We start from the raw sequence: 276,799 nt of genomic DNA, 5'->3' as shown, positions 1-276,799 counted from the left end.
GAGGAGGAGGGCAGGGATGGCTGCAGGCTGGTGGTCCTGCTCCCTGCCCAGGCTGACTTGGCTGTGGCACCTTTTGGGCAGTCACTCCCCATCCCAAAAAATGGGGGCTCAGCAGGGCAGAGCCAGCTCTGGGTAGGGCAGGGCCAGCTCCCAGCACCACTCCCAGGCACTGGGGATGTGTCACTGGGGGTTCAGTCCCCAGCTCTGCTCACAGGCAGTTTTTAATGCCTGCAGAGCTCAGGTAAGCAGGGAGCACCTGCTGCTGTGCCCCCTCAGGAGGAGCTGGCAAAGGGCACTGCACGGATCCCCTTTGGCCTGCGAAGAGCTATCAGGCTGTTTTATGGAGCAGCTGGGGGGATGAGGCTGCTCTGTGCTCCCTGCCTTCCCCCCCTTGCTGCAGCGGGACCCTGGCAGGGCTGGCAGCCCTGGCACAGCCAGCGGGAGCTGGCAGTGCTGCCTGCAGGTACCAGGGCAGTGCCCTGCCCTGCCCACGGGCTGCTGCTGCACTTTCCTCTTGATTTGGGGCCCATCCTGGCTGCAAGACATGCCTTGGTCAGCGAGCCCTGCTCTGTGCCATCCCAGCTGCTGGGGCTGAGCAAACAGGTTTGTGGTATGTGGCAATGTGGGCCCTGGAGGCTGGGGGAGCTGCCAGCTCCCTCAAACTCTTGGGAAAGGCTGGCTGCTGGCCAAACCCCTGCTTGCCTTGGCCGAGCTTTAACCTCTTGTGCATCACAGCACTCAGGAGCTGGGCTTCCCCCGAGCTGGGTCACGGCGGGGCAGCCTGGCTGCCCACCCAGCTGTGACCCCTGTGCCCGGCTGCTGGAGCCTCCCTGGCCCAGAGCTGGGATGCTGCCCCTCCTGTGGCCTGCAGGGCTGTCTGCTTGGGCAGCAGGAGCTGGGGCTCTCCTGGGAAATGCAGCTTTGCTGCTCTGGTGGCCCCGTGCTCACCCAAGCCCCCACAGGTGATGGAGGGCTCTGGTCCCACCCTCCCCACTCCTCCTGGGCTGGGCTCCTGTCCCACCGTGCTGCGCGGGGGATCCCTGTGGGGCTGGTGGAGGGGAGAGCTGTCTGCTCTCACATCCCTGCGGAGGAGGATTTGCCACCCGGGACTGGTGTTTCAACAGCTTTTCTGGCACAGCGGGGCCCAAGGGATGTGGAGCTGTGGGCAGCATCTGGGCAGGCCCAGTGTGGGCTGGGGATCTGCAGGACTTGCTCCCAGGGGAACAGCAGAGGCTGGGCTGTGTTCAGGAGAGCCCCTGCCCCGGTGAGGGTGTGCTCCGGGGTATCATCTTCCAACAGCACACCTCTCTGCCTTCTTCCAGCCCATTTCCCACAGCCCTTGCTGTTTTTCCTTTATTATGGGGCCCCTCGTGCAGCAGGCAGGACACTTGGTGGGGCATTGCAGGGGCTCTGCACTGTGGAGGAGCTGTCAGAGCCTCAGGCCGCTGGGCTTGCTGGATGGAGTGGGAGATTGGGGCTCATGGCCACTGGTGCCACCATCCAGCTGCCGTGTGCATGCTGTCGTTGAAGGCAGCCAGTGCTGGGACAGCGCTGTCACGGCACCTGCTCCAGCCCCACCTTCCTCCAGCCCAAATCCCAGGATGGCAGCACAGCCCCGGGTGGGGGGGCAGGTGGGCTGGGCAGGAGCGCTGCACCTCCCGTCCCTCGCTGCGAGCGCTGCTTCGGGATGGGGCTTGGGTGGAAAACTGGGGCTGCATGAATTCGGGAGGGAAGGAGAGAGCTGCCCTAATCCTGCTCTGGATTCAGCTCGGCTTTTGTGCATGAGGCTGCTCAGCTGCAAGTGAGGAGGTACCCGGGTTGCCGGGGAGACAGAGCCGTGGGATGTGGCGGATGCTGCGGCCACGGGGAGATTGTGTCACCCTTGTGCTGCCACCAGGGCCAGGGCCAGTGCCAGTCCCTGACTGCGTTTGTGTCACCCTTGTGCTGCCACCAGTGGCAGTGCCTGAGGCTGCTGAGCCATGTGGGGCCCTGGTGCTCTGAGCACCCTCCTGGTGGCTCCTGGTGGCTGTGGCTGCCCTGCGTGGTACCCTGAGGTCAGGGGGCTGTGGGTGTTCCTGGCATGGAGCAGGGCCCAAGGCATCTCCAGGTGTGTCCCCCGTGCCAGCCCAAGCAGAGTGGTGCTGTCTGGGGGGGCAGGTGGCCTTGCCAGCACTCATCTCGTTCCCCTGCTGACCAAGAGGGGCAGCCCCAACTCTGGGAAGTCTTCTCTTCCAGAAGGGTCACAGATCACCTTCAGGTCCCCAAGAGGTGACCTGGGGCTGGTGAGCAGAAGCACAGAGTGCTGTGCCAGCCCAGGCTGGGGTGGACCTGGCTGAGCTGGAGCCACCTCTGGCTTTGTGATCCTGGTCCTGCCTGAAGCTTTCCCAGTTTAGCTGGGAGGGCAGGAGCTGTGCCAGCCTCTGCCTGGGACTGGTGCATGGCCCAGGACCTCCTGGACACAAGTTGCTGTGTTGGGATTGGCTGTGGGGCCAGACCAGCTGTGACAGTGGGATCCTTGCCCCCAGGGCAGGGCTCAGGGTGCCTGGGTTGGGACCCTCCTCTCAGAGCAGGAGGCTCTGGTGGTTCTCTCAGGCTCTGCCTCACTCGGGCTCTGCCCTTGGGTGTGGTGGGGAGGCTTTGCTCAGGTTTGCTTATTGTTTCCCCTTTATTTATTTATTATTATGTTTTTAAGCTTTTCCTGCAGCCCTTCCTTCTCTTGTCATTTGATTGCCCAAGTTCCCTGAATACTTGTCACCTGCCTGGGGGTAGAATTTGAGACACATCAAAGGTAGCTGAGCTTCTGCAGGCGCTGAGAACATCCTCTGGGAGCTGGGGAGAGATTAAACAGCAAGGGGAAAAAAACCAGCTGCTGTGCTCAGGTTTGGCCAGGAGGTAAAATGGAAGGGCTGGGGAAAAGCAAGGGAAAAGCAGCAATATTGGCTTTCCAGAAAATGTCTGCCCCGTGCCTGGCAGGGGCTGGCCTGGGGGTCCCTCCGTGTGCTGGGCCTTGGAGGAGCTGGGTGGGAGCAGAGGCTGGGGCAGCTCTGCTGCAGGAGCTGGGGGCTCCGAGCCCTGGGGGACCCCAGAGCCCTGGGATGGCTGTGTGCAGCTGGGGGACAGACTGGGCTGGCCCTGCTGCATGACTCAGCTGCCTGCTGCTGGCTGGAGTGGGGCAGGGAGCAGTGCCAGGGCTCCCACGGGGTGCCAGAGCTGGTGGCACACCTGGGGTCCCACGGGGGCCGAGGGCACACGAGGGTCCAGCCTGGGAGCAGAGCTGCTGCCTGCACAGGGCTGAGCCACACTCCAGCTGCAGCCCAGCAGGGGCAAAAAAGGAGTTTTCAGCTTTGCCCTTGGGAGTGATACAAAGCAAATTGGATAGATCCCAAGCAGTGGCAGCTTGTGGTGTCTGGCCTGGATCGAGGCAGTGCTTGCAGAGGTGTCAGCACCTTGGGCTCTGGCAGAAAACAGTGCCAGCTGCACCTCCCAGGCCTTAGCAGAGCAGCCCTTGGGCTCCTGGTGCTGCCCTGCCCTGTGACCAGCCCCCCGAGCCCCTGACCAGCCTGCAGGTGAACCTGCACTCAGGGAAGAATGGATTTTTGGGGATGCTTCCTTTGGTTTAAAACCCTTACAGCACAGGCATTTTGTTGCAGAAAATATCTCCTTAACATCTTTTCAAAAAAACCCAAAATAACCCACCTAAGATATTCTCCTCCACTTCCCTGAAAAACCTTAGGGATTGATGCTGCTGGTGGGTGAGCCAGTGTGGGAGGCTGTGCCCCAGCACATCCATATGCCAGCAGGGATGGGTGCCCTGGCTGGGGGTGAGCGGGGCTGGGGACTTCGGGGAGCAGCCAACTGCAGCTCTCTGGGGCTCCTTTAGTGCCCAGGGTGCAGTGCCAGGGTGCAGGGGGGCAGTGCCATGGTGGGAAGCTCATGGAAGCCTCCATGTGCTGGTGGGTGCACTGATTTCCTGCAGCACAGTGATCAGTCAGATTTTCAGGTGCCAAGTCGAAGGGAAAGCTTGGGTTTACTCTCTAGAAACACCAGTGCTGGGGATAGTTTAAGGAAGCCCCCAAAGGTCTATTTTCCAGCTGTGGTTTTCTGTGGTTAATACAACAGTTTTCTGCTCCTCTTTCCAGCCAGGTAATCTGTCTTCCCTTGGAAGGGAGATGAACAGCAGTATAAATTGCAGGCAGGGCCCAAAAATACATTTGCAAGAGCAATTCTCTTCCTTGAGCTCCTGCCTGTTTCACGTACAGATCTGCTGCTCTTCTCCTGTGAACTTGTAGCATTTTCTTCCATGCAAATGGATTTTGAGGTGTTTGCAGGGATGTCGGCCTCTGTTGGCTGGGGGTGTTCAGTCTGGAGAAGAGAAACCTCCAGAGAGAGCTCAGAGCCCCTTCCATTGCCTAAAGGGACTCCAGGAGAGCTGCAGAGGGACTGGGGACCAGGGCCTGGAGGGACAGGACACAGGGAATGGCTTCCCAGTGCCAGAGGCCAGGGATGGATGGGATACTGGAATTGTTCCCTGTGAGGGTGGGCAGGCCCTGGCACAGGGTGCCCAGAGCAGCTGGGGCTGCTTCACCCCTGGCAGTGTCCAAGGCCAGGCTGGACAGGGCTTGGAGCTACATGGGATGGTGGAAGGTGTCCCTGCCATGGCAGGGGGTGGCACTGGAGGGGCTTCAATGTCCCTTCCAACCCAAACCTTTCTGGGATCCCAGTCAGCTGGACTGGCTCTTGAGATGGACTCAGATAGGATGAAGGTGTTTCCATGTGTCCTTTCCCTTCTCCGCATGGCATTTATCAGCTTCTGGAGGCAGCAGCTGGGCCTGGGCTGGGAGGTGCCATCTGGAAGTGCTGCTCCCTTTCCTGGAGGCCTTTGGGGCAGAGCTGTGGGGCGCAGCTCAGGGTGCAGAGGAGCACGTCCCAAAGGAGCCATCCTGGTGCTGCAGCGGGGAGGGGGAGGCTGGCAGGCACCAGGGCTGGCTCCTGGCTGGTTCCTGGCCCCCTGTGCTGCCGGGCTCTGCAGCAGGGCCGGTGCTGCTGGCTCCTGTGGGATGCTGGTTGCTAAGCAACCGGCAGAGGTGGAGCTTCCTGGGTACCATTCCCAGCACAGCCCTGCCTGAGCCCTGTGCCTGCTCTGGCACCCCCACATACTCCCAGGCAGCTCGGTGGGAGCTCCTGTTGCCCACACCCCCCTGTCCTGGGGCACGAGAGCATCACCAAACCTTGATTTGGGGTTTCTCTGCCCAAGATCACCCAAACCTTTCCCTGGGGAAGGAGAATGTCTTGAAGCTCTCTTGACCCTTTTGCTTGGGATTCCCACCCCAGCACTGCCCTGCCTGGCTCTGGGAAGCAGAGGCAAAAGAGGGGAGCCCCAAGGCTTCTGCACCCTGAGACTCCCTGCAGCCCTGTGCCCAGGCTGGGGCTGGCTGTGGAATGCTGCAGGAGCAGCTTTCCCCTCTGGAACAGGTGTGCCCAGGGAGCCTGGGTGCCTAGGGTCCTCCTGAGGCTGTGGCTGTTTGTGACAGGCCGTCCAGGCTGGCACAGGAGGGCTGCGTGTCCCTCAGGGTGACCCTGCCCTGCCTGGGCACGTTGTGGCCTTGGCTTTGTGCCCTTCCCAAGGCCAGGTGCTGGTAAGGCACTGGGAGGGTGTTTGGCTCAGGTGACATCCTGCAGGTGGGAAGGAGCCCTCCCTGTGTGCCTGGAGGATGGGCGGATGTTCTGGGGTGGCTTTAGCCCTTCGGTGCCTCCCCAGGGCTGGTGCATCCTGTGCCGTGGCTGGTGGATGTTGTGTGCTGAGTGTGGAGCACCTCCTTTTCCCCAGCTTTCTCCTGTCCAGCCAGTGCTCCTTGCTGGACTTTGCTGAAGAGCTGTAAGCCCCAGCTGTGCCACCAGATCATGAATTTCCCCTCTCTCCACTCCTGGTGTGTTCCCCACTCTGCTGACTGCGCAAGCCATGCCTTTTGAAAGGTCGCTGTTTCCCTGGAAGAGGCACATCCCTGCCTTTGTGGGGCTGCCTGGAGTGATGGAAGGGACAGGCTGGGCAGCCTTTGGCTGTGCAGGAAGCCCCAGAGGACTGCCAGACCCCTGGAGCTGTGGGCAGGGATCAGGCAGTGAGGTGGGGTTGCTGTGGATCCTGCCACGAGGATCTGTCCCTGACGCACCCCCTGCTCCCAAGTGCCACACCAGTGGGATCTTGTGCTCTGGGCTGAGTTGTGGGGTCCCTGTGAGCCTGCAGGGGTGTGGCTGTGCTGGCAGGAAGGCTGTGTGACAGCTGTCCCCAGTCAGGGAGGGCATTGCTGAGCAGCAGGGATGGCTCTCAGGGAGCCGAGGCTCTGCCTGGGAGCAGAGGATGGTTTTTCATCACTGCTGACAGAGAAAAACTGCTTGTGCTTCTCAGTGGCTGTCCCAGGGAGGGAGTGAGGGAATTGGGCTGGAGCTGGGGAGCTCTGGAGTAGCAGCATCCCCTGTCACCTCCACGGGCCGTGGCACTGTGGAGGGGCTGGGCAGGTGCAGCCAAGGCCTTGGCGAGGCTGGGGGCATCAGTGGGGCTTGGCTTTTGGGGTGAGATGGGAGAGGCCCGTGGTGCCAGGGAGAGCAGGAGAGTCCCCGGAGCTCTGAGCAGGCAGGACTGCCCCGAGGGTGGTGCTGTGACACCAGGGCTCAGTGGTGGCACATGATGGCTGTGGTGGTGCTGCTGCTCCGCTGGGAGCAGGGGGAGAAACCCGGGGGGACTGGGGTCTGCGGGGTCTGCTGGCTCTTCCCTCTCCCTGCTCTGTGGTGTCTGGGCTGTGCTTCCATCTGGAGAGGCACTGGGTGCTCACAGGGGCTGACCCAGGGCTGTCCCCCCCAGCTGGGACATCTTCATTTGGGCGTTAATGAGGCTGTGGAAGGTGTTTCTTGGCTTCTGAGCAGACACAGCAGCTCATTCCTGGACTTGTTTGCTCAGCTGGGAGGTGTCACTCAAAAGGGTGGGAGTGAAATCTTGCTTAAAGTGGCCCCACAGTTCCCACATCAGGCAAAAGGACCACGTCCTGCCGTGTGAGGGGGAGCAGGAGGACGCTGCCTTTGCATCCTGGCGGGCTCCGAGGAGGAGGAGGCGCCTCAGCCCCATCCCCCAGGATGCAGCAGAGGCTGTGCTCCTCTCCCCTGGTTTTTCTTGGTGCCAGAGCAGGCTGGAGGGAGGTTTGGTCTCTTGGGATGGGCTGTGTCCCAGCTGCTCTCGGCTCTGGCAGCTGTCACGGTGAGCTGCCGTGGCTGCCTGACTCCAGCCTGGCTCGGGGCACAACTCCCTGTCAATTTGGTGGCTTCTTTCCCCCTGCTAAGTTTCTCATGATTCATTTTTGACGTGTGGCACAATGCTCTGGAGCCACAGGGATGCTGATCTCCATTTCCAGGGCGTCCTTTTGTGGAATCAGCTCAGGCTGCTGCATTAACCGTGGCTCAGGGGCTGGCCCCAGAGCAGGAGGGCACTGCCCGTCCCCTGCAGGCAGTGATGCCAGGCGAGGATGTGGAGGGGGCCCTTTGCTGCCTGTCAGCAGGGTCAGATGTCTCCGTGCTGCCTGGCTCGGGCATGATGAGCGAGCAGATGTCTGGGCTCCCGGCAACTGCTGACATCATGTAAATCCATAATTGCCCAAACACACACTCAACACGTGTCAGTTAAGGCTGGGCTGGCTGCAGGAGAGCAGGGAGGTGGGACAGCCCCCCACACCATGGGCTCCTTTTGGGTGGTGGATCCTGAAGCTTGTGGAGGTGTCACACAGGATCACTGCCCTCATGTGAGTGTGTTCCCACGAGATCATCCCACCCTTACTGCCTTTGCTCTCCCGTTTTTCCCCACTTGACCCAGTTCTTCACTTGGCAGCTCCAGCCTGGCTGTCACACTCTGTGTGATGACGAGCTGCTGTCTGCTCTGTCTGCTCCAGTAGTGCCTCAGGCGGGCCTTGGCTCCTTCTCCCTGGCTCAGCATCCCTGGGCAGCTGCAGGTCAGGTCAGTGGAGCTGAGCACAGCAGCCCGACAGCCCCAGCCTGCCAGGCTGCACTGGGGCAGGACAGCACCCCCCTGTCTGGACAAAGGTGTCTGAAATCACCAGCAACGCCCCACAGGGCCTGTCCCTAGGAAGGGACCAGCCCAGCCAGCCTGGAGGAGCCCTTCCTGCCCTCTCTGGTCAGGCAGGCTCTGGGCTGGACCCGTCATCGGTGCCAGAGGGACAGGAGTGGACGTGTCTGGGTGGTTTCCCTGGGAGCAGCCTCCCGTGGCCAGTCCATGGTGATTTCCTCCCCCAGCAGGTTCAAACCTCTTAGCTCTTCCCTTCCTGAACTGCAGAGCCATTCAGGCTGGAAAAGACCTCCAAGATCACCAACTCCAACCTGTGACTGATCACCATCTTATCAACTGAACTGTAGCATTGAGTGCCACATCCAGTCATTTCCTGACCACCTTTAGGGATGGTGACTCCACCACCTGCCTGCGCAGCCCTACCAATGCCTGGCAACCCTTTCAGGGAAGAAATTTTCCCAAATATCCAATCTGAAACTCTGCTGGTGCAACTTGAGGCCGTTTTCCTCTCATCCTGTCCCCCTCCCTGTTGGGAGCAGAGCCCAACCCCTACTCCCAGCTGCTCCCTCCTGTCAGGAGCTGTGCAGAACCAGAAGGTGCCCCCTGAGCCTCCTTTTCTCCAGCCTGAGCTCCTTTCCAGCTCCCTCAGCTGCTCCAGTCCCTTCCCCAGCTCTGTGCCCTTCTCTGGACACGCTCCAGCCTCTCAAGGTCTCCTGGACACAGCGCTGGAGATGAGGAGCTGGTGCTTCCTGGTGGGGTGGGACAGCTGTGGGGGGGACAGCTGAGGTCAGGTTGGCAGGACAAGGTGACAGAGCTCACCTGGGCTGGTGTGAAACCTGCTCACAGGCTGAGGTGAAGAGGGAATGCCCACTCCCTGCCTTTCAAGCTGCCCTTCGTGTTCCCAGTGCGATGTTTTTGAGCTCAGTCCCACCCTGCTGGGCAGGAGAACAGCGTGCTCTCCTGCTCTGACCTCCTTCCAAACGCTCCTGGCCAAGGCTCAGAGAGGGCTGGGACAGGGTGGCCCTGACCCTGCACATGCTGTGGGGACAGGGATGGGTGGGGGTGAGGCTCGTGGGGAGCAGAGGGACGGTGCCTGCAGGCTCCTGGTGGCTGCAGGGAGGTGGGTGAGGTGGGCAGTGCTGGCAGGGGAGGAGCACAGCCTCTCCCGGTGCCCCTCTGCTCCTGCAGGAGTTGAGGTGCCCATAGGGTGTGGTGTGAGGCCAGCAGGGAACTGCTTTAGTGTGAATGGAGAACACAGGAGAGATTGTGACTGTCTGGGAAAAGACTAAACTGGGCTAAAACACCCATCTGTGTGACTGCCCTGAGGAGCACTGAGGGAACAGCTGGACCTGTGGAGAGCACGATTGAGAGAAGTGTGTGGGGATGAGGGGTCAGAAGAAATTGTGCACCAGAGGCCAATTCTGGTGCTGTGATCACAAAGCTGTGCTGTCCCAGCTAACGGGGACCTGCAGGAGCCAGGCAGAGGAGGAGGGAGCCCCAGGGTCCCTGCAGCTCAGGCAGCAGGGTCTGTTCCCTTCAGGAGCAGCCAAGCCCTGCAGGCAGGAACAGGAGCTGGGTGGGTGGGTTGGGCACCAGCAGGTGCCCAGAGAGGAGCTGCTGGGGCTGCAGGGACCTCCCTGGGCAGCTCCACAGGCTCTGGAGACCTGCTGCTCTCCGAGAGCCTCGGGATCAGCCCTGGCAAGGACCGAGGCTGGAGCCTGATGGACCTGAGCAGGCGCTTCCCACTAGGGCTGGAGCCAGGTCCTGCTGCTTGGATGGTGGCTGTGGAGGGCTTCTGTGACCCCCCCAGCTTGGCTCCTTCTCCCTGGCTCAGCATCCCTGGGCAGCTGCAGGTCAGGTCAGTGGAGCTGAGCACAGCAGCCCGACAGCCCCAGCCTGCCAGGCTGCACTGGGGCAGGACAGCACCCCCCTGTCTGGACAAAGGTGTCTGAAATCACCAGCAACGCCCCACAGGGCCTGTCCCTAGGAAGGGACCGGCCCAGCCAGCCTGGAGGAGCCCTTCCTGCCCTCTCTGGTCAGGCAGGCTCTGGGCTGGACCCGTCATCGGTGCCAGAGGGACAGGAGTGGACGTGTCTGGGTGGTTTCCCTGGGAGCAGCCTCCCGTGGCCAGTCCATGGTGATTTCCTCCCCCAGCAGGTTCAAACCTCTTAGCTCTTCCCTTCCTGAACTGCAGAGCCATTCAGGCTGGAAAAGACCTCCAAGATCACCAACTCCAACCTGTGACTGATCACCATCTTATCAACTGAACTGTAGCATTGAGTGCCACATCCAGTCATTTCCTGACCACCTTTAGGGATGGTGACTCCACCACCTGCCTGCGCAGCCCTACCAATGCCTGGCAACCCTTTCAGTGAAGAAATTTTCCCAAATATCCAATCTGAAACTCTGCTGGTGCAACTTGAGGCCGTTTTCCTCTCATCCTGTCCCCCTCCCTGTTGGGAGCAGAGCCCAACCCCTACTCCCAGCTGCTCCCTCCTGTCAGGAGCTGTGCAGAACCAGAAGGTGCCCCCTGAGCCTCCTTTTCTCCAGCCTGAGCTCCTTTCCAGCTCCCTCAGCTGCTCCAGTCCCTTCCCCAGCTCTGTGCCCTTCTCTGGACACGCTCCAGCCTCTCAAGGTCTCCTGGACACAGCGCTGGAGATGAGGAGCTGGTGCTTCCTGGTGGGGTGGGACAGCTGTGGGGGGGACAGCTGAGGTCAGGTTGGCAGGACAAGGTGACAGAGCTCACCTGGGCTGGTGTGAAACCTGCTCACAGGCTGAGGTGAAGAGGGAATGCTCACTCCCTGCCTTTCAAGCTGCCCTTCGTGTTCCCAGTGTGATGTTTTTGAGCTCAGTCCCACCCTGCTGGGCAGGAGAACAGCGTGCTCTCCTGCTCTGACCTTCCAAACGCTCCTGGCCGAGGCTCAGAGAGGGCTGGGACAGGGTGGCCCTGACCCTGCACATGCTGTGGGGACAGGGATGGGTGGGGGTGAGGCTCGTGGGGAGCAGAGGGACGGTGCCTGCAGGCTCCTGGTGGCTGCAGGGAGGTGGGTGAGGTGGGCAGTGCTGGCAGGGGAGGAGCACAGCCTCTCCCGGTGCCCCTCTGCTCCTGCAGGAGTTGAGGTGCCCATAGGGTGTGGTGTGAGGCCAGCAGGGAACTGCTTTAGTGTGAATGGAGAACACAGGAGAGATTGTGACTGTCTGGGAAAAGACTAAACTGGGCTAAAACACCCATCTGTGTGACTGCCCTGAGGAGCACTGAGGGAACAGCTGGACCTGAGGAGGGAACGTGGAGAGGAGGATTGAGAGAAGTGTGTGGGGATGAGGGGTCAGAAGAAGTTTTGCACCAGAGGCCAATTCTGGTGCTGTGATCACAAAGCTGTGCTGTCCCAGCTAACGGGGACCTGCAGGAGCCAGGCAGAGGAGGAGGGAGCCCCAGGGTCCCTGCAGCTCAGGCAGCAGGGTCTGTTCCCTTCGGGAGCAGCCAAGCCCTGCAGGCAGGAACAGGAGCTGGGTGGGTGGGTTGGGCACCAGCAGGTGCCCAGAGAGGAGCTGCTGGGGCTGCAGGGACCTCCCTGGGCAGCTCCACAGGCTCTGGAGACCTGCTGCTCTCCGAGAGCCTCGGGATCAGCCCTGGCAAGGACCGAGGCTGGAGCCTGATGGACCTGAGCAGGCGCTTCCCACTAGGGCTGGAGCCAGGTCCTGCTGCTTGGATGGTGGCTGTGGAGGGCTTCTGTGACCCCCCCAGGGCTGTTGGCTTCTCCAGGACTGAGCTGTCCCTGCCACTGGGTCTCTGCAGGGCTGGGCCATGGCGGGCACAGAGGCCTGGGGACAGTGGGGAGCTGCAGAGCTTCTAAGAGTAGAAAGGCAGAAGGAGCTTTGCCCTGGCCGCTCAAGACAGGGACAGCAACAGCCCAGATCTGGAGGGAGGGAGGTTTGCTGAGATAGAGAACAACTCTCTAAGCTGAGGAGGATAAAGCCCTGATGGAGGTGGTGCTGCAGGAGAGGAGTAATGGAATCCCAGAGTGGTTTAGGTTGGAAGGGACTGTAAAACTCATCTTGTCCCCCTGCCATGGGCAGGGACACCTTCCACTATCCCAGGGTACTCCAAGACCTGTCCATCCTGGCCTTGGACACTTCCAGGGATCCAGGGACAGCCACAGGTGCTCTGGGCACCCTGTGCCAGGACCTGTCCACCTTCACAAGGAAGAATTTCTTCCTAACATCTGCCCTAAATCTCTCTTGGTTTAGTCTGGAATGGTTCCCTCTTGTCCTGTCATTCTCTCTCCATGTAAAAATTCTCCTTTCTCTATTCCAGTGCCCTTAGGCCCTGGAAGGGGCTCTGAGCTCTCCCTGGAGCCTTCTCCTCTCAGGGGAGCACCCCCAGCTCTCCCTGGCTGCAGAGCAGAGGGGCTCCAGCCCTGTGGCCCTGGGCTGGGAGCCTTGTCCCTCCGTGTCTCTCCTCTCCACCACAGACTGCTCGCGGGGTGGGAGGATGAGGTGCTGCCTGGGTTGGGGCAGCTCTTGGGGCACTGTGTGGCTGTGCAGTGGGGCTGGGGGCCCGGCAGGCTGCGGGCCGGCCCCGCTGCCCCCGGTGAGTCAGCGCTCGGTGATTCAGCGCCGAGGAGCATCGGGAGATGCTTTCCTGCTTCCCCTCATCTTATCAGCCGTTCCTGAGCCTGGCTGCCAGGTACAGCAGCTCTGAGCTGGGGAGATGTGCCCTGTCTGCCAAGGGGGCTCCAGCACATCTGGCACAGCTGTAGATCCCAGAATGGTTTGGGTTGGAGAGACCTTAAAGACCAACCTGTTCCACCCCCCTGCCGTGGCAGGGACACCTTCCACCATCCCAGGCTGCTCCAAGCCCATCCAGCCTGGCCTTGGGCACTGCCAGGGATCCAGGGGCAGCCACAGCTGCTCTGGGCACCCTGTGCCAGGGCCTGCCACCCTCACAGGGAGGAATTTCTTCCCAGTATCCCATCTAACCCTGACCTCTGGCAGTGGGAAGCCATTCCCTTTTGTCCTCTCACTCCAGACCATTGTCCCCAGTCCCTCTCCAGCTGTCCTGGAGCCCCTTCAGGCACTGGAAAGGGCTCCACACTCTGCCCAGAACCTTCTTTTTTCTAGGTTGAAATTCATTCAGCTATTCTGACCCAACCCAAACACATGCTCCAAAAACCTTATTTGGGCATCTTTCCATGTCCATTGTGGGCTCAGATGCCCTCACCTGGAGCCATAAGAACTGCCCACAGGTACAGTCCTGTCAGGGCCTTGGTCCACGCTCGGTGCTGCAGCTCAGAGTGGGGTCAGAGGCTGTTCTGCATCCTCAGTGTGTGGCCAGGCTGGTGCTTCCAGCCTCTGCTTTCCTTCTGAAGGACTTGTGCAGAGCAGGTGCCCTGTGCCAAGCTGAATCCTGGTAGTGGGGGGGTTTTGGTTGCATTTTGCAAGTTATTGAGGAGTTCTCAGTCTGGCTGTTTGTGGTGTCTGAGCACTTGGATGCCAAAGGATTCTTCTCAGCTTTGTGGGGACACAAATGCTGTTGCTGTACCTTCGTACAGAAGTGAGACTGGGGAAATGTTTTCTTAGCACAACAGAGCCAAAGCCAGGTAAGAAAGGTTGTTCCAGGCTGGACCTCCTGCCATCCATCTCTGCCAAGGCTGCTGTGAGCCAGCTCGAGGGGGATGTCTGGCCATGGTCCTCCCCTGGATGCTATTCCTGGCTCTTGTTCAATCTCCTTTGACACCCTTTTAGTCCTTTTGTGTATCTGTGAGATGCTTCAGAGGATGGAAATTTCCAAGTTCCAGTTTCCCTGCAGCAGCTGGAAGCCAGCTAAGCCACACGTGTGCTGCAGGACTCGGACAGTTTCAAACACTCAGGTTTAGGGGTGGGAACTCTGGGGACTTTGGTGCTTTGGGGTTTCTGCAGGGTGTGGTGGCTGAGTGGTGGTGATGCTGCATTAATGTGGATAAAACACCCATTATAAATACACCCTGACCTGCAAACAAACAGGGAAAGCAGCCTGGGCAGGGCTGGTCGCTGCTCAGAGACAACCAGGAACGTCTGAAGGGTGTTAAAGGGCGTTAAGCAGGAGGGAATGGGAGTAAAGCCGTGGGCTGTGGGCACTTCTCACCTGCAGCAGCACTGGGGCTGAGGGGTCCCAGCTCCTGGGGGATGGGGGGAGCTGGTGGGGGGCTGGGAGCATGTGGGGCTCATGGAGGTGGGCATGGGGCAGCTCTACTCCTGCTCCTCCAGGCTTGGTGGCATGGCCTGTCCCCTCCCTGTCTCCTCCATGGAGGGTGGGGAGGGCTGGGCACCTCTCCTCTGTGCTCTTGAGGTTTACCCTACACAAGGAGCTGCTCGGGGGCAGGGGGTTCTCCCCCAAAACAGGGATCTGCCAGGGTCCTGGGTCCAGCACAGCTGCTGGGGAGCTTTGCTTTTTTGGTTGCATTTTGCAAGTCATTGAGGAGGTCTCAGTCTGGTTGATTGTGGTGTCTGAGCACTCCCATACAGAAGGATTCTCCTCAGCTTTGTGGGGACACAAATGCTGTTGCTGTACCTCTGTACAGAAGTGAGCCTGGGGAAATGTTTTCTTAGCACAACAGAGCCAAAGCCAGGTAAGAAAGGTTGTTCCAGGCTGGACCTCCTGCCATCCATCTCTGCCAAGGCTGCTGTGAGCCAGCTCGAGGGGGATGTCTGGCCATGGTCCTCCCCTGGATGCTGGTCTTGTTTCAGCTCCTGGGAAGCTTTGCTTCAGCGAGACCACAGGGGTCGTGGGGATCCCAGGCACTGGAGCGCTGTGCAGGATAAACTGGGAAACACAAGGATGGGTATCAGTGAGCCTGGCTGCGTGGGAGGCCCTGGAGGCTCCCCAGAGCAGTGGGACACCCCTGTCCCACGGGACCTGGGGCATGGCACTGCATGTCCTGCCTCTGGGGCAGGGGGAGGTGACAGGAGTCTGATGTGGGCAGCACTGGGGGGCTGGCTTGGGCTGGGGAGTTCCCTGCAGTGCAGTTCCAGTCCTGGGGCAGGACTGAGGTACCTTCTCCTCTGCACCCACATCCCCTCTGTGTCCCAGGGTGTCCCCTGAAAGGAAGGTCAGAGCTGCTGAAGGAGCCCCTGTGCTGCTTCCCACCCTGCTGCAGCTCCAAGCTCACTTGCTCTCTCTTGTCCCCACTCTGATCCCTCTTGCATCCCTTCCCTTAAAAACATTTTTCTCTTATCTTTGATAATTGCCTGTGAAGCCTGAGCACCCCTGAGGCCTCTGAGCTGCCCTTGCCTTGGCAAAAGCTGAAAATCCTCTTTCTTCCCACGCCTGGGCTCCCACAGAGGGGCCACGTCCTTCCCTGCAGCGTCCTGGCTCCCTGTGCCATGGGCACCAGGGGATGTTTCCATGCACAGCAGAGGTTCCTCATCTGCCCTACGGATCTCCTTGGAGCCGTGGGTGCTGCCCAAGGACAGGCTGCTCCCTGGTATTCCTGTCCTGCTGGATCCCATGAGTGAGGTGTGGAATCCTGCCATGGACAGGGGGCCTGTGTTGCACACATTTGTGTTATTTAGTCTCATTTGGGGACACTGGGGTTTTTCAGGGTCCTGGTCCTGTTCCAGTCTGTCGGTGGTGGCAATGGGGCTCGTGGCTGAGCAGCTACAAGGTCCCCTCTCTGTGGCAAACCCGGCTGGGAGAGGGTCAGGTGGGGAGGAACCAGAGGAAAGCCTGTCCTGGTGGCTGTAGATGTTCAGAAAGTGTGAGTCAGGTGTCCCAGAAATGGGAATCTGGGCTAAACCCCACAAATATTCAAAGAGCAGCCCTTCCAGTGAGTGCTCTGAGGTAGATGCTGAGGACACAGCTGAGCCAACATTGACAGGGACAAGTGGTCCAAGTGGGGTGTTTTGGGAAAAGACTGGTGGGCGTGGGTCAGCTGTGCCATGCCAGAGCTCCTGGCCTCCCAAATCCTCCCTTCCCCTGCTCACCCTGGGAGGGCAGCGGGACACGTGTGGGGACAGTGGCTGGGTGTGACCGGGGTGCCTCTGGTGGCTGGAGGTTGCAGGGAATGAGGAGCCATCACTTGGATTTAAGCCCTCAAACTGATGGGATGTTTCCCTGTCAGGGGCCTGAGATGGCAGCTGGGTATAGGATGAAGCTGGTCCCAAATGCTCATCCACACCTGGGTGAGGGGCAGGAGGGTGCCTTGCTGTGATGGAGTCCCACATGCCTCAATTTCCTGTCAGGACTGTGAGCTCAGGGCGGGGACACAGGGAGGACAGTCCTTTCCCCCAGCACGAGGCAGTGCAGCAGCTCTTGGTCAGTCTGGTGCCCACAGGGAGAGCCCAAGGGCCAGCCCCGAGCAGGGCTGGGGCAGCCCAGGGCCCAGCCCATGTTCCCTCTGCTCCAGGCCCCCCTTCCCTGGCCCTGAGCTGTGCCAGCCCTTCCTCAGTGGGGCAGCCCCTTCCAGCAGTGCCCCCACACTTCCCTCCTTCCCTGTGGGCATGCCAGAGTGTCCAGGGAGGGATGTGCCCAGGGCTCATTCGGGTGAGGTTTTTCAATTGATTTTTCAGCCTTTCCAGCACAGCAGGGATTGGCTTGGCCATCCCTCCCCTCCCTCCACCCAGCTTTATTGCTACCAAATTAATGAGGAACATGTTGGTGCTTGAAGTCAGAGGCTCTATCAGCAGCTCTCTGCCTTCCCCCAGGTTCCCAAATGCCTCCAAAAGGATGGCTGGCACCTCTGCCAGGGTGAGGGTGCAGGGATGGGTCTGGTGCCTCTCCGCCCCCACAGCATCCTCTGCTGGGATCTAAGGGCTTCCTGGGCCACTGAACTGAAACCAAAGCCCAGCTCAGCCGTGACCTCTTCCAGGACTCGAGCTGTGTCCCACTGTGGTCTGAGGGAGCTGGCTCTGCTTCTGCCTGAGTCACCAAATGGTGCTCCAGGTGGCAGTGGGGGATGCAGGCAATGCCCTCCTGTGCCATGTGGGATCACAGGGATGTGAGGAAACGGTGCCATGGGGTCAGAGGAGCAAGGGAGGACTCCAGCAGCACTGCCTGTGCAGGAGCTCAGCTCAGTGATTGCCTGGGGGACACCTTTGGGGCAGGGGGAGCACCTGTGGGACCCCCAAACTGCTCCTCCCCCCAGGAGGCATCTTGGTATAGTTCCTTGGTGGGGGAGGAGGTGAAGGATCAGGCCCAGGCCCATCTCCATGGAATGACTCAGGAATTAGTTGGGTCCTTGCTGAGCCTGTTGTCACCATGGCAGTTTGGGGGCTCTTCTGGGGGTGGCACTGTGGCTGATGTCCTTCTGCTGGCCTCATCCCTGTGCTGAAACACAGATGAAGGTGTCTGGGCTCTTTGTCCTGCTCCAAGTGCTGCCTGAGTTTGCCTGTGCCAGCCCAAGGAGTTCACTTGCCTCTCCTTAGAGTGGAAATGTGGGAGCTTGTCCATGGGGTGCCAAGAGAATGGGGCCAGGCTCTGCTCAGCGGTGCCCAGGGACAGCCCCAGGGGCCTCAGGCACAAAGTGACAGACAGGAGGGGCCCTCTGAGCTCAGGAGACACTTGTGCACTGGGAGGGTGGCCGAGCACTGGTGCAGGTGCCTGGGGAGGTGGGGGAGTCTCCATCCCTGGAGAGAGTGAAAAGCCACCTGGACACATCCTGGGCAGCCGGCTCTGGGTGGCCCTGATGGAGCAGGGGCTGGGCAAGGTGACCTCCAGAGGTGCCTCCAGCCTCCCCCAGACCAAGATCCACTTCTCAAGCACTGTGCAGGCGCCTCTGGCCTGGGCAGTGTGCAGGGGTTCAGCAGGGCACAGTGGGTCCTCCCTGGGCACGGTGAAGGTGCTGATGCCACAAGGTCCAAGGGAACGCCTGTAAGCGTTCAGGTCTCCCCAGTCCTTGTGCACCCTGAGGGTCTCACCAGTCATGGAACCACTGAGGCTGGAAAGGAATTCTGTGTATCAAGTCCAGCCCTTAACCCTGCACTGTCAAGGCCACCACTCACACATGTCCCCAAATCTGTATGTCCTTTAAATTCCCAGGGATGGTGACTCCACCACTGCCCTGGGAAGCCTGTGCCAGTGCCAGACCACTCTTTCCAAAATCTTTGGAGCCCAGAGGAGATTCCACAGGGCCCTCTGCAGTTAGTGGGTAGTGGATGCAGTGCATCCCTTCCAGCCTGGCCAGAGCCTGAGCCCCTTTCTCTGGATCCATCATTGCTTCCTGCCAGGGATGGAGGGAAGGTCCTTCCTGTCCCTGTTTTCCCCAGGCTACCTGATGGAGCCCCCAGGGACTCTGTTCACTTGTGGGTGACACCAGCCCTGAGCTGGTCACCAGTGCTGAGCAGCCAGGAACTGGTCACCCCCAGCCCCAAAGCCCAGTGGCTGCACCCTCCTGGAGAGCTGGGAAGGGGGAGATTCGGGGCTGGCAGTGCCATCAGGGATGCTGAGGCTGCCTAGGCACGGTGGGTGCTCCCATGGGGGCTGCAGTGCCTGGGGGAGCTGCAGGCCCCACTGGCCCCTGGCCTGTCTGAACTGTGGGGATTGCACTTTGGAAGGTGTTGGAATAGAGTGCAGACCAGGCAAGGATTTTGAGGAGTACAAGTTTGTGGGAACTGTGGGATTCCTGGTTCTCTCTGGCTGCAGGCTTCTGTGTTTCAGAATGAGACTCCTGGGCTGTCCCAGTTCAGTGGCTCAGGAGTCCCTGTGAAGGTGCCCAACCTCGGGGAGGGCTGTGGGGGCTGGGACCCCTTCCCTGGGAACCCTGTCTGGTTCCCCCAAGGCTGATGTTCTTGACTGGGGGACCAGTCCATGAGCATCCCAACCCATGGATACCACTTGGGGAGCTGACACTGGTGAGCAGCTGGGCAGTCTGGGTTTCTCCTTCTGCATCCAGTGTGGTCATCCACACAGTGAGTGCCTGTACCCCGATGGGGCAGAGCCTGATGGGGTCTCCCTGCAAGTCCCCAGACTTGTGCTTTGTCCCCTTGTGTTCCTGATGGCTCGGCATGCCCAGGACTCCCATCAGTGTGTTCCAGAACTGGCAGGTCCTGCTGCTCCCAGCAGGCTGCCCACACCTGGTCAGGGGACCCCAGCCCCTGCCTGCCCCCCGGGACCCCGCCGTGTCCCTGCCTGTGCTCTGGGTGTCCCTGCTGCCAGCAGCAGCTGTCCCTGTGCCCGGCGGGGTCAGTACCGGGCTGCAGGAGCCCCTTGGTGCGTTGTGGGCTGCAGTCACCCTGCAGAGTGTTGCTCCCGTGTTTGCTCCGTGGGGCTGTCCCTGCCAGGGAACGGGCAGGGGACGCGTGTCCTGGGGACAGGGATGTGCCGGGTGTCACGCTCGGCCCTTCACCCTGGGCAGGGCCGGTGAAAGAGCCTCTGTTCAGCGCCGCTGCTGGGACAGCTCGGCCCGGGCTGGGGTTTGCTGCCGGGGTTTGCTGCCGTGCCCCGGCACCCATGGCAGGGCTGGGGAGAGCAGGGCAGTGCCAGGTTACCTTGGCATAGCGATGAGCAGCCGGGCTCTCCTTCCCTGCCGGGCGTGTGCAGGGAAGGATCCCGGCCCGGGATGAGTCAGTGTTTGCGGAGACGGGGGGCGAGGGGGCTGGCACCGGCATCCTGGGGGACGCGCCCGGCCCGCCCGGGAGGGCAGCCCCGCTCGCAGCTCCCGTCCCATCCCGTGCCGGCTGCGGCAGCAGCGCACATCCATCCATCCATCCTTCCTTCCATCCGTCACTGCGCGGGGCGTGGGAAGAGGCGGCTCTGCAGAAGGCGCTGCCTCGGACGCAGCGCCAGCCCGGCGGGATGAGCCGTTCCGGGCTGAGCCGAGCCGGGCTGAGCCGCGCCGGAGCCATGGGCAGCTGGCACCCAGGTAGGATCCCCCGCGGAAGGGCGCGATGTCGGCCCCGCTGCCGCTGCCGCCCCGGGTTTAGCAGCAGCGGTGCCTGGGGAGGGCTGGGGGGGATGCGGCTCCCGGAGCCCGGGCGCGATGGGGGCGCTTGCTCTTGATCTTAGAGGTCTTTTCCAAACTTGACGGTTCTAGGATTCTGTGATGGGGCACTTTTACAGCTCGGGACACTGCAGATCTCTGCCCATGCCAGTCCCCCGTGAGGAGATCAGGGTTCAGTCTCCCTGTGTTTCTGATCCCCCCCCTTCTCCATAAACAGCTCATATGATCCTCTGGCCCTGCTGCAGAGCAGCACAGGAGAACTCTCAGGCTGCACTGCAGAGTGGTTTGGGGATTTGCGTGTCCCGTGCCAGGGGGTGAGGTCCCAGGGGTGGCACTAGGACCTGGGAGTGGCACTGGGGCTCAGGGTGCTGTCCGGGGCTTTGGGGCTGCTTTCCTTGTTTGCTGTTTCTGTGGAGGATTCCCAGGACTCTCTGCCGGGCTCCTCTCAGGTTTGCAGGATGGCTGCAAGGCACTGCCTGTGCCCCTGTCCCCTGCCAGCTCAGCCCTGCCCGGTTGGGGTGCTGGGTGCCACAGCCCCGGTGAGCATCTCGGTTCTGCCTGGCCCCCTGCCCCGTGCCACGCAGGCACTGCCACCCCCGCAGGGTGCCCCCCATGTCCGTGTGCCTCTGTGGCAGCATCTGTCCCCAGTGCGATCCCACAATGTGACAGGGGTTCCGCTGCCACCATCAGCCCCACTTGGCAGGGGTGGGGGAGCAGGTCACTGGGTTGTCACCTAGCCCTGTGCTCCCCGCCTGAGCTGGAGCGGGTGCAGCCCCGTTTGGGCACTCAGCAGGGGGCTGCTGCCGGCCTGGAGAGATGCTCCGGAGGTGAAGCCTCGTGGATGGGCAGAGCCTCCGCAGGGAGCGAGGGGCGTAAGGGGGAGCCCGGGAGAAAAGGGGGATGCTCGGCCTTGGAGAGCAGCCCGGCAGCTGGCAGTGACTGGGCAGGGAGGGGGAGCAGGCTGCAGGCACGGGCAGGGAAGATCTGCGAGAGGAGCGCTGCAGCGGCTGGAGCTGGGATATGCTGGGAAAGTGCTGGGGCAAAGCAGCTGGGAAATCCACACTCCGGTTTGAAGGGGAAGGAGGAGGAAAACACCAAGGGGAGGAGGAAGAGCAGGCTGGGAGATGATGGGAGGAGATTCCAGGCATGACAAGCAGGTCTGCCTCTGATCCTGCTGAGGCTTCCTTTGCAGGCACCGTTCCCACGTGCCTGTTCCAGTAGCCTGGAGCTCCATCCGGCTCCAGCCCTCTCCCCTGAGGAGAGCATCCCCCAGCCCTGGGCTCCAGCTGCAGCAGCATCGAGCCAGCCCTTGCTGGAAGCTGGGCTTGTGCTGCAAACTCACCCTTGCTGAAAACCAGGCATGGGCAGCAGGGCCTGTGGGGGCCAGGAGGAGCCTTTTGGCTCTGCCCTGCACAGGGCAGGCTCTGCAGGGTTGTGCCCACTGCCTCTAACACCCTCAGCATGGGGTTTGCACCAGTGGGACGGGCATGAGGTTGGTGCCCAGAGGGGTGGGGTCCTGCTCCCGCTGTAGGAAGTGTTTAGAAAGAAATAACTTTATAACTCCATCGAGTTCACTGCAGTGTAAACGTCTTACAGGTTTGTGACAGCAGATATTTCAGTGGAATTGTCCCTTTGGCAGCACTCTGGGACGTGTGTCCTTTCTGAACCCATGGCCTCCACTCTGGGGTCTCTGCTGGGATAGCAGGAGCTGAGTTTTCTCAGGGGAGGTGCTGTGGGATGGGCAGGGCTCCATGGCTGCTGCTCCCTGTCTGTACTGTGCTGCCCCCTCCTATCAGGGACTGCTCCTGCCCATGGCACAAAGCTGCTCCCAGGGCAACATCTCCTTCTGCAGCTCTGGAGGGCCATGGGGAGACCATGGGGTAAAAGAGGGACAAGGGGCTAGGACAGGTTTCACTGTGAGTGTGCTCAGATCCCTGCAGAGCCTACAGGTGTCCCCAGGGTGCTGAGCACCCCCAGCCATGCACAGAGGATGCTGGTGCTCATGAGGGCCCTGGTGTCCTTCTCTCACAGCCCTGGGTGCAGGTAAATGCAGGTGACCAGGCTGCCACGGAGGGTGGCAGTGTCCCACTGCAAGTGCCACTGTCCCCAGGGGCTTGGTGCTGCCAGGCTGGGGCTGACCCTGGGCTGCAGTGGCACTGGCGTGAGTGGCAGTGCTGGAGGAGCCCTGGCCTTCCCACTCAGCCCCAGGGTGGGCCAGGAATGGCTCCTGAATGCAGCCCTTGTGGCTGTGCCCGGGAGCGTGGCAGTGCCAGCACGGTCCCTCCATCAGGGCTGTGCAGCTGCAGGGCTCAGCTGCAGCGGGGCCGTGCCCACAGCCACTGCCCCTGCCAGCCCTGGCTCCCACAAACAGCTCCTGGCCCCCAGCAATGGCCTGTGTAAGGAGCAGAGCCTCCCTAGCACGCCTGCAAGGCCAGAGAGTGAGGGATTCCCTGCCCTGGGAGCAGGGAGATAGTCCCTGGGGATTTGCCAGGCTCCCTTAGCAGAGCTCTGCCACCCTGGCACTGCTGTGCCATCCTCTCACTGGCTTCAGCTGGAGGGAGTCCCTAGGATCGGGTTCCTGGCGCACCATCAGAAGTTTGGAATTGGAGTTCAAGATGCAGAAGTGAGATGGGATGAATTCCCAGCTTACTTTGCTTAAAAAACCCTCATTTCCTCAGGGATCACTGCAGGGAAAAAGTAGTTTGGAAGAAAGCTTAGAAATGCCAAGTTAAAAACTCAGCATGTTTTTGGCCCAAAGTGATGTGTTGTCATTTTAGAGATTTCAGGTGGATTAAAAATTCTCACACTGAGATCCAAGCAGAAGTGCTTGGGGATGATCAGCACGTGATCCTGCTTGGGAGTGACCAGGGCTTGGAGAGAGCAACTGCTTGAATTTGCAGTGGAAAAAAGCAGCTCTGTTTCCTCTGTGTAAAAAACAAACCCAGTGGTGACCTCTGAAAGCTCCTGGTGGCCTTGGCCGGGCGGTGGGATTTGTCAGGAGGAGCTGATGCTGCTCAGGGCGGGTTGTCTGGCTTGCCATGGCCCGGAGAACACAGCCATGGCACAAGGGGGTGACATCCTGGGCCTCTGGCTGTGAGCTGAGGCCTCTTGGTGACCACCCAGCCAGCGCAGGCACGGGAGGGGAATGTTCCTGGGATCTCCTGCCTGCGGATCCGGCGGAAGGCGTAGGCTTGACTCCCTGTCTTCTCCGTCACCTCCTCTCCACTCCCTCCACCCCCAGAGCCAGTTTTAGTCATTTTCCTGGGAAGGTTTCGCATCTTCCCACGGCTGAGGACACCTGAAGGGCAGCAGTGGGACAGGAGCTGTGGTGTGGGATGGGTTTCTTTGTGAGTCTCGGAGACACTGAGCTGAGCCTGAGCAGTGCAGTGGATCACCAGGGATGGGGCACCCAGAGGGTCCTGGGCAGGCTGGAGGAGCTCACGTGAACCTCCTGGAGTTCAGCCAGGCCAAGTGCAAGGTCCTGCACCTGGGTCAGGGCAGCACCAGCACGGGCTGAGCTGGGTGGGTGGGGAGCAGCCCTGGGAGAAGGACTTGGGGGTGCTGGTGGTGACAAACTGGATGTGACCTGGCCATGGGCACTGGCAGCCAGAAACCAATCCTGCCCTGGGCTGGTCCCACTGCGTGGACAGAGGTGAGGGGGGATTCTGCCCCTCTGCCCACTCAGGTGAGACCCCACCTGCAGAGCTGCCCCCAGCCCTGGGCACCCAACATCAGAAGGATTTGGAGCTGCTGGAGGGAGTCCAGAAGAGGCCACAAAGATGCTCCAAGGGCTGGATGCTCCAAGGACTGGAGCCCCTCACCTCTGGGGCAGGCTGGAAGAGCTGGGGGTGCTCACCCAGAGAAGAGGAGGCTCCAGGGAGAGCTCAGAACCCCTTCCAGTGCCTAAAGGGGTTGCAAAAGAACCCCCTGGAGAGGGACTTGGGACATGGGATGGAGTGCCAGGATAAGGGGGAATGGCTTCCCACTGCCAGAGGGCAGGGATGGATGGGACACCAGGGAGAAGTTGTTCCCTGTGAGGGTGGGCAGGCCCTGGCACAGGGTGCCCTGAGAAGCTGTGGCTGCCCCTGGATCCCTGGAAGTGTCCAAGGCTAGGTTGGGCAGGGCTTGGAGCATCTTGGGATAGTGGAAGGTGTCCCTGCCCAGGGCAGGATTTGGAATTGGAACAGGATCTGCAGGCATTACTCAGGGCTGCTGGTGTGGCTGTTCTGTGAGCAGGGTGGTTGATGTGACCACAGGGTCACAGATGCTCCAACTGAGCCACCCTGTGCAGCCACAGCCCTCAGACTCGGGTGGGGATGATCTCAGCAGGTGCTCCACAGCTGAACATGGCCTGGTGGGGAGTTGGCAGGGCCTGAGCAGCCTGAGTGGAGAGTGGCTGATGGTCCAAAGGGTGTTCCATGACCTCTGGAGTGTGGACCCTCCCAGGACACCTTGCTAGCCCATGCTGTGTTGGCATTAAATGTTTCAAAACCATAAAGGTTCCAAAAACACGCTGCTGAGCATCCCGGCATGGAAAGTGCCTTCCCCCTCCCTGTTCCTGGCCCTGGGTTTGTTTTTTAGGCAGCTGGGGTTGGAGGCAGGAATCCACAGGGTCCCAGGCTGGCCGTGGGAACCCAGCGTGCTGCTGCTGCTGGGGTGGCCAGAGGGGAGCAAACCAGCCAGCCCGGATGCGAGCTGTGGAGCTGTCCGTGTTTGCCATTTCCTGTGTCAGTGCAGCCTTCCCCTGACTCACAGCCTGCCTTTTCCTCCCACTCCTAGAAAACACCGAGTGAAGGTTCCAGCCAGTGCAGGGGTGTGGGAGCAGGGGGTCAGAGCAGCTCCACTGCCTGCTCTGCATGACCAGGTGTGTCCCTGTCCATGGTGGGTCCCTGTCACCTCTGTTCCTCCCCACTGCTGGCTCTTGTCCTCCAGCTCAGAGTGTGAAATCCTGGTGTCCTATGCTGCTGCCACCAGCCCTTTGCAAAGCCAGCTCTTGGCACAGACAGGGAGCTGGGCTCTGGCAGTGGATCTGTGAGCGGACGGGGATGTGTTAGGGTCTGCCAGTGGATCTGTGAGTGGACAGGGATGTGTTGGACTCTGGCAGTGGATCTGTGCATGAACAGGGGGCTGGGATCTGGCAGTGGATCTGGGAGTAGACAGGGATCTGGCAGTGGATCTGGGAGTGGACAGGGATGTGTTGGGCTCTGGCAGTGGATCTGGCAGTGGATCTGGGAGTGGACAGGGATCTGGCAGTGGATCTGGGAGTGGACAGGGATCTGGCAGTGGATCTGGGAGTGGATCTGGGAGTGGACAGGGACCGGGCTCTGGCAGTGGATCCGTGTGAGGCAGAGACAGGCACATCGCAAGCTTGTCCCAGCCTTCCCCGAGCAGCCAGGGCATGGCAGCCGGCTGCCCGGGCAGCATCCCCCGGCCCCGGGTGACACCTGACAGGGATGTGTTGGGCTCTGGCAGTGGATCTGGCAGTGGATCTGGGAGTGGACAGGGATCTGGCAGTGGATCTGGGAGTGGATCTGGGAGTGGACAGGGAGCCGGGCTCTGGCAGTGGATCCGTGTGAGGCAGAGACAGGCACATCGCAAGCTTGTCCCAGCCTTCCCCGAGCAGCCAGGGCATGGCAGCCGGCTGCCCGGGCAGCATCCCCCGGCCCCGGGTGACACCTGCTGTCTCTCCCCCGGTGGCGGTGACAGCGCGGTGACCGGCGGTCATGACAACGGAGACAGGCCCCGGCTCTGAGGTGAGGAACGCGCAGGAGGACGCTCCGCAGCAGCAGCTGGAGGCGGCCGCCCAGGGCCCCACGGCCGCGCCCAGCCCCGCCGGCCGCGACACCGACCCCAATGAGAAGCTCGGGGCACAGCCCGACACCCGAAACATGGAGCCGGTGAGTGGGTGTTGGCCGGCGAGCGTGAGAGGGGACGGGCAGGAGCAGCACGGGAGCGGCCGTGCCCCGCTCGCTGCCGGCCGTGGTGCCGGGGCCGTGAGGCGGGCCCGCCCTCGGGCCCGAGGGGCAGCCCCGAGAGGAGCCCTCAGGCAGGGCTGGCCGGGCTCTGCCCGCACAGCTCCTGCAGGCAGGACGGGCCGGGACAGCCGTGTGGCTGCGGTGGGAATGGCCCTGCTGGCCCCGCGGGGAGGGCAGTACTGCCGGGTGCCCAGTGAGCTGCCCCGGCCCGGCTGGGAGCCCCGGCTGCAGCCGGTGTTGGCGGTGGGGCTGCTGCGGAGCCGAGCTGCTGCCCTGGTAGTTGGGCAGGGAGGTTTGGGTGCTGAACTGACCCCCGGTGTCCGTTTTCCAGGGAGCTGGGCTGTGCTGGCAGTGTGGGCTGGTGGAACTGGCCTTGGCTGGGCACTGTTCATCAGCAGCTGCCCTGCTCTGCTGTGCAGAGCCTTCCCCCTCTGCCCGTGTGTCCCGCGGCAGGGATGCCAGGTAACCCTCTGTGTGTCCCTGCTCCAGGGCACAGACGTGGAGGACAAGGACTACAGTGAGACCGACGGGCTCTCTGACAAAACAACTCCCAGCAAGACCCAGAAGTCCCCCCAGAAAACCTCCAAGAAAATGAAGAGTGCCCTGTGCAGGGTGACCCTGCTCGATGCGTCCGAGTATGAGTGTGAGGTGGAGGTGAGTCCCAGATTTGGGGTCTGTGCTGGAACCAAGGAGGGGACATTCCTGGGACCCTGCCCAGTCCAGAGAGTCCTGAAGGACAGGACTCTTTCTAGGACAGCTTTGTACTACATCTGTCCTAGGGAAAAGCACACAGAGAAATAGCCATTTAAGTGGAAATGAATGAAAAATCTGGAAAGAAAGACCCTTGCAGGGGATATGAGCCCAGTGAAACCAAATTTGGCAGCTACCCATAAGAGAAAACAGAGTCTAAGTCAGAAGCTTAGTGGCTGGGGATAGAGCTCTACCTGTCAGTTCAGGCACCTGGCAGTGGCTGCAGGATGGGACAGAGGGGACATCCACCTGGCAGTGGCTTCACCAGGGGTGCTCTCCACCACTCCACATGCTCCTGGCTCCTAGTGGCTCTTGTTATGCTGTGCTTGGAGATCCAGCCACCACTGCCACCAGGAGCCCATCCCTGCAGCCTTGAGACCTGGGTGTCTCCACAGTGGTGCTCCATCTCTGCAGCCCTGGGACACCCTTTGGCACTGCTTTAGGGACACACAGGTGATCCCGGGGCTGCAAGGCTGGGATGTGCTGAAACCCACACTGGGTGAGAGCATGTTTTGGTGGTCACCTGGAGGGTGTCCAGGAGCCCAGGGGACCCGCTGACCATCAGCCTGTCCATGTCTCTGACAGAAACACGCCCGAGGCCAGGTGCTCTTTGACATGGTGTGCGAGCACCTCAACCTCCTGGAGAAGGACTACTTCGGCCTCACCTTCTGCGATTCGGACAGCCAGAAGGTGAGCATGGGGGGTCCTTCTGCAGCCACCCCTCCGAGGTGGGAGCCCCCCTGACCTGCTGTCTCCTTGTTGCAGAACTGGCTGGACCCCTCCAAGGAAATCAAGAAGCAGATCCGCAGTAAGTGCCTGGGGAGGGTCCATCCTCCTCAACCCTGGGGTGTCCCATGGGGCTCCTGGATGGCTCGGTCTGGCTGTCTGGTGGCAGGTCACCTCCCCTCCTGCCCCAGAGGGGACCTTTGGCAGCTGGCCTGGGGACAGGGACACTGTTGCTCATTCAGCTGTTTGTTACCGACCTCTTCTCTTACTCATGAGAGGCTAGGGGACAAAGGACTCTCTCTGTGCCACTGGAGAGCTGTCTGAGACTTGGTACCGCTCTGGGCACCACCTGCTCCATGCAGGGGGGACAGGGATAGTGGGTAGCCTTGCTGGGACAGGTCCTGGGGTGCATTTGCCATGGTATTGCTTTGCTGGGATGGCAAAAGAGCTGTTGTCCAAGGTGTCACTCCCTGGGACACACGAGGCTTTTGCTGGGACACTGAGCTTGAGGCTCCTGCAGTTGTGATGCTTTGCTGTCCCCAGCTCTCTGGGGGGGATTACCCAAAAGTTGTGCTGTGTCCCTGGCAGCCTCTAGAGCCCCCTTGTCCCTGCCCTGTGCAAGGCTTGGAGGGAGCAGCAGGATCCTCAGTGGACACATGGATGCTCCTGTGCCCTGTGTGCAGCTCCATGGGTGCTGTCCTGAACTGCTCTCTCCCCTCCCCAGGCGGGCCCTGGAACTTTGCCTTCACTGTGAAGTTCTACCCTCCAGACCCTTCCCAGCTCACAGAGGACATCACCAGGTGAGGACAATGGGCCTCCTTCCCAGGCAGTCCCAGCCTGCTGCAGGGTGCACCAGACTGCTTCCTGGGGAACCCCAGCTCACTGCCCTGCCCCACTCTGACCGCCTGCCCCTCCTGCAGATACTACCTGTGCCTGCAGCTCCGTGCCGACATCATCACGGGCCGCCTGCCCTGCTCCTTTGTCACCCACGCCCTGCTGGGCTCCTACGCCGTCCAGGCCGAGCTGGGTGACCACGACACCGAGGAGCACGTGGGCAACTACGTGAGCGAGCTGCGCTTCGCCCCCAACCAGACGCGGGAGCTGGAGGAGCGCATCATGGAGCTGCACAAGACCTACCGGTGAGCCCCGGCTGGGGACAGCACGGACAGCTGCCCCACGCCCTGGGCCACCCAGCCACCTGTCCCCCTCTCTGTCTCCCTGCAGGGGAATGACCCCCGGGGAAGCAGAGATCCACTTCCTGGAGAACGCCAAGAAGCTGTCCATGTACGGGGTGGACCTGCACCACGCCAAGGTACGGGGCTGGCAGCTGCCAGAGCACTGCCCCTTCCTAACCTGCTCCTGCCCACCTTCCTCCCTCAGGGAAGTCTCCTGGCATGGCTTTGGGTGGCACCAGAGAAGCTCCAGAGATCAAACTCCACCAGCCTGGGGTTCACTGTTCCCTCTGCCAGCCAGGGCCCCGGAACACTCTGCAGGAGGGATGTGACACTGCTGGCCAAGATGGCTCTTGCTGAGCTGCTGACCTGTCCCCTCCTGTCCCCTTGCCTCTTCCAGGACTCAGAGGGCATCGACATCATGCTGGGCGTCTGTGCCAATGGCCTCCTCATCTACAGGGACCGACTGCGCATCAACCGCTTCGCCTGGCCCAAGATCCTCAAGATTTCCTACAAGAGGAGCAACTTCTACATCAAGATCCGCCCGGGGGAGGTGGGTGCCAGCTGCTGGTGCAGCCCCTGCCTACCTGTCCTGAGTGGCTGGGGCTGATGGTGAGGATTTCCTCACCTGGCTCTGGCCTCTGCTCCAAGGATCCCACATTTATGACCATGCTAGCCAAGACAGCATATTTCCTGTGGCATGGATTTTCTTTCATGTTCTCTCATGACTTCAACAGCTGAGGGACCCCAGGATCCCATCCCTGACAGACATCATGGCCCTGCTGGTATAGGGAGCTTGCCCAGAAAAGGGGGTTAAGGGCCATTTTTGTCACATCTTTACAAAGTTGTTTCATTCATTTTTAGACTTTATTTTCACTCATTTATGGTGGGAAAATGCATTTCTACCCACATTCCAGTAGGCTGGAGGGCAAGGACAGCACACCTGGGAGTGATGTCCTCAGACCAAAACAGCTGTAAAAGTTTTTTGTTTCTTGAGGGCATTTATCTTGCACTGAAAAGCCGTTTACAGCTGAGGAAAGTGGCCAGAGGTGTGGAGTGTATCCCATCTCACTGCTGGGCATGGACCATCCCAGCATGGATTTGAAAAAGATTTTTGAGGGTCTTTTGCATGATCACAGCTCCTGCCAGGGGAACCTGAGGACCTTGGCAAGGTCTTGGTGTGTCCCCCGGGGCAGGATGTGCCTGTAACAGCCTGTCTGTGTCTCCCCCAAGTATGAGCAGTTTGAGAGCACCATTGGCTTCAAGCTGCCCAACCACCGCTCAGCCAAGAGGCTCTGGAAGGTCTGCATAGAGCATCACACCTTCTTCAGGTGAGGCACCTCCTCTAGCCCTTCTCCAGGCCTCCTTTCCTGGAGGCAGATACATTCCTGCTTCAGCTGCAGTGGGTGCACGTGGGGAGCAGCGCCAGGGGCCCTGGCTGGGGCTCACTGACACCACCCCACCCCTGTGACCCCTAGGCTGGTGTCACCAGAGCCGCCCCCCAAGGGTTTCCTGGTGATGGGCTCCAAGTTTCGGTACAGCGGGCGCACGCAGGCGCAGACGCGCCAGGCCAGCGCCCTCATCGACCGCCCCGCGCCCTTCTTCGAGCGCTCCTCCAGCAAGCGCTACACCATGTCCCGCAGCCTGGACGGAGGTACAGGGGACAGGGGGACACTGCTCCTCTGGCAGGAGCAGGGGGAGCTGCCCGGCCTCACTGGGCTGGGTCACAGCAGCATCAGGTTTCCTTCTGGAGCCTCATCCCCGTGGCACAGGGGCTGTTCCCACACCAAGGGGTAGCTCAGACTCTGCATGAACAGGGGGACGTGGCAGGGCTGCGGTCAGGCAGCTCAGGGACATATTGCCCCCTCCCTTGTGTCCTGAGACCCCTGGACCACCTGCCCCATGTGTGAGCTGGCAGGGGGCAGGGGCAGGAGCAAGGTGGCAGGGCTGGGGTGATCAAGCTGTCAGAGCTGGCAGGGGCAGAGGGCTGGGGCAGGAGCAGGGTGGCAGGGCTGGGGTGATCAAGCTGTCAGAGCTGGCAGGGGCAGGGGCAGGAGCAATGTGGCAGGGCTGGGGTGATCAAGCTGTCAGAGCTGGCAGGGGCAGGGGGCTGGGGCAGGAGCAGGGTGGCAGGGCTGGGGTGATCAAGCTGTCAGAGCTGGCAGAGGCAGAGGGCTGGGGCAGGAGCAGAGAGGCAGGACTGCAGTGACCTGGCTGTCCCCCGTGGGCAGAGTTCTCGCGCCCAGCCTCTGTCAGCGAGAACCACGACGCCGGGCCTGAGGGTGAGAAGCAGGATGAGGACGGTGAGTTTGGCAGCAGGAGACGCTCTGAGATGGAGGATGAGGAGGTGACCACCCCGACGAAGATCAAGGAGCTGAAGGTACAGCCGAGGTGGGCAGAAGAGGGTGGGGGTGGAGGGGTAGGCAGGCAGGGCCCGGGCACAGGCAGCAGGGCTGGGCTGCAGCAGGAAGGGTCACCTCGGGGCTGGGTCCCTGCAGCCCTGTCGGTGTCAGCTGTGCCCCAGGCTGGTGGGACCCTTGGGATGTGGCTCTTGGCCCCACTGGTGGAACTGTCACAGGGGTTCAGATTTACTTGGATTCCCCAGAGCCCTCCAGGTGGTCTCAAGGCTCATCTCCAGGCAGGGTTGGACCTGGGAGCAGCTCAGTTCTGGGACAGGGATGGGGAAAGGCTGAGCACGTCAGTGCCCACCACTGCCTGGGCACATCCCACCCCCTCCTGCCCTAGTCCCTGGGCTGTCCCAGCCCATTTTAGCCCCATGCTGGGAGGGGAGGGGGGTCCCTACCAGCCTATCAACTTGACTGTGGTGTTTGTGACAAGTGCCCTCAACTGACCCTGCTGGTTACTTTTAACCCTCTCTTTGCTGCCAGCCGGAGCACGAAACAACCCCCAGGCACAAGCAGGAGGTATTCTCTCTCTGGAGTATCTTAGTCCTCATTGGTGCATCATATTGTCCATCCTTCCCAAAACAAGTCCGTCTGTCACCCTATTTACTGGAATACAAGATGCGCCGGGCTGGGGGTTGGGTGCTGGAGGAGCCCGAGGAACAGACAGCTGGGGATCAGCTGTGGCATCTTCTATCCCACTAAGTAAGGTGGTCCTGATCGTGCCTGTGAGCAAGAGCCCTCCCAAGGGCAGGAGAGCCCCTGGCCCATTGGGATGACTTGGCTTCTGCTCGTGTTCCTGACCCTGCCATGTCCTCACCGTGTGTCTCCTCTCCTGTGGAGCTGGTCCCATCCTCCTGCTGGCACCCGACCCACGCTCTGCTCCTGCCTGACCCAAACTGCCTCATCCCCCCCTGCCCAGCTCTCCTGCAGCCCCCGGAGAGCTGGGCTGGGGCTCCCCAAGCACTGTGGCTGCCATCCCACCCCACAGGGGCTATGAGGCTCTGAGCTGCCTGGGGGGGCCTGCACTGACACCAGCCCTGTGCTTGCCTACCCTGAGAGGGGCTGAGCAGAGAGGGAGGCTGAACCCTCCCCGCACAAATTGTGCCTGTGTGGCCCCATCAGGAACGATTCATCCTGGCCTCAAATCCAGGGCTGCTCCCTGGGGGATCCCCTCTGGGAGCAGAGATCCCAGCTGGAGCTGCCAATGGGAGTGAGCACGGCCAGGGGGTGGGGTTGGCCACGCCGGCTCCCTGTGCAGCCCCACCGGGGGTGGGCGCCGGCCCCGACCCCCGCCCTCCTCATCGCTTGCCCTCTGCATGTGCATGTGCTGCGCCCAGCCCAGAGGTGGGCACACCTGAGCCCCCCTCAGCTCGGACATGCGGGGCCAGGGCGGGACTTTTCCTGAGCTCTGCTGAGCCTTCTGCGGCTGGAAAATTTGGTGGGGTTTTTCCTGGGACTCGGGTTTCTGCTCTGTTGCCGAGGAGGTACTGGGGAGGTGTGTGGGGGCCTCCTTTTGAACCTCAGGAGAGCTTTGGGTTTGGGTTGGAGTCAGAAGCCAGGTTCCTCCTGGGAGCTGGTTTGTCCACCTCTGCGGCGGGATGAGGGGCACCCCGGTGCTGAGCCCTCACTGAGTCACGCTCTGACACTGACCCCTGTCCCCTGAGCAGTCTGAGCTGTCCTCTCTCCACAGCAGGTCAGACCCACCCCAGCCAGGGCTGGATGATGGTGACATCCCTGCCCAGCCCTGGACCTCCACCCCTTTGTCAGAGCTTGCTGGAAATGCCTTTCTGAGACAGCCTGGGCTCCCTTTGTGCCTGGCACCAGATAACAGCAGAGGCTGCTGTTGTTTCCAGCAGGGCCCCATTCCTTGCTGATCCCAAGGGAGAGCCAGCTCTCCCCTCCAGGATGCTTTAGTTTGTCCCCAGCCAGGAGGACACAGAGCCCTGGAGATGCCACCAGGCCATGCTGTGCCCTTCCCTGCTACCCACGTTCTGCTGCTGCCTGCAGTTAAGAGCTGCTCCCTCTCCTACAGTGAGACCTGCAGACCATGGTGCTCTATTACGCTGCTCATTTGGATCCTGAGACCCCAGATTGCAGCCCAGTGTGACACCAACTCTCCCGGTGGCCCAGCTCATCCCTTTGGACTGGGCTGCTGCTTTAACCATCGCTCTCTTCCTCTCTCCTTCCCAAGTTTTTAGACAAGCCAGAGGACGTTTTGCTGAAGCATCAGGCCAGCATCAACGAGCTGAAGCGGACCCTGAAGGAGCCCAACAGCAAACTGGTTCACAGGGACCGGGACAGGAGGCTGCCTTCCTCACCAGCCTCTTCCTCACCCAAGCATGAGGATGAAACACCAAAGGGAACCCCTGAAAAGGCCACTGAGGTTTGTTCTGCTACTTCTCTTCCAGAGAGGATCAGGATCTGTTGGGGAGGAGTCCTTCAGCTCCTGTGCTGCCCTGAAGGGGCTCAGTGGGAGTGATGTGCTGGGGACAGGGGTGTTGTTGGTTTTTGAACCATTTTCACTGCTGGTGGGGGGGGTCTCCCTGGCACTGGCAGAAGACTGAGCAGCCCTTGTCTGGAGGGGTTTTGGGGCTGCCTGAGAGATGGGCTGTGGCTCTGGTGGCCCATGGTGTGGGGTTTTGCTCACTCTTCTCAGGAGCAGCCTGTGGGGCAGGGCCAGTGCAGCTCCTGCCTGGGGATGTCCCCAGCAGAGAAGAACCAGGCTGCTATGCAGGGGTGCCCCGTGGTGCTCTCAGCAGTGGAACCTGGGTGGTGGGAGGAGGTGGAAGATGAGTGGTGCCACGCTGGCATCCCATAGCCACACACTTCCTTCTGGGCATTCTGCACACTGGCTGTGCACTGGGACCATGGGGCAACAGGAGAGCACTGGAAGTGGGGTGCCAGGACAGAGGCCCCGGTGCCGGAGGGGTGTGGATGTGGCACAGCTGGGCACTGTGGCCTGGGTCCCTTCTGGGCTCAGCAGCATGTGACAGGAGTGTCTCCCTGCCAGCCTGGATGCCCTGTCCCTGCCAGGGACCTTCCCTGCCTGCTGTCCCTTGGCAGGGCTCTGAGCCACTGCTGTGCCCACAGCAGGGGATGTGGCTCTAGGAGGGTGGGTGCCACACATGGGGCTGCTCTGCCCTCTCTGCCCTGTCATGGAGAGGGCACGGGCTCTGCGGGGAATTTGGGATGTGCCCATGTTCCCACTGGGCCCCAGCCGTGCCGGGAGATTGGGGCTGCAGCGGGGGCTGCGGCCCCTCACAGAGCACTCAGCTGGGAAGATGAAGAGGGGCTTTCCCCCACATTGCTTTTACCATGGACTAAATCAGGTGCAGAGATGTGACTGGAGCATCTAGAGCTGGCACAGCTGTGACTTCTGTCTGTCTGTCTATCCATCCTTCCATCCATTCATCCATCCACTCACCCACCTGCCCACCCTTTGTTCCTTCATTCCTTCTCAAATTCTCCCTTTCTCTCTCTCTCTCTCTCTTTCTTTGTCTCTGTCTCTCTGTCTCTGTCTCCCTCTCTCTCTCCCCGTGGGTGCTGGGGTTTCCGTGCTGGCACAGACGATGGAAGAGGACACCTTAGACGATTTTGCATCTGAGCATGGAGCTTCCCTAAGCATGGAGTCTTTCACACAGAAAAGCCTTGTCTCCTCTCCTGAGGTTGTCACCATCCCCTTTCTCCCCCACCTCTCACTCCCATCATGGAGGTCTCCAGCCTGCCGAGGGGTCTTGTGCCCTCTGAGCAGAGCTGCCCTTGGGTGGGTGCCTTTTCTGGTGATAGGCAGGACCAGGGCTGTTGGTGAAACCTCTCCCCTGGCTGTTCCTGCTGGACACTGAGATGTGTTCCTGGAGAGAGCTTCCACTGCTGCTGCGGGGCTGTGCTGGAGCCAGTACTGAGGGTCCCAAGGCAGGGGTGACCCGATGGCCTGGACACCTGGAGGGCTGCTCCAGCAGCCTCAGGCTGTCCTGGCTGCAGCTGGAGTTCACTAGGCCCAGGCACCCTGACAAAGGACATCCTTAGAGACATCCTTGGAGCCATGCCTGTGCACAGCCAGGTCACACTCCATCAGTGTGAGGGGTGTGAGCTCTCAGCACCCCCTGTGTGCAGGTTTAGCTCAAGGCAAGGGACAGCCAAAAGTGGTGCCTTCACTGAGCAGAAGCAGGCTGGGTTTGAGCCTTGGTTCTGGCATGGTTGGCCCCAGGGACATGCGGTGCTGGGACACTTGTCCTGCCTGAGCACCCCAGGGAGAGGCAGAGGGGTGGGGGACAGGCTGGGCACACTCTTGCTCCATGTGGATGTCCCTTAGTCCATGCAGAAGTCACTAGCATGGGCAGGAGCCTGAAGCTGGGCTGGCTGAAGCAATCCCCAGGAGGCAGAATGGGGGTCAGGGAGGGCTTGGGCACAGCCTGGGCTTCAGCAAGGATATGACACCTACAGAGCAGCAGCATCTCCTGGTCCATGTTGGCACCCTCCCCATTCCAATATTTGGGAGCTGGAGGACAGAAACTGCAGGTGTGAGGTGCACACACGTCTGCTGAGTCAGTCTTGCCCTCGGCGTGCCCGGCCTGAGCTGGGTTGCAGGTGCTAAGGTGGCCTCACCAGTGGTTTCTCTCCAGGCATGTGTGACTGAGACTCAGCCCTGACATGTCCCCACGTATCCCCACAGGCCAGAGCCTGTGGTCTTCCTGAGAGATTCATGGCCCTGAGAGGGTGATGGTGCAGGGACAGACATCTGCAGAGCCTGGAGCTCTCATCACTCCAGAAGGTGCCCTGGTGCCTGGGCTGCAGGCCCACTGGGGTTGGGTGGTCTGCCACTTCCAGCCCTCTGGCCCCACTCCTGCTGGAGGACAGGAACACTGGACTGGGCAGTGCCAGGAGCCACTCCAGCTCCCTGTTTTATCCCAGTATCTGATTCCCTCATTATCCTTGCCTGAGGCTGCGCTTTCCTCTCACACGACCTGGTTCTCAGAGCAGAAAAAGGCAGCAGGGGCACTGAAGGATGCCCAGGGGAGAAGCCCCCCATGTGCCCAGGACTCTCCAAGGCTGTGGCCCCCGTTGGCAGGAGAGGCTGTCTCTGCTCCCTGCTGTCCTCTTTCCTTTCTGTCTCCTGTGCCGCCTTGGCCACAGTGGGAATGGCCTTCTCAGTTGCTCCTGTCCCTAGAGTGGATGCATGGGGAGGGGGGGACGGAGGGCAGGAAGTGTAAAAGTCACTTACCCCTTGGAAGGTCAAGGCTGGTCTCTGGACAGAGCTTTCCCAGCATCATCCCTCACAAGCTCCCTGCTTCCTTGGGGGATGTGCCCCAGTATCCAGAGATTTGCTCCAAGCATCCCCCAGAGCCCTCAGGCTCTGGAGACACAAGGGCTGCCCTGAGCTGTGGCTGGAGGCAGCACTGAGCCCTCCAGAGCAGAGTTCACATCGCACCAAGGAGGAGCTGCATGTCCCTTGGGCTGGGCAGTGCTCATGTGCTCATCTCAAGAGTCTGAGGAGAAGAAAGAAGCTGGTTTGGAAATACATCTGAAACTTTAGGGCTTTCCTGATTGGTGAAGAGATCCTGTCATGGATGAACACGTTCCAGGGGTCAGACTTTTTGATCTACATTTATCTTGGGCCTTAACTCAGAAGAGGAGCCTGAAGAAAATCATCCCCTTTGCCCAGGAAAGATCTCCTCCAAAGGACTCTGGTTTGCAGCCAGGGAAGAGGGATGAGAGGGCTTTGCTGAGGAGATTTGAACATGTGCCCACAAGCTGCCCATCCTTGTCCTGGCTGAGAATGGTTTCAGCAGTGGGACAGCAGGACAGGAGCAGGAGAGAAGCTGCTGCACCCTCAGGAAAGTGAGCGGTGTCCTGGCTGAGTGTGGCTGCAGGAGGGCAGGAGGGAGCACAGAGGGACTGAGTGCCAGACACCAGCAGGGCTGCCCAGCAGCCCAGGGAGCCTCCCAGCCAGGGGGGAGGCAGTTGCCATGGGTCAGACCCACCTGGGAACGACCCTGGGCAGCTGCTCCTGGCAGGCACTGATGGGCTCTGCTCCCAGTTCCATGGACTGGGGAGGAACAGAAGCCGCACTGGAGGCAGGAGTGGAGGAAGGGAGCTGGAGAGCAGCTGGTGCAGGGTAAGGAGCTATGGGAGAGGCTCATGCTGGAGGGGGCTGGGGTCAGGTCTCCTGTAGACCCTGCTGCTCTGTGGTGCTGCCTGGCCAGGGCAGAGTCCTTGCCAAGGATCCCTCTGGCACCAGAGGATGAGAGTGCCCTTGCTGCCCATCCCTCTGGATGTCCTGGCACTGTGAGGAGCTGCTACTTTCCTGCCCTCAGGGATGGGGTGTTCTCTTGGGGACCCACAGGCTGTACCCCAGCACAGCTCCCAGGTGCTTCCCTGAAGGCTCCTGGGGGTTTCTGGGGCAGAAGGAATCTTGTCAGAGCCTGGGGCAGGGGCAGGGGGGGCTGCAGTGAGGGTAGGTTCAGGGCCTGCAGCACTGTGCCAAGGGAGCTCTGCTTCCTTTGACACCTGGCAGAGAAAGCAGCAGCTGGGAATGGCATTTTTCTGCTGGGGGCTTTACTGACTTCTCATTTCCTTGGGGGAGCTCTTCCACTAGTAACTGGTTTTCCTCCTTTCTTTCTTTCCTCTAATATTACCTTGCCTTCCCTCCCTCTGGCTCTGCTCCCCTCTGCCCCCTCTTTTCCCTTCTCCAGTATCAGTCGCTAGGTTTGCATTTTGGGTGCAACTGCTCCAAAGATTCCCCCGGCGCCCTGCCTGGGGCAAGGCTCATGTTTCCAACTGTTCCTGGTTGGAGAGGGCACGGAGAGGCAGCCCCCTCCGTGGGCCTGGAGTGCATCCTGGTGCCCTCGTGGGCCATCCTTGCCCCTGCTGCAGGCTATGCCCAGGCAGGCTGTGCCACAGGCAGTGCCAGCCCCGTGGGGAGCCCCAGCACTGCCCTCCTCATGTGCTGCCAGGGGTGGCTGAGCTGCCTCATGGTGCAGATGTTCTCCTGAAACTCTCTTCCCATGAGTTATTTCCTACCTGTTGTTCCAGAAGAGGCTGGATTTTAGCAGTGCTTTGTTCTTGGCCCTCATGAGGCCTTTAGCTGACGTGCAGGATGAGCACGTGGATGTACAAGGTGTCCCTGGCAGCAGTGACCTGGTGTCCCCTGCCAGCAGCACGGTGACATTCCTGCTGTGGCCGTGCTGCAGGATGCTCTGTGGCCTTTGGTTGGCTCTGCTGCTGAGCCTGTGGTCTTTTACACTTCACAGGGAGCCTTTCACAGGTGACAGTTGCTGAACACTTGTTTTCAGCATGGCTGGGTTCTGAGGAGATGTCCCTGGTGAGCTGGAAAGGAGGGATGGCCTTTTGGGGAATCTGAGCTGCAGCATCTGGTAGGAAAGGGACAGGGCCTTGCTGATAGCTTGCAGTGGTTTCTTTCCCTGCTCGTGCTCTTGGCAGTCTGACAAATTCTTAGGGCACAGGGATGACACTGAGAGTGAAGCTACCCAAAACCCAGGGCTTTGCTTTCAATGAAATCTCACCCCTGGGAGTTGCCAGAGCCAGCTGAAAACAAGGGGGCAGCCAGCTGTGTTCCCCTGCTTCCAGAGAGACCCCAGGGGCTGTTCTTGTGTCTTCTGGGAGCTCCACTCCCACTCTGTGCCACCAGCAGAGCCCCAGGTATTGCAGGTGTGTCAGGGAGCTCAGCAGAGCAGAGCAATGTCCCAGAGAGGACACTGGCTTGGTCCCCAGTGTGCCATCAGCCCCTTATTTCCAGCCCCTCTCTGCATCAATGAGTGGCTAGGCTCTTTGTACAGAGCCTCAGCTCTGGCCTTGATAAGAACAATACTAACAATAATAATAATAATAATGACGATGATGACGATGTAGCCAGCCCCATGCCAGGCAGACCAGCTGTGCCACTCGTGCCAGCAGCACTCGGGGCTGGGGTGTCTGATGCGTTTAACTCTTCTTGCTCCAATTGCAATACAGGGCTCGGAGCACTGGGTATTTATAGAGAGAGAAGCCCCTAGGCTGGAAGCTGTAGCTCTGAGGAAAACTCTGAGAGCCAAGACGGAAGAAGCACGTGCAGGGACCTCGGAGGGGAACACGAGTGGGAGCCTGACGAAAGTGGTGGTGACGGTAGGGAAAGCCAAGGACGTGGCAGGCCAGGAAGAGCCGGCAGCTGCAGCCTTGGAGACGAGGAAGAGAGCCAAAATGATTGCTAGTCCCGAGGATTTTGAGTCTGTGTGGGAGGATGAGCTCTATGAGAAGGAAAGCCGGGGTGAGTCCAGCCCGGGGGAGGCACATCCATCCACTGAGAGCAAGGAGGGTGAGCTCCAAGAGCCAGGCAAAGGCACAGCCACCAGGGAGCCAGGGCTGCCCAAGCCCTGTCAGCAGCCTGAAGAGAGGCAAAGGACCAAGATTTTGGAGCTGGAGCCTCCCCAGGGAGAAGGTGAGGTGCCCTCCAAGGACCATGCTTCTGCAGCCTTCAGGAAGCAGGAGGCCAGAGTGCCAGCCACTGCCCCAGAGGTCCTGAAAATTAAAGTGAAGGCTGGCGATGACAGCACAGAGACTTCTGCAACCCAGAGGATCATCTACTTAGGAGATCCAGAGGAGGAGAAGGACAGTAAAACACATCTGGTCTTGGACACTGCTGGGTGGCTTGGCTTGGAGGAGAGACCAGAAGCCCCAGTAAACACATCCGGGGAGGGATCCGAGCACGTCACTCCTATGGCACAAGGGTTCCAAGCCCTGTCCTCAGCAAGTCACCAGCACAGGACAGTGTCTGAAAAACCCACTGGAGCACCAGAGACACCTGGGATGGGCTGTGATGAGACCAGCCTGGGGGGACATCCCGTCTCAGGGTGGAAAGAGCTGTCCCTGCAGCCAGAGAAAGCACCTGGTGCTGGGGTGCCTGGAGAAGCACCCATGGGAAGTGAAGCCCTGCTATGTTCCCAGGAGGTGGGACCAGAGGAGATGGAGCTGCAGAGCTCCGTGGGAGGCTTGAAGCCGTGTGACCTGGCAGGAGATGGCCCCAGGGCTGAGCAGCACAGAGGGAGCCCAGCACAGTCCCCAGACATCTGCCCAGCACTGGAGGGGCTCTCAGGAAGGGTTGGAGCAGACAGTGACAGGGAGGAAAGTGCCAGAGTGGTTCTTCAGATGGAAGAGATAGAGCCCAGGTCACCTCCATCATCAGCTGGGTCTTGGCAGGGCCACACTGACACTGTGGGGCTGGAGGGGGACAAACCCAGTGTTCCTGTCCCTCCACCCCTTCCCCAGAAACCCAGCCTAGTCCCTGCGGAGCCATCTCTGGGTACAGAGCCTCAGGGCACAGACCTGTTCCTGGACACCAGCCCTGCCAGAGAGGTGGCCATGCCCAAGCGTGTGAGCCCCTCCTTGGAGGTGGCACTACCCATGGGCACTGATCCTGAAGCTGAAGAGCAATGCCAAAATGCGGGATTTGCCTCATGGAAACCCCATGAGGTGAAAAGTCCTGATACAGGAGAACCACCCCAAAACACAGACACTGCAGCAGAGTCAATCCAGGTTAGAGACCTGTCTACCAGGGAGGTTGCCCAGGACATGGACACAGCGCAGAGCAATGTGCCTGCCACTGAAGAGCCACTGCAGGAAGAGAAGCCCATGATCAAAGAGCTCTTCCAGGGGTCAGGGTCAGGGAAGCCAGCCAGAGATGAAGGCTCTGCAATGGAAGAACTGTCCCATGACAAAAGCTTTGGCATGGCTGAGCTGCCCAACAAGGGAGAAGAAGCAGAACACCAGACTGAGACAATCCTGAGGGACTTGCCTCTCCACACTGCAGATCCCAAAGCACAAGAGCCACACCGGGACTCGGAGTTCAGTGTTGGACAAGATCTGCAGGGTGGGAGCTGGACAGTCACAGAAAGCACCAGGGACAGTGACCTGGCCCCGGGGCAGCCACCACAGGATCACTGTCCCCCTAGAGGAGCTGCTGATGTCCCACATTTCCAGTCCCCTGCAGCAGGACTGTGTCAAGGAAGTGAGGCATCACAGCTCCCTGCCCTGGTGAATGGAGACAGGACAGGGCAATCAAGTGGTGGGACACATCCAGCAGAGCCTGGGCTGTCGGTGTGCATGGCTGGGCTGGCAGGAGCTGTGGCCCAGGAGCACAGGGATGCTACTGTGGCCCCAGGAAGCCAGGAGGACAGCAAGAGCTACAGGGAAACTTCCGTGGCCTCCAAGATCAAGATGTTTGAGCAAGGCAAAGCGGAGCGAAGGGAGGCCCAGGAGGGACAGGAGCATGTGCCCGAAGCTGAGACATTGGTGACAACTATGGGGAAGGCAAATCTGGCACAGGATCTGCCTTTGAGCACCGGCCTCGCCTCACCCCCTGCAGTGGGACCTGTGTCCAGTGTGGGCTCCTTGGCCCTCGGGCAAGGGGCTGGCTCAGGAGACACCTCCCAGCCCCACTCCCTGCAGGAAGGAGTGTCTGCTGAGCCCGAGCACGAAGACGACAGTGCCGAGCTGGCCTCGCCCGACTCCGGCTGTGAGCTCACCCTGGCCGAGGCCGTGGTAACTGCTCCGAACCATCCGGACGGGACATTCGTGCGCATGTTCTGTGGCTCTGCCCGTGTCCAGTGGCTCCTCACACATCCATTGACTGGCAGCAGGCGCTTTGCATCCCTGTCCTCTCTGTCTGTGTGTGTGGTCAGGCTTCACTGGCTGCATGCGCAGCCGCTGCCCAGTCAGTTCATCAGCTTTTGTTTTGCACCCCCCCAACATTTTGGCTCCCTGGAGAATGCCGCTCGCTGAAGCCAGGAGGGGCACTCGAGCTCTGTGGCCGGGAGCAGGAGAGGGCACTGGGGGGTGGCTGGAGGAGCTGGGACTGTCACGGACACACAGCCCCAGCAGCGGCGTGCCCACGCTTCCAGCTTCACCCCTGCATTTCCTACGTTGGTTGATTATCCCTTCTTGCTTAGCTGCCACCCTGCCCTGCCTTCAGCAAGCTGGTGGCCGGGTGATGGAGTAGCTTCCCTGGCTCTCGTGAGCGCTAGAGCAGCTCCTGCAGAGTTCATTTCCTTCCGACTAACCCTTTTCTCTAATCCAGAGCAAATCTCAGCAACCAAGTGGGGAAGAAAAGGATTTATGTGACCCATCTGTAAAATCCAGCCTGAAAGAAGAGAATGTAAAGGCTGCTGTTCCAGTGGTCTCGCAGGTCTCAGTGCTGTTTTGCTAAGTGCTTCTCCCGGCAGTGTGAGCGCTCACCCCGCGGCCAGGACTGTGCTGCCCCTCCGCTCCCCTTGCAGGGCTCTCTGTATGTATTGGTCAGACACACTCCCCCACACGTGTCTGCAGGCGTGTTCCCCCGGTGCTGCTGGACACCCTGTGTTCGCCCATACCTCTCAACCTCCCACAGTGCCGAGGGAGGAGTGTGCCTGCACGGCCGGCCATGGGGGATGGCCCTGGCTGTAACGCTTGGAGCAGAGGCCAGGAGGTGGGGCTTCCTCTGGCATCGGTGAGCTTAGAGCTGTTCTAAGGGACAACTGGGTGTAGATTTCCCATGGCTTCATGGCAAGTGTGGCAATGGGACACGTCCCCTCCGATGGCAGAGTTGAGAGGTATGTCTGTGTCTGGAGAAGAGTGGATGGAGGGAGGTCATCCCTTGGCTCTGGCTGTGCTGTCAATTACACTGACCAGGTCACCCTGAGACTCACCTGAGGCCTCTGGAGGGGCAGGTGGTGTCAGTGGGGCAGACTCACCCCGGGGCAGCTATTGGGCTGGACCTCCCCCCAGGGTGATGCTTCACAGGATGCTCAGTGGAATTGGCTCACTCCTCCTCAGTGGAATTGGCACCCTCCTTTGCTTCCCCCTCACTGTGCCTGGCTGATGGGCCCTTTCCTTTCAAACTCTTCTCTCTTTCTTTCCCTTGTTTGTTTTTTTTTGAGTCACTGACATCTGATAGCCCTTCTTCTGAGCTCTTTCTGAATGTCTCCTGTCAGACCCATTGTTTTGCATCCATCTGCTTCCACCAGTGCACTGAAGTGCCTCCAAGCTGGCCAAGCTTTTTTTTTGTCTGACCGAGCCTTTTTGAGATGATTTATTGCCAACAAACTTCTGGCACAATCCAATGGAGTCGCCTTCTCTCCCCCAGTAAAGCCACTGCTGTCAGAAAGGTTTCGGTCTCCATGCTTGAGTTGTGTTTGACTCTACTCTGTGATGTTTGCTGCAGCCTTCCTCCTTCTCCTCCTCCTCCTCCTCCTCCTTCTCCTCCTCCTCCTCCTGCTGCCGTGTCCCTGCCGGCGCTGCCCCGTGGTGCTCACGGCCCCGTCTCTCCACGATTGTGTCTCCTTCAGAGAGTGGGCGTGAGGGAGGGCCCTGAGGAGAGGGTGAAACCGCCCCGGCACAGGGCCCCCGAGAGCGACACCGGTGATGAGGAGCCCGACCAGGAGAAGGACTCGGTCTTCCTGAAGGACAACCACCTGGCCATCGAGCGCAAGTGCTCCAGCATCACCGTCAGCTCAACCTCCAGCCTGGAAGCGGAGGTGGACTTCACCGTCATCGGGGACTTCCATGGCACAGCCTTTGAGGACATCTCCCGGAGCCTGCCCGAGCTGGACAAGGACAAGAGCGAAACAGAAGATGAAGGCCTGGTTTCCTTCCAGCACACTGACAAAGTGGTTCCCGGACTGGAAGAGGATGTCAAAGGCAGGGATAAGGTCTCCCAGCCCAGCCCAGATGTCTCCCAGCCAGAGGTACACAGGGACACCATTCACCGGGACCAGCCCCGTGCCATCGTGCTTCCGTGTCCCTTGTGCCCAGCACTGCCTGGCGCGTGTGCACTCCCAGCTGGCTTTGGGGAGCATGCTGGCTGCCAACCCCCGTTCCTGCCTGGTGCACGCTGTGTCTGTCTTGCATGGCTCTGTCGCGGGCTTCGTGCATCTGCTAACCAGGAGAAGTCACTGTCACCTCTGTCCCTGCGTGTGGCTGCCCCACCCCAGCCCACAGCAGCATGTGTGCCACAGGGAGGGCACGTGGCACTAACCATCGGAGCTGTCCTCGTGTCCTGCATGAATTCAGTGACCAGTCTGTGTAGTGCAGAGCCATGTGCTGCCCACTAACCTCTCTGGTCATGCTGGGACTGGGAGGGATTGGCCTCGTGGAGCCGCCCTAGAGCTCATGGAGGGTCACTCTGTGCTGGGAGGGGTCATGGCTAACAAAATTGCATGTGCATGTGTATGGGGCTGAGTGCACTCATGGGGACAGAACAGCAGAACCAGCCCCAGCTCCATGTGGCCTTGTCTCTGTGCTGGGCCAAGGGCCATCTCCAGCCCACCCACCCAGGGCAGCCTCTAGCCCTACAGGTAAGTCCCCAGTGCTGGCCAGAGCTGCTGGGGTTAGTCCAGACATAAAGCCAGGAAAGTGCTGCAGAATTAGAGGGAGCCAGTCTCTAGGCAAGCCTGGAAACATTGGTGTGGAGCTGTGGCCGTGGGGGTCCACTCCAGGGCCAGTGTGGGCAGGGGGCACCCCAAAGGTGCTCAGGAATACTGAGCACTGGTAAAGCCTACCCAGTGCAGGAGCCCTTGGCAGCTGCAGTTTCCTACAGCAGGGCAGTGCTGGCAGCCTGTGTCCCATTCCCCCCAGAGGTGGGGAGGCTCTGACACCCCAGGTGTACCCAGAGCCACCAGGAGCTGGTACAGATCACAAAATGGCTGAGCACAGTCATGAAACTGGTTTGGTGAGTCTCACTTGACTTTTGAAGAACAATTTGTCCTTCTCCATGGTGTCTATAAATCTATCAAAAAAATGCCAGGGGCAGAGCAGCTGGCCTGATTTGGGGTGTGTGGGTCACAGGGCACTGTGGGTGGTGCCTGTCTGCCCAGGGCAGCAGGCCAGCCCTGCTGTTTGCCCAGGCAGAACTCAATGTGACACTCACAGAACAGTGTGTGTGTGGCACCTGCGAAGGAGCGGGGCAGGGATGCTTTGCCAGGGGCTGCTGCACAAGGAGCACAGAATTAGAGTGGCTGGGCTGGAAGGGACCTTAAAGGTCATCTCCTTCCAGCAGCGTGCTGTGGACAGAGCACTCAGGGCTGTTGGCATCGTGCCCCAGGGCCTGGCTCTGCTAACTCTCTGTTCCTCCTGCAGCCTTCAGCCCCAAAAGCAGACGCTGTGACTGTGAAGAAGCCTGAAGCAGAAGGCTCCGCTCCCCATCAGGTCAGCACCACAGACACGGCTCAGGTGACATGGTGGCTCCCCAGAGAGGCTGAGCCCTGAGGCTTCCCAAAGCCTCAGCCCACCAAAGCCTGTCCCTGGCAGCAGTGCTGGGAGGGCAGGGCCTTTGTGGGGTGGTTGGGGGCCTCTGCTCCCCCTTGGCTTGCTGAAGTCCCCAAAAACCACAGACTAAAGCCCAACCAGAGATATTGTCTGAGTGTCCCTGGCCCCACCTGCCATGCCTGTAGTGAACATCCATAGTGGGTGACAGCAGCCAGCTGTCTGCAGCGTCACGGCCCTCCCTGGCTCCCTCTGGCAGCAGGATATGGCTGCATTGTCCCTGCAAGTGTCACCCGCTCCCTGGGTACCTCCAGGCTCACCTGGTTTCCTTTGCCTTGGCAGGTGGATGGAGGCACCCCAGGCAGCAGGGACACCACCACCACCACTGCCCAGGCTGGCACCACAGAGACAGCACTGGTCACCTCAGTAAGCAGGGCTGGCCCTCGGGGGGGGGGGGGCACTGTCCCCTGCAGTCCCTCTGCTCCTGGGGGAGTGATGGGCCAGCTGTGCTGGGGGGACCCTGCCCCACTGGGGGTGTCTTTGCAGGGTGACACCTGCCATGTTTGCCCCATGCCAACATGAGCAAACGTGCCTGTCTGCACTTCTTTCAGGATCACGGCACCAAGGCTGGCAAAGGAGCTGCTCCCACCACAGACCTTCGCTCCCTGTCACCGGTGAGGGGGGACCTGGTGCCACCAGCAAGGCCAAGTTGGGGAAGGCAACCCTGTGGGGCTGGGAGTGGGTGGGATTGGTCTCACTGGGCCCCCTGCTGTGTTCCCAGCACTGGCACCTGGCTGATGTGTTGGTACTGGGAAGGGAAGAAGGATGCTCAGAAGGTTGGGGACAAGAAGTCAGGAAACCCCAACCTGTGGGCTTTTTCCTATGCCAGATCCATAGGAGAACAATTCCCAAAAATACCCCAGTCCCTGGTGTATTGGGCTGAGATGCATTTAGCCCTGGGTGTTCTGTGGGGTCACCCAAGGCCAACCACAAAGTCTCCGACTCCCAGTGGAGGTGGTGGCCACCTACCATCCTGCCCAGCACAGCCCTTCCTCTGGCAAGGGATTTCTTGCTCCACCCCTTCATTTTGATGGAGTCCAGCCTGGCCAAACACGAGGTGCTGCCTCAGGCTCATCCCTTTGTGCTGCAGGGAGAGCAGAGCTGGCACTGGGGCTGGGGTACCAGTGCATCCTTCCCAGCCTTCCTTCCCAGCCCTCCCAGCCCTTGGCATGCACAGAGGCATGGACACAGACACAGTGGAGGTGGTGGCCACCTACCATCCTGCCCAGCACAGCCCTTCCTCTGGCAAGGGATTTCTTACTCCACACCTTCATTTTGATGGAGTCCAGCCTGGCCAAACACGAGGTGCTGCCTCAGGCTCATCCCTTTGTGCTGCAGGGAGAGCAGAGCTGGCACTGGGGCTGGGGTACCAGTGCATCCTTCCCAGCCTTCCTTCCCAGCCCTCCCAGCCCTTGGCATGCACAGAGGGATGGACAGAAACAGAGGCAGCCTGAGAACTCTGTGCTAGAGTGGCCCTGAGGGTGGGCAGGGAAGAGCCAAAAGCAGCCATGAGACCCTCTGCCCACTGCAGAGACCCTCTCCAGCTGCTGTGGGCCTGGATACCTGTGGAAACCTCTCCCTTTCCCCCCCAAGGCCTTGGTGCAGTTGGAAGCACAACTCATTGCCTTTTTCCCTTGCTGTGCTCTCCCCTGCCATGCTTGGCTGAGTGGGCACATCCCAGTGGGAGGTCCTGGCTGGCTGGGAGCCGGGCTGGGGCTCCCCAGGGTGTCCCTGATGTGCTGCTCGTGTCCCGCAGATCTCGGGCGGCTCCGCTGGCAAGGAGGTGCTCACCAGCATATTCAGCGCCACCGCGGAAACGCTCTCCACCTCCACCACCACCCACGTTACCAAGGTGAGAGCAGCTCCAGGGCTTCCTGAAGGCCACTGGAATTAGGGGATGGGTGGGTTTATACTGTGCTAGGTACAGCAGAAAGGGCCCTTCTCCTTCCAACAAGCCAAGCGCTGTGTGCTGTCCCATGGGAATGGCAATCCCGCATGGTGCTCTGTGCCCTGGGTGCTGCCTGTGCCATCCAGCCAGGTGTGGCCACAGCAGGCAGGCACAGCCCGGGGTGTGCATTCAGCCGGGGCAGGCCAGGGAGGGCAAGTGAAGGAGACGAGGCTGCAGCAGAGGGTGTCACCCATGGCCATTGCACCCCCAGATTAAATACATGCTTTTCTTCCAGGGAGTGAGGGACAGGATGAGAGGAAATGGCCTCAAGTTGCACCAGGGGAGATTGAGATTGGATATTAGGGAAAATTTCCTCACAGAAAGGGTGTCCAGGCACTGGCACAGGCTGCCCAGGGCAGTGGTGGAGTCCCATCCCTGGAGGGGTTTCAAAGATGCATAACTGTGGCACCTGAGGACATGGTCAGTGGTGGCCTTGGCAGTGCTGAGGGAACACTTGGCCTTGGTGATCTCAGAGAGCTTTGCCAGCCTCAGTGATTCTGTGATTCTATAAAGACAGCAGCAGCTCTGTGAGGGAGCTGAGCAGCAGGAGGGTGCTTGGCACCTGCCCCAGCCCTTCTCGCTCCCCGCTGGGGCTGCTGTGTGCCTCACTTCTCCCTGAGTCAAGGGCAGTGGGAGCTCTGCTGGATTACAGGGCAGTTCCTGAGGGGATGCTGGTGCTGTTCCTGCTCCCCTGCCTGGAGCTGGCTGCTGGGACAGCACTGAGAGCTCTCCTTTTCCTCACACAGACTGTGAAAGGAGGGTTCTCCGAGACCCGGATAGAGAAGCGCATCATCATCACAGGAGATGAAGATGTGGACCAGGACCAGGTAGGAGCAGGATGCTCTGCCTTTGCCCGCTTCTGGCTGTCCCTGGATGCAGCACTGCATGTTTCTACATCTGGCTGAACCTGCTTACTGCTTTTGGCCAAAAACTGACCGTCGAGGCCCCAGACCTGTCCAGCAGGGCGGGTTCCCACGGGTGCAGTGACCCTCAGGCCATCTCCCATCATGAAACCATGGCAAAGGTCACAACCCAGTGCAGAACAGAGTGATGGCATGAATTTTTTACAGTCATAAACACATTTCTAGGTGCCCTTTCTCTGTTGAAATACTCCAAAGTGACCCAGGCCACCTCTCTCTTCCAGCACAATCTCACTACAGATTGAGCCTCTCCAGGTGACGGTGCCTCAGTGTCAGAGGACAAAAAGTGACACACTTTTGGGATGAAATAACAAAGACTGACACAAGTCTTTAGGTCCACAGGGTCACTTTCCTGTGGCCTCACCCTTTGGGAATTTGTTACTTAAGAAAAAAATAAAGAGATAAAGTAATTAAAAGGCTCTGAAATAATTTTTAGAATTATAATAATGAATTTGATAATTCCTGTAGATTTTTCTAGTGTTTTCCTCTGCCCAGGTTTCAGTAGCACATCTGCACAGAAAAACAGCAGAGAAAGGCAGCTCATGAGGGCTCCGAGTCATGGATGAATTCCCAATCATGCTGGATTCCCATGCTGGGCTTCAGCCTCTTCTGCCAGGTTGCTGTGGGTTCAGCTGTGAACCCCTATCCTCCTGGAATCCCACTCTGCTCCCTGGAGTGCTACTCAGCTGCTTTCTGGCTGCAGTCAGGGTGCCTGATTGCAAGAGAGGGAGGATAAATGCTCTCTCTCACCCTTCTGCTTTCCAGGCACTGGCTTTAGCAATCAAAGAGGCAAAACTCCAGCATCCTGACATGCTGGTAACCAAAGCTGTGGTGTACAGAGAAACAGAGCCCTCTCCAGAGGAAAGGGACAAGAAACCTCAGGTAGGTGGAGAAGCTGCCAGGTGTGATTTACACTGCTGGTAATGGTGTGACACGTCGCGGTCTCTGGTCCCCACCAGCCACAGATGCTGGCATGGTGGCTCTGGGCACGGCCACCTGGTTGTGGTCAGGAAGCCACTACCATGCCACTGAAAGCAATGCTGTAGATGTCACCGTGCTGTCCTGCTCAGCACAGGGCTCAGAGGCATTTGGTGTAAAAAGGAAAGGACCTGGAAAGACCTCCTTGTCCCCCTGGGGTGGGAAGGGAATGAGGGACCTCAGGTTTGTGAGTAGGCTGAGGCACTTGGCTACAGGTTATGCAAAGCCAAAGTATCAGAACAATGTTGGCAGAAATGATAATTTCTTTATAAAAACTGTACAGGCTTTCAGTCCCACTCAGATCCCCAGGTTGAATTTGTATACACACACAGGTGTAGGCAGCAGCACACAAGGTTTGCACCTCCCTGCAGACACCCCAAAGCTGTCACAGTCCCAGACACTTCTCTGGTGCTTGGGGAGTCCTGCCCCACCCTAAATCCCCTCTTTGACCCCATTCCCCCTGTCCACCAGGAGATGCAGCTCCTCTGGGTTGGCACAGCCACCAGACCCCTGTGTGGGAGCAGTGGGAACAGAGGAGGAGAGGAGAGGGAACAGTTTAGGGGCTCTGACAGCAGCCAGGCTGTAGGTGCTTTTGGAGAGGCTCCTCGGAACTGGGATTTTCCATTTCTTTATCATGTGAAGGTTCTGATTGGCAGTTTTAGGCCTGGAAAAGCAACCAGCAATGCAGCTGGGAAGGTCATGAGAGGCTGGTGGAGCTGCCTCACCCTGTCCCACAGTACAAACAAGTCCAGACACTCCTGCATCCATAGGATCCACCCAATTTTAGTTGAATGGCTTAAAGTGAGGGAGTGGCAACTTCCCTCATGTCCTTCATGCACCAACACCAGCCCAGAGCCTGAATTCCTGCTGATTACCAGAGCTCCTGCTAATTACATGCAAACTGTGGCCCCAAGTGTTTACAGAGGTTCTATCCAGTGGATGAGTAGCCTCCACGGATTGGCACTCCATGACTTGGTCCTTTCCATCTGCCTTGTACAGGAATCTTGACCAACATGTTCCTGGAAGCCAACATCTGTATTCCAACCTGGAGAACAGGGGAGAAGGAGCCTTCATGCTGGATTTGTCAGCAAGACATAGACATCCTGGCTGCAATGTTCATGGCAAGAGACAAAAATTTTTAAAAAAGGAATAGCAAATATATTATATATATATATACATACCTACACACATATATATATATATATATATAAAAACAGGAAACAAAATGCATCCTTGCACTGCTGCTACATGCTGGAAATGAATAGCAAACAACACCACCAACAAACAAAGCCAACCCTCCGCAGATAAATTGAAGAATTTCCTGGATTAGTGATCAAATCAGATTAAAAAAGCGATAATAATAACAATAATCTTGGTAACAATACAATAAGCCACCATCTTGCATGTTACATGAAAGGACACACAATCATGAGTTCATTTGTTGCACACTGAATGGAAAAGAAAATTGCTTTGCAACAAAGCAAGTAAGCAAACTGAAGTAAAAAAAAAAAACACAAGCAGAAGCAAAACCATTCCCCACCTCTGGAAAGAAGAGAGAAAAACATTCAAGTTATGACCTTAGAGTTATTTTCCAATTCGCAAGTGTCATTTCACCCTTCTCCTCATTCCGTGCTGGTTTTTTTGCATTTTTGGGGGTTCTGTTAACTCCTCCCACTTCCCTTCCTTATCTTCTCTGTGCACTTGTCCAACCTCTTGTTCTCTGAAGGTATTTAGGAATGGGTTTCATTTCAAACAAAGCAAATGATATGTACATGGTTTCTCATCTCTATTGAGCAGCCTGTAGGGTTTCATATGGATGTGCATTTCAGTTCTGTATATTATTCTATATAACAGAGGGGGAGGGAGGGAACAATGCTGAAATAATTCAACAGTGCTGGTACGGACGATGCCGACATTTTAAAATGGTTGACTCTTGGATTGACTGTGGTTGGTGTACTTGGAGACTCTTAGATCACACTGGGACTCTGAGTCCCGCAGGAAGGAATGGGAAAGGTTTTGGCCACTGCTGGCTGGGGGGGATGGGGAGAGGGTGAGGGACAGGAATGTCCTGCTGGTGATCTGTGTGGTGGTGAGGTTTGGAGGGGCATGGAAGGCTCCAGCTCCAACAGCCATAGGCAGGATGGGCTCCCAGGATGGGCTCCCAGCCCCCCAGAGCCACGGGGTCAGCTGGGAGCGAGGTGGGAGCCACAGGGCTCGGGGCTCCCCTGCAGGAGCCCTGCTGGTGGGTGGGGTGGGTTTGCTTTGTTTCTGGATCCCAGTAAAGGAGGTACTTGAGTTTTGTAGTAGGGTCAAAGGCAGAGGGGCTGTTTGTGCCCTGCCTCCCCCACTACCAGGGCTGTGATGGCAAAGAGCTGGCAGAGCCATGGCAGTGCTCCCCTATCTGCCTAAGGATGGGCAGTGCAGGGAGCATGCTGTGTCCATCCCTGCAGAGTGTCCCCAGCGTCCCAGGCTGGATGGGAGAGCCCAGGAGGTGTCAGTGGAGCTGCTCCCAGCTCAGCCTTCAGCCACAGGCTCCTCCAGGGCTGCCTTTGGAAGGGGATCGTGGGCCAAGCCCAGGGCCCCATACACTGTGAACCAGGCAGTTCAGGTAGGCTCCCAACCAAAACCAGAAAGGAAAGGAAAGGAAAAAAAATGGGTTTCCTTCTTGGAATTGTCTCTAGCTCCTGCAGAAACAGAAGGGCCCATGATTCTGCACCATTTTGCCTTTAGTCTCCCACCCCTGACACAGGCTGTGCCCAGGACCAGGTGTGTTCTGCCAGGCCCTGCCAGGGCTCGCAGGATGCCCGAGCAGGAGCACCAGAGCCATGGGGATGCCGTGGGCAGACCCAGAGCCTGCTCCCACCTGCGCTGTCCCAGCAGGGAGCTGCTCCCTGGCACTGCTCACCAGTGAGTGTTCTCCTGGCAGAGAGGTGTGGAAGGGAAGGGGCTGCTGCCAGTGCCAGTGCCCATCCCCAGCTGCCAGCCACGCGCCTCCAGAGAGCACAGCCCCAGCCTGACAGCACTTAGGGCAGTTGCAAAGAGGCTCTTTTCTCTCGTTTGTTTTCCCAATGCACCCCAGCCAGCCGTGCCCAGCAGTGGCACTGCCAGGGGTGGTGGTTCACCAGTACCTGGCACAGTTCAGGCTGGGGGAGCCCACCTGGCTGGGGCACCTCCACAGCCCACCCGAGGCTGCTGTGACCCTGCAGAGTTGCTTTTGGGGTTGTGCCCAGCCTGGGAAGCGAAGGTTCCCATGGGATTGAGCAGCCTTACAGAGTGAGGCTCCCTGTGTGCTTGGGCTGCTGTGAGTTCTGTTTGCAGTGAGCAGCCCCTGCCTCCCGCAGTGTGTTCATGGGTGGCACTGTCAAAACCTTTTCTTAAAAAAAAGGAAAAAAAAGGAAAGAAAAAAAGCTCACTGCTTGTTCTCCTGGCGAGGTGTGGCTTACTGCTGCTCAGCCCCAGCCTGCCCATCACCACGCTCTGTTTCAGATAGCTGGCCACTGCTTGTTTGCTTCCAGGGGCCTTTTCTGTGGAAAGGGGTGGGAGACATGAGTGCCTGTTTTTACCCAATCCTATAAATTCATTCTGAACCTGGCCTGCAATTGCATGAGTAATAATAACAGTAACAATAATAATAATAATAATAATATTTATTTTTATTTGAGAAGCACCTTACCGACCAACTGCAACGCTCTGTTGTTCCTCCACTAACTCTCCTTTTCTCTTCCCTTGTTCTCCTTCTCCTCCTTTGGTCATACTCCTTTTCAGTGCTCGGTGGTGTATGCGTGTGTGCTCACTGTTCTTGTATTCAATAAAAGTGAAATAAATGTGTTTGATGCTAAATCAGCCTGAGGCTCAGTGAACTCTTTCCTACTGAGATGATGGAGAACTGAAGGGGGAGCTTTGCAACGGGAGCACTGCACATGGAAATACTGGGCTTTGTGTAAAGAGAAGAATTTTCTGTGGAAATCACAGAATCCCAGAATGGTTTGGGCTGGAAGGGAACATAAAGCTCATCCTGTTCCATCCCCTGCTACAGACAGGGACACCTTTGACTAGACCAGGCTGCTCCAAGCCCCCTCCAACCTGGCCTTTGACACTTAGAGGGATCAAGGGGCAGCCCCAGCTGCTCTGGGCACCCTGTGCCAGGGCCTCACCTCCCTCACAGGAAGAATTCCCTCCCAATATCCCACCCATCCCTGCCCTCTGGCAGTGGGAAGCCATTCCCTGTGTCCCTGTGTCCTGGCATTCCAGGCCTTTGTCCCTAGTCACTCTCCAGCTCTCCTGGAGCCCCTCTGTGCACTGGAAAGGGCTCTGAGCTCTCCCTGGAGCCTTCAATTCTCCAGCTGAGCACCCCCAGCTCTCCCAGCCTGGCTCCAGAGCAGAGGGTCTCCAGCCCTGGGAGCGTCCCCACGGGCACCTCTGGACTCTTTCCAACATCTCCGCAGCCTCCAGAGCTGCAGAGCCAGAGCCGGGCGCAGTTCTGCAGGTGGGCTCTCAGCGGGCCGGTGAAGGTGTTGGGGGGTCGGGAGCTGGGGCCCGTGCGGCGGGGGGCAGCGAAGGGGCTTCGAGAATGCTCGGGGAGGGGCTGGAACTGCCCGTCTCGGGGGACCCCGGGCCTGTCCGTTGTCCTGGAAGGCAGCATGTGGTGCTGGGGCGGTGTCTGTCCTCCCGAGGGTCCGTGTGTCACAGTGAGGGTCCCCGCGGGTCTCTGCCGGGGGGTCTCTCGGTCCATCAGCCCCAGGCACGGCTCTTGTCCGTCTGTCCCGCTGCGGGGCTGGGAGCACGGGGGCCCAGGGGAATGGCAGGCAGCTGGAGGGTCTGGGGATCGGCTTTGGGGACAACGGGTCAGCGGGGAGCCACGGAGAGGCGAAGGGGAGCAGCGCCGGGCCGGGGGCTGGGGCTGGGCGATGGGGCAGGGACCGAGCTGGGACCGAGCCGGGTGCGATCGGGGCGCATTTCCCGTCTCCACCGGGCACCGCTGCAGCGCCGGGCCCGGGGACCCGGCCCCGGGAGCTCCCCGGCCTCGGGCGGGCCGGGCCGGGCAGGGCGGAGGCTCCTCCCGCCGCCGTGCCCGGAACCGCCGTGCCGGATATCCGGGCAGGGCCGCTCGGTGCCCCCGGCCATGGCGGCCCTGCGGTCGGACCCCGAGCTGGCCCGGCAGCTCTTCTTCGAGGGCGCGGCCGTGGTGGTGCTGGACGTGCCCGAGGGCACCGAGTTCGGCATCGACTACAGCGCGTGGGCCGTGGGGCCGCGGTTCCGCGGCGTGAAGATGGTGCCGCCGGGGCTGCACTTCGTGCACTGCAGCGCGGCCGGCGCCGGCGGGCGGGACGCGGGGCCGCGCTCCGGCCGCTTCCTCAGCCTGCGGCGCCGCGAGGTGCGGGTGCTGCGCTGGGACCCCGCGGGCGAGGCCGTGCGGCCCGAGCCGCCCGAGCAGGGCGAGGCGCTGCGGGACAGCCTGCGGGAGCTGGACCCCTTCCTGGGGCCCTACCCCTACGAGACGCTGAAGAAGTGGGTGTCGCTGAGCAGCTTCATCAGCGAGGCGGCGGCCGAGGAGCTGCAGCCCGAGAGCGGCCAGATCTGCGCCTTCGCCGAGGTGCTGCCCGAGGCGGCGGGGCGGCACACGCGGGACCGCGCCGGGCAGCGCCGGCCGCCGCCGGGCGCCGAGTGCCGCAGCTACGCCGAGGGCCTGGCCCGGCTGCCCCGCATGCGGCCGCGGGCCGGCACCCAGATCCGCTTCTCCGAGCTGCCCCGGCAGGCCTTCCCCGACGGGGCCACCCCCGAGGAGATCACCCGGCACAGCATGGACCTGAGCTACGCCCTGCAGCGGGTGATGGAGCAGCGCTACCCCGGCCGGCCGCTGGGCCTGCTCGGTGAGCACCGCCCGGGGAACGCCATCTCTGTGCTCCGGGCTGGGAATGCCATCTCTGTGCTCCGCGGTGCAGCCTGTGCCTGTTCCCTGGCATACTGAGTGGTCTCTTCAGTGCCAGAAAGAAGTTTGTGGAGTTTTTAGCAGCCCTAGGGATGTTCCCATGGTCTGGAGCAGGCTGAGGGCAGAGCTGCAGCTCCGCCCGAGGGAACAGCTGGAGCTGCCAGGGGAAGTTTAAGTTGGATATTAGGAAAAGGTTCTTCCCCAAACGGGCTGGCACTGCCCAGGCTCCCCAGGGAATGGGCACAGCCCCGAGGCTGCCAGAGCTCCAGGAGCGTTGGGACAGCGCTGCCAGGGGTGCCCAGGGTGGGGCTGTTGGGGGGTCTGGGCAGGGCTGGGGCTGGACTGGATGATCCCTGTGGGTCCCTTCCCACTCAGGATGTTGTGTGATTCTGTTCTATGACTCTGGTGTGGGAACATGGTGCTGCAGCCCAGATTGCCCCAATGAAGCCAAAAGCAGCCATCAGAGGTGGCCCTGGTGTCTGGCACCTTACCTGTTCAGGGATCCTCTTGAGGACATACCTTACAGAGTCCTGGGAGCATCAGGTGGGGATGGGCACCCCCAGACAGCAGCTCCTGTTGGGCTGGGCAGGGGCTGTGGGCCTGGTCCTGCTGCAGGGACCAGCCCCTCCTGGCACAGCTCTGTGTGCTCCACGTGCTGCTGGTGACAGTGGCAGTGCCACCCCTGCTGTGGGGACACCACATCTCCCAGAGCTCAGCTGCTCCCCACCCTGTTTTGCAACCTGTGTACAAATAAATGCTGGGTTTATGGAGGTTCTGGAGCAGGGGTTTGTTTTGTTGCAGGATGGAGGGAGAAGCCCTCCCAGCTGGAACCCAGGTTTGGAATAAACCTTTTTTGTCTCTTCAGTTTTTTGTATGTTAGCGTTACACAATTTATTCTTTTTCAAAATTACCAAAGACAACCATAGGATGTAGAGAGAAAAAATTACCTTAGGGAATGGTGGCAAAGCAGGTGATACCAAGCATCCAGTGTGATGAACCCTGGCTCTTAATTCAGCAAGGCAAACACACTGGTTGAGGCACTGCTGACCTCTCCCAGAATTCCAGGACAGTAGTGTTTGCAGTCCCATGTGATGCTGGACACTCAGCACAGGCAGGGTGAACACTCACAGAACAACAGCAGGGTCTGCCTTGATGTTTGGGGCTGTTGTTTGGTGTTGTTTGGTGTCTGGAGTCCCTCTCCAGTGCTGATAATCACAGTTACAGGTGACCTGCCCTGTCCTGCTTTGCTTTGCTCTGGCTGAAGAGCAGCACAGGGTCAGTGTTTGAGGTATGAATGCACTTTGCAAAAGCCAAACCAGAATTTAGAAATCAATTGCAGAGCTTTGTGGAGGACACATTCCCAGGATATCTGTTTAGTCTTACGTGTTTTGTTTTGTTTCCCTTCTCTGAACCCACACAGCTGAGTTGCAGTTTGCCTTCATCTGCTTCCTGATTGGGAACGTGTACGATGCCTTTGAGCACTGGAAGAGGCTCCTGAACATGCTGTGCCGCTCGGAGGAGGCCATAGGGAAGTACCAAGACCTTTACATCAACCTCATTTCTGTGCTCTACCACCAGCTCAACGAGATCCCAGCAGATTTTTTTGTGGACATTGTTTCCCAGGACAACTTTTTAACCAGCACCTTACAGGTGTGTTTGGGGCTGTTCCCTGGGAAATGGAGTGGGAGGGAGGGCATCCATCACATCTGGGGAGAAGCTGCCAAAGGAGGTAAGCTGTGTGGGAGATGGGAGCCCATCTGAGCACACAGGGCTTTGCTTTGACTTTTTACCTCTGTTATTCAATGTTCAATATTCAGCTTCAGCTCAACAGCTACAAGAGAGGCTGGGCAAGTGCAGCGTGGTGTCTGTTTGTTTAATTTTTCCAAAGTGCCGTTCATTCTTCAAAAGAAAAAACAACACACAAAACTTTGGCATGAAGGACTGATGATGCTGGTTTTTGGAACGGTTTGTTCAGTGTGCAGGGAAGCTGCAGCAAAGCTTTATTGAGCTAAGGGCAGTGATGGTGTTTAAGAAGCTTTTCCATTGTTTAGCACAGCTGAGGATGTCCTGTAGTTGGGTTCTTCTCCAGAGGGAATTTATGGTTATTCCAAAATGCAAAAGATGCTGCCTCTGCTGAGACAGCTGGGGCAGGTCTGTGCCTCAGCCCCAGTGAAAGCAGTAACCCACTGATGGTGACCATGCTGGCAGTGCAGCAGACTGGCTTAGTTTACAAAAAAAAGCCCAAATCACACACACTGATAAAGCTGAGCCATGGGAGCCAGCCCAGCAGGAAGCTCTGCTGCAGGTGCAGTTCCATTCCTCCCCTTGCTGACCCCAGGTTCTTGCTGTACTTCTGGGAAGGTGAAGGTATTTGGGTTTAATTGCTGGGTGAAATGTTTTGGAAAGCATTGCTTCAACCAAGTGGCTTTCAGATTTTTCAGTTGTGATTCTTACAAGTCTTAGGAGGGTTTAATTTACATTTTATTTCTGTTGCTGGATTTTTTTCCATCCCACTACAGGACTGGACAGCCCAGGTGTGTTTGCAGCACACTCAGAGCAGTGCTGTCAGTTCACAGCAGTACCCAGAATATGGCAACCAGCCATTCTCTCCTCCTGAGGGGACTTTGGGAATCCCTTATTGCTGCTTCTGGCTGCCTGAGTCTTGTCCACCCCTGGGCTCCCTCAGTCTCTGTTTCACTCCCTCAGCAGGAGCTGTGCTGGTGTCAGGATCACCCCGAAGCCCTGGCAGGAGTCACCACATTCCCAGGGACAAAGGAAAGCCTTGCAAACTGAGCCCCTCCTCACTGAGTTCTCCACTGCTCTGCTCCCGTGGGGTTTCCCTGAAGTGGAGCCAGGGAAGCTCTGGGCTTTGCCTTGCCCTCACTTCACACACAGACTTCAGAATTCTCTGCCTCAGCTGGCCCTGGGGAGGGCACTGTCCCTGCAGCTCCTGCTCAGCTCTGGAAGCAGCAGCTTTATTTTTGGAGTTTGATCCAAGGCAAGAAGAGCACAGCACAGCCACCAGTGACTCTGTCCCCTACCAGTGCTTAAAGAAAAAAAACAGCTTAGTGAAATAATTAATTTAATGTGCAGTTCATTGAGAAGAAGTTGGATGTATAATCTTCTAATCATTTTTCCCTACCAGCAGCATTGCTGTGTAAGAGTTCTGTTAGAAAGAGGCAGTTTTCCAGTAGAATGAGCAAGAAGAAGGCAAATATTCACCCACAAAGCAGAGAACTTTGCTGCTCATTGTCAGTGTTTTATCCAGCTTTCAGTAAATAAGAGGCTGTGTTTTCCCCAGAGGAGATTTCTTTTTATGGCAATTACTTCTGGATCACAAGTTCAGGAGGAGCAGAACCAGGCTGGGCTGGGCTCAGGCTCAGTGCCCTGTTCATCACACAGGTGATTTCCCCCTGAGGTCCAGCAGAGGCTGTGAATTTGTGACACATTAATAGGTTTGTGTTTGGGAGTGGAAGGCAGAGGTTCCTCCACACTTCAGCACCCTCTGCACAAGGGAGTGGTTGTGCTGGGGTAACCAAGATTTTTCCAGAGAGCTCCCATTCCTTTCTGACATTTAAGGTATTTTCATTAAGTTTCCTATGTATCCTGAAGTTTTGGTAATACCATATTACAAAAATACTTTGGAAGATCTCTACCCATGGAAATGAGGAGTGCAATTAATTGCTGGCCTTTTGGACAGTCGCTGGAAATTTGCCTACTTGTATTTGAATTTTTTAAATGCCTTCTATCGAGACGTTTTCCTTAGCTCACCCTGTGGCATATTTCAGAATTCCACAGTACAAATTCAGTTAGAAACACACTCCTGCTTCAGACAGAGTTCTCACCTGAGCACAGATGTGTGTGATGCTGACTCAGTGGTGTGAAGGCAGGATGGGCTTGGGCTGTGAGAAGGGTGGGCTTTGATTGGGTCCCCCCAAAGTTGCAATAGTCCCGGGGTGTAGATCCCAGCCTGGCTCCCTGGTGTCCCTGTAGGGAGGAGGTGCCCAGCTGGTGCCATGGCTGGGCTCTCCTTGACCTCTGCTCTTTGTTTCAGGTGCTGTTCTCCTGCACGTGCAGCTCTGCTGTGGATGAGGCTCTGAGAAACAAGGCTGAGAAGTTCAAGGCTCACCTGACAAAGAAATTCAGATGGGACTTTGAGGCAGAGCCTGATGACTGTGCCCCTGTGGTGGTTGAGCTGCCTGAGGGTGTGCAGGTGGACTGAGCCAAAGGCCCCCTTAGGAGCAAACAGCTTCTAAAATGACCCTTTCCTTCTCTTCTCCAACCCTACCAGCTTCTTAAAGGCTGTGTCTGGAGCTGATCTTTCTGCTGGAGAAGCAGATGTGGGAAACCCAGGAGGATGCTGAGCTTTGTGAGGAGCCCAGAGGTGGTGGAGGAGTTTGAGTGTTGCCATGTGGCAGCTTTGGACACGCTGGGGTTTTCCCAGCCCTTCTGCAGTATCTCCTCCTAGAACACAGGCCACAAACAAAGTCACAGAATCATTAAAGTTCCTAAAGACCTTTTGATATCATGGAGTTCAGCCCTAAACCTGACACTGCCACAATCCTCCTGCACTCAGCTGTCCTCTGCATCCCTGCTCCCCTCTCCTGCTGGGCTGGAGCAATGCTCTGCTTGGGGAGCACCTGTGCTTCAGGGGTGTGTCTTGGTTTGAAAAGACAGGTGTCTGCTGAGGAAGGCAGGAGCCTCCCCTGAAATGGAAAAAGTAAATGCTCTTCCTCTGAATTGTCATAATTTTAAAACTAAGAGGCTCTCAGACAAAGATATGGGAATAGGAATAAGAGTTCTTTAACAGGAAAACTAAAAATACAAATGCAATAGTACAAAGAAAACAAACCACTGCCAGAGTCAGAACTGACCCCCTGTGGGTCAGGGTGGTGGCACAGTCCCATCCCATGGGGGCTCAGCCCTCCTGCAGTGCCAGCTGTGCTTCTGCTGGAGCAGGGATCCTGCACAAGGCTGCAGTTTTCCTCTGCAGCTCCAGGGCTGCTGGAGCAGGGCCTGCTCTCCCTCTGGCAATGCAGGGCAGGAGAAAGCTGCTCCTCTGGGAATGCAGTGGGCAAAGGCTGCTGTGCTGTTCCAGGCTCAGATTGGATCCAGGTAGGAATGCTTGGCTCCTGCCCTGGGCACAGCATCTCCCCATGGGATGCTGGAATTTGATCAGCCCTGCAGGGACACTCCCTGGCCATGGACAGCAGAGATCTGCTGGAGGGAGGATTGGCTGTGGGAGAGATGGAGAAAACTGCCCCATGAACAGCAGAGAACTGCCCAGCTCTGACAGATGGGGACAGAATGCACAGCCAGCTGCACCCGAGACAGGGTGTAAGGCCATGGGGTGGTTCTGGCAGCCCAAATCCAGGCTGGAAGCTGAAGTCCAGCTCCTCCTGGGCTCGTGTTGCAGTGCTGTGACCATGACAGTTGTGCTGCTGTGTCAGTGCTCTTGGTGCTCACTGTGATTTGTTTTCTGGGGAGGTGGCTCAAAGCCACAGCAAACTTTCCTCCAATTTCATACACCCAGCACCTCAGTATCTCATTCCTGTTCTTCCCATTTTGTTAAATCCTTTTCTGTTTTCTGCTGACGTGATTTTGCCTGGTGTAAAAGGAAATATTTACTGGATTGTAGTAACCAAGGTGTTAAAGAACAGCCAGCAGGAGATAAAGGATCAAATTTCCACATGAACTGGATCTGCTGTTGTGTTCCAACTGGAAATCCTATGGTTTTGCTCAAAAACAGTGACTGAAAATTATCACTTTGTAAAATGGCCAAGTTCCCGTGATGAACTGCACTTTTAGTAGCTGAGAAAAGAGAATATAATTGTGCTTGCATTGTGGTGGGTTTTTTCTTTTTGTAAGGTCATAGTAGAGACAGCCGATAGTAGAATTCCAGAATGGTTTGGGCTGGAATGGACCTTACAGACCATCCTGTGTCACTGCTGCCATGTGCAGGGACACCTTCCACTAGCCCAGGTTGTTCCAAGTCCTGTCCAGGCTGGCCTTGACATTCCCAGGGATCCAGGGGCAGCCACAGCTGCTCTGGGCACCCTGTGCCAGGGCCTCTGCACCCTCACAGGGAACAATTCCTTCCCAATATCCCATCCATCCCTGCCCTCTGGCAGTGGGAAGCCATTCCCCTTGTTCCTATCACTATCTAACTTTATAAATGTCCTTGTCCCTCTTTATGAGCTCCCTGGTATGTCCTTTTATCTCTTATTATTTATTATCTCTCTAGACCACAGCCCAGGTGGGGAGGAGCCAGGCCATGGGGCCACTGTCCCTTCCTTCCTTCCTTCCTTCCTTCCTTCCTTCCTTCCTTCCTTCCTTCCTTCCTCACTGATAGGGAAGGGCACATAGGGAGCAGCTTGTTGGATTTTTACACAGTGGGGATATAAATTTTGGGGGGAAAGGAGATGGAACCAGCAGGAAGGAGGGTGTGTGTAAGTGGCAACACGGCATGGAGGAAAGTTTTCTTGTCCTCCTGAGGGCAATGACAGTGACCTCCTGCAGCTGAGGTGAATTCTGTTATTGAGAAGCCAAGGAGAGCCCTCCCTCCCTCCCTCCCTCCCTCCCTCCCTTGAAACAGAAACAGCACAGCCTCAGCTAAATGCAGGTGGAGGTGCTGAGGATCCAACATGATCCCACTGCACACTGATAGGGAAGGGCACATAGGGAGCAGCTTGTTGGATTTTTACACAGTGGGGATATAAATTTTGGGGGGAAAGGAGATGGAACCAGCAGGAAGGAGGGTGTGTGTAAGTGGCAACACAGCATGGAGGAAAGTTTTCTTGTCCTCCTGAGGGCAATGACAGTGACCTCCTGCAGCTGAGGTGAATTCTGTTATTGAGAAGCCAAGGAGAGCCTTTGGTAAATACACAAGGCAAGGAAGGGAAGTGGGGATGTGTTTGCAGCTCTGGGTCCGTGCTGGGTTGGGCTCAGGAGCATTGTGCAGGGCACTGAGGCGTGAGCTCCATTCTCCTCCTGCTCCTGGCGAGAGCTGCCCGGCTGCCAGGCTGTGCCAGGGGGGCAGACTGGCACCATTCCTGCCTCTGGGCTGTGCTTCCCTGCAGGCTGGGCTGCAGCAAAGCCCTGCCTGGCCAGGTGAGGCTGATCCAGTGGCATTCAGCAGTGGTGTGAGGTGGGTAGCCCATGGCTGCACTGACCTGCAGTCACTGTGCAAAGCCAGAGCAGGGGTACCCAACCCCAGACTGCTCTTCATTCCATCTCCAGACTGCTCTTCATTCCATCTCCCTGCTCCACAGGCTCCCTGGTGCTGGACAAACCAGTTTTCAGGCTCAGGGACATTTCCTGGTGTGGGGCCTCTGGCTTGTCCTGCACCATGGATTGCTGCTTGTCTCATCCACCTGCAAATCCAAGCATGAGGAATGTGCTGCCCTCCTGTCACAGCGTGGCACAACTCCCTTTTATTGGTGTGGTAGATGAGTAATGAGATGGGTGACTCTCACAATTCAAAGGCAAATATCCTGTACATATGTTAGGAGAAGTTTTATAGATTTAGAGTTGTGTTGTACCCCCTTGTGTTGTTATCAGGGCTGGCCTGGGTTTGGGACATTTGGGAGGGTCAGCCCGTTATTATGGCAGCACCTGAGCTCCAATCAAGGTGTCAGGGAATGAACTCCACCACTGGGCAGGGAAGGAGTCGATGGAGAGAGGGGCTAGAGGGTTAAAAGGGGAAACCTCCATGGTGTGGGTGAGCACATGGTGGGGAAAATCCTCTGCTCCAGTGCTGTAATATTTTCTCTATTCAGTCTTCTGTTGTATTTTTGATAAGGTTTTAATAAACCTTTTAAATATTTTGAAAGTGAGTATAATTTCTCACACTGGGGAGAAATTAAAAAAAAATTAAAGACATATAAAGTTTTGCTTAATCTCATCTGAGGTGTTGCTTGGGCCACTCCCTCCTGTTGATCTAGAATGTGTTTTAGAGTGTGGTGTGTCCTTTCAACAACTGCCTGACTTGTGGAGGAACAGGGAATTCCAAAATGGTGGCAAACACCCCAATCCATCAAAAACGTGGCCAATTTTTGAGTTGTGTATGTCCCTGTTACTCTCACTGCCCCCTGCCAGGGCACCAGGCCGGGCACTTGTGTCTCTTGGGGTGGATTGTGGCCCTGGCTGCCCCCTGGCACTGCGGGTCTCCCTGGTGAGGTTCTGCAGCTCAGGCTGGGCTGGTGCAGCTCCGTGGAGCAGTGCCTGCAGCCCTCGAGCAGCACTGCTTTGTGGGGTGTCACACGTGAGCCACAGAGGTTCTTGCTCTCTGAAAGCAAACTGAAGGGGAAAGGGAGCAGGTGGGAAGGTGCAGAAAGCTTGGCAGTGCTGTGGTTTGGAATCTGAAGTCAGCTCTGGGTTAGTTTTTTTTTAACCAGCAGCTCTTCCTTGGGGCTTTCTCTTGTCCTGCTTAAGGGTAAGTTGAATTTCTGTTCTTTGCTCAGTGTTTTGCTGTGGCAATCCTGCCTGTCTCTGTCCATTGTGCAACATTTCCAGTCTTTTTCTGGATTTATTAGGTTTTTCTAATTAGAAAAATTAGGGGTTTTACCTTTATTAGATTTTTCTAATTCTATTAGGTTTTTCTATTAGGTGTTTGTTATTATTGTACCTTTATTTTTCTCCAGAAATAACACAATAGAAATCCATTTGTGCCTCCGACAGCTCCCAGGAGGGAGAGGTTTTCCAGGGTCTCTCAGACACACACCACCTTTGTTTGGAGCACTGTTTATATCTGCTGTGCTTTGGCAGCTGGACAGGGCCTGCCCCAGCTGCTGCAGATGGACTGGCTGGCACCAACCTCCTGGAATATGGAAAAAGATGGAGTGGAGCTCCTTGATTCCTCTCTCTGAGAAGGAAATCATTTACTCCTGGTACTGCTGCTAATTGTCAAACAGTCTCAGTGGCTCGTTGGGCAGCCCTGCTCCTGCAGAAGGGAGGTGCTGGCTCTGGCCATTCCTTCCTGCCCTGCTCAGCCCTTCCACAGCCTCTCCTGCTCCCCTGCAGGAGCCTCCTGTCCTGCTCTGCCCTGGCACCGGGAGCTGCCCCTGGAGAGGAGCGTGGCACAAACTGGGCAGGGATGGGATGGGGATGGGGATGGAGATGGGGATGGAGATGGGGATGGAGATGGGGATGGAGATGGGGATGGAGATGGGGATGGAGATGGGGATGGAGATGGGGATGGAGATGGGGATGGAGATGGGGATGGAGATGGGGATGGAGATGGGGATGGAGATGGGGATGGAGATGGGGATGGAGATGGGGATGGAGATGGGGATGGAGATGGGGATGGAGATGGGGATGGAGATGGGGATGGAGATGGGGATGGAGATGGGGATGGAGATGGGGATGGAGATGGGGATGGAGATGGGGATGGAGATGGGGATGGAGATGGGGATGGAGATGGGGATGGAGATGGGGATGGAGATGGGGATGGAGATGGGGATGGAGATGGGGATGGAGATGGGGATGGAGATGGGGATGGAGATGGGGATGGAGATGGGGATGGAGATGGGGATGGAGATGGGGATGGAGATGGGGATGGAGATGGGGATGGAGATGGGGATGGAGATGGGGATGGAGATGGGGATGGAGATGGGGATGGAGATGGGGATGGAGATGGGGATGGAGATGGGGATGGAGATGGGGATGGAGATGGGGATGGAGATGGGGATGGAGATGGGGCAGGGATGGGATGGGGATGGGGATGCCCCGCGGAGCCTGCCTGTGCTGGAGCCCGGGAGGCTTCACTGCGGGGGCCTCATTAGGACAGCGCTAATGAGCTGCAAGGCAGCCTCCATGCAAATGAATCCCATGTGGGTTAATCAATGGAAGGAAAAATCCATGGGGCCGCTGCTCTGGGTGCCCTGCCCGTGGAGTGCCCTGCATGCTGCAGGCTGGCACCTTGCCCTGGTGCCCTTGGCCACTGCAGCTGGAGGGAGCCGTGGGCTGGGGGCCAAGGCCTGAGCCACAGCCCTGCCGGCCCTGGTGGGCAGGAAGGGACGGGCAGGGATCGAGGCTCCCTTCCCTGGCTCCTGCCGGGGCAGTGCCCAGTGCTGGGACACCTCCAGCCTCCTGAGCCCTGAAGCCACAGCCTGGCGTGTTCCCCCTCGCTGGGGGAGCTGCAGCGCTCCCAGGGGCCAGGCCAGGCTGCCCTGGCAGGAGGAAGGTGCCAGCAGGTGCCAATGCCCCTCCAGTGCCCCTCTGCAATGTGCTCACGTGCCTGGACAGATTATGTCTCCTTCCAGCACAGCCATTAAATAATTCAGGAATTCAGCTGGTGTTCGTAAAGGAGGGTTAGTGAAGAGTGGGAAGATGAGGGAGGGAGCCTGGAGCCCCTCAAACCCCCTGGGCTGGAGGTTGGGGTGAGGGTTGGGGGGCACTGTTTGCCCCTGGCATGTGTGGGGCTCCCCAGAACGGGTGTAGTTCTACCCTATGCTAAAGGATTTTTAACATTTTTTAGTATCCCCCCCCAACAAGGGCAGGTTTAGCTACATTTGTTGATTTTTAATAGCAAAAGCTGCTTCTCCCCCAGCTCTGAAGGCTGTGCCTGCCCACCTTTGGGGGAGGGCAGCTTAAAGAGGATTACTGTGATTTTTATACATTACAGTAAATACAAAAGCAGGTTTCAAGCTTCTAAATAAATAAATAAAATAAAAGGAAGTTGTCATTGTTTTTATTTAAAAAGTCCCTGATTTCTCCCTCAGCTGAGGAGCAGCTGGAAGTGCAAGGAAGAGCCTGGAGCACCCAGGAAAGCTTAACCTGGGTGTAGCTGTGGGCACACAGGAGGCTGAAGAGCTTTGGAAAAGAGGTATGTCATGGATAATATTGAAGAAGCTGGGTTTGGAAGAGACATCCCTTCCCAGCAGACGTGAATTTGTGGAGGTTTCAGATGATGCACAAAAGAAGAGCTGTTTCTTTTGACTGGACAGAATTGGGGATTCTTTTTGCACTTGAGCAAGCAAAAAGGCAACCATGTCTGTTGGGAAAGGGTCTCTGGGGGACAGGAATTTCTTTGGGAATCTGACCTATTTTATCCTGTCAAGATTTTTTTCACCTTTTTATTTTTAATGAAAATACGTTTGTTCAAACAAAGGCATGAAGTGACAGGACAAGGGGGAATGACTTTGCACTGCCAGAGGGCAGGGTTAGATGGGCTATTGGGAGGGAATTGTTCCCTGGCAGGGTGGGCAGGCCCTGGCACAGGGTGCCCAGAGCAGCTGTGGCTGCCCCTGGATCCCTGGCAGTGCCCAAGGCCAGGCTGGACAGGGCTGGGAGCAGCCTGGGACAGGGGAAGGTGTCCCTGCCATGGCAGGGGGTGGGCTGATCTTCAACATCCCTTCCAACCCAAACCATTCTGGGATTCTAAACAGGGGGAATTCCCAGAGATTGTTTTTCAGGGTCAGTGTTGGGTGCCCCAGGCCAGCCAGGACAGGAATTCCAGTGGGATTCTGCCCTTATTGTGCCATTTGCTCATCCCCTCCCTGGCCTGGCTGGAAGCTGGTAAATTGAATGTCCCAGGATCAGTGCTCTCAGTGGTGGGGGTTCCTCTTGCTTCCCCAAAAATCCCTTTCCATGTGTGCTGGGAGGGAGGGGCTGCCTGTGTTGCCTTTTTGGGGAGGGTCCCCACGAGCAGTGGCCTCAGGGGCTTCAGATCCAACTTTGCAGGTAAAATTTGGCTGGCAGGAGCAAATGCAGGCTGCAGAGAGGGAAAGCTGCAGTGTCAGAGCAGGAGAGGGGCCTCTGGGTGGCTCCATCCTCACAGGTTTGGCAGTGGATGTTGGGATTTCTGCATCCAGGAACGTCTCTGTGTTCCTGCTCTGTCCCTGTGTTCAGCAGGGAATCCTGGTGCTGCCTAACACAGCTGGCAGGAGACAGCCCCACTGCAGTGTGGGGCAGCTCTCTGGCCACAGAGAAAAACAGAAAACATTCCCAGAACGATGCCTGGGCAAGGCTGTGAGAAGATAAAAAAAAAGAGAAACAATATCTTCACTTGCTGCACCTATTAGTGTGAACATGTGGAATGTGTTATGGAGATTTGTTTACCAAAGGAGGGTTTCTTAATTAGCCAGTGGTGATGGGGTTTGGATTGGAGGACAAATTAGGTCTACCTGTACCAAACTAAGGTATAAAAGTATGGGTTTCTTAATAAAGATTATTATTATTGATCAGCCTTCTGTAATACATGGAGTCTACTGCAATCATTACCCAGCCAGGGGCCTGTTTGCTGTTACATTGCAGCCATTCCAAGGAATTGTTATCCCAGGGTTATCCTGGGCTGTCCTGGGCACCCCAGCTGGGAGCTGGTGCTTCCCCCATGTCCCCATTCCTGCTGGTGTGGAAGGAATCCCCCAGGACTGCCTGGTCTGTGGGGCACCAGGGTGTTGGATCACACCCAAGATCACACTCAGGACAGCGTCGTGGCTGAAGATCAAAATGCTGAATTGGAAATTTCAACATCAAAAATACAAAGAATCTCACCCCTTTCATGAGACTAAAAATAGAATAAAAGTTTCTAGAATGCCTCTCAGTTGCCCTGTCTCTGGGTGAGAAAAGAGTTAAATCCAACACCAGGGCAGGCTTTGCACCAGAGCCCTGCCAGAACCTGATTTTGGGTCAGCTGCTCCCCCCAGGCAGAGCCCGCCTGATCCCAGTGACAGAAAGTGAATTATCCTTTAATAAGGTTTGATGGAGGATTTTATGGGGCCACATTAATATGTATTCACTGAGTGCTGAAATCCTTCCCTGGGTAGGTTCTTAGGCCCTTCAGAGTGGTGTGAGCTGCTCACACGCATCCCGTGGGATGGGATCCCTGCTCTGTCCCTGCGGTCTGTGCCTCCCGGCGGGGCAATGCCACACGGAGTGCCTGACCACCTCTGTGACCAGGGCTTTGAGACATCCAGGGCATCCAGAGAGATGTCCTGGGTTCTGACAAGAGCCACAAATGTCCCTGGGGTGAATTCCTGGCACCTGGGCAGGAGGGGGTGGAGACAGGATGAGCTGGCAAACCTTGGGAGAGGAGCCGGGCAGAACTGCAGGGCGGCCCCTTGGGCTCCATTTTTCCTTTTGTGTGAAGCACAGCCTCCTGTCTGGGGGTATTTTTGTTTTGTTTGTCAGACAGCCACTTCAGGATTTAAAAAGCATCACTTGAGAGTCTGCTGAGCTCCACAGACTTCTGAGAGACCTTGCGAGTGCAGGCAGTGCAGCAGGGAGCAGTTAAACACGTCACCCAGCTGTGCTGCGTGGTCACCTGGGGCCTCTAATGGCTTTATTTCATTAGCACCAGCTCGCTGGGGAGGGCTCTGCATGCTCAGCACTGCTGAAACTCCTCACTGCCCAAGTGTGTTCATTTAATGGACTGAATTTCTTAACAAGACTGATAACCAGTGTACCTAATGTTCCTTCTGGGGCTCTCACTCGTTTCATTCCTCAGCAGAATCGGGTAGGTCAAGAGCTCTCCTGCATTAGCAAAAGATGTTCCACCTTCCTTATTATCCACTGTTCCCTGCAAAGATTCTTTTAAACTCCCAAGGGAAAAGCTACCTTTGATTTACATTTTTTTTTCTTCCTCTCCCTTTCCTTCTTCAGTGGAAAACATTTATTGCTGCTTCAAAAGATGAGATAACTCCTCTGATTGTGGCTGGGGTCCTCACCCAGCTCTAGTGAGGCTCAACTCATCAGCCTCCCCACACCTGAGGACTGGGAGGGCATGGAAGGAGATGGAAGGTTTTGTCATGCGCCAGCAGTAAACAATTTCTTTTTCCCCATGGTCACCACCCAGTTGTCACCAAAACCGCGGAAAAAACAAAATCTCTCCAACATTTTCAGTGTAAGAGAATCAAGGCATTACTTCATTCTGGCCAGGATGTTCAACAGAAATCATTGCATCCACACATTGCCCAGGTGTGCAGAGGAAATAATTTCATCACATATAAACTTTACTAGAATTTTTACATACTTACACAGTCAAAACCCATGGAAATTCATTGGTTCAATGTTCATTGGTCCTACATTGCTCAGTTCTCAGAATTCAGTTTCCTATTGCTTATAAATCCCTTCACTTTCAATGTTAATTAAGTTCTCATTTTTATCTCTCTTTTCCCAGACCAGGTATCTCCGACTAAGCCAGGGGTGATGGTTGGTGTTGATGGTCCTTAATGGCTGTTCATGGTCACTATCTTTTGTGTACCTTCTGTGCTACTCCCACACTTTTGAGATGTTCAGCTCATCAGACTTCACCTGCTGGACCAATCCCTTGAGGAAAAAATTCAATTACTTCCCCTGTGCCAAGGGCAAACAAAACAGACTAAAGCTATAAAATAAAACAATTTAAACTTGGTATATTTTCTCATGCAGGGAAAACATTTTTGGTGGCTTTGCCTGTGCACCCAGGAGGGTCCCTCAGAGCTGCAGCCTGAGGTGCTCAGTGTCAGGAAAGTTAATCCAAAACCACCAGAGGTTTATATCCAAAAGGAGGCAGAGGAGTCCTTTTTACTTTATTCAAATAAAGGGAGAGGCCATGAGGCATTCACTGGGATCTCTCAAATTTTTGGAGGACACAGCCTCCTTTTTATTCTAATTTCCCAGCCACGCTTCCCCTCTCTCTTTCCCTATTAGCTGAGGTACTTGGGAGGTACAGACTTCCCAGAGCACCTGATACCAAAGATTTCCCTCTAATGTATAACCCTCCTTTTTAATTTTTAATTCTTTTGGAATTTAGGGGTTTTCCCCCATTGTTTCTTCCATCTTTCAATATCCAGTTTAATTTATCAGCAAGCCTTCAGTTTGTTCGTCAAGGCAAATATCTTTTTCCATTCATCAATCAGTGGAATCCCTACCATTGTTTCTTTTATCAGTGCTAGTTTTATCTACCAGCAGACACAGCTTGATTGTAAAGACACATCTGCTATTCCTGTCCTCAGGAAGGGCAGCTCCCGTGTGTGCATCACTCAGCTGAGGACCCTGGGCAGCCAGCAGGGTTTGAGTTCAGCTTCTGCCCCTGGTTCTGCCCAGTGCCCTCGGAACCTCCCCTCTCCCTCGTGTCCCTGTGGGTGTTAGATACATATTATAATATTGGCTTTTTGCAAATATTAAAATGGATTTTACATGTGTAGTGTTGAAGTAACTTTATAACAAAGATACAGGCTTTATTTCTGTTGTTAACTAAGCTCAGTGAAATAGCTGCTATAAGTGTGCTTGTGTTAAAATGCTGGGATGGGATAACACCCAATGCACACAGGATGAGCACACCTGGACAGATCTGCCAGATATCAGCACTCACCCTCTGAAGGCAGTGTGGGCCGGGGACCAAAACTGAAGGTGATGATAAAAAAGGATTAAAACCACAGCCAAGGAATCTGCACGCTCTAAAAAGGCAGCTCCAAGGAGCAGCCATGCTAAACAGTTCTTGGAACATGTAAACTAGTTTGGGGGAAAGTCTACTATACATAAGGGTCTCTGAACATGCAGCATGCTGATGTAATTAAAGGTATTTAAGGGGGCTCCCTGAAGGTGACAGGGTGCTCTTGGCTAAATGCCTAGATGCACCCAGCCATGATAACCTTTGCTCTGTGGACCTTGTCTCCTGTTGTCCTTTATTAAACTTTTTACATTTTCACAGGAGAATGAACGTGTTTTTCACGTGGGTGAGGCGGGGCTCGAGTGGTTTCTGCTCTGCAGGGAGGAAGGGGAGGTGATGGAGAGAGGAATCCCCGGGAAAGGCTGCAGGGATTGCTGTCCAAAGGCGCAAAGCAGGTGCCAGTGCTGCACGGATGTGCCCAGGGGTCCTGGATCAGCCTGCTCCAGGCCAGGAGCTGGGCTGCCCTCAGCAGTGAGCAGGGCTGGCTGCATCCAGCCCGGCTGCCAGGACAGGACCTGCTCAGCCTCCTGTGCTGATGGTGACAAAGCCTTGTGGCCACCAAGGGAGCCAGCAGCGGCTCTGCTTGTCCTGCCCAGGAACGGGATGTCCGGGCAGCGCTGCCCAACCGCCGCTGTGTGCCCATCCCCTGGGGCTGCCGGCTCTCAAAGCTGTCCCTCCTCCTCCCACGGCCCTGGTTCCTCTCTCTGCTGCTCATCCTGGCCTGTCCTGCTCTGCGATAGATGGGAGGTGCAGTGCTGGAGAGCTCTGCCTGCCCTCGTGTCATAGATGAGTAATGAGATGGTTGATGTTGCTGTCCTATTGAAAAGGTTTCATACCTTCTTGGAGATTTCTCAGGGGCAGCTCCTCACAGCACTGACTCCTTCTCCTCTGCACAGCCAACAAACTCCATCTCCCCTCTCAACCAGCCAACCTGCTCTTTTATAATACCCCTCTTAACTGGATCCAGCTGTGGCCTATTAAGGGCAGGCTTGTTCTTAATGCTTGATAATTGGCACAGCTGTAACTCCTTAGGGGTGAGATTACTTTCACCACTATCTCTAGTCTCCTACCTTCTATCTATCCACAGGTTGACTCTCACAATTAAAAGATAAATATCCTGTATATATGTTAGGAGAAGTTTTATAGATCTATAGTTGTGTTTTACCCCCTTGTGTTGTTATCAGGGCTGGCCTGGGTTTGGGACATTTGGGAGGGTTGGCTCATTATTATGGCAGCACCTGAGCTCCAATCAAGATTTAAGGAAGTGATTTCCACCACTGGGCAGGGAAGGAGTTGATGGACAGAACTTTGGGAGGGGGCTAAAGGGTTAAAAGGGGAAACCTCCATGGTGTGGGTGAGCACATGGTGGGGAAAATCCTCTGCTCCAGTGCTGTAATATCTTCTCCATTCAGTCTTCTGTTGTGATTTTTGATATGGTTTTAATAAACCTTTTAAGTTCTTGTAAGTGAGTAGCATTTTTCTCCCACCAGCCTGGCTGCCTCCCAAAGGGAACAGGAATGGGAGTGGAGGCTGTCCAAGGCTGCCCCAGTCCCTGGTGGTGTCGTGGCTGCAGAGACCTGGCCCAGGACAGGTGCCAGGAGCCTGTCCTGTGAGACGAGACACAGATGTGTGATCAGCAAGGTGCCACAGCCCCCCTGGAAGAGCCTTTTGCCCCAGAGAACTGTGGAGCCAAGGCAGGGATGGGGGCACACATCAGATCTGGCTCAATGCAGGTGTCAATGTGTGGAGTGCTGAGCACCGGGGGCACCACGGGCTGGCCTGAGCAGGGCTGGAGGTGTTTTGCTCCCCCCAGCCCTGTGTGGCACCAGCAGCCCGAGAAAACACCCAGTGGCATCTCCAGGAGAGCAGAGCCCCTGCAGGTCTGGGGAGCAAAGCAATCTCTGAAGACCTTCCCAGATGCGGATGGTGGCACCAAGACATGGGGGAGGAGTGGGTTTGAGGAGGTTTGAGGAGTGCAAATGCTTGGATTTAGCAAGAAGACAGGAAGAAGGCAGTTTTGGGGGGTGTGTGAAGGGGTGAGGTGGGATGGGGATCCGTGTGGGCAGTGGGATTTGGGAGAGGTGGGACGGGGGGTGTCTGGCAAGAGGAAGGACACCAAAACCTGACAGGGCTGAATGAGGGGGTCTCTGCCTCCCACCCCACAGCTCCTCCTCCCTGGCGTGTGCTGGGACAGGGCTCAGCACCGGGGCTGAGAGCAGCCAGGGAAAGGTCTCTGCAGCAGGGCCAGGACCCAGGGGAGGCCCCAGTTCCACACTGGGGATGAGAAATGTGCTGGTGAGGAGATGATGTGGACAGGCACAGCAGGGTGAGGGGGGCTGGGAGCCCGTGCTGTGGGTGCTGCCCCAGGGCTGGGCAGAGCAGCAGGGACATCCCTCTGCCAGCTGGAGGTGACACGTGTGTAAGGAGTGACCCTGCCCAGGGGACACCTCCATGCTGCCCTGGACTGCCTCTGTGCTGTGGAGGAGTTGGGTGCAAAAGCAGGAGCAGCCCAGCAGTGCCACAGGCTGGGCTGGGTCTGGGGGCACCTCCTGGCAGGAAATGGGGGCACTGCTGCTCCCCTGTGCCCTCTTGGCGGGCAGCAGAGACCTCAGGCAGTGCAGGTGCCATGTGCTGGGAAGACTTCAGCCCTTCTTGTGTCCTTGCAAGCAAGGAGAGCTCATGGACAGGACAACGGGAGGAGCTTTTCCTTGAGGTGACCTTTCCTGGAGTGCTTCTGCTTTCCTTCCATCCTGCCTGGACAACATCTGGTGGATTTTCTGTCTCTCCCAGCAGTGCCTGACACTGCTCCTAGAGGAGCCCTGAGCTCTGGTGATGCTGATTGAAGGCAGCTCTCATATTTGAATGTGAGCTGTGCTGGGTGCTGTCCTCAGCCCTGTCCCCTCCCCAAAGGACAGCCTGGCTCGTGCCCAGCCCCGTGGTGGATTTCTCCCAGTTCTCCAGAGGAAAGAACTCTATGCTCTTTCCAAAAGATTGGGCCCTGAATCTCACCACACTTTGTGGGATATTGCCCATGGGGATGCCCAGGATTTTGTTGGATTTATCTCAGGCTTTTTATCATCTTCCTATTAACCCTGCTAGTGGGAGCAGGCTTGCTGTATCTGACAGAGAATGCCTCTACTGTTTTAGGGGAGCTGCAATGGGAGGTGCTCCCAGCCCTTCTCTCCTGCCCTTGCAGCTGAAATCAGCAGCAGCCGCTTTCATGTTTGGACTTTTGCTGATTTGGATGAGTTCCTCCTCTGTCACCCAAAGACTCGTCACCTTAACAAAATTAGCCACTCTGTGCAATTTTCTTCAAGAACTGGGAGCACGATCACATCAGCATGGATAAACCAACTCCTTTGCCAGCAACAAGCATCAGATTCCTGGGGTACAGGATCATCACCTGGAGGCTCCGGATGAACCATGGACTGATCTAAGAGCTGTAAGAAAGAAAATTAAAGGAATGAAAAAGGAATTAAACTATTAAAGGAATGAAGATTAAAGGAATGCTTCCCCATTTGCAGCCCTTCAGCACCTTGCCTCGTTTCCCTGAGCCCCGGTGCCAGGCAGGGCAGGACCCAGCGCTGGCTGAGCTGGGGGTGGTGTGGCCACCCCAGCAGGGCTGGCACAGGGCAGTGCCCCCTTTAGGGGCCATCAGCAGCCCCAGGGCTCTGTTTGGAGCAGGGATTTGCAGCTGTCCCTGGGAAGTGTCGTGCAGTGTCCCCAGCACTAAAAGCTGTTTGTTTGGCAGTGAGTTACACCTGCATTTCTCTGGGGACATGGGGTGACACCATCTCAGCTTGCACAGAGTGCCACAGAGCCAGGAGGAGCCCTGAGGCTCCTTCCAGCATCCTGCCAGCTTCTCCTGCCTCTCTCCTGCCAGCGCCCCAGCCAGGCTGTGTCTGACTGCTGGGCACCTCTGGCACCCTCTGGGTGCCACACTCCGGCTGTCCCGCTCAGGACTGGGGTGGCAGTGGGGCTGCAGGTGTCCTGTGGCCCAGGAGTGAAGCTGCTGGTCAGTTCCTGACTCCTCGGTGTCACATGGGGCCCGGGAGGAGCTTGTGGCCCTGGCTGTGCTGTGCTGCCAGCCTGGCACACTGGAGGGTGCGTGTCCCCTGCCCACGTGTGGCAGCCCCAGGTGCGGGGGAGTCGGCGAGTCAGGAATTGCTGCGTTCCAAAAGGAGAAATAAATAAAGAGCCTTTGCAAGGAGTGTAATCTCCTGGGGAAGAAATTGCAGCTCTGCTCCACCCACACCATGCATGAGTGGCCGTGGAGCACTGACTCATTCCTCCTTCTGGGGACCGTGGGCAGGGCTGGGGGGCTCTCTGCCCTGTGTCCCCAGGCTGCTGGGACAGCAGGGGACCTGTGGGGCCTGCAGGGCACCTCGGGATCTCAGCTCTGGGGGACTGTGGCCCTCCAGGAGCCCCCATGACCACACTTGGCCAGCTGTCCTGGACAGTGCCCTCGGTGCTGTCAGTCTGTCTGTCTGTGTCCCCTCAGGGACCCCTGTGTGTGCCAGTGTCCCTGCTGCTGCTCTGCAGTGACTGTGGGGCTGTGGGGGCACAGGGGGGTTTTGGGGATGGAGGGGGTGTGCCTGTGTCCCAGGTACCACAGGCACTGCTGAGACTGGGAAACCAGAGAGGAGTGGAGGAGAGGTGGGACCTGGCACAGCTTTCATCGAGCTCCTGGGAGCACCTGATGGCCTCGGAGCCTCCCTCCAGCAGCTCCAGGTTTGCTGGAAGCAGCTCCTCACAGCGTGGTGTAAAGACCTGAGCTATGGGAGGGAAAACCTCAAAGAGCATCGGGCAAACATCTGTGGCTGGCTGGGGAGAGGGGAACACCTGCCTTGTTCTCCTGCTGGGTGGGTCTGTGGCTTTGGAGATGGCCCTGGTGAGTCCTTGTCACCCTTGTCACCCTGCTCTGAGCTGTGGGAACAGGAGGACTGGCTGGAAGGTGCCTTGTCTCCTGCGACCGAGCAGGTTCTTCTCTGTCCACACAAGGCTCCTCTCTTCCCTCCTTGGATATTCAGGCTGGGAACTGTTCCTTGGCTAAAGGGCTTGTGCTCCAAGTGTGCAGTGCCCTGGGGATTTGGGGTGAGTGGTGGAGCCAGGCTGAGGCTCCTGCTGTGCCTGTCCCTGCTCAGAAGTGGCACCATGCAGCTCCCCAGCCGTGCAGTCCTTTCTGTCTCTGCCTCCATCTCATCCCAGGTCAGGGGCAGGAGAGGAGCGAGCTCCAGAGCCCTGAGGTGGCACCGGGACTTGGCAGGGTTGGCAGCCTGGCTCCAGGGGCTGGGGGTACTGGGATATTGCCAGGGTGCTTTGCTGCCTGGGTAATGTGTCCTGGTTCTGGCAGCCTCAAGTTACACCAGAGGAGGGTTAGATTGGATAACAGGGAAAATTTCTTTGTGGAAAAGATGGTCAGGCATCGGAACAGGCTGCCCAGGGCAGTGGTGGAGTCACCATCCCTGGCAGCAATGAAGAAAGGTGTGGATGTGGGACCTGGGGACGTGGCCTAGTGGTGGCACTGGCAGTGCTGGTGGAACAGTTGGATTCCATTACCTTGGAGGACTCTTCCAGCCTGAACAATTCAGGGGCTGTAAGCAGCCCACAATTCAGCACTGTGGGCCTGGGTGTCTCCTGGAGGAAGCTCCATGTCCAGGTTTGGCACCATCCATGGACTGCAGCCCTGAGCTCACCCCAAAGGAGCTGATCCCATGGGCATGGAGCCGGGTCTGACCCCAGAGCTGTGTCACCAAGGACACAGTGCCTTCCTTTTGGTTGGAAAAGCCTTTAAGGCACCTCCCAGGTGATGGCAGGAAGGGGAAGGGGCAGAATTCCCTTTGCTGCTCCTGCTGCTGGGCAGCAGAGCTCTGGCCCTGAGCAGGGGCCATGGAGCAGGGCAGCAGTGCCCAGAGCCCTGCCCAGGGAAATGCCCGAGTGTGGCTGGGCAGGGGGAGCCCCGGGGAGCCCCAGGCCATCCAGCCCTTCCCCCGTGTGCAGAGCAGGGCGCTGGGAGCACGGGGAGGTGGCAGGCAGGAACACAGGAATGCTGCTTTGCTGATGGCAGCAGGAGCTCGCAGCTCGCTCCCTGCCTCCGGCGGGGCCAGCAGGAGACCGGGAGCTGGGTAAGGACAGCAGGATGTGGGCTGGGCTCCTACCAGCTGTGACAGACAGCAGCACTCAAGGAGCAGAGCACCTCGTGAGAAAAAATAGAGAGGGAGATGGGAAGGAGATGGGGAAGACTGGATCTGGCTGTGGTGGGACTGGGTCAGGGCTGGGGACTGATGCACCCGGGGTGAGGAGCAGCGGGCAGGAGGCTCCTCCCTTCACCTGCCCCACCTTGGCCCACCTGGGGTTCTGCATCAGCTCTGGGCCCTGGCACAGGCTGCCCCCAGCAGCCAGGGCTGCCCCTGGATCCCTGGCAGTGCCCAGGGCAGGCTGACAGGGCTTGGAGCAGCCTGGCACAGAGCAAGGTGTCCCTGCCATGGCACGGGTGGACAGTGCTGCTTGTCCCTCCTGTCAGACTCTGCTGGGCACTGGCAGGGGGGCTTGGCTCCCCAGGCCGGGCTGTTTCCATGTTTGCTTTGAGTTTTCTGGTTTCAGGAGAATAAAGCCCTTAGGTGTGCAGCCCTGGCTCTGCCAGCAGGTTACTGGTGCCCCTGGTGCCCCTGGTGCCACGGTGCCCGGGGATGTTGGCTGGCAGGAGCAGCAGGGCTGGGGGATGCCAGACACAAATGCACAGGGTGGAAAATTGACCCAGCCAGACAGTGAGTACCAGGACTGCCCCTGGTGCTGCTGCAGGCTCCTTTCCTCCCCTCCTTTCCTTTCCTTGTTTCCTTCCAGGCACCACTCGGCATTTTTTAATTTATTTTGTTTTAATTTAAAGTGCATAGTATCACATAATAGAAAACTACAAGTTTTAAAATATAGTAATATATAAAAAACAAAATAGAGGTTTTAAGACAAAACTCAATCCTTCTTCTTTACCTTCTTCTTCACCTTCTTCATAAGTTTAAGATGTATTATAAAATTAAATTTAAAAATCCACATTGCAGAACACAAATAATTAGTTATTAAGTTAAAAATAAAAATGAGTTCATAATAAATAAAAATTATGTTAAAAATAAAATTAATTTAAATACCATTTCTTAATTAAACAATTGACCCTTAAATAACCTTAAAAAATTATGTCTACATTTTTACCTTATTAGAATAAAATACTATGAAACTCAAAGCTTATAAAACTATAATATAGTATAATATAGTATATTAATATAATATAATATAATATAATATAATATAATATAATATAATAATATACATCTAAATCCAAACAAAAAAATACCATCTCACAATTTAATGGCAACCTTAAGAAAAAAAAGTTTTCAAAACCTATTAGTGGTCCCAGTCCATGTGAGGGACAAGGGCAACTCTGGAGAGCCCCTGGCTGCTCCCCAGGGCTGCAGGAGCTCAGCACAGCCTCCAGACTCCTTGCTCTGCCTCTCCTCCCAACACTGGGGGTGATTTTCACAGAACTGGCTTTGGGACTGTATTTTCTCTTTTCTCTGCTGGTTCCAGCTGCTCCTGGTGCCCCTTTCCCTCCGTGGTGTGGGCACCCCTGTAGTTCCTGCCCAGTCCCTGTGCAGGGTGGCTCCCTGGCACAGCAGCACTGTGGGGCTGGGTGTCTCCTGGAGGAAGCTCCATGCCCAGGTTTGGCACCATCCATGGACTGCAGCCCTGAGCTCACCCCAAAGGAGCTGATCCCATGGGCATGGAGCCGGGTCTGACCCCAGAGCTGTGTCACCAAGGGCACAGTGCCCTCCTTTTGGTTGGAAAAATCCTCGAGTTCAGCTGTTCCCCCAGCACTGCCAAGGGCACCACTGACCCCTGTCCCCAGGTGCCACAGCCACACCCCCAGAGATGGTGACACCACCGTGCCCTGGGCAGCTGTGCCAGTGCCTGAGCACCCTTTCTGGGAAGAAATTTTCCCTAATTTCCAGCCTAGATTTCCCCTGGTGCAACCTGAGGCTCTCTTGTACTGTCACTCATTACTAGGAGAACCCCGAGCCCCATCTCTCTGAAACCTCCCTTTTTAACTTCAAATCGTGCCCACTACTGGAGGCAAAAACATCTGAGAACTTCTCTGAGAGCATCTCCAGGGAGCCTGGAACTCTGAGCAGCCACAGCCCCAGGGGCTGAACTCCTGCTGCACCTGGGAGCAGCACCCAGGAGTGTGGGAAATGAAATGAATGGGCAGAAGACACTCCCATTCTCCTGGTGCCTGCAGGGTCCCTGGCAAGCATCAGGGGCACAATGGTTAATCTCCAACCATTAACAGGTAATTGAAGAAGAACTCTCAACAATGAAGCTAACTTAACAGCACTGGTCTAATCTGTTTTAACTCTGCAACCTTAAAAAAATAGATAACTTTTTATTCATAACACCCTTGGCACCCCTGCTCTGACCTTCCCCGTCCTTTCCTCTACAGACAACTCAGCCTTTTTTCCTAGGAATTCTTGAGTTGTTTTAACCAGAGCAAACCTTCCAATTTTAGGGCTGGGAGGCAGGGCCTGCTTTCCTCTCTAATGGCTGCACTTGAGCAATCCTTCCTCCCAGAAAGTGGGAGACTGAATGGAGGCCATCAGCCCCCAGTGCAGCCTTCCTTTCTTCTGCTAATGCTTCCCGGGGAGGAGGGAGCTCCGGCTCCCCCAGCCAAGCCTGCACTTGGCATCAAAGCCCTGAAGCAGCAAAATGCTGAAGAATATCTCTGAGGTGCTCTCCAGAGCCGGGAGTGAGAGCTGACAGCTGCAGCACAAGATGGCTGGAGGAGCTCTCCTCCCCTGCAGATGGGACAGCCGGGTGCCTCTGCCTGGACAGGCAGGGACAGGGACAATGCCTCCTTCCCCTGGGCCAGTGCTGCTCACAGGGACAGGAGGTGCCCTGGAGGGCCCTTGGGACCGGCCTGGGGAGGTGTCTGTGTGTCACCATCAGTTTGTGCTGTCCTGACAAAGCTGACCACGCACTCGGGCTTCCCCATTGGTGTCCTGAAGTTCTGAACCAGGCTGGGGGACACGTCTGGAGTGTGATGGTGCAACTGGGGTCCCTTGCAGAGAACTGTTACCTTTCCTTGAGGGAATAAGGCTGGTCACGTGCAGGATGTCTGTGGGATGTGCTGGGGCCCGCTTCGCGTTCCTGCCGGGGTTTGGAGCTGCCTGGGGCCTGAGAGCCAGAGCAAGGCTGGCCAGGGGCTGTGGCTGCTGTGCCGGGGGCTGCAGCAACCCCTGGTGGGAGCGACTCAGGGACCCCCCAAACCCCGCCCGGGCACCTCCCTGTGCCTGGCTCTGCTGCAGGGCAGGAGGGGCAGCAGGGCTGGGGCAGCAGGGCTGGGGCAGCCCTTGCCAGGCCCTGCCGCGCCAGGGAGGGCCCGGGGCTGCGCAGGCATGGCCTGTGCCTCACGCTGCACTGCATCGCTCATCCTCTCCTCCCTGCTGCTGCCCTCGTTTGGCTGCTTTTTGTAGATGAAAAGTGGCCTTTAAAATATAGGACAAGGTCACCGTCTCCTCCCCAGGCGGGTGGCGCAGCCCCTGCCAGAGCCTGGAGCCGGCAGCGCTGCAGCCGCTGCCCGGGGACGCGGGCTGGGCACGGACACAGCCCCGGACTCAGCTCGGCTTGGGCTGCAGGGGACCCAGGAGACATCCCAATTCACCCCTGCCATGGCAGGGACACCTGCCACCTGACCAGGCTGCTCCAAGCCCCCATGTCCAGCCTGGCCCTGGACACTGCCAGGGATCCAGGGGCAGCCACAGCTGCTCTGGGCATCCTGTGCCAGGGCCTGCCCACCCTCACAGGGAACAATTCCTTCCCAATATCTTACCTAAACCTACTCTCTTTCCATCTGAAGCCATTGCCCTTGTAAAATATCTGTCTCTCTTTTTAATAAGCCCCTTTAGCCCTGGGAGGGGCTCTAAGAGGTGTGGGCTCCCCCCAGGATGTCCCCAGAGCCATGGCACTGAGGCAGGTGGCTCTGCAGCCACCCCTGGCCCAGCCTGAGCTGCTGCAGAGGAGAGTTTGATTTCAAATCAGCAGGAAATGCTCCTCCTGCTCTTCCTGGTGCTGCCAGGGTGCTGCCAGGTTTTCCTTCCATGGTGTGAGCTGGTGAAGGGACTGACACACCAGGAGCCCAGGGAGGGTTGGTGGAGCCAATGCAGTGCCAGAGGGGCACTCGAGGGTGCTGTCACCTGCATCAGGGTGGCCTGAGTCCATTTTATTGCGCTTTCCTGCTCCTTGCCTTGCCACAGACGCTGTGGTCTGATCACCTAAACCCTCCCTGGTCCGGGAGCCAGCCAAGGCCAAGTGTGCAAATGAACTTCCTGGGGAAGCTTCAAAGTCCTGTGCCCTCCTTCCAAGCATCCAGATATGGAATAGAAAAGGTTTATTATTTCAAGGGGACCCAGGGGTCTAAGGCAAAGCCTCCCAGCAGCAAATGCTGAGCAGCAGCAGCCCTTCTGATGAGAAATGTCCTCCTGACCATCCCTGATGGCTTTCCAGGTGGATGCCAGCACTCCCATAGTGCTTTTTGCTAATGGAGAAAGATAATCCTGATGTCCTGGCCAGCACTGTGTCTGTGCAGTGCCCAGGGCTGTCCAAGCTGCTGATGACTGTTCTGTTCCCTTGGTTGCTGTGTCCTGCCAGGATCTGCTCTCTGGCTGCAGCCCCTGGTGCTCCAGGAGAGGACAAAGTGCCACCCCAGGCCCGGGGTGTTCTCAGGGGTGCCCCAGCGAGCAGGGGGGCTGAGCCAGAGGTGAGGGGGCAGGAGGCCAAGGGCAGCCCTTGCCAGGGGCTGTCAGGTTCCTCCTACCTGCAGCCCTTCCATGCCAACCTCCTGGCAGAGCACTGCTGTCGCTGGAGAGGAGGCAGGTGCTCAACCCAAAATAACCAGATGGTGCTGGGCCTCTGAATGTAGGACAGGGGCACCTGTGGCTCCCACTGCTCTTGGGCAGTGTCTGAAGGGCTCAGAGATCTGAACAGAAGTGCAGGAGCTGGCCTGGTGCTGCAGAGAGGATCCAGGGAGACACAGGGACCCACAGCCACACTGGGGACACTGCTGCTGCCCCAGGGCTGAGCTCAGCCAGGCACCACGGAGCTGTTCCTGCACAGAACACAGCAGGGATGGCTTTGCTCTCTGGGCTGGGATGATTTCCACTCTGATTTCTGAGCACTGGAGCTGCATCCGTGCCCTCACATCCCAGAGCCCTGGGAGAAAGGGGAGGTGGGCAGAGCTGGCCTGGTGCTGCAGAGAGGATCCAGGGGGACACAGGGACCCACAGCCACACTGGGGACACTGCTGCTGCCCCAGGGCTGAGCTCAGCCAGGCACCACGGAGCTGTTCCTGCACAGAACACAGCAGGGATGGCTTTGCTCTCTGGGCTGGGATGATTTCCACTCTGATTTCTGAGCACTGGAGCTGTTGGGAGAAAGGGGAGGTGGGCTCCACAGTCTGTGACTGCTGATGGCACTGCAGAGCTGTGGGCAGGTCCCTCCTGCACGTGCCAGGTGTGCTGTGGCACCCATGTGGGTGTCCCTGTCACGGACCTGCACCATCCAGGGGAGCCAGGTGAGGCCCTGGCTGATCATTGCTCAGCAAGGACCCCCTGCCTCTGGCTCTGGCTGGCACTGGGAGATGCTCCCAGTCCATCTGGGAGATGCTGGCACAGTCCTGGGTGACTGTCCATGTCTGAGAGGTGTCTACCTGATTCTTTGCCTTGTGCCATTCTCAGGATGCCTTTGGTCCTGCAGCCCAGAGGCATTTGCCATGGACACCCTTGAAAGCCAAGAGCTCTGAATTCCAGTCCTGTAACTCCAGTGGGATATTCTGTTTGCAGCCTTCCTCCTTTCCTCTCAGGAGATAAACCCATGGGAAAACGTGTGCCTAAATAACTGTGGGTCTGTTCTGTGCCCTGGCACTGCAGAGAGGTAAAGCAGTGCTCTGGTTTGTCCTCCAGCTCAGGCTGGGATTCCAGCTGGGGAAGGGAAATGATTGCCTTGCCCTTCCCCACCCTCCTGTCACCTGGCTTGATCCATCTCAACTTGGAAGTAACCAGGCTGGTGCCATATCTGAGCCCTGGGTGGGATTTGTCATCCCAGTACCTTCCAGTCTCCTGAACAGACCAAGACCCCCTTTGGCTCCCAGACCTTACTGGGGGCTCTCAGATCTCAACCATGAGGTGCCCAGGGAGGTTCTTCTCCTTAGATCCCACCAGACTGGGAGTCTGCCATGCCTCAGTGAAAACCCCAGCCTAGCCTGGCTGATGGTGGGACAGGGTCCAAACCCACTCTGGGTGTGCTGGGAGCAGCCCTGGGGTGCCCGTGGGGCATGTGCCCCTGGATGGGCTGGAGCCTGAGCCACGGCTGGTGGGAGGGGGCTCCTGAGGCTCTGAGTGGCTCCAGGCTGGCTGGGGAGGTTTGCAGCTCCAGGCTGGCTGGGGAGGTTTGCAGCTCCAGGGTGGGCAGGTTTGCAGCTCCAGGCTGGCTGGGGAGGTTTGCAGCTCCAGGGTGGGCAGGTTTGCAGCTCCAGGGTGGGCAGGTTTGCAGCTCCAGGCTGGCTGGGGAGGTTTGCAGCTCCAGGGTGAGCAGGTTTGCAGCTCCAGGATGGCTGGGGAGGTTTGCAGCTCTGGGATGGGCAGGTTTGCAGCTCCAGGCTGGCTGGGGAGGTTTGCAGCTCCAGGGTGGGCAGGTTTGCAGCTGAGCCTGGAGCCAGCTCGGGGCAGGGTCCCTGTGCTGGGGCTCTGCTCGGGCAGTGCCAGGTGCTGACACCTGCACTGGGTGCAGCAGTTTGGGCTCCCAGGGGAGCACTGGCATACCTGGGCAGGACCACACTGGGCTGTGCCCTGTCCAGTTCTGTTGGCTTTCCCCACCAGGCTCCTCCTGGGAGCTAGGCATGCATTTGTCTGGCTCTCTAACCCAGAGCAGTTTGGTTCGGAGCAAAACCCGACTGTGCAAAACCCAGAGCACAGCTTTTCACCATGCTGACTCATTTGCACAAAATACCCACGACTGCCCGGGGTTTCCTCTGCTGTCTCAGGAGCACGGCTGCCACGTGGCTCACCAGGGCTTATTCCTCATGCTGACAGATCAAGTGAAAGAGGCAGTGGGGACAAGAGCTGCCTCCACCAGGGAGTCTGCCAAGGAACTCTGCTGTGAAGTTCAGGCACCATCAGCCTTTATTAAACAGCATTAAAGTCGTCCCTGCAGACTGACAACATGAAAATTTCATGTGGCTTTTAAGTAAGGCTGGGTGGAGCTCTTTAAACATCGACATCTAGGGAACAACGAGGAAGAAATCTGTGCCAGGCTGGAGTCTGGGGAAGAAGCACACTGGAATCCAGCAGGAGGAGCTCAGGTAGGAGGTGACCTGCAGTGCACCGCCCATGGCCCAACCAAAACCACCTCGTTTCTTCAGCATCTGTCTGATTTGGGAGCAGGGATTGGAGGCAGCAGCTGCTTGCTGCAGATCCCTTCACCTTGGAGTGAGTTCAGAAGAGCCAAAGAAATGCTCCCAGGGCTGGAGCCTCTGTGCTCTGGGACAGGCTGGGAGAGCTGGGGGTGCTCACCTGGAGAAGAGAAGGTTCCAGGGAGAGCTCAGAGCCCCTTGCAGGGCCTAAAGGGGCTCCAGGAGAGCTGGAGAGGGACTGGGGACAAGGGATGGAGGAACAGGACACAGGGAATGGCTTCCACTGCCAGAGGGCAGGGATGGATGGGATACTGGAATAGTTCCCTGTGAGGGTGGGCAGGCCCTGGCACAGGGTGCCCAGAGCAGACGTGGCTGCCCCTGGATCCCTGGCAGTGCCCAAGGCCAGGCTGGACAGGGCTTGGAGCAGCCTGGGACAGTGGAAGGTGTCCCTGCCATGGCAGGGGGTGGCACTGGATGAGGTTTATTTTCCCCTCCAGCCCAAACCATGCCAGGATTTGATGATTCCGTGATCTTGGAATCTCTGACTCAAGATGATAATTTTGTTCCTGTAGCTATGAGGTGGGGAATGAATGTAAAGGGTTTAAAGGACACTTCTTGTCCTGGTCCCAGTGCTGCTGACAGGAACACTTGTACAAACAGGAGCCAGTCCATTGCAGAGGGAATTCTGTCCCTGTGGGCAGGTGAAGGCCCTGGGCCCTCTCCATCCTGTGTCACTGACTGTCAACTCCATGAAACTGGACAGGCCAAACCTCCGAGCAGAACAGAGCTCCTGTCACTCAGGCCAGCATGAGCTCTCTTCTGCCTTCTGTGAGAGCTCCAGAGCTGAAAAGGATTTGTCCAAACTCCTCCTCTGGTTTTGCAGCTCCCACTGGCATTGCCAGCCCTGAGTCTTTACTGGAGAAAGAGCCAAAACCTGCCATCCCTCAGAAGTGTCAACCCCAGATAAAATACCTGAGATTGGGGCAGGAGGGGCTCACAGCCAGGCTCACAGGCAGTTCTGCAGGGCTGAGAGGAAGCCGGTGTCAACCCCAGATAAAATACCTGAGATTGGGGCAGGAGGGGCTCACAGCCAGGCTCACGGGCAGGGCTGCAGGGCTGAGAGGAAGCTATGGGGGTGCTGGGTGGGCTCAGCTCCAGCCTGGGAGGAGAGCAGAGCAGCACAGTGAGAACCTGTGACAGCAGCTCTCTGACCACAGAGAGAAATACAACTTTCCCAGGCCTTTCTGGGAAAAGTCTGTGAGAAGATCAGAGAAAAGAGTGAGAAACAATTCTCATCTCCACTTGCTGCACCTGGAATTGTGAACATATGGAATGTGTTATGGAGATTTATTTACCAAAGGGTGGTTTCTTAATTAGCCAGTGGTGATGGGGTTTGGATTGGAGGACCAATTAGGTCCACCTGTATTGTAACAGTCCATAAAAGAACAATGGGTTTCTTAATAAAGATTATTATTGATCAACCTTCGATTTATTTACCAAAGGGTGGTTTCTTAATTAGCCAGTGGTGATGGGGTTTGGATTGGAGGACCAATTAGGTCCACCTGTATTGTAACAGTCCATAAAAGAACAATGGGTTTCTTAATAAAGATTATTTTTGATCAACCTTTTGTAATACCTGGAGTCTGTACTAATTATCTCCCTGCTGGGGCCCATTGCTGTGACAGGAGCCTGGCCCAGGCCATGCCCAGGATCCCCTTGGCTCTGGCAGCCTCAGCCAAGGCAGCTGCTCCACCCTGATCCCTGCTCATGCACTGCAAGGCCTCCTTGCTCTGGGAGGATGTGGGAGGATCATGCTGGCCCTGAGCCCCTCTGGAGGGACAGTTCCCCACAGCGTGTGTGGCCTCATCTCCTCCAGAGCTGGGACATGCTGGGCTCTCCCAGGGCTTGGCACAGGGAGGGAAGTGGGGGAGGAAAAGAGAAGCTGTCTGGCCACTGGTGGCCTGTGGCAAATGGCCCAAGTGTTCAGTGCCCTCAGACTGGACAGGTCCTGCAGAGCCCAGGGAGAAGGAGGGGACAGTGCCCACCCTGCCACACATCCCCACAGAGCTCCAGGGCTGTGGGAATATCCTGGAGTGACTCCAGGGGAGTTCCTAGGGTGGGAACCAACTCCAGTGGAAGTTCTGCCGAGTGCCAGAGTTGGGGGTTGAGCTGCCACCTGTCAATAATTAATGCAGCACTTCTTCTAATGAGTGCCCTAATTGCAGAAGCTCAGCCCCGTGTGTCACTGCAGGTGACCTAGGCTCCGCAGGTGGCACTGGTGACACTGCCCTGTCACACAGGGGGCACACAGAGGGTCCCCCCTGCAGCCCTAGGGGGGAGCAGGGCTGTGCTGAGACCCAGCCCTTTGGATGCCACAGGAAGGTCACTCCGTGGCAGTGGCACTGCTGATCAGCTGGTGCTGATCTCTGCAAGGACATTTGGCCTCTCCATCCCAGCAGCTGCCCCTCACCCACCCCTGGCCCCGAGTCCTGTTTGGGGCTCCCTGGGCCGCTCTGGGGTCCCCTCCTCCTGGGGCACTGGGCCAGGATCAGTGGGTGTGGCACAAATGGCCTCACATGGGGGACAGGGAGGGTTTTGGCATTTCAGAGACAGAAACAAGTTCCCCTTTAGGGCACAGGAAATAGGGGTGAGACCCTCTGAGCACAGTGGGATCACTAAAGAACCCAGAGGAACAGGGAAAAGCCCAGGAAGCAAAAGGAGAGTGTCTTGCAGATGTGCTTTCCTTTCACTCCCTCTGACCCCTATTTCCTTGCCTGTAGAAAGCTCCCCAGAAGGTAAAAATCACCATTATTTGGGTTTTTCAGCCCAAGCTCTAAAAAAATAGTTAAATAAATATTCCTGGTGCAGCAGTTGTTTCCAGCAAAGGCAGCACGTGGCTCCCGAGGTGCTGCCGTGGGGTGGGGATGTGTGGAGGGCAGGAAGCCATCCTGCACTGCCTTCAGCGTCCTTGCCCCACTGGCTGGGCTCGAATTCCAGCTTCTTCCAGGCCAAAGCTGGACATGGCTGTTAACAGCTCTTGGCCTGAGCAGGGCCTTGCTGTGCCCCCTCCAGCCCAGCCTGCAGTGCTGCCCCAGCAGACCTGCTCCTCTCTGGCTGGCACTGAGGTGAGCAGAGCTCTGGGGGTGGGGGAGCTCCCTGGGTACCCTGGAGGTGGCAGCTGATGGAGAGGGCAAGCAGGAAAGCTCCAGGGAGGGCACCCCAAGGAGAGGGTGAGGTCTGTGACCCCCCCAGCTCTCTGCACCCCTTGCTGTGGCCATCAGCTTCCTCCCTGCCTGTGCTGGGGTGGCACCTGACTGTCCCTGTGCCCTCCTGGGGGCTGCCCCTCACAGCCCCCTCCAGCTGCCATGCCAGGGCCCATCTCCTCCTGTACTTCCCTGGCTGGAATGCCCTCAATTCCAGGCATTTGGAAAACCTGGCCTTGGCCTGTTCCAGCTGCCACCTGCCTCCCCTTGTCCCCTGAGGTCACTTGTGCCCTGGCTCCAGCACTGGTGGCTCTTCCATGTCCTCGGCAGAGCTGGTTCAATAACTGCCCCTCAGAGGGACACCAGGAGGGAATCACGGTGCCTTGGGGATTCGGTTCCTCAGCCAAGGACTGGAGGGTGGCAGGGGAAGCCATCAGTCACCCCAGTGCTGCTGGAGCTCAATGTGGATGGACAGGGCTCCCAGTGCTGAGGTGGTGGGCACAGGGGGCTCCTCAGGGAGCTCCTGTACCCTGTCACCCCCCGTGGGACTGGCACCCCCAGCCCCAGGGGCAGCCCCGGTGCCCTGCAGAAGCACGGCTGGGCTGGGGGGTTGTTCAGAACCCACGGGTCCCCCTGCCTGCTCTGCCACAGCAGTCCCAGACACGGCGTTCCTCCCCCGGCCTCCGGATGCCAGTGCCCCCCTCGCCTGCCAGGGGCTACTCCTCATCCAGGAGTGGGGCTGCTGCCTGTCCTGCCTGCCCAGCACACTGCCAGGGACACGTGAGGTGAGGGAATAGGTCCCTTGGAGGTGACACTGATGCCAATACCACCAGTGAGAAGTGATGGAAACCCTGCCTGTGCCTGGGAGGGGGTGCCCAGCTCCCTGGCAGCCTCTCTGCCTCAGTTTCCCCAGTTGTGCCATCCCTGGCTTTGCTTCAGGGTCCCCCAATAATCTGAATTTTCCAAACCTGGGAGCAGATGTGATGCGAGCCCCCGTTCCTCTCCTCAGCCTCCTGCCAGCTCTCCAGTTCTGTGCTCCCATGGCAAACCCAAAAGCTTCCTCCTCCTCTTGACTCTTCTCCCAGGTGCCAGAGGAGCACAGTGGCCTGATGCAGGAGCTCAGCAGGCTGGAGCTGAGCTGGGCCTCCTCTGTGCCGGCGCTGGGGCTGGTGCTGTGCTGCTCCTGCAGCTCCCCGGCTGTGGGGCCAAGGGCCGCTGCCGGCCCTCCCCGGAGGGAAGGCTATTTTCTCACCACATCTCACTTGTGTTGAGCACCTCCCTCTATTCGTGGACCTTCTGAGCATCATTTGCTTCCCAGGCATTCTACCCCCACCCCCTTTATTTTTAAATTAAAAAGAAAAAAACATCCATGTTTCCATAGGAACTTGGAGAGAGGCTGATCCCGACCTCATTATTTGCTCAGTGAAAGGAACTTTATTTTTATCTGTTTGTGTACATTGTCAGATTTTGGCTAAACCTACTTTCCTGACTTTGTACAGTGAGTTCTTCTAATCTTCATTTCAGATGCATTCATCGCGGCGCTTAATTTATCCTGTATTGTGATCAAATTTAGCCGAAAGCGATCTGCTTTGCCAGTGCTGAATATTCATCAGCTGCCTCGTTCATTCAGCGGGGCAGGCCCGGCCAGCCGCTCCCGCTCCGGGCCGGCCCTCAGGGCCGCTGCCACCGCGGGACGGGCCCTGAGGGAGCTGTGCCGTGCAGGGACAGCCACAGGGACACAGAGCGGGAGGATGGACGGCGGAACACCAGAGTGGTGTGGGTTGGAAGGGATCTTGAAGCTCCCCTGGTTCCAAGGGTGCTCTGAGGTGTCCCTGGAGCTTTCTCCTCTCCCAGCCCAGCTTGCCTCATGGGAGAGGTGCTCCCAGGGCCTAAGGGGGCTCCAGGAGCATTGAAGAGGGACTTGGGGCTGGGGATGGAGTGACAGAACAAGGCAGAATGGCCTTAAGATGAAGGAGTCTAGATTTTAGATGGGCTATTAGGAGGGAATTGTTCCCTGTGAGGGTGAGCAGGCCCTGGCACAGGCTGCCCAGAGCAGCTGTGGCTGCCCCAGATCCCTGGGGAGTGTCCAAAGCCAGGCTGGAAGGGCTTGGAGTACCCTGGCCAAAGGCACCCACCAGTGCCAGGGGCAGCACCTGGCAGAGGAGCCAAGCCCTGCCTCTGCACAAGGGCTGGGGTCAGGTGTCTGGAGTGGCACAAAGCAGAAATTTGTGCCTAACGCTACCTCCAAGCCTGCCATGTAATCCATCCCTCCGTATTAATGTCACTTGGCAGCTCTCCCCCTGGGGACTGCAGAGATTACAGGCAGGGAAGCCCTGGTGCTGTGCCCCTGGCCCCCAGCCCTGGTGCTGTGTCCTGGTCCCCCAGCCCTGGGCCACCTCCAGCCCTGAGCAGCTGCACCTAATCTGGTTTAGCCAATCCAGCCCAGCAAAGCCCCTAAGTGGATTGGCTTAGCTCTCCTCACGAACCCAATCTGCCAATTGGATCTGGCTGGGTTTGCCTGGTCTACAAGTCTGTCCTGGATTTATCCAGGAGATCTGTGCAGTTGCTGCCTTGGAGGCTCAGTGCCCTCCCTGAACCCTCTGGCTGCAGCCCCCGATGCCACCACTGCCAGGCCTTTGGGAGCACCTTGGGGTGCCAGTCCTGGGCTGCTGGGTACGATGGCATGGTTCTGTCTGCCCCATCCCTGCAGAGCCATAGCACCTCCCACCCTTCTCCCTTGGCTGGCACAGCCATGGCAGCAGCACGACGAGCCCCTGGATGGGCTCATTCCTGTCTCTGCAGCCTTGTCCAGGCTCAGAGCTGGGGAACACTGCAGGAGCAGCTGGGCTCTGCTCTGGCACTATGCGGGATGGGGGGAGAGGGAGGGTGAGCAGGGTCACTGGAAGGTGGCTGGGGACACTGGTCTGGGTAGCAGAGCCCACGAGTCTGTCCTTGGGATGTCCCTGTCCTGGTGGGATGTCCTGGTGAGATGTCCCTGTCCCAGTGGGGTGTCCCTGTCCTGGTGGGATGCTCCAGCCTCTCTGTCCCAGTGGAGGGACAGGGCTGGCAGGGAGCACAGCCATGGATGCTCCCAGCCCTGCCCCACCCTCCCTTTGCTCTGGCACGCCCAGGTTGCTGGGATGAAGGACAGGGGGCAAGGGCTCCATTTGGGCCAGAGAGCCCAGGCTGGGCCCCTGCAGCGGCACAGCTGAGGCACAGTGCTGTGCCCATCAGCCCTGCAGGGCCCTGGCAAGGACAGAGTGACACGGAGCCACCTGCCACCACTGCTGCAGGCATGGCCCAGCAGCAGCTCTGTCACAAAGCCAGACTGAGGCAAAACATCCTGCACAGAAACCCACAGTTTATGTTAAAAAAGTAACTGCAGCTGAAAGCATTCTCCTTCCCAAGGGAAATGAGGAAGGAGGGCTCCAAAGCCCCCGGAGTCTCATCCCACCCCCATCACTGTTCTGTCAGGGAGCAAGGGCAGGAGGGAGCAGGGATGTTCTCCCCGCTGTGTGCCCGTGGTGCCAGGGACACGCTGGGACTCCTGCAGGCTCTTCTGATCCCTGGGCTCATTCCTTAGCAATTCCTGTCAGTGGCTGGTGCTGGCTTTTTGATTTCCCAGGCTGTTTACTGGGCAGGAGCACATGGCTCACGGGAATCAAGTGAGTTGGGTTTGCTCCTGCTGGGACAGACCCTTTCTTGGGTGTCTTAAAAGAAAAAGCTTGCAGAGACAGGTTAAAGATTGCTCAGCTCCTCAAGGCTCCAATTCAGATCGAGACTCTTTCTTGCTCTGAAGGGAAAGGTCAGAAGGGGATAGTTTCTGGCCAGGTCCTGAGAGCTTTTCTTCTCCCAGATGTGGCACAGATCCCGTGTGGGCCGGGCTGCAGGTGCAGCCCCCAGGTGCTCTGAGCACAGGGGGTGGCAGCAGAGGGGACTCAGCCCTGCTTTTCTTCCAGCAGCACCAGAGCCTGTCCAGAGCCCTGCTCCGAGGGTTCCTGCTCTGAGCTGAGTGTTCAGGACTGACACAGCTCCCCCCAGAGACCCCCGGTGTCCCCACAGTGCTGCTGCTGCCACCTCTGCTGCTGGTGCTGCTGCCACCACTGCTGCTGCCATCACTGCTGCTTCTCCCACCACTGCTGCTCCCCCTTCTGCCACCACTGCTGCTGCTGCCACCACTGCTTCTGTCGCTGTCCAGCCAAGCCTGAAAGCAGGGCAGACACAACTGGGTCCCACGAGCCTCTCCTGCAGCCAGCCAGGGCTGGGGCAGTGCTCAGCTCCGGCTCCCGGGGCCACCTGGGACCCTGGCACCTCCCCGCAGGTGCTGAGCCGCCCTCGTGCCCGTGCTGCCCGTGCTGACAGCAGGGCACCGCGGCCCTGACGTGATGCTCAGTGGCAGAATGAGGCAAGTGCTGTGCTCGGCAGGACCTCACCTGCCTTCCTCAGCAGCGCTGCGAGGAGGAGGAGGCACAGCAGGGGCAGGAGGGGGCACAGGAGCTGCAGGAGGAGACCTGCTCCAGGCTGGGCACCCTCCCTGGCTGTTCTGGGGGAAGCAAGAGGGAAGGGAGCTTGTGGCACACTGGTGATGACAGGGATTTGATGCATCGTGGGACAACTAATCACAGCAATCCCCAATATTTGGTGATTTCCAGGGATTTGGGTGACCTTGTGGAAGGAGGGCACAGGAGGGTCCCAGGGCTCAGCCTGGAGCTGGTGCTGTGTCCTCTGGGGGAGCCAGTGCTGGGCAAGACTGTGAGACTGTGATGGCTCTGAGAGCTCCTCCCCTGTCCCTGCACAGTGACTGCCCTGTGCCCTGGCCACCCTGGCATCAGCTGGCCCCTCAGCAGGGCAGTGACAGGTGACCTGTGTCCTCAAAGCACCCAGATCACCTCTCCCACCACACACTGCTGGTCACTCTGTGCCCGTGCTGGCTCTGGGGCACGGGCATCATTCAGTGCCAGCTGGTGAAGGACAGGAAGGCTTTGGAACAGGCCAGGAGTGAAGTCGCCACCTCAGCCCCTCAGTGAGTCCTGTGGGATGGGCCATTTGTGCCATTGCTCTGCTCAGTGTGGCTGTCCTGGTGCTCAGAGTGCCCGCAGCCCCAGCAGAGCTCAGGGCTGTTCTGGGGAACGTGGGGATGGAGCAGCTCAGAGCAGCCCCTGGCTGAGGCTGCAGGGAGGCACCCGGGGCCGAGGCTTTGCTGGCCCGTGCCCCCATCCTGGCTGGCCACAGGGCATCCATGGGTCTGGTGTGGGGCTCCCAAGGCTCTGGAAATGCATCCCCAGTGCAGTACGGCCCAGGATGCCTCCCCTCAGCCCACCCCGAACTCTGCTGCTGCTGCAGGGCACTGCAGGGACCCCCGAAGCAGGGCTGTCCCCAAAGCAGGGGCTGTCCCCAAAGCAGGGCTGTCCCCCAGGACTGAGGCAAAGGCTGGGTCACCTGAGCTCAGTGCCATGCCAAGCCTGGTGTCAGGGGGTGATCCAGGGGTGTCAGGAGGTACCAGGGCTCACCCAGGGGCTGCAGAGGTGCCAGGGGGAGGATGCCAGCAGGGAGCTGCCACAGGCCTGGCCAAGGCACAGCCCCTCACGGGGAGCTGGCTCTGGGTCTCTGAGGTGGAGAGGGAAGGAGCTCCTGGCCTCCCACACGGAGCACAGGATGTTTGTGATGCTCTCCATCAATCTAGGCAGAGGAAGATGATGATCACGGGGAATGATGGAAAATTGAGGAGTTCTGTGCCCTTCAGAAAACCCAAGGAGCTGAGCAGCACCTTTTCCTGAGTGCAGAAATCAGCACAGAGAATTTGTGCTCTTGTGAGTCTGAAGAGGAAATGCTGCCAGGGCTAATGGATTCCTCAGAAGAGATGAGGCCTTTTAGCAATTCAGAGATGAGGAAAAGCTCAGAAAGCCATCAGAAGGACACAGAATGAACCCAAACCGATCAGGATTCAGTCCCCAAAGGTAAACACAAAAACTGGCTCATGGAGCATGAGCTGTCCTGGTGCTCTTGACCTGGCAGAGGCTCTGTTTGTTCCAGGAAAGGACACAAGGTGGGAGTTTGCAAAGAGCAGCACGTGGGGCTGCAGGGCTGCAGACACAGTGATGGATGGGAACTGACTGGGAAGGGGAAGAGGGGGAGAGCCCTGAGGGGCTTCACGTGAAATGGGGCATTCAGGAGAGCAGGGCAGAGCCCAGGGGCTCCACTGGGGCCTTTGAATCCAAAGGCAGCCAGCAGAGACACCACCACCCCACAGAATTTGGGAAGAGTCGGGAGGTGAAGCGATGAAAAGGATGGAGCCAGTAAATAACATCTCTGGGGTGATGCTGGGCACAGTGAGGAGCCAGGCTTGGCCCTGAGCAGTTGCTGACAAACACCAGTGACACCAGTGACACCAGCACAGGGGAGATCTGGCACTGGCAGAGCGGGCACGTTCACCCCAGGCTGTGAGGGTGGGGACCTGAGGGCTGTCCCCTCGTGTCCTGCACCTCTCCTGGCTGGTGCTCGCTGGGAGCTGGATCAAGAGTGGAGTTAGAAAGGGCAGGACAGAGCTAGGACACCAACCCTGAGCTCTGTGAATTTCCAAATGTGCCCCCACTGCCCAAGGTGCTGCCCTGTGCCACCATCCACCCCCAGAGCCACCGCTGGGGTGCCAGAGCTGGGGGCAGTCCCTGCCCTTACCCTGTCACTTCACTGGGGTGGTTTCACACAAAGGTTCTGTCTGCTTCCCAGGAGCTGCTGCTGCCAGAGAGGTGAGAACAGGGAATGTCAGTGCCCCAAAAGTGCTCTGGGCAGGGGAAGGGGTTGGGGGGGCTTGGGGTGACCCAGGCAGTGCAGGTTCCTGCAGGAGCCTGTGCCACTCCCTCCTGCCCCAGCTGCACGGAGCTGCCTGGGCTCCGTGCTGGGGGAGCCCCAGTGCCCCCTCCCAGCATGGGCAGGGTCCTGCTCACCTCCAGTTCAGCCCTTGGATCCTGAGCCAGCCCTGCTCCTGCCCCAGCCCATCCCTGAGCCAGCCCTGCTCCTGCCCCAGCCCATCCCTGTGCACCCTGAGCCAGCCCTGTTCCTGCTGCTCTCGAGCAGGACCCTGCTGCCCCATCTGTGCCTCCTCCACCACTCCAGTGCTCAGATGTCTCAGGGGAGGTTTGTAACCAGTTCATTTCATTTGGGGCTTTTTGTCTCTTATACCCAAACTTTGGTATTCCAAGGGAACAAATAAAAGCAACACAGATTGGTGGGAGTTTCCTGGAAGGTTCCAAGGAAGACAAATCCACCATTTTTGTGTTTTCTTGTGCTTTGAGGAAGACTGAGTCCTGTCCTGGAAGTGTCCCCAGGCTCGTTAGTGCCAAACCTGTATCACAGAGGTGTGATATCAGTCCTTGGAGCTGTGGGGGAAGGTGACAGCAGGGTCCCCTACCCCAAGGGACAGTGCTGGATGCACTTTGAGGACTCAGGTTCCCATCCAAGCCCAGCCCAGCTCTGTGATTTTGGGAGGAACCACGACTTGCACTGTGGCCAGCCTGCCCCAGCTGCCTCCCAAGTGGCTCCTGCAGGTGTTGTTCAGTGTTGCTTTTACCCCCAGCACATCCCCTGGGCTGCAGCTACTGCAAAACAGAATTACAATTAACTGACAGCCACTGGGCAGTGTTTGTCTCTGGGGGAGTTAAACCAGCAGGGTCCCAGGCGTGCTGCCCAGAGCCCAGAGGAGCCTGGGACAGGCAGGGTGGGCTGAACAGGGGCTCTGCATCCCCTGCCATCAGCACTGCCCAGCTCCCCTGGCACGCCCCTGTTCCGTGCTGGGCACTGGAGGTTTCCTGTGACATTTCCAGGTCCTTTCATGGGGACAGCCGGGTGCACTGCTGTGTTTGTGTACCTGTGCTGATGGGCAGCCTCACCCCAGCCCACCAAGGCTGCCAGGGGCTGTGTGACCCCAGAGCTGAAGGGCTTTGCTCCTGGGTGCTGGCAGTGCCTGTGCCACTGTCCCTGCCAGGCTGGCGAGGCGTGTTCTGCCACCCAGCACCCACAGGGTGGTCCCAGAGCATCCCCCCGCAGGAGCTCCCCTGGTGGTCCCTGTCCCTTGGGGCCCTGGGTGCAGTCCCAGAGCTCTGCAGGGGCTTGCTGAGGGCGGATCCCATCTCTGGCACGGTGCCCTGCCTGCACCCAGGGCCTGCCTGGCTCCTGAGCTGCTGTCCTGCCGTGGGTTGGCTGGGTGGGCACTGGGCTGAGCCCAGCTGCCACCCCTGGCTCCCAGGCTCGCCTTGGCCCTGGAGCTGTGCCACCACCAGGGACTTGTCTGCTCACTCATGGAACCACTAGGGACAGAGCAACCTCTGAGATCAGTGAGTCCAGCCACGACCCCAGAGCGCCGCCGTGGTCACTAACCCGTGTCCCCAGGTGCCACATCCACACATGCTTTGAACACCTCCAGGGCTGGTGACTCCACCACTGCCCTGGGCATCCTTTCCCTGGAGAAATTCTCCCTGGTATCCCCTGCAGGCCTCCCCTGGCACAGCATGAGCCATTTCCTCTTGCTGTGGTGATGGTGGCTCTGGGCTGAACCTGCCCTGCTCCCCTGCCCAGGTACCCTGGGACAGACCCTGGTGACAAACAAGCCCCTGCACCGCTGGCAATGTCCCCCTGCTCTGGCTGTGCCCCAGTAGGCAGTGCCACGCTGAAAGGGTTCTTCTCCTGTGATCTGTGGTGCAGAATGGACAGAGCAGTGAGGCAAACCCCTGCTTTATGTACCTATGGTGAATGAAACATGGCTTTATGCACCTGGCTGAGAATTCCTGCTCTGCCTCTGCCTGGATCAGCCCGGGGCAGGCACACTTGGGCAAGCATGGCCATGCCTTGCACCTCTCTGTCAAAGATCAGAGACAAAGAGGGGCACAGAGACCTGCACAAAATCCAACCCTGTCCCAGGCTGTGGGCTGGGCTTCACACCCTGGACCCGCTTCCCATCCCTGGAGGTGCTCCAGGGCAGCTTGGATGGAGCAGCCTGGTCTAGTGGGAGCTGCCCTGCCCATGGCAGGGGGTGGAATGAGATGAGCTTTAAGGTCATTTCCAACCCAAACCATTCTGGGATCCTGGGATTCTGTGACAGATTTGCTCTGAAAAGAGTTGCTCCAGAGGGTGGAGATGGGAATGCCAGGGTGTTCGAGGTACTGAGGAAAGGAACCTCCAGGCTTTGCTGCCACAAGAGTCTGTGGCCAGCAGAGGATGCTGAGGGAGAAGGGCTGGGACCACGAGAAGCCCAAACTCCTACAGCTGCCTCCCTGAGGTGCCACTGCTGCTCCAGAGACTGCTGGGACCGTGTGCAGACCATCACCGTGGGTGTTTGACATCTCTCATCCTAAATTCCTTCATTCTCCATTATTCCCTCCTATTTATGGGCAGATCCTGCCTTTTGCATGTTTCAAACCCTCTGTGTGGCAACATCTCTGCTCCATTAACTCCTGTGCTGAGAGAGTGAACAGTCAGTGCTGCCCTGTGTCCCTGTCCCCCCACCTCCCCATCCATGCCCCAAGGACCCTGCAGGAGCCACCACAGCCTGGGGCTTTCCTGATGGGACAATTTCCTGCCATTATTGGCTTTCCCCCAGAACAAAGCCTTTGCATTGCTGGCTCTCTGAGGATGCCCAGGAGCAGGGGCCACGGTCTGGTTAAAGCCCTCCTCCAGGAGGGTCATGCCAGCCCTTCCCTGCCCTGCTCCCCATACCCAGCCCTTTTTCCCTGGTGCAGGTTTGGATTATCCCGCAGCTGAGTGGTCAAACCCTTTGGAAGGGGCTGGAGGGGGCTGAGGAGCAGCTCCTTCCACCCGCAGCCACATCAGAGCTGCTTCAGGCTGCCTCCTGCAGCACCAGAGCAGCCAAAGCCAGCATGGGGATGGAGCTGGGTGAGACGGGAATGGAGCTGGGTGTCTCGGTGAGATGGGGATGGAGCTGGGTGTCTCAGTGAGCTCAGGGATGGAGCTGGTTGGCTCAGTGAGCTCAGGGATGGAGCTGGTTGGCTCAGTGAGCTCAGGGACGGAGCTGGGTGTCTCAGTGAGCTCGGGGGTGTCTCGGTCAGCTCAGAGATGGAGCTGGGTGTCTCAGTGAGCTCGGGGATGGAGCTGGGTGTCTCAGTGAGCTCAGGGATGGAGCTGGGTGTCTCAGTGAGATGGGGATGGAGCTGGGTGTCTCAGTGAGCTCGGGGATGGAGCTGGGTGTCTCGGTGAGGTGGGGATGGAGCTGGGTGTCTCGGTGAGATGGGGATGGAGCTGGGTGTCTCAGTGAGCTCAGGGATGGAGCTGGGTGTCTCAGTGAGCTCCGTGTGCCAGGCACACGCTCCCACTGAGAGGGGCGATGCCCGCTCCTGCCAGGCTCGGGGAATGTGAGCTGGCTGCATGAACACAGGGCAGGGGCTGAGCACGGGCTGGCCGAGCACTCCAAAGCTTCTCACGGTTCAGCTTGTGAAGAACACCTTCACTCGCCTGTGAACATTTAAAAAGTTGTGAGCTCAGGGATGGAGCTGGGTGTCTCAGTGAGCTCAGGGATGGAGCTGGGTGTCTCAGTGAGATGGGGATGGAGCTGGGTGTCTCGGTGAGCTCAGAGATGGATCTGGGTGTCTCGGTGAGCTCAGGGATGGAGCTGGGTGTCTCAGTGAGCTCAGGGATGGAGCTGGGTGTCTCAGTGAGCTCAGGGATGGAGCTGGGTGTCTCAGTGAGCTCAGGGACGGAGCTGGGTGTCTCGGTGAGCTCAGGGATGGAGCTGGGTGTCTCAGTGAGCTCGGGGGTGTCTCGGTGAGCTCAGGGACGGAGCTGGGTGTCTCAGTGAGCTCAGGGATGGAGCTGGGTGTCTCAGTGAGCTCCGTGTGCCAGGCACACGCTCCCACTGAGAGGGGCGATGCCCGCTCCTGCCAGGCTCGGGGAATGTGAGCTGGCTGCATGAACACAGGGCAGGGGCTGAGCACGGGCTGGCCGAGCACTCCAAAGCTTCTCACGGTTCAGCTTGTGAAGAACACCTTCACTCGCCTGTGAACATTTAAAAAGTTTGATAAAGCAAACGGGAGACAAGGACCACAGAGCAAAGGTTATCATGACCGAGTGCACCTTGGCATTCAGCCAAGAGCACCCTGTTCCCTTCAGGGATGCCCCTTAAATACCTTTAATTACCTCAGCTGCATATTCATAGATCCTTATGTACATGCATAAACAAGTTTACACATTCTAGGAGCTAGTTTACATGGCCCCTCCTTGGTCTGCCTTTTTAGAGCTTGCGTGTTTCTTGGCTGTGGTTGTGGCTCCTTCTCCTCCTTATCACTTCCAGTCTGGGTCTCGGGCCATGCTTTCTTCAGACGGTGAGTGCTGACAGTTGGCAGATCTGTACAGGTGTCCTTATCCCGTGTTCATTGGGTGTTATTCCATCCCAGCAGGCATTTTAACACAAGCACACTTACTGCAGCTATTTCACTACTATGTCTTAAGCTTAATTAACAGTAGAAATAAAAGCTATGTCTTTATAGCAAAGTTACTTTAACATCACACATAAAAAATCCATTTTAATATTTGCGAAAAGCCAATATTGTAATATGTGTCTATAACAAGCTGGAGTGCAAAACATGAGCCTGTCCCTGCCAGAGGGCACGTGTGGGTCTGCAGGAGCCCAGGGAGGCAGAACCCCACATTAACCCAGCCACGCTTTGTGCCCAGAGCAGCAGCACCAACCCTGAGCCAGGCGGGCAGGGTGGGCAGCAGCTCAGCTCTGCACTGCCCAAATTTCTGCCCTGCTCCTCCACCTCTGAGATTTCTGCTTTTAAAGCTCTGAGAATCACAAAATTGATACTTTCAGGCTGAGGACAATTTAACTCACGCTTAAAATTCTTCATTTCTTTTCTATACTTTTCCCAGAGATTAGAGAAACTAGCAATTTTTAGTGAAAATATTTGTAGGATTTTGCAAATATGTTGTGGAAACAGGATTGTTGTGTTCCTAACAGGGGATGAAGAGCCTGGCAAACAGCATCTCCCTGTTCCACTGCATGCTGGGCCCTCCAAGTGGAAAAAAGAGACTTTTACAGATGGAAAGGCAGGCAGAGAAATGAACATAAAAGAAAAAGGAACGGGTGAGGAACAGAAAAGGGCAGAAATAGGGCAGAATTTGGGCAAAGCATAAACAATTTTAACTGGGAAAACAACAATTACACTCAAAATTAATTTTAATTTCAAGGCTCTAATTTTCACTGTTGTTATTATTTTGATACTGGACCAGCACACAGATCCCATCCGAAGCCTCATCCCGGTGTGTACAGGCACTGCTGGTAAATCCTGATGGAATTGTTCTGTAGTGAAATGTTTTGACACTTTGAACAAGATGGGAAGACAAGCACACAGCAAGTTAATGAGAGGACCAGCAGCTCTCAATATATTCAATAATGATTTCCAACAAACGTAGAGCTATTGTGTCAAAGTATTTCATTAAAGCACAAAGCAGCACTTTGATCTTGAAAATAAGATGTTTCAATCAACATTGAGTAAAAGCTGTTCTGAATGTTGTAAAACAAATACAGCAATGGGAATAAATTAATGGAAGAGCAGGAATCCTCTACTCCACCATGTGTCTGGTGCATGTTACACAGCACTGCTGGGTGAGAGAAATTGAAAGAAACACCACTTGCATCCCTGGGAAAGCGATGGAGTCAGCATTTTATTCTAAATTTTGTGCATTTTATTTTTAAAAAAAGAATTAGCACTTTTGTTTTCCCAATTACATCCATTTTGGAAATGCTCTCTTTATTGAACACTTTTCCCCCTCGGCTGGGATTGATGCAGGTTTCAAGTGGTGGCAGTTTTTATTAGTGCAGTTTCCAAGTCTCAGCCCGTGCCAGGTGCAGCTGGGTGCCACCCCTTTCACTGAGCATTGCTGTCCCCGTGGGCTGGTGGCTGGGGAGCTGGAGATGTCCCTTCCTGCCAGCTCTGCTGTGACACCACTGTGCCACCGACCCTGGGCACTTCCAGGAAAGTGCTTTCTGTTGGCAGAGTGACAAAACTATTTCTTGTCCCCTTAAAAAGGAAATAAGCCGAGAAGTTTCTCTCCTCAATTATGTGAAAAGGCATCTCATAGGATTTGGGGGACTTCACCTCAAACTTAAGGATAGCTGATTGGATAGGAGCCAAAAAGTTCTGCTTGAGTAATTTACTAGAAAAAGAAGAGAACAAAGGAACTAATCGCTTTTGTAAGGTGTTTTACTAGGGGCAAAGACTCTTGCACCTGGCTTGGTTTTTCTCTGTAAAGAGTTTTGTTATTTTGCCTTTTATGAAAACTTTTTTGTTTTCAACCCTACTACAGAAGCCATCCTGCTGATTTTATGCCTTCTAAGGTAGCTGAGTTATTTTGGGTGTGAAAATAAGAACTTATTAGACTTGGCTCGAGGAGACGCATATTTCATGCACATCTCTGTGACTGTGATACACAGAAAGATGCTAAAACTCAAAGACAAAGTGAGTTATAAAGTAGGTGTATATTTTCAGCAGGGCTCATGAGGGATACCCCCACAAAGACACATGCATCTACCTGTTCTCAGCATTTCATTCTTTTTTATCTTCTAAAATGTTATATATTCATTAGGTTTTGCAATACATCAGTGCATATTTATTTCCTGGCTGCACCTTGTCCCGCTTCATATGTTAATTATCTTATCAGTTATCCCTTATCTTAATTATCTTATCCCTTGCACTTGCACACTTGTCACTGGTGGTCATCCTGGGTGTCTTTGGGGGTTACAGAGGGATGAAGTAAATAGTCTTCATCAGAGCTGACCTTTTCACCCATCTTCTTGCACATGTTTACTGATCCTTTGGTCACAGTCCAAACCATGAGGATGGTTTGATCTACCTGGGGGTCCAGAGGAGCCTTGTTATCTTGGTAGCCTTGTAATTTTGTCCTGTTTGATGAACATCATCCTTCCCTTATCACACATCCCTGCATTCTTTCATGTTGCTCTCTCACATATACCCTGTCCCCCACATATCCTTGTCTTCCCTTTACAGGGACTTAGCACAGTAAAATACAGCAAATATTAAACAATATTTCATCTAAATAGCTATTTCTAATCAATACCCCTCTAATTCCTAACGCCATGTCTCAACTGTGCCCAGCTGCCACCCCCTCACCCCTGCCACAGAGGGGCTGCAGTGGGGGTCCCTCCTCCCTTCTCCTTGCAAGGGGGTGGAGCAGGGGCTGCTCCGCATCCCCGAGCTCCTGACCCAGCCCCGGAGGGGCTCCTGCAGCCAGAGCAGTTTGGGAACGCTGGGATTCCCCACGGGCCGTGCTGCTCAGGAAAACAGCATCCAAGGGAGCCGTGCCCAGCCTGTGCCATCCCCTCTGGGCCCTAATTCTGTTCCTGGCTCCAGAGCCCGGGCCCAGCTCTGCCAGCAGCCCGTGGTGCCATCCTGGAGCTGCTGGGAGCAGGAGGGAGCTGCGTGTCCCTCATGTCCCTCGTGTCCCTCGCTGTCACACGGCTGCTGGGAGGACCTGCTCCCCCTGCACGTGTTCTGAGGAGCAGGAGGCAGCTGGGGCGCGTGGTGTGGCTTTAACTCGCTCCTGGCTGCTCTGGTGCCTCCTGGAGATCCAGAAAATCTCCTGCCAGAGCAGCTGTGGCTGCCCCATCCCTGGGAGTGTCCAAGGCCAGGCTGGACAGGATTTGGAGCACCCTGGGGTAGTGGAAGGTGTCCCTGGCCAGGGCAGGGGCTGGAACAGGAGGAGCTTTAAGGTCTCTTTCAATACAAGCCATTTGGGGGTTCTGGGGTTCCCAGGCTGCAGGGTCACAGGTCCCTGTGCCCTTGTTTTCCCCCAAGCCACAGGTCTGTCACTGTCCCCATCCCGGCCACTGCTCCTGTCCCAACAGCTGCAGCAGCTCAGACAGGCCCGCACTGATGGGCTCTGCACCCAAAATGTCCAGGCCTGGTGTTTCCTGCTCCACTGGTGCTCCATGGACGTGCTGAGCAGGTGATGTTGGCAGGGGGACAGAGCCCACCCATTCCCACGTGCTGGAGTCTGTCCCTGCCTTCCTCCTGCCTGGCAGGGCTGTGCCAGAGCCTGCTGGTGCCACCTGGGGCTGGGAAGGTGCCCAGATGCCAAAAAGGTGTCAGAGGAGAGCTCTGATGGCCAGAGCTGCACCTCCTGCACATGAGCCCAGCCAGGTCCCTCTCTGCCCTCCCTGGGTGGGTGCCAGCCTGGGCACTACCTCTGCCCTCCTTTCTCTCCCAGATCCCAGCAGGACGACCCACAGAGGTGCCAGCCCGACCTTCCCTGCCCACACTGACCTGGCTTCAGGCAGGGAGCTTCCGCAGAGGCTGCTGAGAGATCTCAGGGCACAGGGACACCATGAGCAGCCCCTGAACAGCATGGCACTTGAGGTGATGCTAAAATAACCTTTCCACCCTGGCAGGAGTGCCTGCAGGGTCCCTGTGCCCATGGAATGCCCGGGGCCATCCCTGGCTCCATCTGCAGCAGATGGGGACAGAAGGGTGCAGCAGGCAGGCTCCCAGCTGGAGTGGCTGCATCCCCTGTAGTGCTGCTGGAGGATGGGGACAGCTCAGGCTGTGCCCAAAGCCATGGGTGGTGCCTGGCTGGGTGCCCCAGTGCAAAGTGCTTTTGGCCCTGCTGCTCCCAAGGTCGCTCCTGCCTCGCTGCTCACCCCCGGCGCCACCTCTGAACTTCCATGGGCCTTGGGCCAGGCTCTGCTTCTCCACTAGGAGCTCAGGAGGGGCTCTGGGATGTGCTGAGCTGCTGCCATTGATGCGCCCAGGGAGCAGCAGCCACCAGGAAAAGCAGGGAATATCAGTAAAGGAGAATAAATGCCTGGCAGGGAAGAAGTGTATCTGTCACTAAAAATGGCAAGGTCATTTAGAAAAATCTTCTTTGTGTCCTTTGGCTGTAGGATCTTGTTGGTGTCAATGCTTTGAAGACAGCATGGGGATTTCACAGAACAATAAAATCACAGAAATTTTGGGCTGGAAGAAACCTTAAAGCTCATCCAGTCCCCTTCAGCCCATGAACTTCACAACAGAGACCTGGTCTCTGGATATTCAAGACCAGGATTTAATTTATTGCCTGTGGATTTAATTTATTTCCATTTATTTACTTTTCATCCTTGTGTTGTGCTGTCACTAATTCCTCTTTGATGGTGTTCTGCCTCTATTCCTGTTCACTCTTGGCACCTTCATGCCCTGTGCCAGGGGTGCCACGGCTCTGCCCCCCAGCCCAGCCTTGGGCTGAACTGTGCTGCTGTTGGGCCCAGGATCCGGGGTGGGAAGGTGTCCTGGGCTGTGAGATGTGTGTGTGTATTCTATTTGTCATCTCTCAGAGCTGGGGCAGTTCTCTGCTGTTCATGGGGCAGTTTTCTCCATCTCTCCCACAGCCAATCCTCCCTCCAGGAGATCTCTGCTGTCCATGGCCAGGGAGTGTCCCTGCAGGGCTGATCAAATTCCAGCATCCCATGGGGAGATGCTGTGCCCAGGGCAGGAGCCAAGCATTCCTACCTGGATCCAATCTGAGCCTGGAACAGCACAGCAGCCTTTGCCCCCTGCATTCCCAGAGGAGCAGCTTTCTCCTGCCCTGCATTGCCAGAGGAAGAGCAGGCCCTGCTCCAGCAGCCCTGGAGCTGCAGAGGAAAACTGCAGCCTTGTGCAGGATCCCTGCTCCAGCAGAAGCACAGCTGGCACTGCAGGAGGGCTGAGCCCCCATGGGATGGGACTGTGCCACCACCCTGACCCACAGGGGGTCAGTTCTGACTCTGGCAGTGGTTTGTTTTCTTTTTATGTACTATTGCATTTGTATTTTTAATTTTCCTAATAAAGAACTATTATTCCTCTTCCTATATTTCAAAATTATAACAATTTGGAGGGAGGGGGTTTGCATTTTCCATTTCAAGGAAGGTTCCTGCCTTCCTTAGCAGACACCTGTCTTTTCAAACCAAGACACAAGGGCAGCAAGGAGCTGGACATGGGGCCAGGAGTCAGCCCTGAGCTCCTGGGACAGCACAGCTTTCCTTGCCTGCTTGGCCTTCCTATTCCATCCCCAAAATGTGCCTTGTGTGCTTCTGTGCCTGAAAAAATACAAAAAAATAAACAAACCCAAAAAAACCCATGGCATCTCCACACTGCAGGGAGATAATTAGACTAATAATGATCCGTGTTGTAAGTGATTTTAAAAACAAAGCACAGCTATTTCTATTTCTATTAGGCTTTTATAAAGCCTTTATAGGCTTTTATGAAGCTTATAGTTGGCTTTTTTGGATAATTAACTCCAGGCCTGTGGGATGCTGATGCTGCACCTCCAAAGCAGCCCTGTGCCCCATCCCATCCTGCCAGGGGACACCCCAGCATCCCACCAACAAATCCTCAGGAACAAGGCTCCCAGATTTCCCTCCTGCACTGAGGTAGGGCCAATTGCTCTGGGGTAGCCCAGTGACCCCACAGGTTGTGTTCGGTCCTTACAGCCCCTGGAAATTCGACTTCTCTTAAGGGAACTCCAGCCTGGCACCTGCAATCTGCATTTTTCCTCTCCCCAGCTAAAGGCTCAGTCTTTGCCCAGTTGTCTTTTCCCAAAGAACCCTGCAAAACAAGGAGCAAACACTGTTTCATCTGTGCTTTAGCCAGGAATTGGATTTTGAGACAGAATTTAGAGATTTTAGAAAGGCCAGAAAGTACTGAAGAGAGAGTGGAGCAAACCCAGGATTAACTAAACCTGACTAACTAGGTTTGTCCATCATGCACATGAGGGAAAAAGGTCCCACTGTTAACTGTGGAACACTTTGGCCTCACTAATTAAAGGATTATTTTATGGCATAGGGGATGTAAGACCCTGGGGGGGGAAAAGTTCTTCTTGGTATCTATGACGGAATCCCAGACTGGTTTGGGTTGGAAAGGAACATAAATCCCAGGGATTTATGGGGCAGGGACACTTCCTGTAGCCCAGGCTGCCCAGTGAAACATCTCCCACCCTCCCCAGCCCAGGGCTCTGCTCTCCACCTGAGGGAAATCAGGCAGAGAGGTCCTTTTGATAAGAAAGTCTTTCCCAAGGAAACTGGGAAAACTTCAAAGCAAATGTGTTTGGCATGACCTGCCAATCAAATGTCTCCTGAGATCAGCTGGAAGGAGACAAAGAGGCAGAGGATGGCAGAGATGAGCCTGCTACCACGCTGATCTGACAGGGCAAAGCCCCCAAAAGGGCCAGGCTGTGCCCTGGGGCTGCTCCAGAGCCCATCTCCTCTGGGCACCTTCCTGGGCACTGGGCAGCACCAGCTGAGCACACTGGGGGTTCCTCCGGGGCTGCTCCAGAGCCCATCTCCTCTGGGCACCTTCCTGGGCACTGGGCACACTGGGGGTTCCTCCAGTCTGAAGTGGGTAAACCAGCACCCCCAGCCATCAAGCAGCTGGAGCTCCCTGCCCACCCCTGCCTGGCTCCACGGATGACAGTTTCATCATTTTTTGAGCATTTTGGTTTGAATTCAGTCAGGTTGTAAAAATATTCATTTTATCCTGAGCTCAGATGTGGAAAACTGAATGTCATTTGGAAGCAGAAACCCAGAATTATTCCATGAGAAAATGCTAAAAAGAGGTTCTGCAAACTTCAAAAAATAAACTGCCTTCCTTAGTGAGGCTGTTTGCTTCTGTGAGCCCAGTGCTGGCCATGGCCTGCTTGGAGGGGGGCTTTACTGGGGAGTCCCAGTGCCTTTCCTCCCTCTCCCCATCATTCTCATGGAGCAAGAGCATAGAAATACAAATGCTAAAGGTTCAGATACCATAGCCAACATTTGAAATTTTAATCTCCCCAAATTTGCAATCCAATCACACAGATTAAAAAAATTAATTTCTTTTATTGCACGTTTCAGTGGGTTGAGTTTTTCATGCTCAGACTTTACCATGTAGTTACCTTCTCCCTCCTGGAGCCACAGGGGCTGGATTTGCTGTGGCCCTGCCCAAACCAGGGACCAGGTGCCCTGGACAGGTCACCCCACCCTGAGCCCCAGCTCCCAGCACTGCAAACACCACTTCTCACAAGGAACACCCATTGGGCAGGGATGGCTGGGATATTGGGATGGAATTCTCCCCTCTGAGGGAGGGCAGGCCCTGGCACAGGGTGCCCAGAGCAGCTGTGGCTGCCCCTGGATCCCCAGGAGTGTCCAAGACCAGGTTGGTTGGGGCTTGGAGCAGCCTGGGATAGTGGAAGGTGTTCCTGCCCATGGCTGGGGGTGGCACTGAATGAGATTTAAGGTCCCTTCCCACCCAAAATATTCTAAGATTTGGTGATTGCCAGGCATCACTGCCCAGAACAGGCTCCAGGCCCCAGGGGACACAGGGGTCCCCAGGGAGGGAATGTGGCCAGGCTAGCCCAGGGTGCTGCACTGCCCTGGCACAGGGGCTGCCCGCTCCTCACTGGCCTCATCTCCACGTCCCAGCAGTGCCATGTGCCATGGATTCCCACCCCACTGCCCTGGTTTCTGTGCCTGGCACCCTGGCACCCTGCCATGTGCTCCAGGGGAGCTTTCCTCACTCCTGTTTCTGGGTCACATCTTCCATCTCCCTTCTTTTCAGCTGGCATCTGCCTTTTTTAGCTGGATGCCTCCTGCTCAGGCCCTCCTGTGCCTTCCCTGGCTCCTCCCTGGCACAACCCCGGATCATGCCCAGGTGCTGGCACACTGGGGGATATTGCCATGCCTCCCCAGCTGAGAACAGGGTACAAAATCCCAGGCTTTGGGGGGAGTTGCAGGTTTTGGGTGCATGGTTTTAATTAGAAATTGACATTTCTAAGCCTGTGGCTGCCAAGCAACGAGCATCCAGCAGCTGATCTCTGCTGTGAGATGGAGGGACCCGTGTTCCCAGCCTAGGGAAGAGCCAGCCTGCCCCTCCTGCACGGGCACTCAGCCCTGGGGATGTGGGCAGTGGCACTGGGTGGCACCCAAGGCACAGTGGTGACCCAGGGCTGCAGAACTCAGTGTTCAGTAGGGTGGGCATGAAATTCCCCACCAGAGGAGTTGGGATGCTCTGAGCCTGCAGTCTGATCCCCCATGAAGGAGCCCAGGATTCCCAGAGCTGAGGACGTGCCCCTGGTTCAGGGGGCAAGCAGGAGTGTGTGGGCTGTGCTGCCAGACCTGGAGCCATGGGGACAGGGCAGGAGTCACAGCACAGGGAGGTTCGTGCATGCTGCTCTGGCCTCATCCTTACACAACAACCACCTTCCTGCTCATCCTCTCCTTCCAGAAGGGATTCCTGCCTCACATCAGCCACTGGCTCACTGCGCTCCTGGCACTGCCCTGCCCTGGCATCTCCCCAGAGTGCTCTGGCCAGGCTGGCAGCACAGGGGAGCACCTTGAGCTGGGCTCCAGGGGCAAAGCCCTGCAAAGCCCTGGTAGTCAGGGCCACTCTGCAGGTGCTGATGGGCACAGCACATCCCCCTGCCCTTCCCTGGTGCCCCTGGCCTGCCCTGACCTGGCAGGGAAGGGGCTGCAGCTTCTCAGTGAAGCTGCTCCCCAGCCCATGGCTGTGCTCTGAGTGGGGCAGCACTGTGAGCTCCTGAGCTGTGCAGGGAGGACTGGAGCTGCTTTCTTAATTTCCTTCTTCTTTTCTGGTACAGGTCCATTTCTCACAGAGTATCACTCAGAGCTGTGCAGATGCCACATGCACTGGCAGCTCTTGAGGGGCAGCTGGACAGTGTCCAGCTGTGTCCTCATACCCAGGCCATGGTTTCCTGCTGTAAAAACCTGCAAACTTCCCACTGGAGCAGACTGGTGCCCTGTCTGCACTGTCAGCAGTGGTTCATGGCAAACAGTCCCAAGGAAGTCCTTAAATACCCTTAAAGTTCTTCCCCCAGAGGGTGCTGGCACTGCCCAGGCTCCCCAGGGAATGGCACAGCCAGAGCTCCAGGAGGGTTTGGACACTGCTCTCAGGGATTGTTGGGGTGTCTGGGCAGGGCCAGGAGTTGGACTGATGGTTCTGGTGGGCCCTTCCAGCCCAGGACATTCCTGACTCTGGGTTGCAGCCCTGCCCTGAGGGGAGGGCCTGGCTGCAGCAGGAGAGCTGCAATCCCTTCTCTGCTTCCTCCTGGGACCTGATGTGGCTGCAGATCCTCCTCTGCTCCCTAAGCACCTAATCTTCCTCCTGAGCCTTACTCATCTCTTCCCTGTGGCTCTATCCCATTACTCCTCAGTGTTCCTCACTAACCAGAGACACTCCAGCCCTGCTGTGCTCGCTCCTTGCCTCATCGTGGGTGGAACTGAACATTTCACATGGGACAGCTGGACTGGCTTCCATTCACTCTCTCACCCTGCTGGGTATTCAGCCCTTGCTGTGCCCTATTTTGTGTGTGCTCCAAGAATAGGGCACAGGACATTTTTCATTCCAAGACCCATCAACTGGAGATGGTGCATTTTGTCTGCATGGAACGTGTCTGTCCTCAGTAGGGCTGGTTGCCTGCAGACAGGGCAAGAGCCCCTTGATCTGCCCAGAGCTGCCCACAGAATAAACTTCCATCTGTCCTCAGAGAGAATTTCAAACCGTCAGCAGAGCCACATGGCCTGGAATGAGCCACTACCTGGTCAGGAGGAATTTTGGGACAAAGCCTGGCAGAGGCTGCTGTGGCAGAGGTTCCTTCATGTGGAACAGGTTTGCAGGGTCTGCCACGTTGGAGCAAGGCAGGGGCAGGGGGACACTGAGATTCTGGGCACCAGGCTGCCTTAACAGGCTGCTGCTCACCAGTGTTTGACTGCAGTGAGGAGCAGAAAGGGCAAGATTTGACTTGTGAGAGATTTATGGGCAGGAGAGCAAAGCAAAGCAGGGCTGTGCTCTGCCTGCTGGGGAGGAGGAGGATGTCTGCACCCACCAGACACACCCCTCATCTCTTACAGCCCACCTCAGATTTCCTGCCCTTCCACCCCTCGGTGGTCTCCAGAGGTACCTGCAGCACCCTGAAGTGCAGGAGGTTGCAGGATCTCCCTGGATGGGCTCAGAGCTTGCTGAGTCTGGGGGTGCCAAGTGCTCAGTGCATGTCCCTGTGCCTGCCCCTGTGTGTGGCTGGGAGCTCTGGGCTCTGGACTCTGCTCACCTGCAGTGTCCTCACCAGCCTTCACTCACCTCCTCCTTGTCCCCAGCCCCTGGGCCAGCCCTGGCTCTTTGTCCCACAGACCCAGCAGCCCCAACACTGCCTGGTCATGCTCAACACTGTGTCCATCCCTGGGCACTTCCTCCTTCTCCTCTCACCTTCCACTCCACACATTTTCCCCCAGTCCCTGTCCAGCTTCCTGGATGGAGCCAGACCCATCATTTCTCCTGCTGGCATTGAAGATCTGGCCCATGATAACTGAACTGGCCATTGTCACATTTGGCCCACTCTGTCACCCCTGGGGACAGCAGCAACACAGTGCCAGGGAGCTGTTCCTGCCTCAGAGCAGAGTGACACCCACAGCTGTCCTGTGGGCTGCAGAGCTGAGCCCTGCCATGCCAAAACTTGAAGTAGAAGGACCTTGGCGTGAGCAGGGGGCTCACACACTCCCAGTGTCCATGGGGCAAACCATTACACAAGACCCCAACCCAAGCCAACTCCTCAGCTCCAAACAGTTCCTCTGGGATTTGCTCCCATCTCCTCCTCCCTAAAGGACCTTGTTTCTCCCAGCCCTCCCACACAGCATCCTTCATAAGGGATGCAAGGGCTCCTAAGGTGTCAGCCCTCACACTCTTGTGCTGTGCTCTGCTGCCGTGCTGGGACTCTTCTGGATCCCTCTGTTTCTCCTGGCAACACCCTCAGCTCCCTGCCATGGGGACAGCCTGATCACACCTCCCCCTGCTCTGCTGTCCCCAGAAGCAGTGCCAGGGCCCCTCAGGTTTGCAGCACAAACATCTTTAAGCCTGGAGAAATCCCCTTGGATTGCTGCCCCAGCTCCCAGGCCTTCTCTTCTCCACCTCCACACTCACACTGTCCCTGCCTTCTGTCCCACCTGCCCAGCAGAGTCCTGGCCCCGTGTTTCTCCCAAAGATTTCAAAGCTCTGTGATTTTTCTCCTGCTATCCACACATTCAGCCATGCTTAGAAAGGCTCAGAAAGCCTCTCTGATGTCCTTCCCTTGTTTTCTATGTGCTTCTGTCACCCATGCCTGCCTTTGGCCTGCCTCCCTGTCCTGCTGGGTGCCCAGAGCCCGCTGTCCTGCAGCCCTGCCTGTCCCCTCTCCCAGCCACGGCTGGTGATCCCCACCACCCACCTGCTCCAGCCACCATCACTATGGTGACTCTCAGCTCCACCGTCATGTGCCAGACTTGTCTCTTTCCCTCAAAAACCCAGCCAGCCTGGCTGCCATTTCCCGGCTGCCATTTCCCCTGCAGGGGCAGCCCTCAGCCCAGGTTTAGCACAGAGTTACTCACCCGGGCCCAGAGCCCTCTGATCCCTGTGAGGACACGTCCCCTTTTCTCTCTGCCCGCAGGTCCTCATGACCCAGAGGGACACACGGTGCTCAGGATGCTGAATCTGGCCTAGTGCCCAGCCCAGCAAGCTGAGAGGTACGGGATGGCCCGGGGTGGCTTTGGCATGGCCCCACGGTGGCTTTGGGGATCCCCCGGGGTGGCTTTGGGGATGGCCCCATTGTGGCTTTGGCATGGCCCCGGGGTGGCTTCGGGGATCCCCCGGGGTGGCTTTGGGACTCCCAAGGGGACCGGGGGAACAGCCCCAGCTCTGTGCTTGTGGCCAAGGGGCAGTGGAGCTCCTGCAGGCTGGGGAAGGGAAGCTGGGAGGGTGATTCAATGACAACCCTCCCTGTCTCCTGGCAAATCCTGCAACACGCCCCTCGCAAAATAAAGTTATGAAATCTCCTGCCCATCGCCCATCCGTGCTGTGCAGACACTGCTCTGCTCCCCCTGGAGCTCAGCCACCCCCGAGTCCCTCCTGTTGTCCCATGACTGCTCCCAGGTGTGTCAGTTCCTCGGCACAGCACTCCCCTGGGCTCAGGGATGTTGCCATTGCATGGGGCTGCCCTCAGCTCCCTGGCCTGGCAGGGAACCATGGCTCAGCACGCCAGCTCCTGGAGAGATCATTTCCCCTCTGGTTGAACTGTGTGACCCTCGATTCTCCGTCCTGGATCACCAGGAATGAGAACCATTTGTCTTCACTTCGAGAAGCCTCTGTAGCTGCCTGTGGCATTCCTGGAGGTGTCCAAGCCCCCTCTTGATTCCGGTGCAGCTGAGAAATGAGGCTTTGGGCTCTTTCACAGAAAAACCTCCCCAGCCACCCTTCATTCATAGCATCCCAGAATTCCAGAATGGTTTGGGCTGGAAGGGAACTCAAAGAACATTATGTTACAACCCTCCTGCCCTGAGCAGGGACACCTTCCACTATCCCAGGCTGCTCCCAGCCCTGTCCAGCCTGGCCTTGGACACTTCCAGGGATCCAGGGGCAGCCCCAGCTGCTCTGGGCACCCTGTGCCAGGGCCTGCCCACCCTCACAGGGAGAAATTCCTTCCTAAATATCATAAAATAATTTATTCCTAAATGTCTTCCTAAATCCCCTTCTTCTCTTTTTCCTCCACATGGCCTTTGCTGGGCTGCTGACTGAAAGTCCAGCAGGCTCCTGCAGCCTGCCAGGGCTGCTCCATGCCCCTGGCACTGCACCTGGCCTGGCCTGCTCAGGACACCGAGTGACTTTCCTGAGGAGCACCCAGACACTCATGGTGAAATCAGCAGCAAACATCATCACTTGTGCCTTCATTTCATGTCCTTCCAACCACTGGGAGCTGCCATGAAGCTCAGGAATAGGCAGAAGGATGGCAAAAGCATTGCTCCTCACAGCCAAGAGGTTCCGGGCTGCCTGTGCCAGCCCTCCATGCCCTCGGCATGGCTGCAATGCCCTGTCCCCCTGGGGTGTCCTTCAGCACCTACCCAGCTCCTGCTCTGGCTGTCCCAGTGCCTCTGCCCGCCAGGCTCCATGGCATTTCCAGGACAAATAACCTGGAAAATTACAGTTTAAGGGTAGGATACATTTTGAAGCTGATAGGTTTTCAGAAAGGGGGGTTGGAAGCATGAGGAAAACCTTCACTGCCCTGCAAAGGGAGCCAGGCACCCCTGGAATTTGGGAGAGGAAAATGCCAGGGTTGAGAAAGACTTTGGAGGGTGCAGAAAGCACTGTGGGGCTCGTTGTTCCTCTCTGCTGGGCCATTTCCCCTTAGGGATGAACTGAATGGTCAATTCTGTATTCAGGACTGGGAAGGCAGCTGCACTTTTGCTGAATCTGCTACAGGAAGGAAAAAAAAAATCTGTATATTTCCATTTTCCTTAGAGAATGAAGCCTCTTCCCCAGAAAGCCAGCTCTCCATTTGCAAAAGCACCAGGGCAAAGAGATGGGAAAATCCCCGTGGTCGCTGCTCCCACACCGTGCTCACCCTCAGGCCAGGCTTTACCGCAGGTGCAGGGACTGCAGAGGCGTTTCACAGAACCGAGCACTCCTGGCTCTGATCCCCTCACTCCCACAGGGCAGCCCTGGCCAGGCATCCCAAAACAGCAAAATCTATGGATTTGTAATCACCTCTGAAACCACCAACACCTGGATCAATACCTGGATCACCCGAGGTCAGGCTGGGATCCCTGGCAGGGGGAAATCCAAGAGTTCTTGCTCTCTGTCTTGCCAGGACCCATGAAGGCTCCTGCCCTGCCCTGCACACACCTCCAAGGGCAGCCAGAGAGAGAGGCTGGTCCCCAAAGAGGCTCCTCAGCCCTCCCGAGGACAGGGCTCTGTGCTCTGGGCACGGGAATGCCATGGCAGCATGGGAATGCCATCCTGGCATGGGAATGCCATTCCACTAGGAGAAAGCACCCTGAGATCTCAGAGCACGTCTGCAGCAGGTACTGCCCTGCAGCCCAGTGCTGGCAAGGTAACCCCCAATCCACGGCAAGGTCACCCCCAATCCACAGCAAGGTCACACCCAGCCCATGGCACGGTCACCCCCAGCCCATGCCAAGGCTTGTCATGCCATGGTAGCATGGGAATGCCATCCCACCAAGAGAAAGCACCCTGAGATCTGAGTGCCTGTCAGGAGCAGGCACTGCTCTGCAGCCCAGCCCAGGGCAAGGTCACCCCCAATCCACGGCAAGGTCACCCCCAGTCCATGGCAAGGACATCCCAGCCCATGGGAAGGAAGACACACGTGCACCAGAGCGACCAAAAGTCCTGAGCAGAAGAGGAGCAGGAAGTGAACAGTTGAGCCTAATTTGTGCGAGGTTGTAAATGAATTTCTCTGTGGCAGATGGTCAGTGGATTATTTTCCAGAGGGTTAGGCAAGACCCAGATTAGGAAAAGCTGAGAAATTTTGATGTGGCGTGCAGGACCTTATCCTTGGGCTCAGGACCCTGGTGCGTTTGAGGGGGTCCTGACTGTGTGTGAGGGTCAAGGGGCCCCATATGAGCAAAACTGGGCTCTGCAAAAAGGGCAGGTGTGGGGTCAAGCGTGCAGCCCCCACACACCAGGTTGGCAACACCACCAAAGGTGCCCCCCGAGCTTCTCATGCCCTTAAAGCAAAGCTCCTGGCCGGGGAGGTTGGCGTCCCCCGGCTGGGTCAGCCCCGTCTCAGGGGGGACATCTGGGTTCCGCAGGGGGCCGTGCCCTGCCCTGGCCCCGCGCGGGGCCGCGCCCACCGCCCGCAGCCCCCAGCCCCTGGCTCGGCATCCCCGGGAGCGGGGCTGGGGCTGCCGTGCCGGGCTGGGGGCGGGGGGTGCTGCGCCGGCCCCGCTCCGCTCCCTGCCCTGATTTCCTGGTGGAAATCCCAGAGTCTTCTCCAGATCCAGCTCTGGTTTTGGGGGCAGCCATCTCCCTCTCCCTCTTTCCTCTTCCCTCCTTCTGCTCTCCTTCCTCCTCCTCTCCCTCCCTCCTCTCCGCACTGTGCTCTCCGGGGGCTCTGGGTACCGCTGCAGCATCGCCAGCCCCCTCCATGCAGGCGGCTGGGGCGCGGGGCGGAAGGGGAGGGCTGCGGGGGCCAAGCTGAATGAATGGGCATCGCCTCGGTGCCGCTCGAGCCTCCGCATAGGGGCGAGGCGGCCGCACCGCGCCGCGGGCCACGGCCGGGACAGGTGAGGAGGGGCTGCGGGGCGCCGGGGGCGCCGGGAGCGGGGCGGGAGGGCGGTGCGGAGCGCGGGGATGGACGGTGCGGGGCCAGGGTACGGACGGTGCGGGGAACGGCTCGGACGGTGCGGGATGGAGGGATGGAGGGATGGACGGTGCGGGGTGAAGGTCTGAGAGGTGCGGGAAGGAACTGGCTCCGGACGGTGCGGGAGGGATGGCCGGACGGTGCGGGAAGGGGCTGGCTGGTGCAGGGCTGGGCTGGCTGGTGCGGGAACGGGCAACAAGGAGTTAAGTGGCTGCGGAGCAACCGGACTCGGAGCGTGTTTGTGTGTGTGTGTGTGTGTGTGTGTGTGTGTGTGTGTGTGTGTGTGTGAGATCCCGCACCCCGGGGGCGTGGCCCAGCCCACCCCACGCGTGTCCGTGCGGGGCAGCGGGCGGCCGGCTGCCGCTGCGGGCTGCGGCGTGGCGGGGCCGCGGCTGCGCAGGGGTGCGGGAGCCACGGCAGAGCCCGGCCCCGCCGCTGCCTCGCTGCTCCCGCATCACAAATACCACAAATATGTGCGTGTGCAGGAACCCCGGCCCGGCGCGTGTGCGGGGATCCGCTGCGGAGCCGTGCCGGCTGCGGGAGCCACGGCGCGGGGCCGGGGTCGAGCTGCGGGGCTGAGGGTGGCCCCGATTCCCGGTGCGTGCCCTCCGCAGCGAGCCGGGGCGGGGGAGCAGCCCCAGCCCGGGCGTGCGGGTGTGCGCGGCCCGCGCCTGCGTGTGCTCCCATCCGGGTGCGTGTGTTCCCCTTGGGTGTGCGTGTGTTCCCCTTGGGTGTGCGTGTGCTCCTCTTGGATATGCGCGTGTGCCCCTCTGGGGGTGTGTGTGACACACACGCGTGTGCAGCGGTCGCTGGTGATGTCCCTGCGGGTGTGCAGGGCGTGAGGCTGGAGGTGTGTGGTGCCAGGGAACGCACAGGGGTGATGGAGGAAGCGAGCACGCGTGGGGAGCTGTGTGAGCACAGCCGTGCCCCAGCCTGGCTGCAGCCATGCTAGTCTCTGGGCACATGTCCCCATGTCACGAGTGGCCACTGGCACTGAGCATGGCCTCGGCCTGTGTTTGTTGTGCCTGGGATGTGCCCGGTCCTTCCCCTGGCCGGGATGGTTTGCAGTGTGTGGGGAGTGGCTGCGGGCAGAGCTGTCTGACCCTCACCCCTGTGCCCAACCCTCCCCCTTCTCCCAGCAAGTTTTCCCGTGTAAAGGTGCTCCAGGTTGCCCAGAGCCGGTGGGGCTGTGGGCACTGGAGCCGGTGGGGAATGGAGCCGGCTGGCAGCAAGTGGCAGCCCCTGGCAGGTCAGTGCCTGCTGTCCCTGTCCCCGTGTGCCACCCTGGTGCCTCTCCAGCTGTACCAAGGGCCAGGATCAGTCCCAGGGTTGTGGTCGGGTCATTGGACTATCATCAGACTTTTGGAGGTGCAGACAAATGTCCCCTCCCCATGCCAGTCCCCTCCCCATGTCAGTCCCCTCCAGGAGAGAGGTGCCACATAACAAACTCTGCTCTGGGTCTTTGCCGTGACGCACTCTGGAAGCTCCGGGCCAGGATGAGGCCCGGGCAGGAACAGGATTCAGAGCCTTGTTGCCATCATTTCCATTGGAGCTTGGCACCAATATGCCTTTGAGGAGCAGAGCCTTGCTGACCTTTCTGACCCCATGCCTGGCGTGGGGCTGGCACCCGCGGTGCCAGGAGCAGCTGTGTCTGTGTAGAGGCATGGGACTGGCATTCCACAGGACATGGGCAGCTTGGAGCATTTCCTGCAAAATGGACTCTCGGAGCCTTGTGAATCCACCTCCACTGCTTCTCCTCCGAGGAAGCAGAGCACAGAGCCAGCCCAGAGGCTTCTCACAGGAAGCTGTCACCTGGTAGGATCTGCCACTCCTGCTCTGGGACATGGTGCTGCCGCTTGTGCTGGCAGGAAAACAGGGCTTTTCCAGCTGTGGGCTTGGCAGATGTGGCTCCATGTCTGCAGCAGCCCGGCTCCCTCGCTCCTCTCCGTGTCTGTGATGCACGGTATGGTTGGAAGCATGGCTGTGAGTGGCGAGGAACAGAGCAGCTCCAGGGAAACGTGCCACTCTGCAGCAGGGGACTCCTGCACCTTCCCACACCCTTGTGCTGGGCCCAATTTCACCCTCGGAGCATCAACATCTGGTGAGCCAGAAAAAAAATGTAAATCGAATAACCATCAGGAGTAATTGGAGATCCGTTTGGAAATTGGTTTGCTACCTGCATGCCTCCCAGGCAAGCTTTTCCCTGTTAACCATTGTGCATCTTTGCATGAAAAACGAGGCTTTATTTCCAGCCTGGGTAGCGGCAGCGCAGCAGGATTGGGATGAGCACGCTGTGTCCCCTCTAATCTGCCCACAATCAGCACCGAGCGCTGCTGCCACGCCGCAGAGATGGAGAGCCCTGGATCCAGATGGCAGCTGCCTCCCCGCATCCTCCCGGTGCCATCCGCAGCGCAGGGCAGCAGCGTGGGGCAGCAGCGCAGGGCAACAGCGCCAGGACTGGCCCTGGCAGGGCTCTGTCCCCGACAGCCACCTGCGTCCCCCGTTTGCTGCCCAGCTCAGGCCAGGGCTGCCAGCCCCGGGCAGTGCTGGGCTGCCAGGAGCTGGGCTGGCTCCCGTTTGCTCCTGGATGGGCTTCAAGGAGCTGATTCGGAGCTCGCGGGGCTTTCCTTGCCCTGTTTCCAGGGGAAATCCTGCCCAGGATCCACAGCTGGCTGTGCTTGGCCCAGCCCCCAGCTGCAGCCCCACAGCCCCTCTGGGAGGGAGGAGGAGTGCTGGGCACCTCGGGCAGGCTCAGCACTGCCCACCTCCCATCAGGAGCCTGTTGGAGAGGGCGTCTGGTCGCACTCAGTGAGGCAAAGGGGCTGCAGGAGATCTCAGGCTGTCATTGGGGTGGTCAGGGCAGTCATTTTGGGCACTGAGGCTGATTTGCTATTCTCATTTCAGGAGTGTGTCTAGCTCTGTGTAGAATAAACAGAGGTGAAGGTTCTGCTCAGGTCTGTGAGGGAAGCCCTTGGCTCAAGGTTTGAGGTGCTGCAAGCCGGGTCCCTACAGCAGAATTTTGCTGAAGCCACACTCCAGAGGTTGGCACCAAGCTCTGCAGCCTGGGCTGGGCCTGTGCTGCTCTCCATGGCAGGGTTTGCAGATGTCTGTGTTCTTCACCTCGTACCTGCCCACAGCTCTGCTCTGGGAGGTCCCTTGGGTCCCTCCATGGGCACAGACTGCAGCTACACCAACCATGCAGCTCCCAGTGGGCACTGCTGTGGGCTCTGTGTGTGACCCCCTGGTGTGGGTGTGCAGGAGAGTGTCCTGAGCCTCTTCCTGCTGCAGAGACATTGTAGAGGGAAGGTTCCCACCATACCGAGCCCTCCTGTGCCAGCTCTGGCTCTGCTCAGGAAGGCTCCCATGGATATCAGCCCTTCCTGTGCTTGTCTGGTGGCTCTGGACCATGGGCTGTCAGCAAAATTGTCTTTCCTGAGAGCTTTGCCCAAGTGAGGCCTGGCTGCAGCTCTTGGCCAGGAAAGCAAAGCTGCTGCAGGGAGGCACAGCACAACTTCCAGAGCTTTTGTGGACATCTCGTGGCCAAGGGTTGGAACTAGGTGACATTTAAGGTCCCTTCTGAGCCAAACCAGTCCCTGATCCCATGATTCTATGGTCTTGGTGGGTTTATGCCCTCTGGGGGAGAATGGGATGAGGGCAAAGAGACAGACAGCCCCAAACCTACACTGTGCTGGCTGTGGGATGGTTTAGATGTTCCTGGGCCTGGCTTCTGCAGTCCCTGGGATGTCTGCATCCTTCTGCACATCTCTTAAATGACTCTCACAGGGAAGGACCCCATTTCCTTGGGCCTCCAACAGTTGCCTTTGAGTTTGGTGTCCCCTGCAGTTCCCATGCTGTCCATAGGGCTGCTGCTGAGGACTCGGAGGAGCTGAGCTCGCTGCAGGAGCTCTGAGGTGACACTTGTGCTCAGGAGGAGTGGTGAGGCCTGTGATGAGCATCATGAGAGTCCCCCTACGTCAAGTATTTAATATCCCAGTCCCTGAGCTGTTTGTCTCATGTGTCTCCACAGGACTGGGACCACCCACACCATTTTCCCTGGCAGGTGACAGACGGGTGACAGCACCAGGCTCCAGCCATTCCAGGGGGGGCTGGACAGCCTGCCTGGGGGCGGGGAGGCTTGAGTCCCCTCCCCATTGCTTCCCTCTCAGCTGGGCTGAAGGATTTTCTTCACCCTGTGTCTCAGGGCCTCGGAAGAGAGAGGAGCAGGTGCTGGAGGTGTCACTGATTCCTCACATTGGTCCTGGGCTGGCCCTGCAGCCACAGGAGTCTGCAGAGAGCACCTTTCCTCTGCTGGGAGAGCTGGGAAGTGCCTGCAGCGAGTGTCCCTGGGGTGTTCAGGGCATCCCCTTGTGCCCTGAGGAGCCTCTGTGGGTGCCTGCTGTGGTGTGAGAGCCCCTCTGTGCCTGGGGTCCCCATGGGGAGGCAGAGATGAGCTGGTTGTGGGTCAGACCAGAGTCCTCGGCTGCAGCCACAGGGACCCTCACGGTGTGCTTTGGGAACACCCTCATTCCCTTATCCCCATGCTCCTCGGCTCACTCCATGCCCCCGGGTCCTGCCCAGCTCTTGCCCTGTGCCCACTGCCCGCAGTTTGGGCTGGCACAGCCCTGCAGTGCTCTGCTGTCCCTGACCCTCACATGAGCCCTCCCGAGGTGGGCAGGGCCGTCAGCACAGCAGCACCCCCCGGTATTTATAGATAATGTTATATTTATATAACATTATTTATATATTTATAGATAATGTTATTCCCTGCCAAACTCCCGGAAACAGGCTCAGTGTGTGTCACAGAGAGGATTTGAATGGCACCGTTCTCACTGCAGGAGCGAAGGTGACGCTCCCTTGCTGCTTGCCTTGACCCACTAATCCTCCCCGTGCTGGAGACAGGGTAGCTGCTCCAGGCCACCATGGGCTTGGGCAAGTCCTGCACGTGGGCACCACAGCCAGGTGGGACAGGGACCTGTTCCTTGCTCCAGGACCACCTCCCTCCTGGGCAGAGCTCTGGGGCAGCCAGGTCTCAGGGCTGGGGTTAGGACTGACCCAGCTGATGGACAAGGTCCTTTGTTTTCTTGTTCTGAACAGTCTGAGGTGGTTTTCTGAACAATCAGAAAGGGCTGGTTTGGCATTTTCTAAATAGCCCACCCTCCTTCTGTCTCAGCTGGGCACTGCTGCTGGTTTGGGCAGAGCTCAAGACCCACTGACAGTGCTAGGAGGTGTTTCAGCTGGCTGGAGAACAGAGGAGTTCTCAGCTGTCCCCTCACAGCCACTGGAACCATTCCATGCCTGCCCTGCTGCTGTGGGAAAGGCCTCTGGGATAGGAACACAGATTTCGTGGCAGGCCAAGGTTTGGGTTGTGCTTTCCAAGCAGGATTCTGAATATATGGAGGGACATGGACAGCCAGACCTTCACAGCACAGAGGTGTGTCCTGCCCTGCTCAGCATGCAGTGACACCCCCTGAGGGAGAGATGCTCATGGAAGGGGTGATGCTCACGGAAGGGATGATGCTCCCAGAAGTTGTGGGCTGTGCACAATGAGAGAAAGGATGGGCAGGGATGGGGCACCCAAGCTCCCCATGAGCTCCTCAGTCCTTTCCTGGCGCTGGGCAGGCTTAGGAGTTCTGTCCCAGCCTGAGCTGGGGCTGTGAGCAGGGGACAGCAGCCCCCCATTGCCCCCACAGGAGCAGTGGAGGCTCAGGTGGGCTCAGAGCCCCCTGTGACCTGGGGACAGGAGGCTGCTGCACACTAGGGCTCCCCAGTTTTGGGGCCCCAAGGAATGGAGCGAGGCCTCAGAGCTGCAGGAGCCTCTGCCCATGTGCCCCTGTCACCCTCATGTCTCCTGGGCTCTGCTTGGAGCTGTGAGCTGGGATGGAACCTTCCCCTCCTGTGGCTCTGCCCGCTGAGGAGGGGACAGCCGCTCCTGGGGCTGCTGCCCAGCCAGGGCTGGTGCCCGGGGTCAGTGGCTCCCTGCAGCCCCGGCAGCGCTTCCCACAGGCAGGGCAGCCAGGCCCTGCAGAGACAGCCCGGCAACGGGAACGGCTGATGTGGAGAAAAACGCCCTTCCCACACAGCCCGGCTGTGCTCCCCGCTCCCTCCCCTCCCTGCTGCCGTGAGGAGCTGCAGCTCCCTGCCGGGGCTGCTGCCCTGCGGGAGGCACACCTGAGCTCCGTGGGATGCCGCGGGTGTCCCCATGGCCCCCTCTGCCTCCTGCCCTTGGGGAGAGGCTCTGCCGTGGGCCCGAGGCCCTGGGGCTGAATCCCTGCCCACGCCGGCATGGCTCCCACCCCGCTGCCTGCCCTCGGCCCCTCACCGCGGCACTGCCCCGGCGCTCCTTCGCCTCTTGGGTGGCTGCTGATCTGAGATCAGTGCTGAGGCTCTCCTCCTCCTCCTCCTCCTCCTCGCTGCACTGTCCCTCAGGACGGACCGTTCAGCCTGCTCCTCCTCCTCCTTTTCCACTTCATTAATGAGTCTCTTTGCACTAAGAAGTCGTGATAGCTGCCGGGGGAGCTGGCAGGTCTGTGGAGAGCAGCGGGGAGGCCACCAGCGCTGCTCTGGGGCTTTGGGACACTGGCACTGGGGCTTTGGGACACTGGCACTGGGGTGCTCGTGCTCAGGGCCGTCTGGGCTCTGGCTGAGCCCCCGGCACAGCACGAGGGGTGGGGGAAGAGGAAGGGACAGTCGGGGGGTCTTTTGCCCACACGCAATGGCAGGAGGCAGAGAAAGCAGCTTGGGGCAGCTCCAGCTGCTCTGTCGAGGTTTTGTGCCATTTCTGCCATCCGTGCTGTTCCTCACCTGCTGCAGGGGCAGCAATGGGCAGGGGCTGGCCACTGATGCTCCCACAGAGGCCTGTGGATCCCACAGGAGATTTCCACTGTCCCTGGTGGCCTTCAGATCCCGAGGGCTGCACGCGGCAGAGCGCGAGGGCCCTGGGCAGCCCCAGCCCTGCACCAGCGCCCGTGCCAGCACGTGCCCGCTGGCAGCAGCAGTGTGACACCTACACGTGGTGCCTCACCAAAGGAGCTGGACTTTGCAAACACGTTCTGTGGGCATTGCTTTAATTTCCCAGTGTCTCAACACTCTCCCAAAGCTGAGAAGCTGAGATGGTTTCTCCTCTGCGGAGAGGGAGGCTCCTGTTGTCGCACTCTCACATACGCACGCATCACACACTCACAGGGACTCTGATTCCTCTCCCTTCCCACTTTCCTCCTCCAAATGACTTCAAACACTTTATGAAAATGTTATTTTCTCCCAAACTGTTGCCTTTCTGCCTTGCTCTCCTGAGAAGCCTGTTAGTTTTCCCTGGGCTCCCAGTGTGCAGGGGTAGGGATGTCCCTGCAGAAGGGGGAAGGTGTTGGGGGGCTGAGCAGTGCTAGGGGGCTGAGCTGAGCTGGGGGGAACACCAAACCTTCTAGTGGGGCTCATCTGATCCTTCCAATTTGCTCTGGATTTAATTACTAAATCCCAGAATGGGATTGAAAGGGTTGAAAGGACCTCACAGACCACCCAGCCCCATCTGCCTGCCACAGGCAGGGACACCTTCCAGTAGGTCAGGTTCCTCCAAGTCCTGTCCATCCTGATCTTGGACACTTCCAGGGATCCAGGGGCAACCACAGCTGCTCTGGGCACCCTGTGCCAGGGCCTCCCCACCCTCACAGGGAACAATTTCTTCCAAAAATCCAGTGCAATAGAGCAAACCCCTCCTGCAGGGCAGTGCAGTGAGGACACAGCTCAGAGGCGCTCTCCATGCTGCTGTAGGGGTCCTGTTCTCCAGCAGCATGTGGCCAGATGCCCCCAGCCCCGTGGCAGCCCGAGTTGCCCAGGCAGAACCCGTTTCCCGTGCCCGTGGCAGGCTCTGGTGTCAGAGCAGCCCTGGGCACGCCGGGCCCGGGCCAGGCTGGGGGGCTGGAGTGAACCCTCTGCTGCCGGTGGCTGGGGCTGACTCACGGCGCTCTCCAGTCACAAGCAGATGGATGATTTGATCACCTAGCAACCAAAATAAGTCTCGGATTAAACTATCATCCCCCTAGGTGGCAGGGGCCAGGCAGCCCCCAGCTGCTCCCCAGCCCCTGGGCTTCCCTGAGAGGGGCTCGGGGCTCTCTCCTGGCAACCCTGGGAGCAGGACCGTGCCTGCCACCTGCACCCAGCAGCAGGGGCTCAGCAGGGCTCAGCTAGGTGCAGGGAGGGAGGGATCCCCCAGGAGCAGCTCCCAGGGAGGTCCCAGGGGCATCTCCAAGCATGCCCAGAAGGACCAAGTCTCTGGCACCCTTTGGACAGGCTGCTGGCGGTCTGGAGCATCCAGAGATCCTCTGTCAGAAGAGAGAGGCTTGTGCAGGACCTCCAGAGTGATGGTTCTGGGAGATTGAGCACAGAGAACTTTGGATGGGATCCACTGACCCCTTGTCACCGCCTCCACCACCAGTTCTGAGCGTCCTTGGCTCCAGCCCAGTCCCTTGCTGTCCAAGCCAGAGAATGGTTCCAGCATAGCATGTTCATTGCAGTTGTTCCATCACGGGCAGGAGGGGTTTGCTCCTGGCAGAGCCCTGGTGCTGCCTGAGGTGCCATTTACCTCCTGATGGCTCCAGCCACCTCCAGAGGATCTTGTTACAGGGCTGCTATCCATGCCCCATCCCTGGCAGTGCCCAAGGCCATGTTGGACACTGGGGCTTGGAGCAGCCTGGGACAGTGGAAGGTGTCCCTGCCATGGCAGGGGGGCACTGAGTGGGCTTTAAGGTCCCTTCCAACCCAAACCATTGTGGGATTCTGTGATCCTACCACAGCCCTGAGGGGGATGGGCCCTCCTGGGGCATGGGCTGAGCTGAGCTGGAAAGCGAGTGCTGGGCAGGGAGAAGGGCAGGAGGAGGTGTGAGGGCACTGTCAGGTTTGGGGTGCCCATGGCACCCATTTGGAGCCAGGGGCGTCCCTGTGCTGCGGAGCCCTTCGTGGCTCCAGCAGTGGTGCCTGTGGGAAGTGGGGCAGTGGGGACACAAACTGCAGTGTCCTGTGGGAGGGCACGGCTGGGCTGGCTCCTGTCCCCATGGCACCGCTCTGGTGTTTGCACCTTGTGCACTGTGGGATCGCTCACAGTGGGGATCCAGGCCCTGACAGGAGCCCTCAGAGCCCCTGCCTGCCTCTCCTCGGGGAAAGCTGTCCTGTCCCTGGACGTGTTTGAGCCTCCAGCGCCATTGCTTCTCCTCCCTGGCTCTGCAGGTGGGATGGGAAGGTTTCTGCTCAGGACATTTTTGGGGAGCATGGCTGTGTCTGTTCTCCCCTGCAGGAAGGAAGGATCGCTCACAGTGGGGAGCCCCGTGTGAGCCAGGCCGGGGTGTACAGGGTGGGATGGAGGCCACCAATGCCCCCAGCTGCCCCAGACCCAGCAGCCATCTCCTGCCCAGAGGGAAGCTCCATCCGGGCTGTGCCAGGCTGTCCCGGGTGCGGAGCTGTGCCGCTCCATCCCGGTGCCAGGGCTGGTGCCAGCACGGCACTGCCGGCCCAGAGGAGGCTCAGGAAATAGGGCAGCCCAGGTGCCAGCTGCTCTTTGTGGGACACAGCTGATATAATTAGATGGGACGCCCTGTTCCGTGCCCCGCAGCCCTACTTTGGTGGCACTGCTGGTCCCAGGGAAGGTGAGCCACTTCCAGCGGGGAGCCCTGCCTGCTGGGCTCCTCCCTCGCTCTCTCCTGCCTCGGGGCCACATGTCCTCTCCTCTGCTGGGCTTTGGTGGCTTTGGGAGACCCTGTGACCTGCAGGAGATGGTCAGGGAGGAGGTGGTGGGAGCTGGGTCAGCCCCTCATCCCACCTGGGCTCATCCCACTTCCCTGCCAGGATTGAAAGGGTGGAAAGATCCTCACAGACCACCCAGCCTCACCTGCCTGCCCTGGTAGAGATGCCTTCCAGCAGATCAGGTTCCTCCAGTCCCCATCCATCCTGATCTTGGACACTTCCAGCAAAGGGGCAGCCACAGCTTCTCTGGGCACCCTGTGCCAGGGCCTCCCGCCCTCACAGGGAAGAATTTTTTCAAAAAATCCAATGCAATAGAGCAAACCCCTCCTGCAGGGCAGTGCAGTGAGGACACAGGACTCAGAGGGGCTCCAAATCCAGTTCCTGCCACAGCTGCAGGGCATGGCACTGGTCTTGGAGTCAAAGCCCCACAAGCAAACCAGGGACTGGAGGGATCACTCTGAGTCAGGCTTTAACCTCAAAAGAGAACACCCCAAAGTGCATCTGCTCTGCCTCTGGAGAGCCCTGTACACCCACCCTGGCGTTCAGGAACGCCCATGCCTGAGGCGCTCAGCGTGGCTGTGCATCTCTGCTCCAGAGCATCCCACATCCCGGGCTGGGGATCCAGGATGCTCATCCCCATAAGGAGGAGCTGTAGCTGTTGGGGAATTACCAGCTGGAGCTGTCAGGGGGGTTTAGGCTGGATCTCAGGGAAAGGTTCTTCTCCAGAGGGTGCTGGCACTGCCCAGGCTCCCCAGGGAATGGGCACGGCCCCGAGGCTGCCAGAGCTCCAGGAGCATTGGGACAGCGCTGCCAAGGGTGCCCAGGTAGGGTTGTGGGGGGGTCTGTGCAGGGCTGGGGCTGGGCTCATGATCCCTGTGGGTCCCTTCCAGCTGAGGATATTCCATGGTTGTGTAGGAACTCCTGCTTTGTGAGTCATCAGATCCATCAAACCCAGCCATTTTGCCTCTGCCAAGAAGGCAGGAATGTGTTTGGCATCACCATTCCTCCAGCCACTCCCACAGGGACGGGCTCAGACCAAGCCAGGATCCCTCTGCCAGGTTCCATCGTGGCCCAGGGTGGGTCTGTGGGTGCTCCAGGAGATCCCACAGCCTGTGGCAGGAGCAGCCAAGGCTCTGTGGACAGAGGCAAATGTCAGAGAAAGCCAAGAGGAATTTTATTTCCACAAACATTTGTTTACACTCAGCTACTGGTTTCCACTGGGGCTGGGAAGCTGCTGTAACCTTCCTGCCTCAGAAGGGTGTGAGGAGACATTCTGTGTGCCTTGGGCTCAGGGCTGGGGCTTGGAGCTGTTCTGGCAGGGAGAGGGGCAGCAGGGAGAGGAGCAGCTACTTCAACATCTCCCCTCATGGGCAGGGAGTGACCCCCTGAGGGGGGGCTGAGGGCACATGGGGACATTTTCCATGAGGAGAAGTCACAGCACGTTGTGACTTTGTGGAGTTTGGTGGGAGGAGGAGCCCTGGGTGCTGGCCCTGCACAGTGCCCAGAGCTCTGGGGTGCAGGGGGGGCTGTCCTGCCCCAGGACTGGCACAGGAGGGGCTGTGTAGCAGCCGTGGTGAGGCCCCAGGGTAGGAGGGTGTTGGGAACCTCCCAAGTTTTCCTGAGACCCACTGGGCAGTGACAGAGCTGTGGGAACAGTGCCAGAGGAGCAGGGGTGGCAGCAGGGTGGATGCTGCTGGGGGCTCCCATGGCACAGGACATCTCCTGCCCTGGCAGTGCTGCCAGAGGCCGGGGCAGGCTGGAGGGAGAGGCAATTTTGGTTGGAAAGACAGAATGGTGGAGAGCAAACCACCCGTGTGGCTGGAGAGGGCTCAGCTCTGCCCTGAACCCAGCTCAGGCATCCCTCAAAGGGGTCTCAGTGGGGGCTTTGTGGGCAGGGAGAACCCCAGGCCATCCTTCACCCAGGGAGCCTTCACCCAGGGATGCCTCATCCAGGGATCCCTCATCCAGGCCCTGACAGGAGCCCTCAGAGCCCCTGCCTGCCTCTCCTCGGGGAAAGCTGTCCTGTCCCTGGACGTGTTTGAGCCTCCAGCGCCATTGCTTCTCCTCCCTGGCTCTGCAGGTGGGATGGGAAGGTTTCTGCTCAGGACATTTTTGGGGAGCATGGCTGTGTCTGTTCTCCCCTGCAGGAAGGAAGGAGCAGCTCCCCAGGGGCTGCTGGCACTGACACCTGGGGTGGCTTTGCTGGAAGGGCATTCCACAGGATTCACAAGGAGGAGGGAGGAACAAATCCAGACCTGTGCGTTTGAGGTCATGCCAGGTTTAAATCCAGCTCCAACTCTCCTGTTTTCCCCAGTGCTGGAAAAGGTGAAACTGGAAAGGAGCCAGAGAATCAAACCCAGGGCACCTGCACCCTGTCCAGGAGTAACAGGAGACTGGGAAAATGATCCTTAGCTGGCAAAGCAGGCAGGGACCTGCTGGGGTCTGGAAGCAGCCCCAGCACAGCTCTGGCTGTGAGAGCCTGGCTGGCACCATGGGCTGGGATGGGAGCAGGGGGGACAGGGAGAGCCCAGGGCAGGGGGGCTGTGCTGGACAGGGGCTTCTCATCACCCCCCTGAGCACCTCCTTTTGCCAGCACCATCTCCTCCCCAGCTGAGAAAAGGCAGTATCTGTTTCTTCACTGATATTCACTGTGTTTCTAACTTTTATCATAATGGGAATGTAGGATCTCACTTTTCCTGGAAGGCCATGGATCTCCACGTGTGGAGGGGCTGCAGCCTGCTATGGGGATGTTCTTCCCCCAGCTGCTTTGCTGGGAAATAGCTGGCTGCAAAAACTATGCTCAAATGCTGTAAAAATGTGGCTACAGGTCCTGTTCTCTCTCAGCTCACATGTTTGTGGGCATAAAGAGCTTTTAGAGGTAGATTAACTTCATTAAAATGGAAAGCATTCATTAATGGCACTGTAACTCCTCTGGTGATGGCTGGGCCAGGCTCTGTGGTGAAGCTGCTCCTCTCTGGGTGCCTGTGCCTGCACCTGAGGCTTTCCCCCTCCCTCTGCCTTCCAGTGCTTTTGTAATCCTGTGTTGGATGATGCTGTGCAGGGCTGTGCCAGGGCTGGTGAGTGCCCAGGGGCAGCAGGCTGGGACACCTCAAGGGAGTCGCAGTGTGCCAGAGAGCAGGGGGATCCCTGCCCTGGTGTCCTGGGGATGTGGCTTGTGCTGCTGACTGTGCTCTGTCCCGTGGGAGCTGAGCCTCCTGTGCCCATCACTGGGGTGGGTTTGGAAGGGCTCTGATGCTTGGGAATGGATGAGCTCTGGGAAGGCCAAGGCTGAGGAGCAGTTCCTGAGGTGTTCCTGGGCCCTTCTGGGCTCCTGCCTGACCCAGAGCAGGTTTCTCACCGAGGAGAGAGGAGCCTGGTCCTGTAGGAGCTACAGGGGACACAGGAGCCCTGCCAGGGACAGCGAGGGCTCTCCTGGCTGGGGCAGTGTCCCGTGCCTGGGCACTGCCCAAAGGAGGGCTCCAGAGCAGCCCCCACACACCTGGCATCACCCAAACCCCACAGGTGCTGCCCCCGTGCCAGCAGGCAGGCACAGGGCTGGGGGCTCCTCTCGGAGCTGTGGCATGCCTGGCTGCACCCCACGACCCAGGGCTCTCGGGGAGCCCCAGCCCAGCATGGAGCTCTGTTCTGGGAGTCCTGCCCAGCAGAGCCAGCCTCTGTCACACAGCAGGCCAGGCTGCCAGGGAGCTGCGGTGCTTGTGCTGCTGCCCAGTCCCGGGAAGGAGGCTCCGTGTGCCCCCAAGGCCCAGCGCTAGGCTGCTCTTCCCCGGCAGATCCGATTTGCCTGCCCTGCCTTCGCCAGCCCCGCTAAGCAGGGTTTAATTTTGTTAAATAAATACGGAGTAATGGCAGCGGGGCTGGGAGCCAAATGGCCTGGGGACATCCTTGGGAGCCGGGGGAGCTCTGCAGCAGGGCAGGAGCAGCTCTGGGAGCGGGGATGGGCTCAGGCAGAGCTGCTGGCAGCAGGGCTGCTCCTGGGGGTGGTCCCGGGCTGTCCCGGGCTTGCTGCTGGAGCAGATGTGGCCGCACCGCGTGGTGCTCCCGGCCATGCTGCCTTCCGAGCCATTTCTAAATGGCTGCTAAACAGCGCTGTCAGAGGCACACTCATCTTCCCGTCCTAATTAGTGGATCAGACAGTAATTTGTAATCCCTTTGAATAGGAGGATCGGAGTGTCTCGCCCTGGAGCTTGGGCAGGACATGGGGGTGGCAGCGTGGAGCAGGGCAGGGACCAGGGCTGTGCCCACGGTTCTCCTGGTGCCTGCAGGAATTGCTGTCCCCTCTCAGCTCCATCAGCCTTCTGCTTTCCTCAGAGTTTTGACATTTTCATTTCTCTTTGTGGTACCCAGCACAGCATCCCCAGCAGCAGAGTCACCTCCTGCTGTCCCCACGGTGATGGAAGTGACAGGGCACTGTACCTGGTCACCAGGGCCCTTTGCAGCGCTGGCAAACCAGCTGGGCATGGCCACACTGGAGCTGGGATGGGCTGGGGCCAGGGCAACCCCCAGGGCAAACCCATCCCAGCAGGGCTCTGCTCTTAGGTGTGCTCGTGTTTGTGTTCTCAGTGCTGAGGATACAATGAGACCTGGAGCAGAGGGACGGAAAAAAAGCCAAAAAGTTGAAAAATGAGAAGTGAAAGAAGAGGGGGTGAGGGTGTGAGGTGAGCAGACAAGGCAGAGAGCAGGAGCAGCCCAGGGTGGGACGGGCAGGGAGAGGCTGAGCTGGGCTTGCCAGAGCAGTGTGTGGAGCAGGAGTCCTGTGTGGGGCCACAGCTGAACCGTGCCCGAGGCTCTGGGAGGGCCTGGGACAGAGCTCAGGGGCAAGGGCTGGGCATGGAGCTGGGCTCAGGGCTGGGATGGAGCTGGGCTCCCAGGGCTCCCAGCAGCTCCCCTGCTCTGCAGCAGCAGTGGACGGGACAGTGGCCATGGCGAGGAGCGGGGCTGAGCCCGGGGAAGGGGACAGGCGGTGGTGACAGGGTGGCCTCGGGTGCTGGCTCACAAATAGCTCTGGGTTCCTGGGCAGGGGTGACAGGCAGGGTGAGGCTGTGACAGAGCCAGGGCAGCAGCGGTGGGACAGGGTCACAGTGCCCTCAGCAGGGTGGCACCGAGCAGCTCGGAGCTGGCCGCGTCTTTAGCGTCAATTAGCTGGGGAAAAGCACACGTGTCCTGCATGCATTGACCTTTACAAACGCCGGGGTCCGCCAGCAGCCGGGAAGCTCAGGGGAGTGGGGCAGGCACGGTCAGGGTGCCAGCCCTGGCTGGGGACACGGTCTTGGGGACAGGCACCCGCAGGCAGCGGGGGACAGAGCCGTGCCGGGGGGGCAGTGCGGAGATGCCGCTGGAAGGCAGGAGCTCAGGCAGTGACTCCAAGGAGCTGCCCCCTCCTGCTGCATTTCCCTGCCTTTAGCAGTGTGGTAATGGCAGCAGTGACTCACCGCGCTTTACTCACCGCTAATGACGAGCAGGGCTCCGCTGACTCCGGCTTAGATAAACCCAGCCTCTCTCCCACATTGCCATTAGCAGGGCAGAGACGTCTGGGGCGTTCGGAGAGGGCAGCTGAGCAGCACGGACAGGGAGAACATCATCTTGTCCGTGCTCCCCCCAGTCCCAGACCCCCACAGCTCCCCTGATGCTGAGGATCTGCTCCAGAGCCAGAGGGAAAAGGAGGAAGGAGAAGGGAGAAAGGAGAAAGGAGAAAGGGAGCAATTTTGAGGGGCAGCTGCAGTCACTGGAGGCTTCAGGAGCCACATGCTTCAGTTTTGGAGCTTGTTCTTGTAACCCACCCACAGCTGCACCCCAAGACAGTGTCCATGGAGGGGGTGGTGAGAGCCCCCAGCCCCTGCAGGAGCAGCAGGAGGTGTCTGTGGGATGGAGGGGCAGCATGGCCGGAGCAGGGAGTGGGGAGCCTCAGGAGCTGCTCTCACTGCACTCCCTGCTCCTACAGAAAGTTCTGTGTCAGGAGGGGAGAGCTCCTTTGGGGGTGAACTGGAAGACAAGCCTCAAGCCAGGCCTGGCTGTGGTGGCTTGCAGGGTTCAAAGCACAGGAGCAGGGTCACCATGTGGAGCAGGGCCACCACGAAGCAAGGTCAATATCCAGAGCAGGGTCATCATGGAGCAGCTCTCTGTCCAAGGAGCAGGGACACCACAGGGAGCAGGATGACAGTGTCACATCACCCTGGAGCAGGGTCACTCTGTGGAACAGGGTCACTCTGTGGAACAGGGTCACCATGCAGATCATGTGGAGCAGGGTCACCCTGTGGGACAGGGTCACCATGCAGATCATGTGGAGCAGTGTCACCCTGTGGGATGGGGTCACTGTGTGGAATGGGGTCACCGTGGAGCAGGGCCTTTGTGCATGTCATTCCTGGATCCAGAGAGGATCAATGCCCAGCTCTGTGCAGAGCCTGTCCCAACAGCGTGCCCAGCTCACTGCCCTGCTCTTGCCCCCACTGGCACCTGCTGTTCGGTGCCTGCTGGTGGCAGAAGGTCCCAGCCTGACCCCCGTGCTTGGGTGAATGTCCCCCACACCCCACACACCCCAGCGGCCCCTCCTGCACTGCCAGGGCTGTGAGTCACGGAGCCGGGATGAGCAAGAGCCTGAGGCAGTCACACGGAGCCTCATCACTGCCGTGGGCTTGCCTGCCAGGCTGCCACGCTTGTCACGCTCCCCGGGGACGAGTTGGTGGCCCCAGGCATCACTGGCAGCTTTAGGCAAACCAGGGGCTGGGCCAGCACAGGTCCTGCCTTCCCTCCCGGCACTCCAGGTGCAGTGGGAATGGTGACACCAGAGTGGGATTGGTGACACCAGAGTGGGATTGGTGACACTGGCAGGGGGAATGGTGACACTGGCAAGGCACTGGGTCTGCTGGTCCGGGGATTGGTGGGATCAGACCCTTCTCCTGCATGTGCTGGCAGCACACACAGCTCTGGTTCTTGCAGAGGGGCCTGGGGGATGGAGAGGTCAGGGATGTGCTGGGCTGGTGGAGCCACTGCAGGAGCAGGATGTGAGGATGGAAATGGAAACGGTGCTGGGCTCTGAGAGGAGGGGAAGGACAGGAGCTCTGCCTGCTTTCCTGATGCTGCTCCCCGCAGGGTCAGGGGGCTGGAGGGGCTTCTCACCCAGCTGGGCTGCTCCGTCCATCCTCCAGGGTCACGGCGTGCCCTGTCTGCAGCAGGGTGTGACCCTGCTGGCACCCAGGCCAAGAGCTAGGGGAGACCCGAGGGTGTGGGAGCAGAATTCTGTGTCTGCCCATCAATCTTTGGGTGCTGGATACATCCAAAGCACTCCAAGGATGGCTCCTGCCTGTGCTCATCCCAAGCCGTGTGGGATTGGAGGGGTCAGGGCTTGGTCCCCGGGGCTGGGGAAGTTTCCTGAGGCTGGAGGCTGGAGCCAGGGCTGCTCCCATGCTGGTAGGGCAGGGCAGGGCAGGGGCTCATCCTCCATCCCACCCAGGAATGTGTTAGCTCACTTGGATCAGAGAAGGCCCTCCTCAGGCAGAGGGTCTGGGCAGAGGGAGCAGTGGAAGGTTTCTGGGGGCTTCATGGGCACTGGAGCAGGGCTGGAGAAGGATGTGGGATGTGGGGGTGCCAGGCTTGTCAGGACAGCCCGGGCACCTGCCCTGCCAGCAGGTGGGGGCTTCCTGCAAATCCATCCTCACACTGCCTGAGACCAAACCTGGGCTGGAGCTGCTTGGGCTGCTGTAAGGGGGCACTTGGCAGCTGCCCCACACCCTGCCCAGGCTGCAAGGTGGCCCTTTTGGGCACAGAGACCTGCCAGGGCTGTCCCCAGGACTCAGCAGGGTGGGGGTCAGTGGGAGCCTGTGCACCCCTGGCTCAGCTTGGCACTGTCCACTTGGGGGGCCCAGCCTGCCCAGACCAGCTCTGCAAGAATTGTGTGTGGACAGCAAGAATTCATTTGAATCTGTCTTTTTGCCCCCTTTCTCCCCAGATTAGCAGATGTGGGACAGAGCTGGCTGTTGGTGTTTGTCACACAGGCACACAGGGCTGTCTGAACATTACCCTGACCTCACAGGGCTGTGTGGCATCTCTGGTGGCACAGGCAGGAGGGGACACGGGCTTTGGGAGAGAGGAGGGTGTTATCCAAGGGTTACAGACAGCTCCTGGAAAGGTGAATGAAGAATGAGGGTGGAGAGCACAGAACTGGAGCAACAGTGAGGTGCTAGAGAAGCGAATTTTCCCCTGGTCTTTTCATCTTCCCTCTACTGCAGCAGGGCAGGAGCAAGCCCCTCAGAGCAGGGCCGTGGTTATTGTTTGAAGGCAAAGGGATCTGCAGATGTGAAAGGTGGAGGGAGACGGGGGGGTTGTTTGGGGAGGAGACTGAAGGGAACCCCCCCACACAAATACAGCTGTGCCACGGTGGGCTCGAGGTGAAGGCAGCAGCCAGGCAGGAGGAGCTGCTGAGCTCCTCGGAGTGGGGACACACCCAGTGTGTCACCTGTGTCACTGCCCGAGCCCCTGCAGAGTCCAGCACCTCCACACCAAGCAACCCGGGTGTTTGGAAGGGGCATTTCCCCAGGTGCCACAGGAGCTTGGGAAGCTGCTGAGCCTTTGGCAGCCAGGTCAGCACAGGAAGGTGTGAAACACCTGGCCAGGCACTGGCCTGGCCCTGCCCCAGCTCCTGTGGAGGGACAGCACCCAACACTCCCATTCCGTGGAGTCCCTCAGCATGTCCAGCCCTCAGCACTGCCTGTCCTGCCCTCCCTCCCAGCAGGGCAGGGGACAAGGTCCCTATGTCCCCCTCTGCCACAGGAGGGGATGCCCAGCTCGTTCCCATCACTGCCCATGACCTCAGCTGGACCCTGTCCCTCCCTGGGGCCAGCCAGCCCTGCCTCCAGCTCCAGCCATGTGCCAGCTGACAGCTCCCTCCCATCCTGGAGAGCCTCCCGGGGGCTCAGGGCTGTTCTGTCGGGTGTTCCCAGGGGCTGCCATCCCAGAGAGCTTCTGTGTCTGCCTGCTATCTGCTCCAGCTCTCCCCACGCCAGGGAAGACAGGCTGTGACAGTGGCAGCGATGCCACCCCCAGGTGGCTCCCTATAGAACCCCACACTCGGCCCTTGCTCCTCCCGAAGCTCTCTACACTCAGCCCCCTCTCCATGGCACAGCTGGCACAGGGATGCTGCCAGACCTGGCTCAGGGCAATGCTGCCACAAAACCTGGGTGGGAAACTGGGGGAGAAAGATCTCCAAGCCTGAAAGTGGGAATTTCTGCAGGGAGGCAGTGCTGGGGGTCCTGGGGGAGGTGACAGTGACTCCCAGCACAGGAGCTGCAGGTCAGTGCCACCGAGCAGGGAGAGCAGAGCTGGCAGTGGGGCTGGAGGGGCTCCTCGGGCTGGAAGTGCTCCTCGTCCACCGCGCTGGAGGATCCTTGTCTGCCTCGGGGGAAGCCCAGGAGGCAGAAAGGCTCCTGCTGTCCTCTGAGCAGCCAAGGTCGTTTCTGGAGCCAGTGCAGATGCCAGCTGCCACGTGGCCCGTGCCCGCAGGAGCGGGGGTAATTAGCTGGAAAGACGGTCAGCAGCATGGGAAATGGGAACTGGGAAATAGGAAACGGGAAATGGGAAATGGGAAATGGGAAATGGGAAACAGAAAATGGGAAATGGGAAACGGGAAAGGAGAGCAGGGAACAGCAGAGCTGTTCCTGGACTGGCAGCTCTCTGCTCCAGAGATGCCTCTCCATGCCCAGGCCTTCCCCCCGGGGCCGTGGGCATGGCTGAGGTGTGGCTGGGCGCTGGCACTGGGTGCCCACAGCACCCTGCATGTCCCCACACCCTGCCTGTCCCCACACCCTGCCTGTCCCCACACCCTGCCTGTCCCCACACCCTGCGTGTCCCCACACCCTGCCCATGTCCCCACACCCTGCCTGTCCCCACACCCTGCGTGTCCCCACACCCTGCCTGTCCCCACACCCTGCCCGGCCTCCCTGGCCAGTAGGGTTTGTTCCAGCTCAGTGCCTTCGGTGCTGGAGAGGGGAAGAGTCGATCTGACCCAACCGGGAACACGGAACAGCTGCGCTGAGGGAGGGAACAGCCCGCTGGGTCAGGCAGCCATGGCAGTGCCCTCTGCAGTGCCAGTGCCCCATGGCCATGGCACTGCCCCCCACAGACATCAATAGCAGTATCCCTCAGCAAGTACAGTTCCCATGGTGATGGCAGTGTCCCTGAGCAGTGGCAGTGTCCCTCAGCGGTGGCAGCGTCCCTTGGCAGTGGCAGAAGTGGCAGAGCTGCTCCCTGGCGTGGTGCCACCTCCACTCTGTGCCTGCTGGTTCCTGCGTTGCTGCTTCTCCAGCTCTGGACTTGTCTTGCCCTGCGGGCTGGAGCTGCCCAGGGCTGCTGGGCTGGCTGTGCCCTGACCCCTCTCCTGGTTACATTTCTGTCAGGTTCCAAGGGCAGCACTGCCCTGGGGCTGGGACAGGGGCTGTGTCTGCCCTGGAGGGTGACTCAGACCCCAGCCCAGTGTCCCCAAGCTGGGCACACCTGGTGCTCTGTGCTGCTGTGCTGGCTGAGTGGACTCCTGCAATATTCCAGCCCGGATTGTCGGTGCTCTCGGGGTGCTTTCAGAGATCCTGGTGATCCTGGCATGGTGATGCTGGCAGCTCTGCTCCACGGCTGCCTGGGGCTGCTGCCCCTCTGCTGTGTGCCTCTCACTGCCCAGACCGTGCTGGGCATGGCCCAGGGTGGTTTTCCAGGCAATGATGCTGCAAGCCTGAGCACTGCCATAGCCACTGTCCCCATCCCTGGGAGATGGAGGCTCCTGGGCTGCTCCATCTCCTTGTCCTCATGTGTGGGATCAAGGGCCATGAGCCAGGGCTTGGGGAGATCCAGGCACCATCCCTGGCTCTTCTCTCGGCTCTCTGGGATCTCTTTGGCACGGCCTTGCCCCTGTATGCCCCATGATGTCCAGCTGCAGGCAGAGGTAGGGCTCACTGGCCGTGCTGGAGAAGGGCTTGGTGCTGATGTTGTGCAGTGCTGGGACCTGCAGCGTGTGGGGGCATTCACAGGGTGTGGGGACAGCCTCGTGCCACTGTCCCCAGAGTGCCCACTGAGATCAGTCTGCTTGTGGTTATCAGTCTGGGAAACCTCCTGGAGAATGCTTTGGGGTCTCATGGGCATCGGGGCGTCCAGGGCACTGGAGCAAACTGGTTTGTTAAGGAAACCAAGTAGGACAGTGACCTGCTGGGACCAGCTGAGTTTCAGAGCTGGCAGGGAATGGTTTGGGAGGCTCTGGTTGGTGTTCAGGGATGGGGAACAGGAATTGCAGCCTGTTGGAGATGCCTGGATCCTGAAAGAAAAGGCAGCAGAGTGTGGGGAGATGGGCCCTGGGTTGTGCTGGGACAGTGTGGAGGTGTCCTTGTGGTAGCTTCATCTGGGCAGAGAGGGTGGCACAGCACTCTGTGCCTTGTGATGGGCTCCAGTGACAGCTGTGGTGAGGCTGACAGGGGCAGGGTCACAGAGGGGCTGTTGGGGTGTTGGGGCCATGTTGTCCTGCTCTGACACGTCTGACCCTCCTCAGGTGGGCTCACCTTGGCCCCTCTGCTCTCCCCCAGCATGGACGGGACCCATCCCAGGGCTCTGCCCAGGCTGCCTGGAGGAACAGCCCCTGCTCTGCGTGGGGCTGGGTCTGCTCAGCCTCTCATGCAGACGGAGCAGCTGGGAATTCTTCTGTCTTACAAACTCAATTTACATCTTCCAACCCAAATGTCCTTCCCACCTTGCCAAGGAAGCCTCTGACCAGCAGCGATTAGCAAAGCAGGCTGCAATACCTCAGGGAGCACTCGGCAGATGTTTGGGGAGCTCTGCGGGGACAGGGCAGGCCCTGGCAGTGCAGGGGCAGAGGCACCTCTGGGGAGGCAGCACTGGCACCTGGGCACCTCTCCACAAGCACTGCCTCCACAGCCAGGGGAGGGGCTGGGCCTGGGACGGGTCCAGGAGCAGCTGAGGGAGCTGGGGGGCTCAGCCTGGAGAAAAGGAGGCTCAGGGAGCACCTTCTGGTTCTGCACAGCTCCTGACAGGAGGAGACAGCCGGGGGGTGGGGTCCGGCTCTGCTCCCAGGGAATAGAGACAGGAGGAGAGGAAATGGCCTCAAGTTGCACCAGGGCAGGTTTAGATTGGATATTATGGAAAATTTCTTCATGGAAAGGGTGCTCAGGCACTGGCACAGCTGCCCAGGGCAGTGGTGGTATCACCATCCCTGGGAAGTGTTCAAAACACATGTGGTTGTGGCACCTGGGGCCATGGGCTAGTGGTGGCCTTGGCAGTGCTGGGTTAAGGGTTGGATTCAAGCATCTTAGAGGGATTTTCCAACCTTTCTTTATCTGTGATTCCAAGCCCCCATGGCTGCCCAGGTTCTTGCCATGGTTTGATCTCAGCTCACCTTGCCTTGCTGCTGCTCACCAGTGCATCCAGGGAGAAGCTGGACTCAGGCACTGCTTTCCCATCCATCATCAGTGATTCTCTTTTCATTTGCTTTTTGGGGCTTCACCTTTTTAATCCAGCTGTCTCCTGCCTTACAAATGTTCTTCCCTCAATTACTTACACCAGGCTGCAGAGCCGTTTCCATCCATCTTTGGCTGAGCTGGTGGAGCACAGGAGGGGCCACCCCAGCCACCGTCCCTTGTCACCAGCCCCCACTGGTGCCCACCTGTCCTGCCCCTGGCAGGGGAGGCTTCCCCTGAGCTCTCAGCACTGAGCCCATCCCGGGTGGGAGCAGGCAGCCCCCCTCAGCCTTCCCGGGGATGCAGGTGGACACTTCCTCTTCCCTGTCCCCCACTGCTGCTGTGGGGATTCTCTCTACAGGGACACGAGACAGGAGAGGTGGCTGCCTCTCCCAAAGAGCCAGCTGGAGAGCAGGCAGCTCCTCCTGCCTTGCTGCAGCTCCTCCTGTCCTATCCCCGGGCACGGGCTGGGCTGGAGGTCACCCCTCTGAGGAGGAGCAGAGCCCTGCCATGTGCGCTGTGCCCCCCGAGAGGGACCCCCAGAGATCCCACCCTGCCCCGAGGCGTCCCACTGAGCACGGTGCTGTCCTTCCCACTTGGGATTCCAGGCTCCCGTTATGTGGATGCTCTGAGTGCTGTGCCCTGTCCTGCAGCCGTGCAGAGCTGCTCAGCTGTGGCAGGACATGTGGCACCCTCCCAGCTGCCAGGGCATGGCACAGCCAGCTCCCTCTGCCAAATCCCAGACAAGGGACCAGCCCAACCATCCCTGCACCAGGACTGCTTCATCCCGTCCTAATGCTCTTATCTTGAAGGCTGCTCTCAGATTAAAGCCCCAGCAGCCAGTTCCCTCCCTGGATTTATTGCAATGCAGTTTTCTTCCCCTAATCTGATCCGGGTGTAAGCTGCTCTTTGGGAAGTGCATGGGGAGGACAGATGTGCCTGTCCCTGCTGCAGCAGCCAGGCTGGCAGAGAGCAGCAGGGAGGTGCCCTGCCCTTCTTGGTGCCATCTCTGGCTCTTCTCAGGCCTTGAACCCCATTTTTTCTCAAACTGCTGAGAGCAGCTCTTTGGAGCCCCAGGTTGGTTTGAGCCCCAGAAAGACCTTGAGGGGCTGGAGCGTGTCCAGAGAAGGGAACGGGGCTGGGGAAGGGGCTGGAGCAGCAGCTGAGGGGCTCAGTCTGGAGAAAAGGAGGCTGGGGGGGCCCTTCTGGCTCTGCACAGCTCCGAGGAGGGGACAGCCAGGGGGGTTCAGGCTGTGCTCCCTGGGAACAGTGCCAGTGTGAGAGGAAATGGCCTTCACTTGTGCCAGAGGAGGTATAGATTGGATATAGTATAGATTGGATATTTCAGAAAGTTTCCTCACAGAAAGGGTGGTCAGGCCCTGGCACAGCTGCCCAGGGCAGTGGTGTTGTCACTGTCCCTGGTGACATCAGAAGCTGTGTGGCACTGATGTGGCACTTGGGGACATGGGCTAGTGGTGGCCTTGGCACTGCTGGGGGAGGGGTTGGACTGGATGATCTGAAAGGGCTTTTCAGACCTTTACAATAAAAAAGAAACTCTGTAGCAGGGCCCCGTGAACCTCCCCAGAGGGTACCACAGCCAGCAGTGCCTGCCCCAGCAGGGACAGCACTGGCTCTGCTAGCTCCATGTGCAATATCCCAAAGCTTATCCAAGGCTTGGCATTAATGAGAGATGATTAAACAGCTCAGGCTCTCTCAGGGTGTCTGATGGCACAGCCAGGGCTGGACCCTGTGCCAGGATGGAGCCCCCGGGCACGGGCTGGGCTGGAGGTCACCCCTCTGAGGAGGAGCAGAGCCCTGCCATGTGCGCTGTGCCCCCCGAGAGGGACCCCCAGAGATCCCACCCTGCCCCGAGGCGTCCCACTGAGCACGGTGCTGTCCTTCCCACTTGGGATTCCAGGCTCCCGTTATGTGGATGCTCTGAGTGCTGTGCCCTGTCCTGCAGCCGTGCAGAGCTGCTCAGCTGTGGCAGGACGTGTGGCACCCTCCCAGCTGCCAGGGCATGGCACAGCCAGCTCCCTCCGCCAAATCCCAGACAAGGGACCAGCCCAACCATCCCTGCACCAGGACTGCTTCATCCCGTCCTAATGCTCTTATCTTGAAGGCTGCTCTCAGATTAAAGCCCCAGCAGCCAGTTCCCTCCCTGGATTTATTGCAATGCAGTTTTCTTCCCCTAATCTGATCCGGGTGTAAGCTGCTCTTTGGGAAGTGCATGGGGAGGACAGATGTGCCTGTCCCTGCTGCAGCAGCCAGGCTGGCAGAGAGCAGCAGGGAGGTGCCCTGCCCTTCTTGGTGCCATCTCTGGCTCTTCTCAGGCCTTGAACCCCATTTTTTCTCAAACTGCTGAGAGCAGCTCTTTGGAGCCCCAGGTTGGTTTGAGCCCCAGAAAGACCTTGAGGGGCTGGAGCGTGTCCAGAGAAGGGAACGGGGCTGGGGAAGGGGCTGGAGCAGCAGCTGAGGGGCTCAGTCTGGAGAAAAGGAGGCTGGGGGGGCCCTTCTGGCTCTGCACAGCTCCGAGGAGGGGACAGCCAGGGGGGTTCAGGCTGTGCTCCCTGGGAACAGTGACAGGGTGAGAGGAAATGGCCTTAACTTGTGCCAGAGGAGGTTTAGGTTTGAGTATTAGGGAAAATTTCTTCATGGGAAGGGTGTTCAGGCAGTGGCACAGCTGCCCAGGGCAGTGGTGGAGTCACTGTCCTGGAAGTGCTCAAAAGGCGAGTGGCACCTGGGGACAGGGGCTAGTGCTGATCATGGTGGCAGTGCTGGCTTGATTTGGTGATCCAAAAGGTCTTTTCCAACCGTAACAGTTCTGTGCTCTGAGCCGGGGGTGCATCCACAGCTCCCTGGGCTCACGTGTGTGTTGTCCCTCCCCAGCCCAAGGCCCCCGCTGAGCGCGGTCACCGAGCTGCCACCACCCACAGCCGGCACATGGGCCACCAGCGTCCCCTCACCCCCTGCGGGTGACGGCAGCGTCCTGCAGCAGCCGTGCCACCCGCGAGAGCCGTGCCACCCGCGAGAGCCACACCAGACTGTGAGTGCTGGGGGCAGAACTCTGGGGACGCGGGGTGGCTCCGGGTGGTCTGTGGCTGAGGGGCAAGAGGAGGCTGTGGATGCTGGGGACTGTGTCCTCTCATGGGGCCCTGCTCTCTGCCCAGTGTGGCAGCAGAGGCGCTGCTGGCAGGGCAGGGGCACCAGGCTGTTAAAGGGACAGGGCTGAGGTGCTGTGAGGTGCTGGCAATGCCCCAGCGTGAGGAGATGGTGGCTGAAGGACGCTGCTGTGGGCACTGCAGGACACTGTTGCGGTGTCCCTGGGGCAGGGAGGGCTGTGAGCAATGCCAGAGCCCAGGAGCAGTGGGTGCAGAGCCCACGGGGGCCCCAGCCATGAGCCCTGGGCTCCCTGGGGCTGCCCTGGCCGTGGGTTGCCCTGGGCTCTGCAGCCCCAGCCTGGGATGTGCTCCCCGAGCTCTGGGCTCGCTGTGGGCGTGCTGGGCACGAGCAGGGTGCACAGGGTCACACTGACTAGCCAGAGAAGGAGTGAGAACCTGCCAGCCCACGGGGAGCCTGTGTTCCCCTCAGGGAAGGACAGGCCTCTGGGCTTGGGCAGCTGCTGGCCCCTGGGGAAGGGACATGTTCTGAAAGCAGCGGGCAGGGTGAACACACAGGGCAGACCTGCAGAGCAATAAATCCCATGGCTTTCCCGCATCAGGAAAGATTTCCTGCTGTGTTCCAGAAGGTGACACCAGCTCCATCAGCCCAGCCACACCCAAACACTCAAAGAGTCTGGAGTCGGCCTCCCAAGGAGAGAAAATGGGCAGAAAACCCAGTGAGCACCCAAAGCGTGTCAGGGATTTGTCCTTCACAGCCTGGCAGCAGCTGAGGGAGCCTGAGGGGTGGGAGCCCTGTCCTACTGTGCCACCACACAGAAGCAAAGCACAGCTTCCCCAAAGAGCTCAGGGAAAGCTGTGCTTTGCTTCCAACACACACTTCCTCACTGCAGCTGCTGCTGTGGGTTGTGTCCTGGGAAAATCCATGGGGGTTTTTAGCCAAGCTGATCTCTGTGCCCCTCTGTGTGCCAAGAAAAGGGGGTCTTTGTAGCCTTCTGGGGCCGTTCTGGGAGAGCTCTGCAGGCTGGATTCTGGAGGGCTCTCCCAACACCAAGGCTCTGGCAGTGCTGCAGGGATGTGAAGGAGATTTGTGATGAGGATGAAGGTCACACATCCACCCATGGGGTGGCTGCTGGGCTGGGGTGAAGAACCAGGCCCTGCCCAACCCAATCAGCCCCTCTGTCCTGCAGGGAAGCCTTCCTCAGCCCTCCTCCTCCTCCCAGCAGTGTCAGCTGGGCAGTGCCTGGTGAGGGCTGGGCCACAGCCACACTCTGGGCAGCACCAGGGTCAGGGACAAAGGACAGGAGGTCAGGTGGGTGTGGGTGCTCCTTGGAGGTGGCGTCAACAGGGAGCATGAGACAAAATTTGCATTGGGATTCAGGAAGGAAGACTTGGGAGCGAATGGTCCCAGTTCCCGTGGGGCACAAAGGTGAAAGGTTCACAGGCAGTGATGTCCTTAGGGTGGGAGAAAGCTCTGGGAATGCCCCTGGGTATTGGGAGGTCCCCACACCCCCTGGTGGGACTCCCCAGTCCCTGGGTGGGACTCCCCTCCCCTGGGGGACCCGAACACCACGGTGGGAGCAGCAGCCCCAGTTCCCTGCCCCCAGCAGTCATCATCTGCCTCCTTCCCTTCACTGCAGCTGCTGGATTTCTCCCTGGGTTGTTTTTTTAATGTATGTGACACATGTTTGGTTCAAAGCGCTTAATTGCCTCTTGGGATGCATTTCATTTATTCATTAAGAGAGAAATTGGAGTTGCACAGCTTGCTTTATTTTGCTATTTTTTCCTTCTTTTTTTTTTCTCTTCTCTTCTCTTCTCTATCCTGTAAGGAAAGGGTGAGGAAAAATACTGCACATCTGCCTCCAGCATGTGTGTGCCCAGCCTCTTTCCTCTGTGCCCCTCAGCCTCTGTCCTCAATGCCTTTCAGCCTCTCCTGTTGCTCCTGACCAGGACAGTGGTGATCCCACTCCAATCCCTCTCCACCTGAGCGAGAGGGCACAAAAGCCCTGGAGATGTCCTTGCTTGTGTTGCTCAAGGGTCAGGCCAGGGCTGTGTGCATGGGATGTGCCCCTGCCCTGCCCGTGCCACTGGGACACCCCTGTGTGGGAATGGTGGCATTCCCTGCTTTGGAGACCGGCTAAGGCTGGGATGGATGGTGAGGGTTGGTGTCTGTTCCCTGGGCCATGCTTTCAGAGCAGTGTCTGTGCAAGCAAAGCCCTGCAGATCCATCTTCTGGCTGATCCCAAAGCAGGAGTCACACAGCTTCTGCCCTGGGGAGAAACCCCCGGGCACTCTGGAGTGGATAAATGGAGATTCTCTGGGATAAGCAGCGATCCAGACAGGCGGTGGATTTGGGTTGTGTGGAGGTAAAAGAGGAAACTGAACAGAGAGATGGCTGGAGGACAGAGGCAGGGATGGATGGATGGATGGATGGATGGATGGATGGAGGGATTGTTCTAAAGAGCTGCCTGAATCCAGAAAGGTGTGGTGGTGGATGCTGTGGTGGGAAGATGGGGCAGACCAGACCCACAGGCTCCACTGAGGGCAGGTGGATCCGACCCCACGCATCCCTCAGGGCTTCTTCCCAGAAGCTTTGGTGCCTGGAATCGTCCCCCAGGACCTTGCCCCAGACAGGGCTCTGCTACAAGGGGTGCTGTCCCTTGTTTTTAGGGTTTGATGTGTTATTCTTTCCCCTCCTCAGCTCTCACCAACCTGAACATTCCCACCAGGAATGGGTGGGCTGGGCCAACCCTATGGGAATTTTCTGTCCCTTGTGAGAGGCACGCCCCTCCCTCTCTGCATCCCCTTTGCTCAGTGTCCCAGTGCCCAGAGCAGGAGGAGCCGTGGATTTTAGGGGCAGATCTCCTCCTGAGAGGCTCCCTGCATTTCCTGAATCTGGGCTCCACAGTGCTCCTGCCGTGGGCTGAATCCCCTGGAGACTTGTCCCCTGGAAAGGAGGACACTGTCCCTGGATTCCTCCATCCACCAGTCCCTGAGGAGCACAAATCCAGTCTCTGTCTTCCTGAAGAGTTGTGTGAAATGTTTGGGTGGCTCCCAAACCCCTGGTAATGGGGGATCTCTTGCACCAGCAGAGGTGGGGGTTGTTTCTCTGTGGGTTCTGGGAAGATCTCCCCAGCCCAGCAGTGCCATGACTCTGGGAGAACAATCTGCCAGGGGCTGCTGCTGTGGAGCTGCATCAGCAGGCTGGGATTGCCAGTGTATGCTCCCAGTGTGGAATCAGAGCTCTGGGAAGGGGCAGCCCTGCTCCTGGGGGCTCAGCACAGACCCTGCCCTGCGCAGGTGAGCAACAGCAGATGCCAAAATGGAACAGATCCCCCCACCCGCAGTCCTGGATCTGTGTGCTCGTGGCCCAGAACCCCCGCAGCACCTGGGCCGTGCTCCCAGGGATGCTCCCCCCTTCCCAAAGCCCTTGTCCTGCTTCCAGCCAGCTGCCACAGACCAGGGAGCCTTCTTCCCACTGTCTTCTCCTCCTCCTCCCGCTTCCCAGGTCTGGAGGGAGAGCTCAGCTGGGGCTGTCTGTGCCAGAGACAAGCACAGGGAAATGGGAACGGCTGGTGCTGCTCCCACCAGGCTGTCTGCCAGGGAAGCTTTGGCTTTATCTCCTGAGCCAGGCGCCCTGGGAAGGGAACCAAGGCCTGCCTGGGGCAGGAGGAGGTGCTGGTGCTGCTCGGGACCCCTGGGCTCGCTCCAGAGGGGTTGTTTTCCTTCCAAGCAGCACTGCAGCACTCACATGAGAAGGGATTTGCAATGCAGAGGAAACTCCCACCCGCCACGCGGCTGCGTGGGCAGCGAGCAGAGCCGAGCGGCTGCGCTCCCACGGGCTGGGCTCCACAGCCCTGCCCTGCCCTGCCCTGCCAGCTCCCGGGCCAGTCCTGCCTCTGGCACCCTCTCCCTTCCAGGGGGGACCATGGAGACCCTCTGAGCACCGTGCCCCGAGGACAGGGCTCTGCCATGGAGGTGATGCTCTGGTTTGGGGCTTCTGCCTCCTTCCGGCACTGGATTCCCTTGGCCCACTGAACAGGGACAGAGTAGCTGGCACAGCTGGCATGGCTGGCATCACTGAGTGCCTTTCTTGGTGTCCTGGGCATGGAGAGCACTATGGGGAGGCAGTGCAGGTATAGCACAGGGAGTTTGGGGTCTGGGATCCAGCAGATCCGTGTGTGATCCGTGGGTGGGTGTTTGGCAGGAGGAAGGGCCCCGAGGTGTCACAGGTCAGTCCCACATCCAAAGGCAGGACGTGGCTCCTGGTGCCCTCAGGTCTTGCTGGGAGAGTGAGCGTGGCTGGCGGAGGTTGGTTTTGGAGGGGCAGTGTGTCTCTGGTCCTTAGTGGACCAGGAATTCCCACAGGACTGGTGGGAATTCCCACAGGCTGTGTGTGAGAAGGAACGATCCCTGGGTTTGGGGATGTCAGTCATATCCTTTCCTGGGAAGGCCACCACACTCTGCTCCCTGCAGAAGCTTCAGTGTCACCCATGGGGACACCCTCCTACCAAGCCCAGAGCAGCTGTTTGTGCCCTCCTCTGTCCCTCCATGGGGCAGGGAAGGTTTGGGTGATCCCAAGGTCACCACTTTCCTGAGGCTGGCCTGAGGGACATCACAGTGCTTTGGGCTGCAGATCCTGGGAAAATGGGCTGTGGTGGCTCCCATTGTTTCACCCTGAGCTGAAGGGGGCTGTGGGGTCATCTGTAGGGAATGCCTTGGGATTTCTGGGTGTCTTGACCCAGGCAGGACATTCAGGGTTGAGCAAGGAGTCCAGAGCACATCCCCAAGTCTTCCCACCCTTGTTGCCCCAACACCCTGCTGAGCAGGAGGCCTGGGCAGTGGAGGATGCCCTGCTCCCTCCCGAGCTGTCACCTGTGCTGTCACCTGTGCTGTCACCTGGCCGAGTCAGAGTGGCAGCTGCAGGGACCTGTGCTGGGAGCACTGGGGTGCCACTGCTGGGGACACTGCAGGACACCTTTCCGTGGAAGCCCAGGGAGGTGGAGGGGCTTTCCCTGCTCTCCTGGTTTGCCAGCAGCTGCTGGGCTGCTTTTGTCCCTCTGCACTGGATGTACCTGGCAGGGGCTGGAGCTAGATGAGCGTTAAGGTCCCTCCCAACCCAAAATATTCTGTGATTCTACATCAGGAGCTCTGCTCCCTCACGAAAGGTGGGTTGGCAGGAGGGGAGGAATTTCTCCAGCTTTTGAGAGGAGGCAAAGCCCCCCTTGGAGAGCCCTGGGGAGCTGGGACCCCCGGGACTGCTCGGGAGGGCTGTGTTTTCCTGCTCAGAGCACAACTGTCAATGGCAAAGTCTCGGCACAGACTTCAGTGCTGAGAAACACTGTGGGCTGGGACATTTTGGAGAAGATTTTTAGCTGCAGCAAAGAAATTTGGCAGCTTGGAAGCAATCTAATCATCCTCCTCCCATATGCTTGGTGCTATTTAAAAGGGAGCATGTACCCGATTCCTTCCGACCAGCACGCTGACATTTCCACAGTGCATTTGGAAATAAATTTGGCATCCGCTGTCAGAATCTCAGACTGAGCCCAGTGTGGCTAATTTGGGCTCTGAGTGCCTCTGCAGAGCACCTTTCCCTGCTCACAGATGCCCGAGGAGCCACGGCAGGGTCTGCTTCCCACGGGCACCGCCGGGTTGTGGGACTGGGGGAAGCAGAGCCTGGGGGCCTGGCTGGTGGCTCAAGCCCTTTGCAGCAGCCCCAAAAGCCGAGGAGGCTTTAGGGTGGTGGCTGTGCTGGCTCTCCTGAGGCACAGCACAGCACACAGGCACTGGGAGCCCTGAATGCTTGGGCTCATTAGAGCCAGGGTGTGTCCTGCTGGGGCCCTGTGCTGTCCAGAAACCTCTCTGAAACCTCTGCTGCCCAACACCCAGGGCTGGCAGGCCGTGGAGGGGCACTTGGGAGGCATTTAGGGTCCCCCAGCTCTCCTCTCCCGTCACACAGCTGGAGGGCCAGGGAGATGCCCGAGGAGTGTGGGGGTGGCAGCGCTGCCCCAGCTGTGCTGGGCTCTGTGCTCAGCTCCAGCTGCCCCCCAGAAAGGGGAGCAAAGGGGGGCTGCTGCCACCTGCCTTGGGGAGACACGTGTGGGGACCCGGGCACGGCTGTCCCCATCCCGCAGGTGGGACAGTGGCTCCAGGCATGTGGGATGTTTGCAGGGCTGTGTCTGGTGTCCTGCCCACCTGTCCCCGTGGCTTGGGTCGGGATAGATGGGCTGTCCCTGGAGATGACACCAGGTGCCACATCTCTGAGCAGGATCTGTCCCCTCCCCTCATTCAAAATCCCAGCTTCCCTCGGGTCCCCCAGTCCCACCAGAGCTGGGACCCGAGGGGACGCAGGGCTCTGGGCCCACCCAGCCCAGGGGATGGCCTTCCTCCCCTCCTCTTCCTCCCGTGGGTTTTGGGGTTCCCCAGTGCTGGACTGAGGTGAGGGTGGAAGTGGAGAGCAGGTTGGAAACATATGGAGGGATGGATGGGGAAGCCGTGCCTGGGAGCCATGCACGTGTCCCTCTCTGTGCCATTGGCCTCTCAAAGGCACTGAGCCGTGAGCTGAGCCCGCCAGAGCCGCTCTGAAGGATTCGGGTGAATTATGGAGATGGGAATCAGGCAGCAATCCAGGCATGGACAATGTCTTCAGGGGGTGGCAGGCTGCAGCTTCGCCGTCCAGGAGGTTTCCTGGGATCTAATTAGTGCTCAACAGCCCCTCCTGGACGGGCTCTGTGCCTGCCCTCAGCACTCACCTCCGGCTCTGGCTGTGGGGACAGGGGACACAGCGTGGCAGAGGGTCAGGGGCCACGGACACAGCCAGGGAAAGACATTGAGGCAGGAAAAGAGCAGATCCTCCTGGCATCAGGTAGGAGGTGGGAGCTGATGTCTCCCCTGCCCCGGCTGAGCACTGGGGCGCAGGGACAGGCTGGGGACATGCTGGGGACAGGCTGGGGACATGCTAGGGACAGGCTGGGGACATGCTGGGGACAGGCTGCTCCCCTGTTCAGTGCCTGGCAGCCCCTGGGATGGGTGATGTGCTGGACTGGCAGCAGCACTTCTGGTCTTGAGAGGAGCTGTGAGTGGGGCAGTCCAGCCCTGGAGCCCCTGGAAGGGCTCCTCCTTGTCACCCCTGTGTGGGGGGACATCCCTGAGCACCCACCCCTCACCCTGCACTCCGCTCTGCCCTGCGTGGCTGGTCCTGACCCCTGGCAGTGTCCCAGTGCCACCATCGGCCCCATCTCCCACAGCAGCCACAGCCCCGGGACAGCACAGGGGGCTGCGGCCACCTGGGGTCACTCACTCCCCTCTTTTTTCAGGCTGGCTGAAAGAGTTAAAGTTGTGGAGGAGTGATGAAGGAAAGTGGAGAATCAGGGAATTATGGAATCCCCAAATGGTTTGGGTTGGAAGGGACATTAAAGCTCATGCATTCCCACCCCCTGCCATGGGCAAGGGCACGTTCCACTGTCCCAGGCTGCTCCAAGCCCTGTCCAGCCTGGCCTTGGGCACTGCCAGGGATCCAGGGGCAGCCCCAGCTGCTCTGGGCACCCTGTGCCAGGGCCTCCCCACCCTCCCAGGGAACAATTCCTTCCCAATATCTCATCTCACCCTGCCCTCTGGCAGTGGGAAGCCATTCCCCCTTATCCTGTCCTTGCAGGCCCTTTGTCCCAAGTCCCTCTCCAGCTCTCCTGGAGCTCCTTCAGGCACTGGGAGGGGCTCTGAGCTCTCCCTGGATCCTTCTCTTCCCCAGTCTGGACATCCTCAGCTCTGCCAGCCTGGCTCCATAGTGAGGGACTCTGACTAAGCTGGCTCTGGGAATGAGGTAGTGAAGCCCTTCATGTGCAGCCAAGAAAAACATTGTGTGTCCAGCTGATCCCCATGGGTGGATCAGACTCTGGTTCCTCATTTTCCCCTGCCCCTACACCCTCTGCAGTGACCTTGGAAGAGCCTCCTGCTCAGGTCTGTGGCCTCACACCAGCCCTGCAGGGATGTGCTGAGTGGGGCTGGGTGCCCTGGGCAGGGCAGGAGGGTGCCCAGAGAAGCTGTGGCTGCCCCTGGATCCCTGGAAGTGTCCATGGCCAGGTTGGATGGGGCTCCAAGACCCGTCCAGCCTGGTCTGGTGGAAGGTGTCTGCGCCCATGGCAGGAGTGGAACAAGATGATTTTTAAGGTCCCTTCCCCCCAAACCATTCTAGGCTCCCATGGTTCTGTAGTGCCCTGGCTCTGTTCCCAGGAGCCCAGCCAGGGCAGGGCAGTGAGGGCAGTGAGGGCACAGCTCTGAGTCCTGGAGCTACGGGGCCCGAGGAGAGCCCGGGCACACGGACAGGGCACACAGGGCACACGGACACAGACAGGACACACGGACACAGACAGGGCACATGGACAGGACACATGGACACAGACAGGGCACACAGACAGGGCACACGGACAGGGCACACGGACAGACAGGGCACACGGACAGGGCACACGGACACAGACAGGGCACACGGACAGGGCACACGGACAGACAGGGCACACGGACAGGGCACACGGACACAGACAGGGCACACAGACAGGGTACACGGACACAGACAGGGCATATGGATACAGAGATGGCACATGGACACGGACAGGACACACAGACACGGGGCACACAGATACAGACAGGGCACACGGACAGGGCACACAGACACAGAGAGGGCACATGGACACAGACAGGGCACACGGACACAGGGCACATGGACACAGAGAGGGCACATGGACACGGACAGGACACACAGACACGGGGCACACAGACACAGACAGGGTATACAGACAGCCCTTCCCAGCTGTGTTATCCACACTGCACCGGATGGCTCTGCCAGGGTTCAGTGAGCAGTGACACCTGCCCTGTGTCCTTCTGTTGTCACTGCTGTTCTCTTCAGCAGTGGGCTGGGAGCTGTCTGCTGTGCCCAGGCACTGGGGTGCTCCCCCTTCCCTGGCTGCTTGCAAAGGAGCCAGCCCTGGCTGCTTTTTGGGGGTACAATGGAATCAAAGCAGAGGGGAGAGCGAAATCCGGGGTGGGCACACAGCCCGGTGGGGAAGGCTGGGGTGACCTGGGCTGTTTAAAAGGCCTGGGAAGAAGTGAGTGACAGATGTGCTTTCCTGATGACCCACAGCTGGCTGGGCAGGAGTTCCAGGGGCAGCAGCACTGGTTTCCCTCCTCCTGGGAACCTGGGTGATTACAGCTGCACTCAGAAATGGGCATACCCAGATGTGCTGGTGTTTTCAAACCTTTGGAGATACCTGCATACGGGATAATCATCCCAAAGGCTGATCTGCTGGAGCCCCTGCCCCTGGCAGTGTGTGGCCATGGTCCCCCAGAGCTGGGCTGTGGGTGGGGATGGAGGAGGAAGAGGTGAAGGAGACGGAGAAGGAGGAGGAGGAAGAGGAAGGGCTGCCAGTGCCAGCACACACAAATTCTGTGGTTTGTGCAGTGTTGTTGCAAACTGGGGGGTGAGGAACATGCACCAGGCTCAGAGCCAGCTAAACAGCTGGGAATCCTAGGCAAATCCTAAATTGGCTTGGGTTGGAAAGGATCTTAAAGCCCATCCAGTCCCACCCCCTGCTATGGGCAGGGACACCTTCCACTATCCAAGGCTGCTCCAATGTCCAGCCTGGTCCTGGACACTCCCAGGGATCCAGGGGCAGCCACAGCTTCTCTGGGCACCCTGTGCCAGGGCCTGCCCACCATCAGAGGAGAGAATTCCCTCCCAGTATCCCATCTGACCCTACCCTCTGGCAGTGGGAAGCCATTCCTCCTTGTCCTGTCATTCCAGGCCCTTGTCCCCAGTCCCTCTCCAGCTCTCCTGGAGCCCCTTTAGGCCCTTGAGAGGGGCTCTGAGCTCTCCCTGGATCTTTCCTCCTTCAAGCTGAACACCCCACACCATCCTCCTCAGGAGCACGATCTTCTGATGGAGCTCTGCTCCATGGCCTGAGGGATTCCTGAGCCCGGGAATGATCCCGAGCTCTGCTGAGCCCTGGGGCAGCTGGCACAGAACCTGCCCCGCGCTCCCTGGGGAGGGAAGGGGCTCACCAGCGAGGGGAGGAACACACAGGGACAGCCTCTGCGAACCCCCTGTGCCTGTTTTTGCTATAATAAGTCTCAGTCATGTGTCTGGAAGGGCTGAAGGGAAAATCTATTTTTCTCCTGTTTCCCGGCTCTGCCTGTGACAGGGGCTCTGCGGGCACGGGCTCTGCGGAGCTGGCGCCGGCTTTTCCTGGTGTTTGTGTGGGTTTGCACATGGCAACGGCAGAGAGAAAAGCCTTCTTTTTTTTTTTTAAGAAGAAGAAGAAAAAGCAAATGCGATTGTGAAAAGCAGCTCGAATTTGCAGGGAAGAGCTGGGAGAGGGGCAGGAACGCAGACAGGGATGGGAGCGCACTCCGTTCTGGCACCGCTGTGGTTCCTGCCCATCCCACGCAGCCCAGCCTGGGGGCTGTGCTCCAAGGACACCCAAAACCAGCCTGGGCAGGTTCCTCATGGCCAAGGGGAAGCAGGTCAGCCTCAGGCTGGAATTCTGCTGGGAATTTCTGTGCTAGAAAGGATTTGGGTTTTTGATGCCTCAGTCCTCAGGTTGTGCCAGGGAAGGTTGGGATTCAATATTAGGGGAATTTTCTTCATAGAAAGGCACTGGCACAGCTGCCCAGGGCAGTGGTGAAGTCATCATTCCTGGAAGTGTTCAAAAACTGTGTGGATGTGGCACCTGGGGACATGGGCTAGTGGTGGCCTTGGCAGTGCTGCCTTAAGGATTGAATTCAGTGGTCTCAGAGGGCTTCTCTGACCTCAATGATTCCATCCTTTGGGAAGGTGTGGTGGCAGAGGCAATGGAGAGGTCAGGCTCTGCCAGGGCACCCATGTGGCACCTGGGGACATGGGCTAGTGGTGGCCTTGGCAGTGCTGCCTTAAGGATTGAATTCAGTGGTCTCAGAGGGCTTCTCTGACCTCAATGATTCCATCTTTGGGAAGCTGCAGTGGCAGAGGCAAGGAGAGGTCAGGCTCTGCCAGGGCAGCTGGAGCTCTGTGCTGAGCCAGCAGGAAGAGCATCTGAGAGATCTGGTCAGCACTGGTCACTGCTGGGGGCTCTGGGGACAGTGCCACCACAGCCTCCCAGCTGTGCCAGGGCCACCAACTGCCCCTGCCAGGCTGCTCCTTCCTGCTCCTGCCCTGGAGCCCCACGCAGGCCCTGGCAGCCTCCCTGCTCCTGCCCACCAGGCTGCAGCAGCCCGCTGCTCCCTCGGGAAGCTGTTCCCAGCTCCGGACCATCGCGTCCCTCCCACGACTGCTGCATGCGTCACTTTTTTCCCCTTCCTCACACAAGTGCCCTTTAGATATTTATACAGTGTTATCCTGTTCCCCTGCAGCGCTGGCTTTCTAGGCCATACAAATGAGATTCCCTCAGTCTCTGCTGTAACTCATCCTCCCAGCCCTGCCTCCCTCCGGCTGCGGCGCTCCGGCTTTCTCCTTTTTCCTTCTCCGTGCCTGATGTCTCTCTCCCTCTAAGAGCCTCCCTGGGAATTGTAGGGCACGCTCCTACCACGGCAGTAAAACAGGATTAGGAGCTGTTTTGGCCGTGAAGGATTGTTCTGGGCTCCCACCTGCAAACCCTTCTGTGCCGTGTTCCCACACAGACGCTTCCAGCTCTGCGGGGTTGCTCCAGGCCAGCCGTGCCCAGCTCAGTGCCCACCTCCTGCAGCAGCTCCCGGGGCACTGGGGAATCTGTGGGACACCCCCAGCTCTGTCCCTGTCACTGACCCTCAAGGGCTGAGCCCACACAGGGAGACATCACTGCCTGCTCCACCTGTGCCTCCAGTGCCCCACACCATTCCTGGGGTGGCCCCTGCCCCATACCAGGCTCCCCCCCAGAACAGCCCCCGAGCCTGGCTATGGCTCCTGTGCCCTCCAAGTGCATCCTGACCCCTAGATATGAGTCACAAAATCCCTCTGCCCCACATCTGTGGGTGATGGTGTCCCTTCAACCCTGCACCCCTCAGTCCCACACCTGTGGAGCCCAATGCCCCCTTGACCCCTATCTGTGTGTCCTTGTTCCCCCTCAACCTCACATCTATGGGTCCAAACACCCCCCAGACCCAGTCTGTGGGGCCCAACGCTCCTCTGACTCCCATCTGTGAAGTTCAAACCAAATCTAAGGATCCAAACCCTCCTCAACTCCCCACTTATGGATCCCAACACTCCCTGACCCCCATCTGTGAACACAAAAAACTCCCCAAAGCCCATTTCTGGAGCCCAAACACCCATCTATGTGTCTAAACACCCCCTAAATCCCCACTTATGGGTCCTGACCTCCCATCCAAGCCATAGTTATGGCTCAGGGCCAGCCAGGCCGTGTGGTCCCACAGGTGACACCACGTTACTCAATGGTGTTGGGGTGTCACAGCTTCTGCAGGGACTTCACCTCCTTGTTGATGTCCTGGCACTTCTCTGGGACAGCGCTGAGGGACACAGGGAGGGAAGATGTGGGGCCCGGGTGTGGGGTCTGTCCTCCTTCCTGGCTGGGGTGCCTTGGTGTGGGCCCCAAATGCCAGTGTTGGTGTGCAGCCATTGGGAATTCCTGCCTGCACCTCCCAGGGTGCCCTCCTGGCTTGAGGCAGCTGCAGGTGGCTCTGGGGTAGTCCCTCACCTGATCTGTGGCTAGGTGTGCCAGCATCCTCCAGGCAGTGTGTGGCACCAGGGGCACAGCAGGGGCTCCTCCCTGGTGCCACACACCTGGGCTCAGTGGCCCGGGGGAGGGTTGGGGCATCCTGGAGCCACAGTTCCAGACAGTTTGCTTGGAAGCACTTGGAGAAGAGAAGAGCTTGTAGGAGACAGGACTGCAAGAGGCCAGCTGTGCTTTGGTGTGTCCTTCTCCAGTGCATGATCCCTCCCTGGAATGGCAGGGATTCAATCCCTGCTCTCCCTGCTCCGGGCTCTGCCCCACGCTGCCAGGCTGGGGCAGTGGCAGGAGGGGAAGCACAGGAACATCACCCAGCTCCGTGGTGTGACAGAGGTCACAGAACCCAGCCAGTACTCCCCAGGGGCTGCAGCCATTCACACAGCAGCCATGTTCCTTTTGATTCCTATTTTCCCTGGAAAAATAGATTCTATCTCCAGTTGCTGCTGCTGTTTTCCCCTGGATGCAGAGCTGAGTGCCCTGTGCTCACAGGGTGCCCACAGCAGAGCTGGCAGAGCTCCCTGCCTGGCACAGATCCCAGCTCCCACCACTGCTCTGGTGACCAGAGTGACCTCTTGGGAGAAACATGGGCGTTCCCATCAACCAAAAAGGTTCCTGTAATTCTTGCATCCCTGATTCCTGGGGTTTATCCGTGTATTCTGCCAGGCTGTGATTTCATGCAGGTCTGCTCCTGGGGAGCTGTCTGGGAGCTTGGCTGGTGTTATGGACAAAGGGATGAGCTGGGGTTTGCACCCACTGTGTCCCTGTCCCTCCTCCTGGAGGATTCTGTTCTTCTCCCGTGATGTCTCCGTGTTCTCTCCTGACCCTTCCCACTGTGTGTGAGCTCAGGTGTCCTGTGGCTGTTGCCTGCAGGGTGTCCAGGCTCTGCAGAGAGCTCTGGGGAGTCACTCCACCCTTCAGCACTCTGCAGCACTGCTCCATGGGCAGTGTCCCCACCCCTGGCACTGCGGGGCTGGACGTGATCCCATGGCCAGGACAGCCCCGGGCAGGGGAGGACATGTGGGATGTGTGGTCCAGCCAGCACTGTCCCAGGTTCTGGGGATTTGTTCTAAGGGCCCCCCAGCTCCCAGCAGGCAGGGAGTGCTCACCAGCACTCATGCCGTGTCACACCCCCAGCTCTAGGGCTCGGACAAGGCTCAGGGTGCCCATGCCCAGCACTCATGGTCCTGCCAGCCCCTGCCCAGCCTGGCAGGGGCAGCCCTGGACTCACCACCAGCCTGGAGGAAGGGCTTGGTACCCCCCACCCCAGCAGTGAACGCCCTGTGGTGCCCTGGGCTCCCACAGTCATTCCCACCTTCCCATCCCACCTTGGCCTGGGCTCCCAAACATTCCCATTGCCCCCATCCCACTTCACCGTGCCCTGGGCTCTCACACCATCCTTCCCCATCCCTCTCCCTGCCCAGCAGCTCTCAGGGGTCTCTGCTGTCAAGTTCCTGAAATGGCACCGTGTCACTGTCTCTCATCCCTGGCACATGCATGTGTCCCACCTGGGAAGGGGGGAGATGAAGAGCCTCCCCCGAGGATGAGGAGGACTGCAGAGGCTGGGTGAACCCTGCAGCTCCCTGTGCAGCCTCCCTTAGAGCCAGATTGGACTGGGCTGAGCTGCCCAGCCTGGTGGGAACACCAGGGACACACACAGGGCAGCTCATGGGGCTTGGACAGTTCATCAGAGCGTTGGGGGCAGTTAAGTGCTAATTATCTGAGATGCTTCAAAGTGTCCCTGTCACAAGAGCCTCGTGGCCCAGAGCCTGCCTGGCTTATATTCACTAAATTCACTCGCCACCTGGGCAGCCTGGTGTTGTGTATTCAGCCAATTGGCTGATGGATCCAGCCGGAACTGTGGATTTGGGGAGGGGCTGGAGTGGGTTTGGCATTGGAGGGATGGTTGAGCCAAGGTGGAGGGCACTGCTGGGACAGTTCCCTGGGAACACCAAGCACAGCCGTGTCCCCCATGGATGCCTCAGCCTGATCCCGGGGCCAGCAGGGTCCCCTCCCATGCAGGGTGTGGCTTTGGGATGTCCCTGGGGACAGACTTTGTGCTGTCCTTTGTGCCCCCGGCCACACCTCACTCCTGCTGCTCTCTGCCTGTTCGGACCCCTGACACCCTCATGCTTCCAACCTCGTTTTCCTTGAAGGAGAAATCTCTGAAGGGTTTGTTCTCTTTAAATCTGACAGAGACTGCTGGGACCTGGAATGTCTCTGCCTTCCCCTGGCTCTGCCAGGGCCTTTGATGTCTCTGTTTAATTCCCTCAGTGATGCCAGGGAGGTTCCTGCCTGCTGGAGAGGGAAGGGTTAACCCCCTTGATGGCCCTGTAAGCCTTTGGGAGGCATTTGGAGCTGAGGACATTAATCCTGAAATGAAAAACCTGCATGGACAGGGCTGCCTGAAAAGGAAACCACTGAATTGCTGGGAAGGCAGCAGAGCTGGGGGAGCACCTGTGGGGTGGGAGCCCGAGGACAGCAGGAAGGGGATGGGATGTGTTTTCAAGCTCCCTGATCTGATCTCAGTGTAAGATTTCACTTGGCAGTGAGGCTCCTGGGTGAATCCTGCCATACCAGACCTGAATCCCTCTGGATTTCCAAGTTGTGGTTCGGATTTCTTTCCCTGGCGCTTGTGCGTTTCTGCTCCGGGGATAAGAGCAAAATGAAATCCTGCTTCCCAAGCTCTGGCAAAGCTGTCAGCAACAATGGGAAAAGCACAGTGTGAGGGCAAGGAGCAGGAGCCTGGAGACCTGGATTCCCAGCTAAAGCAGTGCTCATGCTGGCAGGGCACAGCAGGGCTCTGTGGGACAGCCTGGAACAGCACAGGGACAGATTCTGTCTGTCAGGAGCAGCCCGAGTGGGACAGTGGCTCTCCATCCCTTTGGCACCATCTTCTCCATCCTTGGCTTTTTTTGGACATAAAGCATCACTCCCAGGAGTGGAGAGCTGGAGCCCATCACTCCACACACACAGGAAAAGGGATTTTCTGCAAGGCTGGCATGGGATAACAAACGGTTCCGTCATTATAAACTGATCTGTGCCCCTGGGCCCTCCCCAGCAGGGACAGTGTCCGTGGGGGCCTGTGCCTGTCCCTTCACCATGGTGGCACTACAGCAGCCCCTCAGGGGATGTGGGGTTTTCCAGATGCCTGGAGAAGGCTCCTCTGCCCAGGAGGGACATTGCCCTGGACACCCTGAGCAGGAGGGACACTGCCAGGGAAGGGCCAAGCCAGGCTCAGGCTTGGGGACAGGAGGGATTTCAGCCAGGAATGGAAACTAGGAGAGGCCCAAAGACTGTCCATGGAAAAGCTCAGAGAAGTCAGGGGCATGTCCCAGCAGCAGGCTCCTCCAGAGGCTGGTGAGAACCTGCCCCATCCATCAGGTGGTGGGAGAGGAGCTGGGGGTGGGCTGTGGAGCTGGGCTGGGCAGCTCTGTCCTCTCCCACACAGATCAACCCCTCTGTGCTCCCAGGACATGGGGAAGGGGCTGCCAGGCTGGGCACAGCTGGCAGCACAGGCACAGCATCCCTGGGCAGCGCTGGGAATGCTGGAAGAAACAGCTCTCCAAAGGCTGAGTGCTGGGCAGAGTAACCCTTCTCCTTGTCAGAGACAGGAACTGCCCTGCACTAAGGCCAATTAAATTTTACAGGCATCTAAAAATTTAATTTGAGTATAATCTCCTTCACCAGAGCCACAAGTCCCTGATAAATATTTTATTTTCCTCCAAGTAAAGAGACTTTGGGATAATTAAAGCAAACAATGAGTCCTCCTCTCCTGTGAGCAGGGGCAAGGCCATGGCTTGTTGCCGGTTTTCCAAGGCAGCAGGAGATGCTCCCTGCACTCCGTGTGCTGTGTGGAGTGTCTGGGAATGCAGCTCCCAGGGAAATGGGAGAGTTCTGCTGCCTGCAGCAGCAGCAGGAGAAGAATGAGTGGCAGGCAGGTGGGGAGGTCATGGCCTCCAATTTTGAGGATCCTTTTTCCCCCAAGGGAAGAAGTCGCTGCTTTCTCGGCCACGTCCTGTGTCCTCTGTTGGTGTTGCTCGCTCTCCTCCCAGGGGGACATTTAAACAAGATTATTTTCCAAGCTCATTGCTGGTGGGAATTGCAGCAGCAGTTGGAGATGCCATAGGTGGCACTTCAGACAAGGGAAGCTCTTCCCACCTGGCTGAGGCAGGAAGGGTTTTCTGTGGACTCACAGCCAGGGTTCCTTGCCAGGTAACTGAGCAGCAGTCGCTGCAGGAAGATGGATGTGGGAGAAGCAGGTGTTCCAAAGGATCCGTGTTCCTGGCCTTGGCACAGCAAGGCTCAGTGCAATGGTTCTGTCACAAACTGAGCGGCTGCACTGAGCACAGAAATGGGGCTGGCAGGAAACACCGCCAGGAGCCAGGCTGGGAGAGCTGAGAGTGTTCCCCTGGAGGGGAGAAGGATCCAGGAAACCCTAATCCTTCCAGGCCCTAAAGGGGCTCCAGGAGAGCTGGAGAGGGACTTGGGACAAGGAATGGAGGGACAGGACACAGGGAATGGCTTCCACTGCCAGAGGATAGGGTGAGATGGGATATTGGGAGGGAATTGTTCCCTGGCAGGGTGGGCAGGCCCTGGCACAGCGTGCCCAGAGCAGCTGTGGCTGCCCCTGGATCCCTGGCAGTGCCCAAGGCCAGGCTGGACAGGGCTTGGAGCAGCCTGGGGCAGTGGAAGGTGTCCCTGCCCATAGCAGGGGATGGGACTGGATGGGCTTTAAGGCCCCTGCCATGAATCATATCATGAATCTGTGATTCTGTGAAAATCTTCCACTCACCCAGGTGTCTGACTGTGCCAGAGGGGGTCAGAGCAGGATGGCAGGGATGGATGGATGGATGGATGGATGGATGGATGGATGGATGGATGGATGGATGTCAGGGATGGCCAGATGACCCCCACTGTCCCCTCCCCCTGCATCAGTCAAACTCAGGGCATGGAGTACAGGCCAGGCTCCTGCAGGCAAACCAGGCACCCAGCCCCCAGCTTCCTCCAGACCTTCCTTTCTCCCCACCTGCCCCTCTCAGCACCCATCCAGTGACATCCCCAGAGCTGTCACAGCTCCCAGTCCCCATGGAGGGGCTGGGGATGGGGACAGAGCCCTGGCACTGTTCCCCAGGGCAGGGCTGAGGGTGGCAGAGCCAGTCTGTGGCTGTGCAGAGCCAGCTCTGTGCACTGTGATGGGGCTTTCTCTTTCAACTTTTTTTTTTTTGGCTCTCTAGGATCCTGCTTGTAAAAACAGCCATAAAGAAGTTAAAACGCAATGTGCTGGCTCAGAGGAGTCGTTCAATATCCTTATTAAAGATCTGCAGTGCTGGAGCTGGAACAGCTCCTGGCGCTCTGAGAACACCTTTCATCTCACAAGTTCGAGGCACTTTACAAGCGCTAATGAATTAAACTTCATAACAGCCCTGTGCACAGAGCCCCACACACCAATTATTCATCTGGGGGCACAATGCGGGCATTAAATAAAAATAATAAGCTGGTTAATTCTGCCTCTGCTCCGGCCTGGGGATTGTCTCCAAGCTGATTTCAATTCTTCCCATTCATCCAGTGCTAATGGTCCCTGGCTCTCCTGTGCAGGGGAGCAGGAGCTGGCAGGTTTGGCACTCTGGGTCTGAGCAGGGACAGGGTCTGGGCTCTGCTCTGCTCCAGCCAAGCACCAAACCTCAGCTCCTCACCCTGGCCCAGGAGAGCTCTCAGCAGGTGAATCATTTCATGTGAGCCCTGGGGGTGTCCTCTGCAGGGCCAGGAGTTGGACTTGATGGCCCTTGTGGGTCCCTTCCAGTTCAGGAGTGTCTGTAATTCTGTGAGTTTGTGATTCTGTGATTCTTCCCTCTTGCATTGGAGCAGATTCCCTGGGGCAGTGCAGAGAGGGGCAGAGGGAGCTGATTTGGTTTGGTTTGGTTTGGTTTGGTTTGGTTTGGTTTGGTTTGGTTTGGTTCACTTCGGTTCAGTTCGGTTTTTTGGTTTGCAGTTTGGTTCAGTTTGGTTCAGTTTGGTTTGATTTGGTTTGGTTCAATTCAGTTTGGTTTGGTTTGGTTTGGCAGCTGGTAGGGCAGACAGAAGGTCCTTGTCCCAACTCCTGAGCTGAAGGCTGAATGCAGTGGGGACATGATTGGGCAGCTCTTACCAAAAAATCTCCCAGAGTCATGGAAGCATTGGGGTTGGAAAAGCCCCCTAAGATCATTGAGTCCAACCATCACCTCGCAGTGACCCACATCCCCAAGTGCCACATCCACTCATCCATTAAATCCCCCCAGGAATGGTGACTCCCCCTTGCCCTGGGCAGCATTCCAGTGCTTGGTCCTCCTTTCCATGGGGAATTCCCCCAGCTCCTACAAAGAATCCATGAGCTGTCTTGACTTAGCTGTCACTGGTCCAGCTGAGGGTGACAGCAGTAACTGGACAACTGCCCCAGCAGTGTTGTACTGAGGTGTCCCTGCCCCGCGTCCATGTCAGCCCGTGGAGAGAACCTGGGAGAACCAGGGAGTGATGGCAGTGGGCACGGATGGCACCTGGCACCAAGGGCACAGCAGGCAGTGCCAGCCCCAGGGACTGTGCCACCCTGGGAAATGGTTGGTGCCTGTCCAGGTCCCTGTTCCTGGCACATGTCACGCTGTGCTGGGAGCTGGGATGGACAAGCCACAGCTGGGAGGTTGATGGGACATCTGTCCTTCCTGGCTGGCACAGGTTAGTGAGGAGTGGGGATATCAGGGATGTCTGCTGTGCAAGCAGGGGCTGGTGGATGTGCTCCAGGGAGGGCAGAGCAGCACGGGTCACAAGCCAGAGCCACCATGAAGGGATGAGAGCAGAGCAGAGCTGTGCCCTCAGGGGCACTGCTGGACACCTGAGGGAAGGTGTCCCTGCCCATGGCAAGGTGTTGGAATGAGATAAGCCTGAGTGCCCCAACCCAAACCACCCTGGGATTCTGTGACACACAGATGTGCTCTGTGGTGGCTTCCTGGTGTCCACGGAGATGTGAGAGGTGTCCCTACTCCCTCCAGTGTGGCAGCACCTCCATGAGGTCAGGGTGTGACCCAAAAGCAACAATGGCAGCTGTGGAGACATATTTGCCTTGTCCCAGGAGGATGGCCAGCCCAGCCTGCAGTGGGGTGGCAGGACCAGCGCTCTGCAGCCACGGGATGCCTCCTCACAGCCAGACAGACCCTGGGTCCCACTCTCAGAGCCACTGGGGTGATTCCTGGGAACACAGGGTTGGTCATTCCCATCCCTTCCTGAGCATCCCCCCTTTCTCCTGGTTTCCATAGCAAGGTTTTGGGCAGTAATTACAAGAGGAGGATGCTGAAGTCAGTGCTGTGTTCACTTGTGCCAAGGATGCCATCCTCACACTGGTTATCACTGTAGCAATGAACAGCCAATAAAATAAATGTCCAGTTGGAGCCTCAGTCTGAGGACTTGGAAGGGAGAAAATTAGAAGCAGAAGATCCCGGGAGCTGTCTGTTTTGCAGGGATGTGGGATACAGAAATGCTTTGTCTGGTATCTGCCGTCTCCCTGTGAGCTGGAGGATGCAAGTATCAGATTCCTGAGCAGGAAGGAGGGGCACGCAGGGTGTGGGTTGCCGGGGGTTCCCATTGCCGAGCCAGCCAGGAAGCACATCCCAGAGGGATGCTGAGCTCCACCCCAGAGGCAGGAGCAGCAGCCCTGAGACACCAGGAGCCCGCAGCTGCCTTGGGATGGAGCAGCCGTGTGTTCCTAGGCTACTGTGGGGCCAGGCACGGTGGAAGGGGGTGTGACATCGCTGTCACAGGGCTGTGCTGGCACACAGGCAGCGCGGGCTGGGGCTGGACACCTCTGCTCTGCCCCAACGATTTAAGGAATGCTGGGGAGCAGAGCCCCCAGATTGCATCTTTTTTTGCCTGGTGATTTCCATGTCACTGACCAGAAACCAAAATTACTTCTGTGCAATTCTGAGGATAAAAAAGTGTTTGGGAGCCAGGAGCGGAGTGGGAGCAGAGGGTGAGGGAGTGTGTGTGGAAATAGCGTGAGATTAATTACAGGAGCAACAACTACGAGTGTTGATAAATCCCTCCCGTCAGGAGCGTGCCCGTGGTCCTGTAACTATCTGCCATTCTCAAGCTGGGATGAATGAAGCAGCTAATTGTTCACTGTGCTGAGAGCAATCCTCAGGGAGCAGCACATGCCATGGAATGAGTCAGCTCCATGCTGGCAGGGCTGTTATCAAATATTAGAATATTTAGCTGGGCGATCTCTACCCGGGCTCGGCAGCCACGGAGAAGGGTGTTGTTTTCGTCAGCGTATAAAGAAAGAAAGAAAGACATCAGATACTGTTTGTTTCCTGAGGAGTGGAGATCTGGCAAAAAGCAGGATCGTTTCACTCGTTAGTGCACTTGTGAAATGAGTCATGTGTGCTTCAGCACCGCTTCCAGAAACTTAATTGAAAGTTCTGGTGTCTGTTGTTATACGGTGAGAACCATATGCTAGTGAAAGACAGGGCTTGTTTTTTATAGTCCAGAACGATTAGAACTGCATCAAAATCCCAACTGTCATGGCAAGGTGTGGGGAGAGCAGGGATAAATCCGAGAGGTTCTGTTGGAAGGATATCAAAACCCTGAACACAGCAACACAAGAGAGACTGATTGTGAGAGCCCAGCTTTGCAGGGTGTGCGGTGCTGGGAATGAGCAGTGCCAAATGCCCTGTTCCAGGGCTGGGACACTGCCCCAGGCTGCCCAGAGCGGCTCTGGCTGCCTCATGCCTGGAAGTGTCCAAGGCCAGGTTGGACAGGGTTTGGAGCAAGCTGGGATAGTGGAAAGTGTTCCTGCCCGTGGCATGGGGTGGGACTGGATGGGCTTTAAGTAAGGTCACTTCCAACCCCAAGCATTCCATGGCTCAGTGATTCAGGGCAGCCCCTCCATCAGAGGATGGGGTGTGGGACACAGCCCTGTTTGCCAGGTGCTTGTGCTGCCAGCAGCCCAGGTGCTGGCCCATCTTTCACAGTCCTGGTTAATCATCCCGTGCCATCCCATTCATCCTGTTTTATTACTGCTTGCAAAGCTCTTTTGGCTGGAGGATGGAGTCAGTGAATAACAGGCTGGGAAACAAACAGCCCTGGTGACGCCAGGCTCCTGCCAGCCACGGCTCCACAGAGTGCGGCGCTGGGAACACTGCTCCCCAGGAACCCATGGAAGAGCTTCCTGCAGAGGAGCTGGGGTCCCTCTGTGACCATCTCATCCCAGACTGCCTGCAGTATCTCCACAAAGCCTTGCAAGCAGCCCCCACACTTTGATTCCGTGGCAGCACAGCAGGAAATGCTGGCACTGCCTGTGTGGTGTCAAACGTTCTGGCCCTGCCGTGTGTGGGGTGGGTGAGGACAGTGAGGAGGGCGGGGGGGATTTGTGCAGCCCCATCCCAGAGAGACACAGACCTCTCCCATCTCTGGGGTGGCCTCAGGGACACAGCCTGCCAAGCATAAGGGTCACAAGGAGCTCATTCATCTGGCTGGGAAGGAGGTGCACAGAGGGTTACTGAGGTTTGATTCTTGGAGGTTTTCCCTGGAAGTGTTCAAGGACAGGTGGGACAGGGCTTGGAGCAAGCCTGGCATCCTGCCCATGACAGGGGGTTTGGAACAAGATGAACTTTAAAGTCTATGGTTCTGTGATTTAGCTGGGATTTCAGCCTGGAGACTGCTGACAGCTCCATCACTGTCACCATGACCCCAGCACATCCCACAGCTCTCCCATGTCCTTCCACTCACTATTCCATGTTTAGTCCCTTCCTCCTGCGAGTCACCTTCAGCAAAGCTCTGACACAGATGCAGGATCTCAGGTCTCTGCTGAAACCCTGAAGCAGCAGCACCTGCTTAGAGCACATCCCACACACAGTGGGAAAGGACACTCCCAGAGGGCTTCCCAGGCAGGATGGGGAGCTGGAGTGGCTGCAGGACCTGTCTGCAGGATGTGGTACAGGGGAGAGTCTTTGCAGTGGGTCCAGGAGCAGGAACAGCCCTGGCAGCAGTGGTCACCTGCAGAAGCTCAGCCTTCCCTTAATCCTGCATTTCTCTATTTGTCCATAAGCTGCATATTGCCTGTATCAGACATAAATCCATGTGGCATAACAATTTATGACATATAACTTGAACACAGGGTCCCTATGGTGAGAGATTTCTTCCTTCTTCTTATTTCTTTCTCTTTCTTTTCCTCCTTTTTAATGTTCATCCAACCTAAAATCCTCACTTCCCACAAAGAACCAAGGCTCTTGTGGGGCTTTCATTGAAAAATTATTCAATAAATTAATACAATGAGTGAAATTGGGGAAACCCAGCCAAAGGGTTTCAACTTCCACAGAGGGTGATAAAACAGAATACACTGCTTCTTTCAGCAGGCACAGATAACAGGCATACTCAGGATATGAAACCCATGGAATGATAAGTGGATGCTCAGCACTTCTTTTATTTTGGGAGGATGTTTCTGACCCTCAGAGACTGTTTCGCCTGGTCCTGGTCATTTTAGGTACAGTTCACCTGTCACCTTAACAAGTCCCTCTGAGATCTTACAGGAACTAAAAGGCTGATGGTATTTCTAGAGCTGAAATAGGACACCCAGCTAGGAAGGAGAAAGTTGGGAGATTCTACAAGTTTTTGTCTCAGGCAGAGGAGTAAAATGCAACCTCTGAAGGAGGGACTTTGTATGCCTATGCTCTGTGAAGGTGGGGGGTCCTCAGGACCTCCTGGGGTGGGCTTGGCAGGTTGAGTGATGACCAGAGCAGAAGAGAGAGTAACAAAAGAGAGGTCTGGACCCAAGGGACAGGGCTGTGACCCTGCAGGCTGCTCTCAAGGCAGGAGAGATTCTGCTGACTCTGAAAGCCCCAGATAGAGCCCCCAAGTACAGCTTTGGGAGCCACTGACTCCGTTGCTCTGCTCCTTTCATCCCATCCCTGTCACCTACAGTGGCCACCCCTGGCAGGGCCCCGGCTGCCCAGGCTGTTAGAGGTCCTCACAAATCCATCATTCTCCTCAGAAATCAAGATATTCCTCTTCTCATGCTGCCATAGCAGGGCTGGGAGAACTGGTCTGCTGTCCCTGCCCCTGTGAGAGCAGTGGGAGCACCGGCAGGCCCAGAGCTGGGCAAGGAAAGAAGGGTTGTAATGACTTGAGCAGTCTTTGGTTCCAAATTGATATGTATAAATACATATTACTGCCATCCTGAGCCATGGCAGTGCTTGGGGAGCACAGGAGGCCAGGGAAGAGACTGTCTGACCACCTGTCAGTTTGGAGATCTGCCCCTGGGCCAGCTCTGAGCTGCTGCTGACCCAATGGATCGCAGGAGTTTGGGGAGTTCATAGGGGCATGGGCTGGATATCAGGAAATCTTCTCCCCAAGGGTGCTGGGCACTGTCCAGGGAACGGGCATGGCCCCAAAGCTGCCAGAGCTCCAGGAGCATTTGGACAGCGCTGCCAGGGATGCCAGGGTGGGGTTGTTGGGGTGTCTGTGCAGGGCCAGGGGCTGGGCTGGATGATCCCTGCGGGTCCAACTCAGGATATTCCGTGATTCTGTGATTCAGTCTGTGCTCCTCTGGAAGCACACAGAAGAGAGGGACCTCTTCAGGAGAGGTGCCAGTGACATCTGGAAGCTCTGGAGGTTCCAAGTGCTGCCAGGACTCCCATGGAGAGAGAGAGTTCTGTCCAGCAAGAGCCATCAGTGTCCACCTGAGGAGCACAGGTGTGACCAGGAGCAGCTGAGGGAGCTGGGGGCTCAGCCTGGAGAAAAGGAGGCTCAGGGAGCACCTTCTTGCTCTCTACAACTCCCTGTGACAGGAAGCTGCAGCCAGGTGAGGGTCAGGCTCTGTTCCCAGGGAACAAGGGCCAGGAGAAGAGGAAACGGCCCCAGGCTGTGCCAGGGGAGGTTTAGGTTGGATATTATGGAAAATTTCTTCATGGGAAAGATGGTCAGGCACTGGAGGGTGCTGCCCAGGACAGTGGTGGGCTGAGCAGTGCTTTGCCCATGGTGCCAGGGCTCTTTCCCTCACTGCTTGGTTCATGCTTGTATCTTACAGTGGCTAGAAGGGAAAAATGAGCCCAAGTCCATCAGGAAACTGCTGAGGCGAGAGTTGTCAAGGCTATAGGTGATAATTTCCTTTGCTGTTTACCAGCTGTGCGTTTCCCCCAGCGCTTCAAGACGATGTTCTTGTCCTTCATCTCTTTTGTGGTGAAACACTGAGAAATCATAAACTCCAGAGTCTCCTTGCTCTTACTAAACCTTCCCTGCTGTAGCTGATGCACACATAGCCCAGGGCAGAGGTTTATTGGCCATTTGCTGCAGGATCTATGGCCACTGTGATCTCTGGGTCTTGCTGACATGATTGCTTGGTGGATTTGTGGAGGAGACCTAAGAAAGTGAAGTCCCTGGGAGAAATCACCTGGAATGAAATGCAAAACTGCATTTTTGGAGTGGGTGGAGGAGGGATTGATGAGGAATTGTGTAAGGTAACATTGTTCAGTGATCGGCAGTAATGGCACCTGCCATTGATGCCATTGATCCCACTGATTCCATTGGTCCCACAGTGTTGTCCAGATGCAAAAACACCCTTCAGCAAGGTGTCTGTGCTGGGAGCCCAGTCTGGGAGCCCTGAGAGGGCTCTGTGCCTGCCTGCAGCCCCCCCAGAGGTCTGGGACAGAGGGTGGGACACAGTGCCAGGGGGTGGGCTGGCTCTGGGGACACCTGGGCCCTGTCCAGTGGCAAGCACAAGGCCAAGGGTTCTCTTCACTGCAGGGACTTTCTGTGGCTCACCAGAGGTTATGGAACTGCAGAGAGCCCAAGGAACTGCAGAGACTCAGGCACAGCTGCCATCACCTCGCTCCTAAGAGGGAGGTCAAGCCAGAGCCTGAGCAACACTCCAGCACCTCCATCCTCCCTGCAGGAGGCTGTGGTGGGCAGGGACACTGGTGGCACTCACAGCCTGCTCTGGGGACACCTGGGTGTCTTGTGTTTCTATGAGCACTGCCAAGTCCTGATCAGCAGGATCTCATGGAGATTGAGTCTTGCAGGGAAGCTCTGTGAGTTCTTCCCACAACCAGGACAGTGCAGGGCTCTCCCAGAGCTGCCCAAGCTCTGTCCCTGGGTGTTTCCTTATGTTTGAGACCTCAGCAGGCCTGGCACCAGGTGAAGGTGTTGTGGTGTGAGCTGGAGGACCAGAGTGGTTATTTTTAGCTCTGTGGAGTCACTGCTGTCACGCCCCTGTGCCCCCAGCTGGCACAGTAAGGGAGGCTTCACTCCAGGCTGGGCAGGGGCTGAGCTGGAGCCCACTCCTGGCTCTCAGGCCCCTGTGTCGCCCAGCACAGCTGGCTCCAACTCCAATAGTGCCTTCTGCTCACGCTGGAATGGGCAGGGAGGGGCATTCCCGACAGAACAACCAGGGTACACCGTGCCAGCGGGGCGAGTCACTGGGAGCAGCCAAGGAACCGCTCCCTGTCGGTTACCGCTGGCAATGAGGAGTGACTGCAGCTAAATGTGGGGGTTTCTTCCCATTTGTGAGAATAAACAGAAGTCCCTGAGCTCCCTGCTTCTAACTGTGCAAATGCAGACCTCGTGCATCAGAGCCTGTGTCTCTGAATGTCAGCAGATGTCCCTGGAGCTGGTGTGGGATCAGAGGTTCGGGAGCCTCCGGCACCTCCTGCCCCCAGAGCCGCGCAGTCCCTGCCTGCTCCCAGCAGCTCGGGAAGGTGACATTGAGCACGCTGTGACCCGTGCAGCTGGCACGGGCGCTGTGGCATCCCGGGGACTCAGCAGGCAGGACCCTGCGGCAGGCAGCTGGCCACAGTCCCAAACGCAGCCGAGCAGGGAGCTGGAGCTGACAGGGGCTGCAGGGCCGGAAGCCTCGGGAAGGAGCCCTCAGCCATCCAGGGAGCTGTCACCAGCCCTGGGCTTCTGGAGGCTCCCAGGGCAGCTCTCTCCACGTGAGAGTCCCCAGCCATGTCCTCCCCTCAGGCTGCTCCTGGCATGTGGCACGTTCTGCCCTGGCAGTCCTGACTTTTGTCCCAGTGCTGGGACTCAGGGATATGGCCCACACCAGCTGGGAAGCACTGGGGACCAGGGATGGAGTAGCCAGAGGTGAGCAGGAAGAGCCATGAGAACGTGAAGGAGAACTGGGTAGTGCACATCTGGAAGGGAGCCCTTGTTTCTGCTCCAGGAACATCAGAGAGCTCCATGGGGAGCTCAGCCCTGTTCTTCTGGACTTGCAGAGAATGAGGAAAATCAGGGATTATGAGGAGAGGCCAGTCCTCAGGACCAGCTGAGTGGGACTGGAAAAGAATCACCAGCTGTGGGAGAATTTGTGGCCAAAGCCTCAGCAGCTCGAGGCCACCCCCTCAGCAGGGTGCTGGGTCTGAGGGGGCTGGAGGGGCTGTTCCCATTCCTGGCAGTCAGTGGTGGCACAGAGCAGTGTCCATGGCACCAGTGCTGAGCCCGTGGCACTGCAGGATGCCAGAGATCCCGGGGCAGGAGGTGAGCTGAGCATTGGTCAGCAAGGGAGAGCAGGGGTGCAAGATTGGTGGAGGGTTGCTGGGTCAGTGCAGGAATTCAGGATTAGTACAGGAATTCAAGATCAATTCCAGGATGCAGGATCAGTGCAGGAATTCAGGATCAGTGCAGGTCAGTGCAGTGCTGAGAGATCCCCTGCACCCTCTCCGTGCAGGTCCTGCAGGTCCAGGAGGGCTTGGCAGCTCTGGGACAAGGCCGGGCAGGGGGAGGACAGGGCAGGACCTCACAGGGAGCAGCGGGTGCCAGAGAGCTTTGTCACCTCTGTGGGCTCAGGAATAGCTGCTGAGGGACTGAGAGAAGCCCAGGGAGCTGTGCCCCTCTCTCTCCCGTGCCAGGCAGCAGAGGAGGCTCTGCTGAGCCATCCCCGCTGAATCCCCTCCCCTGCACACCCCCCACCACAGAGCAAACCATGGCAGACAGTGATGCATCTCAGGCAGAGAGCTCTCACCTGGACCCTGAGTGTCCTCTGGAACTCCCAGCTGGCCTCCCAGGCAGGAGAGCTGCTGGAGCTTCCTATGGGACACCACCCTCCCACCTGCACTACTCCTCTCCAAGAGCTGGGCATTTTAACAGGGATCAGAGTGCAAGAAAAGTATTTTCTACAGGAAGGGACTTGTAAATCACTTCAAGAGTGAGGGTGGTGAGCACTGGCAATGCCACAAACCTGCTCTGTGCATTCCTGCATGAACAGGGCACAGAGAGCCCCAGGAAGCTGCTCTGTGCTGCGGCTGGGGCTGCATACCCTCCTAACCCTGCTGCCACTTGACCCATTGCCTCTCCTCCTGGACAGGCAGGGATCCAGAGGGGCAGAACCCTGGAGCCATCCCTTCCTGTGCTCTTCGGGATGCTGGTCCCTTGTTCCTCAGCTGAGGCCAAGGGCTGCCCTGCATTGCTCACCTCCCTGCCAGCCAGGTGTGTTCTGGTGCTGGTGGCTGGAGCCCACCTGTGCCACAACAGCCGTGGGAGCCCAGGAGCAGGAGCAGCCTCGGTCTTTCCCCACACAGCTCTGTTCTGCTCACTCAGCCCACAGTGACAGGGACAGCCTGGAAGGGAGGAGGGCATGGGCTGGGCAATGTGAGGCTGGCAGGGCTCAGCCACAGAGAGCCTGGAGGTGCCAGACTTTGTCTGCACAAGGAGAAAAAGGCCCTGCCTGGGCCATGTGCTGGAGGGGCTGGAGGCAGAGCTGGAGCTGATGGAGGGACTGGGCCTGACAGCAGGAGCAGGGATGGTGGCAGAGACAGGGCTGGTGGCAGTGCTAGTGGCAGACTGCTAGCAGTGACCCCAGTGACCTCTTTCCTGGGTCCACGTGCCTTCTGGGGCAGTAAGGGACCCCACAGGTGCCAGCAAACATGGTGCCCCAGAGGGTCCCAGCACAGTGCCACTCCAGGTGTGTGTGCTGCTTGGATTGGGACACATGACCAGCACAGTCAGCTCCAGAACAGGATCATCTGCTGGGGCCCTAATGACAAACCAGGTTCCTGCAGGTGCTGGGTGATGCAGTGAATTAAACCCAGCTTGGGCTGAGTTTTTCAGGGGAATTAGCTTCCAAAATCAAGGCTCTGTTGTTATTTGGAGAGAGGGAGGTGTTTACTCTCCTCCTGCCTCTTCTGATGTGGCCCAGGCACAGAGGCACAGTAACCCCAGTAACCCTCAGTGCTCTGCCCTGAGGAGGTGCTGCTGGGGGGCAGGGATGGCTCTTCAGGGGGCCCAAACTGCACATTCAAACTCTGCTCCCAGTCCTGGCAATTGGGCAACTGCAGGAGAGGCCTCAAGGCACGTTCCAAGGAATTCTGAGCCCTGAGGCATGTCCCAAGGGATGCCAATGCCCTTCAGCTCTTCATGGAGGCAGAGGCTTGGTAGGCACTAGAGCTCTGAGCAGAGGGTGGCTGCCACCCTGCTGCTGTGCCCTGCAGAGGAAAATATCTTGTATGAACTGGGTTTCCAGAAGCTCCTGAGTGATGGTGACACCAAACCCAGGGCCAGCTGTGTTCGCCCAGGCCCCAGCTATGTCAGATGTGGCACCGGTGTCTCTCTGGGATGGGGGCCCTGAGTGGGGGCTGTGTGGAGCTGGACACAGAGGGAGGCAGTGCTTCCTCTCTCAGGCTGCCAGTGAATTCAGCCCTGTCGCTTCTCTGCCTCCAGTTCCAACATCAGCTTCTTCAAAAACCCCCAGCTGATGGGGGTCACAGAGGCCCCCAGCCACAGCCCTTGGAGCTGGGGACTGGATGCTGCTGCTGGGGAGGCTGAAGGAGGCGAGGGGGGAGTGACGGCATGTCCTTGCCCCTTGCACTTTTGCACACTCCTGGTGCTCCCGACCGCCTTTGGCTGTGCCTGGCACTGGCAGCTGGTCCTGGATAACCCCAGATGGCCGGGAAGCTGAGGCAGCTGCCAGCACAGACATCTCAGCTCTGCCCAGTGCTGCTGTTCCCCAGGTCCTGCTCTCCATCCCAGCCGAGCTGGAGACCAGGCAGCCCTGATGAGATGGCCTCACTGTCAAAAAACTACTTCATACTCTTGGTGGAAAATAATTCTTCCAAAGGTGCCTTCCAGAGTCAGGCAGTGTTTAGAGTGGGATGCAGTGGTGGGATGAGCGAGTGGGGACACAGCCTGTCCCGTGTCCTGGGGATGGAGCACACACGTCTCCTGTGGAGGGAGGGGGTGGCTCTGTCTCGCTCATCCTGCAGATGGTTTGTTCTGGGCTTTTTGCTGATCAGTCACTCTTGACCACGTGTTTCTGCAGAGGATCTGCATTAACAAGTGCCACAGCCTTTGCCTGTGTCCCCAGTGGGCTGTGAGAGTGTTCAGCAGGAGCCCAGGCTGCAGCAGGTCTGGAAATAGGCACTTTGATATCTGGGGGTCACAAGAGGAAACAGTAAAAGGAAGAAAGGACAGCTGGGGATCTGCTTTTGAGTGGGCAAGGGCTGAAATGTCCCCGGCCCTGAGCACGGCCTCCTTCTCACCATTGCTGTGCTGCTCCATACTCAGCACAGGCCCCTCTCCCGACCCTCTGAGGGGGATCCTGGCTCCATACTCAGGCCCTTCTCCTGACCCTCTGAGGGGGATGCTGGCTCCATACTCAGCACAGGCCCCTTTTCCAACCCTCTGAGGGGGATCCTGGCTCCATACTCAGCACAGTCCCCTTTTCTGACCTTCTGAGGGGGATCCTGGCTCCATACTCAGCACAGACCCCTCTCCTGACCCTCTGAGGAGGATGCTGGCTCCATACTCAGCACAGGTCCTTCTCCTGACCCTCTGAGGAGGATCCTGGCTCCATACTCAGCACAGGCCCCTTTTTCCAACCCTCTGAGGGGGATGCTGGCTCCATACTCAGCACAAGCCCCTCTCCTGACCCTCTGAGGGGATCCTGGCTCCATATTCAGCACAGGCCCCCTTTCCAACCCTCTGAGGGGGATGCTGGCTCCATACTCAGCACAGGCCCCTTTTCCAACCCTCTGAGGAGGATCCTGGCTCCATATTCAGCACAGGCCCCCTTTCCAACCCTCTGAGGGGGATGCTGGCTCCATACTCAGCACAGGCCCCTTTTCCAACCCTCTGAGGAGGATCCTGGCTCCATATTCAGCACAGGCCCCCTTTCCAACCCTCTGAGGAGGATCCTGGCTCCATACTCAGCACAGGCCCCTTTTCCAACCCTCTGAGGAGGATCCTGGCTCCATAATCAGCACAGGCCCTTCCCCTGACCCTCTGAGGGGGATCCTGGCTCCATACTCAGCACAGGCCCTTCTCCTGACCCTCTGAGGGGGATCCTGGCCCCCTGTGCCTGCTCTGGCCCAGGGCTCCTGCTCGCAGCTCCATGGCCCAGGCTGTGGGAGCCCGCAGCGTCACCCGCCTGTCTCGCCATGCCGGTGACACTGTGGCTGCTGTGCCCACGCTCCAGGAGCTGTTCTGAGCTGGCTGTCAGTGCTGCTCTCCGGCAGATGCAGGCACAGACACCCAGCACTGCCGGGAGCACTGCAGAGAGGTGCAGCTTCCACCCTCCCAGCCAGACACCAGCCCTGGGACAGCTCCAGGCTGGAGCAGGGGCTGGACCTGAGTATGGGGACATGAATTTGCCCTCCCAAGTCCACCGGGTGCTCCCTGCAGGATCCCAAATGAGACACTGGCTGCTGAACCTGGGCAAAGGCAGGGTGGAGCCTCCTGCCCTGTGGGGGAGCTGGGAAAGGAAGATCCTCGATAGCGGTGTGTGATGAGATGCCACATCAGCTCCCACAGGGACGTGGTGTCTCTGATCAGTGTGTGATGAGATGCCACATCAGCTCCCACAGGGACGTGGTGTCTCTGATCATCTCCATGTGTGCAGGGGGCAAGGAGGACATGGTCAGGAGCCGTTTCCAGCTGGTGCTCTGTGGCATCCTGAGGTTGTCCTGGCTCTGGAGGTGTTCTTGGCAGTGTCAGCTCACCCTGCCCTGCACTCCCAGCCAGCAGCACAAGCTGCCCTGATGACAAATGGTCCCAAAGGCAGAACTAAGCAGAGCTCAATAAATTCTCATCTCACATTCACTCATCACTTTGAGCAGCAGCTTGCCTGGCCTGCTCACAGGGCTGCTGTGCCAGGCCTGTGTCCCAGCCACAGGTGGGACAGTGACACCCCTGAGCTGCAGGACTCTCCCACAGCACCTGGCAGCCCTGCTCTGACGGGCTTCTCAGCCTCTCCTGCCCTAGGGGTCATTCCTGAGCATGTCCTTGGCCAGGACTGTTTGGGGCAGTTCAGTGCTGTGGGCTGAAGGTCCCAGGGATGTGGTTGAGATAAGGAATCTCTCCCCAGTGCTGTGGCCAGGTCCCTGCTGGGCACACACCCACAGCCAGGGCAGGAGGCAGACAGAGGCAGCAGGAACAGGCCCATCCTCCTCCTGAGGCTCAAGGCCAAGGGAAAAAGCCTACATGAGTCTCCTTGGAATCTGCTCCCAGACCCTCAGTCTTCCAGGATCTGACTCCAGCACAGCCTGCTGCACTCACCGGCCACACTGGAGTTTGTGACCAGCTCCAGATCACCACAGGGAATGGACTAGACAGGAAAACAAGAAGGCAGGACAGACTGAATGCTTGTTTCTCCCCTTGTACCAGGATCCCTCGCTTTCCACACCTGTAATAAATTTTGCACCATCCCCAGATTTCTGCAAGAGGCACTCGGTGCAGCAGCCCCATTACCCTGCTCACCTTTTTGGAGTTTCTGCTGCTCCCCCAGGGGGGACAGAGAAAAGGGGTGAATGTTCAGCTGTGATCATTTAGAGTTTTTTAGGTCTGAGGGGGGTGGTCTAGGGGTGCCTGAGGCACAGCTGAGGACAGGCACAGGGGCACAGCAGGGCAAATGTGACAGGAGGATGTTTTTTAGGTGACCATGCATCTCATTTGAGGTGTGCTTCTCCACAATGTAAATATGTGTGAACACAGAAGCACTGTAGCCCCCCTGCCTTGGAAGGGAGTTTTTTACCCATCCAGAACCCTTACTAAGAGTCTGTTGTCAGATAATGGCACAAGGTAAATTGGTGTCTGTGGGTGCCTGAGCTGAGCCCACTGCCCCTGTTACATGGGAATGAATCAAAATGACAAGGAGGCCTTGGAAGTGTGTGTGGTGTCACCCTGCTCCCCTCCCAGCTCCAAGCACAGCCACACACAGCATCAGGCTCCGCTTGCCAGCCACAGCACAGTGAGCACGTTAGTCCCTAATGAGCCTGGGCCCCACTGTGCCAGGCAGACAGAAATCCATATCCACAGACTTTTCCGGCCCTGCAGGGCTTATGAGATCTCCCAGTAAGCCAGGCAGAGGAAATGGGATAAGCCTCGCTTTACTGATGGGGAATTGAGGCACCAGAAGGTTTAAGTGACTTAAAAGGGATTTGGAGAAGAACATCTCCCGAGCCCAGGTGCAGAAGCATCCCTGGAAGAAGGCGTGACCTTTCAGTGTCCACCTCATTAAAAACACCAGGTGGCACAAGCAGGAGGTGGCAGCTGCCTCAGAAGAGAATTGCTGCTGCCAGCTCTGCTCCATGTGCCCCCAGCTCCTCTGTGTGCCCCCAAATCCTTCAGCTGCCCACAGCTCTCCAGGTACCCCCAGCTCCTCCGTGCCACGAGGCTGGTGGGCTGCAGGCAGCCCCTGGGACCGTGGCCAGGCAGGAGCTGTGTCCCCTCCTGCTCTGTTCAGCTGTCCCTTGCCCTGTGCAGGGCCACACAGGGACTGGCCCAAAGGGCAGCAGCAGTGCCTGTGGCAAGTCTAGGAAAGCCACTGTCCTGCTGCCATCAGGGGGGCAGCCCAGCTGCCACACAGCATCTCCAGGAGCCACTGGAATGTGGAGGAGAGCTCTGGAGAGGGAGCCAGGTGATCCCAGTGAGCCTGTCTCCCAGGCCTCTGTCATCCTGCATGTCCCCAGCCTGCTCCTGGGCACATGCCAAGGGGTTTGTCTCCCTCTCCTTTGCTCCCCCTTCTTGTGGGCACTGTGGTGGCTCTGGCTCATTGTCACAGCCCGGGGAACTGTGTCAGCACGTGCCTGGTGCATGTGCCAATGTCAGCAGGGGTGTGCGGGCATGGGCACATGGGGACAATCCTGGATGCCCAGCAGCATCCCTGCAGGGTATGGCAGGGGCTGGGGGGTGCAAGGGGCTCACCTGGAGCAGGGCCAGTGCTGCCAGCTGGAGCAGGGACAGGCTGTGCCCCCCCAGATCTATCCCTGCTGACATCTGGGGCAGGGCTATGTCCCCGGGGACTGGCTGTGCAGGTGGCCCTGGCTCTGTCCTCCCTGGCACAGCCAACCCTAGGCCCAGCTCTCCTATGCTCTGGGAATTCAGGAGTTGCTCTGCAGAGGGGCACTGAGGTGCCTTTGGAAATGGGCACAGGACAAGCAGTGTTGGGTGCTGAGGTGTCACATTTGGCCTTCTAGAGAGCCAGAGACGGAGGAATTTGCAAACACCTCATGTCGAGATTTATTTGCTACCTTCTGACTTTCCAAGCTGTTTGGCACCCTGTGGGAATGCTGAGATCAGGAGGCCAGAGTTTTGCTGATTAAATACAGGACAGCAGGCTGGGGTGACCCCAGGAGCTGGGCATGGGGACCCCACACTGGGTGTTCATGCACCAGAAAGTGCTGTGGGGAGGAGTAACCTGAGCTCTGAGCTGCAGAAAAGGTTTGGTAGTTTCCTGTGGAAGTGCAAAGTGGTCCTGCAGTGTGTGGAGCTTGGCTGGAGAGAGGCTCCTGGCTGGCCTCAGGGAGTGTGGAGGATGCTGTGTCCCTCCAGAGGGGATTCTGGATGGACACAGGGTGTGGGGGGGATGCTGTCCCCCCCAGAGGGGCTCTTGGCCAGGCTTAGGGTGTGGGGCCATTGCTGTGGTGCTCCAGACGGGCTCCTGCACCCTTGGGTCTGAATTGCTGTGTGACAGAGCAGCCCCTCTGCTTCACCCCTGGCTGGGCAATCTGGAGGGGTCTCAAGGCCCAACAGCCTCAGGCCAGTTATCCCCTCACCTGTGGAGCAGTGGCCAGGTCAGCTCTGCAAACCAGCATTTGGAAGCCACAAAAAATATAATTCTGCTGCTGTTTTCTTCCTTTTATTTTTTTTCCTGAAGGCCAGGTGGAAGGTGCTATAGCAACAGTGGGGACAGGAGGAGCGGAGGAGTTGCTCAGAGCAGGTGTGCCAGTATAGGCTGGGGCTGTGAATCCTGGTTCTGAGACACTGTTGGAGGGATTTGAGGCACATCTGTTACAAATTTGCGGTGAAAAGGCTTTGGTTGTTTATAACCTGCCTGTCCTGTGAGCAGTCAGAGTCTCAGGTGTGTCTCAGTCTGTGAGAGCTGTTCCTGCCCTGTTGGGGTGAGCCCAGGCTGTTTCTGACCACCCTGTCCTGTCCCTGGACCTAGTAGATGTGTGCCTGTGGCTCTCCATGGTCACCCACTGGGCTTTGGGGCTGGCCCAGGTTCTCCCCCAACACCTGCCTGGTGTCCTGGCTTGGGCACAGCAGTGCCAGCAGAACCTCGGGACACTGCCCAGTGTTCGAGGAGGGGACCCCAGCAGCGCTCTGAGCCCCAGGCACCAGGGAGGATTTGCCTGAGTAGAGGAGTTCCACAGGGAGCTCCTGAGGCCCTGGGAGCTGGGCATGGGTGCAGGGTGCCCACAGACAGGCAGGGCAGCAGCAGTACCAGGGAACCCCTTCTGGCACCTCAGCAGCATCCCAGGACTCAGAGTCACTGTGCCAGGACTGTGCCAAGCACCCCGAGAGGAGAACCTCCCCCAGCTCCTGGGACAGGCTGGGCATGAGGGCTCACATGAATTCCCTGTGATTTATGGAGCTGTGTGCATGCTGAGACAGCTGCATCCCCCTGCATCCCACAGCCCGTCCTTCCACCTGCACCTCAGCCCCACCTGCCTTGCCCAGTGCTGCAGGAGAGTCCCTGTGGCTGTTCCCAGGCTGCTGGGTGCCCACCAGTGGCTGCCATCAGCCTGCCCTGGCTGCCAGGGCTGCATTCCCCAGGCTCTGCAGGGTGTGAGCCCAGGAGCTGGGGCTGCCTATGGCTCTGGGGCTCTGATCTCATGCAGGCAGGCAGCAGTGGGAGCAGGTGACCCCAGGGCAGGCAGCCTGCCCTCTTGTGCTCTGGAACAAGGAAAGCCATGGCCCAGAAGGGGCTGGTTGAGGTTCAGGGGTAGCTGTGTCACCTGTGGGCCTGCTGGGGGGTTTGTGACATCTGCAGTGACACCTTCCCACAGGAGCTGCCCTGGCTCCAGCCAGGGTGGCTGTTTCCTGATCCCCAAACTGGAGCAGAGGGGCAGGCTGGAGCCACCTGAGCACCCCAGACCTCAGGAATGTGGGCTGCCCATCTAGGGATGGGGACACCAATGTTCAACCAGTATTCCCAAAGCATGGAAGGGTCTGCAGAGGCTGATGGTGTCTCCACATGTATTTTAGGACAGGAAGAAATGGCTTCAAATTGTGCCAGGGAAGGTGTAGGTTGGATATTATGAAAAATTTCTTCATGGAAAGGGTGGTCGGGCAGTGAAGTAGTCTGCCCAGGGCAGTGGTGGGGTCACCATTCCTGGATGTGGATGTGGCACGTGGGGAGATGGGTTAATGGTGGGCTGGAGGAACAGTTGGACCTGATGACCTTAGGGGGCTTTTCCAACCCTAACTCAGATCTTTTCCAGCTGCAGAACCCTGGGCTTTCCTCAGCCTCCCACCTCTGGCCTCAGCTCTGCTCCACCCTGAGCTGCAGACTCTCCAGGGGCTCCACTGCTGGTGCACCCCACAGCTGCATTTTTCCCACTACCTGCCATATAAGAGACTGAAAGAAAGACTTCTGCCATCCTGGGCTGCCAGGACAGAGGCACTGAGGGAGCTGGGAAACTGCACAGCTGCATGCACCATTGCATGCACCACTGCATGCACCACTGCAGACCCGTCTGGGTGTGCTGCCGTGCCTCAGTTTCCCCCTCTGTGGTGAGGGGACAGCTGTTCCCAGCTGTTTGCAGGAGGCATTGCTGCCACACAGAAACCTGGAGCAGGGTCTGAGCTGAACAGAGGAGATCACAGACTGGTTTGGGTGGGAAAGAATATTGAAACCATCCATGGGCATGGGCAGGGGCATCTTCCACTACCCCAGGCTGCTCCAAGCCCCATCCAACCCAGCCTTGGACAGGGATCCAGGGGCAGCCACAGCTTCTCTGGGCAGGTTGTGTAAGAGTAAATGGGTGACTTTAGCACTCAGAGTCCTTGATAGAAGCCCCATGACCACACTGGGAAAGGCTCCTTTTTTCCTGTGTCCCCTCCCGGGTGGGACAGGACTGGTGTGGGAGCAGAGGGGAGCCCCAGCACTGCTCTGCTGCAGAGTCACTCCCTGTCCTGGGCTGGGCTCTGCCCACGTGGCACAGAGGGGCTGCCTGGCTCTGGCTGGTGCCTGGGGATTGTGCCTGCTGGAGGTGGGTGTGCTTCGGGTCAGGAAATGGCAAGAATGGGATCAAGCTGCTAAAAAATATCCTGTCAGAGAGAAAGGAGAGCCCACAGCTCCCTCAGAAGGGCCGCAGGTACCTGGAGCCTGTGTGCTGGCAGCCAGGGGCAGACATCCTTCCTGGCTGGGTTTTTCTTTGGAAACATCAGGATTTGGGGTTTCATCCCTCCATTTGGTGAGGATTTTGGAGGATTTTGGGCACCCTGTCCTGCCACCCCTGCACATGTCACCTTCCCTTTCCCCACTGGGGTTCTCCTGAGCTGCACCAGACTCATGGGGGAAACACCAGCAAAGAAACTCTTCTGTGCTTCTGGGGAGCAGTGAGGTGTCCCTGGGCAGGGGGAGCTGAGCAGAAACTTTCAAGGAGCTTTTCCCTGTGGCAGGTTGGTGCAGGAGCCCTAGGAGGAATTATCCCACGTTCTACCTCCATGTGCTGGGGAACCAGAGCAAAGCACATCCCCTTCTGCCAAGTGTGTGTGTCTGCATGAGGTGGGGCTGCAGACCCAGCCCAAAATCCAGCCAGTGCCATGGCAGGTTTCTGCCAGGGTTCTCCACCTCCAGAAAAAATCCCTAACAGGACTGAGACCCAAGGCTGTGTCTCTCCAGGCCTGCGCAGTGACCGGGAGGAGCCCTTGGTCCCTGGTTTTGGCCTTCACGTGCTGCCTTGTTTAAAAATTCAGCAGCTCTGGTTTCAGGCGCAGCAGGCAAATCCCTCCTGGAAACAATTGGACTGGACCAGTTGAACTCAGCCCCCGGGAAAGCAGCAGGACCTTGGCTGGGCTTTGGAGATCCCACCCTGCTGGGGACCCCAGGAGCAGGCAGGCTGGAGAAGCCCTGGAGGTCACAGGGCTGTGGGCAGGTCCCCAGCCAGCCCCAGCAGCACTGGTGGGGTTCCCTGGATGGAGCTGCATCCCCTGGCACAGGGATTTTCCTGCAGCCAGGGTCCTTCCCAAGAGCTGGCTTTGGGACTGCTGGATGCAGGGCACACCCTATGGAGCACAGAGTGGGATCCTGGCCCACAGGAAGCTCCAGGAGGGTTTAAGGATGGAGGCAAGGAAGCACAAATGCAGGATTCCAGAGAGGCCAGTCATGAGGGATCACAGCCAGGCTGCAAATCCTGGGGATTCCTGGCTTGTGTGAAAGGAAGGGGCTACAGCAGCTGCCTATTGATGCATTCCTGGGTAAACACGGGGGTGGAGAAGAAAGAGCTCAGCTAAAGGACACAAGAACTGGTGCAGTGTTTAAGGATGTTCAGGCTGGAAACCCACGGTTTGATTTTTCAGATCTTCTGGGGAATTCACCTGCCAAACTGAGCAAGTCAAAATCCATTTTTCTTAAAGTCAAAGTGCTTCCTCCCAATACTTCCCTGCAGGATGCCTCAGCAGCAATGTCAGGGTCTCCTTCCATTTAAGCTAATTTCATGATACTTACAAAATTCCATCAAAGCTGGAATTGGAAACAGAATGTGTCTGTCTGTCGGTCTGTCTGTCTGTGGGGAGAACAGGGCTCATCTTCTTCCTCCCATTCTCATCTAGTTTTACTGTCTCTCATATTTCTGCCATGGTCCCTGCTCTGCCCTGCACCCTGCTTCTCCGTGGCTGTGCCCCCTCCATCCCGGAACACAGGATGATTCCTGGCACGTCCCCTGCCTGCCCAGCCCTACCAGGAGCAGCAGGAAGAGCAGAGGAACTCCTGTGACCTGCAGGTTTTGCCTGTCTGGCATCTACTCCAACCTCCCTTTGTGTTTATCAGGTGTCTAGAACAGAGCCCTGTCGATGTCTCTTCCTCCCCAGAGCACTGGGAGGATTAATTAGTTGATGTTTGCATAGTGCTTTGAAAAGAAGAGCCAGGTGGGAGGGTGGTAGGAACAGAACTGGATTCCTTCATCCTGTCTCCTTCCTCCCCTCACTGATGGTGGCAGCCCCTGTGCTCTTCCTGTGCTAGCTCACCTGGGGGACAGGGCTGCTGCAGGTGCAGGCCAGGGGAGGGGACAGCCTGTAGGGAAATCACTCATGGGGAAGAGATCAAAAAGCAGAGAATCATTGAAAGCTTGGATTGAAAGGGACTTGAAGCTCATGCAGTTCTATCCCCTGCCATGGGCAGGGACACCTCCCACTTTCCCAAGTGGCTCCAAGCCCCATCCAGCCTGCCCTTGGACACTTTCAGGGATTCAGGGGCAGCCACAGCTGATCTGGGCACCCTGTGCCAGGGCCTGCTCACCCTCACAGGGAAGAAATTTTTCTCAGCATTTCATCTGACCCTGCCCTCTGGCAGTGGGAAGCCATTTCCCCCTATCCTGCCCCTCTTGTCCAATATCCCTCTCCAGCTCTTCTGGAACTCCTTTAGACCCTGGAAGGGGCTCAGAGGTCCCCCTGGATCCTTCTGCCCTCCAGACTGAACACCCCCAGCTCTACCAGCCTTTCTTCATGGGCGAGGTTCCATCCCTCTTATGCTTCACCCACAGGACCTTCTTTTTTCCATTCTGTGCAAAAGGAAAACAAACTCCAGTTGTTTCACCAGCTTTCTTTCAGTTGTCTGTGCCCGCTGCCCCCAAAGCAGCCGGTTCTGGGGAGATCCAGCAGCTCTCCCCATACTGGAGCAGAGCTTTCCTGTCTGAGCAGGGCAGGTCCAGCATGTTGGACATCAGGGCTGCAATTTCCAGCTGGAGAATTCCCACCAGCAATGGCCAGCCGTGGCTCCATCTTACTGTACATCAGTTGGGGCTGGGCCTGGGCTGGGCAGTATGGGTTGGAGCTGGTGATGTTAATTAAGAGGTAACGAGCCTGATGGAGATTTATTTTCAGGCTGTGTACTTGGAACTGATCATGCACAACTGGGAAATGGAAAATTGACCTCCAGCTCATTTTCCTGTCTTCTTCACAGCAACAGTTAATTATTGTGGTGGGCAACACTGCCCTGGACAGGCCTGGCAGGGAGCAGCTCTCCAGCCCAGCCCTGGAACCTGATCCTCACCTCCCTCCCTCCCTCCATGCCACACCCTGATCCAGGCAATCTTCCCCTTCCTTGTGTCTTCCCCACTCCCAGCCTGTGCAGCCTCGGGGACAGGGAGGCTGATCATGGATGTGGAGATGTTTAGGCCTGGAAGAGCAGGGCTGTGGTCAGCCTGGCAGGCAGGCTGGGCAGCTCTAGGCTTAGCTCTGGGCACTGGGTGTGCAGTGCTGCCTCTCTGGGATCTCCTTCCCCAGCTGGACCACGGGGACAGGCCCTGGCAGGGTTCAGCAGGCTGGAGCTCTCTCCTGTCTCTAGGCTGACCTGCCCCATCCTATGCCTGTTTCCCCTCTGTCAGTGAGGGTGATATTTTGAGTGGGGGTGATATTTTGAGCAGGGTGTTGTGTTTTGCATTTGCAAGAGTTCATCCCTCTGCCGCAGCACTCTCTCAAGAACCAGTGGCTCCAGTGGGTACAGGGTGCTCTGGTTTTCCACATCTGTGTCACATGAGCCAGTCCTTGTCGTGTTTTCATCCATCTGGCCTCACACATAGCCTTGCTCCCCATCTCCCTGCCTTGTGCAGCAGCCTGGAGCCACTGGCTGCCTGCATGGAGCAAACTGGGCTGTGCTGGGAACTGCCCTGGGCTGGAAGTCCCTGGGCTGAGACCCTTCTGCACCCCACACTGCTCTCTGCAAGGAGACAGGTGATGCCAGAGGGGTCCAGGCCCCGGGGAAAGCAGCAGCTGCCTGGAGAAGCAGGGAAGGGCTCTCCAGCCTGGCTGGCAGTGCCTCGGGGCTCCATCTGTGCCCAGCCTCAGCCAGCAGCAGACTGGGGGGAGAACAGGCAGCTGCACTGGGGGACAGCTTTAACCCTTGGCTTCCAGGTGAGCTGCAAACACAGCCCACAGCCCCACATAGCCCTCAGGTAGTGCCAGAGCCCAGCACAGCAGTCACTCATAATGCTTTTACAATCTGCTTTCTTGTCCGTGACTGCTCTCCCAGGAAAGGGAGGGGGAGGCATGATTAATTTTCATTAGCCTGGTAAATAATAAGCTTGTTTCCGCTAGTCTTGCCCTGTAATTAGGGCTCTGGTGCCAGGACCCTGAGAAGGAAGCTGGGATTTGCTGGTGAGTCATGGGAAGCTGGGCCAGTCTGGACACCCTGCCCGGGGCAGGAAAAGGGAAGAGGCTGGGGTCCCTAGGAGAGACAGAGCTTCCCTTGCTCCAGAGGGCAAAGGAGCAAGGGATGGGGTCCTCTGAGGGCGCAGGGAAAAGGCCACCTTAGGGGAGGGAAAAACCCACCCAGGGAGAGGGGAAAACCCACCCAGGGAGAGGGAAAAAACACACCTAGGAAAAGAGAAAAACGCACCCAGGGAGAGGGGAAACCCATCCAAAAGTGGGCTATTATTCAAGGGAAAATGGAAGCAAAGCTTTTGTCCCAAGAGCTGGATCTTGACGTGGATGTAGGATGAGCTCAAGAGGAGTTCAGTGATGTGGGGTTGAGGAGGGGAAGGGGCACCAGGGTGAATGTGGGGCTGGGTGACCCACAGCCAGCAGAGCCCAGGTGTGCAGAGCAGCAGGGAAACGCACCGTGAACAAACCTCTGCAGGTGAGGGCAGCTCTGTGTCTGTCAGAGGGGCTGGAGCTGGGAAACAGAGCCTGCCCCACAGGGAGCGGCTGCTGTGGGGACAAAGTATCCCAAGGGAATCAAGGTGGCATCCTCTTCCACAGCCAGAATTCCCCTGTGGAACTTGCTGCCCTGAGATACCAGAGTCACAGAGCTAAGGAAGCTTCAAAGGAGAAATTGAAAAGGCTGAAAGGGGAGTGGATGAGGAGGATGGCCCTGCCTGCAGGGGGGCCCCTGGAAAAAGCAAGCTGCCCTGAGATACCAGAGTCACAGAGCTAAGGAAGCTTCAAAGGAGAAATTGAAAAGGCTGAAAGGAGGATGATGAGGAGGATGGCCCTGCCTGCAGGGGCGCCTCTGGAAAAAGCAATGTCCAGGATGCCCCCAGCACAGGGCACCTCCAGGAGTGCCTCCATCTCAGCAGCAAGGGGCTTCCCAAGGACGAGCAGGACCTGTGCCATGCTCTGCACGTGAGCCCAGTCCCAAAGCCTCCACAGGAGGAAGCTCCTGCCAAAGAATGAGAGCACAGCCCCATCAGGGAGCAGTGTTTTCCCAACCCAGCAGATGCAGCGAAAACCCTCATTGAAAGAGCTGTTTGCTAAGGAAAAAACAACTGGCACGCTAATTAAAAGCGACTGATTAAAGGACTGAAAGGGAATTACTCATCGTAATCATTAAAGGCAGCACCTGCAGAGCTCTCCCTGCTCTCAGAACACGAGCATCCTCCGCATGCCGAGGGGACACGGCAGCTCCGCGGTGACGGAGCTGGGGCAGCCCCGATGGGCACGGCACGTCCCTCCTCTGGCTGCCACCAGCGCTACCCTGTGGCCACCAGCCCCGCGCCTCCCGCGGGCTCCCGTGGATTGGTGCCCGGCAGGCGGTGACATCGTTGTGGCAGCAGCGGAGCAGAGCCCAGCCCCAGAGCCCAGCCCCAGAGCCCAGCCCAGCCCAGCCCAGCCCTGCCCTGTCTCTGCCGCAGAGTTTCTCCTCCAGGGTCCCTTGTGCCCAAGATGCAGCTGGTGGCCACCTCAGCGCGGGGCTCAGAGCAGGGACCTGCTCCAGGCACGGCCGGGGCTTTGCAGCTCCCCGTGGGCTCTCCCAGGATTTACACCAGAAGCCGCTTTGTCCCTTCCCTGCCAGAGCCAGAGCAGGAACAAAGCTGAGGGCTTCTCAGCAGGCCTGCACGAGCATGGAGCCTTCTGACACCTGTGGTGGTGTGTCTGACCCAGTTTAGGGATTTTTTGCTGAATTTGCTGTGGCCATGTCAGGTTGTGCCCAGCCTCAATGAGAGATGCTGCCCTTTGTCCCTCAGCAGACAGGCAGGGACCGGGAGCAATGACAGATCCTTCAGGTGTTCCTGCCACAGGAGAGCAGGTCAGCTCCCAGCAAGGCCAGGACATGGGACAGCAGCCTGTCCCCCTCCCAACACCAGGCAGGAGTAGGATCCAGGGTTCCCTGGTGGGGACAGGCTCTGCCAGGCCACAGGCTGGGGACAGGCTAGGGACAGGCTGGGCAGCATAGGAGGTGGCTCTGAGCCAGCACCTCTGGCCTTCTCTTCTCCCTGCAGCCACATTGCAGCCCAGGCTGGCTGTCCCTTTGTGCCCTGGCTGTGCTGCTCAGCCCAGAGTTGCAGTACGAGCCAGCAGCGCCAGGGACAGTCCATGGCTGGGGGCAGGTGCAGCTGTAGCACTGGAAATAAACCTTCCTTTGGCTTTGGGTCAATGTGCCTCCATTCTTTTCCAGTCACTCAGACTGGATATTAGGGAAAATTTCTTCACAGCAAGGGTGTTGAGGCACTGGCACAGCTGCCAGGCACTGGTGAAGTCGCCATCCCTGGAAGTATTCAAAAAGCATGTGGATGTGGCACCTGGGGACATGGCTTAGTGGTGGACTTGGCAGTGCTGGGTTCAGGGTTCCACTTGGTGATCTCAGAGGGCTTTTCCGATTTTACTGACTCCCTGACTCTGTGACCATCCTCCCAGACACCGAGCTGCCACAAGCTGACTCTCTTTTCCAGTAAGGCACTGTGGGTGTCACACACAGGCCCTGCTCCTCTGCCTTCCCTGGCTGAGGCAGGGTCTCACTTTAGCTATGATTCTGTACAGATGTGTTCAGCTGTTGAGCACCGTGTCCTGCACATCCCTCGTGGGCTCACCCTGGGATGCAGTGCTCAGCACAAGTCTCTCCCATAGCAAGGGAACCTGCTTCCCCTGCAGATCACAGAGCTGCTGGCAGAGCAGCTGCCAGGCTGGGAAAGGCCCTGTGCATTCTTGCACCTTCTTCTGCCTCTGCTGGAGCAGATCTGAGAGCTTTGCAGGTGGGTATGACTCAAACTGCTGACCTTGCCTGCCATGACATCTGATGTCCCTTTGCGCCCTCATTCTTCCCTGAAGTTGTCGATTTTAGCATTTGCTGGTTTTAACACTCCAATTATGTGACACTCCCAGTCAGGTTTCAGGAGCACAACTAGGTCAGATCCTTGTCCATATGTGAGCAGAGTGTGTTATCAGGCTCCCTGGCATTGGTGGGAAGGCACTTGGGGAATTTCTTCTCTCCAAGTTCCTTGTCTGGACCAGTTTTATTCTCCACATCATTATGTCATTCAGGGGAAGGCTCCCAGTCCATCCTGCTTGTTCTCCCTCACTATTTCAGGCCCTGTTGGTCTGTCCCTCACCTCCCTGCCCTTGAGGAAAGTCTTCCAGCACAGGAAGCCTCTCCCAGGTCCCTGCAGTCCTGGCCAGCTCTGCCCCAGCAGAGCCCCAGGTATGCCCTGGGAGCTCTCGTCCATGGGGTGTGGCACCAGTGCAGAATCCCTCCTCACAATTCCAGGCTGCCCAGCTTTACAGACCCCCCCCCGATGGGCCCTGAGGAGGGGATGTGCCACCCCCCTGGGGTCCCTCCACAGGAGCATCTGTCCTCCCTGCTGGGGGCACAGGTCTCTCACTGCCTGGAGAGAGAGACTCAGCTCTGCTCCCTCCAGCTCCTTCCCCCATTCCTACACCAGGGATCTCAGGGCTGTTTGCTGCTGTTCTCATGCCAAGAACAGGTAACCCCCACCCTCAGTGCCCTCCCCTGCCCTCCAGGGCTGCTGGCCTGGCCACGCTCCCGTCTCACAGAATCCTTAACTTGGAAGGGACCTTCAAGATCACCAAGTCCAGCCATCAACCTAGTCCCACCACAGCCACCCCTAAACCACTTCCCTGTGTGCCACATCCCGGTGGCTCTTGAACACTTCCACACCACCTCCCTGGGCAGCTCATTCCTGTGCCTGACCACTCTTTCAGTGAAACTGTTTTGTCTAATACCTGATCTGAACCAGTTGAGTAGAGGTTATCTCAGTGTTTATTTAGTAAATTGGTGATGACAAATTTAATATAAGACCTTAGCTGAATGGAGGGTGATGTGTCTTTCAAATCAAACAGATTTCAGGCACTCAAAGTCACTCTCTTCAAAGTCTTTCTCCTTTAGGAGGTGCCTCCAAGGTCTGTCAGGTTCCCCTGTGTATAGAGTTAAAGGAGTGCTACTGTCAGGTCCCCACCATGTCCCCAAGGTTCCTCTCAGTTGACAGTGATGTGGGGTTTGACCTCTGCGAGTTGTCAGGGTGGATCTTTTGCCTCAGCTTCTTGCTAACTTCACCTTCCATCTTCGGCAGGATCAGTGTGTGTTGTCCTTGTGTTCAGGACACCCTCCTGTCGGAAGAGCGGGGACAGGAACAGCCCATGCCATGTGCTGTAACCTCATTTCCCTGCAGCCCTGCCCCAACAGGACCCTGCTGACAAGGCATCTGCGTGGGAGCCTTCTGGGCTTGGGGAGGGGAGCACCTTCCTCACAGCTCAGCAGGACTTCCCACCCTTCCCACCTTTGCTCAGTTGTTCCCTCTGGTGTTTTCACACACATATTTTTCCTTCCGTGCCTCCTCAGAAGGATCTTAATCCTGTCTACAAATCTGCCTTATGCTCAGCCATACCTGACCTGTGCTCTCCCCTGTCTCCAAGCAGCCTCTTGTCCTTCCCTGGAGGTGCTGCTCCCAGCTCAGCCCCAAACATCCTCCATGGTGATTCTTTCTGGGATGCCCAAAGGAGCTCAATGCATTTGTTTTACCCAGAGAAATGGCGCAGAGATTACAAGAGCACACACATATTTATTTTCATTAGTTCTCTTGCTGGATTTGTACACAATGGTGTTATGGCCTGTTTCAGAAGGGTTGGCAATGTCTGTACCTGATCTTACAGTCTGTAAATCCAAGTGTTGGAGGGGGTTCAGTCTGGGGATGATGGCAGGAGGGGTGACAGCAGGAGGGGACAATAGCAGGAGGGGTGACAGCAGGAGGAAGGGGCCCTTGTTCAGCAGCCCTTGCCATCGCTGGGCACCTGCCTGTGGGGCTGTGCTCTGCTCCTCACCCTTTCCTCTCTGCCCCTGTGCCAGGCCTGCTCATCCCCCATCCCTGCAGCATCCCTGCTTTCTCATGGGATCCCACAGGGACTCTCAGCCTTTTGACAGAGCTCTGGGTCCAGCGCTCTGTGTCAGGTCACTGTGCTTGTTCCCTGGAATGGAGGCTTCATCTCCTCTCAGCTTCACCAAGATCAGCCGTGGCTGGTTTGCTGAGGCTCCTCCAAATATGAAGGAGAAGTAGGAAGGAGCAGGAGGTGACAGCCCAGCCTGGGAGGGACCTCTCTTCTCCCAGAGACCATCCCAAGATGCTGCTGTTTGAGCTGTAACATTCCACAGGATTTTCCATAGAATTAGATCCCAGCACCACCTGCACCTGCCCAGCTCTGCTGGCCTGGCTCTGCTCTGGCTGGGACCACACCACTGTGGCCCTGTAGTGCCAGAAGGGGAAGGACCACCCTGCCCTCCTCATCTGCTCACTGGGCTGAAATCCCATCACCTTCCTCAGGAGGCCCCAGCAGAGCCACCTCTGAGGTGGGACCAGGAGCACCAGATCCATCCCTTCAAGGCCTTCTCCAGCCACACAGAACCACCCAGGCTGCAGCAGGGCAGGCTGTGCCCTCCTCCCCTAGACCAAGAGGACAATAACCACCAGCTGATTCTCCAGTGAGGCTTGGCTGCAGAGCATCTGAGACCCCGTTCACCAAAATTGTCTTGAAGGGGCATCAGTTCATCAGCAAGACAGCCCTGAGCAGAGAAGGGTCCTTGACTGCTTCCTCTGGCATTCTGTGCCCTCATTGCCTGGAAAATCACAGCCCCAGCTTGGGCCCTTCCACTGGTGTGCAGTCCCCTTCCCTGAGCTTACAGCCCCTCTCCTGTCCTTCCATGCAGCAGCTTCCATCCCACCCCTCACAGCCCAGCCGTGAGCACCCTGCTCCTGAGAATGGCAGGGAGAGGGGGACAGTGGAGGTGTGTGGATGGAGGGAGGAGGAAAGGGACAATGGAGGTGTCGGGATGGTCGGTAACATTAGGTGGTTGAGCTGCTGACACAATTGTTCATTTGCATTTCCTTGGGCGTTGATGCTGATATTAATTAAAAGCAATTATGGTGCCATTTTCTCTGTGAAGAACAGCATGCAAAGGGAGAAACAGTGTTCCACACCAAAATGCTTCTTCCTCCAGAGCTTCAATGGCCTTGTTTAGTTGGAGGAACCTGCTGGGTGAGGGCAGGCCTGGCACCCAGGCCCTGCTTCTGCCACCCATTGGATGTGCCAAGGGATGTGAGGACTGGGCTGGTCCTGGGGGCCTGAGGCACCCTGAGGGTGCTGGTGCCACACACAGACGTGAGAGGTGGTGCCAGCTCTGGCCAGGCACTTCCATCCCAACAGCCCCCGCTGCTGCTATGGGATGCTGGGTGCTGCTGGTGGTGCCTGTGCAGCCAGGAGGGTGCTGAGGGCATTCCTAGAAGGTGCTGGTGGCTTCCGTGGTGGCCATCAGTGGCTCCAGTGGTGCTCCCTCCATCCCAGCGCTGGTGGCACTGGAGCAGGGCACTGTCACACAGTGGGTGACACAGACAGGTGGGTGCTGATGCTGGGGGCAGCAGTGGCTGTGGATCCTGGCTGTGCTAGTGGCTCTGCTGTCTGGATCACAGGCTCAAACCCAACACAGCTCCCAGTGCTGGAATTCCCTTTCCCATGGAAGGTGTGAGAGGGCTGGGCAGTGCCAGTGAAGTGCGGTCTGTGGCACCTGGCCCTGCCACAGCTCGTCCTGGCACAGGCACACAGTGCAGTGGCTGCCATTCCTGAGCCCAGGAATGTCTGGCTTTGGGGTGGGGGGTGTCCCTCGGGCCACAGCAGAGGCTCCCAGGCTGGTGAAGCCGCATGTGCCTCACCTCTGTCTCAGCCTTGGGCTCTGACCTCACAGCCCAGCAGCAGCAAGAAACTCAGGAGAGAGAGGGGTGTTTGGTGCAGGAGGCAGGGGAGCTGTGGGGACAGCTGTGAATGCCTTGTCTGGCTGTCCCAGGACACATCCCTCTGCTTTAGTGATTCCCTCTGCAGTGCTGGGCCATGGAACTACTGGGAAGGTGACGAGGGTTTGTACCCAATCTAGGAGGCCAGTCTGCTGATCTGCCCAGGCTTTCTGTTCTTCTGTCTGTTGGCATATCCCCCTTGAGGGCCTTGGAGTGCACGCACTCCTCTTGTTCTCTGCCTGCACTGTGCCTCTCCATCTCTCCAGGCTTTGCTTCCTTGGCGTGGGTTCTAGGAGGGCTGCTGGGCATGCCTGAGGACAGCACGGTGCCTCTGCCACAGCCGGGCACCTGGGATGTGTGTGCCCCCAGGCAGGAAAAAGAGCCCCTCTGGCTGGGTGGTGGCAGGGGGCACAGCTGCAGTGCCCATCTCTGCATTCTGGGGACAAAGAGCTGCTGCCTCATCTCTGGGTTTGGTCATCTACATCACTGGGGGTGAGTCAAGCCCAGCACCTGGATCTGGCTTTCCTAGAAAAATTGCCAAGGTTTGTGTCCTTGTCCCAGCCTTCCATCTGAGCCAAGAAACTGGTTTACCTATTTTCACCCCTCTTTGAGCTCTCACAGACCTTCTCAAACCCAGATGGCCTCCTCCATTCAAGTAGGGATGAAAAAGCTGTCCTAGGAAGGCTAAGTCCTCTTCTGGTTCCCATGCCATTTCCAACCCCTCCTTCCCTGCAGCAGGAGGTGCCCAGTTTGCCCCAGCAGCTCCCAGTGCAGCACAGACAGGCTGTGTGTGCACACCAACCAGCCTGGGGTGTTCACCAACGCAAACCCCAACACCACTTAGTAGATAACTCAGGCTGTGTTCTCTGTGGGGTCAGTAGGGCTTTGGGGACACTAAGAAACATGGGGGGTTTTCCCCCAGATTTATTTAGCTGGCTTTTCACAGAGGGAGCATTTTTCCCATGGTTTGCAGCATGGTTGGGTGGCAGGGAGGAGGAACCAGCAGGCTTCAGCTGCAGCACAGTAGCACCTAGTGACCAGATGGGAGAGGCTGAGCAGGAGCTGCTGTGAGCAGCTGGAGGTGACAGTCAGAGCATGTTCTGCTGTGCTGGGACACAGCAAGGGGAGCACCAGAGGTGCCAGCTGCCACCCCAGGCAGGGGGATTGTCCCCAGGATTGTCCTTCCTGTCTCCCTGGGCTCGGCTCAAAGGGGACAGCCCAAAGGCTGAGGCACAGAGGGTGACAGGCTCCCCCTGCCCAGCTCAGTGGCTCCTGGCATGGCCACGGACTGCAGCGTGGTGAGTCCCTGATAAACAAACAAGGGAAGGGAAGACAAAGAGCACTTTGCCACCAAGGGGCTCTGCCCAGACCTGAGCCCCCAGCAAGGAGCATTTTGGATGTTCTCCTCCCCGCCTGGCTGAACTCCAGCTCATCCTCTCAGTCCATGTGACACCCAGAGTGATACAGGACCCACACCCACATCTTCCCTGTCCTGAGGGCACTGCCTCTGCCTCACTCTCTGCCATTTGCCCTTTGCTGGGCATAGCCTGGGTATCAGCAGAGCAGTAAAGGGTTTGCAGCATTGGGTAGTGGCCTGGGATGTTTGTCAGGAAGGCAAACTCTGATCACAGGGATCACAGACCCCTCTCTGATCCCTGTGAGGACACGTCCCCTTTTCTCTCTGCCCTGCAGGTCTTCATGAGGGACAGCCCTGGAGCCCAGAGGGACACACGGTGCTCAGGATGCTGAATCTGGCCTAGTGCCCAGCCCAGCAAGCTGAGAGGTACGGGATGGCCCGGGGTGGCTTTGGCATGGCCCCACGGTGGCTTTGGGGATCCCCCGGGGTGGCTTTGGGGATCCCCTGGGGTGGCTTTGGGGATCCCCCAGAGTGGCTTTGGGGATCCCCCAGGGTGGCTTTGGGGATCCCCCAGAGTGGCTTTGGGACTCCCAAGGGGGCCAGGGGAACAGCCCCAGCTCTGTGCTTGTGGCCAAGGGGCAGTGGAGCTCCTGCAGGCTGGGGAAGGGAAGCTGGGAGGGTGATTCAATGACAACCCTCCCTCTGTCTCCTGGCAAATCCTGCAACACACCCCTTGCAAAATAAAGTTATGAAATCTCCTGCCCATTGCTATAGTAACGTCACGCCTCCGCCTGACCCACTTTGAGACAAAGGAAGTGTTCCGAGCTCGGAGCTGCACACGGGCCCAGCCCAGGCTCCGCAGCGCGGGCACAGGGAGCTGCTGCCTTCTCCCACCTGCTCCTCTCTGCCCCGGGACCCTCACAGGCTTCAGCTGCAGCACAGTAGCACCTAGTGACCAGATGGGAGAGGCTGAGCAGGAGCTGCTGTGAGCAGCTGGAGGTGACAGTCAGAGCATGTTCTGCTGTGCTGGGACACAGCAAGGGGAGCACCAGAGGTGCCAGCTGCCACCCCAGGCAGGGGGATTGTCCCCAGGATTGTCCTTCCTGTCTCCCTGGGCTCGGCTCAAAGGGGACAGCCCAAAGGCTGAGGCACAGAGGGTGACAGGCTCCCCCTGCCCAGCTCAGTGTCTCCTGGCATGGCCACGGACTGCAGCGTGGTGAGTCCCTGATAAACAAACAAGGGAAGGGAAGACAAAGAGCACTTTGCCACCAAGGGGCTCTGCCCAGACCTGAGCCCCCAGCAAGGAGCATTTTGGATGTTCTCCTCCCCGCCTGGCTGAACTCCAGCTCATCCTCTCAGTCCATGTGACACCCAGAGTGATACAGGACCCACACCCACATCTTCCCTGTCCTGAGGGCACTGCCTCTGCCTCACTCTCTGCCATTTGCCCTTTGCTGGGCATAGCCTGGGTATCAGCAGAGCAGTAAAGGGTTTGCAGCATTGGGTAGTGGCCTGGGATGTTTGTCAGGAAGGCAAACTCTGATCACAGGGATCACAGACCCCTCTCTGATCCCTGTGAGGACACGTCCCCTTTTCTCTCTGCCCTGCAGGTCTTCATGAGGGACAGCCCTGGAGCCCAGAGGGACACACGGTGCTCAGGATGCTGAATCTGGCCTAGTGCCCAGCCCAGCAAGCTGAGAGGTACGGGATGGCCCGGGGTGGCTTTGGCATGGCCCCACGGTGGCTTTGGGGATCCCCCGGGGTGGCTTTGGGGATGGCCCCATTGTGGCTTTGGCATGGCCCCGGGGTGGCTTCGGGGATCCCCCGGGGTGGCTTTGGGACTCCCAAGGGGACCGGGGGAACAGCCCCAGCTCTGTGCTTGTGGCCAAGGGGCAGTGGAGCTCCTGCAGGCTGGGGAAGGGAAGCTGGGAGGGTGATTCAATGACAACCCTCCCTCTGTCTCCTGGCAAATCCTGCAACACACCCCTTGCAAAATAAAGTTATGAAATCTCCTGCCCATTGCTATAGTAACGTCACGCCTCCGCCTGACCCACTTTGAGACAAAGGAAGTGTTCCGAGCTCGGAGCTGCACACAGGCCCAGCCCGGGCTCCGCAGGGCGGGCACAGGGAGCTGCTGCCTTCTCCCACCTGCTCCTCTCTGCCCCGGGACCCTCAGGCTACAGGAGCTGCTTTGTTTGAGGCACTGAGCACATCGATGCCAAGAGCATCTCCACCCTGCATCCGAATGCAGACAGGGCCCTGCCTGACTTCACGTGGACATTTAGGGAGCAGGAACCTCTGCCCTGAAGCACAGAAAGGTCCTTGCTCAGCTGGTGGTGAAGCAGTGACAGCCACGGCCTTTCGGAGCATCCTGTAACTACTCTGCCACAAACACTAAGGGCAAGGAGACAGAGCCATGGAATGAGCTGAGCTGGAAGGGACCCACAAGGATCATCGATCCAACTCCGGCCCTGCACAGCACCCCAACAGTCCCACCCTGTGCCTGGGAGCAGTGTCCAAACACTCCTTGGGGAGCAGCCCCAAGGCAGTGCCCGTTCTCTGGGGAGCCTGGGCAGTGCCCAGCACCCTCTGGATGAGGAACCTTTCCCTGATCTCCAGCCTGAGCCTGCCCTGGCCCAGCTCCAGCCATTCCCTGTCCTGTCACTGGTCACACAGAGCACAGCTCAGCACCTTCTCCCAGTGAAGATTCCAATGAAGTTTGACCTCAGTCTCCTCCTCTCCAGGCTGAGGTTCCCTTCCTCAGCGTGGTCTTTGTGCCCTGGGAGGGGCACTGGGGCCGTGGCCCTGGGGCTGCTGATGGCTCTGGCAGCACAGAGAGGCAGGAGGACTCAGATGGGGTTTGGGCAGGCTGCCAGCACAGGAGGCCAAGCAGAGTCTCTGCCTTGTCTGGGTCCCAGGTTCTCAGTGCAAGGGTGGACACCTCCATCCCTGGGAGCCAGGACAGAGGCAGCTCAAGGGCAGCCACGGTCAGGGCTTTGCATCCCATGCTTGCTCCATGGGGGCTGTGCAGACACTCCCTCACCCCCCCCAAACCCTTGAACACCACCGGGCAGAACAGGTCAGCTTTGGGCCAGAATGTTCTCATTAGCTGCTCTTCCAGCCAAGCTGGAACATGCCCCATGTGGTCACCAGCCTGTGCCCCGAGTGCTCTGCAAGGCAGCAGAGGCTGCAGGTGGGTTTCAAAAACAACGATCCAGCTCCCTGCCCTGGTCCTTCCACTCCAGGCACCTCATCAGCTGTCCTGCTCCCTTCCTGAAAATTCCCTTTCTTATCCGTCTCATTTGTCTCATTTGACCTACTTAATGCTTTGCATTTCCTGATTCAGAGCAAATCCCGTCTCATGGACAACTTTGAGAAACTTCTATTTAGGGACAGACAAATAGGTTGCAGAATTTCTGGGGTTTTGCTCCCTGGAGAATTGATTATATTACCAGTGACATCTGCATAGAAATAAGTTCTCTGTCTCTCTCAGGAGTTCATCTGCTCCTCCAGCTAAGGCAACACATGAAGTCAAAAACTTTTGGCATATCACAGCCTTTGACTTTCACAGCATTTTGTTTTGCTGGTAGGTTTAAAAAAATAAATTAAAAATCCACCAGACAAACAAAAACCCTAAAAACAACCAAAAAATGGGTAGTATTTAGAGTTCTCATCACAGCCTTTGACTTTCACAGCATTTTGTTTTGCTGGTAGATTAAAAAAAAAAATTAAAAATCCACCAACCAAACAAACAAAAAACCCTAAAAACAACAACAAAAAATGGGTAGTATTTAGAGTTCTTAAGATAAATTACTCTTTGTCATTTTGGGATGGTGCCAGTCAGATCCCATCCTTCTCATCACCCCAGTGGGCACCAGTGGGCAGGGACAGCCTTGGCCTGAAGAACAAGCAGGACTCCAGTGGTGTTCAGCTGTTATGGGGCCTCAGGAGCTGTGTATAGATGCCACATTCAAAGGGCACCAGCCGTATATTCCCACGTGAGGAGGGATGTGGGGAAGTTCTTCCCCAGGGACACAGCTGAGGGATCAGACTGGCACTGGCTGTGTTTCACTGCCTGGCAGGGGGCGAGGATGGGCTGGGTGAGCCCCTGGACACCCTCAGGCAATGGGCAGACCTGCCCTCTAGAGGACTCCCTGTCTCCTAAACAGGGAGCCCAAAAAGGTGACACCCTTGGCTTGCTGGGAGCCACTGTCCCCTCCATTGCTGTGCTTGGCTCTCCTGGTGGCACTGTCACGGTGGGTGACATTAACTCCTCCTTCATCCCAGGACAGGCAGGGCTTCCTGCTGCTCGTGCCTGGGGACGGGCTCTGCCCCAGGACAGCGATGTGGGAGCAGTCCCTGTGGGAGCAGCGTGGCGGGAGGAGGCTCTGTTGTGTAAAGAATTGTTCCGAGCAGCAGCCAGCTATTTTTATCGGCCACGATCAGATTGTGAACTCTGAATCATCATTAATGCAGGGCTCTGGCAGGCAGCGGCCCCCAGCAGCACATCCAGAGCTCCTGCTAATTCAGGGAACACTGGGCTCCGCGTGGGCAGGCCCACGTCACCTGCACCACAGCTCACAGATCCTTTCAGCTTCCTGCAGCAGGAGAGGGGAGGCATTTTCCCCCTGCAGGTGGCAAATCATCTCTCCGGATTGCAGCCCGTTGTTATTGTGCTGCTGGCTCCAGGTACAAAGGCCACCTCTGTGTTTGCAGCCAGCCCGGATGGCTGGGCTGGGGTTTGCCTGGGGGATGTGGAGCCCTGGAAGAGCTGATGGGCAGAGGGCAGGACCTGCTGACCCCAAAGGGTGCTCTCAGCCCAATCAGCCCAGGGGTGCTTCCTCCTGGAGGATGTGTGCTCTGGGCAGTCCCGTTTCACAGGCTGCTGCTTCTCCTGATGTGCTGCCAGCCTCTCCTGAGCATCACCAAAGTGAGTTCTGGCCAGCCCTGCCTCAGTAGTACATGGAATCAGGGAACCAGAGAATTCTGGAATGGTTTGGGTAGGAAGGGACCTTGAAGACGTCTCATTCCACCCCCTTCTGTGGGCAGGGACACCTTCCACCGTCCCAGGGTGCTCCAAGCCCTGTCCAACCTGGCCTTGGACATTCCAGGGATCCAGGGACAGCCACAGCTTCTCTGGACACCCTGTGCCAGGGCCTCAGCACCACTTGGAGAGCTCTTCAAGTGGCCTTTTCTGTGCCAAGGCATTGCTCAGCTATGGCAGCCGTGGCTGCATCAGAGCAGGGTGGCCAGGGAGGAGACAGGGAGGCCTTGCATGGCACATGTGTGCCAAGGGCAGGGGCAAAGGCAGCAGAGAGGCAGCACAGAGCTGCCCTGGAGGGTGAAGTGAGCCCCCAGCCTGGCACTCCCTGGCTCTGCAAGAGCCCTGTAACAGCCAGGGCACCCCAGTCACAGGTGCACCCCCCACAGCCTGTGCACATGGCAGCCACCACGTGTTGCACACACCCCACAGCCACGTGGAGCTGGATGTGTCCCCATGGAACCAGTGATCTTGGAAAAGGCCTCCCTGGAGTCTGACCATTGACCCAGCACTGCCACCTTCATCACTAAACCATGTCCCCAAGTGTCACATCCACATGCCTGTGGAACACTTCTGGCTACAGTCCCAATGTGCACATACAAGGAGCAGAATTCTGGGTGAGTGTGGCGTGCTCTCAGAGCTCCCTGGGATCTGGCAGGCTTGGTGAGAAGGACTGAGCCCTGCCAAAGGCCTCTGCCATGGTTTGGGCTGGCAAATGCCAGCCAGCTGCAAAGAGAGATCCTGGAACAGATGGGAGCAGAGAGCAGTGGGGTGAGGCTGTGAGGCTCCTCCTGCTGTCCCCTCCTTGCTGAGAGAGAGCAGAGAGTCTGCCCTGTTCTCTGCCTTCTCTGTGCCCCCAGGGTAAGCTGGTCTAAGGTGGATTTGCAGTACTGAAGAACATAGAAATAGGGCAGCATCTACTGAAAGCCATGTCCACCCCAGAAGCTGAAGAGGAGGGACCATGGTGGGCAGTGGTATTGGTTTGCCCAGTTCCCCCATGGTGCAGAGCCCCAGCACAGAGCTGATCACAGCCATGGTCCCTCACTGGCTGGAGACCCAACCCTGGAAGGGTCCAAGGCCAGGTTGGTTGGGGCTTAGAGCAACCTTCCAGGACTAGTGCAAAGCGTCCCTCCCCATGGCAGGGGGTGGGACTGGGTGGGCTTTAAGGTCCCGCCACTCCAAACCACTCAGGAATTCTGTTCTGTGGTTCCAAGCCCTGCCTGGTGTCTGGAGCTGCCAGAGGTGCTGCTGGAGGTGGGTTGGGTGCAGCCCACCCAAACCTGCAGGCTGTGAACCAGGCCCAAGAAGATGCCTCTGGTGCACACAAAAGTGCCATTAATCAGCTCAGGTCGGGTCAGTTCATCCCCTCTGAGCACCAGCAAAGCCACTGGGAAGAGCAAGGGCAGTCCTGAGAAAACAGACTGAGGGGAGCAGAGGTAATGGGGTGAAACCAGTCCCTTCCAGGGGCTCTGGGGTCCTGTCCCTGCCCTGGCAGCCCCTGCTGTGATCCTCTGCTGGACAGATCTCCTGCAGTGACCCTGGTACCCTGTCTGTGCTGCAGGGCTGACCACCCCTGCTGGGGTGCCTGCCTCAGGGCAGGGTGACACAGCAGGGACACTGGGCACCTGTCCCAGGAGACAGCCCTTGCCAGTCTGTGAAGCTGCAGGATCATGGATTTGGGAGATTAAGTTTCAAGCTTTTTCCATTCTTCCAAATCTAAGAGATGGTGGGGAAGATCTTGCTGGACTCTTCCCTGTCCCCATTTCTCAACAAAGTGCCAAGGATTTCAGAGAGTAATTGAAATGCAGGAAACCAGTTTAATCCATCTTAGAGGGAAACCAGCTGACCAGAGGAGACAGCAAAGACACCATGGTGGGCACTAGCATGTGCCCAGCAGCAGGGATGCACCTCACACCTCCCTTGCTGCCCAGGGAAGGGACTCTTGGGGCAGGCAGGACAGGCAGCAGATTCAGCACCTGGGGCAGCTCCACAGGACAAGGGAGCAGTGAACTCTGCCATAGAGAAGTGAGGGCCCACCCTTGGCAGGGGGAAACCAGTCTGGGAGAGAGGGAGCTCCCTGCCCTCCTCTGCTCCCACCTTCCCACCCTTTCTGCTCCTGTCCCTCCAAAACCTTCTCTCCTTTCCCACTCATCTCCCAGCCCCTCAGGGTTTTCTCCCTGCCCCTCTGCCTCTCCAGCACCTGGAGCCAGCCTGGCCCTGGCCATTCTCCTCCTCCTGTGCACACTAGACCTTCACTGCATGGCATTGCAGGACATTTCTTCATTTCATTTCATTTCATTTCCCTACTTTTTTGAGTTTATTGGAGCCCAGTGAGCACAAGGCAATCATGGGCTGCCTTAGGAGGAGATTCCTGCTTCAAATATCACCTGCTCTCAGAAGGCAAAGATGTATTTACTATCAATACCCAGAGACATCCCTTTGTAATCAAATCAGGGTGTGGAGTCTCCTCAGGGAGCCTGGTTCCTCTGACGGTTCCTGTGAGCCTGGATCCACAGCGTCCCTTGGAGCCAGGAGGGCCCTGAGCACAAGGGAAGGATTTTACTGGGATTCCAGAACCGGGGGAAGGAGGGGAGGGAGAGTGGCCATGGCAGGCAGAGCTGAGCCTGGGTGGTGTTCTGGGAGGATCTGAGCTTCTGCCTCCTGCAGGGCTTCCTCTCCAAGGTGTGCAGGTGGAGCTTGGCCATCCAAAGCCTTGTGGGATTCAGATCAATAGCTCAGCCTGACCCCTGTCCTACACCCATCCTTCCCTTCTGCCTGGAGGGTTTCCTCTGGGAACATCACCTGGGCTCTCTGACTGCTGTGTGAGCACTGTGGGTGCCAGCTGGCCTCCCTGAGCCTCCCTGCTGGCACCCCCAGCCAGCGCCACCCCAGATCCACCAGCCCAGGGGGTCCCATGGGCAGGAGACTCCAGGGGGCTGATGCTGCTGGAGAGCACAGCAGGAATTAGGATTGCACCCACAGGGAAATTAGGATTGCACATACCACAGGGGAATTAGGATTGCACCCACAGGGGAATTAGGATTACACGTATCACAGGGGAATTAGGATTGCACCTACAGGGGAATTAGGATTGCACCCACAGGGGAATTAGGATCACATCCACAGGGACCAGAAGCAGCTGGGCCTCAGTCAAGGCTAAGGCTGCATTTGGTGTTTGGGCAGAAAGTTCAGGTTTGGTGTCAGCACCTCCCAGCTCAGGCCATGTCCCCATCCCCAAAATGCCTGAGCACTGTCTGTGTGGGGGAGGGGGCAATCTTCTCTTCCAGAGCAGCACAGCCCAACAGGGGCAGGACCCAGCTTGGAGGTGGCAGCTGCTGGAGCAGCTCAGCAGGAGGAAAGAAGTAACCACTCTCTGGAGCCCTGCAGCCTCTGCAGGGGCTGGGGTCAGGAGCAATCAAGCCTGATGGGCCCCAGGATGCCCAGGGAACAGTGCTGGGAAGTTGCCATGATGCAGGGAGCAGTGGGCAGTGCCCCAGGGCAGGTGGGCTGAGGTCAGCGTGGGCAGGACCCTCGGAGCAGGGCTCAGGGTGGGGCTCTGGGGTCTCCATTGGAGCAGGATGGGAAGCCCAGGCTGTGCTCACTGCAGCTTTAGAAAGCCCAGCTTGGCTCTGCCAACTCACTGGGAGTGACAGAGTTAAATGGAGACTGCAAAGCCCATCAAGCCATGGAATAAATTCCACTTCTTTTTTCTTTCTGTGCTTCCAAACAATTATTTAAAGCTCTGGCTGCTTTTCATTATTAATACGTTTTTCCCTGAGTGAGGAAGACAAGGCTGTTGATTCCTGCCACCCTGCAGTGGCACTGACCCCACTCCCACACCACTTTGCTGCCACGCTGACATGGGGGACAAGTTCCTCGAGGAGACTGGAGACCAATTCATGGCTGAATGGGAGAAGCCAGGAGCACAGACTGTCACCTGTGCTCCTCACAGGGACATACCATCTGCAAAAGTTAAAAGTCACTCTCTTTTTTGAGCAACACTCAACCTAAACCAAAAAGGAACTAAGAAACTAAACTAAAAGGTAATAGGAAATAAGAGTTCATCTATACACTCCATGATTTTAAGTAGGTTTTGAGTATGGAAAATCAACTTATTGACTGACAGCTCAACTCATATAAATGTTCACTGATTTTTCTTTTAAGCAAAGTCAAAAGGTTTGTCATTTTTTCCTGTATAACACAGTAAAGATGAGGATCCCTCTGAACCAAGCAGGATGGGGCAAGACCACTGGGAAGGTGTTCAGTGAGGATCCCTCAGGCGATCCCTCTGTCCCAGCTGCCTTTCCACCACCCAACAGGGATCCCGTACCTGCTGAAAGGAAGGGACCAACCCCAGCCCCTCACTGTGGCAGAGGGGACAGAGGGACTGGCTAGGAGGGTGGCACAGGTGACACAGCTCCCCAGGAGTGGTGCAGCCCAGCAGAAATCATTGTCTGAGCAGTCAACAGCTTCTCTGGTCAGGCTCTCAGTGCTCAGAAACACCTCAGCTCTTATGGAGCTACTGACACGTTGTGCTCCAGGGCAGAACCTGCCAGGAAGGCAGCACTGGCTGGAGAGGTGTTTGCCATTATCGTGTCACATTAGCACAGCTGTGGGAGCTGTGCCAGCCCTGGGATCCACCACCTCAGGAGCACCAGGCACCCTGCAAAGCTGGGGTGCTCAGCTCCAGACTGCCTGGGCTTTGACAGCAGGCTTCCCCCCAGCTCCCCAAGCTGATGGGACAGAGCAGGGACCTGCTGGCAGTGCCTCTGTCACACTGTTAAATCCCAATGCAGCACCAGGGCAGCAGCAGCAGTGGTGTTGAGCAGCCTGTGGCTGGGCACTGAGGCACACGAGCACTGCAGCTGCAGTGGGAACGTAAATCCTGCCCCTCCTCTGCTGGGCCCTGCTCCCTCCAGCCCCTGGTCTCACAGCCCTTCTCCTCCCCTCCTACCTCTGCCATCCTGCTTCTCTCCTTTGTCCCTTAGCCGTGGTGGCATTTGCTTTCAGAGGGGGACAGGGATGTGCCCCCACTGAGGCGTGGGCTGCCAGAGGGTTCCAAGTGGGCTCTCAGCATCTGGTCTCTTTCTCCAGCTGCAGGGAGGTCTGCGAGGGCTCTGCCACACCGTCCCTGAGCCATGGTCTAGAAAGCACTGGGACCATGAAGGGCTTAGGAGACAACAGAAGCCGCCATCTCTCCGAAAACCTGGACTCCCCTCAAGACTCTCTTTATGCCCCCCAGGACAGGAACCCTTATCTCCTCAGCCCCACCGACTCCTTCACCATGGACCCCCGATTCCCGGCCCAGAACACCGTGCACAGCGACTGTCTCCTGCCGCTCAACAACCAGATCTCCAACAGCAGCACTTTCCCCCGCATCCATTACAACTCCCACTTCGAGGTCCCGGATGACAACCCTTTTCCGAGCCATGCCCAAGCCACAAAGATCAACCGCCTGCCTGCCAACCTCCTCGACCAGTTTGAGAAGCAGCTGCCCATCCACAGGGACGGCTTCAGCACGCTGCAGTTCCAGCGGAGCGACGCCAAGCACCGGAGCGAGAGCCCGGGCCGCATCCGGCACCTGGTGCACTCCGTGCAGAAGCTCTTCGCCAAGTCCCAGTCCCTGGAGGGCCCCACCAAGGGCAACGTGAACGGGAAGAAGGGAGCAGATGATGCCAAGCAAAACCGGAGGAGCAAGAGCAAGGACCGGGCGAAGACCTCCGAGCCCAAGCGCAGGACCAGGTCCAATATCTCGGGCTGGTGGAGCTCCGATGACAACCTGGACAGCGACACCTGCAGCTACCGCAACCCCATGGGGCTGATGACGCTGGGCCGGCAGCCCGACCACAGCCAGCCAAAGTACTTCATGCACGCCTACAACACCATCAGCGAGCACATGCTGAAATCCTCCAAGAGCAATAATGACCTCAAGGTCACCCCTTGCACCAATATCCCCATCAACAACGACTCCAACTACATCAAGCGGGGCTCCTGGTCCACGCTGACGCTCAGCCATGCCCGGGAGGTGTGCCAGAAGGCCTCCGCCACCATCGACAAAGCCTTGCTCAAATCCAAGTCCTGCCACCAGGACCTGGCCTACCACTACCTGCAGGTGGGTGCCGTGGGGGAATACGGGGTGCTCCGTGCAGGGAGAGCACAGGAGTTCAGGGACATCCTCTTGGGCACCCATGTGGCCTTATAAATATCTCCAGGTGGTTCAGCTGCCACCTCAGGTCACACTGCCAGGAGAGGGCTGGGGAGGACCCTGGGAACAGGTCCCTACTCCTCCTGTGGGGACACTGGTGCTGGTGGGGTCCATCTCCCACAGCTGCAGCACGGTCTCAGCACCCCCAGTCCCTGTGGAGGTGACACGCCACCCCACCTCCTCTGCTGGGTGTGACCCCATGTCCTGCAGGCCTCCCACGTGTCGCCACTGCCTGCCCAGGCCCTGCAGGTGCTGGGGGCACTCCTGGGCAGGTGGGGATGTAGCTGCCCCATGTGGCTGTTTCCCCTGAGTGCCCACATGGCCGGGAATGCTGAGGGGCCATGTCTCACTGGATGCAGCCCCCAGGCCCCCACGGAGCCCCCTGTGCCACGGGCTGAAGGTCAGCAGCGCTAACTAACGCTCCCCCCTTATCTCCACGCATCGCAAGGATGCGCCGGCGTGCCCGGTGAGCCCCGCTCTGCCCAGCTTCCCCGGAGCACTGGTAGGAGCTGCAGCCCCCGCGCTGCTCACCCGCGGGGCCGGGCTGGGGCAGCAGGGCAGTGCCAGCCCCGCTTGCATGGCCTGCATGGCTGATGCTGGTTTGGAGCCCTGGCACCGACAGCTCCAGGCCTGCGGCTGGCTCCAAAAGCGGCGCTGGAGCGGCGTGAACCTGGTTGTGCCCTAGAGAGAGGAATGAAGACAAATAAGCCAGGCCTGGATGGGGGAGGAGGGGACCAGTTTGTGCATGTAAATCTCTAGCATTCTTTTAATGCAGAGGTGCCAGGGGCTTCACTGGCTGTGCCCAGCCAGGTTAGAGGCTTTAAAAACTGATTAATTCTTGAAGCACACTCAGTTTCCAATACCTCCACTGGCCATGGCTGCAAATCAGATTTCCAAGGGACTGAACTGACTGCATCAGGAACACCAGCAGGGAAAATTATCTTGGCCTGGTTTCTTTTTCTTTCCCCCTTCTCCTTCCTGTTAAGCATTTTGAGGTTAAAGAGCTGCAGCCAAGTTCTCCAAAGGCTCTGTTCCCTCAGGCTGCAGCACCGAGCCCAGCAGGCAGCCCCGACAGGCCCTGGGCTCTGGAGTGCAAGGCTGTCCTGCTCCTTCCCCCCATGTAATGAGCCTCCGTTTCTCGACAGCCTGACGCAGGGCTGTGGGCACAGCTGGGTGGCACGGGCCTGGCCAGCAGCTGGGCAGCCCCACCGCTCGGCTGGGAGGACACGGCTGCCCCGCAGAGCTGGGACCAGCCCCTCAGCCCCGGGCCGACCGACGCAGGCAGCGCCCAGGTAGGGATCTTGTTTTGAGCAGGAGCTTTTGCCCAGTTCCCTCCTGCTCTGATCCTCCTGGGACCACCTGGGACTCAGCCTGTGCCACCGGACTTGGAGCGGGCAGGGAGCAGCCAACAGCCACGACTGGCATCCAGGAGGGGCACAGGGAACACCAGGTTGTGACCAACATCCCCAGTGCCTGGGGCAAGCCCCGTGCTTGGCTCACCAGCAGTTCACCACTAGAACCAAGACCCCAGGCACTCAGTCTCAAAAACACGATACCTGGTGCCCCCACAAGCTGACAGGGCACGGGTGCTTGGGCTCACCTTGTCCCCAGGTGTCCAGTGTCAGCCCCAAAGATCAGGACACAGAGCTCAGGCACCTCACGGGAGGATGGGGTCATTGTATCCCAGCCCCTCCTTGGCAGAGGAGAGGCAATGGAGAAGTCACCTCTAGAGCCTGTGTGTGGGGAATGTCCTTTTGCAAGGTCACATGTCCCCTGTCACTCCTGGGGACAGAGTGAGCCCACTCCCTCTGTGTGCCAGGGGGAGGAACAGCAAGGATCTGCTTTCCCAGTGCCTGGGGGACACGGGGGCCTTGCCCTGCTGCAGAGGGGGCTGCTGCCAGGCAGAAACGCCCAGTGGGTGCCAGAGGTGCAGGGACATGAAGGAGGGCAGGAGTGGGATGGGGACAAACAGGACAGCCCAGCCTCCAAGGCTATTCACCTCTCCTGCCCCATTTGAAAGGTCTGGGTATTTTGGGGGTTCATCAGCAACTATTGGGGGTCCATGTGATGTTTCCAGGCCCTGGAAACATCCACACTCAGATCTTGTAGCTGGTGATCACCCAGCCCCAGGTCCAGCCCTGTCCCATCAGGGTAGAGGTCTCTCAGATCAGTCCCTAGGATGACACATCTCTATCCTTAGAGCAGTCTCCAAGGAGGGAGGTTGTGCTCCCCATCCCCTGTCCCCATGGGCCCCATATGCAGCTGAGAATACGAGAAAAGAGGCTGAGAAGCTCCTTGGAGTGGGAGATGCCCCAGGCAGGAGTGAGCAGGAGCTGTAGATCTGCAGGCAGCATCAAAGGGATGGGCAGTGTGGTGGCTCAGAGGGGACAGTCACCATTAACCTGATGCATCATCCAAACCAGCCTTTCCAATCCCACCTACAGCCAGACCATCCCAGAGCTTCCTTAACCCCCAGGAGCCCTGAAAATAATTCATAATCCAGAGTGGGTGGCCTGATCAGTGCCAGCCACGCCACAATGCTGACTGCCTCACACCAGCCCCACCGAGCTGCCATGGAGCAGGAACACAGCCCAGGTCCTTCCCAGAGGGTGCCCTGCCAGAGGGACAGCCTGGTTCCAGCTTGCTTCTCGAGGACATGGCTGAGCCCTGGGACAGCACAAGGGGCACAGCGGCCGAGGGAGCAGCGCTGTGCCTGCAGCAGTGCAGCCTGTGCATGGCCCGTGCAGCCCTGCAGTGCTCAGCAGGGCCTTCCTGTGCTGCATGTCCGTGTGTGCATGGCAGAGCTGGCACTTGTGTGATGGAAACCCTGTTTGCTCCTCGAGTCTCTTCCCCCTGACCTGCCCCAAGTGGAGGGAGCACTGCAGCTCCTGCCAAAGCCCAGCAGTGGATCTTTCCCTTCCCCCCTCCCCGCTCTGTTAGGGCTCCAGGGTCGGGGGGATGCCCCCAGGGAAACCTCCCCGTGGCCCTTCCCTTTTCCCTGCACGCTCAGCTCATGGCAGGAGAGTAGCAGAGGCAGACGGTGCTGCTGGCTGGGGACTGTGCAGCACCTGGTGACAGTGCAGTGTGGTGGCAGCTCCAGAGGTGGACACGTGCCTGGATCCCACACCCCTGCACCACATGGCACCACATGGACTGGGCACAAGGAAGGACCCACATCCTGCAGCCCCAAAGTCCCCATAAAGTCTCTGGACCTGGGCATCCTCTTGCTCCCACTCCTTCCACAGTACCCCTGCACAACAGGCAGAGCCAAGGCTGTGCCTGGGAGAGCAGCAGGAAGGGCAGCAGGGCCCCACCACCTGTGAGGGGCTGCTCTGTGCCTGGCCTGGGTGCCCTCATGCCCACTTGGGCATGACACACATTCTGCTCAGAGCCCTGGTGTCACTTGCCAGGAGCTCTGCTGCCATCGAGGGGCTGCACTGGCCACTGTCAGGTCTGTCCTTGACCACAGAGATGCGGACTGTGGGACAGGCTCTTCACATCCTCCTGCAGAGAAGCAGCCCAGAGCACCCCGAACAGCACCCAAAGGACCTGCACTGCTTTTGCAGGGCCCCGAGGGCACCTGCTTGTCTCTGCAGGTGTGACACTTAGGAAACACTTGTCCTTTCTCTGTCCCACGGGAGCTGTGGCAGTCCCAGTGGCCCCTGTGCTGGCAGAGGTGGGACATGCTCTGAAGTGGGGCAGTGGATTCAGGGCTGTCCTCCCAAGCACCTTCCTTCCCTTGACTGCTGAGCTGGAATGCAGAGCGCCTTGAGAGCAGCTCTGTGTCCTGCTGCCTTGCCAAGGCACAGCGCAGAGGAGAGGCAGGGAAAGCAGGATTAAAGGCAGCTTGGTGAGGGCCAGGCACCGTCGTGATGCCCCAGGGAGACTGTTCCTGGGAGAGGGAAGGGCCCAGTGGGGCAGGCAGTGCTGGGGCTGCACCAGCAGAGAGACACACCCTGGAACTGTCTGTGCTGCTGTGCCCAGGGAGCCCGAGGGGGCAAATGCAGCAGCCATGGCAGAACTGAGCAGCCCCCAGTCTGTGCCCTTGAGCAGTGGCAGCAGAGCAGCTGCAGGCTTTCAGATGTCTGAAAACCCCCACTTGACCTGGACTGAGCTCAGCGCCCCTCACTGCCCCACACCATCCAGCCCTGGCCCTGCACAGGGACAGCCAGGCAGTTCCTGTCCTGCATGACACACTTGGTTGCTGGCTGGCCCTCCACCCCTGTGCCACGGGCTGCAGCCAGCCCCTCCTGCCCTCTCCAGCCCCATGCTGGCCCAGACCCCACAGGCAGGAGCTGCAGCTCAACCTGAGGAGAAGACAGGCAGCCAAATGCAATCTCCAGTCAGAGCTGACACCAAGGTGATCAATATAAAAGTGATTCTCAGGGTCCTCGTCTCCTCTGGAAAGGGTCAGAGCCAGGCATCCCAGTGACCTGTGGGATCCTCCCAGTGGCAGGACTCAGCTGGAGCCAGCAGGGTCCCTCCTGGCCCAAAGGCCACCAGTACAGACAGGGACAGCATTCCCACCCAGCAGGGAAAGGGTTCTCAGCTCTTGCATTTATCAGGACCTGACAGATGCCACAGCCCCTGAGCTGGACAGTGGTGTGAGCTTGGCCTGGGAGCCATGGCCAGCCATAAAGATGGCAGGAGCAGAGTGGAAAGAGCTGGGATAATCCACACTAGCAGCAATGGGCCCAGGGAGGCCTGGCTAGTGTGTGTGCCTCAAGTGGGAGACTCGCTCCACTTGGGTCCCAGCTGGATCTCACACACCTGGATCAGCCCTGGCTCTGTTCCACACCCCCAGGAATGTGGGTGCTGGGTGATGGGTGCACTCCTGTCCCCAGAGCAGCGCCAGGGGTGGTCTGGGATCTGTTCCAGAGTGGGCACACAGAGCAGGCTGGCAGGACACGGGCTGAGTCCCTGCTCTTTTGGGCAGGAACAAGCTCTCAGCTGTGGGCTGTGGATTGAGCCTGCACATGGACACAGCCTGCAGCCTGCAGATCTGAACCTCACCTGGAGGTGCTCCAACCCAGCAGCATCAGACACAGCCTTGGACTGGCTCTGGCTCCCCTGGGAGCCCTGCTGGGAGCAGGGATGGCAGCAGGCCCTGCAGGGCTGGCTCCTCACAGCTGCAGCACAGCCCTGCATCCCCAGAGCCCTGTGTGAGCTGTGGCTGCTCAGCCCCACGGCTCCCCAGGCAGCGGAGCAGGTCCAGCAGCTCCATCCAGCAAAGCCAAGGGGGACTCTCTCGTCAGCACAACCTGTGCTCAGCACAAGAGCTGGCACTGCTCCCCATGGCATCCCAGCTGCTGCCCCAGTCTGGGTGGCCATGGGCTGTCCTGGCACTGGCATGACATGGACATTGCTGCATCCTCACATGTGGCCTGGCCGCTCCTTGGCGACGTCCTCAAGGGCAGGACAAAAGCCAGTAGCAATCCAAGAGAGCCACAAAGCCAAGGCTTGCTCCTGGAAACCTGGGCTTCCTCATCTTTCTCCTGACTTGTTCCACAGCACACGTGGCTCATCCTGGTCAGTCCTGGGCACCTTGGCTCTGCTTCTGGTTCCCCCCACAAACCCTGCACAGGTTGGGTAGGCAGGGTGGTGGCTGCTCAGTGCTTCAGGCCTCCCATGGGACCAACAGCTCACTCCTGTCCAGTGAGGGAACAAAAGACTGTGTCTGCCTTAAATTAATTGTGGAGTTGTCATCTTGCTGAGGTTAGAAGTGCTTTTCATGCCCAAAGTGCTGCTCATCTCTCTGCAGAGAGGCCAGCACAAGGTCTGTGTGCCCAAGCTGCTCTAGAGGGACTCATGAGAGCCTGACTTGGTTTCAGAAAGTAATTTCAGCCTCTCACAGTCACATTCAACTCAAAACCTTAAAGAGCCCATGAAGGTCTGGGCTCTGAGCCCCAAGCCCTGCTCCACAGCAGCACTTTTATGTTCAGTGACATGGTCTGTGTGATGAATGCCCGGGTCCAGCCCTGTCCCAGTGCCCCACACAGGCCTAGTGAGACTGTCCCCTCCTCCCCCTGTTACGCCTAGCATTGTGCAGCTTGTCCTGGCTGTGTGAGCATGTCTGGGATGGAGGTGTCCAGCAGCAGGGAATGGCTGTGATGTGCTAAAACAGAGGCCACCAAAGCAAGGGCTGCCTGGCATGAACTGGTAAGGGAGGGTTGTGAAGGAACTGTGTTGCTTATTCCCACTACATCGCAGCAGAAGTACAACAACCTCCCCAACGCCCATGATCCTGCCGGTCCCAGGATCGTGGGCCTGTGCCCTCCCTCACATCTGCTCATGCTGCCATTCCTCCTGCAGGTGCCTCACGGGGAGTGGAACAGCACGCTGTCCCGGGACAAGGACAGCGAGATCCCGTGCCGGCGCATGCGGAGCGGGAGCTACATCAAAGCCATGGGGGATGATGATAGCGAGGACTCAGAAACCAGCCCCAAACCATCCCCGAAAACTGCAGCTCGGAGGCAGAGTTACCTCAAGGCCACCCAACAGTCCCTGAGTGAGCAGAGCACCACACAAAGGTAACGCTGGAGCTCCTCTGGGAGCCCTGCACAGGCCCTCAGGGCCACCCCTGGACCACTCCTTGGGTTGCAGCACCACGCACAGTGTGGCATCAGAGCCCAGCAGGGCTCCTGCACCCCAGCTCTAACAGAGATGAGGAGACAGCAGGACAGGAAAAGATGTGGCACCCCATCCTGATGATTCCCAGTAGCCCTGGCGTTAGGAGCTGCTTCAGGTCCCCGTCCCCTCAGCCACAGGGAGAGCACTCCTCTGACAGAGCTGGAGAGGTATTTCCTCTCCAAGCATCTTCTGTTCTGGGGGAATGCAGAGATCCCAGCCCCAAGAGGCCCCTTGGCCATGGAAGCTGCTCACCCAGCATGGCTGAGGACACTCGGCCTGCGGGGACTGTGCCTGGAGCTGCTCTGCTCCAGAGATGTCCAGGTGTTCCAGGTGTTCCACCTCTGGAACAGAAAGGTGGCACACTGGGCTGGAGGATATCCTGAAGAGATGAGAGGTTTTTCAAGGAGGAAGAACCACAGTAGTTTGAGCCAGACAGACAAAGCCAGGGGAGCAGAGCAGGAGCTTTGCTGGGCCAAAGGCTGCTCTTGCAGGAGGGGCTCTGCATGAGCTGGGCAGTGATGCTGTGCAGTGTCCTCAGCACCTGCTCCACATCCCAGGACAAGGCACCTGGGGGCTGTCAGTGCTCCGGGTGCTGCAGCTCAGGCAGCTGTGGGTGGTACAGAGGGGCAGGGAGAAGCAGGAGCCGCTGAGGATGCATTGCTGAAGCTCAGCAGGCAGAGGGAAGCGAGGTGCAGGCAGTGGGGGGACACCTCACAGAGCCTTCACATCAAGACCTGGTGCTGCTTTCTTCTGGGAGATGGTGACAAAATCGTGTGTGGAGAGCCCTGGAAATGCCTGCTCTGGATCCATCCCTGTGCCGAGCCTTCACATTCACCTCAGGGGAGCAGGGTGGGGTCCTGGAGTCTCTGGTGAAAAATAGCCACATAGAGAGGCTGCGGCTCCTTCTGCCCATCCAGCGTGTCCATCGCGATGTGGCCGGCCCTGAGCGCTGGGGCTCAGCCAGAGCCGGGCCAGTGCTGGGGAAGCTGCGGGATGCGCAGCGGGTAAGCGGAACTGCGGGACTGCGGGACAGCGGAACTGCGGGACTGCGGGACAGCGGGACTGAGGGACAGTGGGACTGCGGGACAGCGGGACTGCGGGACAGCGGGACTGCGGGACAGTGGGACAGCGGGACAGAGGGACTGCGGGGTTGCGGGACTGCGGGACAGCGGGGTGCGGCTGCGAGGGCTCCGAGCAGCGCTTGGCTTGCAGGACCCTGCGGGACCCTGGCCCGGCCGGAGCCGGGGCTGGAGCTGGGGCTAGAGCCGGGGCTGAAACCAGGAAAAGAGCCGGGACTAGAGCGGAAACCGGGGATAGAGCCGGGACTAGAGCGGAAACCGGGGATAGAGCCGGGACTAGAGCGGAAACCGGGGATAGAGCCGGGACTAGAGCCGGAACCAGGGATAGAGCTGGGTTTGAAACCAGGGATAGAGCCAAGAATGTAGGCGGGGTTGGGGCTGGAGCCGGGAATAGAGCCGGGACGAGGCCGGGGCCCGGCCGGAGCGGAGCGCGGCCGCCATCTGGTGCCCGGCCCTCGGCGCCCAGCGCAGCCCCGAGCCCCGGCAGCCGAGGGACCCCGGGCTGGGGCTGGGCCGGGGGGCCGCAGGGCCAGCCAGAGCCGGGGCAAGGCACAGAGCCGTCCCTCTGCGGGGTCCCTGCCCCGCCAAGGGCTGCTGGCCGCTCTGGGACTCGGTTTCCTCGTGGGCAGGCGGGGTGAAGGCCGGTGGGTGGCACAGGGACACGGCCCATCCCAGGACGCGGCTGGCTCACGGATAAAAACCTCAGCATGAGGGAAAGCCGGCAGTCAGCAGAGCCCAGGGCTAGGGCTGTCACTTGGCCCTTGGTCCCCAAGACTCTCCAAAGGGTGTCTCCCCTGGCAGAAGGGACAATTCCCCACTCCCATCCCACCCTGGGATGGACACCTCCGAGTCCCTGTGGGATGCCCACATGCTGCACAGGGCCTGCCGTGCCCTCAGCTCTGCTGTCCCCAGGCAGGTGACAATCGGAGCTCTGTACCACAGCCCTGGCAGACATGGGGGAGGGGGCTCCATGAGGGCCTGTGTTGGGATCACACGCTATTCCCGAGGGAGAGGCCCCACAGCTGTCCTGGGCCACCGTGGCTGCCAATGTCCCCCACTGCGTGCACCCAGCCTGTGCCCAGGACTCCTTCACACAGGGCCTTGTGGTGGAACAGAGTCCCACGGGAGCCCCATCCTTCCCCATCCCTCCCTGCCCCCATGTGCCTGGATCTCAGCTGAGGTCTGGGCTGGGTCAGGTGCAGTGAGAGCCCAGCTCTCCTCCTGTGCACAGTCTGCTGCTGTGCCCCAGGATGTAGTGGCAGTTTCTCCCAGCAAAGCTGTACTTCAAATACTGATCCCCTGCTCATGCAGCATTGTCATTCCAGCTAGGTTCCCACTGGACTACTTCCAGATAATCTATACAGATGTAAATGTATGTATCTTGCAGTTGTTTCCAATTGCAAAGTCCACAAAATACAAATTAAAAGTCATTTCTCACCTTGCCTCTCCCCCCTTTTCCAGCAGCGCAGGCAGTGCTGTGACTGGAGGCTGGCACAGATCCCACATGCTCCCTGGGGCTCTACTGGACTAACTTGGCATCTGCAGTGCATTGCTGGGGCAGCAGGACCTCCCCTTTCACTGCACCCCACAACCCTTTCCCTGTGTGCCATGCCCAGCCAGGGGCTGGCAGGGCGAGGAAGAGCTGTCTTCTCCACAGCCGAGCAGTGGGCAGGTGCCCAGCATCACCTCAGTGCTGCCAGGCGTGCCTGTGCCCGTGCCTGGCAGAGGGCCCGTGGGCAGGGGGGTCTGGGTGTGCCCAAGAGCTGCCCCTGCCATGGGGACACCCTCACACCCTCTCTCTGCTGGCAGGAGCCTGGACCGCCTGGACTCTGTCGAGATCCTCCTACCTCCGAAGTTCCCCACCTGGGAGGAAGAATACAACCAGATCTCTGACAGTGCCAACGAGTCCAGCTGCATCAACCAGGTGAGGTGCTGGAGTGCTGACCCACTGAGCTGGCACAGGCAGTGAGGGAGGAGGCCAGCTCAGGGGAGAAGGAGCATCTTCTTCCCTCTTCAAAGCAAGGCACTGGCTGTGCTCCAGGAACTGCACAGGCTGTTCCCTGGCAGCTTTACCAGCATCATGGCCAGCTCTTTAATCAGGATTCCTATTAGACCTCCTTCCTGCAGCTTTGCCTCCTCTCACACTGCTGGTGCAGCCAAAATCTCTGCCTCAGGTATGGTAACCCAGAGGGTGCCCCACAGCGCTGGGGGAAGCTCAGGGCTGCTCTGGATGCAGGGTCTCCCTGTATCACCCCCAGAACCATCTGCAAGGCTGTTCAACCCCTCTGCAAGCCCCTCATGCCCACTGGGTTGGTCCAGAGCCAGGGCCAGCCTTGCCTGGTGGTGTTCAGCCTGGGACCCTGCAGGGTCCCCAGGGACAGTCACCCTGCTCAGCTCAGTACCTCACCCCTCGTGCAGCAGACTGGACCCAGGAACAATGAGCCCATAGCTGGGGAGGCTGTCCTGCCAGCCAGCTGGGGATGTCTCTTTTGGATATCCCTGGGCACCATGGCAAAGCCAAGGATGCCTGTGAGAGGCCTGCAGAGGCCTTGCCACCTTGCCACAAGGTGGACTCATGCCCCAGCCTCAACATTTGGGATGCAGTTGATGCAAAATGGGTCTGACATCCCACACTATGGTTATGGGATTGCTCTGGAGCTCCCTGGGGCTGGGATTGCTCTGGAACTGCCTCCCAGGCCAGAGATAACTGTGCCAGGATGAGCCTTTGCAGAGATGCCATGTGCTCATCTCAGCCCTTCCACCTCAGGGCAGTGATGGCCCCAGAGCTTTGCCCAGCGAGCCCTGTCACCCCGGCCTCTGTCCCATCTGTTCCCGTGTGTCTGCATGGGGAGCACCCCCATGCTGCTCTGTGTGTGTAGTGGGCCCAGAGCAGTGGGGCGGGCACGGGGAGCCCTGGGGAGGGGGGACAAGGGCACGTCCTGCCTGTGTTCCCATCCAGGTGTGGGGGGCTCTGAGCCCCTTGGCTGGAGTCTCCTGCTGTCCCAGAGCGGTCGGAGCCCTTGGAGGGGAGCTGGGGGAGCAGGGGCGTTGCTGGGCATTCCTGTTCCCTGTGGCCAGTCCTGTCCCTTGTGCAGCAGCAGCAGCAGCAATGTGCTGGCTGTCTCAGCACACAGCGGGGTCAGGGCCGCCATGTCCTCGTCCTTTGTGTGTCAGTCCGTGCTGAAGTCTCTGCAGGAGACCATGGCTCTGTGATCTATCCGTGTCCAGAGCTGCTTCCAGGAGCTGAGTGCAGCACACCCATGGAGACACCAGGAGAGTCTTGGAGCTGAAGGGTCTCAGCAGTCCATGATGTGCCAGGAGCTGCACAGGCAGCCAGCCCAGAGCCAGGCTGGTGGCACTGGGATTGCTGAGGGCACACCGACTGCCACAGCGCCCGCTCACATGGGGAGCAGCTGCCATCGTGCACTTTGCCACTGTCCCCTGAAAACCAGACAGCTCAGCTGCAGCTGGTCAGGATTGAGAGGCCTCCCACAAACTGCACGTGTGTTGATATCCAGGATGGAGCTGGTTCATCTGCCAGTGGTTGCTGGTCTCATCCATCCCAGTGCCAGAGGCAGTTCCTGCCCTGCCCTCACTTTGGTGTGACCTCCACCATCTTCCTTGTGTGTCCAGCCAGACCCTCGTGTCTTCCCACATGGAAACACCCCCAGCTCTGACAGACAAGCCCCCTCTGCTCGGTCCCACTCAGCTCCTCTGGCAGTCTGGGGATCACCAGGTCAGGGGGTGTTCCCCCTGTCACACCAAGGGGGACAGAGCTGGTTACCCCAATACTGCTGAGTCCCACCATGGGCAAGAGGGCCAGGCCCATTCCCAGTGCCAAGCCTCTTCCCTCAGGCACACTTTGAAGCTGGATTCTCCTTGAGAGGGTCATCCTGTGCAGATGGTGCCAGGCAGAGCCCCGAGGGTGGAGAGGAGGAGAAGGAGGAGGAGGAGGAGGCAGCCGTGTCCCCGGGCAGCACAGTGTCTGTCAGGGCTCTGTCCATATGCCAAGTGTGTGCCGTGGCTTTGCTCAGCTGGGGAGACAGAACAGCTTCTGTGTGGCTTCTTCTGGCATGGGGAGACAGCAGCAAGGTGGCCAGGCCAGCCCTGCAGGCTGCAGGACAGCCCCCCCCACACGGAGCACTCGGGCTGCCCACAGCTCTGTGGGCTGTGAGGTGCTGGGGGCTACCCAGAGGTGCTCAGTGGGAGCCACAGCCACCTTGTGCAGCTGCCCCTGTGTGCAGAGGGGTGTCCCAGCATGGTGTCCCCGCTGTCCCCTGTGGGTACACACAGCAGGCTGAATGCTCAGCAGCTTCTCCCATGGTTGAGGTGTCCTGTGGAGCTTTGCTGTGTCCGTGCCACTGTCTGAGGGGCCTGTGTGGCCTCGCTTGGCATCTTACGAGCTCTGCAGTTTGTACTGAAGTGTCAGCAGCAGTGGCCCCCGGGGGCAGCCCCCTGCTCCCCTTGTGCTCAGTCCCTGTGCAGTGACTGTCTGTGTGAGGGGCTCCCTGTTCTTGGCCTTTAACCTTCTCCAACTCTTTCTTCCAGATCTTTGGACCCCCCTCACTTATCCCTCAGATATTTACCCATGGAGAGCAGGTATTGTCCCGCTGGCGTTTCTCTCATCCTTCCTCACGGAGCTTTCTGGGGCCAGCCTGGACACCCGTGGCAGGGTGTGAGGGTCTGGGGTCTGCCCATGCCAGGCCAGCAGCAGAAGGAGAAGGAAGAGAGGAGGAGAAGGAGACAGCACTCCTTACCCAGGCACTGCAAGGCAGCTGGAGAGCTTGAGTCCTGGGCCCAGCAAGGGCTTAGGGACTGTCAGTTTTAGGGGGAAAGCAGATGAACTTTTTGAGCCAAGCCTCATGGAGCTCAGCTGCCAATGCTGGGCAGAAACAATGTCCTTGTGTGCCAGGAGAAAGAAAGGGTCAGGAGAGATGGATGTGAGCAACACAGCCAGTCTCATCATCTCTCATCTGTATTTCAGAATGGTGTGCTCTGGGCTGGGTCTGGTTTGACCTGGCTGAGCCTCTCCCAAGACCAAGTTTGCCCACGGGAAAGCAAGGCAGGGCTGTGGGCAGGAGGGGGCAGTGGGAGAGCTGCCCCTGCCCTGCTCACCCCTGGCCACAGCCGAGCCCTCTCCTGGCCCTCACCAGGGATGGGGCTGGGGTGGATTCTGAGACCCACCCTAGGCAAGTGTGGGGGCTGTCCCCCAGCCCACAGCTCTCCCCTGCTGTCTCCCCGTGTTGCCCCGCGAAGAGTAAGCGTGCCCTGGCTGGGGTATTCCAGCTGTGCTGGGATAGGGGCCCTGGCAGAGGCTGCACTGGGATTTTGGCCGCACATGCTCCCAGCAGCAGGACTGGGGGTGTTTTACGGGCACTGCGCTGCTAAGTGTCCCCTACTGCACGAGCTGGGACCCTCTCACCTCCAAGGAGGGGCCCTATGCCCTCTCAGCAGAGAGCCCCGGGCACCCTCTGCCCAGCAGCACTGACCACTGACCACTGTACCTCCCGTCCCCCCTGCCGTGACCGTGACCTCCAGGAGTGGCCGGAGGGCGAGGAGCAGGACGGACGGGAAGGGAAGGGAAAAGAAGGGCGGCCGCAGGCAGAGCTGACTGGGACTGCCCTGTCCCCGTGCAGGCACCCGAGCCGGAGCTGGGGGAGCAGTACGAGCCCGTCTGCGACTCCACCTACAGCGAGGCCGAGTCGGCGGCTGCGGAGGTGCTGGACCTGCCTCTGCCCAGCTACTTCCGATCCCGGAGCCACAGCTACCTCCGCGCCATCCAGGCGGGCTGCTCCCAGGAGGACGACACGGGCTCCGTCCGCTCCATCTCCCCACCGCCCACGGGCAGCCTCAGCGGCAGCAGGACCCTGCCCACCAACAGCAGTGAGTGCAGCGGCGTGCGGGGCCGGCGGGGACAGGGGACACGGCTGTCGCTGCCTGCCGGCTGTCGGCCTGCATCCCCAGCCGCGGCTGACAGTGATTTTTGAGGCGTGTGAGGGCTTGCTGTGTGCCCGAGGGGATGGAGAGCAGCTGGATGTGGGTGCTGGAATGGCAGGCGGGCTCTGGGTGCTGTGTCAAAGGAGGTGTGACCAGCAGGTCAAGGGAGGAGATTCCCCCTGCTCTGCTCTGCTCTCATGAGACCCCTCCTGCAGAGCTGACACCAGCTCTGGGACCCTCAACACAAGAAAGATGCGGAGCTGCTGGAGCAACTCCAGAGGATGCCATGGAGATGATGCTCCAAGGGCTGGAGCCCCTCTGCTCTGGGGATAGGCTGAGAGGTGGGAATGTTCAACCTGGAAAAGAGAAGGCTCCAGGAAGATCTTAGAGGTTAGTGAGGTGCTTGCACAGGTTGCCCAGAGCAGCTGTGGCTGCCCCATCCCTGGAAGTGTCCAAGGCTGGACAAGGCTGATCCAAGGTTGGACAGGGCTTGGATCAGCCTGGTCTAGTGCAAGGTGCTCCTGCCCAGGACAGGGGTGGGACTGGATGAGCTTTAAGGTCCTTTCAACCCAAACCATTCTGTGACTCTGTGATGACACATAGAGAGAACCCAACATCCCTGACTGGGGGGTACAAACAGATCTTGCACTGAGTTTCAAGGCACCAACAATCCTTCCTAAGCCCCAGAGCCCAGCATCCCTGTGCTGAGCCATGGCAGAATTTCCATGATGCTCCAAATCACTTGATCTGCATCATTTTGCATCATTTTCTCCAAGGCAACCTGTGCCCTTCCTGGCTCTGGCCCGTCCCAGTGCTCCAGATGGGGCTCAGGTGTAGCACAAGGTGTGAGGAGCTGAGAGGTCCCATCCCGGGGATAATTTTGGGAACTGGTTAGCAAAGGTGATACCTTGGTGTTCCTGAACATGGTGGTGCCTGTTCATGGTGCAGGCAGGTGGCAGAGCAGGCAGGAGGAATGCAGAACCTCCCCAGGGCTGTCTGTGGAGGCAGCCATCCCATCCCCATGGGGCCAGGGTCAGGCCCAGCAGGATGGGGCCTCTCAGCACCAGCTCTGGCACCAAGGGGTGAGCCTCAGCTCATCTGCTGTGGGCAAAGATGCTGCAGCACTGGGATGGGATGAGCTGTCAGTGGGAGACAGCACATCCCAGCTGAGGGTAGAGTGGGGAATGGGGAGGAGGCACTGCAGCCTTCCTGCCTGCCTGCCTGCCATCCTCTCCAGGGATATGGGCATGGAACATCTCCCTTCAGCGGTCTGAGCTGCAGAACCATCCCAGTCAAGGTCCACAGGATGAGGCAGGAACTGGAGCACATCCCTGGGTGGGATGGGCTGTTTGCTCAGCCCTGTCCCTCCTTCCTGCCACCCTCTCTGCTCTGTTCTGTCCCACACTCCTCCCACCTGGCTGCCCCTGTCCCACAGCCCTCTCCTTGCTGGCTCAGCACTGCTGAGCTCGCTGCTGCCACAGGTCCAGGCTGACACCGGGCAGCAGCAGCAGGCACAGCACAGGGTGGGCTTCCAAAATGCCTGGGTGCCACCTCTCTCTGACATGACCCAGCACAGTTCTGCTGGTTCCCAGAGCATCCCTCAGCCCTTCACATTGGCTGCTGGGCCTTGGGGAGGGAAAGGGTTTTGGGGGAGGATTGAGGAGCACAGAGAATCATCTGTGGTTGTGCATGCATAGGATATGGGAGGCAGGAGACACATCTGGACAGCACTCACACCTCTAATCAGCCATCTGAGCTCAGTTCTCCTGCAAATCATTAAATTATTTTGTTTGGAAAAGCCCTTTAGAATCATTGAGTCCAACTGTTAACCCAGCACTGCCAAGGCCACCATGGACTTATGTCCCCAGGTGCCACATCCACGAAATTTTTGAACACTTCCCAGAGATGATGACTCCACCACTGCCCTGGGCAGCCTGTGCCAGTGCCTGAGCACCCTTTCCATGAAGAGCTTTCCCTAATATCCTATCTAAACCTCCCCTGGTGCATCTTGAGGCCATTTCCTCTCATTCTGCCACGTTACCTGGGAGAAGAGCCTGACCCCCACCTGGCTGCACCCTCCTCTCAGGGAGTTGTAGAGAGTGAGGTCCCCCCCTGAGCCTCCTTTATTGCAGGCTGAGCCACTCAGCTTCCTCAGCTGCTTCTGGGGCTCCAGCCCCTTCCCTAGCTCCGTTTCCTTCCCTGGATACATCCAGCCCCTCAATGTCTTTCTTGTCACAAGGGGCCCAAATGGACACAGCCCTTGAGGTGCCTCACCAGTGCCCAGCACAGAGGACAGTCACTGCCCTGGTCCTGCTGCCACACCATGGCTGGTACAGGCCAGGTGCCCCTGGTGCATCTTGAGGCCATTTCCTCTCATTCTGCCACGTTACCTGGGAGAAGAGCCTGACCCCCACCTGGCTGCACCCTCCTCTCAGGGAGTTGTAGAGAGTGAGGTCCCCCCCTGAGCCTCCTTTATTGCAGGCTGAGCCACTCAGCTTCCTCAGCTGCTTCTGGGGCTCCAGCCCCTTCCCTAGCTCCGTTTCCTTCCCTGGATACATCCAGCCCCTCAATGTCTTTCTTGTCACAAGGGGCCCAAATGGCACAGACCCTGAGGTGCCTCAGCAGTGCCCAGCACAGAGGACAGTCACTGCCCTGGTCCTGCTGCCACACCATGGCTGGTACAGGCCAGGTGTCATTGGCCTCTTGCCCACCTGGGCACACCTGGCTCATGTTCAGCTGCTGTCGAGCAGCACCCCCAGGGCCTTTTCCGTGCATCCCTGAGGCTCTGAGTGGCTGGTGGTGGAGGAGAGGGGCCTCCCACCAGCAGGTGGCAGCTTGGTGGCATCAGGCTGGACACACGGGGAGAAGTGGGTGCACTGTCACCTGGAGGTGTAATGGTCACCCATGCTCCACTCAGGGCTCTGGGATGACACCATTAAGAGCCCTGACCCAGACACATCCCGAGGACACCTTCCTACATCCAACATCCCTGCACCAGCCCAGAGCAATGGGGACCACCACGCTTTTGTCCGTGCAGGGACGCATCCTAAAGATGCACCGGCAGCAGCAGTTCTGGGGCCAACACAGGCTTCTTGTTCCTTGAGGGCCATGTGGGGGTTGGATGCTGAAGCAGGGGGATTCGGGCACTGTCAGAGGGCAGGAGGAGGGGCACAAGCTCTGTGCGGGGTGTGTGGGGAGCACGGGGGAGAGCTCTGACAGCTGTCACACCCCTGCCACGCCAGTTCCTCCCACTAATGCCTGTGTCACCGGCACATTACAAGGCAATTAGCTCCCGTTTGACAGCCAGCGAGACAGATGATGAGCTGCCCTTGATCAGCCTTAAACAAAGCTTTGTGCCTTGCACAGCCGGAGATCCAAAAGCCCCAGTGGAACCTATTCCTCTAATTGCCAGGCGTGCAGTGACAGCCGCGCCCGCTCCCAGCGCCACAAAGGGCTCCCCAGCCCCGGCTCCTGCTTATTAGAGGCAGCTCTGGGAATTACTTGTTTAATAGACTGCTTGCAATGCAGAGCAGACTATTTGATGTCCAGGGGAAACAGGAAAGCAGAGGTGAGCAAGCAAATACAGCAAGGAAAACTCACACCAAGCCAGTTCTGCTCAAGCTCTCCTCTTTGTGCCATCTGGTAACACCACTCCTGCTCACAGCATCCTGCTCTGGGATTCAGCAGCCTGTTCCTGAAAAGCTCAGGTGTCCAGCTCCTTATCCTGTGTCCAGGGAGGCCAGGGCTGCACGTACCTTGTGCCCTCCATATACCAGAACTTATCCAAGCCCAGGCTGGGCAGGAGAGCACTACATGGGAGAGATACTCCTAAAGGTCAGGACAGAACAACTGCCTTCTGTCTCCCACCTGCTTCCTGTCTTCTTTGTATTGCTTTTGTTTCCCTGTTTATGACTAAATTAAAGAGCTGGCTTCCGGGCCCATGGCTGTGCTAGGGAAGGCACACAGTCCCCTGGCATTGATGCTCTTGCAGGGGCTGCAGGGCTATGCTTAGGAGGAAGGACAAAGTGCACCACCGAGGGCTGGCTCACTGTGGGACGAGTTTCCACGGCTTCTGGGAAAGTCGTGTATCTTCCTCCTCCTTCTCCTCCTCTGTGTGCCGTGATCCCGGGCTCTGTGTAGGCAGGAGATTTCTGTTGCACTCCTCTTGGCTGTCATGGCCTTCTCTCCTGTGTGGGGAAGCAGCAGCGATGGGAAGGCACGGGGAGCTCACACCAGGCTGGGAGCCATCACTCAGCCAGGGGCGAAGCACCACTGCGGCCCCTCGCTAATCCCGTCGGCCTCAGCCGACCCCAAACGGCCTTTGGGAGGGACTGCTATCACTCCCTTCAGATTTTCTCCTTCTTTTTGACCTAGATTTCACGTTCCAGAAATAGCTTTCTCTGACATACAAGCAGGAAAGGGATTAGAGGGAGAGCGTGTGTGTGTGTATATATGTGTGCTAGGGAAAGAATTCTGCTGCATGCTCCATCAGTGTTTGCAGAGGAGAAAAGGGCACGCACACACGTTCTGTGATGTATTCATGTGTCTGTGGGACAAAAAGAAATTCATGACAGCTGTTTCTGTCCACATTTTCCCATTCATTTTTCACCTCTGATCTTTCCAATGTTATTACGGAAACTCCACCACCGCCCTGTGCCCAGCCAGCGCTCCCTTTTCCCCCAGAAGACGTGCCATGGCCACAGCCCCGCTCTCGGCTCCACCCCCAAACCCAAACCATCCCTGTCTTTATGTGCCTGGTGCTCTTTGCTGCCAGGTTTCAGCACTCCCACAGGCAGCACTCGGGCTGTGAGCTTGCTGCCTGCTGCAGGCACATGGCTGGCACACAGAACCAGCTGCAGTGGGCTTGAGCCCACAGAAATGCCCAGGTCCCCAGGAAGGGGAGAGCTGCAGCCACACTGTGGGATGCTGTGCTGGCACAGACACTGGAGGTGAACACAGCTCCAAGGTCCTGGCCCTGCCTTCTCCCAGCAGGGACCATCTACAAAGGAGTAGAAACAAAGGCAGCTGCCAGCATTTCCCTTTGCTGACATGGTCAGAAAGACAAGTCCTTCTTGTTGCTTGCTTTTATCAGCTTTGATAGCAGGAAAGGGAGTTGGTGCTGTCCTCGTGGGAGAGGAGAAGCCAAAGCACCAAGGGGTGCCTGAGCTCACTCAGAGCCTCTGGGAGGGCAGCACCAGGAGTCCGTGCACAGTGCTGTGCCCTGCCCGGGAGGAGAGCTGGCTGGAGGGCATGTGCCAGGTACACAGACTCCTGAGGTCTGTCCTCAGGCAAGGGGCCTGGTGGCATCCCCACGTGCTGGCCATCCTTGTGACCCAGGTGAGCACAGAGCTGCCCTGACATCAGACAGTCACAAGTGCCCCTTTGTGTCCCCTGTTTTGGTGATGCTCAGCCTCTCTGCAGCTCCCCATGGCCACAGGGCTTGTGCCGTCACTGGGGAAGTCCCCGCAGCAACCAAGGACAGCCTTAGCTGAGACAGACACACTTGTGTCAGGAGAGCAGGGCTGGGTGGGGTTGAGTGAGGCTCTGCAAACAGCCTGGAGCATTTTCAGGATGTCAGACAGTGCAGGCAAATGAGGGTTTCTTTGTACATACGTCTTGGTTTGGGTTGCTTTTCTTCTCCCAGGTACACAGACTCCTGAGGTCTGTCCTCAGGCAAGGGGCCTGGTGGTATCCCCACGTGCTGGCCATCCTTGTGACCCAGGTGAGCACAGAGCTGCCCTGACATCAGACAGTCACAAGTGTCCCTTTGTGTCCCCTCTTTTGGTGATGCTCAGCCCCTCTGCAGCTCCCCATGGCCACAGGGCTTGTGCCGTCACTGGGGAAGTCCCCGCAGCAACCAAGGACAGCCTTAGCTGAGACAGACACACTTGTGTCAGGAGAGCAGGGCTGGGTGGGGTTGAGTGAGGCTCTGCAAACAGCCTGGAGCATTTTCAGGATGTCAGACAGTGCAGGCAAAGTAGGGTTTCTTTGTGTGTGTCTTGGTTTGGGTTGCTTTTCTTCTTCACGATTTCCCATTATCTTTTCCATCTCCCTAGCCATGACCTGGGTATTTCTTAGGGTTCAGGAAGACACTGGCAGTTCAGAGCTATCTGGGAGACCCTGAACTGAAAACAAGTTTCCTTTTTTCCTTGGTAGGCAGCAGAGTGGGGAGGCCCTAGGCTGAGGGGTCCCAAGGCTCAGGGCTGACTCTGTGACCAAATTCTCCTTCAGCCCCATTGTGCTGCTGCTTCCAAGAGCGGAAGCAGCAAATCCGCAGCGATTCTGTTGCTGAGTGCCGAGGGCGGCGGCGGCTCGGTCCTGCCTGCGGAGCCGGCAGCCCTTGAGCTCAGCGCGCTGTTTCCCACGGCGCTTTGATCGCTCCTCGCTGCAGAGCAGCCCTTCTCCAGGTGCTGGGAGCCCAGCGAGCCATCAATAAATCCCAGCACCGAGGAGTGATGGTAGCAGCGAGGGGCCGGGGCAGCACACGTTCTGCTGGCAGGAGCCTCGCGGAGCACCGGGGCTCGCACGGCCACGGCCACGGCCCTGCCCGGGGCGCGGCACCACCGGTGCCCGCTGCCCGTCTCGGTCAGACGCCACACGCAGAGCTGACCCCAGCCCCGGCCCAGGGGAGCCTTGTGCTCATCAGCTCCATGTGTCAGCACAGGATCTGAGGGATAGAGCTGAATGCCCCTGCAGCACTCAGCGTGGCTGTGCCCGGGGCGCAGCCCCGGGGGGCTCTGCCCAACAGGTTCTTCCCGCAGCCTGCACGCTGTGCCAGCCCTGCTCCCCTCCACGCCTCTATCCTCCATCAGCCCTGCTCTGGCAGCCCTAGGGGAGGCACAAAGCACAGCCCCAACACACCGCCCGCACCCTCTGAGCCTCCTCTCCCCATGCCCAGCGGGGCACAACTCCACCAGCAAATCTGGGACCGGGGGAAAACACCCACAAAGGAAACCTCCTCGTCCCACTTGTTCACTTTCCATGTATTTCCCTCTGCACCGGAGGGTTCCTCTGGGCGATGCTGCAGGAGGTGCGTGGCGGCAGCGCTGCGACCCTGCACCCGCTGCCCACGGGGGTCCCACCGCGCCCGCTCCGCGGCTGGAGGGGGACAACGGGACGGCTCTTTCAGCCAAACCCGCGTTTGCGCCTGGGTGGGACCGCGGCCGCCCTGGGGAAGATGTCACCGCGGCTGCCGCGACAAGGAGACAAAGCTCCCGCGTGGGGTGGGAGCGGCGCCCGCTTTGTTCGGCAGCTCTCGGCTCCCCCCGCGGCAGCTGGGGCAGCGGCCGCCGCGGCCCGAGTGCCCTGTCGGTAGTGCGGGGGTCCCGAGGGCCGCCCCGCGTGTCCGGCGGGGCGGAGGGACCCGCGGGGTCGGCGGCGGATCCGCGCGTCTCCTCCCTTCTCCAGCGGCGGCCGCACGAGCAGCCGGAGCGGCCCCGGACCGCGAGCGGCCCCGCCGGCGGCTCGTCCTCCTCTTCCTCCCCTCCGCGGGACTCAGGCCGGGCCGAGCGCCCTCGCCCCGCGCCCCCCCCGTCTCTCCGGTCCCCTCCGCCCCTCTTTGTGTCTCCCATGGCTTTGTGTCTGGAGCTCCTCAGGCAATGTGAGTGACCGCGCGAGCGGGGCGCCGAGCCGGGCCCTGCATGGCTGCGGGCGGGGGTGCCGCCCCCTCCCTCCCTCCTTCCCTCGCTGCTGCCGCTGCTCCGCCGCTTGCCGGGCCCGCCGCCCCTTCCGCTTCCCACGCGCGTCCCGGGCCTCCGTGGGAGCGCCGGGGCCGCCCCGCTCGGCTCCGGGCTGGGCTGGGCTCTGGGGGCCGCTCCATCCTCCTCCTCGTCCCCCGCATGTCGCCTGCGCCGCGGGGAGCCGGGCCGGGCGGGGTGGGCGCTGCCCGCTGCCAGCCCCGCTCTGTCAGCCTCCGGGGGCCGCGCGGGGTCAGCCCGGTGCCCGGCCCGGTGCTCCAGGCCCTTACGGAGTCTCTGGGCGCCGCAGGGAGGGAAGCGGCCCTTCACGAAATGGGTTCCAGCCGGGGGACACGGGCCCTTTCTTTGGAGAGGCGTCCTCCCCTGGAGAAGAAAAGGGAATTGTCTGGGCGAGGCACGGAGCTGAAGGCTGACATTTTGCAGCGCAGCGAGCTGGCACCTCCCGGCCGGAGCTGGCTCTGAAAAGTCTCTTTTTTTAGCCTGGGAGAACAGGTCCTGGCTGAAGGTACCTGGTGTGGCAGCCCAGCCTCGAGCCCGCCCTGTGCAGGAGTTGAGGCTGAACCCCTCGGGATTTAATCGCAGGTGCAGCCCGGCTTTAGTGTGCCTTGCAGGATGGTGAGGATGTTACGGTTGGTTGTGAGCAGTCAGTAGATGTAGCTTTTAATTTCTACTCCAGTCTTGGTTGAGAGGCTCAAAAAGGAGGATTGTTTGCAGGATGCTGATGGTAGGGCTAATATTACTTATTCTGCAAAGACCTTGACCCCAGGGTGTGCAGGAAATGTCTTTGAGATGAGAATGGAATTAGGACCTCTGAATCTTAGGCTGTAGCTTGTCACTTGGGGGAGGAAGAGAAGAAAAGGGAGGAAAAAAAAACTCCACAGCATGTGGCATTGAATCCTAAAATAAATTCCAATCATGTGGGATGATAACAAGCCAGATTGCCAAGTCGTGTAAGTTGGCAGACTTGATTCCAGAGGGTCCAAATTACTTTGCTGGTAATTGCTCTTCCAACAGGCATTTGGTGCTATGAAGTTACATGTTCTTGAAGGCGTGGAGAAAATTGTAACTATTGGTCAAATTCAGTCTGTTTGGCTTTCAGATAAGTATTGTTGTGTGTCTGCACCCACGTACTTGGAGGAGGGTTATCTGCAGAATTTATCTGTTGTTGGCAGGTGTGGAAAACCTAAAACCTCATCTTTAAGGTGCAAATGCCAAACTGCCACATGCTAATTTTGCATCTAGCTTGCTACTTCGTCCCACTTCTGTGGTGGCAGTGTAACTTTGGGGTGCAGCTGAGGGCCCCAGGATCTGGAGAAGTGCTGGAGTGTAACTATTGTGCACTGTGCCAGCCTGGAAAGGACAGGGAGACCCTGGGCAGCGAAGGTGATCATGGAAGAACTTGGTTTCTGTGAAATGCGGGTTGTCTGTCTGTAGAGTGCAGTGGGATCTGGCAAAGCACAGTGTGCCGGGAGCCCCACAGGTCTGTGTGGAGATGTAGCCGGTGTCCCAGCACATGCTGCCAGCTTGTTTTGCTCACAGCCCTGTGTGTCAGTGGTTGGGTGCTTGATCTGTGTGCGCGGTGTGGGTTTGTGGACACTTCTGACTGCTCAGCTCAAGGTTATTCTGCTGCTCCAGCCTGATGCACAGGAGACCCGCTGCTCTGTGAGCGTGTTCCTGGCTGTGTGTGCTGCCAGAGCAAGAGAACTTTGAAAACTTTTCATGGGTAACTAATGACAGCTTGGCGTTTACAAACAGCTGTGTGTCAGTTCTTGTCTCCTGTATGGATTTTCTTGTTGTTTGAGCCCAGACTGGGGTGGTCTGGAGTGAGCTAGTCACTGGACTGTGTGAAAGTCACTGTGGCACTTTAATTTTTCTCATAACCCACTTCACGCACACCTGCAGAGGGGAGCCTGCAGAGCTGGGTACAGCAGGGCCTGGTTGTGCCTCCTCAGCTGATACTCTTGCTCTGTGCAACCTGCACAACAGCCTCAAATATTTTTTAATGGATTGAGGAGACATAATTGGATTCAGAGCAGTGCAAGTTACAGGGACATATGTGAGTTGGAAGGATTAAGGCTGTGCAGGCGGGTGGCCTTGTTCAAGAAAAATCCCCTGTAATTTCTGCAGTGAAAAGTTGTCAGTGTGTTTTCTATCAGAGCAGATTTAAAAGGGAGGGGAGCAGTGCTAAGTATGATTGCTGTTTGCTGTGAAAGGCGATTAGAGTTCAGGCGTTGAATAAAGTTCTGTGAGGGCTGGAGCTGGGAATGGTGCATTTGGATCTCGCCAGAAGTGCTCATGGAAAAAGGAGTTTCTTTCCCTTTTCTCCTAGTCTCCCACCTGGAGAGAAGTGGGGTGCAGTATGACACCAGGGTTTAACATAAGCTTCCTTTAAACAGGCAAAAGTTAAACTATTTGCAGATGAGCCAGTTTAGGAGAGGAGAAAATATTCAGAAATTCTGTCCACTTCACTTTGTCTTGCAGAATTAATTAATTAATTGCTGGCCCTTTGGTGCAGATCAGTGCATTAAGTACCAACTTTCTGTCCCCTGGAGAAGCAAGAGGAAACTTCTTCTCTGCCAGGGTCTGGCTGGTGTATGCAAAAGGCATCATTGCAAAAGTATTTGTGATTGTCACTGAAAACTGTGAGGTGAGTGCTCAGATCTATCTGCCCACATGAGTCTGGTCTCTAATTAAATGGGCAGCATTAGGTGGGGCAGTCCCAGTGTTTACATAGCCCCATGTGGGCTGCTGGTCTGCAGTCACAGAAGGTGACAAGCATTGCTGGGGGACTTAATGGTCCCCCAGGACTGGAGACTGCTCCATTTCTGTAGAGGACAGGGCTGTGGGTTGTGCACTGCCAAGCTTCTTCCAGAATTTCTGTACATCTAGGAAGACATCTGAGTTCTGATTCTCTCCTGCTTCCCGCCTCCTTAGTGTTGTAGTGTGAATTGCCAGTAAAGATAGAGGGGCACATGCACCTGCTGGGACACAGGCAGTGTGCTTGGTGCCTGCACAGGTGCTGCAGCATCACCTGAGCAGACAGTGCATGCAGAACTGGGTTATCGCCTCTGCTCTGCAGGGTCTAGGGGGGTGAAGTTTCTCTGGGAACACCAAGAACATGAAACCAGTCTCTAAGGGGTCTCACCCGAGCCAGGCTGTAGCTTGGTGCATCAGACAGCAGTACTTGAAAAGGATACAGTGAGTGTGCATAAGTTTTAAACCTTAGCACTAGTATTTACATCAAGGGTGTGTTGACAGTCAGTCTTGTGTATCCCATTTACTGCTCTTCATTAAAACATCCAGGTTTCACTGCAGTGAAAATCTTTTCACTGCGGTGGAATCTTTTCTGAACCTAGTTTCAAGAGATCAAAGCTTAAGCTGCTGTTTTGTCTCTCCAGTTTGAAGTTTGACCAAGAAACTTGAGTGGTGAATGTTTCAAAGGTAAATTCTTACCTGTGGTGCTGGTCTGTCAGAGCTGGAATTAAAGTGGAGATCAGAGGTTGCTTATGCCTTTCTGCTGATGCGCTGTCATCGTGCAAGGTGATGTTTGATGAAAGCTGAAAGCTATTTAGGAGTTCATAAAAGGGAATTTATTACAAGTTGTTTTCATAAGATTAGTCAAACTTCTAAGTATTATTTGTCTTGTTTTGTTTCTATTCTGGGAGTGGTTGAGATCTACCTGAACAGGGCCCAGCCAGGCATCTGCTGTGTGCAGGAGGGATCTCCAAGCCTAAACTTCATACCCAGAGTAGGCATATCTAGAGCTGCATTGAATTACAAGTTAAAATTGGGCAGTTAAAGCATGGATACTGCATCCCTCTTAGGCTTACACATAAGCCAGGTACCTGTATCTGAAGCCGGAGAAGGTGTCCCAAAGGCTGCTGTGGAATTGTCCCCGAGGGATGCCTGGACCCTGCTGCAGGCCCTCGCTGAGAGCTGTGTCCATGCTTGGCTGCCAGCCTGGTCAGGGCTGCTCCCTGGAGAACAGCGTGTGCAGGACAGGTCGTGGGCCTGCCAGGGCTCTCGGGTCACTGGAGTGGCTGCTTTGTTGGGAGCCCTCCTTTTCCTTGTTTGAACCCTGAGGCTTTTCAGTCCCTCAGCGTGCCCCAGACACGGGGTTACACCATTTCTGTGCAGGAACTCTTCCAGGCTTTGGTGCGCTCTGTTGAGCAGCTGCCAGTGCTGCCAGTCTGAGCTGCCACTCCAGCAGCAGAACCAAACTGGGAATTCTGGCCTCTCAGCACTGCTGCTCTGAGCACAGCAAGCTCCCTGGCAGTGCAGGACTGCTGTAATGCTCAGCCTTGTACTGCCTGGGCTGGTGCTTTCCTGGGGAGAAGGGGGCTTTGGGGAGATGGATACTGGTGGAATGGAGCTGGAAAACTTCTCCCAGTGCCTGAAATGGTGTTTAGTCTGATCCCTTGGAAGTGTAAGGGTGTTGGACAGTGCTTGCACCTCCTGAGCTCCTGGTTCTGGACAAAGCAGCTACTTTATTTCCAAAGTATTGGGTTTTAGTGATGCTTGGGTTTGCAGCGTGCCGAGTGCCAGGCCTTGAGCAAGGAATCCTGGATGCTGGGAAGCAGAGCCCTGCTCACCAGCAGCCTGTTGCCTTGGCCACGGTGCTGCTGCTGTTGGCCTTTGTTCTTGGCACAGGTTCAGTGTCAGCGTTGCTGTCACCCTGCAATCTCCTTGCTGCTGCTCGACCAGCAGTGTGGTGCCACACATTAACTTTTATCACTGCTCCTTTGAGGGCCCTGTTGGAGATGAGTGCTGCAGAGCACCCAGGTGCTGAGAGGATGCTGCCAGAGCAGCCCTCCAGGCCCCGCTCCTCGCAGGAGCTGTTCTCACACGAGTCAAGCACTGAACCAGGCTGGCTGGGGAATGCTTTGGGGAGGGCACACAAAAGGCCTGATGGAGCTGTGGCTGCTGTCGCCGTGCCCAGGTGGCTGCTGCTGTGACTGCTGCTCGCTGTCACAGCCGTGTGAGGGTGTGCTGAACACACAGCTCTGAGAGCCACACGTTCCCTCTGCCCCACCGGGGCCCTGTGTGCCCCCCGGCCAGAAGGGATCCCTGCATTTTGGGTATTCATCTCTGGGATGCTTTAATTCCTCTTTGTAGTGCATCCAGGACTGATGAAATGTGCAGGCTTAAGAGATAAAAGGAGGAATGTCTTGAGTGGCATCCTCAGGGCAGCAGGGCAGGGGCCAAGGACCAGCCTCTGCTCCCAGGCAACCAGCAATAGGATGAGAGTACACTATCCTTAAGCTGTATGGGTTGGACATTAGGAGGAATTTCTTCACGGAAAGGGTGTCAGGCACTGACCCGGGGACACGGTGGAGTCCCCAAACCTGGAGGTGTCCAGGGAAGGACTGGATGTGGCACTCAGTGCTCTGGGCCGGTGACAAGGTGAGGAGAGGTCACAGATCAGACTCGGTGGTCTCAGAGATGTCTCCCAGCCCAGGTGATTCAGTGACAGCGGGAGGCGGCTGGGCCTCGGGAGCCGTGAGCTGGGAGATGCCCAGTGCCTGCTTGCAGGATGGGCCCAGAGCGGATTTCCCGCGGGTGCACAAACGGCACGGGAGCGCTGTGCTGCTCCGGGCGCTGTAGGGCGAGGCGGGCCGGGCCGGGGCTGAGGGGCTGCCCGGGACAGCGGGGCCGGGCCGGCTCCGACCGCCGCTCCCGCAGCGCCCTGTGCCGTGTCAGTGTGCAGGGACACAGCCCCAGGCTGTCACCCCCTTGTCCAGGGACGGGAATGGGGCACCCTGAAGGGGCCCAGCCCGGGGAGAAGGCGGCTCAGGGGGCTCAGCCGGGGTTTGGTTGACAGGATGATGTTCAGTCACAGCCGGACCCAGCCTCAGAGGTCTTTTCCAGCCTCATTGATTCTGTGCCACAGTGTGCTGTCCAAGGAGGACGGCGGCACTGTGCTTTCCCCGTGCCGGCCGTGCTCAGTCCCAGAGACGGCAGTGCCCGGCTGGCACTCGGCAGTGCCCGGCTGGCACTCGGCAGTGCCCGGCGCGGGGCTGGGTGCCCCGAGCTCGCTGTGGCACAGCAAAGCACAGCCCGGGCTAGGGAGGCTGCCTGCATGGAGCAGAACCAGGCCAGCCATCGCTGCTGGTGGCAGCAGTAACTTTGAAGCACTGTTTGCCTGCTCCTGGCAGCGCTATTTGTGCGCTTACCTCTGATTTTCTTTTTAAATCTTTTTTTTTTAACGGCTCTGAATATCTTGGGTGTTGAGGGAGGCAGCTCTAAAAATAACTTTAGAGGCTGGTTATTTCCAAAGCCATTTTTTTCTGCCTCTGCCTGTTTCTTTCCCTTCTGTAGCTGATGGCTTTTTCTACTGCTGCAAGGCATGGTTCACATAGAAAATCATGTTTTCTGCTCTGTGCTAGTTCTTGCTCTGTTAGCAAACATGCTCTGGGTGTGGGTGATGGTGTGTGCAGGCAGCAGGTGCATGTGATTGCAGATCTAGGTGCAGGAGCTGGTAAAGCAGGAGCACAGGCTGCAGAATGTACTAAAGCACAAACACAAACCTTTTGAAGGGTCTCCACCGTTTGGAAATTGGAGCCATTCAGGTGCAGCTCTGCAGAAGCTGTGTGCCAAAAGGTGTCTCGTTCTTGCACCAGCTGTGTTCAGAGGTGACAGTCTTGAAGAAGTCCCATTTCTCAGGTGTGTGCCACAGAAGGGCTCATTTTTAATGGTGAATCCCAGCAAGAACCCCAGTCACTGTTAACTCGAGTTCTGCTGCTGCGTGTGAAATAACCTCACCTGACAGATGCAGGGGCTGGTACAAGGGTTATGTACAAAGACTCTCATTTTGGGATTAGGACCAAAAAATGCTTCTGCAGAGGTTGTTGGAGGCACCTGTTAAATCTAATTTATCCTAATTCTTACGGTGTGATGCTTTTCAGCATCTTTTTTCTTTCTGAGGCGACTCAGTTTTGGGCAGCTGTGCCTCTTATCACAGAGCAACTGCCAAGCAGATTGCTGCCCTGCCTCCACATGCCATGAGTGTGCCAGTACCAGGGATCTGTGTGCTCTGCCTGCCCTGGCAGCACTGCATGCCTCGCTTTCCCACAGAATTGCAGGAGAGGAGCACAACTGGGCAGCCCCAGGAGCTGTGGGAGGCAGCATTACCCGGGGAGGTTTAACCTTCAGTGTGCAGAGTTGCTGTGCTCCTATGGCTTTGTTGGCTGCTGCTCTCCTTGCTCCAGGTGCCCTGACTTTGTGCTGTGCCTCACACCTTCAAGCTTCCTTTCTTGGGAAGTTTGTGCTCAGCTTGTTACCGCCTGCTGCAGCTTTTAGGCTGGATTGAGAAAAGAAAAATCTGGTGAGTGTACGGCATGTCCGTGGTGTTTAATGGGCTGAATGCATGGCCACAGTGGCGGTGCCTCAGGCTGAGAACCTGACTGTGGAAACTCCAAGCAGCTCTGGGGAATTCCCAGAGCTGTGTTGCTTCTGGCCTCTTTGGAGCATTGGAGCAGCTGCCTCATCTGTGGGAATGCAGCAAGTGCTTCCCGATCAACCTGCGCCGTAGGATGGGAAGTGCAGATCAGCTGGAGTCAGACTTGGCACTGTCATGGTGCTGCTGGCTCTGGCTGAGATGGCTCCTGTGTGCCTCTCAGTTGGAGGTTGCAAACAAATCAGAACAGATATTTAGAGGGTCCAGATTTTGTTCATGTCATCCATTCCAAACCCCGGGTGTGCTTCATCCCTGAGGGTGGAGCCTTAGCTGGCGTGAGTCACTGTGCATTGGCGGCCTGGGGTTGGATTCTTTTGTATGTGCCCCCGCACACACGTGTGTGCTAATTGTGGAGGCTGAAAGGCACCTCAGCTTGGGTGCTCTGCTCGAGCTCAAGAGCTGAGCAGCCTCCGGAGCGTGTGATCAGGCTCCAGTGGAGAGGAAAGCTCAGCACGAGGGGAGATGAAAAGCGATCTCTTGGATCCAGGCTGTGCTCAGCATTCTGTAGACCTGGGAATGCAGCTAGTGGTATCATGAGTTTGCTGGTCTAGAAGGGATTTTACATATAGAAATGGTTTGGGGCTCACCTAGCAAGCTAAAAGCAAGCTTTTCGTTGTTACAACCGTGTCTTTCTTATAACGGCTTCTCTTATTTCTGCTAATTACTATGGTTCCAGCCACAAAAGAGCTTTCTTGTTCTAATTGGCCTCCTCCTGTTTCAATTCAGTTGTGTTGCTGTGTCACCATGGAGACAGTGTGATGTCACGAGATGTGGCATCACTGAAAAGTGGCTGGGAGGCAGTAGCTCATGTTCCCCCTCACCCCATCCACCCCAGTAATCAATAGCTGAAGCAGAACAGCTCAATAGGCTTCAGGGGAGATACGGAGCTTTGAAATGAGCCTGAATTACAGCTCTGATTTTAGGGCTGTTACCAGAGTGGTGGTGGCAGAAAAGATCTCATATACCCCCCTTCTCAAAACTGTCTCCATTTCCTCGTGTGTCATTGAGCTCACCTAAATTAATGCCAGGAAGCCCCAGATGTCCAGCAGTTGCTGTGCTGTGGGCCCTGTTGTCAAATGCTTGTGGTGCCAAAAACCCAGGCACCCACTGGGTCACATCCTGGGCATAGTGCTGCTGGGCTGGGGGACACTACACCGAGCTGTGTCAGCTCTGACATCAGTCAGAAAAGCTGCTGTTTCACCAGGATGTGACTTGGAAGAGCTTTTTTGGGGGCTTCCTGCCTTTCCAGCACTCCTGAGACAGCTGTCTCCTCTGTGGAAAGCACCCAGTGGGGTGAGCTGGGTTATGAGACCAGGAGAGCCAGCACGGTCTGTGTGGGCTCAGCAGAGGCAGGGATTTAGCAGAGAACTGGCCTTATTTCTACTGTGGCTTAGTTCTACTCTGCCAAAACCATGGGAACTTCCTGTTTCCTGAAATACCATGATTTGTCACCAAAACACTGTGAGGATGTATAGTCTTCTGTACAGTCTTTGCTGTGCATTTGTCTTCAGCTTTATTTTGTTTTAATTGTTTTGTAAGGAGTCTAGTTGAGAGCATGGCACAGTGTACTCGATCCTCTGCCTTGAGCTGTAATAGCCTACTCAAATATTAACTAACTTCCTCCTGATTAATGGGAGGCAGGGTGGTGTCAGTGCCTGGCCTGGCAAGCAGGGAGCTGATGCTTTCCAGTTATTTCTTGTTTTTGATAGAGGGCTTTGTCATACCTATCACAGAAGCTTGTAATGTTTGATATTGGGGGATGGACGAGCAGATTTCCTGTTTGTGGGGTGTGTCTGGGTGAGATTGGGGTGCTGCGTGCTGGTCCCACTGCTCAGCAGGGACCTGTGCATGGCACCTGCACAGTTTGGCTGGGCTGCTCCGGGTTGTCGTCTCTCAGGGTTGACACTTCCTTGGCAAGTGTATCAGCTCCCTTGAGCTTTGCTTGCTTTAAGCAACCTTGTATTCAGGCAAAAAGGACAAAACTTCGCATAATGTGGAAGCTCAAACAAGCTGACTTTTTCAGTGTGAGAGAAATTTTTGGCTGTTTTTCTAAAAAGATCAGAACTGTTTTCCAGCGGTTCTGCTGACACTCATCCTTTTTTTTTTTCCAAATTTTTCTTCTGGGTTGCTGGGTATTTGGGATGAAAGGCTACAACAGCTCTTAGCATGAAGACAAAGGTTTTTTTCACCTTGTCTGTTCCCTTGAAACATTTAATATGCATCCTGTTTAGGGGGGAAATGACTCAAAGGCCAGTTGCATTTGAATCAATTAATTTATAGTGCTGATGTTCTTAAAGTAGCTCCTGTCTGGCTAAAGATGCTAAAATCTGCTTTTTAACCAGCATTGCTTAAAAAAACAGAGGGTAGGAGATGTTTTCTTTCTCTCCTGACACTGGTCACATCTGTCCTGGTGGCTGCAAGGCCATTCCAAGGCTACTTGACTCTGACTTCCAGCAGTCAGGTTGCTCTAGAGGAGAAAATAACTGCATGAAGGTCTGGGATTGATGCTGTGTATGGCTGCAGTGGGCAGACAGAGGCTGTTCAGGAAAGGAGGTAAAACCTCACCTACAAACTGTGCATGGTTTGTAGGTTTAGCTATATTGTAGCACGTTTTCCAATTTCAGTGTATGTAGAGAATTATATCCATGAGGGAGGGTGGTGAACTTTCCCTTAACACAGCAAAACAACTACTTCCCAAGTATTTGGAGATTTCCATGAAAGGCTGTGAGTAGGTTGCTTCCTGGAAGAGTAGGTTGCTTCTGTCCTTACTCATGGACTTGTCTAAACAGTTAACCTCATCAAATTCCTTTATTACATGAGCAAGCCACTGTGAAATTGTTTATTCTCTCAGAATAGGACTGTGTGGAGTTCCTTATCCCCCAAATTTGAGTCCTAGAGGATTAGCTGTTATCTGCTTTTCCTTGCAGGGCTGCACAGACCCCCCTGGGCTGCAGTGCAAGTGTTTTACCCTTGCAAATGCATTGGGTGATGTCCTTTCCCCTGTGCCAAACCCCTTCCCTCAGGACCTGCAGGTTCCTCAAACCCCTCAGGTGAGCTCAGTTGGCCTCTGAAAAAGGAAAAGAAGGAAAACCTGAGGTGCCAACCAAGACAGGCTGAGTGTTTGAGGATGGGAACAGAATCATAAAACCTAATATTCTGCAAATTAATGTGGTGTTCTGCTGAGTTCTCTGAACTTCAGACCTGTATTCAAACAACTTTTAAAATATCTCTTTGTAGAAGAAGGTCACCTACAGGGTGGTAAACAGTGTCCAGACTTAAAAGGGAAGAGTGAGTGGACACTGACAATGTTTAGAGAGTAACTGCAAAAATATGCAGGATAAAGGGAAATGGTGTTCTTGCCTGAAAGATAAAGTAGTGAAAATTGCTACAAGTCTCCCTGGGCATCTTCCCAACACTGAAGCTTCCTTCATTCTTGCAGCAGGAGCTGGTTCAGGGTTGTGACACCGAGTGCTTGTTCAGATTGCCAGTCAAGAGATTGCTTGTCTCCAGGTCCTGGCTTGCAGCAGGCATCAAATTGTTGTGTGTGATCTCTGATAAAGGCTGTGAAACCAGAGCTGCCTGATCCTGTTGCAGCCGTGGCCTTGTGTACTCATATACAGGTGATGGCTCCTGCAAGCATCACCCAGAGATGGAGGTTAACAAATACGGATTTGTGCTCAAAGCAAACAGAAGGAGAGGCTGCAGAGCTGGCAGATGAGTAGAAGAGTGAAGTTGCTGAATGTGTGGAAGCCTCAGGTTCCCATCTGGGCAAGCTGCCACACAGAGCAGGATTTTTCCCTTGGTGTCTTTTTTGCCTCTTAGTAACTGGTCAGTGAGAGGTAAAAGACAAGAGAGTCCTTCCTGCTGCTTTGGAGAGAAATGTGTTGCCTCTTTGCATTCTCTGTGCTTCTCTAAGGCCTCAGCAGAAGGAGGATAGCTCAGTGAGTCAAGGTACCTGTGCCTGAGCTCTTTATACTCCCTGAACTCTGTGTACTGATGTGGGGCGAGCCCAGAGTGGGTAAGGGTGACTCTTGGTTGCTTTCCAGTCTTAAAGATATCCTTGTCCAGCCAGTGACAAACTTCAGCCTGTGAATCACTTGTGTGTCAGTAATATTTGCATATTTTAGGCAGACTTGCTGCACTGTGTGTTGTGCAACACTGTGAGAAACTTTGGAGCTCGGAGGGAAGCACAGCTGGCAGTGCTGTCAGACACTCTGTGCTCCTGGTGCTGAAAGCTGAGCTGACAGTTTAACTCTCCTTGGGCTGACTGGTGCTTAATCCTCTTGGCAGGATTGCCAGAAACTTGGGAATGGCTGGTAAACTGGGAAGCCTGCACACCTGGCCACAGAGACAGGGCAGCCTGGGCTAGTGGAAGGTGTCCCTGCCTGTGGTGGGGGAGTGGGACTGGATGACCTTTAAGGTTCCTTCCAGCCAGATCTTTCTGGGATTCTGAGTAAACTCCAGAAGCCATAACCTATGCTTACCCTGTGCCCAGGTTTTCCAAGTCCTTTGAGGTTTTCCTGGAGAGGAAATGTGTGCAGGAGGAGGCTGGTCTGTGCTGGTTTGAGAATACCTGTGTGTGCTGTGCTGCACTGTGGGCACACCTGAGCGCAGCTGTTCTGCACATTCTCTCTGTGTACTTGGCTTCAGGTTACCAGCTGATTTCTTTATTTGAAGGAGTGGTGGCTGCTGTTCAATTGGCCTCCTGTGCTGAGGTTCTCTGAGCCATCCATCTGTATCACAGCTGATTCCTGCCAGCCCTGGCCCTGCTCTTGGACCATGGTACTTATGGCTGCCTAGAATTGGAGCTGGCCTTGTGTAACACATCGAGGTCCAGTGCACAGGCTTGGAAGGCTGCCAGTGGAGTTCTCTTGCTGGGAAGCACTGACTGCAGTTCTGAACTCTTGGTTGCTGTTTTCCTCCATCTCTAAGTGGGGAAGGTCAGAGCTGGGGTTTTGGAGTAGCTACAGTCAGAATTGTAGGAAGGAAACAGTCCAGCAGAGAGCTGCTGAAGGGGGAACTCTGCATGTTCTGCAGCGCAACTTGTACATATGGGAACTCTGGTCTCTGCACAGGTACTACATGTTCCAGTAACTAAAAACTGAAGGTAGAACTCCTTTTTCCTCTTGCAGATGAGATTTATTAATAAACTTCTTAGCTGACTTTATGGTGAACTCTCACTGATAAGACAAGCAGGTGAATTTCATTAGTAAGGAGTTTCTGACTGGGAGGTCTGATTTTTCTAGTATTGATAAGCACAGTGCTTAACACCTCTGAACTGCTTCCTGGTATCCTGTTAGGCACCAAGACATGAAAATCTGGGCCTGTGTTCTCACATGGGAAATGACTCTTCAAGGGCTGTGATTCCAGCTCTGCACCTGCTCCTCTGAGTGCAGATGCTTTACGGTGCGTGCTGGTGTTGTGGCTGTTTCTGGGCTTGAGGGGCAGCAGGTGCTTGTTGCTCCCCTTGGTGGGAGCACAGAGATCCTCACAGTACTTACTGGCTGGAAGGGGAGCAGGGATGGGTCATCTTAATGGAGGGAAACCTACACTTAGTAGTGGTTTGGGAATTACTGAGGTGTGCTCTCTCTCAAGAGTTCTAGGTTGAGCCTTTTTGTTTGCTCAGTTTGTCTTCTTATTCCCTGGTACCTTCAGGGAGCCAGCAGGTCAACATCCCTCATCCAGGGGGATGCCAGTGGGACATGGCAGGACAAAGTCTGACTGAAACCTGCCACAGCCAGACTGAGAGCTTTCACACTGCAGAAGCAATTATTGTTCCTTGGCATTGCTCTTTGCACTTTATGGCTCTTACACCTAACAGTAACTAAGGATTGTTCTGACCCTTACAGAGAGTATACAGTGTATGGGGAAATCTAAATGTCAAATAACTTGAGGGTTTTGAAACTCCTGGCATCTGGTGTGCAAGAACCAAAGCCTAAAGCACAGTGGCTCATTTTGGCAGGGGCTGCTGAATTAAACCATAAAGCTGTTCTCTGCTTAGATTCCTGAGAGCATTATTCCTCTGATAACAGCCTGGATAAGGAAGTGCAGGATCATTTGCTCAGGGGAACCCCTCTCTAGCTTTAGGAAGTGCTGTTGTGCCTTCCTCTGTTCAGAGTGCTACAAGTATCGAGGAGGTGGGGCACAGGTGTCCTGGGATGGAACTGAAGGAAGGAAAGGCAGCCTGCAAAGGCAAGGCTTCCAGCGATCATGTGCATTCATACCCTGTCAAAATTTCACCTAAATCATGTTTGTGCTACAAAATCACGGCGGAAGTGAGCAAAGAGAAAGCTCAGACTGAAATCCGTAAGACAAATCCCAGAGTGCTTTTAGTTTAGAAGGGAGTACTCAGCCTCCCAGTCCATTCTTGACCACTCCCTGAAATGCTGTGTGCATATCTCTGCCTGCAGAACTGCCGTGCACTGGTGCTCCTCTGGGAACTTTACCAGCTTAGCAAAAACTCCCAGCAGAGTTGTATCGAGATGTTTCCTTCAGCACTGCCATAGCACTGAACTCTGTCCCTGAATTCTGAACAGGGAGCACTTCTGAAACACTCCAACTGAACGGTCCTGGGGGAGACACTGTTGTGCCAGGCACGTGTCCTGTGCCAGACAGCAGCCTGAGAGGGTGTGCTGGATTTGGGATGTCATCCTGGCTTTCGGGACAGCTGGTACTTAACTGACACAGTACTGATGTTGTAAATTGGAGCATGCTTGGTTGGGTTCCAGACCTAGAGAAACCAAGAGTGACCTGGATCTTCTGTCCTTCATGAGTGGAATGTTAACAGAGCTCAGACCTGAGCCCCCATGGCCCCGCAGTGGGGAGGGGCTGTGTGTCCATCTGGCACCTGGGCATGGGCAGTGGTGCTCAGCACTGAGGGGACTCGGGTGCAGCAGGGTGGGAGAGGCCCTGGCTGTGCGGCTCTGCTGCTGTCCCTGTGGCTGTGACACTGGTGTGGCAGTGCAGAGTGCCAGCACAGTTTTACGTGCTGTATCCTGCCACCTTTTCCCATCTTTCCTTTGAGCTCAGCAGTTCTGACTCCGTGTCCATGGATGCCATCACAGGAGTGCTGGCTGTGTTACCTTGTGCAGAACACCTGTGTTGGTACTGGAGCCCTGCCAGCACTGCCTGCCTGCTGGGAGCTGCCAGGGCAGACACATCCTCCTGCAGCCAGGACGCTGTGCTGGCACCAGTGTGGTGGCCTGCTGTGGCCGAGGTGACTCACTGCTGTTACACCCTCTCCCCACGGATAAGGCATTCCTGCTGCAGGGAGAAGGAGGCCAGCTTCCACCAGGCTCTAGAGCAGCTGAGTCAGAGGTCTTGTCAATTAATGTAATTAGCAATTAGCTAAGGAAATACCTCCTGTAACTGTCTCCTCCACTGTGTCTGCAAGTGGCCATAGTAGGAGGGGACAGTTGTGTGGTACCCAAGGGAGGTGGCACCTCACAGATTCTCCCAGGCGTGTTGCAGCAAAGCTGCTGACATTGCAGTCCATGGAAATTTCCTGATGGAGATGATGCAAACTGCTGTAAGCTTGCAGTGAAATAACCCTGCAAGTGCTCTGCTGCTCCCTCCAAGCCTACTCATGTCCATGTTCCCACAATTAGATAACTGGCCACGCATCTGTTTACAAAGCAGTATCCAAAATAATGGGTTGCTGTTCTGTATCCTCAGCTGGGCTGTGTGCTAGAGACTAGAATTGAAAGGCTTGCTAAAATGGGGTTGTTGTGGGGTTTTTTTGGGTTGTTTTTTTTTTTTTTTCCTGTGGCTTCTTTAATGCAAAGCTGTCTTCCCCATCTCAAGCCTTGGGCTTGTAGGTATACAGCTTGTCTGCTGTCATCTCATAGGCATCCTGTGTCTGCTGCATGTCTGGGACAGGAATAGAAACACCCCTGAGAAGAGCATTCACTGGTGTGATGGTGCTGCTGGGGGCACCAGCCATAGCATCTGGAGAATGCCCACTGTGGGAAGGGCTGGCAAAGCTGCCCTGCCTCCCTGAAAGGCCACAAGAGGCTAATCCCAGAGCAGCTGGCACGTCCAGTGGGTTTGGGATGCTCCTGGAGCAGGTGGAGCCCCACCCCGCAGCAGAGTGGGGGCCCCGTGGGGCAGTGGCTGCTGGGCAGCAGGGCTTTGGGCCCCACACGTTTCTGGGGTGCACCAGCCCCCTCAGACTGGGGTCCAGGATCTGCCAGCTCTTCACCAGCTCTGTGCCATTGGAAACAAGAGAAGTCAGATGTGAAAATTAATGCTGTTATTCATTGATGTCCCACCTCTTTGCCTCCTGCATTTTACCATTCATTTATCTTCAAAAGCATTTGTGGCTGTTTTTGGCCTTGGAAAGGTTGTTGATTAAAGGACTTTTTTTCACTTGCTATCATATAGTGACAGAGCTGAGAGCAGACTTTTTTAGGTGTATTGAGGAGGACAGTTATTCCTGCAGTGTGAGCTCCAGGTCTTCAGTAGCCTGGGCTGCAATGAGAGTTTAAGCCCTTTCTCTTTCCAGCACTGGGCTGGACTTCTCCCTGCTGGATCAGTCTCTTGCTGACAGCAAGTTCACAGTGTTGGTCCTGCCTGGCTGCCAGAGTCCTACAGAGGCGTTGTCTTGTGGAGTCATCCTGTTCCACTGACCTTCATCTTCAGTCAGTATCTGCTGTGTCTGTCTTGAGGCTTCTGACATGGCCCAGATCCAAGAAACTTGACTGGGCAGCTCTTCCTCTGAAACTGGGCCTCTGCTACATAAACAACCCCAATGTTTCCTTGAAAGTGCTTTCCAGGAAAATGTAGCAGCAGGGATTGGGAGGGTTTGTTTCCCAGTGTGGTGTCCCAGACATCAGAAGTGACCCCAAGTGCACAGTGCCTGTACAGGTGACATTGGGACCACTGTATGTGCTGAGGGTCCGTGCCTGGATATGCTCTGTGCTTCCCCCTGCAGTGGCGAGGGCAGAGCAGTGTCCTTCTGTCCTTCCCAGCCATATGCCCCCATGGTGGCACTGTGTTCTGGTGTATTTTGCCACAGTCTGATGGAAGATTCCTTCTGGCAAACAAAGGCCTTGAGCAGACAGTTGGAGACCTGCTCCTCGATGCCACCCTCGTATCCCACGAGCTCAGTGCTGCTCTGGGGCTGTCTTGCTGCTCACTCTTGGGTTATTTTTAGCTGGTGGCTCTTATTTCACAAGGCCACTTCAGGTGAAAGCACTTGCTGGACTCACCCCAAGTAGCTGACACAGTCAGTCTGTCCTGGGAGGCCACAGGAGCTGTTCTCAGGAATGCCTTGGAGCTGAGCACAACAGAGGCCGAGCTGGTGGCTGCCCTGGAAAGCCCTGCATCCAAAGATTGGCATTTTACTGTTCCTAGGAATTTCATCCTCCAGCTGGTCTGGGGGTTGGACAACTGGCATGACAAGGAGTGGCTGCTTGAATGTAGTAATGCATTCCAAGTCTAAAATTGTTCCCAGGCCAAGTGTGGGGAGATGGCCAAGTGGAGGAATAACTCCAGCCTTGGGCAATCTTTGCAGTTTATCTGGGATTTTCAGAGAAGTGTAGAGATGGGATTTTTCCTGGAGAACTGATGGCACCATCTTTTCCTTGGTGGTTAGCTCTTGGTAGTCAGGTTTTAGAAACCTTGAGCTGGTTCTTTCCAAAACCACTTTGGCCTTGGTTGGGTGAGGAGGTGTCTGCAAGGAACAGTTTAGATTTGTTCCCTCCATCTGTCCTTGCAGGAAGAACTTGCCCTGTGTGCTTTGGAGCTGGAGCTGCCTGGGACTTGGGCTGGGAGCAAGGAAGGGATGGGCACGGACATGGTTAGAACATCACCAGCCTGCTGATGTGCCTTCAAAGGCTGGCACACAGCCCTTGGGCAGGGTTGCAGCTCTGAAGACCTGTAACCAAAGCCCCATAAATTCCTATCTGGAATGTCACTTGGACTGATGTTTTCTGTTAGACTGAGTGCAGTAGATCCCCCATTTTTGCTGTGGCTCCACTGTGTTTCCTGGTTAGGTCACTTTAGCACTGGCAAAGGTGCTTGTTTGGAGCAGGGGCTTTGCATTCCTGAGACCCCCAGTGCTCCTCGTGGTGCCTGCCGTTGGTGCAGGTGCCTGAGAGCACCTGGAACATGCTGGAAAGGAGAGCTGAAGGTGTGCAGGAAGAGGGAGCATTGTGGATAGGCTTCTTTCAAGGCTGCTCTTGATCTGTTTAGAGCTCCTTGGACTGTGGAATAGTTGGGCTGGTGTGTTTTTAGCAGGCTCTGGGAGACCAAATGAGCACTGTTTTGTGGGAAGGTCCCATTACTGTGCTTAGGCAAGGAGCGGCTTCTTCCAAAGACACCTCTGGTTAACTGTCTCTTTCAGGAGCACCTTCAAAACAGTCTGCCTGCATCATTCTCATCACCTTTCTTAAGCAACTCTAAATCACTTGTTACCTATTCCCTATCCTGCCATTCACCCTCTACCATCCAGTGCCGAGCCACTGATCAGGAAAAGCCAAAATGCTTCTCTTCACCTACTGGTTGGTACTTGGTGTTTACAGGTGAAGTCCTGGGAGGAAACTTTTTGGAATATCCTGCAGGACACCCTAAGATTTCTGAATTTGGTGTGGATGGTTTTTATTTTGTGGCTGGAGTTACACAACTGCTAAGTTGAAAGGCGTGGGGGGAGAGGAGATCACTCACTGGGAAACAGGAATAAATATAAGCAGGGTGGGAAACGAAGCCAAGAAGGCTTTTGGCACATAACTGCCAAGGCAGGAGAATGGTCTGTTCCACAGTGAGCAGGTTCCTGAAAGCAGCAGGGAGTGCCCTGATGATGTTTAATGCTGTTGCTGGAGGCTGGGCTTTACTGATAACCCTCCTTGGAAGGCCAGGGAGTCATTGTCACATCCTGAATTCCAGACAGCGGGACAGAAGGGACGAGGTCCCAGTACCATGGGAACAGCATGACTAAGCCAATGCCTTCAGCTCTGTGGCCTAGAACTGAGTCTGTTCACTGGATGTGGTGAACAGAGCTGTGCTCTGGCCTCTCCCTTGTGTCCCTTTCCTAGCTAAGTCTCAGATCCTTGGCGTACCTTTGTGGCAGGTTCTGCAGGCTGGAGGGGCCGGGTGAGTGGGCAAACAGGTCCTGCACCCTGAATCCAGACCTGCTGCCCATCCTTGTGGCTAAGTGGTGGTCTGGGCTCTGAACTTGAAAGCTTATGGGGACTCTTCAGGCCTGTGAACCAGGAATGTGGTGTTTTGGAGCCTGCAGGAAAAGCAAAGCAAGCTGTGAAGATGAAGACTTGGTAGTGGCTGGAAGCTTTGTAGGTCACAGATACTGGAGCCCCAGGAGAAGGCTCTGTGTGCATGCCTGGGTCTGTTGTGCTCTCTGATTTCAGAGCTGGGGTTGCACCGTGGCTCTCTTGTCAATGCCTGCTCAGTTCCTGAAATGAGGTATTCCAGAAAGGGTTTGCTCCGGATCCCCCCTCCCTTGGGTCCCCTTCAGGGACTGCTTGTGATACTTGAAATTCTTAGGTGCTCAGAGCTGGGGACTCTTGGCCTCTGAGAGGACAGTGTGAGCAGTGGCACTGGGGACACATGGCTCTGCTCCCCTGTGTGCCTCTGTCACCAGGGAGGACAGCTCTGTGCTCTGCTGGGTCCATGGTTAGTTCAGGTGGGAGCCCTGGGCAATCCAAGCAATGAGCACAGCTTTCCAAAGCTTCCTAGCACCCTACCCAAGGGGAATAAAAGAGTGAAATATTTGCTTAATTGCCTGCTCTGAGTCTGAGGACTTCCCTTCCTCTCCAGATCAGACCAGTCTGTGCTGCAACAGCTGAACCACTGTCAAATTTAATGCTAATGGAGAGGGAGCAGCCTCCTAAAATGTTTTCTGTGTTTGTTCATGTGATTTTTTTTTTTAATCTTATGGATGCCATGTTAAACAATGAAATAGAATATGGAATAGGTTTCTCTAACATGCAAAGCTTGTCCTGTGCCTCAGCCAACAGAAGTTTCCCAGCAATTTTGACTTTGATTCTTCAGTATTAGCATAATGTTGCCACATCTTGGTTTGTACATACTTAAGGGAGGAAATAGCTTGAACTGAATCTGGCTATTAAAACCTCTTGATGACTGTAGCTTTGAAGATGTAAATCTTGGCTGCTGGCTGCCTGACAGCCACTGTCCAAGTGGAAAGAGTGTTGACTAAAGGCTGGAATTTTTCACTGTGACATGAGTCCAGCCTGATGTCTTCCCATCTCCCAGGTGCAGAGGCTGTTCAGTGCTGTCTCCTCAGCTGCTGACATGTGTGCTTTCCCTGGCCCCGTGGCTACAGGGTGGGGTTTGTTTTCAGCTTGCAAAGAATCCCTCGTCATCTGGGTGTGGGGAGCGTTTTTCATAATGTCCTGGGAAAAGCACCTCTGCTGCTCCTGGTGGCATCACTAAATGCTTGTCCTTGCCCAAAACAGTGGAATATCTTCCCGTGAGCAAGGGAGAGTAGCAGATTTCCTGCATCAGGTAAAATTTGGGATACAGTAACTGAAAACCGTGATAAAAATCCTGTGCTGAACAAAGTGATGGATAAATTAGTTCTTGCCTTGAGGGGGATTTTGTTGGCAGTGATGGTGGCAATTTCTCAGAATTTTAGGTAGGCTGCAGAATTGTTGGTTGCTTGTGTTCTCAGGGATGCAGCAATGCCCTGGGAGCCCCGTGTGTGCTGGGGAGCTCGGTGATTGCTGCCATCAGCACAGGCCTGTTCCTGTTATCATGCTCTGTGCTGACAAGCTGCTGGCTGCCATCAGTGTTTTCAGCACCCTCTTGGCCAGCTCTTCTGTGAACAGTGTTTAGTGGCACACTTAAAATGATGGTGACCCCTCCGCCCTGCTTCCAGGACTGTCCATAAGTGGGAATGTGCCAATAATGCCTCAGCAGCTGGGTGGTGTTTGCAAAACCTTGAGTGGACCGTGCTGTGGGCTTGGTAGTCCCAAAGCTTTGGGGGTGATTCTGGTGTAGGGGAGCAACTCCTGTTCCTGGTGCTGTCCAAAAGTCCTGGGCAAAGCTGTTCCTGGTGGGCTGGGGGAGGTCCTGGGCTGAGAGGGAGGCGTGTGGGCAGTCACAGTGCTGTTTTGCCATGCTGGACTGGCACACTCACCTTGCTGAGATGGCAACACTTAGGATATTGCATTTGCTGTTGTGCTCAAGGGGCATCTTGCTGCCTGTGCATGGAGAGCTTGAGATGTGTCTCCTGTGACATGTGAGCAGATGCTTGGGAGTGACTGGATTTGGGGCTTCAGCAATCAGCATAATCTAAAATAGCTTGTTTTAACTGCTGAGCTCTGACACAGATAAGAAGAGATTCGGTTTGCCATGGTTTCCAACCATTTCTGGCCATATGGATTTTGACTGGCTGTGACTTTGAGGAGGTGTGTTGAGATTCCCTGGACTTCTGCAGTGGCAGGGAAGTGAGTTAAAAGCATCCACATATGCCATCCTCCAAGTGATGTGGCAGTGCATGAAGTGAAGTGATGGTGAAAGGAGAGGATATTTCATGCAGTGCATCATTAGCTGGTGGATCTTACTTCTGCAGGAGATTCTAGAAACTGCTAGCTTGGAGAAAAACTAACAAGACCTCCCTAATTACACTAAACTTGGATGATTAATGCTAATACCCTGGGTGCACTTAGGAGTGGCTGCAGTACTGGGTGCATGGAGGATCTGCCATCATTCCTTACATGTCTCCTCCCAAAGCATCCCCTCCTCCCTGCAGTTTGCTGCTTTGCAGAGCAACTGGAAACCATCCCACGTGGAGGAGGGATAGGGGAGCAGCCTGTGACCTGGTGGCACTGGCTAATTCCTGTCTGGTTCACATTTATGCCCTAATTCCATGTCTCTGCTGGATAACCCTGAGCAAACCTTGCAGAAAGGGCAGCATGAAACAGGGAGAGGGACACAGGGACTGGTCCCTGCTGTGGGACAGGAATTCTGTGGTGGCCAGTTCTCTTCCCCTCTCTGCCTGGTATCCATGGTCTGGCATGTCCCATGCCTCTCTCCTAGAGACACTCGGGGCTGCAGAGCCCAAACCAGCCCAGACACAAAGCTGCAGAGTGCAGTTGGCAGAACAGAGCCTGCAGTCCCACAGTGGCAGTGTGTGTTTAAAAGCAAGGAGGGATGGAGCCTGCCTGAAATAAGTGCCACTCCTGAGAAATACTCTCTGGAATGCAAATCTCTACATATCTTCAGTTGTGTTTTCCCTCTGCTGTTGTGCTAGCAGGTCTCTCTTGTCTCTGACCCGCTGGCTGATGCTGTTAGAGCTGCCCTGGGCACTGTATGGTTATGCTGCTGCACTAACCACCTGTGCGTGTGGTCAAGTCCAGTGGGCACTTCCTTGTGCTGCTGCTGAGCTTTTTTTGCCACATCTGGATGAGGTGCTGCAGGCACAGGACCCTGCATCAGGCAGATGAAGTGGGTGATGCTTCAGTGCATCAGCAGAAAGGATTGCTGCTCTTCTTATGGCAGCACCTTTCAGCACAGCTTGTCTCACTGTCTCAGGAGCTTTTGGCTGATATGTGGTCACTAAGCTGTGATCCATGTGGTTCTGAAGTGGTCCTGGTATCTCCTGGGAGTGGTGGGTGCTGAGCTGCTGGGCAGGCTCTGTGAGGTGCTGTGTGCTCCAGTCTGTCCAGTCCTGCATTCTCCTACCTGCCGCTGGCTGCAGGAAGGTCCGTGTGAGCTGTTCCAATGCCAGGAGCTGAGGGAAGTGCCTGCTCTCTCTAGAAATGCTGTGGCATGGATGGTTCAGAGCTGAGCCCCTTCCTGATGGCCCTCTGAAGGACTGCTGAGGCTGCTCTGTGCAGATGTGTAGGCAGGGTATCTGCAGGGCTTCCTTGCCTTCTGCAGAGGCAGGAAAAGCAGCAGTGTGGGTTCTCCATGTTCCCTAGTCCCGTGTTCCAGTTGTGTGCACAGAAGGGTTCCAACCCCTTCATCCTGGCATTCCATCCCTGCTGCAGCCAGGGACCTGCTCCCTCCCCTGTGCTGCCAGGGCTCAGGCCGGGGTCAGAGCCCTCTGGAGCTGTGGGTGAGGAGGGCCTGCAGTGGGGAGGACGAGTCTGCAGCAAACAGACTGCTGGGTGATGCAGCAAGTCCTGGGTCTCACAACTTGGTGGCTCTTTAGTACTGTGGGACCCCATTTCTGCATCCTCTGCACAAAAGCCAGCAGGGAGGAATGGTGTGGCCTTAAAGCCCAGCTGGGTTCCTGTTGCTTGGAGCTTTCTACTCCTACCAAACCTGCCATGAGATCAGAATTCCACTGGCCCTGTCCCCATGGCCTCTGCTCCATGCTGTGCTGCAGGGTGCCCGTGTGCAGCGGTCTGCCTGGGGAAGGGCTGTGCCTGGCCACCAGGACTGAGCTCCAGGCCTGCCTGCCTGGGCTCTCAGCTCCTCTGGCTGTGCTGGAGGAGCCAGGCAGGATCTGGCAGCAGGAGGAGTCACTGGTGACTCTCTTGTGCCCACCTGGCAGGACAGTGCAGGTGCTGACTGCAGGGTGCTGGGCTGGGTGCACAGCAGGAGTGTGGTGTTGATCAGAGATGCCAGGGCTCCCACTGTCTGTGCTGCTTCACCTCTTCGGTGTGAAACACCTCAGCCCTCGTTAGTGAGGGTTTTTGAGGGGATCAGCACACCCTGAGGCTCAGCACCGAGCAGAGCTGAACTGATGGAGCATCCCTTCAGCCCAGCCCCTCTGTGGAGGAGGTGTGTGCCAGCACTGAATGGGCACTGAGCTGGCAAGGCACCCCATCCCTGGGGATCAGGCAGCCCCACCCAGAGATGCAGTTCTGCTCCTCCTGGGACTGGGCTCATGGCTTTTCTCCTCCCAGCTGCCGACTTCTTGAGGCAGAATGGTTGGGCTTGGGGCTCTTGGTGGTTGTTGAAGTAACCCCCGGGGCAGGGAGAGGCAGGGAATGCTCCTTTGGGCTGCTGCCCTGTGCTGGCTGGGTTGGAGACGTGTCTGAGCCCCCGGGACAGAAGGGACACTTGCTGGATGTGTGGCTGGAGCAGGGTGGAGCTGCTCACCATGGCTTCAACTCGCTTAAAACCCCCTGACAGTCGCTTTGGGGAGGGTGGGGAGAAATCCCAGTGTCTGGTGTAGCACACACGGCAGCCCCAGTGTCAGCTGCTGCAGCTGGCTGTGGGAGTGCCTGTGGCTGGCGTCCCCTGCAGCATCTGCTGTGTCCCTGCTGACTCTGCAGCAGGCTGTGCTGAAAGAAGGGATGGCCAGATCCGTCAGGAGCCAGCACTGTGAGGTACCCTATTTTTAACCCCCAGCATTCTTGTGGGGATGTCTTCTGTTGCTTCATGCCTCTTTTAAATTGGTGACCTTCTACAAGTGGCTTTAAAAAAAAAAAAGCAACCTGTCTTGTCTTCCCAGTGTAATAGTTCTCAGTGTATCAGTGCTTATTATCGTTTCTGTGCTCAGGATTTCCAAATTGGAGCATCTCCAAGATGTTTAAACATTGAAAAATCCAAAGTCCCACATGTAAAGTTTGCAGCCCTCAGCCTTTCCTTCTCTGGTGAAATGTTCTCTCCCAAAGTTCAGGGACTGGGTCTGTGATGGGAGCTGGCTGCTGGGGCTCGTGCAGCCCTGAGTGTCCCTGTGGCTGCCCCTGGACACCCTGCGTGGTGGCTCTGAGGTGAGCAGGGCTGCAGCTCTCACTGAGGGCATCTCAGTCACGGCTGATCAGAGGGCACAAATGGTTGTACGGAGCATTTTGTGGTGCATATCTGGATGAGAGCTCTACTGTTAGTCTACAAACACACTGCTGAAATTCAGAGAGAGTCTGCTTCTGCGTTTGCTTCTAACTGCAACATTTGAGTTGCAGTTTTTCTGCAGATATGTCCAGTTTTTTCATTCCAGTGATACACAGGAACATGCTGTACTTGGAGCAGCCAGGCAAGTGCAGGGCAGTCCCTTTTTTCCTGACACCAAGTACCAGATGGATACATGGGTGATGAAACACTGTCCTGCCAGCAGGGCCTTGGGGGTGGGCAGGAGTGCTGTGGCCAGGAGGGAGCAGGAGCGAGGGTCACAAACCTCTCCCAGCATGGCTGTGTGCCCACTGAGGCATCTCCCAGCTGGCAGCAAAGACCCATGGCACAGGTCTGTGAGCCTGGCACTGCCTCTCTGGCTGCTCAGGGAGGGCATTTGCTTACAGCTCAGAAGTTAGTGCTTTGTGTAACAAAATGCCAGACTGCTGAAAGCCCAGTACCAGCTGTGCCAGGGGGAGCTGCAGGGTGGAGGCTGCTCCCACAGGAGCCTCTGTGGGAGCAGGGGTACTCAGGAGGGGCATCTCCCCTCTCTGTGCTTTTCTCACCAGCGAATTGATGCTGTTCAGGGGGAAATAGTCCCTTCCCATGAGTCAGGAAAAGTGCCTGGGGTGTCATTCTGAGTGAGGGCTGCTCATCTTCTGTAGCTGCTGGTGAGAGCAGCTGCAGTGGTTGGAGTGACACTCCTGCCTTGGAGAGTCAGGCTGTGACCCAGCCTGCTGCCCCTCATCTCTCCTCTGTCCCGGCTGCATCCCTCCTGCCCTCTGCTGTGCTCCCTGGCACTGCTGGGGTAGCCCTGCAGTGCTGTGGGGTGAGGGTGTCCTGTGGCAGTGCCCAGGGCCTGGCTCTCTGTGCTGGGAACAAGAGGATTATATGGTGGGAGAAGTGAGCAGCCTGCAGTGGTCCCCTTGTCCCAGCTGCCATTCCAGCCATGCCCAAGCACTGCTGCTCTGCCTGAGCTGTGCTGGGGCTGAAAGTTGAGGATGGGGAGAGTTTAATTTCTCCTCTGACCTCCTTCAGAAGTACTCAAGGTGATTTGGGTGTCTGGGCTGGGTTTATGCAGGGCTGTCACAACAGGTGACAGGGCTCTTCCTGGTGCTGCTGCCTGGGAGGAGCTCCTGGGGAATTCTCTGTCCATTCTCTGTCCTCTGACTCACAAGCACAGCCTGCCTTCTGTGGGGGCTCTGTGACAAGCAGAAGCAGCTGGTGAAGTGTTCACGGTGTTCCTCGGGATCATCTGAGAGGTAAAGGGCTCTGCTGGGCTGGTCACTCTGCAGGGCTCCATGGGCACCACCACAGAGGTGGCACATGCTGTGGGGAGCTGCTTGTGCCAGGATGCTGCTGCTGTTGGGGTCACCCTGAGCTGGGAGTGAGGGCTGGCAGGAGAGCCCACAGCCCTGCCCTGGCTCCCACAGCCCACTTGTGTGTGTCTCTTACTTGGGGTAGTATCAAGGTGAGGTTCTTAGTTTTCAAAGATCACTGCTGCTGAAAGGGACAGCACTGAGGTAGGAGGTATTTATAGCATTTACATAAACTGCCTCTTTGATCAAATGCAGTCACTTGACTGTTTTCTGGGAGTCGTTTTGTTTAATCACTATAAAACTTCTTTAAAATCTCCTCCAGTTCTCTAAAGACAGTCATTCTGTCAGAGCAAGAGGTGGCACTTTCCCATCATGTCTAGATGGAAATGTATGGGAGCCATGTGACTTTTCACATGGGCAGATAGTGATAGAACAAGCAGAAATTGTTTTAAAGAGGTGAGATTTAGATTAGATATTAGGGAAAAAATCATCCTTGTGAGGGTGGTGAGGCCCTGGCACTGGGTGACCAGAGAAGCTGTGGCTGCTCCATCCCTGGAAGTGTCCAGTGCCAGGCTGGACAGGGCTTGGAGCACCCTGGGATAGTGGAAGGTGTCCCTGCCTGTGGCAGGGGTAGAAAAAATATGAGTTTTAAGATCTCTCCAACGCAAGCCTCTATGATTTCTGACTTGTATGATTTTTCTCTTGACTAACAAAATTTGGGTAGGCTTCTCAGCAGTGCCTCTAACTGGTGCAGGTATCTTGACCTTCAGTGTGCAGAAGGAGAAAAAACAGTTCTGAAGTGATTCTTGTGAACCATAAACTCAATGTGTCCATACTGTCTTCAGTATGAATTGTCACTGGGGCTCATTTTCACTTGACTCTCTACAAAGAAAACATCCTACTGTTCATTACAGCTCCAGCCTTGAACTGTTCCTCAAGTTGCTGAAAATCAGAGGTCAGGTCCCTTGGAATGCAGCTGTTCCAGTTCCCTTTGCTGTTGGAAACTGCCTCCCAAAGCAGCTCCTTCCAGCCAGGACACCCTGTGGCAAGGCCAGCCCAAAGCCCTGCAGCTGGGATCTCCAAGGGGATAATGCCACTGATGCCATTTGCTGCGAGATTATTCTGTGGCTGTTTTATTTAAAAGGCAAATGAGCTTGCCTTGTAGGAGAGAGTATTTCAGAGTGTTCTGCTTTCTGTGTGAGGAAATGAGGTCGTTCCTCCAGCCCTTGACAAGGGGAAAGGGGGGATGCATGGAGCAGGACAGGGATAGCAGCCAGCCCTGATGTTTGAGGGCAGGGGAGCTTGCCTCTACAGCTGACTCTGGCTGGGGCCTTTGAGGCGATTTAACAAAAATAAGGATCCTGTAAGGATTGGAAATGTCACCAGGCTGTATTGAATCAGCAATAGCAGCAGAACATGGCACTTGAGGCCAGACATGCTTGAGGGCAATTGTGGTGCTTAAATCTGACCCCAAATACCTTGGCTGTGATCCTGGTGGTGCTGCCAGGTACTGAGCAGGTACCAGGCTGGTGGGGGCAGCAGGGGCTGGATTTCACATTCTCTTGTGACTCTACTTTTAGTCTTCCAAGAAGCAAACACCTCTGGAAGGAGAGGGAGAGGAGCCCAGCATGCCCAGCTGGTTTTTGAGGGTCCAGAGGACTCTCCAGTATAAGGCTCTGCAAACAGCTCCCCTGGCCTGGGCTGCATCCGTGGGCATTGCCCAAGCCCTGAGGGCAGGTGCAAGGTGCTAATTTGGAAACATGTTGCTTTCTAAAAATAATTACAGGAAAGAGATTATAAACAAACAACCTCCTCCCCAAAATCAATCATCCACAGCATGCTGTGAATTCCAGCTGCTTGCTGAAATAAGCCCTAGAAGATCCTGTGAGCAGGAAGAGCCTAGTGCTGCAAAACTGGAAGCTTAAGCATGACTTCCATGTTCTCCTGTTGTTCCACACCTTTTTGGAGCAGGGATGATGTTCCTGAGCAAACAGCTGATGGTCCTGCTCCAGTGCCCACAGGAATTGTAGTTATACATTGCAGCACAAGCTGATTTTAAAATGTAAAAGGCTGTGACCTCAGCAAATGCAGAGCAGATCATGCCTGCTGAGCTGTAGCCCTTTGGAGGGGTAAGTCAGCAACTGGAATGCTCCTGACTAGTGGGATTGGCCTCAGAGCTAGGAGGGAATGCTGCCTGCTTCTCCTGTGGGAACAATGGGATGTTCTTGTCTTCCTCAAGGTTTGTATCCTCTGCAGATGCAGGAAGCACTGACCCTTAGTTCAGGGTTGTGCTGAGGGCCAAGGACAGACTCTTCTTGGGATGTTCTTGTCTTCCTCAAGGTTTGTATCCTCTGCAGATGCAGGAAGCACTGACCCTTAGTTCAGTGAGTTAGTGCTGAGGGCCAAGGACAGACTCTTCCGGATGGGCTTGCTCTGACTTTGGTGTTAGCCCACTCTAAGAAGGTGTGGTTTCTGAGATTGCTGGGCAGTCAGAAGTCCTGTTTTATGTTTGCAGAGGGCTTCAGTGGAGTTAATTTGCAATTGCACTAACTAATGCATCCCCAGTGTTCAAAGCTCCTGATCCTTTTGTGTTTGTCATTTGCAATGTTTCTTAGAGCCTTAGATTTACTTCTGTGGCTCAGGCAGTGAACCCTTTGAGCACAGGTCCATGAACAGGGGTGTGTTTTGTTGGTCCTGGGCCTTACCCTTCCAGCAAAGCCTGTGCTGCCCCTCAGCCAAGGGGTCCCAGGAACATGCCAAGGGGATATTGTGGTTTCCCCCTTTAGCAGAGCAGCACAAACAGTATCTGTGCTGTCTGTTGGTAGGTGGACAATGAATTTGGGTCCAGCTTACTGGCCCTGGATACCACTGATCTGCCCCAGAAGCTCTGTGCTGCTGTGCCCTCCCCTTGTTCTGCCTGGCCAGGCTGTTCTATGTCAAATAATCATCAGTGTCCTTTCCCCAGTGCCAGCCCTGGCAGTGCCCACTGCACCTGGGGAGCTGGGCTGGGCTCATGGTGGCCGTGCCAGCCGAGCCACCAAGGGCTGTGGCCAGTCTAGCTCCAAGCAGGATAGTGTCACAGGGGCTGTGGGTAGCAGGGCACCCTGGGTACTGTCCCTGGAGAAGAACAGGGAGGGATTTATCTGAAGGGACATGTGGCATGCTTTCACCTCTGCCAGGTGGGGTGGCTCTGGCTTGCCCTGGCCAGTGGTTGCTGTAGCCCTGGTGCAGTAGCAGGGGTAACCTGTTGTTTTGGGGTGTGGGCACAGCTGATCCAGGGGTGCCTCTGCCATGGCTCTGGTCAGGCTGCTCCTTCACTGCTCCGTTGAGATGGGCTGTGTGAGTCAGGCCATGAGCCATGGAATTGCTGTTAGAAGGGATGCTCCACATCAGGCAGCTTTGGCAGAGGGACTGTGGTCACCCCTCGCCTGTGTGAGGCAGAGGGTGATGGGTCCTGCCATCAGGACACTGCTCAGTTTGTGCTGGACTTGGTGTAGTGGCTTGAGGGAACTGGGGTGCATTAGGTGCTTTCTGAGCTCCTGTGCAGATCCAGGCTGGAGGCAGCTGGGTTGGCAGCCCTGCGCAGGCCTCTCACTTCTCCTCTGCCAGCAGCACCATTATGGTGCTGCTCAGCATCTCCGGGCACAGAAACGCTGCTGGAAACACAGATCGCCTCCTCTGTAATTCCTCCCTTTTAGTTCCTCCTTTGAAGTGGAGCTTTAGGTCTTAATATGGTAAATAGTGGGATGTGTAAGTGCAGGCATGTCCACATACTGTCAGCAAGGCTCCTGGGGCAGCTCTGATTGCCCCACAGGGAATGTGGCTCCCAGGGATGCTCAGAACTGCCTCTGGCTCCGCTGGAAATGGTGAGGCAGGTGTGGTGTGGGGAGTAACTGCAGATCTCTGGGACTAAGGAGGCTGCTGGCAAGGGCTGGGGTGTGTTGTGGGGTGCAGGGGAAAAGCAGTTTGGGATTGCACAGGACTTAGTGGGAGGAACCAGAGGTAGGGTAAGAAAGGGAGTCTGGTGGCTTGGGGAGGAGCGAGAGTGCGGGGGTGGGAAGGGAAAGGGGGTCAGGTGTGTGTAGGAGGTGGCTGCTCAGTGTGTTTGGCCATGCCTGCCCCATGCAGCCTGTCCGGGATGCACAGCAGCTGGAGTGGGACTATGGCCTCAGGGACTTGTATATCCTGGGCAGACTGAGGGCCTAAACATGGCTGTTGCAGCATCCACGTGGATTTTACTTGTATTTTACATGTATTTTCACTGGTGGACTTCCATCCTGTCTAGCCAGAGACAGGAACAGGTTGGTGGTGGCTGCTGTCCTGCTTCGTGTGGCCAGGCACGTATCTGTCCCTACAGGTGGGATATGTGTGTGCTGTGCCTGCTGGGCACGTGTCTCCAGCCTTGCTGCCACTTGGATCTGGGGCCACTGAGCAGCAGCCTCACCACTCTTGGGCTGCTGCATCCAGACAATGTATTCTGGTGTGGAGCGGCTGGGCTTGCCAAGGGCTTCAAATATGTGTTCCTGCCATCAACATCTAACAAATTTTATGGCTTCTTTCCATTTTTATAGGAAAAACCATCACCCTGATCCAGACATTGAAACTCGTCAACTGATGGGACAAAGAGTTGAGACACTTGGCTGTACTAGGACACTAAAACATAGGGTTTAGCCAAAGAATATTTCCCTACTGTGGAGGCCTACACCTGCCAACCCTGTAGCTTTCTTGGGAGGCTTTTCTATCCCTCTTCTCCATTTCCACACATCATGGTATTCGTTTTGACTTCTTTTGCAAGCTAGCTCTGGCTCTGCCTTTGCTTCCCCTATGCTTTGGTGTGGGTCCCCGGCGTGAGCTGCTGCCTGTGGGCTGGTTCTGCACCTCTGCCTCCAGCCGTTGCTTGGAGGCTCCTCTTGGATGTCGTGACTGACCTGCTTTTTCTCTCTCTTCCACTGTATCTCTTTCCCTCCAACCTGTCTCCTGCGTTCTCCGTTCTCCCGCTCCATCCCTGCAGGTTCATCATGCCTAGTGGCATATAAAAAGACGCCACCTCCTGTCCCACCTCGGACCACGTCCAAGCCGTTCATCTCTGTCACTGTGCAGAGCAGCACTGAGTCAGCCCAGGACACCTACCTGGACAGCCAGGACCACAAGAGTGAGGTCACCAGCCAGTCGGGGCTCAGCAATTCCTCAGACAGCTTGGACAGCACCAGGACACCCAGCGTCACCAGGGGCAGCGTTGTGACTCCAGCCAGAGACACTCCAGAGTTACCTCAGAAAAATGCAACTTTGAAAAGTGACAAAGGGACTCTGACTAACGAAGAGCCTAAAGTGGAGAATATCCCCAAAAGAAAGCTATCATCTATAGGAATACAAGTATGGAATAGTTTGTTCTCCTTCGTCCCAAGGAATGTCGTGGCCCCATCCATTTAGCATGTGCCTTTTCTGTGACCAGGTGTGCATCTGAGCCCACTTAGAATAGCAAGGGACACTCACTGCCTGGCCTGTGTTCCCAGGGTGAGAGACAGCAGCACTTTCAATAACAGCCCAGAAAGGACTGAGCTCTTTTAGTACAAATTTAAAATGTTTTCTAGAGCAGAGGGGCTGTGTTAACTGAGTGAGTCCCTCTGAAGAGGCCTTTTGCTGCCGGTCTGCCTGTGCCCTGTACTCTGTGTTGCTTCCAGTCAGTCTGCTTCTTGTCCATCATGGTTGTAGGGACAATTCTCCCCTGAGAGGTGGGCCCTTCTGCTTCATGTCCATGTGGGAAGGGCTGCTGCAGTGCCAAATGGTCCCAGAACTGCAAGCAGGAGGGTGCAAGTTCTTGCTACCCCATGTTCCCAGCAGGTTGGTGCTTCCCTTGCTGGAAGCATTTAACTGTGGCAATAGATGGAAATGAGCTGTGGATAACACAGTGAAATGAGAACCCAGTGAGTAGTATAAATCTGTGCTTTAGTCAGCAAAATGCATCCTCTGGGGCTGTGCCCTCCTCTGGGACAGATTTCTCAGTCACAGGTGGCTGTGAGCTCTGGTTCTGTCCCAGGTGCAGGGGAACCTGGGCAGTTCCAAGTGCAGGATCTGAGCTTTGAGCTGCTCTGTGTGTGCTGAACAAGTTCTCCATCAGCTTTAAAGCAAGGCCAGCTCAGTACAGGTGACAGTGAAGGGCTCTCAGCAAGGCTGGTGGGACAGAACACCTGAAAAGACAGTGAGGGTAGAGAAACACACTGGAGGGGCTGACAGCCTTCCACTGCTTTTCCTTTTCTGAGCTGCTTCTTAAGTCACCTGGATTTCTTTCCTAAAACCTCCTAACCCTCTTATCCAGAGCCATGGAGGGTGTCAATCCCTGGGAGAGAGGCTTTGCTGTCAGTCTCAATCACCTTGCTGTCCTCCCTTGGATGCCAAGGTCCCTGACTGTGTGGGATGCCGCAGACACGGGGGACACAGCCCCAGCTCTGCAGAGCCCAGGGCTCCTGGCACAGGAGGTGGCAGCAGCCTGGCAGGACACTGCTCCTGAGGTGGGAGCAGAGCTGAGCAGTAGCCTCGTGCCTGTCCTTAGCCAGCCCTCCCGTGTGTGTCAGCATGCTCTGTGTGTGCACACTTCTGCTCTGCTAAGGTGGATTCCAGCCACAAGTTCTTGTGTCTGTTTTTGTCTGTATTTTTTTTTTGTCCAATAAGGTTGACTGCCTTCAGCCAGTGGCAAAAGAGGAGCCTCCTCCACCAGCCACCAAATTCCAGTCCATCGGGGTACAGGTAGAGGACGAGTGGCGGTAAGTGAGACACAACTTGTGCAGTTTCCTTTTATTTTAAATTGTGCCTCCCCCACTTGTGCTTAGACCTTCTTCCCTGCTTTGTGCCAGTGAGTGGTGTTGAATGGGGCCCACAGAGAGCTCTTCCTCCACAGTGCACACCCGCTGCAAAAAGCATTTGTTCTGTAACAGTCAAATCAATGGGAGCTTTAAATTAAATCAAAAATTTAAAAATTCCAAGCTGTAATTATAGTCATGCGTCAGCCCTCTCATCTGAACGGCCGGCTGCAGTGAGCAGGCAACCTTGTAATTGTGTGTGTCTGAGTGTGTGGTGTGTCTGTGTGTGAGGAGGGCAGGGAGGGGCTCTGCTGTGGCCATGGATTTTGCTGTCATTGTGGGAGGCTGGCCAGGCTGAGCCCTGCTATTGAACCATGGCTTTTGATCCCTGCAGAAACAGCCACTCTCGCAGCATGTCCTCCAAACAGGACACAGACTCTGACACACAGGAGCCCAATAACTCCAGCTGTAAATCATCTGAGAGAAGCCTCGCTGAGTGCCCCCAGCACAACAACTCCGTTGGTGTTGATGCCTCCACCAGGCAACCAGCCAAGCCCTCACAGATTAAGAGAAACCTCTCCTATGGAGAAAACAACGACCCGGCCCTGGAGCCTTCTTCTCTCCCTCCTCCTGACCCCTGGCTCGAGAGCTGCTCCACGTCGCCGTCGGAGCCGGCGCAGGCGGGGCCCTGCCGGCGGGATGGCTTCTGGTTCCTGAAGCTGCTGCAGGCCGAGACCGAGCGCCTGGAGGGCTGGTGCCGCCAGATGGACCAGGAGACCAAAGAGAACAACCTCTCTGAGGAAGGTGGGTGTGGGCAGCAGCCCGGCAGCTTCTCCCTCAAGGAGTTGGAGCTGAGTATTGGATCAGTTCAGTTGTGGCTGCCCCATCCCTGGAAGTGTCCGAGGCCAGGTTGGACAGGCCTTGGAGCAGCCTGGTCTGGTGAAAGGTGTCCCTGCCCATGGAATGAGATGGGCTCTAAGGTCCCTTCCCTCCCAAGCCGTTCTGGGGTTCTGTGAAATTGCTGACAGAGCCAGAGCATGGAGATGAGGACTGCTTTTTCCTTGGAAAGGGAATGAGATGGGCTCTAAGGTCCCTTCCCTCCCAAGCCGTTCTGGGGTTCTGTGAACTTGCTGACAGCCCACAGAGCCAGAGCATGGAGATGAGGATGAGATAAGGACTGCTTTTTCCTTGGAAAGGATAATGTAGCTTCCTGTAGCAAATGGAGTACAAGTAATGATGTGATGCAGCATGAAAGATGTACAGGGCATGGTGTGGCTTCTGACCACTCAAAACTGCTAAAAGCTTAAATGGATTTCATCTTAAAAAAGGTCAAATGGAAAAAGCTTTCAGGGAGGCTGTGGGATCTCTCCCTGCCTCACTCATTACTGTCAAACAGGCAGGGGAGACCTTAGCTAGCAGTGGGGAGAAGGAACACAACTTTGGAGCTTGTTTGCTCATTTCAGTTGATCAGCTAATCTTTATAGCAAAGAAGAGGTTTCTTCACATGGGAAAGCCTCACTGAATTTGTGCTGGGTACAGCAAAAGCATAGAACAGTGAGCACAAGGCCAGTTGCTTTTATGGGGTTCAGTCCCAGCTGGGCTTGTTCCTCTATTTTCAAATGCTTTGGCAAAAACTGGGCTTTTTGCAGTGGGAATCATGCCTGTGGTGCATACAGAGTGACAGGAGTGGGTGTCGAGGCTGCAGAGGGCAGGATCTTTGTGTAGAGCCTAGTTTTGTTGTTTTTAAAACCTGAGAAAGGTGAAACAAAGGTGAGGCTCAGTTTTAGCTCACTGTCACTGCTGGGTCTCCAGGAGCTAATTCCTAATCTGATTCTCTGAGGTGCTGCCTGGCAGGGAATCTCCCTGCCTCGGGCTGGCCTGGCTTGACCTCTGGCAAGCAAAGACAGCAAGACCTGCATGGCATTGTTGTGTGTGCCAGGAGCAGGCTGTTTGGTTGTGTAATCACAGCCTTGGTGGGTGGGAGAGCCCAGGGTGTGCTCGTCCAGCCAGGATCTCCTGGGCAGGCTCAGGGGCAGGACTCGGTGGTCCCTGTTGGTGATGCAGCTTGCAGGCATGTGGGGCTCTGAACCTGCCTGTGGGAGGGAAAAGCCCAGACTGTATTTCCTCTAATGAGTAGAGAAACATGTCCATGCCCAGAGGCTGCTTGGAAAACCCTTTAAGAGCAGCATAAAGTCCCGGGTGTTAAAAGCCCTGGCCTGGGTGTTAATCCCTGCTGGTAGGGGGAGGCTGGAGAGTGGTCCCTGTGTCACCTTTCCTCTGGGCAGGGCTGGGACAGCAGACTGGCATCTCTAAGCAGGTGCCAGCAGACTTCGCTGGGGTGGTGCTGGTGACTTCTCTGAGGGGCTGAGGGCAGTTTGAGGAGCTCTCTGCCAGCTTGGATGTTGTAATGTCCTCAGCCAGGTCTGTGTTTGGCCTGCCAGAAGGAGCAATGGCACACAAAGGTAGTTTCAAAATATCTTGTTAGTGAGAGAAATTAGTGCCTTGAGGATCTCTGAAATTCCTTTTCTGATGACTCCAGTGTTTCTTTGCACCAGAAATACTGGGGCTCATTGCTACAATTAATAGTCTGTTCAATTCCAATGGAGTTTTATTTCTTTTTATTTTTCTTTTTTTTGTGTGTGTGTCGTGTTTTGTTTTGGTTTGTTTGTTTTGTTGTGGTTTGTTTGGTTTTTTTGTCTCCCACAGTCTTAGGAAAAGTCCTGAGTGCAGTGGGCAGTGCACAGTTACTAATGTCACAGAAGTTCCAGCAATTCCACGGCCTCTGTGAGCAAAACTTGGTGAGTCTGGATCTCTTTTTCCTGGTTTCTGAGAGGATACCTCTGTTTGAACAGGACTACAAAGACTTGGTCAGTGTTAACAGGCTGCAGTCCCTGTGAAAACAAAGCCACAGCCTGCAGTGCCAGCTGGGAGAGGGCTGGGTTAGCACAGAGGTGCCTCCTGCTTCTGAGGGGCTTTTTGAGGCCAACCCCTGAGGATGGGCTGCATGGGGGGACTGTTTGAGAAGTCTGCTCTTGACAACAGCCCTTTGCGTGTGTGGCTGGTGACACTGTCCCCAGGTCACTGGAATTGATCTCTGAGAGGGAATGCAGGGCTTTGCCCTTGCTCACAGCTGACCTGGCTAATGGGGATTGATGGAATCTGTGGTTTAGTTTTCCCCTCAAGCTTTATGGTAATACGGATTTTGCAAACTTCCTCAGAGGTGAATTCCCCTTTAGATGTAAAATAATCTTGGAGAGACTTGAGGAGCAGGAAGGGGTAATGTGCTGCTCCCAGCTGAGCAGCAGCACCAGCAGAGCTTTGTGTGAGCTGCTCGGATCTGATCCCATGCTTTCCAGAGTCTGTGGTGGTGGTTCAGCTGTCCGGGAACTGGGAAAATCCTATTCTTGGAAGAAACTTAAGCCACTTAAAATTTTTCAACCCAGCCTGAGAAGTACTGATGCTTTCAGGTTGTTTTGGGCAGAAATGTAGCAAAATAATTTTGCTCATGAGAGCTCAGTTTGGCTCCTTGGAGTGCTGCACACCCAGGCATCAGAGCTGGGTATCCATTTCCATTATTTCCCCCCCTGAAATGGTGGTCTCTGTGTAAGAAACCAGTGTTGTCACTTCGACTGCCACGCTGGGCACCTGCTGTTGGAGGTTCCTGCTGTGGGGTGAGTCCAGCACTGGGCGTCTGGTTCAGGATTACTCTGATGTAAGGAGGAGTGCAGTCAAGACCTGCTTCCTGAGCTTGGCAGAAATTATTTGGGCTGTAAATGATGGCTTTGTGTGTCCATGCTCAGGGCTGGTGTCTCCTGTGGGTTCTCACTGGGTTTGGTTGCAGGCAGACATAAAAGGGGTGAAGGTGCTGTGCACGCTGCTCTGCTGGGTGTGTTCTTTCTGAACTGGTGTTTTTAATGCTTTTTCCCTTTTAGAACCCTAATGCCAATCCCAGACCCACAGCCCAGGACTTGGCTGGATTTTGGGATCTCCTCCAGCTGTCCATTGAAGACATCAGCATGAAGTTTGATGAGCTGTACCACCTCAAAGCTAATAGCTGGCAATTGGCAGAGACACCGGAGAGAAAGGTGAGTGAGGGGCACTGGGGAGTGGCCACAGCACCTTGTACACATTTGAGGTACCTGAGGTTTGCTTTTGTCTGCAAACAGATGCTCCCAAGGGCTTTTGCCATTCTGCACTTGTCATCTCACAGCCCCGCAAGGCACCAAGGCCATTCCTCTTTGAGTAATAGTGGGAACAGTTTTGTGCAAGGGGAAAAGGTGTTGGATGGAGAGAGCCCAGAGTGGTGAGCAGTGGTCCAGGGGCCTGAAGTGTTCCTAGCACTGTGTAGATGGATTTAACTATCCCTTGTGCCCAAGTAATGTGAGAAACAACTTGAAGCTTTGGAAAATGCAGGAGAGGTGGGTTCTGGCTCTGCCAGTAAGGGTAGGGAGGACTGTGGCTCAGGACATGGTGGCTTATTAAAATTTTGTAGTTCCACATCAAGTTGTCTTTGTGCTGCCTGTACTGTGCTCTGAGCTACAGCTGAACAAGACAAACTGTGAACTCCAGGCCACTCCAGAATAACCCTGTACCGTGGAAGTTGCATGGAGGGGAGGGTTAGGCTGGATAACAGGAAAAGGTTCTCCCCCCAGAGGGTGCTGGGCAGTGCCCAGGCTCCCCAGGGAATGGGCACGGCCCCGAGGTTGCCAGAGCTCCAGGAGTGTTTGGACACTACTCTCAGGCACAGGGTGTCCTGCAGGTGTCCATGCAAGGGTTGGACTTGATTGTCCTGGTTGTGGATCATCAGCCCCTGGATTGTGGACTTCCATCCCAGGAAATGTCCAAGGCCAGGTTGGACAGGGTCTAGTGGAAGGCATCCCTGCCATAGCAGGGGGTGGAACTGGATGATCTTCCAACCCAGACCATTCTGTGATTCCATGATTGTTGTGGGTCCCTTCCTATTCAGGACATTCTGTGATTCCATGAAATGCAAAAAGGCTCCTTGCAGAAACAGGGGCAGTTGATTTTGAGGGGTGTCTGGCTGCAGAGCTGCTCCCCCAGACACCATCCCCGTCCCTCCGCAAGGCCCCCCCAGGGCCAAGCCGGACCCAGCTGCACACGTTTGTATCAGGTTTTTCCTTGCTGTCTCCCTAAAGGAAGAGAAGAAACCACCCCCTCCAGTGCCAAAGAAGCCGGCCAAGTCCAAATCGCAGCTGGGCCGGGACAAAGGCTCCGACCCGGACAAGCAGCGGCAGGAGGCGCGGAAGCGGCTGATGGCGGCCAAGCGCGCGGCCTCCGTGCGGCAGAACTCGGCCACCGAGAGCGCCGACAGCATCGAGATCTACGTCCCCGAGGCCCAGACCCGCCTCTGAGCCCAGCCACGGCCAGCCCGCGGCTTTTATAAGTCATTAAATGGGAAAAAAAAAGGTTCTCTCGAAACTAGTGTGATTTATTCAGTCTAGAGACAATGAGCCATCCTTGAAAAGGGCTCCTGAGTTGGCTTTTTTCTCTCTCAGCTTTAAGTAATGAAGATTTTAACAAAAAAAATACAAACAAAAAAAAATTTTAAAAAAAGAAAAAATGCCCCTCGTTTTCTCCCCAGCTGTGGTGTTGCTGAATGGACTGGACAGACTCCTGGGAACTCCAGCCCCTCGACTTGGAACTTCAGTCTTTTTACTTGTTCTATCTCGTCCCTTCCTATTCAGGACATTCTGTGATTCCATGAAATGCAAAAAGGCTCCTTGCAGAAACAGGGGCAGTTGATTTTGAGGGGTGTCTGGCTGCAGAGCTGCTCCCCCAGACACCATCCCCGTCCCTCCGCAAGGCCCCCCCAGGGCCAAGCCGGACCCAGCTGCACATGTTTGTATCAGGTTTTTCCTTGCTGTCTCCCTAAAGGAAGAGAAGAAACCACCCCCTCCAGTGCCAAAGAAGCCGGCCAAGTCCAAATCGCAGCTGGGCCGGGACAAAGGCTCCGACCCGGACAAGCAGCGGCAGGAGGCGCGGAAGCGGCTGATGGCGGCCAAGCGCGCGGCCTCCGTGCGGCAGAACTCGGCCACCGAGAGCGCCGACAGCATCGAGATCTACGTCCCCGAGGCCCAGACCCGCCTCTGAGCCCGGCCACGGCCAGCCCGCGGCTTTTATAAGTCATTAAATGGGAAAAAAAAGGTTCTCTCGAAACTAGTGTGATTTATTCAGTCTAGAGACAATGAGCCATCCTTGAAAAGGGCTCCTGAGTTGGCTTTTTTCTCTCTCAGCTTTAAGTAATGAAGATTTTAACAAAAAAAATACAAACAAAAAAAAATTTTAAAAAAAGAAAAAATGCCCCTCGTTTTCTCCCCAGCTGTGGTGTTGCTGAATGGACTGGACAGACTCCTGGGAACTCCAGCCCCTCGACTTGGAACTTCAGTCTTTTTACTTGTTCTATCTCATGAGAATTATTAGCTTGTTTACAAGAAGAGGACAAGAAAACACGAAGCCTTGAGCACTTGCCATGCTGTGTTCTTCCTCCTCCTCAGATCTGTTCTGCCCTTCTCATCCTTTATTTTTCCTTCCTCCTGCTCCCGTTCTCCCAGCCTTTGCATGGTTTCAGTTCCCGTGTCTGGAGCCCCCTGTCCCCGCAGAGAACACCCATGGTGTGTCATTCCTGCTGCCCTCTCCAGCCAGCAGCCTGCTGGGCTTTGTGTTCTTGGGACGGGGATGCTGGGCCAGGGAGGACAGGCACAGCAGGCCCTGTGCTCCGTTTGTTGGAGGGAGAGGACGCCGGGGCTGCGGAATGTGGGGTTGAAATGCAGCCCAGAAGCAAAATGTGCAATAAACCTGGCGCGGGAGAGCTCCGGGCACAGGAGCTGGAGGAGCACAGAGCACATCACTATGGTTTCCCTCCTCTTCCCGTTGTCCCTGGCTGGCTGGGAGAGAGGAGCTGCTGCAGCAGGGGCTGTGGGGTCAGTGTGGCCAGGAGGGTGTACATATGCACATATACACTTAGGAGTACCTGTATAGTAATTCCTACACACGGATCCTGCCCACGCCGCCGCGGAGCTGGGCAGATGTATAGCATATATTTTTACATGTACTATATCTAGATGTGTGTCCAAGTGTGTGTAAAAATATATACCCTGTGTGTAAGCAGATGACTATTTTTTCCTTATCTCCCTGCTCTCTGGGTAGAGGAAGGATTGCTAAATATTTTTTAGCCCATTTTTTCTTCCCCTTCGTAGGTCTCCTTTCCGGTCTGGCTCCTCAAAGCCAGAGCTGCCACCCCCTGATTCTTTGCCACCCTCTCACACAGAAGGTTTTTGTCCCATCCTGAGGGATCCTGCTGGGGATTTTTTTTTTTTCCTCTTCACACTTTTGAACAAGTTGGGAGATTGTGTGCTACTGTCATGGGGGTGGAGGTGGAATCCCACTGGTTTCGGTGAGAGTGTTGGTGATCCAGAAGGCAAAAAATAAATAAAAGTGAAATCCTGAACAATGCCTGCTGCCCATTGTGTGCTGTCTGGGCTGTCCATGAACGCTGCTCTGAGGTCTCTGCCCCCAGCCATACAATTCCCAAAGCTTGGCTGTGCTGGGATTCAGACTGGGCTGGAGGTGGGGGTCAGACTCTGCTCCTGGGGACGAGTGGAAGCAGCCTCACATTGCCCCGGGGGAGGTTAACATTGTATATTGGGGGAGAGTCCTTCATGGAAAATGGGGTCCGGGCTGCCCAGGGCAGGGCAGAGTCCCCAGCCCTGGGGGTGTTGGAAGGGTCTGTGCAGGTGGCACCTGGGCGTGCGTGGGCACAGCGGGGTCTGGCAGCAGGTGGGATTCCTCTGGGAGGCCTTTCCCAAACCTAAAGGTTTCACGGGGGCAGAGGCTCTGTTGGGTTGCACGTCGGGTTTCGGGGCGGATGCAGCTTTGGGGATCACTGGCAGAGAATGGGGGTTAATTTATTTATTTAACATTTACTCTTCCCCACTGCTGCTCACAGCGTGGTCAAGCTATCCTTGCTGCCCTGGGCTGGGCTTGCTCATAATATTTATGTTCTTATATAATATGGATTTGTATGTGTGTATATATATATATATATGCATATATTTCAACATGTAAGTGAATTTATGAAGCTGTAAAAATTAATTCATTTTAATATGGTTTTGTATCTTATAATGTTTTAAATTCCCCTACATGTATTAAAATACATATGCAAATACAGAGGTAGAGTTACATAGTTCTATATGTGTATACAAGTAAATATGTGTAACACGTGTACAAAAATGTGTTAACGTGTTTAGACACACCTTTTATAAATGAGAGAATTATTTGTTGCCGATATTTAGCACCCCTTCTGTCAGGAATTTCAGGCCCACCCCGGTATCCACCTGTTGTGAGCCCAAAGGACACGGGCAGCCAATCACGGGGCTGCCTGGGATCACGTGGGGATGGTGGTGTCACGAGATGGCTGCTTGCCAATCACAGCGCGGCGTGACGTTTAACAAAATGGCTGCGCCCTGCCATAAGATGGCGGGCGAGACAAAATGGCCGCTCCCTATGGATATACAAAGGGGTGAGGCCGTGCGTCACAGTACTTCCGCGCCCTATCAACCAATCACAGCGCAGGACGTACTGCGGCGGCGAATGGCCGTGAGGCTGCTGGGAGAGGGCGGGGCTTGAGAGGCGGTGGGCGTGGCCTCCTCGTGTGGGCGCCGTGCCCGCCCGTGTCCCCGGCCCGTGTCCGTGTCCCGTGTCCTTGTCCCGTGTCCGTGTCCGGGTTCCAGGTCCCTGCCCGTGTCCGTGTCCCCGTCTCGGCCGGGCGCCGCCGCCCCGCGCTCTCCGGCGCCGGGATCCGCTCCCGGCTCTTCCCGCGGCCTTCCCGGGCCCAGCCGCGGCCGCGCGGGGCCCGTTCCCTGGGGATGCCCGGAAACGCCCCGCGGCGCCGGCTCTGCCCGGCACGGCCCGGCCCCCGCCCGGAGCGGGACAGCGCCTGGACAGCTCCCGCCTCCGTCCGTGCGCGGGGGTCGCGGTCCGGGGCCCCCGGGGGTGCTCAGTGGTCTCCATGCTCAGCGGTCCCAGATCCCCGGGGGTGCTCAGCGGTCCCGGGAATGCTCAGCGGTCCGGGACCCCCGGGATGCTCAGCGGTCCCAGATCCCCGGGGGTGCTCAGCGGTCCCGGGAATGCTCAGCGGTCTCTGCTGCCTGCGCTGTTGTGGGCACAGCCCTGCCCCAGCCACAGGGGAGCAGCTGCCAGGGGGGTCTCCTCACCCACTCGTGGGGAGTTATGGGGCAGGGTTGGCAGTGGCGGAGTAGTTGGAGAAGTCGGAAAGGCTGGGAGAGCTGGGAGTGTTCAAGCTGGAGAAGGGAGTGCTCCAGGGAGACCTCAGAGCCCCTTTCTGGGCCTGGAAGGGCTCCAGGAGAGCTGGACGGGGACTTGGGACAGGGGATGTGAATGGCTTCACATCACCAGAGATCTGGGATATTGGGAAGAAACTCCTCTCTGTGAGGGTGGGGAGGCCCTAGCACAGGGTGCCCAGAGAAGCCGGGGTTGCCCCATCCCTGGAAGAACCAAAGACCAGGCTGGACGGGGCTTGGAGCCCCCTGGGATCGTGGAAGGTGTCCCTGCCCTGGCAGGGGGCTGTGCCTAAATGGTCTTTACGGTCTTTCCAACCCAAACCACCCTGGAAGTACGGGAAGTACAGAGTGTTAATGAGGCCACTGTGTGTGCCTGGTCAGAGCCCGGGGCCTGGGGGGCTGCAGGGCTGGGGGCCCTTCTGGAGAGCCCTCGCTGCCCCGGGGGGCGGTGGAGGGGCGTGGGGCCGGCAGGACAGTGCCTCCCCCTGTGCCCCACGCGTCCCTCGGAGCCCCCGGGAGCTGCTGCTCCCTGCTGGAGCTGCCTGGGCTTCCCGGGCCCTGCTGGACCCCCGTGTGCGCTCAGGGGCCGCGAGGTCTGCCTGGGGCCACAGGAGGGGCAGCAGAGCTGTGGTGGCCCCAGCTGTGACCCCCCTGTCACAGTGCAGACCTTGTCCTGGCTCCAGCCCCCCACTCCCCATGGGAATGTGCCCCATCCCACATCTCTGACCCCGAGCACAAAGCCCATGGACAGTGGGGGACACCCGAGTGCTGCTCCAGAGTGGCCCAGGGGTTTCTCCTAGGGGTGGAGAACGAAGTGAGGCACCCACACATGACACAGCTCACTCTGACACACAACTCATAGTTAAAAATAACAACCAAAACTAAAAAAACTTTTATTTGACAATAGAAAAACAAAAATATATTTACAGTAGCTTGTTATTTCTCCATAAATTTAATTCCAATAACTCCTGCCCTCCCAACTCTCTGGTCCATCCCAGGGCAGCAGCACCAGCCCCTGGCACAGGCACAGCTCTGGGGAAGGAAACCACTTGGGTTTGCCTGGGGCAAGAGAGCAGGAGACCAAACAGCCTCTCCCTCCCCCGGGGCAAGGGACAGAGCCGCAGGAGGGTGACGTGGTGAGAGTCCCAAAATCGAGGACTTTCCCGGGAAAGGAGACAAAGGGCAAAGGAAGGCTGGACACAGAAATGGAGGTGGGGGTGAGAGGCACATGATGGGCAGCGAGGGGCCCCAGCACTGCACAGGGCCCCACAGCAGCCCCTCCCTGGCACCTGCCTCTGAAGGAACGGGGTGCGGGCACACACCAGTCCCCCCGATCAGTGCCCTTCCCTTCCAGCCCCAGCCTGTGCTCTCCCCCCGCCCCGCAGAGCTCCCCGTGCTGCGGCTTTACCCCCTCCAGCCCTCACCTCCATCTGATCCCCGGGCACCGAGGGGATTAGCGCTGCCGGGCCAGGCACAGCGCTGACCCACATCCCACAGGGAGGGACAGCAAGCGACAGCCAGCCAGGAGCTGCCCCTGAGCCCAAAAACTGCCCCAGAGCCCCGAGCCCCGCAGGCCCGGCCACCCCAGCACCGCCAGTTTGTCACTAGAGGTCCCCAGCACCGCACAGCCACGCTGCGAGGGGAGGGGACAGCGAGCGACATCTCCGTCCTCCGCCGCCTCCCAGGAACCCCGCGCTGCACTTGCAGGACGCACATGGCCGTGCCTGCACCACGCCTCTTTCCAAAGGTTTTATGGAAAAAATAAAATAAAATAAAAAAGGAAAGGAAGTCGGGTAAAAAATTCACAGTCTCAGCTGTGCCCGGGCTTGGCCACGCGCTCACTGCTCCGGGCACAGCGTGCACACATTCGGCTTGAACTCGAGGGGAACGCAGGGAAGGTGTGGAAATGCTTACCGATTAAAAAAAAAAAAAAAAGAAATAATCATGTCATAAATCACAATTAAAGGGAAAATGTTTCAACAAAAAACTTGCTAAACAGCACCATAGAGATTTCTACTGGCAGCATCCAGAACAACCTAAAAAGGAAGAGGAGGGTCCTATTTTTTCCATGACAAAATGCCACAGACTCCATGTTTCCAGTTCATCTGTCCTTTGCCCTTCCCGGGGCAAGGCAGGCCCCCTGGCCAGCACCGGGAAACAGAAAGGCCCCCAAAACAAAAGGGGGGCCGGGGGGAAGGGTGGCAGGGGGAAAGGATCAGGTATTTGGGAGACAAAGCTCTTCAGCCACAGTCCTACTGGCATTAAAATAACCAGGTTCTCTCTGTCTTCCTGGAGGAACGGTGCTGGCTGGACCCTTGTTTGCAGGAGAGGAGATCAGCAGGTTTTCCAGGGAGCTCCCGTGCCCGCTCGGGCCGTGCGGCAGGGACAGGGCGCTGAGCTCTGGGCTCACACCGGGGCACCGTCCTCGGCAGCCAGGGCATCTCCAGGGAGGATGGCGGGTGGGACCGGCCTTCCTCTGCCGCCTTGGCTGCTGAGACACCAGAGCCCCCGGGGGCAGGAGCGCTCCGGGATGGGCTGTGGGGGTGAGGCAGAGGCCGGGCGGGTCGGGCCCCCCGGGGAAGGGCACCCTGCGGGACCCAGCCCGGGGTTATTTGGAGGCTCCGGGGGGCTCGGCGTGGGGAGCCAGGGGCAGCTGCCCCCCCTGCCGCTGCCGCTCCAGCTCGGCCGCCTTCTGCAGGGCCACCTCCACCAGCAGCTGGAAGCTGCTAAAGTCGTCCCCGAAGAGCTCGGGGGGCGTCGGGGGCGGCGTGTTGAAGAGTCCGGGAGTGGGGCTGCCCGCCTCGGCCCGCGCCAGCAGGGTCAGGGTGCTGCCGGGCCCGGCCCTGGGCACGGCCTCGGGCCCGGGCGGCTTCTCCCACTCGGGGCTGTGGGCGCTCACCACGGCCAGCGCCCGCGCCGGGTGGCACAGTACCTGCGGGCACACCGACATCGACAGCACCTTGGAGGCGCCCGCGGGCGGCACCACGAGCACCCCGGGGCCGGCGGCAGCGCCCCGCGGCACGGCCGCGTCGCCGGCTTTGCCCCCGCGGCGGGAGATGGTGAACTGGTTGGGGTCCTTGCCGTCCTTGCGCAGCATGTCGGGGAGCAGCCGCCGCCGGGCGTTGATGAACCAGTTACAGATCTGCCAGGAGAGAGGGCGCAGGGGATCAGCCGGGGGCTGCAGCCCCGGGGCAGGCCAGCAGCAGCTCCCCCAGAGCAGGCGAGCAGCTCCCAGAGGCTCCCCCTCAGCCCTGCACCTCCTTCCCGTGCGGCCCGCAGAGGCACAGCCAGCGCTGGCACCCACGGAAACCCCAGCACCGGCTGCTTCCTGCCCGCCCGGAGCAGCCCCTTCCTCCCTGCGCCCCGGCCCTGCCAGCCCCGCTGCGGCACCGTGCCCGCGGCTCCTGCTCCCCATGCCAGCAGCGGAACGGGCACAGCCGCGCTGCCCCGGGGCCGAGCACCCCCAGCGCCGCAGCTGTGCCCGGAGCCCCAGGAGCTGCGGGGGCTCTCAGCAGAGCCCCAGGGCAGGAGGGGCTCAGCGCTGTGCCCCCACTGCAGCCCCCCGGCTGCAGGCAGGTACAGCACAGCTCCTGCCATTCCCCAGCCAGAGCCATGGCATTGCACACAGCCAGCTCGGAGCCCACTCTGCAGGAACCTAGCCTGGGGACAGATTTTCCTTCTCCAGGTGACCTATCCTGCTTGGAGCTCAGCCCTGTTTCCACACTGCTGCCAACCCGAAGAGGAGCACTGAGGCTGCCAGAGCAGATGGGTGGCAGGAGAGCAGCACAGATGGAAAACCCTAGAAGCCATCAGGTGATGGAGCTGCAGCCCCTCAGCCCATAACAGGGCCAGGAATGGGGCAGCAGAGACACCTTCCCGTGCCTCTGCCCATGAGCAGGGTCAGAGCTCACACTAAAGGTTCTCCCAAACAACTGCACAGAATGGAGGCTGCACGTCTGGCAGCTCTTGAGCCTTGGCCATGGATTGTTTCCCCATCTTTATATAAAATGCTACATTTAAATAACTGCCTTCTTCCTAGAAAACAATTAGAAGATAATAAATCAAGGAGGAAAAAAGCCTGATCTTTCCTAAATCAACAGCTATGGAAAATATTTCCCCCAAGGAGAGAGAACTTGCCACAACTTCAGTCACAGCAAGATCTCAGTTGTCATTTTTTTCTTTATGACAGTATTTAGCATTAAAACCTCAAACACACCAGTCTTACTCCCTTTTCTGTTCCACACCCCCTCCCTTGCAGGCCTTAGCTGGGTCCCTGTGACACGATCCTGGCCACCCACCACTCTGATCCCCAACAAGAGAGGTGGACTCCCAAAAAAAAGCCCAACTCCTCAGTGCTGAGAACCCCCAAAATCCAACCTGTCCCCACCAACATGCTCATTCCAGCATTCAATTCCCATTGGAGAATGGGGCACGGAGACGGGGGCACACAGCCATGTGACAGCAGGCACTGTCGCAGGGCTGGCACACACTCTGGCTCTGAAGCAGTTCATTTGGTTTAGTCCATCCCTTTTCCTCCCGCCAGCACACCCCGCTCTGTCCCTGTGGGCAGTGTCTGTCCCCCTGCACTGTGAGAGCAGCAGCTCCTCCACAGCGAGGAAAAGCCCATCCATCCCACAGCTGGGCACGGGCTGGGAAAGCTGCTGCTGTCCAGGAAGCCTCAGTGGGAGCAGGTGCCACCTCCTAGCGCTGGAATTCCTGCGAGGGAGGCACAGGGCTTCCTGCTGTTCCTGATCCCTGGCTGCCAGTGCACAGCTCCAGCTCCCCCGGCCGCTGGAGCAGCCAGGGGGTGCACAAAGAAACAGCTGGGGGGTGGGGTGAGGGCTGGCCAGTGGCTGTGGCAGAGCCCTGCATTCCAGAGGCTTTTTGGAGAGGTCAGATCAGCATCACAGACTGAACCCCACAGCTAGACTGTGTGGTATCCCATTCCTCCAGCCCAGCAGGCAGAGGGAGCATCCCCAGGGGTTCCTGCTGCAGCCCCTCAGGCTGGCAGAAACCCCAGTGCCAGCCCTCAGCTGGCCCTGGGGAATGCCATGGGGCTGGGACCCTCTGCACAGTGGGTGCCAGGGGCACACGCTGGCTGTGGGGTCACCTGAGGCAAACAACAGCTGGGCCACACCTCAACACGAGCCCACCCGTGTGCCAACCCCCTGTGGGTCCCACGGGGCTCAGGGCACCTGCCAGGCCCTGGGCACCCCCCGTGTGCCAGGCACTGTCATGCCAACCCGGGCCAGGACCAGCCCAGCTCCCTCAGCCCAGGCCTGTCACTGCTCCCCTGACTCTCAGCCTCAAGCCTGCCCAGGGGCCCCAGGCTGTCCCCAAGCAGCTGCTGGACACAGTTCTGTGGCACAGCCAGCACTCACAGAAACACATTAAAGTGAAAGAGCAGGTTTGCCTTGCTGCCCAGGAAGAGGGGAAGCAGACAGCTGCTGCCCACACTCGGTGTCTGGGCTAGGACAGCTTGCCAGGACTGTGCTGAGCCACGGGGAGAGGAGCCAGAGGTACAGAGGAAGCTCCAGGAGAGGAGCAAAGCCAGTGGCCCTTGCCTGCTGCCTGCACCCCACTGCAGCCCAGACCCAGAGAACAGAGTGCAGCCCCCACCCTGTCAGGCTGGAGAGGGGGACAGGGCCCAGGACACCAGCATGGAGCATGGAGCACAGGGCCAGCAGCTCCCAGACAGCCCAAACACAGGCAGGGAGCACACCAGAGTGGGAAGGACAAGCACTGCTCACCCCCACTGCTGCCACATGGTGCCACACGGAGAACATCAGCCCACAGCTGGGAGCAGGACAGGGAGACTCCTGGACAGGGCTCCCCTTAATGCAGCTGCTGTAACCAGGACCAGGTGGGCCAGCCAGCACTTAACAGTGCAGGGCACGCCAAGTGCAGCCCAGCCTCTCCCTTTGGTTAAAATCACAGAATATCTTCAGCTGGAAGGGATCCACAAAGATCAACAAGTGCAGCTCCTGGCCCTGCCCAGCCCCAGGGCTGTCCTCTGCCCAGCTCCGTGTGCAGGGGCTGGTCATCCTGCTGGGCCTGTCCAGGGCCACAGGATACAAAACCCTCCCACCTGTGCAGCTTCTACTGACAACGGGGCATTCAGCTGTCCCCACTCCAGTCCCTCCACCTTCTGGCTCCAGCAGAGCTGGTCCCCAGGGCTCAGACCTCTCCCCAGAAAAGACCCTCCCTTCACACAGGTGCCTTTCCTTCCCCAGCATCCCTTCCCTCGCTTCCCTTCCGCCCTTCAGTGGCGAATGATCCTGCCTGCCCAGACCTTTGGGATCCTCGGCGGGGTTCTCCTGTCCCACAGCGCATGGCAGTGTCCCCAGCGGTGTCCCCAGCGGGTGGGGGCCGGCTCCTACCTGCAGCACGGAGAGGCTGGTCTGCCCCGAGAGGCTGAGCTTCTCCTGCTCCGAGGGGTAGGCGTTGAAGCGGTGCTCGTACAGCCAGTCCCGCAGGATCTTCACCGACTCCTTGGGGAGGTTGCCCCTTCTCTTCCTCTTGCACTGCGAGGGGTCAGGGGATGTGGCGCCGTCCTCGTCCCCCGGGTCACTGTCCGACATGGTGGAGCTGCCCGCGGGACCCCCCTGGCTGAAGCCTGGAGAGGGGGAACCAAGGGAGCTTCAGGCGGTGTCCGGTCGGGGGAGGGGAAGGGGCCTCCCACCGACCTCCCCCCGCCTCCCACGGGGGGTCTCACCCCCTCCGGGCCCGCTGGGGGGAATCCCGAGGCAGAGACCCCCGGTGGGGGGTACACACGAGCGGCACCGGCGGGACAGCAGGGGCACCAAACAGAGCCCCGGGGCTGCGGAGGACCTCAGCGCACGCACGGGGCTCGGGGGAACTCGGGGTTCGGGGGGCACCGCAACGGGGGGAAAAAAAAAATCAAGCATGGGATAGGGTGGAGGAGGGGAAGGTAAAAACAAAAACAATCTCAGCAGGAGAAAGAGGCCGGAGCTGGAGAGTGGGAGAGGAACCACGCGGGGTCATTGTGCGGCGGGGATGGAGGCGGGGGCGGCTGTCACGGGCCGGGGCTCGGCTCGGCGCTGCGGGCCGGGGGCTCGGCGGAGCGGGGCGTGCGGCCGGGCCCCCGGCCCCGCTGCCGGACGCGGCCCCCGGCGGGAGGGGGCAGGGACAGAGCGAGCCCCGGAGCCCCCGCGCCCGCCCGGCCCCGCGGGGCTGCACCCGCGCAGGGGCCCAGCCACGGGCACACGCGTGGGGACAGCCCCGGGGACACCCACCCAGGGACACCCACTTTGGAACTCCCACCCGGGGACATCCACGCAGGGGTGCCCCACAAGGCGCTGCACAAGTTCCTTCCCCCTGGCTGAATCCTGTAGCTGGGCCCCAGTCTGTGGGCAGGGGACAGGGACAAGGACAGACCTTGGACAGGAGCTGCAGGGCAGGTGTGGGTGACAACCCTGGGGACCTCAGAGCACCTTGAAGTTCCACCAGTGCTTCGTTTGGTATTTACCAGATGGGAAATCAGAAGCCCAGGACATCACTGCTCCCATGACAGAGGAAGGTGTTTCCAGGCAAAGGTGGTGACCAAGAAGAAACCAGGTGGAGCCCTTGCTGTGCCATGGCCATCAGGCTGGCCAAGGCCTCTGGAGACCCTTCTGCTCGCCCTGTGCCTCTCCATGACCACAGCAGAGCCCAAGGTCACCTTCGGAGTTTTGGAGACCAAATTGCTCCGTTTATGTGCTGCTGGTCCAGGATGTGACAAGTGTGAGATTTCCCCAGCACAGCTGTGTGCCCCTGTGTGCTGTGGGGCTGGGTTGCTCTGTCACCCTCCGCCAGGTGTTCAGTGGAGCCCAAGGGGATGTGTCCATCAGGGGTCCCCTGGAGTGGTGCCTTCATCAGTAGGAAGAAGGGAGAGGAGCTGCTCTGAGCAGTGGTGCCACATCCCAGCGCCTGTGATGGACAAAGTGCCACCATGGGAACCCTGTCCTGCAGCCAGCCCCGAGCCCTGCCTGCTGAGAGCCCCCTGTCCTGGGGGGATCTCTTGGGGATGTCCTTTTTGGGGTGTCCCTCCCCTGTCTTGGGCACACCCCTGCTCACCCCTGCCAGGCCAAGCACAGGCATCCCCCAGGACCTGTGTGCTGCTGGGGCACAGCACCCCGAACCTCACCGGCTCCTGTTCCACCTCTCCCCACCAAGACCTGCCTTGATGCCACCCTGCCCCAGGGGCAGCTCTCCCCTCCCAGGCTCCACCACCTCTGTGCTGCAGCTCCTTTGCTGCTTGCAGGCTAAAAGATGGAAATCCCTTAATGTATTGAAAAAAGCTACAAGCCTGCTTCTTTTATGGGCTATTTTTGGTCTGGGAAAAGCAGGATATGTGGTGCAATAAGGGATTAAATAACAAAAGAAAAAGGAGACCTCCTTAAATCATTTATTTTGTTGCTTCTAAATCTTCCATGACCTGAGTGGAGCTGTGTCCCGGTCTGCTATCCCTGCATTAATTCCAGGGGCTAGTGAAGCACAGGTGGGTGTGGGGAGCCGTGGCAGCACCTCCCAGCCCTGCAGGGTCGCTCGGGGCAGGGAGCACCCCCGGCCTCCTCTCACCCCAGGCTGGCTCCTGCCCGCTGCGGCCCAGGGTCATCGCCGGGAGGGTGGGCTCATCCTGCCCGCTGTGCAGCCTCTGTGTGACAGACCAGCCCCCCAGACACCCCCGGGCTGTGCCAGCCAGGGAGCCCAAGCAGGACCGTCCTCCTGAGCAGCCTGCTTGTGCTCCCACCTTTGGGAACGTGCTGCTCTGGTCTCCCACCGAATCGAGACAGGCGGGAAGGCTCCCTGTGCTCAGCACCCCCAGGGCTGGGCCATCAGCCTTCCCCGGTCCCTCCACCTGCCTTTGCTCCCTGGACTGGCAGCGTAGAAGCAACTTTGGAAAAATCCCATCGGGTGCCTGAGGGGAGCGTGGAAGGAGCCTGAACCCCAGGGCAAGCCCAGCCTGGCATCCCAGAGAGCTGATGGGGAGTGAGGAGCCTCTGGGATGAGGGGCCAGGGAAGGGGCTGCGGTGCATCTCCCTGTCTTTCCCACTGCAGCTTGTCCGTGCTGAGCCCTGCCCGGCCCATTGACATGATAATACTGCTAAACTTCAGCAATTTGAACAACAATCAGCCAACAAGAGCCTGAGGGGGAACGCTGGAAACCCAGAGGGATTCTGGGAACCCCAGGGTGATGCAGGAAATCCAGAGAAAGCTGGAACTCCCAGGGGAATGCTTGGCACCTCAGGGGGATGCTGGAATCCCCAGCCAGTCTCCCAGGCATGGACACTTCCCAGACTGGACTCTCTCCACCCTCTGCCCACCCTCTGATCTTCAATCTGCATTTTTAGCAAGACAAATTGGACTTGTGGTTGGCTGTGCTGGGTGTTGGCTGCCGCCCTGCCCTCGGGGCTACTGCTCCAGCAGCAGATCCTTCTCCCTGCTCAGGGCCACTGGACCTGCTGCACGCTGGGGTTCCCCCAGCAGGACTGGTCCTGGGAGCTGGGCCCCAGCTGGAGCCCCTCTCCTGGACGCTGCAGTCCCTCCATCTCCTCCTGCCCCTTCCCACAGGGAACTCTGCTCTGTTTCCTTCCTGGAGGCCGTAGGGCAGGACAGACCCTCTCAGCAGGCACTGCTGTACCCTTTCCTCTCAGATGTTCCTCTAAATTTACATCTCTGGACATGGCAGGAGGAGTGTGGGGACACCAGGAGCTCACACAGAAAAGCAAACACTCCGAGGTCAGGGGGTCCTGGGCTGCACTGGGAGCTGTCACAGACCAGGCCCAGAGCTGGGCTGCCCAGTACAGGAGACAGGGACAGGCTGGACAGAGTCCAGCACAGGGCCGTGAAGGCAATGGAGGGACTGGAGCATCTGTGCCATGAGGAGAGGCTGAGAGAGCTGGCACTGCCCAGCCTGGAGCAGAGCAGGCTCAGGGCATCTCATCCCTGGGGATAAAAACCTGGGGAGAGGCTGCAGAGGAGACAGGGCCAGGGACAGCTCCAGGGGCCTCGGGCACAAAGTGACACGCAGGAGGGGCCCTGTGAGCTCAGGAGTCACTTGTGCACTGGGAGCAGCTCTTCTAGACTGACCAAAAGGTTCACCTAACTTGGTGTTCCCCTGTCCCAAGTGAACACTTCTGAAATTAATGTCTTTATTTTGCTGCTGTTTAATACCTTTGAAATGAGTCAGATGAGGTCCAACTGCTGCCTCTGCTGTTTCTGATGCAGCCCAAGGACAGTTGACTTTGTGTGCTGCCAGTGCCCATGGTCAGGTCACATCCAGTTTGTCACCACCAGCACCCCCAAGTCCTTCTCCCAGGGCTGCTCCCCACCCACCCAGCTCAGCCCGTGCTGGTGCTGCCCTGACCCAGGTGCAGGACCTTGCACTTGGCCTGGCTGATCTCCAGGAGGTTCACGTGAGCCCAGATAGTTTTGGAGTTTCATAGATTCATCAAATCCCAGAATGGTTTGAGTCGGAGGGGACCTTAAAGCTCATCTCATTCCTCCCCCTGCCCTGGGCAGGGACAACTTCCACTATCCCAGGGTGCTCCAAGTCCTGTCTAACCTGGCCTTGAACACTTCCAGGGTGGGGCAGCCACAGCTGCTCTGGGAAACCTGTGCCAGTGTAGTTTATTTACTCTTCCCATAAATACCTCAGTGTCCAATAACAAATTTGTTCTGCTTTGCTGCTTCAGGGTTGAAAGTCCCACGGTGCCACCACAGCCTTGCCAGTGAAGAGGCAGCTCAGACCCAGCAGTTCTGCAGCTGCTTGAGGCAGCAGCTCTGACAGCCCCAGGCTGGAGCCTGTGGCAGCTCCCAGCTCAGGGCAGCAGTGAGTCCATCCCACTCCTGGCACTGCGAGGGTCTGGGCTGCTCACACTGGGGGATCCCCTGGGGTCAGAGGGGCTGAGCAGCACTCCTACAGCAGCTGCCCTGGAAGCCAATCTGTCCACAGCTCCAGCGTCAGCTCCTCTGCCCCAAAGTGATGTCAGTGGATGTTCACTCTGCTGGGTGTCCAAGTGAAGGTTTTATAAAGCATCCAGGCCTCCAGAAGCCTTCAGGCCTGGGAATTCTGTGTGGCTGTGAGAGAACTGTAGTTTTTCCCTGGCACAGCAGCGAATCAGGGAACAAGCTTGGTACACATGAGGCTGGAGGTGGGCTGGTTTGGGGCTGCTGCTGCAGGGCACAAGCCCTGACCCTGGGGAGCTCCCTGGAGATCACAGGTCACCCTTGCACGTCTGACAATTTGCTTTATTTTTCCTGGTGTTGGTAGTGCCTGCAAAATAGGAACACTGAGACCAAGGAGAAGCTTTTCATTCATGGATCACCTCCCAGGTGAGAGAGCAGCACCTGGGGCCTGGAGTGTCTCTGAGGCCTCTGAGCCCAGCCTATGCCCATGGAGCTCCCACAGACCCTACCAAGCACTGGTAGCACCTCTGCCGTGCACTATGCCCTCACCAGGTTTTGTAGGTTTGTCCCCCCATTTTAAATAAGGAATTGCTGGAACTTGTGCCTCCCTCCAGGGCAGCCTTCAAGCAGCGTTTTCAGACCACAGCTTCACAAGGTGGGAGCGCCCCATGCTCCCACATCCTTGTCAGGGAGGTGACAAATAACCAAACCAAGGGGACAAAGCTCCTCCCCATTTCTTATCCTCTCTGTCTCTTGTTCCCCCACCCATGCAGGGTGACACAGAAGGGTAGCCAAGCCCCTGGCACCCTGGGACAGTTGATGTGGGGAGCATGGCTGGCACCTCATGTCTCTCAGCCCATCCTGATACAGGGGCTGAGCACAACGACCTTCAGCCCACCAGCTAAAGGCAGAAAATGATGCTCAAGCTGATTTTACATCATTTGAGAGCAATTTGGCTTCAAAACCAGGCTGCCCCATTGCAAGGGGCACTGGCTGACAAGGGCAGCAAGGCGAGGAGCTGCAGTGCCCAACCAAACCCACCTTCCCAAGGCACTGGGCACAGCCCGGGGAGCACAAGGCAGCCACACAGCACACGTCTGTCACACCCATCAGGCTTTATACACCCCTCCAGCTTCCTGAATCCCTCAGATCTCAGGCTCCAAAGCCATAAAACAGCCAGGGAGGAGGAACAAAGTGGGGGATCTTTCCTGAAGGGGGAGTGTGGGAGGAGAGGCAGAGAGGCTTTTCCTCTGTGCTATGGCTCTGAATGGGGCTTGCTCAGGCTGGAGCCAGCTCAAACCCCTGCAGGGCAGCAGGGGATGCTCACCCCAGCCCCGGGACCAGTGGCATAGTGGCTTTGAGGGGGTCAGTGGCAAGGCTGGGGTGCCCAGAGGGCAGGAGAGGTGATGTGAGGGGGAGGCTGGAAGGGCACGCCCAGCACAGTGATGGGAGCGTCTCCCCTCCAGCCATGTCCTGATGCAGGGTGATGATCCTGGAAGGTGTTTCCTGTGGGAGGAGTCTGCTGTGGGGCAGCAAGGGGGCCAGGGGGCAGGGGATGTGCAGGGGATGGGGCAGTAGGGGTGAGTGGCCGCGGGCTCTAATCGTCCTTGTCCTTGGCCCCGTGCTTCAGGATGCGGGTGAACTCCACGTAGTTGAAGTTGCCCTTTTTGTCGATGGGCGCCTCCCGGTACATCTCATCCACCTCCTCGTCAGTGAACCTGTCCCCCATGGTGGTCAGCAGCTCACGCAGGTGGTCCTCGTGGATGAAGCCTGCAAGGAGGGCAGGGGGCAGCGTTGGCAGGGGGCACGGGAGGGCTGAGCACAGCACCTCGCCCAGCTCTCCTGCTCTGGAGCTGCCTGGGGACTGTTCCAGCAGCCGTGTGGCCAGCCCCCGTGCTGGCTGTGGCAGAGGGGCCGGGCTGTACCTGAGGCCTCCTCGTCAAAGCAGGCGAAGGCGTTGCGGATCACGTCCTCGGGGTCGGTGCCGTTCAGCTTCTCCCCAAACATGGTGAGGAACATGGTGAAGTTGATGGGCCCCGGTGCCTCGCTCATCATCCCCTCCAGGTACTCGTCAGTGGGGTTCTTCCCTGCAGGACACGGGCAGGGGGTGGATGCAGGGCCCTGCTCCCCCAGCTCCCATCCCCGGGGTCAGCCCATTCAAACAAACAGCTGGAATGGCTTTTATCCATTGCAAATCGATCTGCTGGTTCTTGTTCACCCACCCCACGAGCATGGGAAAGGAGTTTCTGCAGTGCCCAGTGCTCCCCCCTCAGCATCTCTCCTGGTGCTTTCATCTACACCTGGGAACAAGCTCTGCCTTGGGGGAAGTGCAGTAATTGATTTGGGGGTTACTGGAATGAAACCCATAGCTTTTCCCATTCCCCCTGACAGCTCCGAGGAGAGGGGCAGCAGTGTCCTCACACAAGCCTCGTGCTGCTGATGTCCCCAGCACTGGTGCCACAGTGGGTGCACCAGGGATGCCTCAGCTCTGCTGAGCTCTGTGCCCCCAGCGCTGGCCTCTCTCTGCTCCCAGAGCTCCAGCTCCCTGGGAGGAGGGAGATCCCTCCCGTGGACAGGCAGGACTCCAGAACAGGTTTGGCTGCCAGGTCAATCATTGACAGACCTCCCAAAGCGCAGTGGAGATACCACT

At 57.6% G+C, this 276,799-nt stretch overlaps 5 protein-coding genes across 26 annotated transcripts in view; 3 read left to right on the top strand and 2 right to left on the bottom strand.

The window, feature by feature from the left end:
* EPB41L1 (erythrocyte membrane protein band 4.1 like 1) overlaps positions 1-52,986 on the top strand; it is a 58,861-nt gene extending 5,875 nt beyond the window's left edge. For 2 of the 14 annotated variants that reach the window (XM_039699542.1, XM_039699543.1), the window contains exons 3-26: positions 25,687-25,877; positions 26,445-26,609; positions 27,291-27,395; positions 27,471-27,513; positions 28,156-28,231; positions 28,352-28,570; positions 28,656-28,743; positions 29,004-29,156; positions 29,837-29,934; positions 30,082-30,257; positions 30,835-30,983; positions 31,492-31,527; positions 33,200-33,391; positions 34,575-34,673; positions 38,980-41,541; positions 42,077-42,184; positions 43,323-43,721; positions 45,112-45,204; positions 45,580-45,663; positions 45,849-45,911; positions 47,054-47,149; positions 47,992-48,072; positions 48,931-49,047; positions 50,143-52,986. In XM_039699542.1, coding sequence (XP_039555476.1) covers positions 25,704-25,877; positions 26,445-26,609; positions 27,291-27,395; positions 27,471-27,513; positions 28,156-28,231; positions 28,352-28,570; positions 28,656-28,743; positions 29,004-29,156; positions 29,837-29,934; positions 30,082-30,257; positions 30,835-30,983; positions 31,492-31,527; positions 33,200-33,391; positions 34,575-34,673; positions 38,980-41,541; positions 42,077-42,184; positions 43,323-43,721; positions 45,112-45,204; positions 45,580-45,663; positions 45,849-45,911; positions 47,054-47,149; positions 47,992-48,072; positions 48,931-49,047; positions 50,143-50,151 — 5,385 coding nt within the window. In that variant the 5' untranslated portion in view covers positions 25,687-25,703 and the 3' untranslated portion in view covers positions 50,152-52,986. Of the gene's footprint in view, positions 1-19,535; positions 19,903-25,686; positions 25,878-26,444; positions 26,610-27,290; positions 27,396-27,470; positions 27,514-28,155; positions 28,232-28,351; positions 28,571-28,655; positions 28,744-29,003; positions 29,157-29,836; positions 29,935-30,081; positions 30,258-30,834; positions 30,984-31,491; positions 31,528-33,199; positions 33,392-34,574; positions 34,674-38,979; positions 41,542-42,076; positions 42,185-43,322; positions 43,722-45,111; positions 45,205-45,579; positions 45,664-45,848; positions 45,912-47,053; positions 47,150-47,991; positions 48,073-48,930; positions 49,048-50,142 lie in introns of those variants that run through there. The other 12 variants (XM_039699544.1, XM_039699545.1, XM_039699546.1 and 9 more) reach the window with 12 other exon arrangements.
* Positions 52,987-54,244: 1,258 nt separating this feature from the next.
* Positions 54,245-59,595, top strand: AAR2 (AAR2 splicing factor). Its single transcript, XM_039699569.1, has 3 exons — positions 54,245-55,013; positions 56,493-56,722; positions 59,127-59,595. Exons 1-3 carry the CDS (start codon positions 54,266-54,268, stop codon positions 59,292-59,294), a joined length of 1,146 nt encoding a protein of 381 aa, XP_039555503.1. The 5' UTR covers positions 54,245-54,265; the 3' UTR covers positions 59,295-59,595.
* Positions 59,596-139,324: 79,729 nt separating this feature from the next.
* DLGAP4 (DLG associated protein 4) lies at positions 139,325-259,465 on the top strand. Of its 9 annotated transcripts, XM_039699604.1 has the most exons (14): positions 139,325-139,478; positions 189,332-189,422; positions 199,132-200,149; positions 201,388-201,534; positions 206,555-206,772; positions 209,761-209,875; positions 212,500-212,550; positions 213,588-213,834; positions 252,133-252,494; positions 253,791-253,882; positions 254,313-254,722; positions 256,625-256,716; positions 257,851-258,003; positions 259,075-259,465. In XM_039699604.1, the coding sequence occupies exons 3-14, from the start codon at positions 199,199-199,201 to the stop codon at positions 259,288-259,290; spliced, it is 3,054 nt and encodes a 1,017-aa protein (XP_039555538.1). In that variant the 5' UTR covers positions 139,325-139,478; positions 189,332-189,422; positions 199,132-199,198; the 3' UTR covers positions 259,291-259,465. The 9 variants fall into 9 exon arrangements, with proteins under 9 accessions (XP_039555538.1, XP_039555537.1, XP_039555540.1 ...); XM_039699603.1 differs by lacking the exons at positions 139,325-139,478; positions 189,332-189,422 and adding an exon at positions 190,598-190,697; XM_039699606.1 differs by lacking the exons at positions 139,325-139,478; positions 189,332-189,422; positions 201,388-201,534 and adding exons at positions 190,598-190,697; positions 200,691-200,744.
* Positions 259,466-264,183: 4,718 nt separating this feature from the next.
* TGIF2 (TGFB induced factor homeobox 2) lies at positions 264,184-270,345 on the bottom strand. The gene is made up of 2 exons (XM_039699602.1): positions 269,619-270,345; positions 264,184-266,380 (listed from the first exon to the last, which is right to left on the bottom strand). The coding sequence occupies exons 1-2, from the start codon at positions 269,817-269,819 to the stop codon at positions 265,847-265,849; spliced, it is 735 nt and encodes a 244-aa protein (XP_039555536.1). The 5' UTR covers positions 269,820-270,345; the 3' UTR covers positions 264,184-265,846.
* Positions 270,346-274,473: 4,128 nt separating this feature from the next.
* MYL9 (myosin light chain 9) overlaps positions 274,474-276,799 on the bottom strand; it is a 9,368-nt gene continuing 7,042 nt past the window's right edge. The window contains exons 4-5 of the mRNA XM_039699565.1: positions 276,075-276,236; positions 274,474-275,919 (exon numbers count right to left, since the gene is read on the bottom strand). Coding sequence (XP_039555499.1) covers positions 275,747-275,919; positions 276,075-276,236 — 335 coding nt within the window. The 3' untranslated portion in view covers positions 274,474-275,746. The remainder of the gene's footprint in view (positions 275,920-276,074; positions 276,237-276,799) is intronic.

The sequence above is a fragment of the Passer montanus genome, unplaced genomic scaffold (genome assembly GCF_014805655.1).
Source record: "Passer montanus isolate IOZ18808 unplaced genomic scaffold, ASM1480565v1 scaffold136, whole genome shotgun sequence".
In the NCBI taxonomy this organism is placed as follows: Eukaryota; Metazoa; Chordata; class Aves; order Passeriformes; family Passeridae; genus Passer; species Passer montanus.
This window is presented reverse-complemented; position numbering and strand designations above follow the sequence as displayed.

Excerpts from the sequence above, each read along its gene's own strand:
- AAR2 (XM_039699569.1), top strand. The coding sequence starts at position 54,266 with ATGGCGGCCCTGCGGTCGGACCCCGAGCTGGCCCGGCAGCTCTTCTTC. Across the intron at positions 55,014-56,492 it reads CCGGCCGCTGGGCCTGCTCG|CTGAGTTGCAGTTTGCCTTC; the intron begins GTGAGCACCGCC and ends GAACCCACACAG. Across the intron at positions 56,723-59,126 it reads TTTTAACCAGCACCTTACAG|GTGCTGTTCTCCTGCACGTG; the intron begins GTGTGTTTGGGG and ends TCTTTGTTTCAG.
- TGIF2 (XM_039699602.1), bottom strand. The coding sequence starts at position 269,819 with ATGTCGGACAGTGACCCGGGGGACGAGGACGGCGCCACATCCCCTGAC. Across the intron at positions 266,381-269,618 it reads CCAGCCTCTCCGTGCTGCAG|ATCTGTAACTGGTTCATCAA; the intron begins GTAGGAGCCGGC and ends CTCTCCTGGCAG.
- DLGAP4 (XM_039699604.1), top strand. The coding sequence starts at position 199,199 with ATGAAGGGCTTAGGAGACAACAGAAGCCGCCATCTCTCCGAAAACCTG. Across the intron at positions 206,773-209,760 it reads GAGCAGAGCACCACACAAAG|GAGCCTGGACCGCCTGGACT; the intron begins GTAACGCTGGAG and ends CTCTGCTGGCAG. Across the intron at positions 209,876-212,499 it reads AGTCCAGCTGCATCAACCAG|ATCTTTGGACCCCCCTCACT; the intron begins GTGAGGTGCTGG and ends TCTTTCTTCCAG.